Source organism: Mesocricetus auratus, unplaced genomic scaffold (assembly GCF_017639785.1).
Source record: "Mesocricetus auratus isolate SY011 unplaced genomic scaffold, BCM_Maur_2.0 Super-Scaffold_6730, whole genome shotgun sequence".
Lineage (NCBI taxonomy): Eukaryota > Metazoa > Chordata > Mammalia > Rodentia > Cricetidae > Mesocricetus > Mesocricetus auratus.
The window spans coordinates 158,208-392,547 of record NW_024429184.1 but is presented as its reverse complement, the minus strand read 5'-3'; the positions used below and the strand labels follow the sequence as shown (position 1 = coordinate 392,547).

General features: G+C 43.1%; 5 protein-coding genes and 3 long non-coding RNA genes across 14 annotated transcripts; 3 read left to right on the top strand and 5 right to left on the bottom strand.

The window, feature by feature from the left end:
* Positions 1–3,835: 3,835 nt before the first annotated feature.
* Positions 3,836–118,758, top strand: Snx30 (sorting nexin family member 30). 2 transcript variants are annotated; one of them, XM_040737713.1, is made up of 9 exons: positions 3,836–3,859; positions 58,833–59,024; positions 68,637–68,747; positions 86,804–86,962; positions 92,604–92,799; positions 94,052–94,251; positions 100,999–101,085; positions 109,139–109,291; positions 112,950–118,758. In XM_040737713.1, the coding sequence occupies exons 1-9, from the start codon at positions 3,851–3,853 to the stop codon at positions 113,007–113,009; spliced, it is 1,167 nt and encodes a 388-aa protein (XP_040593647.1). In that variant the 5' UTR covers positions 3,836–3,850; the 3' UTR covers positions 113,010–118,758. The 2 variants fall into 2 exon arrangements, with proteins under 2 accessions (XP_040593647.1, XP_005085121.1); XM_005085064.4 differs by lacking the exon at positions 3,836–3,859 and adding an exon at positions 11,331–11,735.
* A 2,136-nt stretch (positions 118,759–120,894) lies between these two features.
* Slc46a2 (solute carrier family 46 member 2) lies at positions 120,895–133,840 on the bottom strand. Its single transcript, XM_005085065.4, has 5 exons — positions 133,548–133,840; positions 128,304–129,443; positions 126,947–127,030; positions 126,225–126,381; positions 120,895–121,867 (listed from the first exon to the last, which is right to left on the bottom strand). The coding sequence occupies exons 2-5, from the start codon at positions 129,436–129,438 to the stop codon at positions 121,810–121,812; spliced, it is 1,434 nt and encodes a 477-aa protein (XP_005085122.2). The 5' UTR covers positions 129,439–129,443; positions 133,548–133,840; the 3' UTR covers positions 120,895–121,809.
* A 25,793-nt stretch (positions 133,841–159,633) lies between these two features.
* On the bottom strand, positions 159,634–164,888 carry LOC101826747 (major urinary protein 4-like). Of its 2 annotated transcripts, XM_040737502.1 has the most exons (7): positions 164,710–164,888; positions 164,224–164,360; positions 163,416–163,489; positions 161,719–161,829; positions 161,251–161,352; positions 161,048–161,093; positions 159,634–159,876 (listed from the first exon to the last, which is right to left on the bottom strand). In XM_040737502.1, the coding sequence occupies exons 1-6, from the start codon at positions 164,815–164,817 to the stop codon at positions 161,056–161,058; spliced, it is 570 nt and encodes a 189-aa protein (XP_040593436.1). In that variant the 5' UTR covers positions 164,818–164,888; the 3' UTR covers positions 159,634–159,876; positions 161,048–161,055.
* Positions 164,889–167,368: 2,480 nt separating this feature from the next.
* Positions 167,369–179,388, top strand: LOC121136730. Its single transcript, XR_005873823.1, has 2 exons — positions 167,369–167,663; positions 178,919–179,388. It is a non-coding gene; the product is annotated as an uncharacterized LOC121136730 (long non-coding RNA).
* LOC121136731 lies at positions 178,721–182,544 on the bottom strand. Its single transcript, XR_005873826.1, has 2 exons — positions 182,509–182,544; positions 178,721–178,972 (listed from the first exon to the last, which is right to left on the bottom strand). It is a non-coding gene; the product is annotated as an uncharacterized LOC121136731 (long non-coding RNA).
* Positions 182,545–186,225: 3,681 nt separating this feature from the next.
* Positions 186,226–191,274, bottom strand: LOC101827005 (major urinary protein 20). Of its 3 annotated transcripts, none has more exons than XM_040737680.1 (7): positions 191,090–191,274; positions 190,604–190,740; positions 189,754–189,827; positions 188,928–189,038; positions 188,455–188,556; positions 188,217–188,293; positions 186,226–186,464 (listed from the first exon to the last, which is right to left on the bottom strand). In XM_040737680.1, exons 1-6 carry the CDS (start codon positions 191,195–191,197, stop codon positions 188,256–188,258), a joined length of 570 nt encoding a protein of 189 aa, XP_040593614.1. In that variant the 5' UTR covers positions 191,198–191,274; the 3' UTR covers positions 186,226–186,464; positions 188,217–188,255. The 3 variants fall into 3 exon arrangements, with proteins under 3 accessions (XP_040593614.1, XP_012979909.1, XP_040593618.1); XM_013124455.3 differs by lacking the exon at positions 186,226–186,464 and adding an exon at positions 186,721–186,982; XM_040737684.1 differs by lacking the exons at positions 186,226–186,464; positions 188,928–189,038 and adding an exon at positions 186,721–186,982.
* Positions 191,275–191,381: 107 nt separating this feature from the next.
* LOC121136729 lies at positions 191,382–202,193 on the top strand. Of its 2 annotated transcripts, XR_005873821.1 has the most exons (4): positions 191,382–191,436; positions 198,404–198,491; positions 199,654–199,738; positions 201,957–202,193. It is a non-coding gene; the product is annotated as an uncharacterized LOC121136729 (long non-coding RNA). The 2 variants fall into 2 exon arrangements; XR_005873820.1 differs by lacking the exon at positions 191,382–191,436 and having other exon boundaries at positions 198,248–198,491.
* A 6,040-nt stretch (positions 202,194–208,233) lies between these two features.
* Zfp37 (ZFP37 zinc finger protein) lies at positions 208,234–218,310 on the bottom strand. 2 transcript variants are annotated; one of them, XM_005085066.4, is made up of 4 exons: positions 218,069–218,310; positions 215,143–215,224; positions 214,719–214,850; positions 208,234–211,472 (listed from the first exon to the last, which is right to left on the bottom strand). In XM_005085066.4, exons 1-4 carry the CDS (start codon positions 218,195–218,197, stop codon positions 209,929–209,931), a joined length of 1,887 nt encoding a protein of 628 aa, XP_005085123.2. In that variant the 5' UTR covers positions 218,198–218,310; the 3' UTR covers positions 208,234–209,928. The 2 variants fall into 2 exon arrangements, with proteins under 2 accessions (XP_005085123.2, XP_040593606.1); XM_040737672.1 differs by lacking the exon at positions 218,069–218,310 and adding an exon at positions 217,573–217,741 and having other exon boundaries at positions 214,719–214,853.
* Positions 218,311–234,340: the final 16,030 nt, after the last annotated feature.

The following is a 234,340-nucleotide window of genomic DNA, read 5'->3' as shown; positions in this document are numbered from 1 at the left end:
AACTGGGTTTGGTTTTGAAGATATGAGCATTCCATCAGATTAAACTTCTAGACGTTTCCATTTATTAGCCTAAGTCCAAAGCTACTATTTCGGCAAGCAGAGGAAATCGAATGAATGAGTGCATGGTAAGTAAGGGCAGCTTCCTGATCCTCCCATGCTCTGAATGAGTGCTGGTGATAGTGGTCTTCTTGCCACGAAACAGGAAGTCCTGGGCGGAGGGCACAGAGCAAAGCAAGCTTCCCTCTACGTGAAGGAATCGTAAAACTCCTGCAGAATTAATTACCTCATACGAGTTCCTATGATCTGGCAACTGACTATTTTTGAGCCAGGGGTCTCTATCCCTGGCTGGCTTCAAACTCTTTAAGTAGTTAAGGATGACCTTGAATTTAGGATCTGCACACCTCCACTTTCTGAGTGGTGCAATTATGGGTGTACGCCACGACGTCTGGTTTATGGTGTAAGGAATTGTACCTGAGGCCTCTTGAGCATTCTAGGCAAGCACTCTACCAACTGAGCTTCGTGAGCCCAGCCCCTGACTACAGTTTTCTTACTGTGGCCCTAGACCCCTTCACTCCACTGTTCAGAGGTCACACAGAGCAAGGACTTGTGTCAGATACAGTCTCCTGGGCTGTGCAGTGAGGGCTCATCTGTGGACCAGCACAATCTTTTTGTCACCTGGGTTACAAAACTCAAAAGGGTTGAGCAGATCAGTCTGGCAGTAGCTGACACAGTGACTCAGAATGAGGAATTCAGAGGCTTTGGGAAGAAGTCAGAACGCTGCCCTCAGAAGCCAGAGACACCATTTCTCCTCTGTCTTAGAACTTAACCCTGCATGCTTACAGTTTTTCCTTATAACTGCCTGTGGCGATTTGAATAAGTACCGCCACCATAGCCAGGCAGTGGTGGCACACACCTTTAATCCCAGTTATTTGGGAGGCAGAAGCAGGTGGATTTCTCTGTGTTTGAGGCCAGACTAGAGTGAGTTTCAGAACAGGCAGGACTACACAGAGAAACCCCTCTCAAACGGAGGGGAAGGAGGAGGAGGAGAGGGAAGGAAGGAAGAAAGAAAGAAAGAAAGTAAGTAAGAAAGGAAAAAGGGAAAAGAAAAGAAATGAAGTTTGTTACTGGGGGTGGGCTTTCAGTTTCAAAAGTCCACCCCAATTCCAGCATCTCTCTCTCTCTCTCTGCTACAGATCAGGATGTAGCTTTCAGCTACTGCCCCTGTGTCGTGCTACTTTACATGATGATGATGATAATGGACTAAGCCTTTGAAACTGTAAGCAGTTATAAGAAGTCTGGTGTGGGCTGGAGAGATGGTTCACTGGATAAAAGCACCTCCTGCTAAGTCAGACAGCCTGAGTTTGAACCTTTAGACCCACATAGTGGGAGGAGAGAGTAAATCCCCACAAGCTGTTCTCTGGCTGCTGCCACGTTTGTGCCTTGGCACAATATCACACACACACACACACACACACACACACACACACACACACACACATACACACACACACACACACACGACTAATAAACCTTCTGGCATTAGGTGTGATGGAACAATGGACCATCTGTTGGTTAGTTTTTATTGTCAACATGACACAACCCTTTGATCACATGGGAAGGGGAATTTCAGTAGAAAATTTCCCCAATCATATTGATCTGTGGCCATGTCTGTGAGAGAGTGTGTTGATGGATGAGTGAAGTGGGAGGGTCTAGCCCACTGTGGGAGACATTATCCCTAAGCAGGTCTGGACTGTATAAGAAAACTAGCAGATGGTGTTCTTTGCCTTACATACGTTTTTTCAGTTTCATGAGGTCCTATTTATTAAATATTGATCTTAGGCCCTGAATGATTGGTGTTCTGTTCAGGAAGTTGTCTCCTATGCCAATGCATTCAAGGCTATTTCCCACTTTCTCTTTATCTGGTTTTAGATTGAGGTATTTGATCTATTTGGACTTGAGTTTTGTGCAGGCTGATAGATATGGATTTATTTGCGTTCTTCTACATGCCAACATCCAATTAGACCAATACCATTTGTTTAAGATGCTTTCTTTTTTCCATTGTATCTTTCTGGCTTCTTCATAAAAAAATCATGTATCATATGTATGTGGATTAACATCTGGGCCTTCAGTTTGGTTCCATTGATCAACCAATCTGTTTTTATGCCAATACCATGTGGTTCTATTACTATTGCTCTGTAGTAGAGTTTGAAATCAAGATGATGATGCCTTTAGAAGTTCTTTCATTGTATTGTTTTAGCTATCTTGGGCTTTTTGTTTTTTCCATATGAAGCTGAGTATTGTTCTTTTAGGTCTGTAAGAATTGTGTTGGAATTTTGATGGGAACTGCTTTGAATCTGTAGATTGTTTTTGGTGAGATGGCCTTTTTTTTACTATGTTAATGTTACCAATTCATGAGTATGAGAGATCTTTCCACTTTTTGATGTCTTTTTCAGTTTCTTTCTTCAGAGACTTAAAGTGCTTGTCATTCACATCTTCACTTACTTGGTTAGAGCTATACCAAGACATTTTATATTATTTGTAGCTACTGTGAAGAGTGTTGTTTCCCTGATTTCTTTCTCAGAGTATTTATCATTTGTATATAGGATGGCTGCTGATTTTTAGAATTATATTTTGTATCCAGTCACTTTGCTGAAGATGTTTATCAGCTGTAGGTGCTCCCTGGTAGAATTCTTTGGGGTTGCTTATGTATACTAACATATCATCTGCATATAGCAATACCTTTCCAATTTGTATCTCCTGGATCTCCTTTAGTTGTCTTATTGCTCTAGCTACGCCCAGTTGCCATCAGAGAGGCTTCAGCCAGCAACAGATGGAAATAGATGCAGAGAGCCACAACCGAACTATAGGTGGACAGCAGAGAAGCCCATGGAAGAGGTGGGAGAAGGAATGTGAGAGCCAGAGGGGCCAGGGGCACCACAAGAGAAACCATAAAATCAACAATTCTGGGCTCATGGGGGCTCACAGAGATTGAGCCACCAACCAGAGAGCTTGACTTAGGCCTTCTGCACATATGTTACAGTTGGGTAGCTTGGTTTTCTTGTGGGGCTCCTAACAGTGGGAGCGGGGACTGGGACTGTTTTTGACTGTGCTGCCAGCTTTTGTAACCCATTTGAGACCCCAATAGGAAAGGAGGTGCCTAGTCTTACTGCAACTTGATATAAATTGGCTGGCTGATATACAGGGGGCTGTTCTTTTCTGAAGAGAAAGGAGGAGGAGTAGATAAGGGGGGGAGAGGAGATTGGGGGAGAGGTGGAAGGGAAAACTGATCAGGCTGGAAATCAATTAATTAAAACAAATAAAACAGACTGCAAAACACTTGATGTTGAACGTTCCTAAATATTTATGGTTTCTTTTAAGATGTTGTGTATGGTAGGTAGCACAGCAAACTCCATAGGAATTCGTAGTACTAATAAATTTTAGGTTTCTTTAAAAAAAATAAAAGAAAGAAAGCTAGCAGAGAGAAAGCCACAAGGCTAGACAATATGCCCCATTCTTCCCTGGTTTCTGTTCGAGTTTCTGCCCTGACTTCAAGGATGGATTGTGACCTAGAAGCATAAGATGAAATAAAACCTTTCTTCCCTGATTTGCTTTTGGCCAGGGTATTTTCGTCACAGCAATAGAAAGCAAACTAGGACACCATTGAAGACTCCAGCTTTCCCCTGCTCATTCATACAGCTATCCTCAGGATCCTGGGAATGGCTCTGCTTGTGACCACGGGATGGCTGCAGCAGCACAGGCGTCAGTCCACACATGACTGCATTTGAAAGAAGAGACAGCGGCAGGACACAAGCAAGAAGGCCATGCATCAAGGAGGAAGGGCAGCTGACTGATGGCAGCAGTAGGTGACACATTTCTTTCTCCCTTTGCTTATTTCCTTCTCATTTCCTTTGGCTTCAGCTTTTTAGGTGTTGGGAATAGAACCCAGGCTCCACACGTGCAAAGAACATGTTTTTTTTTTTTCTTTACTGTTTGAGAATTTCATATATGCTAATGTCTTGATCAAGTCCACTCCCCATTCACTCCCCTCCAGTTCCTTCTCTGTCACCCCGCACATGATTCCCTCCCAATTTCATGCCATTTGTTTGTTTTTAAACCCCCAACTCTATTCATTGCTGCCAGTTGTGCATGGGTGGCCTCTTGAGGGCTGCACCCCTGAAGAATAAGCACACACGTTTCCACTGAGCTGTACCCTCAGCTTCCTAGCTTTATCTAAACTAGCCTGCTCCCCAACTTGGGTGTTCATCAACATGAAAACCAAGCGGGAAAGAGTACTGGCTGATTGACTTCAGATAAGGGACTTGCTAGCTCTGGGCCTCATCTCTTCAGTTATAAAGTGAGGGTCATAGAGTAGATGCTTTTTAAAAACATAAACTTTCTCATTGAATTTATCTGTTATGCATGAGTGCATGTGCTACAGCATGTATAATGGAGGTCACAAGACAACTTGTAGGAGTCAGTTCTTTCCGTTTTCAATGTGGGTCCCAGGGATTGAACTCAGGTCATCAGTCTTGGCAGCAAGTATCTTTACCCCCTGAGACATCTTGATGCAATAGACCATCAAGACTCATAAATCATAAATGTGCTACTAGGAGTCTTAGAACAACTGGTTCAAGAAACTGGATGTTACTGGCACCCCAAAACTCCTTATAAATGTAAAAGTATTCACTTAGCACTATATGTTAATTGCGTCTGGTTTTGATTTTTATGTGAGTGGAATCATATAGCAGATATTTTTTTGTGTGCGGCTTCTTTCATTCATCATTACGTTTGTGAGGCTCATTCATCATGTGTCCCTTCATTCTTATGACTGTGTAACATTCTGTCACTCAAATATGCCACATTTATTTATGCATTACAATGTTGGTGAGTCACGCGAGTTCTTTCTAGTTTTAACTCCCCCTCTTTGTGTGTGTGTTTATGTATATGTGTGCGGTAAACGAGTCCAGTGTGTGTGTGTGTGTGTGTGTGTGTGTGTGTGTGTGTGTGTGTGTGTGTGTGTGTGCGCGCGCGCTCCCATGTGTGTATGGCAGCCACAGGGAGACATCAGGTGTCCTGTTGTATCACTATCGTCTTATTCTCTTGACAAAGTCTCTCATTGAACCTGGAACTAAGCTGGCATCCAGCAAACCTCAGTCATCTTAGTTGTTCACTCTTACCCCTGTAGTGTAGGGTCATAGGCAGCATGCCACTATGGCCAGATTTTTATGTGGGTTCTAGCTCAGGTCCTCATGCTTGTACAGTAAACACTCACCAGCTGAGCTACATGTTTCTAGCCCAGCCTCATGCTGTGGTTCACCTTCTGGAAAACATGTGTATGTCTCTCTCTGCACACCCCCATCATCTGTCCCTCTTTCTCCTACTCTTCTTTTTCTCCACTCACCAAACTTTTTGATATAGGGTCTCTCTATGTAGCCCTGGCTGTCCTGGAACTTGCTATGTAGACCAGGCAGTCTTCCTGCCTCTGCCTCTTGAGGTCATGGCAACAAATTGCATTTCTATGGTCAGCCGAGGCCCCCAGCTACCAAGAGTCTACATTGGAGTTCTAGAAAATACCATTCCCCCTTGTGATTCGTTTCACATCCTGAGATATGAAATGAACCGACTCACAGTCTAGTTCATCTGTGTTCCTTCTAGAAGTGTTAAGTACCTAGATAAATATTCAAGCAAAACAAAACAGCACCAAAACTGTAACAGCTTAAGGGTGGGCTGGAGAGGTAGCTCAGTAGGTAGGGAGTTTTTCCAGCATGCAGGAAGCCTTCTGTTCAATATCCAGCTCTACGTGGACCAGGTATGCTGGCACACATCTGTAATCCCAGCACCAGTGAGGGGGAAGCAGGAGGATCAGAAGTTCTTGGTTAAATAGAAAGTTTGAGTACACCCTGGAACACATAAGATCCTGTCTCAAAAAAAAAGGAAGAAAGAATGAAAGAAGAAAGGAGAAGGAAGGAAAGAAAGAAACGAAGAAAGAAAGAAAAAGAAAGAAAGAAAGGGGAGATGGGGGAATGATTGAGGAGATGGCTCAGTGGGTAAGAGCACTTGCTGTGCAAGCTTGAGGACCTGAGTTCAAATCCCCAGCACCCATATAAAAGCTGGTCCATGAGTGCTTGTAGCAGGGTTGGAGTGGGGAGGATGGGTGGATTCCAGGGGCATGCTAAACAGCCAGCCTAGCTGAAATGCTGAGCTTCAGGGTCAGTGAGAGAATATCTCAAGAGAATAAGGTGAGAGAGTTACAGGAAGACATCAGATGCCCTCTTCTGGCTTCCACATGCATGCACATAGGTACATGCAAACCTGTGCACACATGCTAAAAAAGAGGGGTGGTTCTGGACTCCCGACCCCACCCTGTGCTCATGTGTATGTGTGGAAGCAGGAGATGGATGTTGGGTGTTTTTCTACAAGCACATGCCACATCATCATCATCATCATGAGACAGGATCTCCACTGTAACCTGGAACTCACTGATTTGGTTATTAGCCTGGCTGGCTAGAGCCTCTAGGATCCTTTTGTTTCCACCTCTCTGCTTCTGCACCTGACCTTTTTTAAATTTTAATTTATTTTTATTTTATGTGAATAAGTGTTCTTCCTACATGTGTGTCTGTATATCATGTGCATGTTGGATTCCCTCGGAGTGAAGCTGTGAACAGTTGTGAGCTGTTATGTAGGTGCTGGGAACTGAACCCAGATCCTCTGGAAGAGCAACTAGTGCTCTTAATCCCTGAGCCACCTCTCAAACCCAACTTTTTTTTTTAGATTTATTTATTTGTATGTGTGTGAGTGCCTGGTACTAATGGAGACTAGAAGAGAGCATTAGAACCCTTGGAACTGGAATTATAGGTAGCTGTGAGTCACCATGTGGACTCTCGGAATTAAATCAGAGTCCTCTGTAAGAGCAGCAAGTGCTCCTAACTGCTGAGCCATCTTCTACACCCGGCTTTTTAATGGGCTAGTTGGATCTGAACTCAGGCTTTCATACTTGCACAGCAAGCACTTTCACCCACCCTGCCTCAGAGGGTTTTGATGAGGAGAGTTAAATGAATCCCAGAACTCTTTTTTGGTTCTCCTAATTTCTTGTTTGCAAAACTCTTCAGATTCTGGCTTCAAGAGGATTTGCTTCTTCCCTGGGACATCATCAGTTGAATTAAACTGTCCACACAAATTTCCCTCTGTTGGGGTTGCACGTACTCAGTTGGGTACCCACCCCTCCTTGTTTGAGACAGCCCTCTGTGGCTTGTTTCATGTCACCCTGAATGGTCTCTGAAAACCTCCTTTGTCCCCACCAGCCATCCACTTCAGAAGTGATGGTGTTATTTTGAGGCAGGGTTTGGGATGCCATATAGAATAAAGCTGTGATTGTATTAAAAGCCAGAGGAGGATAAGCAGCTAATACAAACACCAAGAGTGCCTAAGCACACGCTGTACCAAGGGAGAAAACAGGACAATGCCTTGCTGGCTCTGCTTTGTTTCTGAGGACTGAGCACTCACATGCAGTCCTGACACAATTGCTAGCGAGGCTGACTGGGTTCCTGTTAGGCAAAGTTACTAAATCGTGGGGCCCAGGGCTCTATCTCTTGATAGGTCCCAGGCTAAGTGTCTACCATCCCTTGTAGATGGGGGAGGGCCCAGGTAATTGGGTCTTGCTCCAAAAGTAGATAGTTTATTCTGGGCCAAGTATGTTTAGCCATGTCCAAGGAACATGGATTGAGAGTACTCAGAATGACATGTCCTACTGTGGAAATCCATACACAATTCTTCTCTTCTCTTCTCTTCTCTTCTCTTCTCTTCTCTTCTCTTCTCTTCTCTTCTCTTCTCTCTCTCTCTCTCTCTCTCTCTCTCTCTCTCTCTCTCTCTCTCTCTCTCTCTCTCTCTCTCTCTCTCTCTCTCTCTCTCTTTCTTTTTTTGAGACAGGATTTCACTATGTAGCCCTGGCTGGTCCTGACCTCACTATGTGGAGCAAGCTGGCCTCCTCTAGATCTACTTGCCTTCCCAGTGACGGGATTAAAGGCAGGAGTCACTACATCCTGACTTAGATAAATTTTTATAAGTCACAGAACAAAAGAAAGTCATAAATCAATGTGTTTACCAAATGCCTTTGTGGGGACATCAGTTAGGTAAGTTATAGAAGAGTGGGGACATCTCTGTTATAGCCTCAGATGCTCTCTGATTGTGGTTTTCAGCTTTTAGGTTGGTGGAAGCTAGTGGTTTGGTGAGTTAACACATCCTAAAGATTTTATTTGATAGTCAAAAGGAAGTTAGGTTAGATACACTGGTTAGTAATAAATTACCATTTTTTCAAAAGACAGGGTCTCTCTGTAAATCAGGCTTGCCTTGATTTCAGAGATCTGCCTGCCTCTGTTGAGATTAAAGGTGTGCACCATCACACCCAGCAATAAATGACTGTTGTTTTTTTTTTTTTTGAGGCAGGGTATCTCTGTATTGTTTTGGAGGCTGTCCTGGAACTCACTCTGTAGTCCAGGCTGGCCTAGAACTCACAGAGATCCGCCTGCCTCTGCCTCCCAAGTGCTGGGATTAAAGGCATGTGCCACCACCGCTGGCTGCAATAAATGACTATTAAGGGGATTATAGATATCCAAAGATGACTTGCAACATTCCAACATCATGAAGTTATAGTCATTTAGTGTGTGGAATTTTAACAGAGACAGGCTTTTCCAGGGAATTGCAGTTCCCAGTACTTAGAGACCCTGGGGACATCCCACAAACTGGTGCCTTTCTCAGTTCCTGAACCCTAGAAATCCAAGTTTCTCTCCTTAACTTCCAACCCACACCACATCCTTTTGCTCTGATAAATTTCCCATGCTTCCTCTTAACCACCATGTAGCTCTCAGTGGACAGAGTCACGTGCTCTGGGACTTAGGTTATTTCAAGAACTATTCCTCACCACAAGGAGCACTGAAATGAATCAGGAAACGGTGGACAGGAACAGGCAGGCCTCAGCTGAAAATGAATGCTGGAACTTTCCACCAAAAATATTTCCCACATTTCACTTTCTTTAGTTTTGATGACTACTACAACTTGGATCATTTTAGCCAGATGCCTCTGACTGACCAGGAAAGTAAATAAACTTTCGCATGATCCTTTAGGAACGCTCTTCCTTCCTTCCTTCCTTCCTTCCTTCCTTCCTTCCTTCCTTCCTTCCTTCCTTCCTTTTTTCTTCCCCCTCTCTCCCTCCCCCTCCCTCCTTTCTTCCTCTCTCCCACTCCCCCATCTCCACTCTCCTCCTCTCCTGTCTCCTTCCTCCTTTTCCTCTGTGGGGAGGCATAGAAAAGCATCATTCTGACTCAAACTGAGGAAAACCCGAGGGAAAAGGGAGCTCTTAACATTCAGCAAGGACTTTGGTTGAGTCTTCCAGTCCCCTCTAACTCCCAGCTGTCTTGTGTATTGCTCTCTGCTGTCTGTGTTCCTACTTGGTAAGCCACGGAACAGTTTTATTGTGCATGCATGTGTCCACACGCTTGAGGTCTGAGGGACAACTTTGGGAGAGTTGGTTCCTTCATTTCATCCCACGGAGGTAGAGTTTCTTATGTTTCTGTTGATGCAGCAGCACTGGGTACTCTAGGCTAGCAGACCAGAGGGCTTCTGGATAATTCTCCGGTTGCTGCCACTGCCTTCCATCTCACTGTAGGAGTGCTGGGACCAAAGAATGGCAAAACATCTGACTTTTCATGTGGGTTCTGGGGACTGAACTCAGGCCCTCAGGCATGGGTGGCAGGTTCTTTTACCTACTGAGTCATGCAATTGGATCTTCTATGGAATTTTCTTTTGATATTTATTCTTATTTTATGGATGTTGTTGAACCTTGGTCTTCTATAAGAGTGGTCAGTGCTAACTACTGAGTCATCGCTCCAGCCCCACTTCTATGAAATCTTAAGAGCTCTGTTATGTTAATATAAACAACAATATTCAAGAAGAAAATCTGTTAGATATCTATAGGTCAGTCGTGTCTAGTTATATTCATGATATCCACTTTAATGAAGGTAATCGGGTATGTAATACTTTTAGGCAGCTTCTAAATGTAAATGGATCCACAATCTTGTCCAGCTCAGAGGATCAGACCTCAGGGCTCCCATGAGACAACGCATTTGAAATGGTTGTTGGGGACCTTTCAGTCTTATTTTAGACAGTCTGCTATGAAGGCGATAAAAGACAATAGCTACAGTGCATTGGGTCCAGCTCTTCGGACTGTGCCAGAAGAAAAGGGGCCACGGAAGTTAAATGAAACTCTGGTAGTTATTTTGGTTTCAATTCTGCATCCTCCACTTTTTGTTTCTAGAGAAAGTGTGACAGAGCCCTTTGTGAATTCCAATGTCAAGACTTGTCACTATTTTTTTTTTTTAAGCAGGCAAAACTGGACAAACCTAAGAAGTTTGGGGACTGGAAAAAATGCGGTTCTCACAGTGAGCCACACACAGTAGTCTTTGCAGAGGGGCAGATGACCCTCTTTAGAGACAGAAGCTCCAGACAGGATAAAAAGGGACGAAGGAAAAAAAAAAAGCCGGGCGTTGGTGGCGCACGCCTTTAATCCCAGCACTCGGGAGGCAGAGGCAGGCGGATCTCTGTGAGTTCGAGGCCAGCCTGGACTACCAAGCGAGCTCCAGGACAGCCTCCAAAGCCACAGAGAAACCCTGTCTCGAAAAACCAAAAAAAAAAAACAAAACAAAACAAAAAAGGGACGAAGGTATACTTTAGTTGAAGTAATGCCTTGACTATCTTTACCATGCCAGCAAATAAAAGACGAGAATCCAGCTCTGCCAGAGGCCAGGATAGGAGCCTTCAATGTATGGAAAAAGAATTCGAACCTCACGGTTCTTGCAAAAGACTGGTTGACTACGTGTGCGCGTGAGGGCCATAACTCATTTGTAGCACACGCTATTTACGTACGTTCATGCTTCTGAGGTTTCGCCTTACATAAACCTTGCTTAGCTGCAGAAGCCAGACCGTTTGAGGACGTTAGGGTGGAACTGAAGATATCCCACACGACCGGCCTTCTAGTTTCTCTACTCGATGTTCTCTAGCTCCTCTGAGCCACGTAACGCTCTGCATTACTAAGATATGCTCCATGTTTCTATTTTGGGGTTCTTTTTACTTGTGAGGTGAGACTGGAAGACCCTTACTTACGGGTACCTTCCGAATCCCTTAGCTTTTCGCCTGCAGCACAGCGGCCAGTGGGCGCACTTCCTGCCGGGAGGTGGGCGGTACTGGACGCCTCCTCTCTCAAGCTCCGCCCCCCAGGCGTCCCGCCCTCCCCACCCCTCCCTGCGGGCGAGGCTCCGCGGGGGCGGGGCTGTGAGCCGTGGGCGGCGTGGCGCTGCTAGCTGGGCGCGGGGCCGGAGGTGCCGGGGCTCGCCGCGGTTTAGCGTGTGGAGCTGCGGTGTGCCTCTCGGGAAAGCCCAGCCTTGAGGGCAGGAAAGCATCGGGTGGCGGCGGCGGCGGTAGCGGCGGCGGCGGCCGCCACCGGCTAGTGCGGGGCCTCGGGCCGAGTGGGGCCGAGCGCTGCGGGGGGAAGCGGCGGCGGCGGCGGCGGGTCCCGAGCGCTGCGCGCCATGGCGGGCGGGCCCCCCAAGGCCCTGCCGTCCACGGGGCCCCACTCCCTGCGCGACATGCCGCACCCGCTGGCCGGCTCCAGCAGCGAGGAGGCCATGGGAGGCGACAGCACGCCCAGCCCGGACCTACTGATGGCCCGCAGCTTCGGTGACAAGGTGGGGTGCTCGGATCTGGGGACTCCTGGGGCGGAGAGAGGAAGGATGATGGATCTAGGGCCACTCCTGACACCGGGCCGCGCTCACCCTACCTCTCCTTTTCCGGGGATTAGGCGTGCTCGGGTCCCTAGAGTCCTTAGCCAAAGCACGGCCTCTCGCTGCCCCCGCGGGGTCGCAGAAGCAGGCTGAGTGGCCAGAGGGCATGTGTTTCTCTGGCTGAGACTGGCCCAGAGCGCGGGTGACAGCTGGCGGGGAGGGGTTCAGGTTGCAGCACGCATGTGGGGGCCCGGAGCTGGTGCTGCGGTGTTTGGTTGGCCCTTGTGTCCTGGGAAGGGGGACCCTCGCCCCTCTAGGTGCATTCCTTGAAGAGGACTGCGAAATAGGAATAACTTGTTGGCGCCTCCAGTTTCGCCTGACTGCAAAGAAGCAATAGTTAATGGCTAATGGCTTTCCGGGGTGGGACTGAGCAGCCTTGCTCTTCTTCTCCCCAGTCGGTCATGTGGGGAGTGATCTTTGTTTAGGTTTGCTGTTTGCCCCAGGAGTCACCTGACTCCGACCTCAGCGGCGGCGGGAGGAGAGTCTGGCTGTGGTTTTCTGTCTAGGGCTTCATTCACCTCCTTTAGCCGACCACATTGATTAGGCTTGGCAGTGACAGGTTTTGTGGTTGACGGAAAGCAAGCTTGCCCTTTGACCTTCTTTGTGCGCAGGGAGGTTCTTGGTTGTGGAGCTACACTATCCTGCCGCTGCCTTGAGAGACAGCAAAGTCCAGTGAGGAGGAAGAGGCAGCATCTCCCCCGCCCCCACCGCCATTTTCAGCTGTGGCCAGGATTTGAGCCATGATCTGCACTCCTGCCGCCACTTAGTCATGAGTTGTAGACATTCCAGTTGTTCTTAGCATTTGAGATCAGGGTTTCTTCCTCCTACTAAAATACTAAATGAATTCCTTCTTTCCTCAGCATTAATGGAATTGAGAGACTTAACTTTTCTTCTTCCCTTAGATGGGAGGGCATATTGCAAGGGTAACAGTGCCCATGGGAGAGTGTGACTTCAGCCTTCAGAATGACCAGGGAGTGATATATATTTATAAAGCATAAGCTAATGAAATTGATGGATTGAACAGCTCAAAATGTGTTCTTGCATGCGTGCCTGTACCTCTGTGGTTATTGTTTTTTTAATAGATTTTTTTTTTTTTTGGTTGTTCGAGACAGGGTTTCTCTGTATTGTTTTGGAGGCTGTCCTGGAACTCGCTTGGTAGACCAGGCTGGTCTCGAACTCACAGAGATCCGCCTGCCTCCGCCTCCCGAGTGCTGGGATTAAATGCGTGTGCCACCAACGCCCGGCTAGACTTTTGATTATGTGAAAACATAAGAAGCTTGCAGACCCTTTGCTCACGTTTGATATTCAAAAAGTGATTGTTGAATGCCTGAATGATAATTTGTTCTTTTCTTATTAGCAAAAAAATTGATTGTTTTTGATGGATGTTGAATGAGAACTAAAGTTAAACCTTTAATTGATGTCTTGGTTCTAGGTAGGAAATGGATTTCTTTCTTACTGCTGTGTAACAAATTACCCCAGAACTTAGCACCTGAAAATATTGTCTTTGGGTCAGGAACCTGGGTGGTTCTGCGTCAAACCTTTAGGAGGCTGCCATCATGTGAAGGCTGGATTAGGAGGGTCTAACCTCGATTCTAGGCAGTTTCTGCCGGAGAAAGTGATTCAAGCTAGCCCAGGACTCCAACCAGCCTATATAAACCGATCACCAAAGTGACATACCTCTGCTGTACTCTATTGGTCATAGAGGAACACTGGTACATGGGAGAGAGTGTGAATCCTCGAGAATACAGTGTGTGTGTGTGTGTGTGTGTGTGTGTGTTGTGTCTTGCCAAGTGCTAGTCTACCACTGAGCTATATCCCTTGCCTCCCATACAGCTATTTTAAATACTTGCTTATGCTCCACTCTTGGAATAGTTAATTCAGAAATGCAGCCGTTTTACTAATAGGTACTCTGGGCAGGTGAGTTCTCTGTCCCACTAAGATCTGAGTGGTTGGCAGGAAATGAGACCCATGTCTAATTACGGACTGTTTCCTCCACAGGATCTTTTCTTTGAGAGAGTCTTGAAGGAACTGTTATTAATTATTCAACATTTAATAAGTATCCTAACAACTGTGGGGAGCATCTAAATGGCACAAGTCTCAAGGGCCTGATTTACAATCAGCCACTTTTCCTTAGAGGCTAAGCATTGGAGTTTCCTTCTGATTGGGAGTAATAGTCTCTTATCTTGGCATACATGTGTTCTCATAGATTTTTTAAAAAAAGATATTTATTTATTTATGTGTATGTGTGTGTGTGTGTGTGTTTCTGTGTGAATGGATGTGGTGTGTGTGCAGTTCCCCTCAGAGGCCAGAAGAGGGTGTTGGTTTGTCTGGAGCTGGTTCTGTGACTTCCTGACAGGGAGTACCCTTAACTGCTGAGCCATCTGTCCACCCCTCCCCAATATTTGTAAAGAGAAGCTAGCAAACCCCAGAAGTGAGGGCAGTGGAAGGGAAGCTCCCCTTGCCTGTGTTTGCCTTGTTTGGGTAGCATGTATGTTGTTGGAGGTAAAGTCACGTGCCGTGATCAGTCTTAGGAGAAGAAGCCTTTCCCTGTCTCTTTAGATAACTGGGATTTTCATCCTAGCTGGCAAGGATTTAGGCTTGGTTCTGGGTAAGGGGAATGAAGGTTTTGACAGGCTGAACATAGTGCCAGGTTGTTGTACAGAGGGCCAGGTTACTGTAGAGTGGGGAAATTCTTTCTCTGGCTTCAGGTGGTGTAATCAACAGTGTACTGACACTTCTGCATGGCCTCTTTGGTTCTGGGGTAGGGAAGAATGTGGTGGATGTGCCATCTGTCCAAATTGTGGTACAATGAAAAGAATTCTTCTCGTCTACCGAGGGCCGAATGGATGAATTCTTCTGATGTTAGCTACCCCAGGCCTTATATCATTTCATTTTTCCCCCTCTCCCTAAAATGTTAATAAATAAAACCACTTCACATATCTCTCTTCTTTTTTTTTTTTTTTACCTTTGTCCACATATTCTGAGCAGTTTCTTCTGTGACTCAGCCTCCACTGGAGTGTGCATTCTGAAGCTGAATACTTGACCCCTTCTAACCCCCAGTCTTTGGTTAACACTTCTCTCCACATCCTATCCTCTTCACCACCTACTTCCTGACCCTTCCTGCCACCAAGGTGTCTCTCCCTTTTACATTTCATTCATTGGGTGTGGGAATCCAGATCCTCCCCTTTCTTTCTTTCTTTTTTTTTTTTTTCTCTTGAGACAGGGTTTCTCTGTATTATTTTGGAGGCTGTGCTGGAACTCGTTCTGTAGACCAGGCTGGCCTCGAACTCACAGAGATCCTCCTGCCTCTCTCTGCCTCCCGAGTGCTGGGATTAAAGGCGTGCACCACCAATGCCTGGCTCAGATCCTCCCTTTTCATCTTTGATTCCTTCCCCCCCCTTTTTAAAATCTTTAATCTTTAAACCTAATGCTACATACTGAATTCTAGGACAGAACAGCCAGGAGACCCTGTCTTAAAACAAAACAAAGAAAACACAATAAAACCCAGCAAATAACAATAATAAAAAAATAATAATAAATACATATTTTTTTGTTTTTTGTTTTTGTTTTTTACGAGACAGGGTTTCTCTGTATTGTTTTGGAGGCTATCGGTCCAGCCCGGCGTCGAACTCACAGAGATCCGCCTGCCTCTGCCTCCCGAGTGCTGGGATTAAAGGCGTGCGCCACCACCGCCCGGCTAATAAATACATATTTTAAAGGAAGCTAACATCCAGGCAATGGTAGTGCATACCTTTAATCCCAGCACTCGGGAGGCAGAGGCAGGCAGATCTCTGTGAGTTCGAGACCATCCTGGTCTATAAGAGCTAGTTCCAGGACAGCCTCCAAAGCCACACAGAGAAACCCTGTCTCAAAAAACCAAAAAAAGAAAACTAACTAGCACAGTGTATCAAGTAAGCAGTTCTCAACTCAGTAGCCTAGGAGTTCAGCTTTACCTTCTTCCTGCTCAAGACCCTGGAATGTCCCCCTGGCACTCAAAGTAAAGTCAGGTGTTCTCAGGAATCCTTCCAGGCCAGCATGGTTTGACCCTTCCCCTGACCCCTCCAGGCTGTTCCCTGACTAACCCTAACCTTCTTAGGCCTCTGCCCCACTGTGCCCTCCATCTGACGTTTACTGCAGCCATTCGCCACCTGCCTCACTTCCTTAAGTCTATTTAAGTCTCAGATTCTCAGAAAGCTCTACCCAAGTCTAGTGCCCAACAGCCAGCGGTCCTGAAGTCCCCTTCCCACCCTGCTTTCTCCCTTCTGTAGCATCTACGACATAACGCTGTGCATACTCGGACAGCAGAGGTCTTGCTGGTTTAGTGAATAATCTTGTGTTCCCAGAACAGTGTCTGACTCCCTCAGGTATTTTCTGAATGAACAAAAAGAATGAAGTGTGCTCCAAGGAGCAGGGTGGGGATGTTGCTTAATCGGTTAAGTGCTTGCCTAGCATGTCCTAAGGCCTGGAGTTCAATCCCCACCAGAGCAGGGCATGATGGTGGTACACACCTGAAATACTCTGGGAGGGGAGGCAGATGAATCAGGAGTTTAAGGTCACCCACAGCTATATAGAGAGCTCAAGGCCAGCCTGTCTTTAAAAAAGCAAGGGAATAAGAGTTTGGGGAGATGGCTCTGCTCATAAAGTGCCTGCTGTGCAAGCATGTGGACTCGAGTTCCAGTCCCCTGCAGCCATGTGAAGCACGGTTGCACACATCAGTAACTCTGGGAGCAGGAAAGGAGTATCTTTGGGACACATAATCAGTCAGTCTAGCCGAACTGGTGAGCTGAGGGTTCAGCAGAGAGACTGTCACAAAAAATAAGTTGGAGCGTTCTGGATTTGATAGCGCACACCTTTAATTCCAGCACTATGGAGGCACAGACTGGTGTATCTGTGAACTGGAGGACAAGGGTGGGATGTTGACGTCATTGAGGACACTTGCTGTTGACCTCTGGCCTTCACACATAGTTGCATACGCAAACATGTACATACGTCATGATGTCATGTTTGCCCCCTTTTTTTTGAGACAGGGTTTTGCTATATAGATCTGGCTGGCTGGCCTTGAACTCACAGAGATATGCCTGCCTCTGGTTCTTAGTGTTGGGATTAAAGGTGTGGCTTACCATACCTGGCTGTTATTTTTAGTCTTTTCCCTCATCCCCATGTGTATGCGTGTGTGTGTGTGTGTGTGTGTATGTGTGTGTGTGTGTGTGTGTGTGTGTGTGTAGGTAGATCAAAGAACAACTTTTTTTTGAGTCCAGTCTCCCTTGACTTGTGGAGAAAGGGTTTCTCGTTTCTGTGGTGCTACTTAATCCAGACTGGCCAGCCTGTGAGCTTCTGGGCTGTTCTCCTGTCTCCACCTCCCATGTGGAGGTAGGAGTGCTTCGGTTATAGCTGGACAACATCAGGCTTTCTTATGTAGGCTCCTGGGGATTTTAGTTGAGGTCAGCTTGCATAGCAAGCACTTTTACCTGCAGTTGGCCCCGAGTTAAGTTCTTTTGAAAGGACATAAAACTTAAAAAGCAAGCAGGCCATAGGAAAATGTACAAGCTTCATTATTGAAATGACCCAGATATTTTGGCTCCAGGTATGGCTAGCATAGGTGATGATGATGTTGGGAATTTGTCACTTGCAACAAGCAGAAAAGGTACCTCTTCCTGATGGTTTGGGCAAAGCTTTGGCTAGGGTCTTGGCTAGAATTAGGTCAGACATTCACACGTGCCTGCTTGTGACTGGTCAGGCAGAGTTAGAAGTCAGTTACCATTGGATTTGGGGACTTTTGAAAGTGGAATATGCAAATTAAGTTTATCTAAACAATATACCTGTATACTGTAGAGTAAGATATTTTTGTCTCAAACAGGGAGGAATGATGCTTACTGTCTATCCTTGTAGCTTGTTCTCTGCTAGCTTTCTTCTTCTTCTTCCCTGAGACAAGGGTCCTCTGTGTAGCCCTGGCTGTCCTGGAACTTACTCTGTACACCAGGCTGGCCTCAAACTTACAGAGACCCGCCTGCCTCTGTCTCCTGATTGCTGGGATTTAAGGCATTTGGTTACCACATCTGATTCATTCTTAGATATGTTGGAATCAAAGGTATTTGCCATCATGGCTGGTTTTGTTCCAAAGTTTTACCAAGTGTGCTGGCTAATCCTCTCAGATTTTGGATCATTTTGCATCAGAGTTTCAGTTTATGAATGTTCAGGGTACTGTGCCCTAGAAGATGCAGAACACCCCATTTCAAATGAGAACACTGGGTGAGACAGCTCATCCAGTAATTGTTGTTGCTGAACAAGCCTGAAGACCTGAGTTCAATCCCTTCGAAACACAAAAAAATCAGATGTAATTCCCAGCAACTGTACAGCAAGATAGGAGGCAGAAATGACAGGAGAATCGCCTGGAAGCTGGAAGGTCAGCTAGCCTTCAGTGCAAAGAGTGGCAGAGTCCCTGCCTCAGCATGGGGGAAGGAGAGAGACAACCCCTGAAAGTTATCCTCTGACCTCCACACCATAGAATACACACACTTACATGTTAGAACATTCCTGTAATATAGCCAAAATTTAGACTGTGAAATGGAGGCATTTTAGCATTAAGAAGTTTGTCACAGAGCATAGCTGTTAAGTACTTAACCTGTCACTTTGGATCCATCTGTTGATGTGTCTCACTGGACAGTGAACACTCGAGGCAGACCTCTGCTTATTTTTGTCTACTCCTGAAATACCTAGCACAAAGCCAGGTACATATGTGGCTCCTGCGGTAAGGGTTTGAAAGTACCTGCACTTGGCTATGCAAATAGGTCACATGCTTTCTGGACTCTTGTCGGTTCTAAAACAGGACCCCTGAAACCTTTCCTGAATAGCCCTGGCTCCCCTACTCTGTTCGTCTGCATACACAGGAGAACCCACACAAATGATATTAATTCTTATTTGCTGCTCTGGTGGTCAAAATGAAGGGCTCTATAGTTAGCAAGCATCAGTGCTCATAAATCACCAGTGTCCCTGACATCTTATGTACTTATTTTGCTTTGAGAAGCTCTTGTCTGTCGTGGAACATCTGTCTTCTCTACAGCCTCCACTAGCCCTCAATTCCCAGGCCACTATGGCGTCCTGCCATCCCTTTATTATCAATGCTGTCTGTGTCTACATTCTGTTTTCATTTTCTATGCAGCCCTGGCTAGTTTGGTACTTGCTGTGTAGCCCAAGCTAACCTAGAACTCTCTGCAGAACTTTTTGTCTTAAGTTCTGACCTCAACTTCTTCATCCTGCACTCTCAGATCTACCATGATTGCTCATGTGAATAGAGTGTCCCAGGACAGCATTAATTTGAGTAGGTTTTCAACAGTGAGCTTTGGATAGCCTCTGTCTTGAAACAACTCATGAGCACCAGATTCTAGTCATCTGAACACATCACTAGCATCTTGACTTCCTATCTGAATCCTCCTCCTCAGGGAAGGTACAGATCATCTCCAGTCCCTCTCCCCATGAGGTCAGTCTCTCTGCTCCACCAGCTGGAATTAGCTGAATACTTCCTGATCCTTCCCTTACCAAGCGACAACTCCAGTCGGCCAGATTCCTTCCTATCTGACCTTTCATGGCCAGACTCCCCATCCCAACCACAGAATACAAATTCCCTGCCTCAAAAATCCTGTAGCACTGGATAATACTTACCCAAACAAAGTAAAACAAAACAAACAAACAAAAACAAGACCAAAAAAATTAAGCGGACAAAAATCAAAACTCATCCCTCCATATCATGGCACTGAGAGGGTCTCAGCCCCTCCTACCCATGTCCTCTCTGGCTATTCCCCACTTAAAAGCTCAAAAGCCATTTGCTTCCTTTTGCCTCTGCCTCAGACATCCATTGCCAGCCCAGTTCTTCCCCACTTGGGAGCTTTGCTTAAGCTGCTTTCCTCACAGCCCACTTCATTCCTGAAAGCTCCCTGGAACTCAAGGACCGGATGAACACAGGCCCTGTACCTAAGCCCACTTGCAGACAAACATAAGAGTTACCTCAATAATGGGACTGACCAATAAGAAGCACAGACTACCTTGTTGACACTCCCCAAGTGAAACTCAACTTTCACTTCATGTTTTAAGGTGATTTTTTTCTTCAGTTTTATGCAAAGCAGTATCAACAGAAGGAAACTGGTTGCTATAGCCAGGAAGTCATGATAGCTGCTGGAGCAAGCTGGCTCCACAATTCAAATGATCTTGCCCTCTCTTCTAGTTTACTTACCTCTTGACTTTGCTTTATTTTGAGGAAGGGTCTCACTATGTAGCTCTGTCTATCCTGGGACTCACTTTGTAGACCAGGCTAGTCTTGAATTCACAGAGATTTGCCTGCCTCTGCCTCCGAAACGTTGGGATTAAAGTCGTGCACCACTATACCTGTCTCTGACTCCACTCTTAGGCAGGTACTCTGTGCATTATGAGAAACAATTGCTCCCAACCTAATAGATACTTTCCTTTGTGTCTCACAAATCCCAGGAAAGACTGATGGGCTCCCCCATATCACCTGCCCCATAAGGACCATATTTTGGCAGTAGAAGACATTGATGAGAGACCAGAATGCAGGATTAAAACAGAGGTCAGGTCTCTCTCCTCCTGCCCCTCTCCTTTTCTTCAGAGTGAAGCTGGCGGGGCTGCTTCCTATCCAGGGTTTCTTCTTTTGTGGCCCTAGGTGTAGAGGAACAACCATGTTACCCAGCTAGAGTCCACAGAAGTAACCAGAGCTGTATAGTAAGAAAAGAAAGAAAAAAAGAACTTAGATATAACTTCTGAGGATGATGGGAGCTTCCTGCCTCTGCTGCTCTTGATGACATCACCATGCCCTGCTTGGCTCCCCATCACCTAGGCAACTAATTCCCTGTACTGCAGTCCCTCAGACTGAAGTATCTTAGTGGTTTTTGTTTTCCACTTGGACCACAACCAATGCAGAAATCACAATGAATATACAAAAATGTAGAAAGAAAACAGAGGAACATACCAAGGATTAAGAGACACTACCTGAGCATACTATGCACTCCCAGGGATGGAGGTCTCTCTGTGACCCTTTTTACTGGTGAGGAAATATCAAGACCATATTAGTGGAGCTGAGAGTCAAAGCAAGCACCTGGTTCCAGCTCACACTAACACAGGAAGCCAAGGGCAACAGCTTGGAGTTCAGGGGTTCTTAGTAGGGTCAGGTGGTACCTCCAAAGGGCCAGGTGAGATAAGGAGCTGGAAGCCTTTACCAGATTTAGCAATAAGGAAGTCATGGAGAACTCTGAATAGCAAAGTCAGATAACAGAGGCTGAGGAGTAAGCCAGAGGTTACAAGTAGAGAAGATGGCAGCATGCCTTCCTTCTAAATTTGTTTGCAAAGAACAGTGTACACACACACACACACACACACACACACACACACACACACACACACACTCACACTCACACTCGGAAACATTAAGTATGAGATGGTGGGAAAGACCACTACAGAAGGGTTTTCTTGACTCTTACTCTGAGCGTGTTCAGATGTAGATGGAAATGAGCCAGTTGGGCATGTGTCCCCTCCCAGCTTTGTATTATTACAATGAAGTTCCTGGAGACAACTCAATTTATTAGAAAAGATTGAAGCTGAGAGTGTAGCTCAGCGAGCCCTTTTCTACACACACATTCCATCAAAGTAAATGAAACCACCCCCCTCTATGATACCTGTACTCAGGGCTACAGAAATAGCTCAACAGAAGACCCAGGTTTTGTTCTGAGCATTCACATGGTGGTTCCCAGCTGTCTATAACTCCAGGGATCTGATGCCCTCTTTTGGTCTTCAAGTGTACATACAATATGCACATACATACATACATATGTATGTACATACATACATACAAGCAATGGGAGACTGTGAGTTTTACCATCTTGTCTATACAGTGAGTTCTAGGCCAGCCAGGGCTACACAGTAAGACTCTTGTCTTTTAAAAAAATGAACATTTCAGACATCTAATGCTTGGTTTAGGGATGCTAACTTGGTAAAGTGTTTGCAAATATTCCAAAATCTGAAGCACTTTTGGACGCAGGCATTTCAGTTAAAGGATGCCAATGTTGTGGTTGTTGCCTTACAAGCCATTCCTGTGAGGTGACATCTGTAATTTATTTGAGAGTTAGAGAAGCAGGGAAGTGAGACAGGGACTGCATGGCAATCAGGGCAATATGCTACCGAGCCAGTCTCCCTGAGCATAGCTGGAGATTTATCTCACACTGGGAGCCTCTACAGGGCAAGGGATGAGGCTGTCATTAGCCACTGGCAGAAGGCTGAAGGTGGCGAGTTTGGGCATTAATTAGCAGTACTTTTCAAAGGGCCCAGTGGGGAGACAGAACAGGTTCAACTGGGGGAAACAGTCAGCCTGAGAATTGCAGGTGCTGGGGTTGGTAGTTAGACCAGAGGATGCTGAGGTGGTCAGAATGTGGCGGTGTACTGCCGGGAACTGACAGCACCTGTTATAGTTACTATGAAGTTTATGTACAGGGAATAACACTAAGAGGATGTGCTGCTGCCAGGGGAACTAATTTTTTGAGTCAGAGAATTAAGTAGGTGATTTCCTAATGGACAGAAATAGGAAACTCAGAGTCTGCCCCAAAGTCCCAAATGTAAACGTGCAGGCACAGAGTGTCAACTGGTGAAATGTTGTGGAGGGGTGGGCTGTTGGATGATGGGTTTGCAGGGCAGGTAGTGCATGCAGATGAGACCTGTAGTGGAAAGTTAATGAAAGCAGTTGGGAGATCAGGCAAATGATAAGGAACTGGGAGGAACAGGGCTGTTGTGTGGTTTTAATAAGCAAGGTCCTGGTGATCAAGCCCCTAGCATGGCTCTTGTGTATAGAACCTAGAGCTGGGGACGGACAGACTGTCGTTGGTAGGGCGCAGTTCCACACGGCTCCACTCACTGGACTCAGGGCATGTGCTGGACAGTTCTATTTGCTGATAATAGGAATCCCATTAACTCAAGCAAAAAGGAGGGATCCTCTTGACAGTCTCAGCTGGGACCTCTTAATGCCCCTGAGGGTGGGCCAGACTCTCAGACCAGTTTCTTTCCCATGGAACGTGGCATCTGTTGCATCCCATACATTCCACGGTGCTAAAACCAGAGTGAACGTGAAAATGTCAAGGCTGCCTGGCTTGGGTCACATGCCAGATCAAGTGGACCTTGAGATTGAGACACCGATTGGCTTAACTTGGGCCAGTCATCTGTGGCTGGGGAGGAAGCTGAGAACCTGGTTGATCTTATTTTAATAGCTGGGTCCTAAAAGCCGGACAGTAGTAAAGGCTCACTATAAGGAAGTCTGGCTACCAGCATGGTGCCACGCATAGTAATGGCGGAAGACTAAAAGAAGAAGACACGGGTCAGACATTAAAGCAGAGGCTTTCTAAGGCTTATATGCTTATAAAAAGTGACATATTCACATGCTGCAGAATCCATCCATGTATTCACATATGCATGTACGTATATAAACGGCATCTCCCTATGTAGACCAGGCTATCCTCAAATTTAGAGATTCACGAGCCTCAACCTCCTGAGTCCTGGGATTAAAGGCATGTGCCATCATGCCTGGCTTTTGTTTTTAAAGATTTACTTATATTCGTGTGTATACAGTGTGTTTGTGTTGGGGTGTGAGCACATGTGTGCAGGTGCCCATGGAGGGCGCTGAGTCTCTGGAGCTGGAGTTACGTAAGCAGGTTGTGAGTCGTCAACAGTGCTGGGAACCGAACCTGAGTCTTCTGTAAGAGCAATATGTGCTTTTAACCACTGAGCTGTCTCTCCAGCCTGTCTGTCTGTCTGTCTGTCTATGTCTCTGTCTATGTACGTATGTACGTATGTACGTATGTATCTATCTATCTATCTATCTATCTATCTATCTATCTATCTATCTATCTATCTATCTATCTATCATCTATTTTTAGGTAGAGTTTTACACGATGCCCAGGCTTTCCTTGAATTTTTGGGCACAAGTGATCTTGCTTCAGACCATCTGGTACTTAGCACTACGGACACATGGCACTATGCCTGGTCACAAGATAAAATTTTCAAAAGTATACACTAAAGTAGTTTTCAGTATAACTATTAGATTTCATAACTATCATTACTACCTGATTTCAAAACATTTTCCTGATCCCAGAAGACCCCTGAGCCCATGCTTGGGCATTCTTTATTTTCCCTGTTCCCAGCCCCAGCAACTACAAATTCTTGGTCCTGTAGATTTGCTACACTGGTGTTTCATGTTGGTAGGGTATGTGGGCCTTTTCGTTGAGCTTCTGTCCCTTACTGACATTTTGAAAGGTCACCTGTGTCAAATGTGTCAGTACTTCAGTCCTCTTGTCTGTCTCCCAAGCTTTACAGTCTGACTGCCAAATGATTGGATATATTTGAGACATGCAGCATGATGTGATGTTTATGTATCGTAAAATAACCACCATGTCAAGCTATTTAAGATACCCATCACTTTATGTGTAGTTACCATTCTTTATGTAATGGGCGAGAACGTTTGAGATTTCAGCACATTTCAAACATAAAGTATTTACTATTAACTGAGTCATCATGTTGCATGTTAGTTCTCTAAAATCTACTCATTTTATAATAGGAAGTTTTTTCTTTTGAGTAATCCTCCCCCTGTCCCTCAACCCCTCTTGCTTTGCTCTGGTCCTTTTGTGAGTAACTTATTTTATAAATATACTCCATTTCCTATCTCTTCATCAGCTGATGGACACTAGGTTGTTTTCTAGTCCCATGCCTCTTTTTTTTCCCTTCCCAAATCAAAGCAAATGTAGCCTATGTAGTTTTCTGTAATAGTTTTGACATTTGACGTCAATGGTCATTTTAATCATTAAACATTAAATTAACTAATTCATTTTAAAAACTATACTAGGAACTGAACATATGACCTCACCATGCTAGGTATTACTCCAGCCTTTGAGCTGTATTTCCAGTCTTCTTTTTACTTCTGTTTTTCCTTTTTGAATTTCAAAACTAACTCTGACTAAGTTCCTTAGAACTCACCGTGTAGCCTGAGCTGGCCCGGAACTTGGCACTCCTTCTGCCTCTGCAGTAGCTGGAATTACAGGGTTTCACCAGCATGCTTATCTAATGTCTTCATTTCCAGTGTACAATAGAATGGTTTCTAGTGTCTTGGCTTTCTTCTCACCATCTTCAACCACTTTTTACACACACAGTTTAGTTGTGGTAAATACATGCATGTTTGTGTTCAGAACATTGATGAAGATAAACTGCACTTATTAAATGACAGCTCTTATACCCTCCCTTTGCTCATCCCCTGATAACCCCCTTTCTTCTTGTTTTTGTGAGGTTCCCTTAAGACACCTCTTTGTGGCTTATTTTACTTAGCATCTGTCTTCAAGGATCATCCATGTTGTAAAAAATGACAAGTGTAGGATGAATAATAAAAAAAACCCAGAGACAGATATTGGGGCTGAAGATCAAAGGAGCAAAGTGGCCAGACCACCAGAGAGCTCTTCCCAAGGTTGGGGCAATCCTGACCTCAATGTGGCTGGAGACTAATTAATTGTCCAAGACTGAATACTGAGTGCCCTGCTCCTCTCTTATATGCCTCTAGTGCTGAGATTAAAGGTGTGAGCTCTGTTTCCCTTTTAGACTGATGCACTCCTATGTAGCCCTGGGTGGCCTTGAACTCACAGAGATCCACCTGCCTCTGCCTCCTGAGGCCTGGGATTAAAGATGTGTGCCACCAATGCCCAGCTTCTATGGCTGACTAGTGTGGCTAGCTTTGCATTCTGATCGTCAGTGGTTTTATTAGATCATAAGCAATATATCATCACAGACAAGATTTTTTTGTTAAGGTTGAATAATATTCTGAAGGACATATCTACTGTATAAAGATTATCCATTTATCTAAGGGACATTGGTGGCTTTTTGCCTCTTGGCTTTTTTGAAAAAATGCTATATTGAGAGGGGCTGGGCTGGAGAGATGACTCCAGAGTCACCAGCACCCACTTGAAGATACACAACTGTCTGTAACTCCAGTCTCAGAGGATCTGAACCCATTTCTGGCCTCTGCAGGAACTGCATGCCTCTAGAAGATCCTTGCACTCTGGAAATGCCATGAGTTTAGCACAGGTCATGCTCAGACATTCCAGCAAACTCTTCCAGCAAACCCTGTCTTCCTGCAATTGTGATAAGGGCTGTAGAGTAACTGGTTTACTACAGAAGTAGAGGCCTAGACTGTCCCAGGACAGCTGAGTGAGGGCAGTGGTGTGTGCTAAGGAGCAGGCTTTCCCGCTGTCATCAGCATTTCTGCTGGAGAAACTCCACAGCAGCATTTTTCTGTACCATCTGCCCAGTCAGACCTGCGTACTCCGTGACTTTTGTCAGCAGTTGTAAAGGGCAGGCCAGCTTCTTGTTTGTTCCCCAGATATTAGTACAGGCCTTCCATGTGCACACAGTACTTGGGAGGTGGGGGAGGGACACAGTGATTTGTTTGTTTGTTTGTTTTAATTAAAGAACTTTGAAAGTGAAGCACAGTTGGCTGAGGTCTTGCGTGGTCTATTTCAGATAGCCACTGTATTTTGTATTTAAATTAGTGGACAGTTTTGGAGGTTTTTTTTTTTTTTTTTTTTTTTTTTGGTTTTACGAGACAGGGTTTCTCTGTTTTGGAGGCTGTCGGTCCAGCCTGGCCTCGAACTCACAGAGATCCGCCTACCTCTGCCTCCCGAGTGCTGGGATTAAAGGCGTTGCGCCACCAATGCCCGGCCAGTTTTGGAGTTTTAATGAGAATTTGGATGGTTGTTTTCTGGTTGACAATAATGAAGTGTTTCCCCCCACCTCTTTTTTAGCTCTTAGATCTGCCCACCCCCCCATTCTATGCATGTATGAAGGTTAGAGGAGAGCCTCCAATGTTGTACTTAGGAGCTCTCCACTTGTGGTTTTTAAGATGATCTCTCACTGACCACTAGACTGACTGGCTGACTAGTAGACCCCAGGGATCTTCCTGCCTTCGCTTCTCCATCACTGGGATTACAAGCTTTCGTCACTGCATCCAGCTTTTTAACATGGGTACTGAGGATCAGACTGGTCCATATGCTTCTATGGCAAGCACGTTACTGACTGAGCTAATATGCCCCAGCCCCTGGCCCTGAGATTTTTCTAATCTAATCAATGTTCATTTCCAGTATACCCACATTTGGCTATGTAGTGTGTGAGGCCCAGTGCACAATTCAAATGCATGCTTTCTTTTTAAAAAATATGGGGGCTGGAGGCACTGGCTGCTCTTCTAGAGGACCTGGGTTCAATTCCCAGCACCCTCATGGTGGTTCACAGGGAATCTGGTGCCCTTTTATGGCTTATGCCAGTACTGGGCATTCACATGATATACATATATTCTTGCAGGAGGCAAAGCACTCACATACATAAAACATTTTAAAATATTAAATGTGTTGTGGTGGTAACAATAGGGCACCAATCTCAGCACTGGGACACTTCTGAACACGGGGTGCTGTGCAGGTGCACATAATGCACGGCCATGAGGCAGGCCCCACGTGCCCTTGGGGCGCTGGCTTCCAGGTTCAGTTAAGACCATCACTAACCGTACTGTGCTTTAGGTCTGTCCTGTCTCCTTCCAGTGTGTATGTGAGAGAGAGAGACAGCTGGGCTTGCCAGGATTTACCTCCCCATTCTAGGTTGGCTTGGAGATCACCAGATTCCTTCTGTAGTATCCCCTGTTTGTAGAAGAACTTAATGGAGACTCCCCGAGGCCCAGCCTTCCTTGTTTAAAGTGTGCCTGGTGGTCCTTCATTTCCCTAGCCTTGCTTCAGCACTTTCCCTTGGTTCTTGTGCATCGAGAAACAAGAACAATGCATGCTCTCTCATTCCCCTTACCGTCTCACAGAGGTCACAATAATGTGTGCATCTGTAACCATTGCTGACAATCACGAGCCTTAGTTTGGGAGAGGGGGTGCTCTCTGATGTCTTTTCGGTGAACGGTACATGGCTGTCCCATTCCTTCTGACAACCAGAAAAGTAAGCACTGAGAGGTGGAGTAACTTGTTCAAGTTACAGAGCTGAAAGAAGATGGGGCTGGGATTTGGTCTTGTGTCTGTTCATCTCAGTGTCCTTCACCATTGCCATACAGCACGGCCCTGGATCGGTCATCTTGCACTTCTTATGTAGAGCATAGGATTCAGTAACCCACCTGTGTTTTATTGTATCGGTTCCCTCCTTTCAGTTACTGGCTGTTTTGTCTGTAAACTCTGCCTTCTTTCTAAGACTGATGTCTTATGGTCCCCGTCACCATGGGCTCCTTGGATGAGTGGTCACTGTGTGCTGCGTCCATCTGCCTCACCTTCTGCTTCAGCGTCACCCCTCACCATCCAGGTCCTGCCCTGTCAGTCTGGCTCAAGAGTCCAGTAGTTGTTTCTCCACTGTAGAATCCCAGGCTACCAGAGTTGAGGGAATGTGGACACAATCTCTCATTTCCCCAAGATCTTCTTTCTCAGTTGAGGAAACTGATCTGTCAGACCTCCCCAGGCAGCTCATGGCCAAGCTAGCATTAGGATCTTCACAGCCATATTCTCCATCTAGTGTGTAATAAACATTACTGAGTGAATTGGCTTGTCATGTTTGGCCTTTTTAAGCTCTGTGGCCCCACCCAGCCCTGGTTCCTCCCTTCATTCATTTTTCCTAGACATCTCTGGTAGGCCTCCATACTGCAGAATTGCTTAGGATTCTTCACAGTTGCTTCTCTGGCTCAGTTTTCCAAATTTTTGAGTGATTTCCAGATTTCTCACTTTTTGTGTCCTGTAGTCACCCATGCAAGAGTGTTTCAGACCATACCTCTCTCCCACAGTCTCCTTCCTGCATGGGCTTCACTGTTCCTGAATGTCTGTCTTCATTTCTGTTGTTAATGTCAACATCCACATCAAGACCTATGACTGTTTTATTCAGCCAGGTCCTCCTATCCTGAACACTAGCCAAATTCCATATTCCTCAAGGATTGCCTTGCATGCCCATTCCCACCTGTGTAGACATTGTTTATTCAGTAACGATCTGTTAGCCAGCCTGGCTTTCTCTGTTCAGGGACCTGTTTATTTCTCTTGTCCCCTCCTGGCAAACTCTGCTGCTGCCTACTGATTTTCCTCATGAGCTGCCTGGCATGGTATGTCAATTCTTGTTTCCAAGAATATGACTGTGTATTAGAATAACAGGAGAATATGGCCCTAGCCCATTTCATGGTGTTTTAGAATCTTCAGATTGCTGTTGAAATGAATGGACACTGCACGAGGGGTTTTGCCTTAAGAGCTCAGTACTTCAGCTGTAGACTGTAAACTGGGAGCACCGACACCACCTGAGGGATTGTTGGAAATCTCAAATCTCCCAATCTCAGGCTGATTCCAGAGCTGTGGAATCAGTATCTGCACTTGGATCAAACCCCTAAATGAGTTGTATGCATATCAAAATATGGATGGGCTGGGCAGTGGTGACACACTCCTTTAATCTCAGCACTTGGGAGGCAGAGGCAGGTGGATCTCTGTGAGTTTGAGACGACCCCCCCCTCTACAAATCAAGCTCCAGGACAGCCAGGGATACACAGAGGGACCCTGTCTTGAACCACCCCCCCAAAATCAAAATATGGATGAGATGCTGGGTATGGTGGTTCACATCTATAATACAAGTATTTGGAAGGCAGAGGTCTGAGAATCATAAGCTGAGGCCAACTTAGGCTATACAGACCTAGACTGCTGCTGCTGCTTCTCCTTTTTTTCCCTCCCTCCCTCCTTCCTTCCTTCCTTCCTTCCTTCCTTCCTTCCTTCCTTCCTTCCTTCCTTCCTTCTTTCCTTCCTCCCTCCCTCCCTCCCTCCCTCCCTCCCTCCCTCCATTCCTCCCTTCCTTCCTTCCCTTCCTCCCTCCGGGAACATTGTCTTAGAACAGGTTATGAAGTTCAGCTGAGCACTCAGAGCCTCTGAGGTACTCTTAGGCAGTTGTGCTGCCTGGACCCTACTTGAGAAATTTGGATCTCGGGGCATGGTGGTGCAAGCCTGTAATCACTGGGGAGGCTGAGGCAGGAGGATGTGAGTTTGAGGTCTTACTTGAAGAAAAGACAGGACTCAATTGGGATGCAGCTGCATTTCTCAGAGAGCCTGGTGTCAGGGTTCCTGCCACTGCACCCTCCAGCTCAGCCAAGCATTCCTGTTGCTCAGCATGCGCCCTGTACCTCTATGGCCCTGACAGGAATTGGTGATTCTTCACTGGGCTTCGGGGATGCTGCTCCTCTGGTCGGCTGCCAGTTCTCAGCTTTCTTTGCTGGTTCCTTGTTTCCCTCTAAATACCAAGATGCTCTGGGACTCAATCCTGACACCTCTTATATGCATAGTGTTCCCTAAGTGTTCTACATCTAGCTTCATGGCTATAAATGCTGCCTGTGCCCTGGGGAGTACAGTCCCAAACCCTCTCCTCATTCTGGATCCCTGTCTCTTAGCGACTCCTGACACCCAGACCTGCGTCTCCAAGCAGGCCTAACTCCCCACTGACCTTGGAAGTGGAGAAACTTCTTCCAGTCTTTCCTGTATCAGGATTGGCCCTCACATTTTTCCGGTTTCTTAGGCTGACAAAAAAAACTAAAAATCTTTGGAATGTTTTGGGACTATCCTTAGCTCTTCTCTCTTTCTCATCCTGGCTCTAACCCACCATACACAGCAGCTACCCTGGCCCAGGTAGCCTCACCTTTTGCCTAAATTACCATTATTATTACCTCAGGAGCCTCTTGACCAGCCTTCTTGCTTTCACCTTCTGCACTTTTACTCAGTTAACAACAGCAGTCAGAGTGGTCCTTTCAAACAGTGTAAGTCCCATCAGGGAGGCTTTTCAGCACTCCCTTCCCTCCTCCCTCCTCCTTGGCCTCCAGGGTTCCCTGGCTGCTTCCCCACTGTCTACCTGTCACTCACTGCCTCACCTCAGGCCTTTTGTGCTTTGTGGTCCCTCTGCGGAGCATCCTATCCCAGATAGCATTGTGGCTTATTCACTTATTTCATTTGGATTTTTCCTTGCTGCCTCCCCAAAGCACAGTTTACAACCTGCAGTTTCTCTCTCTGAGGCTTCCATTACCCCTAGTCAGTGATAACCCTGCAGTCTTGTATGGGAAGCTCCAGAAATACACAGTTTCTAAGTTTTTAAATTGCACTCCAGCTAGAGAAGCAAGTTAAAATCCAACACCTTTCTGCATTGTCCCACCCGTGCCAGGGATGATCTCTGGCCCTGGATGTTGGTGCTAGGCACACAGGCTACTTTTCATTGGCTACTTAGTTATCAGTTCAACCCTTGTTTTACTTAAGATGGCCCCAGATTAGTTATTTTCCTAATGGAAGGAGGAGTTTATTTCTGCTTACAGTTCCGGAGAGGTGGTAAGACTCTCTGAGGACAGAGTGACGGTAACAAGTGGCAGCCATGGCGGCTGGAGCTGGAAGCTGTGTGCTCACACCCTCAGTTGCTAAGCTAAGCATGAAGAAGAGAGAACTGGACACGGAGCAGAGTCTTTAGCCTCCCAAAGCTGTCTCCAGTGACGCACTTCCTCCAACAAAGCTGTGCTCTCTAACCCTCCCCAAACAGCACTGCTAACTGGGGGCCACATGTTCAAACATGGGAGTCATTCTTTTCCCAACCAAAGTGGAAGAGTAGGGATGCTAGCAATTTTATTAGAGCACATTATTGTAATTGTTTCATTTTTAATAGTGATTGTTAATCTCTTACTGTGCTCCATTTATAGATTAAACGGTCGTAGTTGTGTATGCATAGGGAACAACATTCAAAGGTCTTAGCTCAGACTCCCTTTTAGCTCTTGCTGGGGGTTATCTTAGAATGTATACCCCATAGGTAAGAGAGACTACTGTGGTATACTAGTGCATTCTTTGCCCCATTTTATCTCTTTCTGCTCTATTTTGCTTAACAGCTTTTATGCCAGTAGATATTTTGTTTAGCACCTGTCTCTCCATTGCTATAAACTACTTGAGGGCAAGGGTTTTATTGAGTTGGTTTATTTATGTAGTTTCAATGCATGAGTAAAATGTAGGGTGTTAGAGGTACACAGACATTTGTTGACTCAGGAAATGAACATGTCCTAAATGATGTCCCTATAAAGATATTTGTTTCAATGTTATGTTTAATAGCAAAACAAAGGACCTAATAGCTGCTACTTGGGAGCTGATTTTGTAGCCCAGGCTGGTCTGCAACTTGGTCCAGGATGGCCTTGAATTCACAGCTGTCCCCTTGCCTCACCCTATTAAGTGATAGGATTACAGGCATAAACTACCAGGCAGTAGGACCTGGGAGAATGAAGCCAGTGAATGAGGTGGACTAAAATGTCTCTAGCAATAACCACCTGTATTCAGAGCCTCAGACAGTTTATACCCTGAGGGTTAAGAAAGGTCACATGAGAAAAAGTTTTCATGAGTTCAAGCAGCATGCATTCACGAAGATAAGCTGCATGGGGCAAAATCATGTTTCTCCACAGAGGCATATAGAGGATAGTTTTAACCATTTAATTGAGTAACAATAGTAAGCAATCACGAGTGATCTGAAGTGAGCTCACTCCTGTCTGATACACCTGGGAGGAGCACGAACACATTCCAAGAACAATCGTATGCTTTGAAGAAACGGAGCTCACAAGACTATTCTCAGGTTTCTCCTGTGTGACTCCATTCCTGGACTATGTTCCAACACTCGGTGGGTAAATTGCTTACGCTCAAGCATGAGGACATGAGTTCCCCAGCACCCTTGTAACAAATCTGGGCATAGTGGCACATGCCTGTAACCACAGCACTATGAGGATGGAGACAGGAGGATCCCAGAACTCACTGGTCAGCCAGGATAGCCCAGATGGCTAGCTGCAGGTTCAGTGAGAAGTCCTGTCTTAACAATAAACTGCAGAGTTGAGTTTTCTCGACTCTCCTGCTCTCCAGATGTGCTGGGGGACCTGATGTGTGATTTTAGGTGTTGTTGAAGGGTTTTGTACAGCTGTGAGCTTATCTTTGGTAGCATTTATTCTAGACTAGATAGCACTGTATTTGTGGGTCAGATGGGGTCCAGGTGTGGCGCTAACATGCATCTGCAGTTTTCTAAGCACATCTCAGTTGCTGATTTGAACCAAATGGTTGCACCTCCACCGTCAGCCACAGTTGTGTTGCCGCTTTTCTCTAACCATTCTGATTCTCTCAGGCCCTCTCCACACAGTGTGTGAATGCAGAGTATGAGAATACTTACAGTGCACTGCAGTGTTCCAAGACAGTATATATAGATGACTGTGTTTTCGGGTGTTGACCTTGTCTCCTGTTTGCCCCTTAATGTACAACAAATAGAGACACAGCATGTTGTTTCCAAGTTTGTGTTTACCTTATGAAGCTGGCTTATTAGTCTTACTATGGGCTTATTAGTGAATCAGACTACTTCCTTTGTCTGGAGGGTTATGATGTTGTAGTAGCTGAGAGAAGAAAATATGTTCACAGTGATTGACAGTGGGATCAAGAGCCAAATGAGTGATATTCATGGGTTGTCCAGTGTTCCTCTCAAAGCAGGAAGTGCCTCTATGATGTTGGGAGCTTTGCCTTGGAGAGATTAAAGACTGTAAATGCAGGCCAGGCAAACTGCTGCAGGATGGAGCCTCAGAGGTTGCCAAGAGAACCTTGATAAAATTGCTTACTGGCTGTTCCATCAATAAAAAGGGATAATAATAATAATACTTCCCTCATTAGGTTGTTTAGATAACCTAATGAGATTTGTGAGGTTCAAAAGCTGCTTTTGAAAGTGATTTCTGGTACCTTCAGTGAACATACTTAAATTTTTTTCTTTACTTTTTGTTTTTTTGTGTGTGCTGTGTGTGCTGTGTGCTGTGTGCTGTGTGTGTGTGTGTGTGTGTGTGTGTGTGTGTGTGTGTGTGTGTGTAGGTGAAGGTCCTTGTGGGAATGTGTTCTCTTCTACTATGTGTGATCCCAGGGATTGAACTCAGGTTGCCAGACTTGGCAGGATGTGCCATTTACCCACCGAGCCATCTTGCAGGTCCTAGGTGAATGTATCTTAGGTGACTAAAAAGATTTTTTGCCCTTTTTTGTTGTTTTGTTTTTGCTATAGTATCTTACTCTGTGGCTCACACTGGCATTGCATTTAAGGTGATCCTTCTGCTTCAGCCTTTCTAGTTCTAGAGTAGAATTGTGAACCGCCGTGTCAGTTCGTTGCCTGTTTTTGATAATATATATGTGCATCTTACAGTAGATGGGGCACCTTAACCACCCAGACATGACTGATGAAAGACAACAGAGAATTGGGGCTGGAAAGACAGCTCAGCAGTTAAGAGCTGTTCTTCAGAGGACCCGGGTTTGAGTCCTATACCCCACGACGTGGTAGCTCACAGTTGTCTGTAACTCTAGTTCCCAGGGGGTCCGGTGCTCTCTTCTGGCCTCCTCAGGTACCAGGCACACATGTGGTACATAGACACGCATATAGGCAAAACACATGTACACATAAAAATTATTAAGTATAATTTTTAAAAAATGAAAGGAAGAATGCTTGATGGCCCAGCAGAGCTGTATAACAAGTGCATGAGGGAGGAGGACGGGGAGATAGCTCTGTGGGAAGGTCCTCCAGGACCATAGTTAGACAGAAAGCTAGCAATGTGGTGTGTGCTTGTAGTCTCAACACTGGGCTGTCTGGCTTAAATGAATGGGGCGGTGGGAAACCCTTTATTAAAAAAGCAAGGTGGACAGCATCCCAAAGAAAAGGAACAACACCCCATTTTGTTCTCTAGCCTCCATGTGCATGTAATCATATGCATAAGTACATCCCTTAACATGTGCCCCAGTCTACACCCGCCTTCTGCACCCCTATAACACACACATGAAGAGCAAGAGAAAATAAATCCAGTTTTGCAGTGTGCATCAGTGGGAAGAAGATCCAGAGTCAGCTCCAGGAGTCACTCACTATGTAACTTTGAGGACAAATTGCAGATAGTCCTGAAACTAATCACCTGTAGTGCATATTCACTATTATATTTGTTTACCCTACCATCGATCCAGCCATGACTCTCAGTTCTTCATGGCACGCATTTTCATTTCCTCTCCTTTATTTGATTTTTCATCTTGTTCCAGCAAGATTGAATTACCCTTGGCTCGCTGACCGTGAAGATGGTGCAAAGCAGGGGAGGGGGAGGGTTTGTGTGCGCTGCACACCTTGAAGAAGGGCTGTGTCAGCTGGCAAGAAAACAGGCTTTCCTCCCAAAGGAAATAGAAGAAAGACACCAGGCTTAGTCAGATTCCATTCATTTCTTCATTAAGTATTTATTGAGTGTTGGATATTGGCTGTGTGCTTACAGCCAAATCCCCATTGGCGAGCCTCTGCACAGGACTTTCCCGGTTCCCTTTTGTTTCTTCTGCCCTGATATTAAAGGTGAAGGTCTCACACTAAACATATCATTGATCCTGACTGGTATTTTTATTGTCTGTATGTAGGAGAGCTATTTTGAATTTTTTACCTGTATCCAGTGACTTTACCAAATTCTCACCAATTGTGAATACCTTGGCTTGGTTTCTTTTCTCTTGCTGTGACAAACACCATGGCCAGGGCAATTTACGGAAGAGAATTGCCATCATGGCAGGGTTGGGAAGCATGGCGGTAGGCAACTGTGGCAGCTAGAACAGCAAGTTGGAAGTTCCCATCTTAAATTGTAAATAGGAAACAGAGAGAGCCACTGAGAATGGCTCCAGGTTTTGGAACCTCAAAACCTGCTCCCAGTGACATGCTTCCTCCTGCAAGGCCACACCTCCTAAGTCCTAAACAACACCACTAACTCAGGACCAAGTGTTCAAATGCTAAAGACTATGGGGACATTTGTCAATCAAACCACTATACTTGTCTACTTTGAAAATTCAAGGTTATCATATTTTGAAACCCCATTGATATCTTTAAAATAAAAAAAAACTGTCTGGATATTGTGGTGCATGTCTTTAATTCCAGCACCTGGGAGGCTGAGGCAGGTGGATCTCTGTGAGTTCCAGGCCAGCCTGGTATACATAGCAATTCCAGTCCATTCAGGCCATGTGTGCGGGCACACACGTGCGCTCTCTCTCTCTCTCTCTCTCTCTCTCTCTCTCTCTCTCTCTCTCTCTCTCTCTCTCTCTCTCTCTCTGTCTCTGTCTCTCTCTCTCACACACACACACAATTAAAAACAAAGCATTTCATTTGCATTGGCCTGGACCTATGAAATTCTTAGATGAGGTCATTCTTGTGATGTCCTTGTCAGAGGGGAGAGTACATTAGGTGCTAATGCTTTGTTTGCTGCTGGTTTCTTATTAAGTTGAGATTTTTCTACCCATTTTTAAATAAAAAATTACTTTATTGGTGGGGAAGTCCTGTGTATATGTCAATAAAGCACTGTTGGCCAATAGGGAAGCAAGATAGGTGGGACTAGGAGTCCACGAGGACTCTGGGTAGGAGAAACACAGGGAGTCATCATGTAGCCCGCCAGAGAAGTAAGATGTCCGTCCGGTAAGAGAAATACTTAGATGGGTTAAATACTTAAGTCAGAGCTAGCCAGTAAGAAACAAGCAAGACCAACAGCTTCATAATTAATACAGCGTCTTGTGTGTTATTTGGGGACTACAACTTGGCAGAGCCCAGGTGACTGGTGGGGAAAAACCAAAGCAGCTAGAAAGGAAAAGGCTTCACTCTACACTTTATGTGTGTGGGTGTTTGCTTGTACATTAAAAATATCAGGAAACTTAATGGAATGGTTATGATAAAATGCACCATTTAGCATCTATGGATATTGTTATATTCATTTTTCCTTAATTAATTAATTGACTATTTTTTTCTTTTGTTTTTCGAGACAGGGTCTCACTATGAAATTCTGTCTGGCCTAGAATTCTCTATCTAGATCAGGGTGGTTTCAAACTCATAGAGATCCACCTGTCTTTGCCTTCTGAGTGCTAGGATTAAAAACATGTGTTACCATGCCCAGCTGTCAGTTGACTGATACTGAACTCTGCTTTCATTTATACTTAGAATGCATCCGACTTTGCTATGGATTTAGTTTGCTAATGGTTTAACATTCCTTGTTTGTAGTGTGTGTATGTATGAATGTGTTAGGGCACTTGTGTGGAGGTCAGAGAACAACTCCTGGGGGCAGTTCTTGCCTTCTATCTTGCTGAGGGAATGTTTGTCTTGTCTCTGCTGTGCAGTGTACTCCTGGCTAACTGGTCTTTGGATAGCCTGTCTTCACTTCCCATCTCTTCACGGGAATACTGGGATTACAGATGGGCTGCTGCATCTAGCTTTGGCTTTGTGTGTGGATCCTGGGTTCAAATTCAGGCTTGCATGGCAAGCATGTTTACCCATTGAACCATCTCTCTGGCCTTGCTAATGCTTTATGTGTAAATTTGAATTTATTTTCTATTTTCTGCTTATTCATCACCCTCTGTTTCCTGACTGGCTTGATTGATCATGTTTGTTGCGTTCAGTTTTCTTTTTCTCTGCATTCTATTTCACGTTTCCATTTGACTAATGTTTATAGCTGTGCTTTTTCCATAGGCAGGTTAGTTTTCATCTGATGTTCTCCAGAACAAGGAGAAATGTTATGGCTTGCTTTTATTTCATTCCTAGATTTTATTGATATCTTGACTTTGACCTCATGATTGTGGTTTAAGGAAAATCATTGTTCCTTTTTATTTTATGAATCTTTTTTCTTAACAGCTTTAAACTTGGCAGTAATATCAGCTCTCTGTTAAACTAATGCCTTCCTTTTATCTCTTTTCATCGAGAGAGAGAGAGAGAGAATGTTGTGTGTGTCTGTTTGTCTGTATGTATGCATGTATGCCTTTCTGTCTGAGAATTGTGCCCAGGGCCTTGTGCTTGCAAAGTGCATACTCTACCACCGAGGTATAACCAGTGTATCCTCCTTTTCTCCTCTCCCCACCCCACTGTATTCTAGGCTGTCCTGGAATTTGCCAGGGATACCTTTGAATTTATAATCCTCCTGCCTCTGTATCTCTACTGCTGGAATTATAGGCATGCACTACCACACCTAGTTTTATGCAGTCCTGGGAATCTAGGGCCTCCCGCATGCTAGGAAAAATCTCTATCACCTGACCTGTACCCATAACCCTCTTTTCTGAGTAAGGGTTATTCTGACTTATTTTCTCTAATGTGATGCATTGTGTCTGTAAGTTAGGAACTCCCTTCCCCCATGGTATTGTGCAACACTTGGCTATGGCATGTGATTTTTCTGGGCACTATGGCTATAGATGGCCTTTGCTCAGGCTGCAGGGACTGGGAAAGGTATAGGGTAAGGTTGGGGAAGGAGAGCAATAGAGAGACTGGCCTCTTGGACTTGGTCTTGAAGTTTTCTGTTGTGCTCTGTGATTGGGACTGAGACAGAAGGCTGGCCTTCTTAGCCAAGGAAGTGGGAAATGAGTTGCCTTGTAGTGGAGACTTTCACAGCTGTTCTAGAAATATGCTTCCTCTTTGCTTTCTCCAGGAAACCAGCCACCCCATACTCTCCAGTTCACCCCCCCCATCCCTTCCTGGCTTCTGCTCTCAAGCACTGTGGCCCTGAATTTGGAATTTCCTCCAGGTTCTTTAAATAAGAAGAAAACCCTATCTTGTCTCATATCCAACATTTCCCATTGTAGCCCGTTGAGGTTCTTTCTTTCTTTTTCAGACAGAGTCTTACCATGGTCTGGAATTTGCTTTGTAGACCAGGCTGTCCTTGAACTTACAGAGCTCTGCCTACTTCTGAGTCTCTCCAGTACTGGGATTAAAGGTGTTTGCTATCATGCCCTGCCCCACTTAGGTTTTGGTATTGGTATTTTTTTTCTGTATTTAATTTGTGTGTGTGTGTGTGTGTGTGTGTGTGTGTGTGTGTGTGTGTGTGTGTGTGTGTGTGACTATGAGTGTGGTTTTGAGCTCAGAGGACAACTTTTAGGAGCTCTCACCTTTACCTTGTTTTGAGGCAGGGGTTCTTCTTGTTCCTGGTGTTGCCCTGTGCACCTGTACTCTTGGCCAGTCAGCCCAAGAACTTCTGACTGGTTCTCCTAGATACCTGCCACTGCATCCAGTTTTGGAGGTAGGTTCAGGCATCAAACACCTTGTGCACACAATCAAAGATGTCCTTACATCTGGCTTTAGCATATCATCAGGCTGCAAGGGCTTGTGATGCCTCAGGTGATTCTGAGGGCTATCTGAGTAAGATGAACTTTATTAGGCCGGAATATTACTGTCTGTGGCCGACAGGAAAAACACTTAGGTCACTGAAGACAAATGGATGCTGTGAAATGCATTCTAAATCTTTGTCATTGGCATCACTGAGGACGGAAGAGAGGAGGCACTGGCTCTGAAATTCATTTTCCCTTTAGCTCTGCTAGCCTGACAGAGCCGTAGACCTGTGTATTTTTCTTCCTATTTACAAAGTCCTTTGTTCTTTGGCTCTAAAAGGATTTTGAGAAAAATAAAGCAAACACACAAGTAAACAGAAAAACCAACACTCTCCTTTGGTGGTGATGTTTCTGTATTTGTTTTCAGTGAGGCTTTGTGGTCAGAGTTAGTCTTTTAAGTCTGCCCAGTTGATAGGCGAAATGATAATGTTTTCACTTTGATATTGTGAGCTGTCGTGGTAGCTCTCAGGAGGCTGAAAACTTCAAGGCCATCCTGGGCTACGTGGTATATTCCTGGCCATTCTGAGCTGTAGAATGAGACCTTGGTACAGACATACATGTAGGCAAAACACCTGTATTAGTCACAGTTTTCTACAGAAATAGAATTAGTAGAAGGGATCTATATATATATTCAAAAGAATAGCTTTATGGGCTGTGGTTCAGCTACTGCAGCAATGTCTCTGTCTTAGTTACGGTTTCCATTGCTGTGAAGAGACACTATGACCACAGCTCCTATTATGAAGGAAAACATTTAATTGGGGTTGGCTGTCACTGAGCTATCCAACTGCAAATGATCCAGATTTGGGATGGATATTCCCACCTCAGATGAGCTGATACAGAAAAATCCCTCACAGGTGTATCCAGCTGCTTGGGTTTTAGTTGATTCTGGATGTAGTCGAGTTGACAACTATGATGAACCATCACACCACCACACAAAATAAAACTGAAACAAAACAAAATAAGCTCATTTTCATGTTATTTACTAACGAGGGTGAACAGTTGTTTATTAGCTTTACACAGCCCTTCTTTTTCTTTTGTGTTGGGCTCCGTCTCTTTGTGTTTCTGTGCACTTCTGTCACATCTATAAACTTCTTCAATCGGCACACCATGTCAGGACTCATTTCCATTTATTGTCACCACTACACCGGTCCCCCATTCTTATCCTCTCACCATGAAGTCGATATTTATTTATTTATTTATTTTTTTGTGTATTTATTTAGAAAGGGCTTGTCTGTGTAGCTCAGTCTGGTATTGAACTCATGATCCTCCTGCCTCAGCCTCTCAGGTGTTGGATTATTTTTCACATCTTAAATACATGAAGGATAGTCTGAAGTCTTTCCCATGCTTTGTAATATGTAAAAACAAGTGAGATTAAAGTCTCACTTAACGGCCTACTTGAGCTGTTAGGACAGATACCATGTGTACAGACATGAGCATATTCACTCTGATTCGGAAAGGTTTGTAGCCCCTGTTGTAAACTTTGATCAGAGCCCTTACATAACCTGACATTTGTTTTTGCATTTGGAATTTGAGGAGAACATTATTTGAGAAGGTCCTGATTATTTTAACCTTTTAAAAAGAGTTAACCAAATTCTCCATCCGTAGTCATTGAATAATATATTATCTCAGGACTTGGATTCCCATAGTTATCAATTGATAGTAAAGCTCAGATTCATTCTGTCCATTTTGGGTTGACAAGGGGAGTCAGTTGTCAAGCTCTTTGGACAGGATGTGTGTCATGCAAGGTTCTCTGGGGGTGAGAATCCCTACCCTCATGTGTTACTACTGAAGGCTCACATCAGATGGACCATCCACAGTGGCGCCTGACCACATGGTTTACATCTAAGTGCAGACACTGGTAGGGTTCTTGGTTCATTTTTCCAGAGTCCAGGAGATTGATGGAGACCAGATGGAGCTGCTTGCTAATGGCTTATGGACCTTCTCTGGAGCTGGCTGGCTGTGAAAGTCCCTAGATCAGCGGCATGGCTTGGTTTATTTATCTGACCCCGGGGGAGCAGTGATTCTGTTGTTCTAAGAAACATGTGGCTGGATGATGGTGGCCAGGGGCTTCCGTACATGCCGTACATTCCACACATGAAGGTGGTAGCCAGAATGTTTTGTCCAGTTGGCACCATTTAATGAAATCTCTGGCATGTGAGAGGCAGATGGTGCATGCTCTGGGGTGCCAGGCCCAGTTCTATGTTCCTCTGCCTGTCACTGGTGTGTGACTCCAGGCCGGTGTTGTAGCCTTCTTGGTTCATACTCTGCTCTCTCAGTAGTCACATAGGGATAATCTCCTTTCTGCTTGTGAGTTAGTTACTCTTAAGGGATAAGTGAGATCTGCATGTGAGTGACTTACTGCACACTACCCTGCCCAGAGTGTGTTCTTAGAATACTTTACTGTCCTTCCCTTGATTTGTAGCCATATGTAATCACTGTGAAATATATACAATTTTATCTGCACACAAGTTGTTTAGCCTTAAACTTGTTTTTATTCGTCTTTTAAAACATTATTATTTCATATTTTGAAATAGGGTCTTGCTATATCTATGTATATAGCAAGACTGACAGGGAACTTTCTGTGTAGCCCAGGCTAGCCTCAGACTTGACATCTTCCTGCTTCTGACTCTGGAGGGCTGTTTACAGGGGTGTACCACCATGCCCAGTTCAGTTTTGGTTTTATGAGTCGACTGATAGCCCAGGCTCCTGAGGGCTTAGCTGGCATTTTTTTCTCTCTTGTTGAGAGTAGGTTCAGGTGTCCCAAGGACACTGTATGATGACAGTCTGTAGACTGTGACCCTGACCTCCTCAAATGCATGGTGAGGTCCCAAGGTGAGGTCTGTTGTTGTATGGCAGTGGAAAAATGGCCCAGCTAGGGTGTCAGTGAAACAGACCGTTGAGGAGAAGTGGTCTCTGGGAAACAGTTCTCAGTGGGTCAGAAGAGGACGGTGAACACCGCCTGTCTTGCTGAACAGATATTTTGTCAGTGCTTGCCCTCTAGTCCTAAGGATGGAATCTGTGGAGATTACTTAGGGTTGTAGTTGATTGGGGCTTCGTTTGATTTTTGCCTGAAGGACAGCATTGTTGAGTCCTCTGTAATTTACCTCTGTAAAATACAGTTTCCCTCTGGTTTGGTCTGTTGTTTCCCCCCACCTGGGAATTATTCAAGAGACTATCCTAGTCTTTGTTCTCATCCTGTTTCTATTGCAAGAATATATGCTAAATTCTGATGAGAAGAAATTGGGCAGGGGGATCCTAGCAACCTAACCTAAGCATTGAAGACCCCTCATTTACCCTTCCTCTCCTGGCATATTTAGGGGAAATGGGTGGTGTCTGCCTGCTCTAGCTCCTCCATCCACTGCTGCCTGTACTGGCCCTCCCTCTCTGTTCTGTGTGCTTTTCCCGAAGGGTTTCTGAAAAGCTTGGGCATGACCACCACTTTCGTGCTTCAAAGTTTAGCCATCCTCTGTGGAACATTTGTCTAATTCCTTCTTAAGATCTCGGTGGCTGGAGCTCATATACTTTCCAGGCTGTATTTCCTGCCACTCCCCTCCCAAGAAGCTCACACCCATCCAGGGTTTGGTCTCCAGTGATGCAGCTTTCTTTGGAGGGCTGTCTTTCTCTTCCACCGAAGGACAATTTCCTGTTTCTGGAGAGTTTACACTCACACTCTCAGTATCCCTGTGCAACCTGCCTCCTCTTCCAACTAGTGTGAATGAGTCTGAGGGGCTTGCTTGGGGCTTGGCTGCCAGCTGGAATCTCAGCCCAGCCCTTCTGCCATCCTATTGAAGAAACAAGTCAAAATCATCCTGAAGTATCCTCCAGGAGTAAGATTCCTTTCCTCATTCACTCTGGACTACAAGTTTTCTCTTTGTGCATTTATTGCAGTATATCATGTTGCCATGCCGCATGCAGCAGCCTATACAAGATTCCCACACTAGGTTCCTCTCAACTTGCTTGATTCCCAGAATAGCACCTGGCAGTCATCAAGAATGCTGTGTTTGGATTAAATACACGCACAAATAAGTTTTGTTTCTTCATATCCTCTCATTTGTGGTTTGGGAGCCTACAGCACATGTCAGTTATGCTGCTTAAAATCCTATGTGTTGGAAAACACCTGTATTTTGGTCTACAACATAAATAGGGAGTGATAATTATTTTGTCTCTTTGCCATCTCATAGAGACATAATCAGGTATTTTATTACTAGAAGAAAGGTGCTTAACACATGTTTAATTATATGTATTTTAGAAGTGTAACCTTTTAGCTAAATTTTGTCCAACAACAGCTGTGCCTAGGAGAGGTTTTGAGGAAAGTGCGCTCCCACAATCTGTTAGTGCCTTTGTCAAAGCAGCTTAATTGATAATAATCATAGTCTTCAATTTGGACAGCGGGTGTTTTCCTGTATCATGTGAAATGTAAATAGAAGCATCTTCAGCAGGTGTGGTGGTGGACACCTGTAATCCCAGCACTGGGGAGGCTGGGTCTGGGTTGCCTAGGGAACCAAAACAACAAAAGGACACTGTTACTGATCTCCCATATATTGGCTTCAAGACAAGCAAGTCTCTCGGTATGGGTGAGACCCCATAGCCACTGCTATGCCAACATGAAGGGGCTATCTCCTTCCCAACTTGGCTATAACACAGTTTGGAGACAAAGTTGTAAGATTTTGTCCTCATTATTTCCTTGGGTTTCTTCCTTCATCTGTCTGCCTCTGTGTCATATACTGTCAAGTGAGGATTCAGATCACTGGTCCCTCTTTGCAGAGTTCATTTCTGCCGCTGAACTCAGAATGGCCCTGCCAAGAGGACAGGGCTGTGATCACTATAGCCTCGTGTCTCTTTACAACAGGGTTATGTCTGAGGAATATGTTTCTAGATGGTTTCCTCATTGTCTGGACTTCATGGGGTGCACTTACACAAACCTAAGTGGTGGTGGAGCGTGCTGTGTGGAACACAGCCCGGGCATAGGCCATCCAGCTATATAGTGTGTTACTGTGCTGAGTACTGTAGGCAATTTTAACAGTGGGGTTTGTGCAACTTGTCTGCACACAAGAAAAAGGATGTGAAACATGATATGAAAGATACAGGACAGCTGCAGGCTGGGCAGTGCGTACAGCACAGTGAATGTGGAGCTGACGGCATCTGCTCTACCTAGTATAGTGCAGCCTTTGAGCTCCGAGCACTCAGGCTGTAATAAATGGATGCAGCTTTAAACTTGCTGACAACTTATTTTACTGTAATAAACTTCCAAAACATTTTGACATACTGGTTAAAAACATTTAGCTTAAAACACAAGCTTCTTTCTCTTTCCTGTTGTTTCCCACTTTAATGAGTCCTGGGGACCAGCCCAGAGCCTCGTGCAATCAAGGTTAAGAATTTGTTTTTTCTCTTATCCCTTAATGTTTGAAGACTTTGTTTATGCATTATTTATTTGTGTGTGTGTGTGTGTGTGTGTGTGTGTGTGAGTGAGAGTGCATGTGTATCAAAGTGTGTGTGTGGTGGTCAGAGGACAACTGGTGGGAGTCCTGGGGATTGAACTCAGGTTGTCAGACTTGGCAGCAAGTGCCTTTACCTGATCTTCCTGGTCAATCCTAAAATTTTTTTCCCATGACCAGACTCTTGGTGCTATGTTCTTTTGTTTTCTAGTGACTCAATTAGCCATGGACATTAAGGAAATCACATTTATCTGGTCTGAGTCACATTGGTAGGTATGTGGGGATTAGATCTGGAGCAACCATGGACCAAGCAGGTGGCTCCGCAGGCTGGACATTCATCTGGACTTTGGGGTTGGACATGTGTCTTACATGGGTGTACGCCAGGCTTCTAAAGCAGGTGCCCAGGGCAGCGTGCCTTCTGCCTGTAGAGTTCCTAGGAAAGTATCTTCTGAGGCTCAGAATCCACCTCAGATGTGATGCTGAGAGACCCCTGTCCCTTACATGTGAGGGGAAGGAAATGCAATGAAAACTGACCTTAGGAAGTGTGACCTTCTGGGATACGGTCACACACTTCCTTCCAGTTCAGCATGTTCTGGCTGTGTGTTAATTTTCAGTTTGGCTTGTGGATTTGAAGACATGCCGCTGCTGCAGCTGTTGGGTGTGTATGTCACAAATTTTGAGTGTGAGAGTACTCCACCAGAGGGTGGTTTTAGTTGTGTGTCCAAAAGTAGGGGTGTGTTTCCTTTCTCCTTCTAGATCAGAAAGGCAGTTTAAACTCTGACCCTCCTTTCCCCATAGGCAGTCTTATAGCCCCATGAGTTATGTTCTGTCTTCCAAGGAAGGACTTCTATGTCAAATGCACAATTTGACACATAATTTTTGCCTCTGAGATGTCCACAAATTCTAGAGACAATGTATTTTGTAAGAGAGTGGAGGATTTTTGGTAGTGTCTGATAAAACGGCACTTTCAGTCTTCCTGGAAACGTGGGGGATTTTAAAGCACATCTGATAGATAAGAGCTGTTAAGACCAACTTCACAGTAGCATTTGATGCTTGCCATTGGTCTGCAAGTGTGTCCTGTTCTGTTCCTTGCCTGAGTGGTTTTTACCCTCAAGGGAATTTAGTTCGGGGTGATGATTAACCCATAAGTATTTGATCGCACAGAACTATTGATAGTTTGTTTCTTCTAGACCCTTGCTCTGACGACCAAGAATGTTCTTTGCTAATTTTTTGGATATATCTGTGTGGTGCTGTGTCAGGTGATAATTCAAAAACACGTGACCGAATTTTGTAAGATGAATCAATGGTGATTGCAAGGTTGGATTGGGGACTGAACAGTGATTAAGAGCACTTGCTGCTCTTGCAGAGGTCCAGGTCAGCTTGCCAGCATCCCCAATGATGCTCACTGTAACTCCCATTCCAGGGGATTCAAAGCCTTTTTCTGGCCTCCAGGCACTGCATGCATATGTTGCACATTCATACATGCAGCCTAAACTCATGCACATAAAGTAAATAGAGGCTGTGCTAGGACCTTCTCCTATATAAGTAGACTTGAGTTGTAGTTGCTGCCTTAACTTTCTCTGGGGACATGTAAAAAATGTCTATGCCCCTTCCCAGGGTAGGGTACGAATGACAAACCAAAATAATGATTCCATTTAATTAGCTTAGTGAGCCAGTGAGTTTATTTGGGTTTACGTAACAGGGCTGTAGGTGACCCCTGTCGTGCGTGGGAATCAAGATTCGCTAGACTCAGTACAGGTTAAAAGGTTTATTCGGAGAGATAACACTTACATAAGAGGCAGGTGGCTGGTTGCCCCAGGTTCCAGCTCCGAGGATCCTCCCAGACTGTCCTCAGTGTCCAGCCAGCCACCAGAAAGAGCAAGCGCCCCTCCCAGAGCCAACCCAAGTCCTTCTCTCCTGTACACACCTGTAGGGTGTGGTCAGCACCACAGGTGCATAGTTAGATTTCTCGATACAGACCCCCTTCCTCATAGCCATATCACCAAAAAGTCTTGTCTCTCCTTCACCATAACAGCATAGATGGAGCACCACTTTAGTTTATCCTCTGTATGTTCTAGCTGACGTCATGTACCCCCAGGATAGCTGTGAATGGGGCCCAACACAAAATTGTAAACTAACTAAACCCTTGAGATTTTTTGTGTGTGTATGATTTTTTTTTTGTAACTTCATTGATGCTTTTTGAGCCTGAACTGTGTGGATGACAAATTTGTGTTGTAATGTCAGAAGGTGGGACACCTCACTGAGTGAGTAGCTCCTAGGTCTTGTGCAGGTTGGTGCAGAATTGAATCCAGCTGGGAGGGAGGGGTTCTCGAGGGAGTGGCTCAAATCTCAGATGAGGGTCTAACAATCCTCCCTTCCCTGGGACACATCAGCAGCCCCTGTCTTGAAGGTCTCATTTGGGTGGTCACCACGCCTCTGGTAAGATGCCAGTGACTGTTGTGCTTGGAGGGCAGCGCTCCATGGACATACACGGGACCTGTGCTCCTTGTGTCACTTGATGACCTCGTGCCTGGCTCTTCAGAGCCTTTTCCTTTTACTATAGAACCAACAGCTGTGATGACTTCTGGAGGGTTCTGTGCCCCAAGGCCTTGTGTGATGTGGGTGCAGAAATGCCAGTTTAAGAGTGAACCTTTTGCTTAGGTTTGGAGGTTTGGGTTGGCAGGATCCTGAGGTCAGGTTGGAGGTGGGCAGAAACAGCTGGTTTTTAGGTAGAGTTGTGTTTTTAGGCAGAGTTGGGAAAGCTTACTCTGTCTTGTTAGAAAGCTGTGCACTTGGACTTTGAAGTCTGCCTGGTGGCATGTGCATACAACGACCAGACAAAATACCCGAGAAAAACAAGTTGAGGGAAGAAGGGTTACGTTTGGCTCAGAGTGTGAGGCTCCAGTTCACCAGGATGGGGAAGTCATGGAGGCAAGAGTATGAGGTGGCTGTGTTCAGGAAAGACAGAGATGAACCATGCTGCTCAGCCCCCATTCTTTTATTCAACCCAGGGCCTCAGCCCACAGGACGATGCTGCCCACATTGAGGGTGACTCTTCCCACCTCAGCTGACCTAACCTAGAAACAAATTCCCTTACATGCCCTCAGGTGTGTTTCCCTGGTGATTCAGCGTTCTTTTCCCCCCTCCATAGTGATCACCCTTCATGGTGATCCTAAATCCTGTCAGGTTGTCAGCCAGGATCGTCCATTGTGCCTGTAGTAGCTGTCTTCTTGCTGTGGCTCTTAGTTATTATTCAGTTTTGAATGAGCTCTCTTCCTTTAGTGGTGGTGACTCCTTAGCCTGGAATGTCCAGACTGTATATCACCCTAGACTTGTTTTTCCATTTGGCAAGCACTCTCATTCTTCTCAAGCTGTCAAAGCAGCCTTTGCTCTCACCCTTTGATGCACAGAGCACTGACTGTTTCAACCGGTTTTGCTTTGTATCATCATTACAGGTTTTGGCATTCATTCCCTAGCTGGACTGAGTTATTTAAACACAGATGGTCTTGGTCCTCTGTTTCAGTAGCCCTGCATCATCTCTTTGGCTGACAACTCCTAGATGCTCACTATGTTCTTGAAATAATGGCTCCTCCTTAGGAGACATGTAGGAATCATGTTTAAATTAATCTGAGAGTTAGACAGAATCTTCGCTTTTAAGAATGTTCAGAATCAGGACTAAAGTCTTGAGATTCCTTCAAGAATCCAATAACAGATATGGAAAACTTGCCAAAGAATGTGAACTGGGGTTCTTTGATTTTGAAGTTCATTTGAAGGTGTTGTGTAGTGCTGATGGATGCAATTTAAAGGGCAGGCTTTCTGGCAGGAAAACCAGGGAAACACAGTTCAGTCTCTAAAAAGCCTTGTCAGCCTGTGAGTGTGGAGACAGGGAGCCTGGGAACCCACATATAAGGAAGATTTGTCATATAGGAAGTGTTCAGCATCCAGAGCAGAAAGGTGTAAACTATTCCTGGGTAGAACCAGCTTGGAAAACAGACTGTGGTTGCCCCAGAACTTGATGGATGTGTGCAAACATTGTGGAGGATTTGGAGAATATTTGACATAGTGTCTTTAGGACAGTGGTAGATAGGGAAACTGAACTTTTTGCTACTACTAATAAGGAGGGAGGGTCAAAAACTTGGACACTAGTTTAATTTGAATAACTCTAGGTTTAAACAGGTAATGCCTTTAAAATTCTCTACTGTTTGTATCATCATTTCCTCTTTACATTTTAGAAAATTATACAGATATTTTTATAATGACATGTGCTAGTCAGCTTTACTGAAGTAACAAACAACCCCCAAAGCTCAAAAGTTAATTTCTAGGTCTTGTTGTGTTTTCTGGCAGTGAGTCAGCTGCACTCACTTTTCCCAAGTCCTGGGTTTTGAAGGAGCAGTTCTTTCTGGGAACATGCTAGGCAGAGGAAAGAGAGCAAGAAACGGTGAGAGATGAGTTTCTAAAGCTCAGCTTAGGACTGGTCAATGCTGCTTTCATTTGTTTGCCTTTGGCTGGAGCACGTCACATGACCTAACCCAAAGCCAGTGGTATGGGTTGTTATTCTGTAAGAAACTATTGTTTATGATCTAATAAAGCTTGTCTGGAGACCAGAATACAAAGCTATAGAAGCCAGGTAGTGGTGGCACACACCTTTAATCCCAGGACTCAGAAGACAGAGACTGATGGATCTCTGTGAGTTCAAGGCCACCCAGGGCTACATGAGAGTGACTCAGTCTAAAAGAGAAACAAAGCTCATGCCTTTAATCCCAGCACTAGAGAGGTATATAAAATAGGAGTAGGGTTTCAGGGGGTGCCATTTGGCATTCAGTCTTAGGCAATTAGACTTCAGCCACGTTGAGGACAGGATCGCCCTAGCCTTGGTAGAGGTAAGAACTCTCTAGTAGTTTGGCTGCTTTGCTTCTCTGATTTTCAGTTTGAACCCAAATATCTGTCTCTGGGTTTTTATTATTTGTGCTACAAGAAACCATTTGGTAATAGAATGTGTGATCCTCTTGCAGGAGGGGTTAGTCACTTGGGTGTCTGCTGACTGTCACCTCTGTGTCGTCTACTGTTTTTCACTTAATAATATTTAGTAAATTCATTGATAAATGGGAACAATGAAATTTCCAAGTGCGTTAAAGACATTGTCTCACTGTTACTTGTATTTCATTTTCTGTTGATTTGGGGAAACTTGACCTGCCATGAAGCAGTGTGGCTGATCACTGCATGTTTTCAGGTATTTTCAGTACATCACTGCATTGTTCCCAGGTTCTGAACAATGGCAACACGGGTGTCAGAATCTTAGTTCTGGAATTGGGTGATACACCTGAATTCCAGCACTGGGAGACTGAAGTAGGAGGGTCAGGAACTCATCCTCATCTTCATAGTGAGTTCTGAGTTAGCCTAGGCTACGTGAGACCCTGCCTCAACACTCCTCATCCTTGAAAAAGGCTCTTCTTTCTAAATTTAGTAGATGTGCCTCCAATGTTTCACAGTTTGCTGTATAGTACCATAATCATTGAGATATAATTCATACAGGATGAAGTTTCAGTATTGCCAACTGTACAGTTGACTTGTAGTGTGTTCATACAACTGTGAAACCACCATCACTGTCTAAATCCAAAATACTTTTGTCACCATCCCCATTGAGCCACCAGTCCCTGCTCAGTCCCTGGCAACCAGAAGTCTGCTTTCTGTGACTGAGGATATGCCTGTGCTTACAGTTAAGATATGTGAATCATAATATGTGTGGCTTTTTGTGTTTGGCTTCCTCCACTTAGAGTGAGGTTTTCAAGGTTCATTGCTGATGTTTCTGATAGTATTTAATATACTATGAACTTTCCTTTTCCAAATCCTTAATTTTACTTAGAGATTTTAATAGAGTGGCTCCCATTTACCAGTGAATGATGCCAGTAAATACTTTGGATCTTGTGGACATGGTTGCCATCAGCAATCTATCTGTATACAAATCTTAGTGTAGTAATTGCATCAGTGCATTTCTTAATGTTGAATTCTTCTTGCTTTCTTGGAACTCTTTTGTTTTGATCTTAATACATTCTTCTTAAAAACATATTACATATTTATTGTGTATGCAGGGCCAAGAGGGGAGTGGAGATTCATGCAGTGTCACAAGTGTGAAGGTCAGAGGGCAGCCCATGGGAGTTGGCATTCTAGAATATGTGGGTTCTAGAGATCAAATTCAGGTTGTCAATTGCCCAGACCTTTACCCACCGAGCCACCCCAAGGCCCCTTTCTTTCAAAAAATTATTTTTATTTTATGTGTATGGGGTTCTGTCTGCATTTATGTCTATGTGCAGTGTCCTTGGAGATCAGAAGAGGTGTTGGATCCCTTGGAATGGCAGTTACAGATGGTTATGAGACATGATGTAGCTTCTGGCAATTGAACCCAGGTCCTTAGGAAGAGCAGCCAGTGCTCTTAACCACTGACTCTTCTTACCAGCTCTCTGATAGAGTCTTTTAAAAATATTAAAAAATAATTATTTATTTACTTTTAGTGTATGAATATTTTACCTGCATGCATGTATGCATACCACATGCATGCCTGATGGATACCTTGGAACTGGAGTTACAGATGGTTTGGGGCCACCATGTGGGTGCTGGGAATCAAACCAGGATCTTCTACAGGGACCTTTAACCACTCAGCCATCTCTCTAGCCCCCTTGATATATTATTTTTAAAGATTCATTATAAATTATTAATTATGTTATGCATGTGTGTCTGTATGTGGGTTTGTGCATGTGAATGCAGTTCCTGAAGAGGCTGGAAGAGGATATTAGATTCCTGGAGTGGTGAGTTATAGGCAATTGTAAGCCACCTGGTGTGGGTGCTGGGAACTGATTTTGGGTCCTTTGGAAGATCAGGGAGCAGTCAAATGCTCCTAAAGGCTGAGCCATCTTTCCAGCCCCCATCTTTTTAAAAATCTCTTTTAAGAGCTGGGGATGTAGCTCAGTGATAGAGTTGGGGTTGGGTTCAATCCCTTGCCCTGTAAATTAATTAATTAGTCAAATTTATGGAGCTGGGTGTGTTGGCCCATTTTATAGCACTTCATTACATTTGATAAAACTAACACACAAGCCATGGCTTTAACTTACTTTATTGTTGCTGTATATAATAGTTTCCTTCTTTGTCATGGTATATTGATAGCAAATTATTTGTTAATGGTGACTTGAAAGGTTTCTTGTGTGTCTCAGAATTTTTGAATGAGGTAGCACTTTCTGAGCTTGCCAGGCTCAACTGTAAAACCGCTGAGGCTTTGTGGTTATTGTTTCCAGGTTTTCTGTTTCTGTTTAATTTCACTTTGCTGTATGTCTGTCCTTCCTTCCCCAACACTGCCAAGCTCGTGCGGCTTTCTGGATTTACTGGTGTAGTTATTGTAATACATTTATAACTCATAATTGTATATAGAGTTAAGATCTAAATAGTTATTATTTTTCTTTTTATATTGTCAGGCTTTGTAAGTTTTACTTTATCTAATCTCTCTTTTAAAAGAATTAAATTTTTGTTGCTTTTTCTTGTTTTCAGTATATGTTTTAAGTTTTCTGACTTTTTTTTTTAAAAATGGGAGTACAAAGTAGATGTGGCCTAATGTGTTCATTTCGTGGATAAAGCTTTTCATACATATATTTATCTGCTATGTGAACTCTGCCTGTCCTCATGCTTGTTTTCTTGGGTCAGAATGATGAGATAATGCAGGCTTAAGGTTTTTATTTTTTGTTGTTGACTCATGTCTGTGGTAATAACACAGGTCTGCTTTTGACCTCCCATCAGAACAGGTGGATTATTGGCTTGTCTCTGTTTCTGCTCAATGCTGCTAGACTGTCTTTTTGTATTCTTCACCTGTAACCACTTGAACAAAACAGGAAAAGGATGGGAGAAAGGAAGGCAAGCCCTGGACATTCCAGTTGGTGAAAGTCAGTTTGGCTCATCTCAGTGTCCAGGTTCCCAGTGGGCCTGTCCTCTGTGGCAGAGCCCCATACACTTCAGTGTTTTCAGCTATGTTTGATCCGACTCATTAGCCCCTAGAGATGGAACCAAAAGCCTTGTGGGGAGGGCGCCCCCTGCTGGAGATCCTCACAGAGTAACTGTAGTACCTTGTGGTCCTTGTATAGCCAGAAGCCTTCCTTTGTCTCACTATCCTGCCTTGCGCATTCCGCCCCACCCCCAGGCTCCTACAACTGCATTTTTAAATTAGGGTGCATATGAGGGTATAAAGATATTTTCTACTTTTTTGCAAGCCTTAGTGACAATTAAGTAGCTTTAAAAACTCTATTAAAAGGTGTCCCAGTCATATCTAGCAGAACATTTTAGAAAACCTGGCATTTGGGTGGTACTCTCTCTGGTTCCCAGAGTCACATGGCTTTTCCTGTTATTTGTTTCCCCATTTCTTTTTGTCTTCCAGTCTTTAGATGCTCGGCTCGCCTCTAGGGATAGGGTGGGGAGGAAGTAAGCTGTGGTACTTGACTCACTGAGATTGTCTGGAAGTCTAGATTTATAATTTTTATTTATCGGTCAGTTTGTCTAGATTCTATATATCTAGTTTTTAAAACAGAGCCTTGCTATGTAATGCAGACTGAACTCAAACTTGTAATCCTCCTGCCTCTGCCACCCTAGTCCTAGGATTACACGCAAGCTCCTCTATGCCCAGCTTGGATTTATAATTTTATAATGAGTGTATAGCATTTTGTCTGTCTCACTGTTGTAAACACAATCGGTCCTGGTCATTTTCCAGGGTTTATTGCGTTCCCTGTTCTGTTCTGTTGAGTATCTTTGACAAGTCTATTCTTGAGATTATTTTTCCCTTTGACTTGATTCTCCATAGTGGGTTTAAATTGAATTTCACAGCAAAATCATCAGTCATGAGTATCCTGTTTGGTTTGTGTAGGACACATTCATTCTTCAGGTGTCTGTAGTTCATGTGACTTAGGACAAACTGGGCAGGTACAGGCTATGGACAAGTGCTGTCCTTTTCTCTTGTGAGTTGCATTGAGCTGCTCTGTTGGGCTCTTCTGAAATGGCATCTTCACGTTACATTTCCCCAGTGGTGTCAAAAGAGAAGCTGGACTGTGTTAGCATGACTTGTGTTTTTACTGCATCTGTATTGGCTCCCAGTAGATGCCACTCTGCTTTTATTAACTTCATGTTTAACATAGCAAAGAATCTCACCAGAGTTGTGTGTTAATTACCTTGCCAACCACTGGCCAAAACAGATCTTGAAATGGAAATTCCTTGAACCAGAGGTGTTTGTGAAGCAATGCAGTTCTCTCTTTGTGTGTTTCTTGGGTATAGGGTGAGGGACAGGGGACAGAGGAATGGATGTTCTTAAAACTACAGGTGAGTTGACATTTTACAGCAGTGAGTGCTTTTTGTTTGTTTGGCTGTCCTGGAACTTGTTCTATAGACCAGGCTGGCTTTGAACTCACAGAGATCCACCTGTCTTTGCCTCCTGGGTGCTGGGATTCAAGGTGAACACCACCGTGACTGGCTGAAATGAATGTTTTTATGTGTTAATCAGCAATCAGTTACCATAGTTCACAGGGGCTATTGTAGGTAGGTTTGGGCATGATAAAACTAGTAAGAAAATGAATTTGAGGTACCAGCCATGTCTGTATTGTGATTTTTCTTTTTAGTAACAGTCATTTGCCTATGGTGAACCCAGCCCCACAGTTTATAAGATGTAAGGGTACTTAACAGACAAAATGAATGTGGTTTTTATTTTTATTTTTAAACAGAACAGAACATGACATCTCACCATGTTCTCATTGCTCACACACTTTCGGTATACTGACTCCCTCTGCTGTTCTACCCTTATTGCAAATGAGAGAACTAGAGTGTTATCTCACTGCTGGTAGAGTCAGCTGTTTAAAATGGGCAGTGTGGCTCAGGTTTCCCTTGGAGGTGTTCTCACTCCACAGGTGCCTGTTGGGTATCTTCTGTTGGCAAAGGATCTAGTTGGGTCATTTCTGAGACTCACCCATCACATTCTTTCGAGTACCCACTATATGGCTGGTCTTTGCTTTCATGGAATTGACATATGAGTAAAGAGTCAGGCAGTCAAATCAGTGAGTATGTAATACAAGTTCATATATGTTAATCCTGCCAAGAAAACAAAGCTGGAGAAGGAGTTGAAGAGTGATGAAAGTATATGGGGTTATTTTTAGAGTTTAATGGACGAAGACCTCTCAAGTAGGTATCATTTGAGCAACCATATGTATGAAGAGAGGGAATAGCCACAAGGGCCAGGCAGAAGGCCAGTGATCCAGAGCAGGAGGAGCTGGGGGAGAGAAGGGGTGAGGAGGAGGGAGGGGTGAGAGCTAGTAGTGTCCATTCTCTGGGAGTCAGTTTAGACTTTGTGTCATGGGATGGTTTTGGGAACTTTTTAAAAGGATTTACTTATTTATTTTATATGTATCTGCATGTATGCCTCCTTCATGGCAGAAGAGGGCATCAGATCCCATTAGAGATGGTTGTGAACTACCATGTGGTTGCTAGGAACTGAACTCAGAACCTCTAAAAGAGCAGCTAGTGCTCTTAACCACTGAGCCATCTCTCCACGTCCCAGTTTTGAGAATTTTAAGCAAGGAAGCAGGATGTTTGATTTATATTTCTAAAGTAATTTTTTTAAGTCAGGATCTCACTGTATAGTCCTGGCTGTCTTGGAACTTGCCTTATTTATTTATTTATATACATACACATGTCTTTGTGTAGTTTGTTCTCATGAGTGCAGGTACTTGAGGATACCAGGAGAGGGTGTCAGGTCCCTTAGTGCTGGAGTCCCAGGCAGTTGTGAGCCACCCTATGTGGTGTTCTCTGCTAACATCAAGCATTCAGAACTTCTGAATCTCTCTAGCCTCGGATTTAGATTTATTTTAGAAGCACCCTAGCTGTGCAATGGAGAACTGATTGATGATAACTTAGCCTAAGAGTACCTGCTCCAGTGTCTCCAGCTCATGTTGGTCATAGATGGTGCTGCTACCATGAGATTTGGTTGTGACTGGATTTGAGGGTTTGGTTGACTGACTCTTCCTATACTGGTCAGGGCATTTCAGATTCTATTCCACAAGGTTACTGACTGAGGTCCCTAGGGACAAACCTAGAAGAGTTGGTATAGAGTCTCTGTAGATTAGGCAAGAGAAGCCATATAGATAATTACACTAGCACATGCACACACAGGGAGAAACATTGTTTGTGGATAAGTCAGTTGTGTAAATCAATGATTTAAAAATACATTTTTTTTGTTTTGTGTGTATGAATGTTTGTTTGCCTGCATGTATGTATATGCACCACATGTGTGCACCATTTGTGCATGGTGCCTACAGATGGGATAAAAGAACTTTGGATCCTTTGGAACTGGAATTACAGACAGTTGTGAGCTACCAGATGGGAACTAAACCTTGGTCCTCTGCAAAAGTTGCTTCAGTGCAGGTGACTTCCAAGTGTGGAGAAGAGAGGGGCAGGGAAGGAGAGAGAGAGAGAGAGAGAGGGAGAGGGAGAGGGAGAGGGAGAGGGAGAGGGAGAGAGGAGAGAGGAGAGAGGAGAGAGAGAGGAGAGAGAGAGCACATTTGGCATATTTGGCGATATTGCCATGCTTTTATTTCAAACAAAGTATATGAAAACATGGTGTCTTCCAGAGTTAGCCAGGCTAGATCACAAAAGACCAGTATTTGAGTTGACTGGCTTGTTTGGCCAAGGGTTTGATTTCTTTATTTCTTTTGTGCAGTGTTAGCCACTGACTGAACTGTTCTGAGGCCAGTGCTCTAGTGCTGATAAATGTAAAGGTGGGCCCTTGGGGGAGTCTAACAAGGTGACTTGCCTGCAGTCCATGTTAAAAATTTTATCGAAGGGGCAGTGCCACCATGGCTATCTCAGACCTCCAGACACTGAGTGTGACACTCCATGCATGCCCTGTAGTATAGGTGCTCTGAGAAGGCCAGCAGGTCAGCGGCAGCTGCTGTAGCAAGACTCCGCCTTTTTTTTTTTTTTTTTTTTTTGGTTTTTACGAGACAGGGTTTCTCTGTATTGTTTTGGAGGCTATCTGTCCAGCCTGGCCTCGAACTCACAGAGATCCGCCTGCCTCTGCCTCCCGAGTGCTGGGATTAAAGGTGTGCGCCACCACCGCCCGGCTGGCTCTGCCTTTATATCCACACCACACCCAGCTGGCCGCCCCTCATGCTGCTTGCAGTTGGAAGCACAGTTATAAAGCTTGCTGTGGAATATTAGTTTAACTATGTAAAGATGTGCCACATTTGTTTTACCTTGCCTGCCTGGCTGGTCTAATAAAAGGCCAAATGGCCAATAGCTAGGCAGTAGAGGGAAAGGCAGGGCTGGCGGGTAGAGAGAATAAATAGTAGGAAGAATCTAGGCTAGAGAGAAGAGAACAAAGGAGAAAGAGGGCGACATCTGGGACCAGCCAGCCAGGCAGCTGCCAGTCAGACAGACACAGAGGAAGCAGGAAAGTAGGACATACTGAATGAAAGAAAGGGAAAAAGCTCTGAAGAGAAACAGGTTAAATTAAGTTACAAGAGATAGTGGGACAAGCATAAGATAGGGCCAAGCTTTCATAACTAATAAGAAGTCTCCATGTCTTTATTTGTGAGCTGATTGGTGGCCCAAAGAGAAAGCCTACTACAAAAGATGGCACCCTTTTAATAGTTACAAAAACTAATTTTTTTTTGTTCTGTGTTTTTGAGACAGGTCTCTCTATTACATAGCCCCAGCTGTTCTGGAACTCACTATATAGACCAAGCTAGCCTTGAACTCACAGAGGAGCCACCTGCTTCAATCTTCCTTCCCAGTATTAGAATTAAAGGCATGTACCACTGCACCTGGCGAATCTTTTATTTTTGACACTGCCTTAAGTATATGATTAATCTGTAGCTGGTGCAGATGGGAGGCAAAGGGGAGAACCTTCTGTGTACTTCTGTCACCCAGTGAGCCGATGACATTTCTCTTTACCCCAGGCCATGCTTTCCTCTGCTCTGTCTTATCTTTCTTCTTTGGGGTCTCCTCTGTTCAGCTCCCAGGAAACAGATCAGAGCTCCCAGAGCACTTCCTTGACCCTACCCTATGATCTGGGGTCAGGAATGCCTTTCCACTGGTATCTTGTCACTTTTTTTTTTTTTTTGCCACATTCTTAATCAGACGTCTTTCCATCTTCTGCTAGACAGGGTCCTAACACAACAGAGGAACTGTGAAACTAGGCCTTAAATGTCTACGGCCTTTATCTTAGTTAGGGTTTCTATTGCTGTGAAGAGAGCCATGGCCACGGCAACTCTTATAAAGGAACATTTAACTGGGGCTGGCTTACAGTTTCAGAGATTTAGTTCATTATTTCATGGTGGGAACCGTGGTGGCATACAGGCAGACATGGTGCTGGAGAAGTAGCTTAGAGTTCTACGTCTGGATCAGCAGGCAGCAGGAAGAGACAGACACTGGGCCTGGCTGGAGCATTAGAAACCAGAAAGCCCACCCCATGACACAATTCCTTTAACAAGGCCACAGCTACTCCAACAAGACCATAGCTCTTAATAGTGCCATTCCTTATGGAGCCTGTAGGAACCATTTCCTTTCAAACCACCACAGCCTTTTAAAAGTACTATATTTGCAAACATAAACAGAACAAAATAAACAACAACAACAAACTGGGCAGGTGAATCTCTTGAGTTCAAGGCCAAGTCTGGTCCACAGAATGAGTTCCAGGATAGTCAAGGCTACACAGGGAGGCACTGTCTCGAAAGACCAAAAATATAAATAAAAATATTTGTAACAAATTCTTAACATGTAATTTATCCAGGTAGCCTTAGACCTTCATCCCAAGGTAGAAAGAGAATGAGAGCTATTGTTTTGCAGTCTGCCCTCCCTCCCTCCCTCCCTCCCTCCCTCCCTCCCTCCCTCCCTCCGATAATCTCTTTAATCATTTTTTTACTGTGGAATTTTAAATTAAGTACAACAGAGGACAGATGGTATGATGGGCTAAGATCTGGTTAGCTTTTTGTCATCTTGGCATAAGCTAGAGCCATCTGGGAAAATGAACCTCAATCTCGAAGACACCTCCGTCATGCCTGCCTGTAGAAGTCTATGGGGCATTGTGTTGATTAATGATTGATGTGGGAGGACTGAGCCCACTTTGGAAGGTACCAGCCCTAGACAGGTCATTCTGGGGTCTATGAGAAAGCAGATTGAGCAAGCCAGTAAGCAGCATTTCTCTATGGCCTCTGCATCAGGTCCTGCTTGAGTTCTTCCTCTGACCTGTTCATCTAAGATGCAGGCGCTTTTGGAAGTTGTTTTTGAGGTGTGTTTCAGCTTGGCCGCAGCAGCTGTGGTTGGTGAGGCTCTCCATTCATGTGATTTGTAAGGCTGTTCTTTTCTTCTTTCAGGATCTCATTTTGCCCAATGGGGGTACTCCAGCAGGCACTTCGAGCCCAGCCTCTTCCTCTTCCCTTCTGAACAGACTCCAGCTTGATGATGACATTGACGGTGAAACCAGAGATCTCTTTGTCACTGTTGATGATCCCAAGAAGCATGTCTGTACCATGGAGACCTACATCACATACAGGATCACCACCAAAGTAGGTCCCTTTGTTTCAGAGTGTTGGAATTCATACTTGTGCTTGTGTTTTTTGCTTTTGTTTTTGGGCAATAGACACAGGCTATGGTTATCTGGAGGAGGAATCCTCTATAAGCCTGGCCCATAGGAAAGCCTGAGGAGCATTTTCTTAATTCATGATTGATGTAAAAAAGCTCAGCCCAGTATAGGTGGTGCCAATCCTGGGCAGGTGGTCCTGTGAGGAAGGTAGTTAACCATGGCCGCAGAACAAAGCCAGTAAGCAGCCCTCCTCCATGGTCCCTGCATCAGTCCCTGCCTCCAGGTTCCTGCCTTGATTCCCCTGAGTGATGAACTGTGATTGGGATGTGTAAGCCAAATAGAGCCTTCCTTCCCAAGTTGCTTTTGGTCATGGTGTTTATTACGGCAATAGGAAGGAGGCAACCCAGGACAATGCTCTGGGCCTCTTGAGATCCTCCCTCTGCCTCTGCTGCCTCTCCTCTAGCGACCTTATTACAGTTGTGGGAGAAAGTGGTTATATCAAAGGTTAAAAGAATGATATAATATGTTTTTATCCTTAAAGTGAGGAGAAATTGTGGTTGAAGTAGTTTAAATAAAACATTCAATCCCTGTAACACCTCTGTGTCATATGGTTTTGCTTAATGTGTTCATTTCGCAATATGCACGACTGTGTACCAGTCTAAGCCTCTGTGATGGGGCCAGGATTTGGCCTAAATGGAGTTAAAGACAGAAATAAGGGGCCTGAAACTGATGCCTGGTGACTCTCTGCCATGCCATCTACCAGACTGATAGAAGGCAGAGCACTGGGACTAAATTAACTAGTTTTTACAGAAATCCTAAAAGCTTTGTGTGTAGTTAGAATTTTATAGGTGAGGAAACTGAATAATTTGTATAGGGCAACAAAATTGGTAACTAGGTTTCTCTCTCTCTTTTTATTTTTGGTTTTGGTTTTTCAAGACAGCGTTTCTCTGTAGCTTTGGAGCCTGTCCTGGAATTCACTCTGTAGTGAATTCATCTTTTATTGGGTGGAAATACTATATTTTAAAAATCACACGAACAGTAAACTACATGTTTGTAAAACAGAAACAGTTCCAAAGACCAAATATAGAGTGGAAATTTCACCCTCCCTTCCCCTCGTCAGCTGGACGGTCTTCTCACCAGAAGCAGCTTGGCGTGTGCCTGCCTGTCCCTTCTCTACGGCACACACCGAATGCACGTTGTTTGGGTTTCGGTGTGTGCTGCTCTCTCACCTTCTTTCTGCTCGGCAGCTGTTTTTTTTTGGAAGCCCTTCCCATGCCCACATAACTACGTGTAGCTTACTCTCTGGGTCTGCCTAATTATGCAATGATTATATAATTCCCCCCCTCGTGTGTGTGTGTGTGTGTGTGTGTGTGTGTGTGTGTGTGTGTGTACATTTAAACCATTCTCAGTTTTTTAAAAGTCACTGTATCCCATCTTTCTGTATCTGGCTCACACTTGAAGGTTTGCCTGTCCATGTGTATCTGCCCCATTATTGCCCTGAGGGGGTATTCACACATGTATGATTTCCTTAGAGGTCCAGGTGATGTTCATATCTCCAGGAATGCTTTCTGTTTGTTTACTCTTTCTTGGGGGTGAGCTTACTTTTCACCCTGTAGTAGTAAAATGCAAAACCTGTTTTTCTTGACTCGGTGCTGTAAGCAGCCTGGTGACAGGTGGCTGCCTTGCTGGCACAGCCGTGCACTACTTGATTCCTGCACCCGGCAGCCCCCCCCAAAAAAAAACCCCACACACATACACATTAAAGCAAACCCTGCAGGGCTTACCTGGTTCATTGGCTATTGCACCTGCTCTAACTCACCATCTCGCCTAGGCCTCTTCTCTCTCCTTCCTTGCCTACCTTTCCCCCTCTGTGTTCCTGTTTCTGTCCTTCCTCCTGGGATTATTTGATTCCCCGTAACTGAGAAGCTGCTGTTTTCAGATTCTAGTCCTGGGTTTTACTTGGGTGTGACTAGTTGCTGCCGTATTCTTACTCTTTATTATCTCTCTCCTTGTACTTCTGACCCCCAGAGTTGCCTGCTCTAAAAGTGGACCAGGTTCAATGTTGCGTCTGCTGCGCGGCCTGTGTCTGAGAACGTGCGGAGGGTGTCGGGGACTGACAACATAGAGACTCGTTCAACGACATAAAGAAAACTTTAAGCAGGCCCCAAAAAGGTTCAAGAAAACTTCCTAAGAAAGGCTCCCACCAGAGAAGCTTCTGCTCTCTCCTCTACCCTGGCTGGTTCTGCTCTGACACCAAAAACTGATCTGGGCATGTCAGAAGAGGTGGTTAGTCTTTGGACAAGGTGGAGGTCAGGGCGATTTCCGTGGGCAGGCCTTTTCCAGGAACTTATTGCCCCGGGCATTGTATTGTTTTTAGTAAACATGTTTTTAGTAAACATTGTCTTACAGCTGCCTACTCCCAGGCTGAAGGGGAAGTGGGTCTCTGCTCAAGGTCTGGTGTTCCCACAGTTCAGTATCTCAGCTGTTCACAGGATAGATAGTGATATCTTGGAATGAGAGAAAGCACAGACGGGCCACAAGATCCTATACCCGGGACTTGCATTCTGCTGAGGTCCTCAGGGAGAGTTAGTGGTCATAGCATGAGGTGCTACAATTTTAAGCCCCTTAACCCTCCAAATGATGAATGCAATGATGATGATGATTGAGACAGGGATCACTATATGGCCCCGGCTGGCCTAGAACTCAAAGAGGTATCCCTTCTACCCCCTAAGTCTGTGTTTCTATGACTACCTCTAAGTCAGATTTCTTTTTTTTTTTTAACTTTTAAAAAATTTGTGTTTATGAATATTTGGTTACATGTATGTCTATACATAGTGTGCATGCCTGGTGCCCTTTGGAGTCAAGAAGAGGGCCTTACATCCCCTGGTACTGGGGATTCAAATGATTGTGAGCTGCCATGTGGATGCTGGGGCTCGAACCTTCATCTTCTGGAAGAGAAGTCAGTGCTTTTTAACCACTGAGCTACCTCTCTGGCCCCTGTAATACAGATTTATTCTTTTCTTTCTTTTTAAACTTTATTTATGTTTATTTTTATGTGCATTGGTGCTTTGCATGTTTGTCTGTGTGAGGGTATCGGTTCTTGGAGTTACAGACAGTTGTTAGCTGCCATGTGTGTGCTGGGAATTGAGCCCAGGTCTGGAAGAGCAGTCAGTGCTCTTAACCACTAAGCCATCTCCTCGGCCCCCTAATTTGGTTCTTGATGACACAGTACTGAGCTGAAGTTAGCTGAGACATCCAATCTCCACCACCCATTCCTTGCTCTTTGATAACTAGGTCCATACAGCACAGCCCGTGTAGTCCAGTAGCTCCTGGCCCTCTTCTCTGCAGGCTCTTAGAAAGTCATAACACCGTTACAGCCAATTATTGGACATGTAACCACATATCAATTCATTTTGTGATGGAAATTTCATTTTTTTATTTTATGTAGTTAATCTTTTGTAGAAAACTTAGAAAATGAAAGTAAGCTAAAATAATAAGATGAAAACATACTTATATAAACTCACAGTCAGAAATAACCATTGGTGATCTAGTGTGCTGTTGTCTCTCTTCTTTCATGAAAATGAACATTTGTATGTAGCCAGCTCACTGACTGCATTGCATATGTCATATAGCAAGTCCCAGGCAGCACGCTTTGCCTCACCTCTGAGACTACAGTCCTGTTCTCTTGTCCGCTGTCTTATTGTTTACTTTGCACAAAGTGCTCTAAGTATCTTGCTAATCTTTACACAGTGAAGTGAATATTGCAACTATACTTAGTTTTAAAATGGAGCTTAGACACAACGACACAAATTTAATTGCTCAGTGACATGCAGCTGATGTCTGTGGGGCTGGAGCTTGAGTCCAGAGTACATCTTTATTGTCAGTTCCAGTGGATTTGGAGTCACCCTGGAGACACACCCAGGGTTATGTCTGCTTGTTATTACCAGCTCCTTTGCTTTAGCCAGTTTCTCATCAGAGTGTAGTATAAACACTGCAAAGAGGTTTGGATATGGAGTTCAGGATCATATGTGGACATTTGATTTAGTGGCAAGGGTTTGGACTGTGGTTTGAGCAGTTTCACTGGTGTGGTTTGAAGTTGATTTTTTTTTTTTTTTTTTGGTTTTTACGAGACAGGGTTTCTCTGTATTGTTTTGGAGGCTGTCGGTCTAGCCTGGCCTCGAACTCGAGATCCGCCTGCCTCTGCCTTCCGAGTGCTGGGATTAAAGGCGTGCGCCACCACCACCCAGCTGTGGTTCGAAGTTGATACCGTGAATGGGAGGTAAGGGGAAAAGATGTGCATGTTGGTAGGTTGGCAGTTCACTTGGCAAGAACATAACATCAAGTAAGAGCAGTAACTACAAAAGAGCACTTGAATGAGAGAGAAGCTGTGTGTGTGTGTGTGTGTGTGTGTGTGTGTGTGTGTGTGTGTGTATGTTAGACAGAGTCTTGCTGACTAAACCTGCTGTGTAGTCTAGACTTGCATAGAACTCATTCTTTATCCTCTTGCCTTAGCCTCCCAAGTGCTGGAATTACAGATATGTATCACTATGTCTAGCTTACATGCTTTTATTTTTGAGGATGAAGAAGAATTAATAACGAGATGGACAAACAGGGTTGGCATAGGGAAAAGTAGACATGGGGTGAAGATTGGAGAGTAGGACTGGAGTTGCTGGGTTTGAGAGGGGATGTATGTTGAGAACAAGCGTATGTCTTGGACTCTGGTAGGAGAAGCACACTCTGCCCATTGTTCTGGGAAAAGGAAGGGGAGCTTGTCTCGTGGCAGGAAGTTAAGGGATTTTTTGCGTATATCTGCAGTTTTCTCTAGGACAGAGTGACAAGATCAGCTGGCAGGAATGAAGGGAGGTTAAGAAGTTTTCAAGGTGTCTACAGCTTTTTAATAACTGGTGATACAGGGAGTATTGAGGTTGCTTGGTGATACAGGGAATGCTGAGATTGCATGGTGATGCAGGGAAGGTTGAGGTTGTTTGGCAGTGTTAGGGACCCTGTTGTAGAGTGTGTGTTGCACTTTGATATTGCTAAGTGCTCAGGTGTTACCAGAGGACAGTCTTAACTTTTGAGTTTGTGGAAGCCAGCAGTTGCTATTTTTTTTTTTTTTTTTGGTTTTTTGAGACAGGGTTTCTCTGTATAGTTTTGGAAGCTATCCTGGAACTCACTTTGTAGACCAGGCTGGCCTCGAACTCACAGAGATCCGCCTGCCTCTGCCTCCCAAGTGCTGGGATTAAAGGCGTGTACCACCAATGCCCGGCAGTTGCTAAATTAATATAGTGTTTTGACCAGTGTCAATAAACCCACCATGGATTCTGTTGCCATTGGAGACTGCTTTTGTACCCAAATCTTTGGGTGCCCACACAATAGTCTGGAGGATAGAAACTACTCCTATGTAGGGCATTTGGTTTCCAGAGCCCTGTGCCTTTTAGGTCTGGTGGGAAGGGAGATCATTTATAGTCTGTGGGGGCAGGTGCAGACTGTCCTTCTGGGTGTTGATAGGGTGTGACTTTGGTGCTGATGTTCCAGAGATGACTAGAGAGGGATTCATATGGAACAACAGTGCTGGACTTCTAGCACTTATAGTCTCTCTGTGCTTAGTTACTGTCTCAGATCTGACTGGAGTGATGGGCGACCTCTGATGGACACTGTGGGTTACAGACATAGAGTGGAAGGATGATGAAGAGGTCTTTTCTGAGGATGGAATTGTATTAGTGTCTGTCTAGCTTTCTGTTTGCTGACATTAGAGAATAGAAACCCTGGATCTCACAGAGGAAAACTGACTATACTGGTCCCTGGAGTTTTGTTGATCGAACTGTTTTGTGAATTCCTGAGTCCTCTCTCTCTCTCAGCTCCTCTTCAGAAAGTCACAGCGATGCGTGTGGCTCACTTTCAGCGGCTTTGCAGTGTTGTGTGGTAAACTGTTGTGCTGGCCTCCCACCTGCCTCCACTGTGCTAGGCCCCCGTCCTGGTTTTTCCTGTATCTTTCTCACCTATTTCTAAGTTTTGTCATTTGATTGGTTTTTTGTTTTTTGGTTTTTACGAGACAGGGTTTCTCTGTATTGTTTCGGAGGCTATCGGTCCAGCCTGGCCTCGAACGCACAGAGATCCGCCTGCCTCTGCCTCCCGAGTGCTGGGATTAAAGGCGTGCGCCACTAGCGCCCGGCCCATTTGATTGTATTTTATGTATCAGTATACCTTTCATAGAACAAGCTGTGGTAAAAATAAAATAAATTCTGAGCCGAAAAAGAATGGTCCTTTTTGCTTCTTGGTGATATTTATCTTGCGGTATCAGACAAATATCTCCTGCTGTAGTACATACCCTATGGTGCCCAATGGAGCCTTTAAAACACACGTATTTTGGGCTGGAGAGATGGCTCAGTGGTTAAGAGCACTGACTGCTCTTCAGGAGGGCTTGCGTTCAATTTTCTGCACTCAACGTTTCAAACTCCAGTTCCAGGGGATCTGATGCTATCTCTTGGCCTCCTCAGGTACTAGACATGTAAATGGCAAGCAGACATACATGCAGGCAAAATACTCACACACTATATATGACTTGGTGGATAGAGTGTTGCCACACATGGTAAAGACCAGAATCTGAGTCCTGGAACTCAATGTAAAACTGGACATGGCAGTACATCTACAGTCCCAATGTTCCTATTGTGGGATGGAGGCTGAGGCAGGAGGATTCCCCAGAAGCTGGCATAGACAGTGCTGAACACCAAGAGATACCATCTTGGTGGGCATGGAGGGGAACACACCTTTAATCACAGCATTTGGGAGGCAGAGGCAGGTGGATCTCTGAATTCAAGGCCAGCCTGATCTACAAAGTAATTTCCAGGCCAGCCAACCAGGATTACATAGTGAAAGCCTATCTCTAAAACAAACAAACAAACAAACAAACAAACAACAAAACCCAAAACCAGGGTATCTCCAGCAGTTCTACCCTTAGGAATTTATTTTAGTGGGATTAATGTATAGAAGCCCAGTGATGTTTACTGTAACATTGTTTGTTGATTAAAAAACAGAAACAAGCCGAGCGTTGATGGCACACGCCTTTAATCCCAGCACTTGGGAGGCAGAGGCAGGAGGATCTCTGTGAGTTTGAGGCCAGCCTGGTCTACAGAGCGAGTTTCAGGACAGCCTCCAAAACAATACAGAGAAGCCCTGTCTTGAAAAACAAAACAAACCAAATCAAATCAAAACAAAAAAAATCAGAAACAACTTAAATAGGTAGTAATTATGTTATAGTCACTCAGTTGAATGTTGCATATGTGTTAAGTGATTTTAAAGGTCTGGACACAAAGGCGTCCAGGATGTATTAGAATGATACAGAAACTGAATGAATATGCATAGAAAAAATAAGTTTGTAAATTTAAATATTATCTATTTAGGACTATATCCATTTTCACTTATTATTTTTCTTGAAGTTTTTTTTTTTTTCTTCCGAGACAGGGTTTCTCTGTAGGTTTGGAGACTGTGCTGGAACTCTCTTTGAAGACCAGGCTGGCCTCAAACTCACAGAGATCCGCCTGCCTCTGCCTCCCAAGTGCTGGCATTAAAAGCATGTGCCACTACTGCCTGACTTGAAGTTTTAAAATAAACAGATATAATCTGAAGCTAGATCTCCAGATACAGAAAAATTTGAAGCAAAACACAGCTTCTACTTGTGCCTTTTGTTGTTATCAAGTATTTGGTTTCACTGAGTAGGAATGTTACATAAATGGTGGTTTGTGGAATTAATTTAATGAACATAATAAGAAATGTGGTGGATTTGATCATAGAACATTTAGGAAGGTGGCGGGAGATAAATGGTTGCCTATTCATGATGGGAACGGTTTGCTTTCCCTCATCACTGCTGACAGGTTTTCTGCTGGAGTAAGGGTCTTGAAAGTGTCTCTCTCTTGGTGTTGAGGAAACTAAGACTCAGGAGGCTCCACAGAACACAGCACAGTGTCAGTGGTGATCCTGCCATGCTGTGCCTGAGTTCATCCACAGCCCCACTTCCTCTGGGAAGCCTCCTGATAACTCAGCAGTACCTTTGTGGTATGTCCTCCCGAGTCTTCCCGCTCTGCCTGCTTTGACATGGTGAAGACTGTGTTTCCTGGATACTCAACCATGCCAGGTTCTGGATGGGGAGCTGGTGAGGTCGTTTAGGGTCAGCACCCCCCTTCCAGTTCTGCTCAGGCCAAGAGTACAGCTTTGGGGAGAATGACATCATAATCTCAGAGCCAAAAGCTGTTCACAGCCGTGTTTGGTAGATGACTCTTCCTTAGGTATTTTAAATATTTTTTTTCTGGAAGTCTTGGATTAAAACAGAATAAATTTGTAAAATGTGGCTTAGATCATTTTATCTCATATTTGAGATCGGCAACTGCTGGTACCCACACAGAGAGGAGTGATGCAACCAAGAAGAAATAACAATAAGTAAAAATCATATTTTGGTGTAACTTAATTTTATTTACTATTGATTTATTATTAAAGCGATATAGTTACATGTTAGAAAACTTTAAAAATTCATAGATCGTTGACATTTTCTGCAACACAACGGCATTTTTTCCCTAGATGTCTCCTTGTCTAGATCTAAAATGCAGTATGCTTTCAAAGTGATTGTTCTGGCAGAATATGATGGATGAAGCAAAAATCTTTTTTTTTGGTTTCACTGTGTAGCCTTCTTGAGCTGAAATTCACTATGTTGGCCAAGGCTGACTTTGAACTCACAGAGTTCTCTTGCCTCTGCCTTGAGAGCTGGGGCTGAAGGTATATACCACCATACCTGGCAGATGTCTTAGACTCTGCCTTCCACAGGAACAGTTTTCTATCATCTTTACTTAGTTGTTTCAGCAAGGCTTGTCAGCATATGTAACAGAAGGTGGAGATATCATCATTCCTTTTCATGGGTTTCAGCAGCAATATCTGAAAGTGTATTATTCTGGGGAGAAAAAACAACAGTCCTCTGAGAGTTAAGCTGGAGGAAATGAACCAAATGTTCTAGACAATTCTGAGGAATTGCTGAGTTCCATTTCCTGAGGGCAAGAAAAAAAAAAACCAAAACCAAACCAAAGATCTGATGTCCTATCTTCTCTCTCTCTCTCTCTCTCTCTCTCTCTCTCTCTCTCTCTCTCTCTCTCTCTCTCTCTCTCTCTCTCTCTCTCTCTCTCTCTCTCTCTCTCTCTCCATCCATCCATCCATCCATCCATCCATCCATCCATCCATCCATCCATCCATCCATCTATCCATCCATCTCTCCATCCATCCACCCACCCTATATTGGTTTTTGGAGACAGGGTTTCTCTTTGTAGCCTTGGCTGTCCTGGAAATCATTCTGTAGACCAGACCGGCCTTGATCTCAGAGATCTGCCTGCCTCTGCCTCCTGAGTGCTGGAATTAAAGGCATGCGCCACTATGCTGGGCTCCATCCTAGCTCCTTGACTTTGTAGCCTGCTGGTAAACTCCACCTTTTGTCTGGTGCAGGGGTGGAAGGAAGTGTGTCCTTGCCTTATTTGGTTATTCTAAAAGTGTTTTTCCCCAGCCAGAATGTATTCCTACTCACTCGTGCACATGTCCCCTCCTCTCTTCTTATTTGCAGAGCACTCGGGTGGAGTTTGACTTGCCGGAATATTCTGTTCGCAGAAGATACCAGGATTTTGACTGGTTGAGGAACAAACTGGAAGAATCGCAGCCCACTCATCTCATTCCCGTAGGTAGTAAGTCACTGCAGCTAGTTTCTTGCTTTTCCTGAATTATGTTCACACGGGTGTTGCTCAGTTTTCTGCCTCTGAAGTGATGGGCTCAGTCTGATATTATACTGAACCCTCCCACCTAGAGTGTGTGTAAGATAGAGGTGATGTGTCTGCGTCTCGGTTTCCCATCTCTATGCTCGTTTTGTAGCTAAGATGGATAGGCTTTTACTTTTTTCTCTCACCCACCCTTTTTGTTAAATAATACTAATCAGTGTCTGAGTGAGTAAGTGTGTGTGAGTGTGTGTGTGTGTGTATGTGTATGTGTGTGTGTGTGTGTGTGTGTGTGTGTGTGTGTGTGTGTGTACTGGAAGTCAGAGTACAACTTCAGGAGTTGGCTCTTGCTTCCCACCTTGTTGATGTGCGGTTGCTCTTGTTTCTGTTGCTCCGTGTACTTCTGGCAGTTGGTTTATAGGCTTCTGGGCAAGTCCCCTGTCTCTGCCTTCCATCTCAACTGAAGGAATGCTGGGATTGCAGGTGTGTACCACTTATGCTGCTTTTCACGATTCCAGGCACTGAACTTGGCCTATGAGCTTCTGCAGATATCATTTACTTACTGAGCCATCCTCCCAGGTCTCTGTCTCTGTCTCTACTATCTCTGTCTTTCTCTTATTCAGAACTGAGGATTAAGTCCAGTGACTCACACTTGCTAGGCATCTGCTCTCTACTGAGCTGGACTCCAGCCCTTTTTTTAAATTTTTATTCTGAGACAGGGTTTTACTAAGTTACCCAGGCTGGCCTTGAACTAGCAGCCAGCACCAGCCTATTGAGTATCTGGGACTACAGGCATAGGCATGTTTCATTTTTTTTTCTGGTACATGATCTTATCTTATTTCCTTTAGCTGGCCCAGAACTCATAATCTAGCCCAGGTTAGTCTCAAGCCTGTGGCAATCCTCCTGCCTCAGTCCTGTGTAAAGTTATTGTGCCTGGTTCAGAGTTTCATTTGCATTATGACATTTTTTTTATTACAAGGGGGACACCCTAACTCTTTAAAAGATTAAAGTTTGGTAGCTGGATATTCTGGTTCATACCTATAATCCTAGTACTTAGGAAGTAGATGCAGGAGGATTACTTCGAGTTGAAGGCCATCTTGGATTACATAATGAGTTCCATCTGGTCTCGGCTACGGTATGAGACAATGTCTGGAAAAAACGAACAACAACAAAAACAAAAGGATTGAAGCTTTGAGTGAGTCTCCCCAAAACTGCTTTTTCCGCTTGGCAGACACTATTCTTGAGGTTTGGCTGCCTACCAACAAGGCGAAGCTTATGCTTCAGATTGTGGCTGACAGGGGCAGGAATCTAGCACACCATTCCTTCACAACCACAGCTTTTCATTTAAAGCACAAACAAGAAAACCACTTACCCCTGTGTATTGATGCAGCATAATACGGACTCCCCGCTTACAACTCCCTGCTTTCTTTTAACAGCTGATGACTAAAAATTCAAACTGAACAGCTAACATACATATTAAGTAGTTTTCCAATGCCTCTAAGTTGAGACAATTACTATTTGGCACCCCATTTTCTTTAGTGGCTTTAGGAAAGTTTGGAGCTTAGGAATCTCCAGAGACTAGTTTATCATTCAGCAAGACCTTGTGTGAGTCATGGCCAGGGCTGCCCAGTTTTCCCGTTGCTGCTGCACCTGCCAGCCTCCTTTGCCCACCAGGGTCGGAGGAGGATGTACGTGCTGTGAACACTGAACGTTAAGAGGGTTTTGAGGTGATCTGTGTGGCCTCAGGGATCTGCGCTTCCCCCAGCTTCTCTTTTGCTACCACAAGTCCTGTCTGCTCTTTCAAGCCTGTGGCTTTCCTTTCTGCCATCCAGTCACTTAAGAACATGCCTGAAAAAGAAGCAGCCATTTTAAAGCAGTGGAACAGTCCTTAAAATAGAATCCTACGTGGCCAAATGGGCAGCTAGTGATGCTTTTTTTTTCTGAAATAAAAAAGAAATCAAAAACATATGCTTTTTATTTCAGAACAGCTTTAGGGTTATTGTGAAAACCCGAGAGCAGGTTGTCACGTACTCGACACCCAGTTGCAACATTTTACACAAATGTGAGATGCTTGTCTCACTTAGTAAACCAGTCATTATTGTTTAATAAACATTATGTACTCAAAGTACTTTATTTGGAGTTTGGGTAGTTTTGCCTAATGTCGTTTCAATTCCAGGTCACCAACCAGGACCTCCTGTTACATCTCACGGTCCTGCTCCTTTAGCTGTTTTTGCTTGCTACAGTTTCTCAGGTTTTCCTAGTTTTTGATAGCCCCAGCAGTTTTGGTGTTTGCTAGTGAGCAGGTGCTTCAGTGGATATTTGTCTGAGGGCTTTCTTGGTTAGACCATAAACGTGGAGTAAGGTGTTTTGGAGAAGAAAGAACGGTAAATTGTTAATCTGGGTCATGTGACTTGAGAGAACTGTTTTGGGGCGTTTCTGTTCCCTCTTCTCTCTGTAAGACACTTTCCCTGTAGCCCAAGCCTTGCTCCCCTCTTGGCAGCTAGTGTTTCTTGTTTTTGTTTCTTTACTTCCTTGTGATTTGGCACTTGAGAATCTAAAGCTCGAGAGTGACACCTGCTGGTGAAATGTTGTACCACTGGTCCACAGATCCTATGCAGCACTGAAGGTGTCTTCCACATCCAGGGAGGGTCCAGGCATCCTTCAGTATAATCTCTACTCCCTGGGAAGCAATGGTGGGCAGGAAAAGTGCTGTAGAAGCAGGCAGGCAGAGACTTACATTTCTTCACAAGCTCTTGATACTTACCCAACGTGGAGAGATTTCATTTTGGAAAGTATCTCCAGTTGAAATGCTCCACCTCCCACCTCAAAACCGTCTTACAGAAACTGTTGGGAGGTGTCTCTCTGCATCTAAGCCCCACTGTGTGTTCTTCACTAGAACGGGTTTGTGTAGGAGCATAGGTGGAGTGAGGGATTTTAAGGTAGACAAAGGACCTCTGCCCTGGGGAACTTAGTGTCAAATAGGGACGGAGGTGGCTAGAGCATTGGCTCAGTGATTAGGAGCATTTGCTGCTCTTGCAGGTTCTCAGCACCCCACGGTGAGTGGCTCACAACTATCCTGCTCCAGTTTGGGGTGGGATCCAGCACCCTCTTCTGGTCTCCAAAGGCAGCAGGCACACATATGAAATGTAGACATACATGTAGACAGAACACCCATACACTTAAAAGTAAAAATATTTTTTAAAAGAAATTGCCACTAAAATCTTAACAAAATGGAAACCCAGGAAAATGTACAGCAGCATACTTACTGCTTAGATTTTTGCTGTCTACTTTAAGAAAGATTTTACTTTTCATTTTAAAATTTTTATTAGACTTATTCATTTTATTTTATGTGTGTTTGTCTGCATATATGCATGTGTCATATGTGTGTGCTTGGTGTCCTAGCTGCTCAGAAGAGGTCGTTGGGTCTCTAGGGACTGGAGTTACAGATGGTTGTCAACTACTACATGGATGCTGGAACTCGAACACATATTCTCTTCAAGAGCAATGAGTGTTATTAACCATTGAGCCATCTCTCTAGCTTCCTTATTTTAATTATGTACATGTGTGTGTGTGTGCCCATGTATGTCAGGAAGGGGAGCCAGATCCCTTGGAGCTAGAGTTGCGTAGAGGTAGTTGTGAGCTGCCTGGTGTGGGTGCTGGAAACTGAACCTGGGCCTTCTGTAAGCCGTATGTACTCTTAGCCACTAAGTCTTTATATATATATATATATATATATATATATATATATATATATATATTATATTTAAATTAGAAACAAGCTTGCTACCCATGTCAGTCCCAGCTCCCTCTTCCTCCCCTCCATGCCCACTCCCCCCCAGCCCCCCACCCAGTCCCCACTCCATTCCCCAGGGAGGGTAACGTCCTCTATGGGGGATCTCTAGAGTCTGTCATTTCCTTCCAGGGAGGGCCCAGGCCCTTCCCAAAGTGTCCAAATTGAGAAAGCACCCCTCATTGTGGGATGGGTCCCCAAAGTCCATTTGTGTGCCAGGGATAAATATTGATCTACTACCCCAAAACCCCATAGATTGCCTGAGGCTCCTCACTGACACCCACATTCAGGGGGTCTGGATCAGTTCCATGCTGGTCCTCTCAGCTATCAGTCTGGGGTCCAAGATCTCCCCCTTGTTCAGGTCGGCTTTTTCTCTGGAATTCACCAGTCCAGTTGTGACCCCTTTGCTCATCACTCCTCCCTCTCTGTCACTGGGTTCCAGGAGTTCAGTTCAGTGTTTACCTGTGGGTGTCTGCCTTTGCTTCCATCAGTCACTGGATGGAGGTTCTAAGATGGTATGTAAGATAGTCGTCAAAATCATTATTAGGGAGGGACATTTAAAGTTAGTCTCTCCACTACTGCTTAGTTTGCCAGTTGGTGTCATCCTTGTAGATCTCTGGAGTTCTCATTAGTGCCTGATCTCCCCTCAAACCTAGAATGGCTCCCTCTATTATGGTATCTCTCATCCTGCTCTCCTCTATTCTTCCCAACTCAACCTTCCTGCTCTCCCATGTCCTCCTCTCCCTTCCTCTTGTCTCCCTCTCTTTTTCCTGGCTCCCTTGCCCCTCCCCCACCCTGTGCTCTCGATCTGCTCAGGAGATCTTGCCTCGTTCCACCTTCTCTGGGGTACCATGTATATCTCTCTTAGGGTCCTTCCTGTTTCCATGCCTCTCTGGCAGTGGGACTGTAGACAGGTGCTCCCATAATTCATGTCTAAAATCCATATATGAGTGAGTACATACCATGTTTGTCTTTTTGTGACTGGGTTACCTCACTCAGGATGGTTTCTTCTAGTGCTATCCATTTGCCTGCAAATTTCAGGATTCCATTTTTTTTCCTGCTGAATAGTATTCCATTGTGTAAATGTACCAAATTTTCTCTATCCACTCTAAAGTTGAGGGGTGTCTAGGTTGCTTCCAGGTTCTGGCTATTACAAATAGTGCTGCTATAAACATAGTGGAACAGATGTTCTTGTATGAATGTGCATCTTTTGGGTATATGCCTAAGAGTGGAATTGCTGGGTCTTGTGGTAGACTGATTCCCATTTTCCTGAGGAATCTCCATACCGATCTCCAAAGTAGCTGTACAAGTTGGCACTCCCACCAGCAGTGGAGGATGTTCTCCTTTCTCCACATCCTCTCCAGCATAAAGTGTCATTAGTGTTTTTGATTTTGGCCATTCTGGCCGAAGTGATATGGTATCTCAGAGTTGTTTTGATTTGCATTTCACTGATTGCTAGGGATGTTGAGCACTTTCTTAAGTGTCTCTCAGCCATTTTCATCTCCTCTATTGAGAATTCTCTATTTAGTTCTGTAGCCCACTTTTTAATTGGATCCTTTAGTGCTTTGGAGACTTGCTTCTTGAGCTCTTTGTAGATTTTGGAGATCAGCCCTCTGTCAGATGTGGGGTTAGTGAATATCTTTTCCCATTCTATGGGCTGCCTTTTTGTCTTTTTGACTGTGTCCTTTGCCTTGCAGAAGCTTCTCAGCTTTAGCAGGTCTCATTTATTAATTGTTGATCTCAGTGTCTGTGCTACTGGTGTTATGCTCAGGAAGTGGTCTCTTGTACAAATTTGTTCAAGGGTACTTCCCACTTTCTCTTCTAACAGGTTCAGTGTCACTGGATTTGTTGAGGTCTTTAATCCATTTGGACTTAATAAATTATGTGCATGGCGATAGACATGGATCTGTCTGCAGTCTTTTACATGCCAGCATCCAGTTATGCCAGCACCTTTGTTGAAGGTACCTTCTTTTTTCCATTGTATAATTTTAGCTTCTTTGTCAAAAACAAAGTGTCCATATGTGCGTAGGTTAATATCAGGGTTTTCTATTCGATTCCATTGGTCTGTCTATTTTTGTGCCAATACAAAGCCGTTTTCAGGACTATAGCTCTATAATAGAGCTTGAAGTCAGGGATTGTGATGCCTCTGGACTTTGCCTTGTTGAACAGGGTGGTTTTGGCTATTCTTTCAAGTTCTGTGAAGAATTGTGCTGGGATTTCAACGGAGATAGCATTGAATCTGTAGATTGCTTTTGGCAAGATTGTCATTTTTACTGTGTTGATCCTACTTATCCAAGAGCGTGGGAGATCTCTCCATTTTCTGGTGTCTTCTTTAATTTCTTTCTTTAAAGACTCAAAGTTCTTGCAATACAGGTCTTTCACTTGTTTGGTTAGGGTTACCCCTAGGCAATTGTAAAGGGTGCTGTTTCTCTGATTTCTTGCTCCTCCCTTTTATTGTCTGTATATAGTAGGGCTACTGATTTTCTTGAGTTGATCTTGTATCTTGCCACTTTGCTGAAGGTATTTATCAGCTGCAGGAGTTCCCTGGTAGAGTTTTTAGGGTCACTTGTGTAAACTATTATATCATCTGCAAATAGTGAAAGTTTGACTTATTCCTTTCCAATTTGTTTTCCCTTGATCTCCTTTTGTTGTCTTATTGCTCTGGCTAGACCTTAAAGCACAATATTGAAGAGGTATGAAGAGAGTGGACAGCCGTGTCTTGTTCCTGATTTTAGAGGAATTGCTTTGAGTTTCTCTCCATTTAGTTTGAAGTTGGCTGTTGGTTTGCTGTATATAGCTTTTTTTATGTTTATGTATGTTCCTGTTATCCCCGATCTCTCCAAGACCTTTATCATGAAGGGGTGTTGGATTTTGTCAAGGGCTTTTTCAGCATCTAGTGAGATGATCATATAATTTTTGTTTCTCAACTTGTTTATATGGTGGATTACATTGATGGATTTTCATATGTTGAACCTTCCCTGCATCTCTGGGATGAAATCTACTTGATCATGGTGGGTGAGTTTTCTGATGTGTTCTTGGATTCGATTTGCCAGTATTTTATTGAGTATTTTTGCATCAATGTTCATGAGGGATATTGGTCTGAAGTTCTCTTTCTTAGTTGTGTCTTTGTGTGGCTTGGGTATCAAGGTTATTGAAGCCTCGTAAAAGGAGTTTGGCAAAGACCCTTCTGCTTCTATTGCATGGAATACTTTGAGGAGAATTGGTATAAGCTGATCTTTGAATTTCTGGTAGAATTCTGCACTGAGGCCATCTGGCCCTGGGCTTTTTTGGTTGGGAGACTTTTGATGATTGTTTCTATTTCCATAGGGGTTATAGGTCTATTTAAATTGCTTATCTGTTCTTGATTTAATTGTGGCAGGTGATATCTATCTAGAAAGTTGTCCATTTCCTTTAAATTTTTGAATTTTGTAGAGTGCAGCTTTTCAAAGTATGCCCTGATGATTCTCTGTCTGTTGTTATGTCCCCCTTTTCATTTCTGATTTTGTTAATTTGCATGTTTACATTCTGCCGTTTCCTGAGTTTGGATAAAGGCTTGTCTATCTTGTTGATTTTCTCAAAGAACCAACTCTTCATTACACATTGATTCTTTGTATCGTTTTCCTAGTTTCTACTTTATTGAATTCAGCCCTCAATTTGATTATTTCCTGGCGTCTACTCCTCCTGGGTGAGTTTGCTTCTTTTTGTTCTAGAGCTTTCAGTTGTGCTGTTAATTCTCTAGTGTGACTATTCTCCAGTTTCTTCATGTGGGCACTTAGTGTTATGAACTTGCCTCGCAGCACTGCTTTCAAAGTGGCCCATAAATTTGAGTATGTTGTGTTTTCATTCTCATTGAATTCTAGGAGGTCTTTAATTTCTTTTTTATTTCTTCTGTGACCCAGGAGTGGCACAATTGGGCATTATTCAATTTCCATGAGTTTGTAGGGTTTTTGCAACTTGTGTTGTTGGTGAACTCTAACTTTAAAGCATGGTGGTCTGTTAAGATACATGGAGTTATTCCAGTTTTTTGTACCTGTTGAGGTTTTCTATGTTACCAAATATGAGGTCGTTTTTTGAGAAGGTTCCATGTGGTTCTGAGAAGAAGGTATATTCTTTTGTGTTTAGATGGAATGTTCTGTAGATGTCAGTCAAACCCAATTGGGTCATAACTTCTATTAGTTCCTTTGTTTCTTTGTTAAGTTTCTGTCTGGTAATCCTGTCTAGTGGTGAGAGTGGTAGTGTTACAGTCTCCCACTATAAGTGTGTGAGGTTTTATATGTGGTTTGAGTTTTAGTAATATCTCTTTTACGAATGTGGGTGCCTTTGTATTTGGGGCATAGATGTTCAGAATTGAGACTTCATCTTGGTGGATTTCTGTGATGAATATGAAATGACCTTCTTCATCTCTTTTGATTGATTTCAGTTTAAAGTCTAGTTTGTTAGATATTAGGATTGCTACCCCTGCTTGTTTCTTGGGTCCATTTGATTGGAAAATCTTTTCCCAACCCTTAACTATGAGGTAACATCTGTCTTTGAAGCTTAGGTATGTTTTTTATATGCAGCAGAAGGATGGATTCTGTCTTTGAATCTATTCTGTTAGCCTGTGCCTTTTTATGGGTAAGTTAAGACCATTAATATTGAGGGATATTAATGACCTTTGATTGCTCATTCTTATTTGTTTTGGGATGGCTGATGGTGGTGGAATTGTGTATAGATTTCCACCCCTTTTCTCTTTTGGCTGTTGGTAAAGTGGGATTATCTATTACCTATGTTTGTCTGGTTGTAGCTAACTTCTTTGGATTGGAGTTTTCCTTCTACAACTTTCTGTAGGGCTGGGTTAGTGGATATGTATTGTTGAAATCTAGTTTTGTCATGGAATATCTTGTTTTCTCCATCTATATTAATTGAAAGCTTTGCTGGGTATAGTAGTCTGGGCTGGCATCTGTGGTCTCTTAGTGTTGATAGAATATCTATCCAGGACCTTCTGGTTTTCATAGTTTCCATGGAGAAGTCAGGTGTAATTCTGATAGGTTTGTCTTTATATGTTATTTGACCTTTTTCTTTAGCTGCTCTAAGTATTCTTTCTTTATTCTGTATGCTTGATTATTATGTGGCGAGGGAACTTTTTTGTGGTCAACTCTATTTGGTGTTCTGTAAGCTTCTTGTACCTTCATTAGCATGTCTTTTTTTTAGGTTGGGAAAGTTTTCTTCTATGATCTTGTTGAATATGTTTTCTGTCCCTTTGAGTTGGGTTTCTTCACCTTCTTCTATACCTATTATTCTTAGGTTTGGTCTTTTAACAGTGTCCCATATTTCCTGGATGTTTTGTGCTAGGGATTTGTTGGACTTAAGATTTTCTTTGGTCAGTGAATCTATTTCTCCTAGTGTGTCTTCAACACCTGAGATTCTCTCTTCGATCTCTTGTATTCTCTTGGTTATGCTTGGATCTGTAGTACTTGACCATTTCTCCAGTTTTTCTATTTCCAGCATTCCTTCAGACCGTGTGTGTATTTTTTTTTTTTATTGTCTCCATGTCAGCTCTCAACCCTTGCACTGTTTGGATTTTTTTTTTTTTGTAATTTTTGCTTCGTGTTTTCCTCCCTTTCTTGCATTTGTTGGAATTTTTGGTTTGCTTTTTTCTTCCGTATCTTTAAGGGATTTTCTCATATCCTCTTTGAGGGTGTTTTTAAGGTCATTCCCTTCTGCTTCATCTGTACTGGGGTGTTCAGGTCTTGCTGGTGTAGAATCTCTAGAATCTGGTGGTGTCATATTTGTTTTTCGGTTGCTGAGTGTGTTCTTATATTTTCCCATCGCTTCTTCCAGTGGGTGTAGAAAGAGCTTCTTCCTCTCCTGGTGGGCAGGCAATCAGGGTTCCCTTTCGGTAGGCGCAAGCAAATCCAATACTCTTCTGGCCTCTGCTCTCTGCTTTCTGCTCTCTGTTCTCTGTCCTCTGTCCTGAGTGCGGGCAGGAGTGGACCATCTCTCTCTGCAGGCTCCTGGTTGCTTGGTCAGCAGTCTAGGGCTAGTCAACCTGGCTACAGTTCCCAGGTCAGGGGATCTGAGAGAGGGCAAGTGGGAGGGATTCGGGTCTAAGATGGGGACCCAGAGCTCACCTCTGGCCTCTGCCCTGAGTGTGGGCAGAGGTGAACCAGCTCTCTCTGCAGGCTCCTGGTTGCTTGGTGGGCAGTCTGGGGGCAAGTCGACCTGGCTGCTGCCACTAAGCCTTTTTGGCCCCATGTTTCTGTCTTTTCAAAAGTCTTACTGAAGCTACATATGTACAGTCTCCTCATTTGAATTTACAGTCCATCACTTTTAGTACATTCATATTTGTGGAACACCTCTCCTCACCTGTCACCATCCTCTCCCTCCATCCTGGTGACCTCTTCTCTGCCTCCTTTCTGACACTCAGCATGTTCCCCCACAGTGAAGCACCAGTTAGCACTTCCTTCTTACTGCAAGGTAATGGTCTATGTGTAAACATACTGCATTCTGTCTGCCTGTTCACCCATGAATGGAATGTCATTTGTTTTCTTCTTTGATTGTTACGCACAAACTGCTACGGACATTGTGTAGCATAAGACTTCCTGTAGCCAAGTGTTTTTATATTGGATATATACCTAGGAGTATAATTGCTAAATTATATGTTATTTGGTATTTAACCATTTGAGGTACTGCCGGGTATTTGACATTCCCTCACATTGTGCATGAGTTCTGGTTTCTCCATGTCTTCACAAACAATGGTTATTGTCTGTCTTTAATTATAGCTATTCTAGTGGGTGTGAGGTGGCAGCAGATTGTGATTTTAATTTGCATTTGCCTGAGAGCTTTGATGTTCTTGGCAGATATTTGCATGTCTCCTTGGAGAAATGCCTGTTCAGATTCTTTGCCCATTTAATTTTTAAAGATTTATTTTATTTTTAATTATGTGTATGTGTGTGTATGTGTATGTGTGAGTGCCAGCGCCCTTGGAGGCCAGAGGTATGGATGTCCCTGGAGCTGGAGTTTTAGGGCAGTTTTGTGTCACCAGACATGGGTGCTAGGAATCAACTCTTCAAGAGTAGAATGTGTTCTAAACCTTCAGCCATCTATCTCTCTAGCCCCTTTTTATCCCCTTAAAAATTAAGTTTTTTTTCTTTCATTTTTTATCGAAAAGAACTTTAGAATCTATTTGAATCTGTTGGGAAACTTAGGGACGAGTAGTCTTGGGGCATCTGTCAATCTACCTCTCTCTGCATCTTAAATCAGCTGTGGTTAAACGTGTCTGAGAGTCTGCACTCTCTAACTTGACTGATTAGGTTAGGAGTGTGGAGGTAAAACCATCTCTCACAGGACCCCAAGTTCATCTCCAGTTCCTCCTGGGGTGGGGTAGGGATTACCATGTCCCTTAGACATCGCTGAAGGCAGGGAAGTTGTAGGCAGTTAACAATGGCTCTGGAAAAGCACCTGGATGCTGGACTTGGTTCTCCTCATGAACTGTAATGTACCTGCTTTGTTTCTAGTCTCCATGACTTCAGACTTGTCATCTTTGGTGGACTCTGGTGGAAAAAACCAATTTCCTGCTTCTTAGACCCACCCTTTTCTTTTTTCCTGAGGAGAACCACAGGATGACTTTTCATAAATCGATTGACTTTTTCCTTTTAGTCTTTTCTACTTTGTTTTCACAAATCCTCACCTGCTTAAAGCATCCTGTCATTGTAACCCCCCCCACCTTCCATAGCCCCATGGTTCTGAGGGTTGAACACAGTACCTCACACATACTGAGCATGTGCTCTCACCACTGAGCGGCATCCTAAACCGTTAATTGTACATGTATTGCTAGACTTCTTCATCACTGACAAATACCAGACAGAAACAATTTAAAAGGAGAAAGGTGCATTTTGACTTATAGTTTCAAACCATGGTTGTCTGGATCCATTACTCTGAGCCTGAGGCATGGCAGAGCATCACAGCATTGGGAGTGTGTGGCTGAAGCTGCTCATCTCATAGCAGTCAGGGAGCAGAGCAGAGATAGGAAAGGACCAGCAGCCAGGTATAACCCCCATAGACATGCCCCTCCAGTGACCTGCTTCCTTCAGCCAGTTGCCACCTCTAAAGTTTCTGTCACCTTCCCAAATAGCACTGACGCCTGTGGACAAGCCTTTCACATGTGAGTCTATAGGAGGCATTTCAGATTCAAAAACAACCCCTTGAGGTCTTGTGGTAGGTTCTCTCTCTCTCTCTCTCTCTCTCTCTCTCTCTCTCTCTCTCTCTCTCTCTCTCTCTCTCTCTCTCTCTCTCTCTCTCTCTCTCTCTCTCTCTATTGTTTTGGAGGCTGGCCTGGAACTCTGTAGACAAGGCTGGCCTTGGACTCACCTGCCTCTGCCTCCCGAGTGCTGGGATTAAAGGTGTGCGCCACCAACCCCGGCCTCTTTTTTTTTTTTTATTGCTTTCTTCCTCTGGAATTTTAAAAGCAGAAGGAAGTAACCACGTGGGCTGGGAGCTGGGTGTGTATGGAGTGTGCTTGCCATCTGTAAAGACAAGTTATTCTTTTTACTATGTAATGGAGACATCAGAAAATCTCAAATTGAGACAATTTTCCCCACACTGTTTCTTTGTAAGTCATATAATTGATGTACATTAAAGTCTTGTACATTTTACAGGTGGACAATTTCAGGAGTGTGTCACCACAGCCATGACAGTAAACATACCTACCTCCTTCAGAAGTGTCCCTGTGTTTGTGAACACTTAATATAATATATCCCATAACAAATTTTAAAAGTATAATATTTGTATTTAGTTGAGAACTAAAATTGCATCTCCTTTTGGTCTATTTTCTTTTTTATTTCTTTCTTGGCAGTACTGGTGATCAAACCTAGGGCCTCATACTTTCCATCAAGCTACCGCCTGAGCTCTTTCATAGAACATACTTAAGTGCACACCATATTGTCCACGAGAGGCGACATTCGTTGCGCATATGATTTAGCAGCTCCCTATGTGCTCCTTTCCCACCCCAGGCAACCACCATGCTTTGCTTTGCTTCTGTGTGTGCCAGAGGCCTTACCCATGCTTTGTTTACTTGCTACATGGCCGGCAGATGGCATGATTAGATGGGCATGTGTAGGCTTGGGAGATGATGTGCATACATCTATTAAACACTTTGGTTTGAATTCTATTTGAAAATTGAATGTTTGCTTTTCCTCAAGGAGGAAGGATGCATTTGATATGCAGCTTTATTCTTACTGGAGTTAATGAGAATTTGTATTGCAACAACTGTTTTCCCCAGTTTGAAATGGTAAAATGACTCCATTTTCTAGCCCAGTCCCTGATGTTTTTCTGTTGGCTTAGTAGCTGCACATGAATTTACTGATTTTTTAACTATCATCTGCCACTCCACAGCCCCTCAGTAAGCACCCTGCTGGCCACTCAGGCCATGGCCTGGTGGGGCTTCCAGTTTCGGAGCCCTGGCACTGCCGTGGCTGCAATGTGTGGATTTAATTGAGTCTCCATCATTGATAAATAAGACTCAGGAGTCAAAGACTGGGGGTGAAAACCTGCTAGCTCAGAGAGGCTGAGTAGCAACTATCTAACTGGCCTTGATTTTTGGCTGGAGACACCACAGAGTCATGTCTCTTCCCTTATCCCAGAACCAAGAGGAAGATCAAACTCAAGTCCCTGTCCTCTCCTTCCTTTGTGTCTCCTCTATCCAAATAGCTGGTTTCTCTATGGCTAATTCCGGTCAGCTAGCCCCTGGCTCTGATCCCTGATTCAAGCTATAACTTTATTGGCCAGTCTTAGGAGTGTCAGAGTGCCATCAAAATATTCCACAACAAATCTCTCTTTGAAATAAAACATTTACACATGTGTGTGGTATCTGCCACATGTATACAGGTGCCCATGGAGACTGGAAGAGGGCTTTGGGTCCCCTGGAGGTGCAGTTACAGACAATTGTGAGATACACGATGTGAATGCTGGGAACCAAATTCTTGTCCTCTGCAAGAGCAGCAAGTGTTCTTGCCTGACAAGCCGTTTCTTTAGCACCCTCCCCCTTCTGAGGTACTTTAGCTTACTCAGTAAGGAAGTTAATAGTAAAATATTGATTGAACTTGCAAGTACTTTGAATTAAACTAAGGTTGGCAATTATCCTTCTTAATGGCATGGCTTTTAATCTTGGTGCTTTTTTATTTGGCAGTGATTCTTGTGTTGGAGCGGGGTTTTCTGTTAAGTTGGTAAGGGTAGGAAGGGGCAGGTTTGAGTGATGAATTGGGTGAGCAGTAAGCCTTTATGAATTCAGGAAGAGCTCTGATTCTGACAAGAAGTTGGCCAATCCACGAATGAGCAGTGTGTGTAGATTTCCTACTTAGAAATAAGCTTATTTGTGGCAATGTACTGGAAATACACTTTTATTTCAGATGACAGGCCAGATTTAAGCTAAAACCACATAAAACATATACCTCCAAGTCTCAGGAGCTATATATAATGTCAGTGTTTCAAAATTAAACCAATGGATTATTGTAATAACTTGCAAGTAGGATTTTTGGGTAAATTCCTACATATATCTATCTTCACAAATATTTAGGATTGTTTGTTTTTGAGATAGGGAACTGTTATGTAGCCCATGCTGGCCAATGTAACCCAGCATGGCCTCAGGTTTGTCTTGCCTTAGTCTTCTGAATGCTGAGGTTACACATGTGTGCCACCACATCTAAGTTCATTACCATTTTGATCATTTCCCTAGTAATTATGATGGGCATCTTTCCAGGTGCTCCTTGGCTGTTTGTAGGTTTTGGGAAAAATCACCAACATTATCGCTCCATCACTGAGCCTTATCATCACCCCTATTCCCTCATTTTAAAAAAAATGTGTTTTGAAACATTTTAAAAGTCAAGCACTGTTGGTTTTTATTGTATATAATCATTGTATATAGTACTGTGGTACATACAGGTACATGTTCCCCACTGGGCATATCAACCTCCCTGCCTTCATTAGTCCCCTTTACTCCCTTGTACAATTTCATGTCATCTATACATATGTGATTTTACTCGTGTGTGTTTAAAATCTAGGAGCCACATACAGGAGAAAACATGTGATACTTGTTTTTCTGGGACTGACTTGATTGACTTACTGTGGTTAGTAATCTCCAGTTGCTTGTAAAGACAAAACTCCTTTATGGCCGAAGAAGACTCACTGTATACAGCACAATCTTCATCCATTTTTCCACGCGTTCCCTAGTTTAGCTGTTGTGAGTAGTCCATGTGGTACCTGGCTTAGAGTATTTCTGGCAAATACTCAGTTGTGTAACAGGGTTACTTAGCCGATCCTGTTTGGTTTGTATTGTACAGATTTTATGCATGGATTAAACACATTAGTAATTAACTCTGAGTCACCAATAATGCATCGGTTTCACATTAAGGAAAGAAAGAAAACTGCTTCTCCTTGGTGTCATTTATCCAAGAGCGAGCCCATATTTGAATTCTCTACTTCATGCTCCTTGTGCCTTCTGTCCTTTGTTGTGTGATCTGAATCTGTGTCTGCCTGAAGGCTCTCTTTGTGAATCTGTCCCTGGGTCTGGGTCTTCTGTCTGTCTGTGTGTGTCTGTCAGTTGTAAGAGATGTGTGTCTGTGCTTAAACAAAGGGTTTCACTCTGTCTTTCTTGAACAACACAGAAAGCATCACATGGGAAGGAATGGGGAACTCTACAGACATCTTTAACAGAGTTGTATAAGGGATTAAGTCACTGGCTCCAACTGTCCCACACAACAAGCAGTACTATAAATACTGTTTATTAACCAGTGTCCATAAATGTTGTTTTCATCCTTTATGGTAGGTTTTAGAAAGTTGCTTTAAGGCTCTATATTTGCTACTTTCTGCAAATGATACACATGCAAATGATACACATGCACTGTACATAATTTAAGATGCAGCTATGAGGCGGGCAGTGGTGGTGCACACCTTTAATTCCAGCACTCAGTAGGCAAAGGCAGACGGATCTCTGAGTTCAAGTCCAGCATGGTCAACATAGTGAGTTCCAGGACTGAGAAATTCTGTCTCATAAAAACAACAACAAACCCAAAATAATGAAAACAAAAGATTACAGCTATGCATTAATTTAGGTTGCAAACATTGATTACATGAGAAATCCAAGCAAGTAAGGACAACTGTTACATTGTTCTGTTCTCTTAAAGGGGGCTAAACAGTTTGAGTGCACAGTAGGCTAGCTGTCACCACTTCAAGGTGTATTACTAACTCTGGCTGTGTGGTCCAGCAAAAATTCCAGTCTCTTAAAATACAAGAGAAATAATATTTCTAGAATATTTCATTGCCACAGATTTCTTCTTTGTTTTTGTTTTTGAGACAGCCTTTTTTTTGTTGTTGTTGTTTTTTTTTGAGACAGGGTTTCTCTGTGGCTTTGGAGGCTGTCCTGGAACTCGCTTGGTAGTCCAGGCTGGTCTCGAACTCACAGAGATCCGCCTGCCTCTGCCTCCTGAGTGCTGGGATTAAAGGCGTGCGCCACCAACGCCCAGCAAAATACAAGAGAAATAATATTTCTAGAATATTTCATTACCACAGATTTCTTCTTTGTTTTTGTTTTTGAGACAGCCTTATTATTCAGCCTTGGCTGATGTAGAACTCAGAGATCTACTTGCCTCTGCCTCCTGGAGTGCTGGGAGTAAAGGCATGTACTATCAAGGGAAGCCACCTTTTAGTTTACTGAGGGCCCCCTCCCTGCTGCCACTGGTTTCCATAGTGAGGGAACTGGTTTATGTTTCTACCAGTGATAGGCAGTAAGATTTCCCTCTGTCTGTATCCTCAGCGACATTTTTTTTTTTTTGTCAGAACCGAGATGTTTTAAAATTGTGTGTAACAGTCACTTTTCCCCCTGGAGGCAGTGAGAAAGACACTTTTGAGCAGGCTACCAAGAAAATAAATCGAAGTTCAGAGGTCCCTGGGAGAGCAGCTAGTTTAAATTGTTCAGTTGGTTCAAAGATTTATGATAGGGAAATTTGAATGAGAGAAGTAAAGAAAGTTACATTTTGGTCACAAACCTAAAAGGAAAGTTAAGATCATCGTATGCTGTAAGTTTTCCTACTTCCTTATTTCTTCATTTACTGTGTTCTGCTTGCTTTGAACTAGGAGCAGAATCTTAAGCTATTTTAATAAATTTTTGTGTGCTTGATGTTGTCTGCCCCCTTCTTTAGTGTGTCTGTGTGTATATGTGTATGCCTGTGTAGGTAGTGTATGTACATGTGTGTGTTTCTGGGGAGGGGGTGCATGTGTGTATGGAGGACATCCTTGGGTGTTGTTCCTCCGGCATTGTCTGCTCTTTCTTTGCTTGTTCTTTCTCTATTTTATTTTATTATTGACATGGAGTCTTTCACAGGTCAGGAACTCACTGAGTAGGCTAGGCTGGCTACCCAGCCCACCCCCGGTATCATCTCCCTGTCTCTGTAGCCTCATCACAGGTGTACGAGTATACACCACTGCACATGGCTCTTATTTTAAACATGGGTTCTGGGACTTGAACTCAGATCCTTGTGCTTGCACAGCAGGCACTTTCCCGCCTAAACTGTCTCCCCAGTCTTTGCTTTCTTGTCTTAGACTTTGTCTTCCATGTTTCTCTTTATAACATCTATGCATATTTAAAGACAGTCCAGCTGCATACTGGACAGATTTTGACTTCTCACTAGTTCAAGGACTGTAGTGTTCTACATATATGTAACTGACAGGGCAGTTATGATTTGCTGCAGCTTCATTTACCAGAAATCTTTGCGTTGATGCTAGCATAAATATCTAACACTTGGGGTGCTGGTGGTGCATGTCTTTAATCCCAGCACTCAGGAGGCAGGGGCAGGCAGATCTCTTGAGTACAAGGTCAGCCTGGTCTACAGAGTGAGTTCCAGGACAGCCAGGGCTACACAGAAAAACCCTTTCTTGTGTGCAGGGAAGGGGGGGTCCCTAACAGATTAAGAATTAACATTCTTGCATTAGAAATATAGCTCAATTGGTAAAGTGCTTGACATAAAATGATATGAAGTTGGAGGTAGGAGTTCAAGGTCATCTTCAGGTACATAGTGAGTTTGAAATTAGTCTGAACTACATGAGATCCTGCCTCAAAAAGAAAGAAAGAAGAAAGAGGAAGAAAGAAAAACAAACAATAGCACCCAGCACTGTTCTTGGACAGATGGACATAGAAGTCTGCTAGCCTGGTGAGTTTTTCTTGCCCCATTTTGATTGCTCTATTTTTCTCCTGTATTATAGCCGCTTCCTGAGAAGTTTGTGGTGAAAGGTGTTGTGGATCGTTTTTCAGAAGAGTTTGTGGAGACCAGAAGAAAAGCTCTGGATAAATTCCTAAAAAGGATTACAGATCACCCCGTGCTCTCTTTCAACGAACACTTCAACGTGTTCCTCACTGCTAAGGTACAGGTAGAATTTTGTATATTTCTCTGCAAATGATCATTCTTGAGCTCCTTCTCAAACAGCTGCTCAGCTCTGTCAGGTGCCACTTCCGTGATTGGCGCTAAGGTGGACGTCACAAAGGCTCTCTGCTTTGTTGGTGCCCACCGAGTTGGTATGATTTCTGTTTTAGAATCCGGAAGGAAAACAGGCTGCCCCTCTTGCTATAGCAGTGGAAGTTGGTATTCTCACTTGCCAGAAACACAAGTATCCTGTAAACACTTCTTGACAGTGTTCGTAGGTGAAGCTTATCAACAATACACACGAAAAGAGAAAGAATACTTTCCACCCAGAAGGCTGGGAGTACACTGTTAACAACCTGGCGCTTTTCACTCTCTTATGGAGGCATATCTCACCCACTATCTTAGGCTTTCTGTTGCTGTGAAGAGACACCATGACCACAGCAACTCTTATAAAGGAAAACATTTAACTGGGGCTGGCTTACAGTTCAGAGGGTCAGTCCATTATCATCATGATGGGTGGCATGGCAGCATGCTGGCTGATGTGGTGCTGGCAACAGGAAGTTGACTGAAACATGGGTGGTATCCTGAGCATAGGAAACCTCAAAGTCCACCCCCATAGTGACATACTTCCTCCAGCAAGGTCATATCCACTCCAATAAAGGCAAACCTTATAATAGTGCTACTCCCTATGAGATTATGGGAACCATTACATTCAAACTGCCACATCCACCCAGAATGTTTATCTCAGACTCTTCTGTCCTTAGAACGTTATCTTTAGCTCCCAGTTAATAGAACCTGTTCTTAGGGAAGATGGCACATGTGCTTTATGGCTTCTGTGCTCTCTCAGCCAGAGACCACACTTGATTCTAGGCCTTTTAGCTGTAGAACCCACCCTTATGGTCACGTGTACTTCACAAAGGAATTCCTATGTAGTCATACCTTAAACTTTATTGTGCACCTGAAATTGGAACGATTGTTACCTCGGAACTTTTTCCCAAATTGTACATTGTTTTAAATATGCTGACAACCACCTGGCATCAGACTCTCCAAGTTTGGTCCAGGTTGATGAAGTTAATCTGAGCTGAGTTTCATTCTCACCTCTTTCCTGGCTTGACACCTTCAGGCCCCCTCAAGAGCCCTGTAAATAACTGTGGCTTCATTTTTCAGACAAGGATACTGAAGTTCAGAGAGATTAAACTTGTCCAGTTGACATCACTAGGGCTTGAAACTGGGTCTTGTGGCATTTGAGGCCCTGCTTCCCATCTGTATCACAAGGTCTGGCCACTGCTTGCTCACAGCTCTGTTCCTCTTAGGTGTGTTTTCCAATCAGTTGCCAGGAAAGTGTTGGTTTCCAGCTTGTTGCTAGAGACTGTTCAAGCTCAAGTTGCGTGTTCAGGGACCTTATGCTTCACTTACTGTTGGCAGAACTGGCCTGAAATCTGAACCCTCCACTCTCACTGTGTCGAAATGGGGTCACATGCTTAGACTCTCTCTCACCAGCCCATTCAGTTTTAGGTTCCTGCATTCAAGCCATTTATAGTACGCTCTAATGACAGAGGTGTTGAGGTCTAAGTACTGTCCATTTCACTTTGATAAAATTACAAGGAAACAGATACATCTGTGTAGATAGTAGCTGTTGACATTTAAGGCATCTGGAAGACTCTGTTCTCCACTCATGGAAACTATCTGGCAAAGTCCTCTTAAGTTTTTGTTTTTGACACCAGAGGATGGCAGCCCATGCACTAGCTCCCCCTACAGGTTGAATATGTTTAATGTAAGCATTTCTCAGGGTACTGATGCTTCATTGTGGGTCTTCAAGTTTCTTGTTCTCCCAGAGTGCAAGTTGGATCCCAGGTTACACTTCCTTTGTCCAGAAGCCCCAGGTTGTCCTCATTCCTGAATGACGTGGGAGAGGCTTGTGGCTTGAATTCCTGGTCCTTAGGAATCTGTATGAAGAATGAGTAGGAAATAGTGTGGCTTGGAGAGAGATGAATTGAGATCTCTGGCCTAAACAGTGAGACAAAGATTTTTAAAGATGTATATATAATAGGGTCCTTCAATGTCTCCATCAAAGTCCTGTTCCATGTAAGTGAATGCAGGAGAGCAGCCCCTAATCACAGAGTTCTCTCTGGGCTTGGTGTGGTACACACCATTAATCATAGCACTTGGGAGGTGGAAGCAGAAGGATTAGGACAGGGTGATCCTCAGCTACATAGTGAATTGAAGGCCAGCCTGGGCTACATGAGGCCCTGTCTGAAGAAACAGAGAACAAGTCAAAACCAAAATAAACTGTAACCCTATTTTAGTATCACTTGCCAAACTAAACACACCAAATAGCCCATCTTTTCTTTTAAAAAAATTGACTATGATAAAATATATGTGATGTGAAACTTACTATCTTCAACATTTCTAAGTGTACAGGCACACTGCTGTGCAACCATTCTCCAGGACTCTTCTAGAACTTTACAGTTTTACAATCTGAAACTCTGCTAATGAGACAAGAGCTCTTGTTTCTCCTCACCTAACTCTTCTGTATTTTCCTTTAACATACTGCTGTGCGAACTTCCCTGGGAAGATGTCAACAAACATATATTCCTCCTGAGATAGGGCATCAATAACAGACCAATATAATGATTCCTCTAAAGCTGAGCTCTGCAAACCAGTGGGTTCATTGGGTTTTGTTTACAGAGCACAGGGAAGGAGTTACACACAGGAGAAAGTATGACTAAAACAGCCACACCCCAGTGAATGTTCCTGTAGTTGCATAGATGAGCACTCCCTTCTATTAACTTCTATTAACTAAGGTCACTCTAACCATAAAGGTCTAGGAAGAACAGGCTGGAGTCCCAGGTGCGGGTCTGATAATCTTCATCTTATGAGTAGCAACAGGCCTGACCTATAGGCCCTGGGGTAGTTACTGTTCATTAGTGTGCTAAGCTGGGAAGACTGTGCCTGACAGCATGTAGTATGTCTAAGTCTTAGATGAACCACCTATATGCAGCATTTATCCCAAACTAGATGTGTCCCCAGGACGAAGCCGGTGATGTTGGGAGAGTGTGAGGAAACTCGGTGGACTGTGTTTGGATCACTGCCTTTATCTGTAGTGGAATGGGTGCCTCAGTTGCATCCCATCCACTTGCTAGTTGACTTACCTGCGGCACATGACAACATTTTGTTTGAAGGAGAGAGTATGGCATTGAATGAGTCACTTGAGTCTAGTCTCCAAACTGTGTCACCTGTGGAAGGAACTCTAAGAACCCAGCAACACTGAGGTTCTGAGAAGGCCTGGTGCCTGTGGGGAGGTTTCCTGTCAGGAGGTCAGGATGGGAGATGTTCTCCCAACTGCCTGACTTGGAAGGGAAATGAGTAGGGCCTAGAGGGGATTGCTGTCCTTCTCAGGTGTGCAAGGTGGCCTTGTCACTCACCGGTTATTCATTCTTTACCAGGTCAGGTCATGAGAAAGCCACAGCCTTGCTCTGTATCCTCCCCCACCATGTTCTGGGGGTGAATGTTCTGTTTGTGTCATGCTGTGGATATGAGCAACAGACCGCAGCACTGTCTGCAAACCCATTTTTGAAATTGATATAGGACAGCCTAAAGACATAGTTCAGTAATGGGAACAGGCTTGTTTCCCTGATGGAATATATATTTTTTCTGTTTCATGCATTTGAATGCTTAGTCATCAGAGTGAAAAGGATTGGGAGGTGTGGCCTTGTTGAGGAAAGCCTGTCACTGGGGGTGGGCTTTGAGATTTCAAAAGCCCACACCAGGCCCAGTGTTTTGTCAGTTTGTCCCACCCTGCCCAAAAGATCAGGGTTCCTCTGTTCCCCTTCCCTCCCTTCCCCTCCCCTCCCCTCCCCTCCCCTCTTCTCCTCTCCCCTCCCCTCCCCTCCCCTCCTCTCCTCTCCTCTCCTCTCCCCTACCTTCTCTTCCTATCCCACCCTCCCCTCGTTCCCTCCCTCTCTCTGGATCAGGATGGAGATCTCAGCTACTTCCCTAGCACCTTGCGTGTCACCATGTTCCCTGCTGTGATAACAATGGACTAAACCTCAGAAATTGTAAGCAAGCTCCAATTAAATGCTTCCTTTTATGAGAGTTGCCTTAGTTGTGGTGTCTCTTCACAGCAATGGAACAGTGACCATGATAGGACCTCACTTTGTAGCCCATGCTAGCTTCAATTCCCCAGTGCTAGAATCATGGGCATGCACCACCAGCCCAGCTCTAAGAGCTTTTTGTTTGTTTGTTTGGTTTGGGGGACAGGCTCTTACTATTTAGACTGAGCTGGCCTTGAACTCAAAGGGATCCACCTGCCTCTGCTGCCTGAGTAATAGAACCAAAGGTATCCACCACTACGCTGCACACTGTAACTTTTTAAATTTGGATACAAAAGGTTTAAAGGCTCTACCCATTTTCCACTTTTGCCTTGACCCACAGGAAATTCAGTGTTTAAAATTTGTTTGCAGTGACAGTAGTTCACCTTAGTTTTCTAGCAGCAATTCTGTCATTTCTTCTCAACACCCTACCCTCCACCCTCTACCTTCCTCATATGGCTCTAGTTGAGGTTGAGTGAATGGAATGACTCTGGGTATTTAATTTTGTGCTAAGACTGCACAGGACATTTTTGCCCAAGGTTTTAAAAATTGTGTTAGAGTGTTGCAGGGAGTAGAACTGACTGGAGGGTGTAGGGCCCAGTCACGTTGATAGGGAGTCTGGAAAGGGGCAGATGGATGTGTGTCTGGGGGTCTGTTGAGGATGCTGTTCTTCAAGCGTAGCAGCCATCAACTTGTCACAGCAGCCTCAAGAGTGGGGGGCCTGGCGACTATTGAGGTTCCATCAAAGAAGGGTAGGCATGTGTGGTGGGGGTTTAAATGGAGTTCTTAACTGGTTTAAATAATAAAAACTCTGAGTCAGATACAGAGGAAAATGCTGAGAGATCAGAGAGAAGGAGGAGCAAGTCAAAGTCTCCATTACTTCATTAGCTTCCTGGTGGAACAGAGAGTGAGTTCCTGTTTCTTCCCACTTATAGCCTCTCTCCACCTAGCCATCTCACTTCCTGTCCAGTCCTTCAGACCTCTATGGTTAGCTAGGGGCAAGCTCCATCCTCTGATCTTCAGACAAGCTTTATTTGTACAAGTAAGATATCACCACGGGGGAGGGGGCTCATTGGACCCTCACTCAATCCCAGTCACTCCCTCTGTCACTTCACAACCAGCGTATGATTCTTCCTGATTGCACGTGGCCCGTGGCCTTGGGAGATGCTAGTTTGTATAGACTCTAGAAGTTTAGCCAAAGGAGGGTATCCATATTTGCAGTCATCTGTGCTGGGGTGAGATTTTCTTGTGGTGTGGCCCCTTACAGAGTATAGGTAAGTAACCCTCTAACCTGTACTCTGTAAGTAAACTCAGTGAAGTCACTGACTGCTCAGTTGGACTTTAGACTTATACTTTGGTTTGCCCTATAAGAGTAGATAGGTGTTTGTTTGGCCTCCCTACAGAAAGAGTTCCCACAATGGGACTATGATGTGTATGTGGCCCTAACAGCCCCTGCTTTCTAGTTTGTTCATTTCCAATGAGATGCTGACTTCAGGAGCTGGTTTCTTTAGCCCTGGCTGTGTGACCAGGATGGTGCTTTGTCATCTACAGGACCTGAATGCCTACAAGAAGCAGGGGATAGCACTGCTGACCAGAGTGGGTGAGTCTGTCAAGCATGTTACAGGAGGTTATAAGCTGAGGAGTCGGCCTCTGGAGTTTGCAGCCATTGGTGACTACTTAGACACGTTTGCACTCAAGCTGGGAACCATCGATCGGATAGCCCAGCGGATCATCAAAGAAGAAATAGGTGAGCTCTTTGTTGAGACTGACGGTGCCCAGTGTGGCAGGAATGTTGGTCACATGTGCCAGGCTCAAGCAATCTGCAGAAATGCCGCAGTGACACCACCAGGCCTAGTTCTGCTTAAAAACCGGGCACAAAGTGGGAGGAGCTGGTTGTGACTGGAATATAATTTTGCACTCAGTCCTTTGTCTGCACTGAGCATAGTGCTTTCCCCAGGCCCTCCATTCACAGGGCTGCTGATCACAGAAATAAACTTAGCAGAGAGATGGTTCAAAAGAGGAGTGTGGAGCTGCGTTTGCCAAGGTTATGACCCAGTGAGCTTTTGCCCCTCACCCTGCCCTACTTCACTTTACTCTGTCTTCTGAGCAGGAGACTTGCTCAGGCCCAGCTCTGTCCGTCCTTATCACAGCCACTGCCTGTCTACCCTTCTCCTGACATGGTCACCTGATTAGCCGCATTTGTAACAGCGGACACTTTGTCCCCTTTCACTGGTATAGGCCAAGCATACACGAACAATGTGATTATCATGCCAAGACGTCTGTCACATAGGCCTTTTAAAACACGTCAGTTACTGCCATTTCCTAATAGTTAAACAACGGCAACCATATTCTGTCAAAAATGGCGAGAATCCTGGTAACAAATGAAGGCCCAGATTTACCTTGTAGGAGTGAAGAAATAATTTATTTTCTTATTCCCTGCAACCACTGATAGGACCATTGGGTGTGGGACTGAGTCTGTCTATATAAGACCATATCTCTTTCAGTGAAATGTTCCCTATAATTCTTTTTTTCCATTGTGAATGATTTTTTTTTAAAGATCCTCCTGCTGAGTACTAGAGACATGACTCAGGTTAAGACTGCCTGTTGCTCTTGCAGAGGGCCTGGATTCAGTGCCTAGCACCTACCTGGTGGCTCACGACTCCAGTTCCAGGTGTCCAAGGCCCTCTGAACCTATATGAAAATCTCCCCCCAATTGAGTTGTAAAAGGTTGCACTTGGAGCATGGGTAGGGGTGATTATTTCCAAAGAAGTTCTCTGGGCTTGGCTCTTAGCCATTTTCCCCTATAAGGCATTTTGGTTCCTATTACCACTAATCTTAGATATTTGGATATTAGTGACTTACCTTGAGAAACTAAAAAAAAAAAACAACAAAAAAGGAGGATATGCCCAGGAAAGAGAACAGCCAGGGCTATAGATTCCTAAATCAATCATAGAGTGAGAGCTCCCCAGCCAGACCCCAAGTGTCTTCTCTTCTTGTAGAGTACCTCGTAGAGCTGAGGGAATATGGGCCCGTGTATTCCACATGGAGCGCCTTGGAAGGCGAGCTAGCAGAGCCCCTGGAAGGTGTGTCGGCCTGCATTGGGAACTGCTCCACAGCCTTGGAAGAACTGACAGATGATGTAACAGAGGAGTTTCTCCCAGTGCTCAGGGAATACATTCTGTACTCTGACTCCATGAAGGTAAGCTGACTTGCTTTTTGCACACTCATCAAAAAGCTCTGAATTGGCGCATGTGGTACTTGTCCCTTCTCTGTAGTTGGTAAAACTGATAACCACAGACATATAGTGTATGAAATGAGTGGAAAAAAAGATCTAGAGAAATTTATGATTGGTGTTCTCATACTAAGGATTGAGATACTGTTGGGGAAGGATGAATAGACAACTTTGTAAATTAAAAACATGATTTATTGGGGATGGACAGATGGCTCAGTGATTAAGAGCACTGGCTGCTCTTCCAGAGGACTCAGGTTCAATTCCCAGCACCTACATGGCTGCTTGCAATTGTTTGTAGATCCAGGAATCCACTTCTACCCTCCTCAGGCAATGGGCATTTATGTGGTGCACAGACATACAAGCAGGCAAAGCACCCATACACATAAAAATTAATTTAAAAAGCACATGATTTGTTAAATAAAATTGGTAAAGTTGGAAAATATAGTTGGGGAAATCTTAGAAAGCAAGACCAAAAAAAGTAGTTGGGAAGTCAAACACAACTGCAAATATGCCGAAACTTTGACAAAAGGTGAGGGGCAGTGCAGCATTAATCTCAAGGCTCAGCGTCTTTTGGAGAATTCCTGACTGAGGGAACAGGAATAGCCAAGGGAAGGAAATTAAGAAAGAAGTAATACAAGAAAAATCTCCCAAACCTGAAGATACAAGCTTTTTGATTATAAAGAATGTGCTAGTTGTCCCGGAACAATGGATGAGAGGAGAACCAATCAACGGATACCATTGTAAACTTACGGGAGAAAGAGGTGATATGTAAAAGGTGTAAGAGTGAGAATGGCTTTGGTCTAGTGCTGTTGAGTGCGAAAATCCAGCTGTGAGGACACACAGATCCATATATCTCTATATAGCGCAAGAATGGAGACGTTCTGGTGTCCCACATGGTGGCTCACAGAGCCTAACTGAGAACACAGCTTCAGGGGACTCCTGTGAGGGTAGCACCAGGTAGAGAAAGGATCTATCTTCCTCACATGGTTCTGTGTTGAAAGTACACCTCCAAACAGTCCCCTCGGGTAGCCAAGGATGGCCCTGAACTCCTGACCCTCCCACTGAGTACTAACTAACTTCCAGGCATATATCACCATGCCCAGTGCCCCACTGAGTACAAACTAACTTCCAGGCATATATCACCATGCTCAGCGCAGAGGTGAGCTGGCTGGTGATCATTGGAATAGAAGCTGAAAACCCAAAACTTCACCTGTTACATTGCTTTTAAATATAGATAGATGTGCATAGGAAGAATTTTTAATTGTGTGGTTGAAACAAGCATAGGAAGGCTTGTTTTAAATGAACCAAAACATTTTTCACTTTGTTTGCAAGGTTAACAGTGCTTGCTTTTGTAAACAGAGAATAGTTTTTTGTTTTTCTTTTTTTAAACTCCTTGGCATTTGTCTGGATTTGACTCTTATACACACACCCTTCATCAGGATGCTCCCCAACCTTGCTTGGACAGAATCCAATGCATGCACAGTTTTAGGGTATTATACAAACTTTTCTATTCTAGCAGGTGGCAAATGTGTTAATGTTCAATATACATTTGTTCTCAGAGTAGGATTTTAAATTATTGTTAAGCAAAGATTTATCTGCAATCTTAATTAAAACAGGGGCCTGTGAGGCATAGGGTTTCTGGAGCAACTGAGGTCATATGGCATAGAGGTGGTGGCTTGTCTCTTTCGTCACCACATGTGTGAGGCATTGTTGTACTGAGTTTCTTGATCATTGATCAGGTTAATGGGGCAGGGAGGATTGTCTTCAGTGTGGGGGAAGGGCATGGTGAAGAGGAAGTGTTTTGGGGAAGATGGTTGGTGCAAGGGGCTTGAATGATACTTCCAGATAGTGATGTCTGTCTTCATTGGTCCCCTTGTCATTGAATACTCATGCTGTCTAAAAATCCTTGTCCATATTTTACACTCCAAGAGAATCCTATAGTTGCCTATTCCAAAAAAACTTTGATATTTTATCTTATTTGGAGACGAGGTTTCTTTGTGTCCTGAAACTTGCTATATAGATCAGTCTGGCCTTGAGCTCACAGAGATCAGCCTGCCTCTGCCTCCTGAGTGCTGGGATTAAATGTATATGTAACCATGCCCAGCAAACTTTCTGATGTTTTAGATTTTTGAGAGGGACTTTGGTATTTGTTAGGAAAACTGAACTTGACTGGGAGCTGACTGGAGATCTGGATGTCACCTTTCCTCCACCTGCCGATGGCTTCAGCACTAGAAGGTCCTGCTGGCTTGGCTTTGATGGCAGTTATCGGTACTAGCTTTGACTGTACCGGAGTGAGTCTTTGAGGCAGCCTCTTGGCAGCTGCTGGAGCCTCTTTCCCTTCCCATAGTTTATGAGCTCACAGACTTCCCTGGGGAGACATAGACTTGAGCTCAGGTGAAGACATGTTGTGCTGTCTGGGATATACTCACAATTGTGGTTTTTTCTTGGAAAAAATCTAGTGTTGATGTTGAAAGTCAAACCACAGAATATGTCCCTGATTCCTCCAGGTGGTTTTCTCATTGTACAAACAGCTAGGCAGAGGCTGTTTGCCACAAACATGTCATAAGTCTAATCATTGGTACTGTTAGTTCATTATATTCATTCTGGATGACAGGTATTATGTTTGCATTGTTTGATAGTTCTGTTGTAGAAAAGTTCAAACATGTCCAGAAATTGAAAGTCTAACAAGCCCACATCACATATTCAAGAGTTCAAGAGTTACCCACTCATGACCCAGCCACTCCCACCTCACCCCTTGTGTTTTAAAGCAAATTCCAAGCATCATTATAGTTTTGTATACATGCTCCTATAGTCAAGTAAAAAACCGTATCATCATCACAAATGTTATAATGGGCTGTTATAAGGGCTGGGTAGCTCAGTGGTAGAATATTTGGCTAGCATGCTTGAGAACCAAGGTTCAATACTCAGCACTGTGGAAAGAATCATGAACAGTTACTGGACTAGAGAGATGGCTGGGTGAGGGGAGTTGGTTAAGAGCACTCGCTATGAGAAAGCGTGGGGAACTGAATGTGGATTCCTAGAACCCATATAAAGCCAAGTGTGGCTACGTGCACCTGTAGTCCTAGTGCTGGATGGCGGTAGTGGATGGCAGAAACAGGAGTGTTACTGAGGCTTGCAGGATGGTTGTACAGAAGAACTGTAAACTCCAGGTTCTTGTCTCAGGAGAATAAGGTGGAGATTAGTAGAGGGAGACATCCAATGTCCTCCTCTAGTCTCTGTATGCATGAACATGGGTATGCAATGTAACACACACACACACACACACACACACACACACACACACACAAACACAAAAAACCAGTTTCTTATTGTGGTCACCTATCCAATAGTGCTCAAGTTGTCTCACATAATTTTTATAGTCCTCCCTCCAAAACCCATCAGAATCCATATATTCATTGAGAGGTTTCTTAAATATTTTAAAATATTTTTCCATTTTTTCCTCACAATTTTCTTGTTAAAAGTGAGTGCTGAGCCTTTCCTTCATCTGAACAGAAAACCAGTGAAGATCCAGATTCACAGGACCACTTAAGATCCCGCTGAAGTGCTCTCCATCTGAAAACCGCATCCAAGAGAAGCCCATTCTGTCTAACTAAATTCACCGTCCCCTAAACCCTCAGTCCTTCCCATATTTGTCCCTGTTTTACTTTTCCATGGTGACACGTCGTGCTGCCTCTAGTCCTGCTGACTTGTTTGTTGTCCACCTCCTCTCTGGCATGGACGCTCCATGAAGGCAAAACTGTTAGGTTTTGTTCTCTTCCCCTAAGTGGGGGAGGAAAGCTAGTGACACCAGGAGGCTCAGGTGGCTTCTGTGTGTTATTGGAGGTAGGGGTCCCTCTGTAGATGGAGCTTCTTGGCCCTTTCACTCCTATATTAACCCTCTCTACCAGTCATAAGCTGGTTTGGCCAGTTGTATCCCCAGAGACTGTGTGTTTGGAGTGGGGAGCCATCCTCAACATGGCCAACAGTGTGTAGAGGGTCCCCTTAGAGGATGCCCAACCTTCAGCATGACTGGGTTGTGGTCAGGCTGTGAAACCCTAAGTCAGAAGATGGTGGGCACTGAGTTGCTGCTGTCCTGTCATCAGCAGTGTGACTTCATACAGTAGGTACACTCTATGTCCTTTGTCACCACTAGGTTGTTGGGAGTCTTTTATGCCATCCAGTGATTCTGGAGCCCAGATTCTCCCACCAGCCGGCTCATGAAGACAACATCCCATTTACTCCAGGGGAGGTTGGATGGCAGAGGTGTGGACAGAAGAGCAGCCCAGACTAACTGGATCTGAGCTTCTCTTGCCTTCTTTGTGGAATGGGATAAATAGTTGCCCTTTAGACTATGGTAACCATAGTCTAGGGTAAATGCATCTTCTCTCATTTCTCTCTCTGCAAGGGTCTTGGCATCCTTAACAAAGTGACATAATAAAAAAGAGGGAAAGTCATACACTGGGCTGACCGTCCCAGGCATTTTCTCAAGAATATTGATTTTGAGATTCTGGTCACACCAACAGAGAACAAGTCTGTGCAACTTCATTCCTTGAAGTGCTAGACTGCAAATGCCTACTTTTTCCAGTAGGATGTGCAGCATTCTGTGAAGGGAATACACACACTGAATAAGATGCCACCGCTCCCACAGACAGCATCATGTGTTCATTTCTCTTGGGTGGTAACAGCCAGGTAGATTTAGATTATAACCTAGGCTTTGTGAAGTCAGAAATCCTAGGTTCTTGTTATTTTCCTTTGTTTTGTATTATAGACTTAGCCTGTCTAATGTGATAGCCACTGGCCATATATAATGATTTAAGTAACCCCAAATTCAAAGATAAATACAAATTCAGGACTGGAGAGATGGCTTAATGGTTAAGAACACCTGCTACTTTTGCAGAGGACATAAATTATGGTTCTATCACCCACATAGGGTGGCTCACAATTGTCTATAACTCAAGCTTCAGGGGGATATAACATTTCTGGTCTTGGTGGGAACCTGCACTTACACACACACACAAATCTGTTTCTTCAGTCACCTGAGCCACATGTCAGGTACTTGACAGGCAGATGGGGCTAGTAACTGCTGTGTTGTGGAACATTTCCATCACAACAGAAAGCTCCATTGGAGACATTCACGAGGGTGGGGAGTGAGCATCAGAGCACTTAGGAGAAAGACGACTGGCCCACCTGGAGGACGAATGATTACCGGTGATGTATTCTTCAAAGTAAATTCCTCAGAAGACTTGGGCTACCAAGGTGGATGATTCCTTTTAGAAGATAGGCTGTAGAATGCCCTCAGACATTAGTCACTCAGCACCTTTGAACACATCCCCAGGGACACCGAGTGCCTATCACTTAGTTCAGGAATGGATCCTTCCTGCCCTGACTCCATTCTGTGTTGGAAGGTCCCTGTGTGGAATATGATTAGAACATGTCTTGGAGCCGGGTGTTGGTGGCGCATGCCTTTAATCCCAGCACACGGGAGGCAGAGGCAGGTGGATCTCTGTGAGTTTGGCCAGCCTGGTCTATAGAGCGAGTTCCAGGACAGCCTCCAAAACAATCAGAGAAACCCTGTCTCCAAAAACAACAACAACAACAACAACAAAAAAACCCCACCATCAACAAAAAACCAGAAAATGTCTTGGTAATTTGTTGCTTCTGAGTCAGTGGGTAAGAAGGCTCTCACCATTCCTGGTTTGCCATTTTGTAATGTACCAGAAGAAGGTTGAGGGGAAGGAAGAACTGAGGTGTGCTTTTTGTATTGCAAGCTCTTGTATCTGGCACTGTAGGGTCTGGGCAGCAGGAATAAGATTGGGGGAAAGGAGGGGAGCCTAGGGCATGGCTCAAGGTACTGTTCACGCTCAGGTGAACATGCGCTTACGCTTTTCATGTGAAGCTTGCTTCACCTCTGTCCCTCCCAGGCTGACTGTCATTGAGCCCATTTGCCACTCATCCTGGCAAGTTGCTGCATGGTTCTAGGGACTCAGACCTGTCACACAGAGCTTCTGTACCTGCAGCCTTCTATACCTTTCTCAGACTGAACCCTCAGCTGAGGACTGAGTCTCTGCACCCCATACCTGACCCAGAGTAGAGAACAAACAAGTGGCTAATGGAAGAGGACAGATGAGTCCACCAGGGATCAGCCCAACACTAAGGAGTCAAGAACTCTCCTATAAGCACTCTATTACAGAGTGACGTTAGCTGATAGTGCATTCATGAAAACTGCTGAGAACAGATTTATATGCTCTCACCACAGAGTGGTGAGCATGAGGTAGTGTCTGTTAATTTGCTCAATGTAGCCACACCATAATATGCGTGTATTTTGGCACATTTGTACACAATAAATATGTGGAATTTTGTCAATTATATAAATTAATAATTACAATTAAGAACTATTTTGATTGTTTTTTTTTTTTTTGCACTGAATCCAGAGACACAGAGCTCTGTTTAAGCACAGAGCTTGGCATCTGCCTGAGTTCTCTGTACACGGTAAGACTGAGAGGCCTCTGGGCAGTCTGGCACATCGTCCCCACTCGCTCTTCCCAAAATCGGGCGGGGTTCCAGGATTGGTTCTCCTTCCTTCTCCATCCTTTTCTCAGTGTTGGTGTTACGTGTAGCTTGTGAACCATAATCCCGGTCCTGGGAGCACATGGCTGGATTGGGAGTTGGAGGCCCCTTTGCAGGCTGTTAACATGTTCTCTCTAACTCCCACAGAGTGTCCTGAAGAAGAGAGACCAAGTTCAAGCAGAGTATGAAGCCAAACTGGAAGCTGTGGCTCTGAGAAAGGAAGATCGTCCCAAGGTCAGAATAGCACCCAGCAAAGGCTGGGCTGAACACTGCAGGCTCCCTGCTGATGCTGACTGGCAGTCTTAGACTTAAGCATAGGACCTTCCACTACCAATATTCTCCTTCTGTGTGCTTGTGATTTGTAGTTGTGTTCACAGAAGGGGTGGGCATAGGGAATGTTATTAGAAAGCTAATAGTAAGGACCAATGTTCAGTTTGACATCAGAACTAGTCATCTGTCCACCCTTCCTTGGAACAGACTTGGGGAATTTGAAACCCAGACACAATTCCTTGACATGGTGTTCACCTTTTCTCTTTTAAAGAATTAATTGTTTCACATGATACTGTGCTAGTCATCTGACCCAGAGGGGAGACAGTATTCTTACCCCATTCCATGGGCAGGGAAGTGAGTCACAGAGAAGTTCTGTGTATTGCTTAGTGTTTTGGATGCAGATGTTCCTGTACCCAGTATGCCATCATAGCAGGTGGAGATGCATGTCTGTTGTGTTGATTCATGTGTCACCATAGGGAGTCACTGTAACTACTCTTTTTTTTTTTGTCCCGCCAGCCAGCTCCCAAATAATGACACAGAGACTTCTTATTAATTATGAAAGCTCAGCATATAGCTTAGGCTTGTTCCTGTCTCTTATAACTTAAGTTAACCAATTATATTAATCTGCATTCTACCATGTGGTGTTACCTCTCTTCCATCTTGCATTTCCTGTTCCCGCCTCAGTGTCTCCCGGTGTCTCCTGTGTGCCTAGATTCCCCCTCCTCTTCCTTTCTCTCCCTGGAAGTCCCTCCTTACTTCCTGCCTAGCTATTGGCTGTTCAGCTTTTTATTACAACAATCACAGCAATACGCTTTCACACAGTGTACAATTATCCCACAACAATCCACATCAGAACTTGAGTGCTGCCTGTGTCTTAGAAAGTGGAATAGGAACACATCTTGGTTACTTTCCTCCTTGTTCTGGCAGAAGTAACTAAAGGAAGGGAGGCTTTACTTTAACTTACAGTTTGAGGCTTCAGTCCAGCATAGTAGGGAAGACGTGGCAGCAAGAGCATGAAACAGCCGGTCACGTGGTATCACAACCAGGATGCAAAGAGCCATGGGCGCTAGTATACCCAACTCATTTTCTCCGGTGGACAACCTCAGCTCATTGAATGGTGCCTACTTCAATTAGCCCAATCTAGAAACCCTTCACAAACATGACTGGAGTTTCGCTTCCATGGTGACTCTTAAGTTTCATCAACTTAACAACCAAGATTAGCCAGCTTGTCACTGGCCTAGAGCATGTAGCAATGGATACCCCCACCCCTGCCACCCCTTGCTTGTCTTGCCATGGACTCATGGGTTCCCTTCCTGTGCTCTGTAAGGAACCCATGGTGGAATTGAAGGCAGCTGCCCAGTCTCCGCCATCCTCATGCTGCCTCTTTCACTGGAAACCTCTAGCTGTTCTTGTGATCTGGAACACAGTTCCACGTGCTGAGTCCATGTCCAGCCCCATTGAAAAGGAATGACATGGAAGGCTAGATATTTAAATACTTTCTCTTTTGTGACTTAGCCTTAACTGTGAGGATAGAGGTCACTTCAGAAAAAGACAAATGGCTATGATCTCATGTGTAAACCCTAAAGAAGTGAACTTATAAAAAACAGAGCAGAATGGTGGTTTCTGGGAAGTGGGGAAATAGGAAGATGCTCAAGAATCAAGAGGCCCAATCCTCTAGTTATAAAATGAATACATTCTGAAGACCTAATGTGCCTCAGGGGTGCCATGTGTGCTTATGTGATTATGGTAATCATTACATGGTTTATATGCATAACAAATCATACATCTTCAATAGGCATAATCTCTGTTAATTATTTTTTTAAAACCCAGAAGTCATTTTTTTTGTCTTAGTTTGCTTTCTATTGCTGTGATAAAAAACATGACCAAAAGCAGCTGGGGAGGAAAGAGTTTATTTGGTACACACACACACACACACACACACACACCCTCTCCTTGGTCACAGTCCATTAGAGGAAGCTGAGGCAGGCACCTGGAGGCAGGGACTAAAGCAGAAGCCATAGAGGAATGCTGCTAACTGATTTGCTTTCTATGACTTGTTCAATTGACTTTCTTATACAACCCAGGGCTACCCTGCCCAGGAATGGCTTTTGCGTGTGTGTCTGGGATTCAAACTTAGGTCCTCATGCTGGCAGCACTTATTCACTGATCCCTTCACTCTGCCCCTCTCCAGTCTCTTGCCATTTTTGAGCCATTATGTTTTAGGCACATTCATTGTGTCCTAAGCTCCCACCTTTCCCAAACACCCCTGCTCCATGACTGCCTGCCCATCAGCATGTAGACAGACCTCTAGGAAAAGAGCAACTTTAGGCTTTGCTCTGCTTGTCTTCAGATGGCTTGAGCTCATGGAATTAAAACTGCTGTTAGTGAAGTAAAGCCAGGGCATCAGGTTTAGCTCTACTCCAAGGACTCAGCCAGCTCTTTTAGTTACTGGTAGTCTGGTGTGTGAGAGAGAGTGAGGGCTGGATTTAGACATAGCAACAGAAAGTTAAATCTTTAAAAAAAGTTGAGAGAGAGAGAGAAGTTTGAGATTTTGTGAAGCTATGGCACACTGAAATCTAATCACTTAAAAACTCTGTGTGTGTGTGTGTGTGTGTGTGTGTGTGTGTGTGTGTGTGTGTGTGTGTGTGTGTGTGTCGTGTCCGTGTCCATATATGCCCCTGGAAGCCTCAGAGTCTCTGTTCGTTGCTGTGTATGCCAGGCTACCTGGCCTGAGAGCTTCCAAGCATTCCATCTCTGTCTCTCATTTCAGACACTCAGAAGAGTTGTGTGGGTTCTAGGAATCCAAACGTATCCTCATGCTTATACAGTGAGAGCCTTTTCCACTGAGCTGTGTCCCCAGCCTAAAACCTAATTATTTTTATGTAAATCAGAGGAAGGAAAAAGCTTCCTGGGTCTCTTTGATCCTCACTTCAAATGCAGTAGTCATCTTAGGATGGAACACTCAGTATGAAGGAGCAGCCCACATGTCTGAGGTGCTGGCTAGGACCTCAGTGGTCTTTTCGTGAGACCTGAGGCAGGGCTGGTGAGACTTCTAGTGCTGAGGGAGACATAATTGTATAGGATTTCTAGTTTTTCTCTGTTTTGAGTCTTGAGAACTGGCTTGCTGAACTGTATTTTGTGTAGACCTAGTGTAGTGGTTTGAAAGAAAATGGCCCCAAAGGGAATGACACTATTATGAGTGTGGCCTTGTTGAAGTAGGTGTAGCCTTGTTGGAGGAAGTGTGTCACTGTGGTCTTTGAGGTCTCTTTTGCTCAAGCTTCATTCAGTGTGACACTCAGTCTACTTCCTATTGCTTTCATATCAACTTGTAGCAGCTTCTTCTCCAGCACCATGTCATCCTGCTTAGCACCATGCTCCCTGTCATGATGACAATGGACTGAACCTCTGAAACTGTAAGCTGCCACCTCAAATGAATGTTTTCTATTATAAGAGTTACCATGGTCATGGTGTCTCTTTACAGCTATAGAAACCCTGACTAAGGCACTTAGCTTTCCTCCCAGTTTTAATGTTGAGAAGCCATAGGTGTAGGAGGAGACCAGCTGCCTTCTGCTGGTTCTATGATGACCAGACTTTACAAGCTTTAGCATTTGGTCCTCTTCAGAGACTCAAAGAACTGTTACTACAGAAGGGTCAAAGGACTTAGCATGTAAAACCAGGATAAATATTGGCATACTAAGTAAACAGTGATGGTGAACCATGGAGAAGACATTTACATTTTACTCAATTTCACATTAAAGATTTATTTACTTTATCTGCATGAAGTGTTTTACTTATATGTATGTATATGTACCATGTGTGTGTCTGTGCCTGTGGAGGCCAGGAGAGGGTGTTGGATTCCCTGGAATGGAGTTATAGGTAGTGCTGAGTTGCCACATTGGTCCTGGGAACCACACCCATGTCCTGCAAGAGTAGCAAGTGCTCTTAACCACTGAGCCATCTCTTCAGTACCTGTAGTTTTTGCACCTTTTCTCTTTTCCATGCTAATACATTCACATATCCTTGACCTGGTGGAACATTCCTGTAATCCCAGTATTCAGGAAGCCGAGAGACAGGGGAATCCCCAGTTAGAAGCCTGCCTGAGATACACAGTAAGACGCTGTCTCAAGAAGCAAACAGTGAAACAAAAAAGAATGAGGGATGCCAGGAAAGATGCTCCACAAAAATACAGTTTTTGTTTTGTTTTGTTTTGTTTTTGTTTTTGCTTTGCTTTGTTGTTGTTGTTTGGTTTTTTTGAGATAGGGTTTCTTTGTGTGGCTCTGGTTGTCCTGGAACTAGCTCTGTACCCCAGGCTGGCCTTAAATTCACAAAGAAATCTGCATGCCTCTCCTTCCCGAGTGCTGGGATTAAAGGTGTGCACCACTAACAGATAACATAATGTAGTTGGTTTTTTTGTTATTGTTGTTTTGTTTTGGCTTGGTTTTTTTGAGACAGGGTTTCTCTGTGGCTTTGGAGGCTGTCCTGGAACTAGCTCTTTTAGACCAGGCTGGTCTTGAACTCAGAGATCTGCCTACCTTTGCCTCCCAAGTGCTGGCATTAAAGGTGTGCGCCACCACCGCTCGGCTATAATATAGTTATTTTTAAAAGGAAATTTTTGAAAAAAATGACAGAAAGCTGCTATTTTAGGCACCTTGCACCCACAGTTGAAAGCAGAGAAAGATGAACATGGGTGCCAACTTGACATGGGTGTCAAGCTTCCCTGTCCCTATCCGTCTTTAATTTAGCCTGGTACCCCATCCATGTTTGGAGTGGGCCTTCTCTTAGTCAAGCCTCTCTGGAAACCCTTTTTCAGATTCCCAGACACTCTTAGGTGATTCTACAATCCAGACAAGTTGACAGTGACCACAGGTGTGTCAAAGGGCAACAACTCTTCCTCCCCCATGTTGGGATTCGAATTCAGGGAATTCGCATAGTATGCAAGCACAGTACTGCTGAACTATACCCCAGCACCCTGTTGTTGCCTTACTCAGTAGTTTGGGCTGGCCCTGATTGGCTGTCTTCACGTCTGCCTTCCTAATGCTGCAATTCCAAGCATGTATCATTCCATCCTGTGAATGTGCCCTTGATTTTGATTTTTCTTAGGCACTTGATTCTCTCTTCTCCTCATGTTCTCTGGAAGTTCGTGTCTTTACTCTGTCCTTCTGTTTTCCTACCTCAGGCTCACATAGAAACCTCTGTGTACTACACACAGGTAAACAGATGAGACTGCTTGATGCTGGAGATACCATGTCTAGGGTTCTGGCTTCCTGGGCTGTGAAGATCAATGTGCTGCCATTCATGGTTGCCAGGAAGGAAACTGCTCTACTCGGTGTATTTGACTGAGGAACTACTGTTTCATATGTGACAGAGAAATTAGTTCTGTCATTGGTCTTAGGACTTGAAGCCATGAACATCTCTTTCCCTAAAGTCTTGGGATTTTTGTCAGTCTTACATTCCTGGGAGATTTTATTAATCTGTCGTGGAGGAATAAATAATGTGACTCTCTGGCCTTGCTTTGAGAAAGAAGCAGGCAGAGATTTACATATATTAGGGCCTGGAAATGCCCTGCCCACAAACAGAGCTCAAGAATATGTACTAGGAGTGGATTTAATCTACCACCCCGCACTGTAACACACACAAATGTCCAGTGTTAGAGCCCAGAACAGGTGAACAAACAACCATTAGCACCATACAGATCATCACACCTCAGCCTTCTCTGATGGGATTTCTCAACCAGACATGGAGGAACCTGTGTGGGAACACAGCTGCTTATTCTCTGTTCAGACATTGTGCCATCTGAGGCCTTAGCAGGTCCTAAGACCAATGACAGAACAAGGAGAGGAGAACACTAGGGGCCAGTCACTCAGCCACACAGCTAGGCACAGAACCCTGAACTTTTGTATCTTATGGTAGAGAACACCCAACTGTTATCCTTGGATATTGCCTTCCCAATGTCTGTCGGATACAAGGAGCATGAGTAACAATAAGGAATGCTAGGTGTTACTCGTCAGTTAATTGTCACAGAAACACACAAACAAGAAACAGGGTTGCGATGTCACCTACCTGCAAGCCTGAGTGTCAGCTGTCAGCAGTCCTCATAGTCATATCGCTTGGCAGCTTTATAAGAGAAGGTGCCTAGTTCCCTCAGCCCCGTCCTTGCCATATTGACAGAAACTGACTCTCAATAGTTAGGCCTGTAGCTTGGAGACATTTGGGTTCATTGGTCTGGGACCTTAAAACCGTCAAGGTATCATTTGCTTCTGGCAAGTGTTGGCCTAGCTTTGGGCATGCTGAGCCCTGACCACTGTATGGGTCCAATGGAGCACTCGTGTTGTTAGTTGTTTTTTATTCTTTGCTCTTACTTTTTGTTCTTTTGGGGAGCCCACCCCCCAGCTCCCAAATAAATCACACACACGGAGTTTTGTCTTTTCCTATGAATGCCCAGCCTTAGCTTGGCTTGCTTCTAATCAGCTTTTCTTGTATTAAATTATCTCATCTTCCTTTTGCCTCTGGCTTTTATCTTTCTCTATTTCTGTATACCTTACTTTCCTTACTCTGTGTAGCTGAGTGACTGGCCCCTAGTATTCTCCTCTTCTTGTTCTCTCCTTCCTCCTCCTCCTCCTCCTTTTCTCATTTCTTCTTCTACTTATATCTCTGCTTGGCAGCCCCACCTATCAGCCATTCAGCTCTTTATTAGACCATCAGGTGTTTTAGACAGGCAGAGAATCACAGCTTCACAGAGTTAAACAAATGCAACATAAAATAATGCAACACGGGCTGGAGAGATAGCTCAGAGGTTAAGAGCACTGGCTTGCTCTTCCAGAGTTCAATTCCCAGCACCGACAAGGTGACTCACAACCATCTGTAGTGAGATCTGGTGCCCTCTTCTAGCAGGCAGTCATACATGCAGGCAGAATACTGTATGCATAATAAATAAAAAAGAATGCAACACATCTTTGCATCATTAAAACAAATGTTGCACAGCATAAACAGGCATAACACATCTTAAAATAGTATTCTACAACACACGAGATAAGACAGAAAATCTAGTTTTAGAAAACCACTGTGACCAGGAGGCTCTCGTTAGCCACATGGGGTAAATGCATCTCACCACAGCAAAGTGAAGGTTACGAAACCCAGGGGACACACTTTCCTATGGAGAAAGTCTTCCTAAACCTTAAGAAAAACTTAAAACCACCTGTTATATTATGCTTCAAATTCTTTTCATACCTTCAACAATTTTCCTTCTATTCTTGGACTTTCTGGTTATCTGCCACATAGAGTACAGAAGGGTACCCAGTTCATTTATGATGTGCAGCTCAAAGGCAGGAGCTGGCTGGTAGTCTTGTTACTACAGTTCACTCAGATAAGTGAGGAAGAGCTTCATCAGACGTCACAAGTATTAGACTAGTTCCCACAACCCAGGAAACCCTTTCTTTATGCAGTGCTGTATATGGGGCCTGCTGCTGTGTGTGCAGTCTGTCCCTGCTTGTCAGCATGGATGAGTAAATCCTAAAAGGATCCCAAACTGATGGGGGAAGTCCTTCTATGTATATGTTTGTCTTATTGGTTGTTGAATAAAGCACTGTTGGCCAATAGGGAAGCAAGATAGGTGGGACTAGGAGTTGAGGAGGATTCTGGGAAATGTAGTCAATAGTCGAGGATCGCCATGTGATCCCTGGAAAAGAGGACACATCAGGATGATCAGGATGGCATCCTCTAAAAGATAAGTCCATATATATATATATATATATGTATATATATATGTGTATACACACACACATTAGTAGTCATGGATTAATACTTAAGACAGAACTAGCCAATGAGAAGCCTTGGATATTGGCCGAGATCCACCTGCCTCTGCCTCCTGAGTGCTGGGATTAAAGGCGTGCACCACAACTGCCCAGCTGCATTTGGACATCTTAATTTAGCACTTTGGCTCCCTACAAATGTTTGAGGACAAGCTCACAGTAGGAGAAACCAATCACACTTCAAAGCCACAAATATATTTCGCTTCCAGGTGCCAGCAGATGTGGAGAAGTGCCAGGATAGGATGGAGTGCTTCAACGCTGACCTGAAGGCTGATATGGAGAGGTGGCAGAGCAACAAGCGCCATGATTTCCGGCAGCTGCTCGTGGGCTTGGCTGACAAGAATATCCAGTATTATGAGAAGGTGAGAAGCAGGCCCCATGCCACTGTGGTTTCTAGTGGCCAGAGCCTTTCATGACGGGTCTTCCAGAAATCCCAAAGCACGATCCCCTTGTCCCATCCTTAACTTGCATCTGAGCTACTCCGAGTGCCCTGGCAGAGCAGTGCTGAATTTCAAATCAGAGCCCCAGTTCTCATACATGTCTGTCTCTTACACACTGCTGGAGGAGGTGGCCTTTGGTTTGGACAGCTGGCTGCTTCCCAGACCCAGTGAGATAGTACTTGGGTACCCCCAGTTAATGAAGGCTTTGGGGTTTCTTATGTTACCTTGTGGTTCCACATAAAGGGTTCATTTTCACTATGCCATGAACCTCCTTTAGTCATCTGTTGAAGCTGGTAGACATCTTACCAAAATCACATTTATTTTTAATGTTATATTTTAAAATATTCTTTTTAAATACCTAAAATAAAGTTATACAGCATTACACAGGAAAGCAACGTATCCTCTTGATCTTTGGACCTCAGGTTAAACTTTCCCATTCTCTCTCTCTCTCTCTCTCTCTCTCTCTCTCTCTCTCTCTCTCTCTCTCTCTCTCTCTCTCTCTCTCTCTCTCTCTCTCTCATCACACACACACACACACACACACACACACACACACACACACACACAGGAGGGCAGAGTTAGAGGGAGAGTCATCTCCTCAAATCAAGGTTCACTCCTAATGTGTCTAATTTGATTTCTGATAATGAATCTTGATGTCTTTTGTAGCCTACACATATAGTGAAACAATGGCCTAGTTTCAGTTGAAATAACTTGTGGCCTTGAAGTTCAGTGCAGCCTCTCATTGTATGGGAAAGTGTTAGGGACAGGAATATCTCCTAGATTGTAGCCCTAGGACACGTTCTTGGCCTAGGCTGTCTTTGAGACTTAGATGGTTGTGGCTGCTGCTCTGAGATGGTGTGCATGTTTTTTCCCAGCTTACTAAAGGGAAGTCAAGGAAACAAAGTTGAGTGGGAGGAGATGGAGATGCCCTCTATCCTTCCCTGCCTTTTCTCTGGAGTCCCTGCTGCTTCTGAACTGGATCTCGCCGGGATGCTTAGCATGTGTCAACTCATTATATTTAACTTTCCATCAAGGCTAAGTGGTGTGGGCATCGGAGTTAGGCCCTAGTGAGCGAAGTCCTGAGTAAATGTGTATTGTTGACCCATTTCGAGGCCTCTGAGGTCTCTGACCCATGGGAAACTGGCACACCCATTTCATCCTGGGCCAGGCTCAGGAGGAATAGGAAAGCTTCCTTGGGGTCTGAGTGTGAGTGTTTCTGAGCAAATGATCAGGGTGTTGCAAAGACTAGAACTGCAGCTTCCTCCTCCAGATGTTTACAGCTTGAGGCTGCCTACGGAGATCTACATACTAGCTAGCCCCTCCCCCCTGTGCTGTACCTTATGAACTCACTGGAGTTCCATGATGCTGGCATTAGGAGCCCTCTATCAGAGCGAGCACACCCTTCACCTGATCCCAGCTTTGCTGCATGTGTGTCTGTATGTTTGGCCTTTTTTCTTCTGCATGCCTAGTCAGGGTTCCAGGACCCAAGCCTCGTGGTCAGGTCAAGTGACAAACAAGATTTTATGATTTTTCAATTTGAAGCTAAAGTAACCAATACTCACAGATGTTTAAAAATTCCTCCCAATTTGGCCCACCCTTTGAATGCCAAATAATGAGTATCCAACTGATAGAACCGTAAGTCTGGATTGTCCCCACACACGGTCAGCTTAGGAGACAGTGGCCACACACTTTCAGAAACAGCCTTGCTTCCTCAAAGGTAGGAAGTTCCCCACATGAAGTCAAGGCCTTGCTGTGTTAGGCAAGGCTCCTGCCCATCCCTCTAGTTTCTGATTTATAAGTGCTAGTCATTTTTCACAGGTTGGTTGTGAAGATAAAGCAAAAGGCACATTCACGTTACAAGAACATACTCAGCATGTGGCAAACACTCAATAAAAGTTACCTTGATGTTCTTACTTCCCAGTCTAAAACCAACCATCTCTAAAGTCCCAGAAGGCAAACTCAGACCCAGTCTTCTTCCCATTTTACCATAAACAGGGTGGCTATCTTGAGACCTGGTCTTGGCTTCTACTGCTTGACATTTTTTTCCTGTACTTTTTTTTTATGCAAAGACTTGTTTACAAAGTTGATAAACAGCGGATTTGCACAACCCTCTAGGCATCCTCAGTCCATGAGAGATGTGTTAATGATGGATTCCTAGAGGTAAGGGTAAAGGAACTGTGTTAAATGTAAGGAAGAGGAAGAACATACCGGGGTTCTAGTAGAGTGGACACAAAATAACGTTTTATTATTCTATTATTGTCTATGGAAGTAACATTTGCTCTGACCCGTAGAGCCAAAGATCTGACAAACCATACTGTAGGCAAAGGGAATGACATCTGCAAGGTCCCTGAGCAAGAAAAGAGTTGACACATTTAAGGATCAAAAAGAAAGTTTGATCAGTCATGGTTCTTCTTGAGACATGCAGAAGAACACTTGTAGTAGATAGGAGGGGATAGCTTAGAGTTTGGAGTTCTATGGACTTCCCTTCAGCTCCTTGCTGGAAGCAAGCCTTACTGTATTTAGGGCAGGCTTCTGAGTTGCCTAGTAAGGTATCAGGGAGAAGTTTCACCACTCCTCTTTCTGCCTGACCTGATGATGCCTCTCTCTTCCTACCTCTGCAGAATGCCTCCCCCAGTGACTCAGCATGGAGTCCTCCCTCACCCCAAGGCTGTCAATTACAGTGGGTTTGTCCTTCCCTTTTGCAAGAGGCTCTTCAGAGGGAGGAATATGTCTACTGAGCCAGCCACACTCAGAGGCAGTACCCAAGTCTTCTAAGTTCATGGCCTGTCATAAGGACCTGGAATGAAAACTTGCAGTGAAAGGAATATTAGTTTGCATTCATGTTCTGACTATGAACCATGTGACACTGAATATAAAATACATAACAGTATATGGGTCTAATAAAGCCTGATAGTTTGGCCATTGAGATGGCTCACTGGAGTGAGTAAAGGTGCTTTCTGCCAAGCCTGACAGCTTGAATTTGATCCCCAAAACACACATGGTGGATGGAGAGAACTGACCCCTTAAGGTTGTCCTGACATCCACACACATCATAGTTCATGTACCCCTACCCTTCACATACACAGGAATAACTGTAAAAGTTGTTGGACTCCCTTCTTTGGGGATATCTAAGAGTGGCCCAAACAAACAGACCAAGCTTCAGGTTGGTGAATAAGAGCAGGTTTTCCGCCTGTCCTGACTCAGGTGACTGGCCTTTCATGTTTACATCCTTGTACAAGCCCCTCCCATACCTCCAACGATGTCTTCATGGGTACTCAGAACTGTGTCCTCAGAGTTTCCTGCCTGATCTAATTTTTGCTTAGTCAAAGGAATGATCTTCTTAGAGTGAATCCATCTCTATTCCCTGGATGTAGGCTTGGCACTATCATGAATGCATACAAGCTTTGTAAGGACATTGCTGTTTCATATTCCAGACAAACACCTGTCTGCCACCTCCTCTATTGGATATAGTTTTAATAACACAGGTAGGTGCTACTAGACAGAGGTGACCCAGCAGGATAAGGATTGACAGAGCAAGCAGCACTAAGCAGCTGAACTTGTCTGCATGTTGTCGTTTCAGTGCCTCATGGCGTGGGAGTCGATTATTCCACTACTGCAAGAGAAACAAGAGACCAAGTAGATTTGTTCTTGGGACAGAGACTCTTCTGCCTCCACAGGGCGTGGCACCCTGAACCAGAATGTCCCTGCAGTGCCGGAGAGGTGGTCGTGGGAAAACAGCACAACAGCACCTCTCGTTTGTGTACTTTCTCCCTCTCCCTCCCCCCATGGTTGTTTTCAGTTTAGTATTTATTCCCTGGAGGAGTCTATGAGGCTGTAATCATCTCTCCACAGAAGCATACCTCCATATTGTGAAGGAACCTCCTAAATGGAACACTATGAAGACTTGAAACTAAGGGACAGGACAACCCCCAGATGACACATGACATCACTTTGGGGGGCAGCCCAATTACCGTTGTGGGACAGAACAACAGTCCTGCTTTTCAGGGACACGGGAGACATGAAGAAGGCAGCTGTGGCTCGCTGTGGCAACCCTGTGGCTCTGTACTTTGCCCCTGGGGGCATTGGCCTGTCCCAGCATAGGAGGTTTAGGTACCTTCTTGGAATGTCCTTAATTTACAGTGGCCTGTGGCTGTGACTGTGGCCTACTGCCTGCTCATCATGAGTGGCATCTCTTGACTTATTTCTGGTTCACTTGGGTCCTTTTAAATCAGTGTCTGTGTGCATCAATGCTCGAGTGAGCAAGCCAGCGTCCTTGTCCTTACGTGACGCCTCAGGAAGCTGAAGAGAATGCCCCTGGATCTTGTTTCTGACACCAGAATGCTATAGATGAGAAGCTTTTTGGTGTGAATTGGGGAAAGGTGCATTTTTCTCCGTGAAGGTGTTAGTGTTTTTGTTTTGTTTGTTCACCGTCATCGTGGTTGGGATTAGACCTGTTAGGAAACAGCTGCTGTTTTATGGTCAGTGACTCTCCTGTGTGCCAAGCCCCAGCCTCAATGTCTGCTTTGTGCAAATTTGCCTTAACCTCACCAAAAATGTCTGGCTTAATACTTCCTATCATGCCCACTGAATATCTGGGCAATCTTGCAGTGAGGGCTGGTGTGTCGCATTGTTATGACTGTCACAACTTGTAAGTTCAGTGTGAATGTTCTCTATGAGTGTTTTAACCCTCAATTCTGTGGTCTGGAGGAACACTATCTGCAGGGCTCTTGGAGATGAGAAGAGAGACAGCAGGCTCTATGCTTCTGACTATATGGAAATCTCCATTTGCAGTCAAAATCTGAAGACTGCTGCCTGGGCTTAAAGTCTTCATTTGAAGCTTTTCAAATTGCCATAAAGTCAACAATTAGAAAGGATCTCTTTCAGGTCATTATTCTTGCTGAAAAGAAGCTGCATAGTGTTTTTTGTTTTGTTTTAATCTGTGGCTTTGCTAAAAACCATAAATCTGAGCCTCAGGTAAATGGAAGGGGTTTTGTTTGTTTTAAAATGAAACAGTTGAGTTACTGATTCCTTCACATACAAATTAATTTGCAAATTCCAATCAACACACAGCATGCTGAAGTTCTGTCATTCCTTTTCTCAGAGTTGGACCTCCAGTCAGCTGCATCTGGGACATTGTGGGCAGCAGCTAGACAGCATGAAACTTTGTCTTTCCTCACATGACTGAAATAATAATTCCTGAAACTATTGGTACTTGCCTAAGCCCCATCTGTGCCATCCTAAAATCCTTTGATGTGAACTTTGTTTGGTACAAATAGAAAGGGCCCACTGAAGCAGAGGGTAAGAACAGTCTGTACACCCCAAACTTCAGTGGCTCAGCATCTCATTCTACCTCTAAACCGTCGGGTTGGTGTGGGTGAGAACGCCTACAGCCAACCCCAGCACACTGATAGAGTCAGGGCATGCATCTAGTCATCAACAGGGCTCCACTGATGTATATCATGAGACACCAGACTGGCCTAGCAGTGATGGTCATTTTTGGGAAACATGAAACTTGGCTCTGTAGACTGTATGCCTGATAAGTGTCCAGTGTACTGATGCTTGGAAGGAACTACAGAAAGAATTAAGGAGAGCTACAATTTGATGGCCATCTGATTGCTGAACCCCAAGTCAGTCCTGAATGCTGATTAGCTACATAAGAAGGAAGCCCTGTTTAAACAGCCCTGGGCTGCACTGGGAAATGTAGGAATGGAAGTAGAGTCCTCAGGCATTCCCTTGTGAGAGACTGGCTTTCAGGGAGGGCATCTTGAAATTTTTGTCTTGTTCTATTTTTTTTTTTTTGACAGCAAGCAATGTTCCTAGGCTTTAAGATTCCAGAAAGAGCTGGAATAATGGAGACTATTGGTCCCCTAGGAACGATGTCAGTGGCCAAGTCAAGAACAACCATGCGTGAGAAGGCACTCTTGTCCTGGTCTTCAGGCTAGCATCTGATGAGCTGAGGCCGCTGGCCCAGAAGGAAAGGGGCAGTAGACAGTGAAGGAGGTCTCCTACCCTGTGGCCCCCTCAGTCCCAGGAAACTCAGCAGTCACAAGCATTTGTTTCCTCTTGGCCAAGCACAAAAGAGATTTCCCACACAAAACATAGCTCAGAGACTACAGTGCCAAAATGCCTCAGAGAGGCTCCATTAGCTCCTTCTGGAGCCTACAAAGCATCTGCTTTGAAGTCACGGATCCCTCTTGTTTATTTTCCATGAGACTTTGCCTTGAGGTTAGAATGCACTGAACCTCAAGCAGAGGGATATACACAAGTTTTGAGGATTTTAACATGTGATAGTAAAATGAAAGTTGGCTTTAGTAATTGCCCAGGTCCTGAGAAATGGAGGGTTTGTTCACTGGGTTAGAAATCTGTCAAGGTAAAAAGAGAATTCTTAAAACCAAGGAGAGTAGAGAGATGAGAGTGTTTACACGACACTGTTGTGGTTTGTAGCAGTAAAGGATAATACTAATGCTGGCAATTTGTAAGAAGAATCTGGGCTGCTCTGCTCAAAGCAAGGAGGCATTGCTCTGGAGTAAGGAGGGACTCACATCTTGGACTATGTGGGCTTGGGCTTTTTCCTCTCCAAAGGCTCAGTCATGATTGTTGGTGAGTTGCAAGTAGGTTTAGGGAGGCCAAGCTACTCCTGAACTCACCAGGCATTTCCCCATAGTCAGCATAAGAAAAGCCCAGCATGCCTGGTGGTAGAAGTGGAATGTAAGTCTCTTTATGCCAACTGTGAGGCCCAAGGAGTGTACTCTAGATGCTGAGTAGAGTGTACTCTTTTTCCACTCAACAGGAGGAAACTGTCCATGCATACTGTTGTAGCCTTTGGTGAGGGCCCAATGGAAGCTCTGATTTTAGAAGTGAGCATGATGGCAATGTTTCTCTTTTAAGACAACACCCAAAGAATATTCAGACTCTGTGACTCGGTCCTGTCCTATGGCACTGAAACCCTAGGTAGCTGGCTCTGTTTCAGTGAGGTCATTTGTATCATAGTAACATCACTTCACTACACTGTCCTGAGCTGGTTGCGATGGGTAAAGCAAAGCCAAGGACTGCCTTAGAGGCTGGGTTGACCTTACTGGTTTGGGTCTTGGAGTGCGCTGGAACTGGGCTCTTCTCTGGCTAGGTGGGGCTGGCAACCCTGAAGGGTGATTCTTACAGAGAATCAGCTCCTGTGGCTGGGGCAGGGCACTCCCTTCTGGACCCTGCCCTCTCACAAAGGGTATTTGGAAATCAAGTAAACTAAGCATAGAGTTAGGAGACTTTGGTCATCTTCATTTACAAGATTATGTTGGGAATTTGGGGTTTCCTTTTCACTCTTAGAAAATCTTCAGGATGACAACAGATTGAATGTGCCTTCTCATCGCCTGTGGTTTTCTCTCCTCAGATAGCAGGGGCACTTAGCAGTACAGTTGAGGAAAATTACCTCTTGGCCAAATAGAGATGCGGTAGGTGTTGGGGCTGCTTCCTTCTCCCTATTTATAATTTAGTAAATAATGAGGGATTCACTTTTTAACCAACCCACTCTGTAGGTTGTCAGTGTTCTGTTTTGAAGGTGTCCCCATGGTTGCACACATCAGAGGGCTGGGACTCTGTCCAAGCTGGGGTGATGGTTCTCTTACAGGGGCAAACCGTTGTCTCTTAATCATATCTTTTTGAAATATTCCTGGGTGTGACTGACTGCCCAAATCTTTATGTGTGGAAAAACAAAACAAAACACATTACTATTTTTTAACTACTGTAGTTTGTAAATAAGTGCTGTGGGGTGGGGGAAACTTCTAAAGAGACCAATAAGATGTCTCTCTCATATCTGTGTTCTTAGCACTTGAAAACCAACACATCAAGAAAAAGCAACAGACTGTTAAAAGCCTAATTGTAGTTCTTAAAACTTTGTCAGTACCCACTAATTGCCTTACTCTTCAGCTAGTGTTTAAAAAAATTTGCATAGAAAGTTTTACATGTGAAAGCAGATGGTCTAGAAACTTAATATAGATCATCTTCAGTCCCATTAAAGCCAGAGGTGAGGGTCACAGAAGGAAGGTGGCCTTTTGGGAGGTGAGACTAAATATTGCTGTTGCCAAATGGTATTTGAAATAATGTCAAGAAACAGGGACGATGACACTGGCACTGTTTGATGTTTTTGAGTGAGAAAGGCAAACTTGGTTTGTTGCACTGGCATAGTTTGGGTTGTTGAGTATACAGACATTATCCGCAGTGACAAATCGCATAGCTTCAGAGGATTCTCTAGATTGTGACAGCATGAAAGTTTTACCCTGTTTCTGCAGAATGGGCCCCAGAGCACGTTGGGATAGAAATTCTCCAAAGGTTGAAATGCCAAATAACATAAACCCTTTCTGTCAACTCATTAATATTAAAGCCAATGGTAAAGAGTTGACTATGTGCCACTCCTAGAAGTACCGCCTAAACATCAGGTGATTTGAGCTCTCTGCAGTCTGGGTCAGAGTAGCTAACACCTGTGCACAGTGCGGTTTGACAGGCTGGTCCACAGCCTTAGAGGGATGCTTTGCCAGGAACAATGCTGGAGGGGAGGGAGGAAGGGGAATTTTTTCCCCTAGACTGCAAAGCAACGTGTGGATTGGTGTAACAAAGCGATGGCTGTGTCAGCTGGGCCTTCATCCAGGAATAAACCAGCACAAACCAGCATCTTTCCCAGTCAGCACTGTCCACCTCGCCAGTGCCGAGGGTTGGGCCTCTCCCTCAAGAGTCCCTGCTCCTTGTATTTCTGTATGCCTGTCCCCTTCATGCCTGAGTCAGGAATGCATGGAGAGGCAGCCTGCATCTGACAGACTCCCATGAAACAAACTGCCAGCAAACTTTCTAGCTCGCATTTTAACTGTTCAAGGGGGGGATTATGACAAATTTTTGGACTGTGTTTTTTATTTTTAGAAGTTGTTTTTGTGTTTAAAACTTCCAGAGAAAGAAGCAGGCTTCTGAGGTGTGGTGTCCTGCTGGGCTCGCTCTCTCTCCATGCTGCCATTAAGCCAAAACAAAAGCTGTGAGCATAAGTGCTTGAGAGAATGCGAGTTGATAAGAAAGTGATTTCTTTACAGATCCAAGACTTTGTCTCATGAAACTACCAAAAAACGAATGTCACCTTTTTCTTTGTTATGAAACCAGAGATTATAAAAAGAAAAAAAAAGCTGTTTTATTGTATTTTTGATGCTGGCACGAGGTTCTTGTCCACTTTTGTTTTTCGTATATCTGTGTGTAAGAAATTCTGTTTGTTGTTTACTATGGAATTAGTATTACATTTTGAGGTAAACGAAGAATTTGTATTGCTTGATAAACTATTAGCTTGTAAATTAAAAAATTCTTTACCTCAGTTAACTTAAAGTAATGGACCAATAAATCTATAAAAGATGCTTTATTTATCCTGGGTCATGTGCTAATTTGTGCTAGTTAGGACAGAGAAATGGGGCGCCTGTCTTTCTGGTTCTTTAAAAATTTCCCTGAACAGTTGATAATATGCTTATGAGAATCAGAACATGCAGGGTGATAGGAAAAGACATACATAGGTACACACATGAACTTCGTGTTTACTTCACAATAGACCTTGCCACAATTTGCCCTCCCCTGCGTCTTAATTGGCACCAGTTTAGGGAGATAAACTGCTATAGTATCATTGAGATTGCAGGTGGATGCTTCACAGAGATTTCTTCCTGCGCGGAACAATTGAAAAACACATTATATTCTAGGTTGGGGGCAGCCATTTTCTATTGTGTTGTTTTCTGCCATGTTTTTGAGGCATTTCAAGGAAAAGGAATGCCTGTGGTTTATGGGAGTGCTTTTGCAGAGGACAGAACTTGAGTTCAGTTCCCAGTACCTGCATCAGGGAGCTCACAGCGCCAGCTCTAGGGCATCCAAGGGCCTTCTCTGCCTTCTCATCCTCACCTACATGCATGTTCCCACTCAACACGCACGCACACACATACATGTAGTTTCATATGAAGCTGGGCAGTGGTGGCACACACCTTTAATCCCAGCACATGGTAGGCAGAAGCAGCAAATCTGTGTGAGTTTGAGGCCAGTCTGGCTGCATATTGAGTTCCAGGTCAGCCAAGGCTCCATAGTGAGCTGCTGTTCATGTGTGTGTGTGTGTGTGTGTGTGTGTGTGTGTGTGTGTGTGTGTGTGTGTGTGTGTGTGTGTATGCGTGCGTGTACGCTCACTCAAGTGCTGGAAATGGATGTCATAATGATGTGAACTTAGCTTAGTGATGATTAATTAATGCAATTCATTAATCCAACATCATTAATCCAATACTACTTGTTTAAATTTGTCCAAGTTAAATGTTAATGATTAAGCCTTTCCTATATGCTTAGTCAGTTGATTTTTTAAAGGAGTGTTTATATACCTTCCCCCTCCCTTTTAGAAAGGTACACAGGTGAGATGCTGGAGGATTGGGATCAGACTGGAGACCTGGGAAATGGATAGAAACAAACCACACACACAGACACACACACAAAACTGGCAAGGGCCCATGAGAGGCATAGCAGGTGAAGAGTTGGAGTCCCCAGGATCCACGTGGCAAAACACACACACACACACACACACACACACACACACACACACACACACACAACCTTTTCTAAAAACCATGGCCAGAAGTGATAAAGGAGGTTGTAATGGGGCAGCTGGATTTAAGAGATTTATCCCTGGTGTACAAATAGACTTTGAGTGCCCATGCCACAATATGGGAGGCTTTCTCAGCCAGGACTCTTTGGGGAGGGCCTAGGCGCTGCCCTGGATGAAATGACCCTCACTGGAGATCCACCATGGGGGGCCTCACCCTCCCTGGGGATCGGAATGGAGATTGGGTGGGGGACTGGGGAACCTGGTGGGGAGGGCAGGGGAGGAGGGGAGGGAGAGGGAGCTGGGATTGACATGTGAAACAAACTTGTTTCCAACTTAAATAAAAAAATAATAAAATTTGAAAAAAAAAGAGTAAGATCTGGTGCGTTCGGTACAGTGAAGTGACTACAGAAAATAAAATGTTTATTTCAAACAACTAAAAAAAAGAGAGAGAAAACTTGGAAAAGGGACTAGGTCAGAGGTGATCTGGAGCCTTATAGCCTGGGAAATGGAGGTGATGCTATTATATCATTCAGGGAATAGAGAAAGGATACAATAATCTTAAGTGGCGAGTGAGGAGAAAATAAGGAGGACTGTTATATTGGGGAACTGGAGGTGTTAACTTGTGTTGAGAACATTCTAGGGTCTGTGAGGAAGAAACAGATTTGGAGAATCAAAGATAGGGCCTTTGGCATCTCAAGAGTTAAAGATGCAAGGAGGGCAGAAGGAAGAGGATGGGCATGGGAGGGGGATGCAGGGAGGTTGGGAGAGAGGAGGAGGGAAGCCAAGTTTTGATCATTTCCTGCAAGGGAATCAGATACAAACTGTCCAAATGCCCTGACATTTAAATACACTCTCTGTATTTCACTCCAGTTTGAGAATGTCGCATCTGTAATTACATGGAGATCCCACCAGGGAAAGAACTATTTGTACTCAACACTGTGAATGTTGATTTTATTAGGAGATGATTCAGCCTGGTAAGCAAAAGGGACAGTCAGCATAAGTAACTCAGAATAAGCTGGTGCATGACATCCCCATCTCTACACCATCCACTCGGGAAACTATTGATTGAAAGTGTTCCTTTGCATATTTCACTGGTACATGTTGACTTTTGCTGTTGTTGCTGGTTTTGTTTTGATTTTTGATGCAGGATGTCATGTGTTCCCAGCTGACCTCAAACTGACAATACAGCCGAGGATGGCCTTGAATTTCTGATCCTTCTGACTCTACCTCCCAAGTGCAGGGATTACAGGTGTGCACAGCCATGCCTGGCTTCTGAGATGGAATCCAGGGTTTCATGCATGCTAGGCAAACACTCCACCAACTGCTTTGCAGCCCCAGTCCAGCTATCTTCTTCCCAAAAGCAACAGTGCTAACACTACCCTGAACTTTGTTCCTCTCTTGTTTCCAACTCAACCAAGAAAACTCAGTTTTTCAAGATGTTACATTAACTTGAAAACTAGTGTCATGCATACAGAAATGTCAGTTTTTACAAAATGTCCATTTCATGTTCATTCCCCCTGGGCTGGTGAAATGCAGGCTAAGTCTTCCATAGAACTTCTAGCACAGTGCCCAGGTGACCTATTAACCCTCCATTGGAGCCTTTAAGACAGTGATGAGAGAAAAGGCTGGAAGGAGCCGGAACCCCTCCATGACCTAGGATGCCTGTGCAAGCAGCCTGTACCCACAGACCCTAACCCTGCAGAGGCATCCAAGAACTAGGAGATTTCCTCCAATATTCAGAAAGTGATTTTCCCTCCCACAGGGATGCAAGGGCCACAGAGGGTCATTGGAAGGCTGGAACGTGGCTTTCATGGGCAGAACCTGGTTATTGCTGGTGTTTTCAGCTCCTTCATTTCTCTGCTCTCTCTCCTTGTTGTGTCCTCGGGACTTGTTTGTAGGCCACAATGCTGTAAGAATTTGCAAAAGAGAATTATAAAATGAGAGCTGGAATGAGGCAAAGGAGGAGTAGGTAGCTTTTCATCTTCACCTATGCCTGGATCATTTCCCACCACTCTCAGCAGTGAAAGAAAACATATCTTCATAGTGCATCAGATGTTACTGAGTGAGAAGATTGGCTCTAGAGAACTCTCCAGATTCCTTACAGTCCTGGGATAATGAACTTCTCCCCGTCTCCAGTAACGTTGTAAACTAGACAGCTGCCCTGTCTTCCTAGCGTCTCTTTGCTAGGAAGAACTGATCCCAAGCAGAGTTAGCTGTCTCAACTTGTTCAGTTACCTGTGACTTCTGAGGACCTTCTTGTCCGTACCCCCCACCCCCATTGCCGGGGTTGCAGTGATCTGAACTCTCTTACAGGACAATCATTTTACCAAGCTGTCTTCCTAGTCTCAGTTACTCTTGTTATTTTGAGACACAAGGCTGGGGCTGGCCTGGAACTTCTGATCCTCCTGCTTTCACTCTCTGAGAGCTGGGATGCCAGCTCTCACCATGTGCTGGGGGGTTGAACCCAGGGCTTCATGTGTGTTAGGTAAGCACTGCACCAACTGAGCTGCAGTGTCACAGCTTTTTGACAGAGCATATATTCATTAAGCAAACCCCTTCGAGAGCGGTGGCTCTCAACCTTCCTAATGATGCAGCCCAACCATAAAAATTCTTTTTGTTGCTACTCCATAACTATAATTTTTCTGCTGCTATGAATTGTAACATAAACATCTGATGTGGGACAAGAAATCTGGGCAACAAAGAGCACCTGTGAATACCTGTGTGTGAGGGAGAGGGGAGATTTTGGAGCCGCAGAGCCTCGTGAAGGCTTCCTTAACATCCCCCTGTTCGTGTAAAAAAGAAAAGGCAAGGAAGACGGGTTCCCACAGTAACTGTGACAATGCCTCCCCCTTTGTTATAAGGACCAGGCGGGGTGGCCCACACCCCCTCATGAATAGAAAGGCTGTTGGCAACTCTAGCCTAAAGACTTCTCCTAGCATCAGGAAGGAGAATGCAGACAGTAACTGGTCCAGCCTTCTGACTTCCGTGTCCTCTGCTTTAGCACACCTTCCTGAGACTGTCTGGGACTGGAATGTAGCCTTTCCTTCTGTGGCTAGAGACCCCACAGGTCTTTTCTCTTGTCTTTACTTAATGACTGTTGGCCCAACAGCCTGGCTACCTGTAGCTGGAAGAGACTTTTCAGATTCTCATTGAGTGGTATCAGAACAAGGGAAGGTCATGAAAACACTGCTGTTACACCATGCATGTTCAGTCTTAGCTGTACGTTCAAAATGACCTATCAAGCTTTAAGACAGTGTCTCTCCCAGGCAGTGGCTTTGTCTGCGAATGTATTTCTACTGCTAAAGGACAATGGAGGAAGCACTTAGCAGGTAGGTGCCTGATCCACATAAGCATCCAATCAGCTGCTCAGGCAGATGTTTCCAGAGCTTTTGTCTGCTTCTGGGACACAAGATCATGAAGATCCTGTGTGGGTAATTCAGATTTGGTGTAGGGTTGGCAAGATGGTTCTGCAGGTAAGGATGCTTCCAGAGAACCTGAGTTTGTTTCCCAGCACCCAAGTCAATGGTCTTATATCTGACTGTAACTCCAGCTCCAACAATACCTTCGTCTGGCCTCCAAGGGCATCTGAACACATATGAAATGTTTAAAAAGAGATTTGGTGCAGGTCTGGTAAGATGGCTTAACAGGTAAGGGCACATGCCACCAAACCTGACAACCTGAGTTCAATTCCAGATACTACAGGGTGTGTGGGGTGGGAAGAAAAGAATAAAAATATTAAGGAACTGGTGCAGAAACAAATGGCTGGATCCAAGTGCATTGGGTGAGGTGTCAAGGGCACCTGTTCTATATGCCCTCAAATCTCTACCTGAAGAAGGCAACCCATCCTACCTAGCACAACCCAGACAAAACTAAAGAAGGAACCAGTCATTGCTTTTGTTGGTCTGTTTATAAATTTATGACCTACACTGGCTAGTTAGACTTATTTCCTACTATTGTTTTGGGGTTTTTATTTAGGTTAGAGAGACTGCCTCAACCTTCAGTGAAACAGGATTGGTTACCTGAGTGAAACTATTAATCTATTACTCAGTTGACCAGCGAGTTGGACACCTCAAAAGTCTACCACATGGTAGCTCTCACCAAGTCGTTCCAACCCATGCAGCCAGGATCCAATGGAAGGGTCAAATGGTTGGAAAGTCTTGGCTCAGTCCCCACATCTTAAGACATGAGACTTCGTTGTGGTCTTCTACTTGGCTAGATTCCCATGTGTTTGATCTGTGTCTCATTTTCCTCAACTGCCAAGTAAAGCCAACAGCTCTAATGACTGGTGGCTCCTATCCCAGGAGACCTGGCAGAGAACCTATATTATGCCACCACTGCCCAAAACTTATATTATGATATGATGTGAGGATTCTAAAAATGACTTCTATACAGCCCCCCTTCTAGACTGCTTTCGATTATTGTCTACTCAGCTGCTGTCATTGCAGCTGCTGTTAAGACTATTTGGTAACCAGGCCAGTGTGTCTAAGTGTGAGACTATCAAGTCCCTTGTACCTTATGGAATAGCCTGAGGCTGTCCTGAAAGAGACATTTCTCTTAAGGCTAGACTCACTGGTATATGAGAGAACTTCACTTCAGGGGAAGGTTTAAGGGACATGTAGCTACTGAACACTTAAAATGTGTCTACAAAATAGGAATTTACTATAAGGATAATAATATATATAACTGGGTTTCAAAGATTTGTTCATTTTAAGAAGTAAAGCATTCCTATTGCCAGGTTGCATATGCTGATTACATGTTGAGATATTTGGGTGCCAGCTATATTATGCTATATTATTATAATTAATTTCACCATCTTTTTTTTCTTTTTGGAGTCAGGGTCTCGTGTACTGTAGGGAAAACTCAAACTCATTGTGTAGCTGTGGATGACAGTGAACTTCTGATCCTCCTGTCTCTGTCTCCTGAGTGCTGGGATCACAGATGTGTACTATCACACTGGTTTATACAATTGGAGGGGTAGAAACTGAAGTTTTTGCATGCTAGGCAAGCACTGTTCCAATTAAACTACACTCCCACCTTTTGTGTTTTAAAATGTGGCTCCTGCCAGATATAGGGGCACATGCTTGCAATCCAAGTACATAGGAAGCTGAGGTGAGGTAGGAAGATGTGAGTTTGAAGCCAGGCTGAGCTTTATAGAAAGGCCATCTCTCAGAGATCTGCCTCTGCTTCCAGAGTGCTGGGATAAAAGATGGACACCACCATCTGTAGACCATCTTTCAAATAAACAACAGACTCCTTAGGCCTGGGGAGATGGCTTAGTGGTTAAGAGCACTTGCTGCCCCTGTTCAGTTGATATCACTGGGAGGACGGGCTCTTTTCTGAAAGGAAATGGAGTAGCAGTGGATCTGTGGGAGAAGGGGGATTGGAAGAGGCCTAGGAGGAGTGGAGGGAGGAAGAGACTATGGCAAGGATATATTGTATGTGACAAAATTAAACAAAAAAGGAAAGAGGGAGTGGAGAAAGAACACTTGTTGCTCTTTCAAAAGACCTGGGTTGGGTTCCCAGCACCAACCAGATGGTGGCTCAAAACCATCTATAACTTCAGTTCTGGAGGATCTCATCTCCCTCTTCTGGTCTCTGTGTATACTGCACACATGGTACACAGATATACATGCAGGCAAAACACTCAAATACATAAAATAAAAATAAGTAAAATTCTTTAAAATTAAAGTGACTTCTTACCAAATTTTAAACACTGACACACACACACACACACACACACACACACCTCTGCGATTCACACTCATTTTTAGTGAAGCCAAAACTAACCTACCCTTCCTTTCCTTCATTTCTGCTGATTCATTCGCTAGTGCCTGGCTGTGCAGCAGCTTGCCTGCTCATCACTGTTTCACATAGGAGATGGTCCCCCAGAGGAAGAGGTCCGAGGATTGTTGCCTAAGGCCTTGTTGGGGAGCTCACATGTGCTATGGCCACTGAGTCCCTTCAGGGCACAGAGAAGAAACAGTCCTTGGAAGGGACAAGGGATCCTAAAGGGATCCAAACCAAAGATTTGGCCAGAATGGCTCCAGTGAGTTTCTAACAGGCTCTCCAACTGTAAGGAAGTCTACGAAGCTCCTGTAAATAAATCATCTTATGAAACTGCCAGAAAGGAGTCTAGTTTTCGGAGCTGTCTGTTCTTTGAGAGAGAGCTGATAAAAACCAAACCAAAACAAAACAAAACAAGAGGTCTGTGATTGATGTCAACACCAGGGCCCCAACCCACACAGCAGACAGTTTCTGTCTTACCCAATTGGGACAATTGCCAAGAAGGAGAGAAAGGAAGATAGGGCAAAGCAGGTGCCAGCGAACTTGTCCATGGTGAGCTGATAGATCTTGTTATATATGGTGGATGTCACCACACCAGTCAGAGCTAGACACAGCTGCAGTATGACGAACACCTTCCCTGTGGAAGACACAAAGATTATCAAGAGATGTGCTATTGTCCCTTTCTTGTTCCCTCTACCTGGTCCTTGGGGGGCTCCAGAGATCTGCTCACTCTCCTAAGGACTCCTTTTTAGCCCCCCGTGACTCAATTTGATGGGAATCTTGTCTCCATCTAGCTGGATCTTCCTGAAATATCTTTCTTCTTTGACTTTGACTTGTAGTGACTATCGTTATGAGTTTTTTTCCACCCTCCTTTTTATAAGTTTGAGGATGCTTCTAGAACTTGTTTATGTGTGTGCGTGTGTGTACCTGCACACACTCACAAGTGCACACAGATGTGCATGTATGAAGACCAGAGGTAGAAATAAAGCCCCGGGACTTCTCCCCTCGGCTCCCCAGCACGGGGGTTACAGGCATGTATTTCCATGTCAGCATTTTATATGAGTGCCAGAGAGTCAGTCTGCATGCAAACACTCATGCAAACACTTTATCAGTCAAGTCATCCCCCCCAGTCCTGCTTCTGGATCTTCTGAGCATCTGTGACAGCTCGGCCTGGACATCCTGGAGAGAGTCCTCTCACTCACCGTAGGAAGAGTCCTTTATGAGCTTGGACATGGCTGATCGGATGGTCGTGATGGGGATAAGCGCGAACAGCATGACGGCTCGAGCTGTAACGGATAGTAAGAACACTTCTCATCTGAGTTCAGCTTTAACCCAGGGGACCAGAACAAAGCAAAGGCTTCCCTCCCTTCCAGCCCCTCCCCACCCCCAGTCCCTTGGCCTTGACCTGGAAGCATTAAACTTCTCTGCTGGGAGAAGCCAAGTAGCCCAGACTCTGAATCTCTGGCCCTTTCGAACATAGTTCCCCTGATGCCCCTAAAGGCCTTACTAACTAGCCAAATGCAGGTGGGGGAGGGGAGAGAAAGAGAAAGGTAGAGGAGGGGGGGAGGAGGATGGAGAGATGAGGTGGGAAGGGCTGGGGAGAGGGGCACTTGTTCCTCTGTACAAGGCCTTCTTAACTGGGGCCTCGCCTCTCTGCTAGCTGTCTTTCTGAGGTGTACAGCCTGGGGCAGTTCTCTGATAACCTAGAATCTCTTTCTTTCCAAATTCTTAGCTATTAGGCACAGGCAGCCCGCGTAAGTTAACATGAAATAACCCTTAAACACTGTTCTTTCTTTACACTAGCCACATATCAAATGCTCAGTCACACAAGGCTAGTGGACATTGTATTGACAGGCGAAGGCCACTTCACAGCCGTAGGAAGTCCTGTTGCAGCATGAGTTCTAGAACTCTCTGCTTGAGGTTGTATGACCTCTGTCCTCCAGAGGAAACTTCTGTCCGTGGTCTTGTGGGAATGTACTCCATCGTTTGCAGAGCCAATGGAGCTCTGTTAGCACCGATTCTATGCATTGTTAAAAAAAAAGTCTTTGCTTGGCCTTCAATGATTTAGGGAACTTTTTGTGTGTCTTATCTCTTTAAAGCTAGAGAGAAGAGGGTTGGGGAAGAAGTTTAGCAGGTAAAAGTGCTTGGTGCCAGACAACCCAGATGGTGGAAGGAGAAAATAAACTCTAGCGAGCTGTCCTCTGACCGTCACAGGTGCATTATAATGTGCCCATTTCCCCACTCTGATTAAACAAATACAATTTTAAATGTATTAAAGTCAAATGAACCCATCTCCGCCTAAGGCTGTGTGGCAGCCTTCCATACTGATTCCAAGATCCACTGACCACATCACCTTTAACTAGAGCCATGGGTACCACTGTGGCAAGATTCAGTCAGCCACACAGGTAATAACACAGCACAAAACTGACAAACCCATTCCTGTCTCTCTTGTACCTCCAAGTTCAGTCCCTGGTACTGAACTGGGATTTCCCCAACCACACCCTTAAGCTACGACACAGATTGCTAGCAGTGCCCTGCCTCCCAAAGCCCCATGCTTACCAATGTAGAACATGTATGTCTCCTTCACAAAGGCCAAGAGAAGGGCTCCGGACGCAAAGGAGACCATCCCAATTATGATCATCGTGGTGTCTCGGAAGCAGCGGGAGAAGACTAGAACACCCAAGAAGCTAGTGATGAAGATTATGTATCCAGAAGCCATCCCATAACCCAGCTGCACTTGGTTCCAACTGAGAGGCTCCTTTAGCACAAAAAGGGCCATGACGTCCACTGTGCCCACGACGGCCAGATCATAGACGATGGCACCCACAAATAGCAGGGCAACGATGGTTAGGGAGGGCTTCCTTTTCCCAGGAGTCAGAGGGTTCCCTGATACATTCTGCTTGTCCAGTTCATCTGGATCTAGGGTTCGATAGGTGCCCACCATGCCAGACACAGTATCTACGGTGGGGTACATATTGTTGGGCTTGGGCACAGACTCGGGGACCTTCAGCACAAAGAGGCTGTAGAAAAGGGCAAATGCTGCACAGCCCACGCTGCAGGCGGTTAACATGAGGCCTTGCGCAGAGTGCCCAACCATTTGTCTGAAGAGATGCCCCGAGGCCATGCTCCCACAGAACCCAGCCAACCCCAGGACCAAATCGATGAGGATAAGGCGCAAGGAGCGGCGTCCTTCGGAGCAGCCCAGGGATCCCAGCGCCATGACCCCAGACCAATAAGCGGAGAAGCCCCCGCATAGCCCACTGAGAGCTACTGCTCCGTACATCACCTCCACTGGCCAGTCCAGCATCACTTTGAGCAGGAGTCCAATGCGGCACAGCAGGAAGCCCAGCATTGATGTGCAGATTGAGATCTTGCGGTGGTAGTGGTCACTGAGCCAGCCTAATCCATAGGCGGATAGTAGGGGTGTCAGGCCCACCACCAGGTTGTAGATGATGTAGAAGTTGGAGATGGCCTTCTGCTGTTGGTCCTCCTGATGCCCCCTAAGTGACTGACTGGCAGTGTGATTGGAGGAGCCTCCAGCCTCGGATGCAAAGGATTCCTTCACTACCAGGAGCAGTCCTGCATCGTAGAGGGACCCGGCCACCTGGGTTGAGGCCACCACAGGCTCGATCCAAGTCCTCATTTGGAAGCCAGAGAGCCAGCTTCTCCATGGACAGGTGACTCCAGGACCCATATTACCTGTGCGACAGGGAACAGGGCTTACTGTAAGCAGACAGATGCTTCCAAATCTGACTGTTTATGGAGCTTAGGGGCTCAGTCCCAGAGCGCTTTTCAGATGCACCTTAGAGAAGCATTGGGGCAGCGCTGTGACAGTAGCTAGTCTAGGACTTACTTACCTAGCTGTGGCCCCTCCTCCCCAGGTCAAAAACGTAGCGCTCCGCCCCCCACCTCCACCCGGGTCCGGCTGAACAGGCTGGAGACTGCCCAGGCTGGAGACAGGCCATACAACCTGCCTTCGCCGAGGACCAAAGCGCTGAAACTCAAATTGAGCCAGCTTTGGGACCCGCCCAGGCAGCGTTTCCAAATTCTTCCTCCTTTGAAGGCAGGTTTGGGCAGGGGTCTGAGGCCTAGGTTTCTGATTGGTGTAACTCTGAGGTGTCAAGTTTTCTTTGTCAAAAGTAAGAGGAACCTTGGTGTGTGCAAAGCTCTAGGTTCTAGCTTCAGCACTATGTAAACCAGGAATGCTGGCACATGACGGTAATTCCAAAGAGTGGAGGCAGGAGGATCCGAAATTCAAGATCACCCTCAGTTACATTAGTGCATTACAAGAGATACTGTCTCAAAAAGAAAAAGAAAGAAAAGACAAAAACAAACATAAAATAAAAGATGGTTCATCAGGAAAAGGTCCTGTTGCCAAGCCTTATGGTCAATTGTTCAATCCCCGGGACACACACCGTAGAAGGAGCAAACCACTCAGAAATCTGCACACACACACACACACACACACACACACACACACACACACACACACACACACTAAACTGATTAATTAAAAATAAAACAAGAATGCATGGTGTAAGAAGCAACTAGCACAGACTTTCAAAGAAGTTAACTCAGTGACAGCTGATTGGGGCCAAAGGCCTCTCAGAGAAGCGCCTACTTCATGCTCCTGTATGGACTGGCCTGCCTTGTTGGGCTCCAGCCTCAGCTTCCAGTTCCAGATGCTCCTCCAGAGCACAAAACTGGACTCTGGTGGGGTGTGGTGGAGCTCGCTGGAGACAGCAGGTTCTGCTGAGTAAAGTCGGGAACAGAGACCCTTACTGCTTCCTGGTGGTTGCTCTTCCTGCCCCATAGCCTCCATCCTCTGCAGCCTAGGCTAAGATTTCTGCTCCCCAGGTCCCTGCTTTATCCTTTAAGTACATGCTTCTGGAATGAGGATCAGGGTGATACAGGAATCAAAATACACCAAAGAGTAAGGTGGCCTTTCTCTTCCACAGTCTCTCCACCTTCAACCCTGACACAGTGACTGGCACCGATTTGTTACAAAAAGGACACACAAATCTGCCTGGGAGAGTCTAAAAAGCCAGATGGATGGACAATGTGCTTCTACAGTGGGTTAGGGATTAGATTCCAGGTAGTGCTTGTGTAATTATGTGCCCCTTTGGTAGTTTTTAAGTGGGTTGTCCTCTCTACCTCTTGTCACCACTCAGACCCTTCTTTGTGTCCAGACTCATACAACTCTGACATCTGCAAAGAGAAAGGTGCACCCAGGACCCAGGTACCTGTGGATCTGGTTCACCAGCTTATTTCTCCCACCCCCTCCTACCTTAGCCTGTTTTCACCAACCCATACCTGACTCTCCTACTCCATTCCTAACATATTTTCCAAGGCTTCAACAACCTGCTCTCATGCGTGGCAGAAACACTAGGGATGGAGAGTTCTGCAATCAGTGATGGTACAACCAGAAGGACCGCTCGGGCCATCTGATCAAAGGAGTCTATTCTTGGTGCTGAAGACAGCAGGAGGCAACCTTGCTCAGTCTCTGCAGGCTTCATGGGTTCTGGGTTCTTTCCATCCTCTTGTGAAATGTAAAGTGCCTCTGAGAGATTCACATCAGACCTAGGAAAAACTGGGTGCTAGCCAGCCTTGGAGTTCTCCAGGCTTATGAACTGAACCTTCTGTTCTAGAAATGATCTAGTCTCAGGTCCAATGATGCCTGTCCCAATTTAGACTACTGTGGGTTGGATTATGTTCTCACTATGTCCCTACCTCCTCTTCATCTCTGAATGCTGGGCCCAACTGAAGTAGTACCTGGCCATCTTATGTGACCCAGACTACCAGCAAGTTGAGCCTCGACTCTTGGCCCCATCAAGATTCAGTATCTTTCACAGGCTATCTTAATTTCCTTGTGTCCAGATTTTCTGGGAAAGGTTTCCCTCCACTCCTAAAGCACTAGCAAAAAAGTGAACACCACTGCCTTGCATATCAGATATGAGGATTGCTCAGGAATCTATTCTGTAGCCCGTAACTGGCTTCATGAAAGAGAAAGCTAAATTTCTTATCTCTATATGAATAAAGGTATACTAACTCAGGATCTCATTTAGCCTAGACTAGCCCCAGACTCACTGTGACACCAAGGATGACCTGAAGTTCTAGTCCTCCTGCTTCTGCCTTGTGATGGAATTATAGGGCACATGCTGGGTTCATGAGGTACTAGGAGTGGAACCCAAAGCTTTGTGCATTCGAGGCAAGCTCTCTACCAATTAAGCTACACCCTCAGTCCTACACTTACCCACAAAAGGTGGGACATAGCATTTACTTAACTCTTACCATGTACTAAGCACATTATATAATTGAACTCAGTTAATTGTCCCAGGGAGTCTATGTGCTGAAATCAGAGATGTTGAGGAATTTGCACAAGCTCACATAGAAATCCAATATTTAGCATCAGGTAGTCTTTGAAAGCCTACAGCTGTGGAGAGAATGCTGCAATCCATTTGAAGATGTTCTCTCAACCAACAAGAGAGTGGAGAGATGCAGAAACAAGGTTGCCAGCATGGGAATTCCTATTGCTCAGTGGTGAATTGCAGAAATGAACAAGAGGTATGGTGGAAAGCTCCCTGACTGAACTTACATTGCAGGTACTTTATAAACAACTGGGATATACTTTTGTTACCTTAATAAATGGTCTCAAATTTATTTTACAAAGGAACAGAGAAGAGAGAACCATCTCTCTTAAGTTGTCCACTGACTTCCACAAACTTGCTGTGGCATGAGCGCGCACGCTCATGGTATCTAGTTTATAGGAAAAATAAAATTTCTTCTCACCCTTTAAGCAACATATATATATATATATAAGAATTAACATGTCCCCCTTTTAAAGGTGTCTCCCAGTTTATGTCCCCTCTTTTTTCTATTATTTGACAATTCCATACATGTATATGCTGTGTTTTAGTGTTTTCAAGTAAACGAGACCCACTCCTGCTCCTGCCAGCAGCCATAATTAAACTCAGGGGGTCAGAATAAACTAATAAAGACAGCTGGTGGAGATTTCAGACAGTCCACTGTTTCATCTGGGATCATGTTGACACCTTCCCCTTCTCATGAATGACCAGTGTAAGAGTCTTTGTTATCTGGTGGAGAATCTGTGATTCCCACACGAACTGGCACAAAGCTAAGCAAGAACCACAGAGAAGGGAGAGGCAGAGGAGTCTGGAAGCACACATAGGTGGGCTGACATATGGGACAGGATCTGACTTCCATAGGTTACAGGACTAAGGAGCTGAAACATTTGACCTGAACCTGGAGTAATAGAAAACCCCTCAACAGGTGTGGTGGTACACACTTTTAGTCCCAGCACCGGGGAGGCAGAGGCAACTGAGGCAGAGGCAGGCAGATCTCTGTGAGTTCAAGGCCAGTCTGGTCTACAGAGTGAGTTTCAGGACAGCTAGGGCTGTTACACAGAGAAACTCTGTCTTGAAAACAAAACAAAGAAAACTTCTCACAGCTGATATGCAAGACATAATAAAGTTCTTATTATTACTAGTGCTTTGGGGGCTGGGGTACACCTTTAAACCTCCCAAAAATTGAAAATAAGGAAATAAGATGTCCTGTAAATCATAAGTATATAATAGAATAGGGTCTGTGAGATAAATCAACTGGTAAGGATGCTTGCCAAGTCTGACAAGCTGAGCTCTACTCCTGGCCTCACGAGCTGGAATTGAGAGAACCAACTCTCAAAACTTGTCTCCTGACCCTCCACATCCACACCGTGGCACACACTCAGCAAATGTATTATAATTTGTATATATAACACAGCAAAAAAAAGATACGAAAACTCACCCAAAAAGACAGGCAGATCTCGGGAGTGAGAATCCAAGTGTAACAGGGATTTAGCTGCTGTTTTGCTGGAGTGCTATCTCTTCACTTGGGCCTTCAGACACCCGATGGACAGCTAAGAACAAGGATGGGAACTTGGCATCTGTGCATTCATATTGCCTCACCCCACTGGCCACTTTCAACTTTAGATCATATTCCTGCCCAACTCTGTATTAAAGAACTGCTCACCTAAAACTGGTAATCTCCCACCCCCGCAGGGCTGAAGATACCAAGAGTACTTGAAATACTGTTAATGCTTGAAGAGTTATAATAATAAACAAATTGTTCACCACCAGCCTTTTATGTATGTGGTTTAGTTCCTTTTTTTTTTTTAGAATTTCACAATACTGCAATGTATTTTGATCATATTCACTCCTGACTCCTCCCATTTTCACTCCAAATCCTCCCAACTTCATGTTCTTTTTTTTTAAATTTAAATTAGAGACAAGCTTGCTTCACATGTCAATCCCAGCTCCCTCTCCCTCCCCTCCTCCTCCGTCCCCCCAGTCCTCCCAACCCCCCATCAAATCTCTAATCCGTTCCCCAGGGAGGGTGAGGCCCTCCATGGGGAATCTTCAGGGTCTGTCATTTCATTCAGGGCAGGGCCTAGGCTCTCCCACAAGAGTCCAGGCTGAGAGAGCATCCCTCAGTGTGGGATGGGCACCCCGTGTTCTCTTTTATTTTTTTAAGATTTATTTTTTACTCTGTATGTGTGTGTGTGCCTGTGTAGGGGCATGTGCACTTGAGTACACACATGAGGAGCCCAGAGGTAATAGAACTGGGGTTACAGGCAGTTGTAAGAAACCTGACTGTTAGTGCAGGAAACAAGGGTAGTTTCCTCTGCAAGAGGAGTACTTGCTCTAAACTTCTGAGCTATCTCTCTAGCCCACTCCCACCTTTTTTTAAAAATGCTATCCATAGGCTCATTCATGTTGAGCCACCTGCTGGAACATGGTCAACCTACCAAGGAAAACTGGTTCTCCCCTAGTTGTCACTATCTCCAGCTTGTGAGCCCCCTTCCCTTGCAAACTCGTGTTAACTATGTCTTGTACAGGCAACCACAGTTTCTCTGACTTCATCACTGCTGTGGTCTTGTCTTGTCTAAAAAAACACTACGGTCCCGTCCCCCCCAAAACATACCTCTACTATTCTGTCAAATAAGCATGCTATGGAACCCTTCTAAATTAATATCTTGGTACCTGCAGATCAGAGCAGCTCGCAGACCTCATCAGAGAAGCTTCTTGGTGAAGAGGATGTAGTTAATGCAGGAACTCACGCCTGGTCAAAGTGCAGCTAACAAGTGTCTATGGAACGCTCAGTCACTCCATCTATATCACAGGCTATCTCCCGACCCCCAGACTCAGAGACCATCGTGGAAGAACTGATAGAAAGAGGGTAGCTTCTAGCTTTAAGACACGCTGCTCCAGGCCACTAGAGAAACATCTAGAAGTTTCTAGTCATCGTCTTAACCCTGAAAGAAGGTGCAGTAGTTAACCTGACTAACTGCTATTCTCTTCTGACTTGCTCTTTTTCTGAGTCATTTCTTCTTGAAGTTACTGTGAGTTCCAAGAAAACAGGTCTGACCAATAAGCACGCTGCAGTAAGAGTCAAAACTACTCTGGAGGCAGCAGCTTGCTTGTCAGCAACCCGGCTCCTCATGGCACCCCTGAGATAATGATCATACAGACCAGTTTTGTTCCTTTCTTAGAAAGCCTGAAGTTCTTCTTGATAGCTCACAGGCAAGCCTAGGAAGTGGGTCCTCATTTTCGTTTCATGTATGCTAAACAAATTCATTTTCTGCTTCTATTACTATTACACCTCTTTGGTCATTTGGGAAAGTGGTTGAGTCTGGTCCATTGGGATCACCAGAATCAGACTTCTGCCTTGTGACTCTAAGAATACACCACTTTTCTTTCAAGTGTTTTCCAGTGGTTGGGCTGTCACCACATTAAGGACACAGCTCAAGTCCCTTTTGTTTGATCACAAACAATCCTCCAGTTATGGTTTTACTGCCAAACTATTGTTGCAGACAGGAAGAAAATATAGTTACCAGAACTCTCCAAGTCATTTTACCTGATAAGTTAATAAGTAAACATTGTGGTCTAGTTGCCTCCCCCACTTCTTTTCTTTTTTGAGACAGAGTCTCATGTAGCCTATTCTGATCTAAATTTCCTATGTAGCCAAGGATAGCCTTGAACTTCTGATCCTCCTCTCAAGTACTTGGATTACAGGTTCATGGTGTAAACCACCCAGTCTGTTTATGTGGTCCTGGAAACTGAACTCAGGGTTCCTTCAAGTTAGGCAGGCCCTCTACTGACTAAGTACTAGCCTCAACTCTCAATCTGCTTTTCTGATGTAGGTGATACAAGTGTCTATCTAGGAAATGCCTTCCCTCTTCTGGTGGTGATAAGATGTGGGATTTTTTTTTTCATTTTTCTGGGTTGAGAGTTAGATTCTAGCTCAAGCAAATTCATCAACTCAGTGACTACACCCATGCAACCTCTTGGAAAATTGATTCATTGGTCTATCCACCCTGAGATGGCATCCTATTAATAATAATGTTACTCAGTTTTATAGATGAGGAAACTGAGATTTACAAGGTCACTTGGAACCAGGACCTATGTTTGTATGGTTTTAGAGCTTATGTCATTTTTACAATGCACATGAAATAATCAAGAAGCAATACATTTAAAAAGGCATTTGATTGTTGAACATATTCTGTCAGTGTGAAATTATTTTTATTTATATTTTCAAACTGAAGTGGTCCATTTGTTCATTCACGAATCATCCATCCACGCATCCATAAATCTGTCCATGAATCTATCCATCCATCCATCCAATCCTTTACAATCATTATTGGATATCACTCCCAATAGAAGGTACCAAGAATGTAAAGTCTTGTCTTTAAGGATCTTTCAGCCTAAAGCATTATTACAAAATACTCATAGGGTTAGCAAGATGGCTCAGCAGGTAAAAGCACCTGCCACCAAGTTGGACAACCTAGTTCAATCCCAGCACTGTAGAACCAATTCCCAGGAGTCCCACATGTGCTGTGGCAATATGCCCGCACACATACACACCCCTCCTTTAGCAAACACACACAAAATAAATGTAATATAAGTAAACAAATAAATGACACTCATGGTACTAATACTACAAGTTCTGTTTTACACATAAAATTATTGACACCATGTCATGCCTCCTATTTTGAGACTGGCTTTATGAGATTCCTCTCCACCCTGGGCTCTGCTACCAGACTGAATGAGCTCATGAACAACCTACTCAGCATTGTAAAGGAAAACATGGTTTGTCTCTGTTGCCCAGCACACATCAGTTCAGTGGTAACTGCACCTCAGATTTCCTCTAATCAACTCATCCACTAACCTTCTTTGCTAATGCTTTCCATACAGTTTGGACTGTAGCCCCTCAGTACAACCAACACAGGTGGATATGAGGTCCAGTCACAGCACCGTGTGCCCATGATTACAGCAATGAAAATATGACCCAAATCTCAACCAGTAAGAAGAGGCTCAAGAGTTTCAAGAGTTGGGTTTGAGTAGTTGGGAAAGAGAGATTCTCATTATTTTTTTCCTGCTGGTCTTGGACCAAAGGGGATGAAAGCCTAGAGTTTTCCTACCATTGGAGAGAAGCTTGTCTTAGATTGGAACCAACACAGACCAGAGCAGAGCTGAAAACTAGAGGGTCCAAATCCCATTGGCCTCCCATGAGTTCATGGACATAGCTGTGCTGGAAGTTAAATTATCCTTTCATATTTTAATAACAAGGGCTGCTACACTCATTTTTTATGATGCTAGTTTGATTTAGATTTAGTAATTGTAAACACAAGAAATTTGATGGTGCCAGACTTCCAGTCATTTATCTCCAGTGACCCTTGACCTTATGTAGCTACAGACTTCCTTGGATCTTCCAGCTGGTTCTCAACTGGAGTCATGCCACCTCCAAAGTCATTCATTCAAACTACCCACTACTACTACCCAAACTACCCTCTTCTTTGTTGCTTCCTCAACTGCTTTCACTTCAGTGGTTCTTTGATCTTATCAGGGCCCACTGACACCTACACAAATATATAATTTTCCAAATCAGCGGCTTTCTCTCTTTTCCCTCTTCCTTTATGGTCTACCTTTATGGTGCATCTCATTACTTTTTCATAAATTCTGTTCTCTGCTGTCTCTCTTTTTAATGTGTCCCAACCATGACAGAGCTTATTCAAGTAGCTGAGGATTGTTGGGAGAAGTCTTAACAATAAGGAAGATAGATGCTGCTATGAATTCACAAACTCCAATGTTAAACAATCCTTCAAAACTACCCAACAACTTCTCTATCTCTCCAAATATCTTCCACTCTTCTGAGCTCCAAAATTACTAGTCCTGAACTTTACCATTCCTTTTCAGCTCCAAAGTTCTACTGTTACCTTGCTTCTCCTCTCCTGGTACTTACTTGTGTGTGTGTGTGTGTGTGTGTGTGTGTGTGTGTGTGTGTGTGTGTGTGTGTGTGTGTAGGGTCCTGAAGCTGACATTGGATATCTTCCTCAATGTAACAGGTTCCTAGACTTTAGTAGGCCACCAGACTTTAGCACAACTGACTCCAAGATAGATGTACCCATTCAGGCCACAAAACTCAGTACAGTATGTAGACAGACAGTACCACCATTCAAAATGAAAACAAGAGCCCAATCCATCAAAGTTCTAGGAAAGTCTCTATATGTGCTAACCTTGTTTTTTTCTTCTTCTGTAGTTCCACTTCTAGACCACTGTTCTTGCTAACTGAAGTATGTCAACCCAGGATGTGGTTTTTGTGCTTTAAAGTTCATCCTGAGAAAGGCTTGAACTTCACTAGGTTCCCAAATACTCAGTTGGCTAATAAAAACTTTCTATTGGCTTAAACATGTGCCTTAGTAGTCTTCTCTGATGGATATTCCACAACACTCATTGATCTCCATTTTATTTATTTAGGGAGGGTCTCTCAGTTGATCCCACAGTTTGCCAGTCACTTAGACTAGCTTGTCAGCTTTCCCAAGTGATTCCCTGTTTCTGCATTCTGGGTACTAGTATTATAGGCAACTAACACACATGACTGGACTTCTAAATATGGATTATGGGGATCGGAACTCTGGTCCTCACATTTATGCTGCAGGAGCTTTATTCACTGAATCATCTCCTTCACTTATTTTTTAATATAAATTTTATTTTGTGTATATGAACATTTTGCCTGAATATATGTCTATGTACCACCTGCATGCTTGGTGCCCATGGAAGCCAGAAGCAAAGAGTTTGACCCTTTGGAACTAGAGTTATATAGATGTGAGCCACTGTGTAGGTGCTGGAAATCAAACCTGGACCTCAGGAAGAGCAGCCTGTGCTCATAACCACTGAACAATCTCTCCAGACTCAGGACCTTCAGTCTTGAGAATTTCTCAGTCTTTTTATCCTGGAAGAAACTTGGGAATAAATTTTAGGTCTCAGGTAACTCGTATATAAAGATTTATTTAACCTTTTGCTTGTGCTTCATTAGTATGGCTATTATATCATATGTATGATAAGCTAGTAAAACTTTCAGTGCTCTTGAGGAAGAAGAGAATGGTATGCCTTTGCATCTGTTTACTTTGCCCTACATAAAAGCCTATTGTATTCTTATGGTTCTTCCATCTGCAAGGAGATAACTTTAATCATGACCATGGTAAGACACCGCAGATTCCCACCCTCCTTTATTTTAAACGAGACAGGGTCTCACTATGTAGACCCAGCTAGCCTTGAACTTGATCTATAGATTAGGCTGGGCTTGAACTCAGGGATTCTCCTACCTATTCTTCCTGAGTGCTGGGATTAAAGGTGTGTGCCACCATGCCCTGCATATTTTGGTTGTTTGTTTCCTTTTATAATCCAGGCCTGGTGTCTTATACCTGTAATTCCAGCACCTGGGAGGCTAAGGCAAGAGAATTGCCACAAGAAGACATTATCTCAAAAATAAAACAAAATGTCCTTTAAAAAACACACACAACATATCTGGAGGCTGGAGATTAGTGCTTAAGAGCACTTGCTGCTCTTGTAGGGGACTGTAATTCTGTTCTCAGCATCCACATGGCAACTCACAATGCCTCTAACTCCATCTCCAGGGAATTTGACTCTCCCTTCTGGTCTCTGTAGAGAAGGAGTGTGAGGGGAAGAGAGAGGGACAGAGCAAGGGGAGGAGGAAGAGGGAGTAGGGGGAGACTTAAAAATAAAGCAAATCTTTAAAAATGCCTCTGTTGAAGTTTCCTCAGAGTTCTGCATCCAAGACAGCTTCAAGGCTGCTGGCTGAGATGGTCCAGCCTCACTGAATACTCCAGCTAGGACTTCAGATAAGCCTTGCCTTTTCTCATTACACAGAAACTGTACAACAAATGAGACAGCTAGCTTTCCCAGGACTTGACCATTATTCAAATTTTCTCAGGGTCACCTAGAGATGCTATCACCCCCAGACAACAGGAAGCAGTCTAGGGAACACAATGCCCACATTCCCAAGAGATGAGATGGGTAGTCTTTTGTTATTCAGTGGGTTATGGATGTTTGTCATCATCTAGGGGGATTGGGTACAAGTTGTCATTGGTCATGGCCAGGAAGAGAGCTAAATGAAAGAGACTAGATTCAAGGATCTCTTTCTAAAGGGGAAAATGGGGAAAAATATGAAAATGATGAGATAAAAGGATGGGTTGTTGAGTCTACTTTTGAATACCACTAGGCACTATTTTATATTGGTATGGGTTTGGTATATTGATACAAATTTAAAACTATTTTTGTTTACTGTATGTATGTTTCTACTCTTGTTTGGGATATTGTGCTTATGCATCTTTCTTAAAAAATGTAACATAAAATTTAAAAAATTCAGGTTAGTAGTCATCTATAATAATGAAATTTGTAGTCATATTAGGTATGTTTTCAAAGTTAAACAGATAATATCTTAGATATGTGGTCTTAAAATACTTCAAAGACCTACAGAATATGGCATTTAAGATATTTTAATAACTTAAGGCTTTCCATGACAGCGAGACACATCTGCTCCTGGCAGCACCAATTTACTTTAAAGAAAGGAAAGCTGTAAGGCATCTGAGGAATGACACCTTTGACCTCTGTCTCTGCTAACATGCATGCAAGTACCTGCACCCTCTAAAGGAACAACAACCCTCTCTCCAACCTTCATCATCCAGTGGGCAGTCATCTTGTCACAGCATCAACTGAATGAAACCTTTTGTCTGAATTGTTTCTCTTTTCTCTCTGCACTCCATCCCAAGAAGGTGTTCATGGGAATAGCAGAGGAGTAGTCTGACACCTCCTCAAGCCTGTGGTGGTCTTCTACCAAGTGAAGGGAGATTTATCTTCACAATGAATGTGGGAAATTGATGAACACATTGTAGTGGACATTCTGATTTCAGAATCAAGACCATGTGTGTGACTTCAAGTAACCCAGGCAAATAGAGATGTGCTTTGCCAATTGACCTATGACTAATGAGGACATTGTGTACAGACTGGGCGGGGGACTCAGTTGTTACTTCTCTTCCTCTTTGCAACATATCCTCCTTGGCCCACAGCCACCCATATCATTGAGGTCTCAGACCAGTGAGCTCTGTAGTAAAATATTCCTTTATAGGGTGTGAAGACATTTTACTGTGATTGGTTTAATAAAAAGCTAAACATTCAGTAGCTAGGCAGGATTTTGGGGGTAGAGAGAATGCTGGGAAGAAGAAGGTATCATTACGAGGTGTCATCAACTAGACATGGAGGAAACAGGAAAGCAACATGGGCCAAGTAAAGGTAATAAGACCAAAAGAGAGAAGGCAAATTAATAGAAATGGGTAAATTTAAGTTATAAGAGCTAGTTAAAAACCAACCTAAGCTATCAGCTGAGCTTTTATAAGTAATAAAGTCTCTGTGTGGTTATTTGGGATCTGGCAGGAGGGACAGAAAAATCTGCCTATGAATGGTGCCCAGTGTAGGGCCACATATATCTACATAGACCTGAGAATCCTTAAAAAAGTTTCTAAACACACAAAAATGGAACCAAATGCAGCTTCATAGTCTCGTGTCTCCCATGCCAGCCACACTACAGAGACACATCTCCCAGCAGCTGCCTGCATGCTTGAGCCACCAGTGGACCATAATGTGGCATATTTAAGGTTTTGCTCATGCAGATGGAAAAAGATTACAGACACACAGCAAATCACGTTCAGATGAAAAAAATTCTAAACATGTTACAGTGTATCTAACAATGTTCATAGGCTTAAAATGTATATAGACAATCATATTGTTACAAATTTAAGGTTATTTTTGTTTATGGTTCTATTCTTGTTTAAGGTATTGTTCCCATGTAGCCCAGTTAAAAAGGTTATATAAAGTTTTAGTCTTTGAAAGCTATTAGGGATAATAAATACAGGTTAATAATCACCTATAACTATCAAACTTATAGTCATTTTAAGTATGTTTTTAAGATCACACAGAGATACATTTTAGACAGAGTGTTGATCTTTAAATACTCCAAAGACCTACAGAATATGGAATTTTAAATATTTTCATAACATAAAGCTATTCATGACAGGGAGACACATCTGCTCCTGGCAGCACCAATCTACTTCAAAAATAGATGATGGACACTGAAGAACCTCCATAAGGAGTTTTCTGTCTTTATAGAAAAAGTTGGCCATTTAGGCGAGAAACTGCCCTTGCCTCAACTGCTGACCGTATGCTGTTCAAACTGGACCAGCAGAACACAAAGAAAATGAACTTCCAATCTTTGCCAAGACAGTGTGGGAAAGTCCTTCAAAAATTCCAGCTTCACAGAACGGTCTGTCAGATATTCTAGGTCTGTAGGCCAAAGATGGATTGCAGAGGAAACTTAGGTGACTGTTTAGATAGACAGCTGTTTCTGTTAGTTCTTTTAGTTTTGGAAGTTGCTTGCTCTGCATTTCCTATTTACTTAGGTAGTAGTATATCCTTTTTGGGTCTTTGATAGAGTTGAAGACTAGATAGCTATAGTTTTCCTTAATTATGCTGGGAGATAAATTAGGTACAGAGTTTTGGATTCATCAAGATAGAATACATAATGGAATATGTTCTCCAAATATGCCAAATACAATGGACTGGACATTGCAAATGTAATTCTCGCCTGATAATTTTTTTTATTGTTTATAGTTCTATTATGTTAGTTTCTTTTTATTTAGACAAAAAGAGGGAAATGTGAAATATTCCTTTATATGGTGGGAAGATATTTCACTGTGATTGGCTTAATAAAAAGCTAACTGGTCAATAGCTAGGCAGGATTTTTGGGACAGATATAATGCTGGGAAGAAGGCAGAGTCTTGAGGAGTGCCAGCCAGATACAGAGGGAGCAGGAAAGGAACAGGGGCAGAGTAAAGGTAATAAAGCCATGAGACAGAATTCAGTTAATAGAAATGGGTTAGTTTAAGTTATAAGTGCTAGTTAAAAACAAGCCTAACTTATAGGCCAATACTTTCTAATAAATAAAAAGTCTCCATGTAGTTATTTGGGAGCTGGCAGGAGGGACAGAAAAATCCACATACAGAGCTCAGTATGGACCATGTAGGGAACATCCCCCCAGATTTGTCCATTTTCAGCTTGGAAATGTTCCATGACAAGCCACTTTTTTGGGGGGGTCATGTATACTTAAATGTGGAGGCTACATTTAGTTAATATTCATTCTCACTTTTTGTAAGGGCATGTGAAATGTCTTTCCTTCTATTGGTCAAGACTTTCTACACAGTTCAAATGGCATACAATGTATCTTCTCAAGTCTATTATTATGCATCATGAGTTTTGTTAGATACACTAAAACAAAAAATGATCTGAGTATTAACAGGACAGGTACTCAAGTTCAGCATTCCTGTGCAAGCGCTCTGTAACTTTCTCACTTGCCTGTGTTTAACCAGAGCTTCTAAAGATTCTCACAACTGATTAATAAAAGCCAGAGAAGTATTGGTTTAGCTCAGTGAGCAGCCTGGGGTGAAGCATGACAGCCAGTGACAGGTGTGGTGACAGGAGCAGGGAGCTAAGCGCTCACATCTTCAAATGCAGGCATGAAGCAGAGAGAGCCAACTGGAGGTAGAGTGGTCCTTTAAGCTCTTAAAGTCCACCCTCAGTATAGCAAGACCATCCCTCCTTAATCATCCCAAATAGTGCCACTAACTGGAGACCAAGTATCTAAGTATCCAAGCCTATGGTGAAGATTTATCATTCAAACCACCACTTGGGCTCTGGGCCTTTGACTTCCCTACCCTGACACCCAGGACTCTTCTTCACAAACTTCAACTCCCCCTTAAAAGATTCAGTTTCTACCTCTAGCTGTAGTCCCCTGGTATTGATATCACCTGTGACCTTTCCAAGTCCATGGATGCCACTCTTCAGACTGCTGCATGGCCAGTTTTATCTCATGCAAAACCCTAAAATCATCGATAGAAATTGTTAGATTATAGATGATGTGGGCTTTGTCCACAGAATTCATCAAGGTCTGGACCCTCAGGTACTCAATGGTCTTGAAGAAATGACTCCAGTTCCTGACCCCCAAGACTCACTATTCTCCACACGCTACTAGAGTTTGTTCTCTACCTCATTTTCTCCATCTCCTGGTTTCTCATCCTGTCAGTGGGTGGTGAGGTGGTTCATATCCTTAGTTGTGTCTTTGGTCTGGATGCCACTCATTCTCATCAGGTTCCCAGATTTGAGCCTTCCCAGTAGACCTGGGAGAGCCTAAAAGGTCACCATTCAGACTTCCAAGGTCAGAGATGCCAAAATGACAATTACAGAGCCAAGTTGCACTTTCCAGGCCTTGGATTCCATGAGAACTCTGAAGGCCAGTTCAGAGAACAGTCTGAGGGATGTGGATGTCTGATATGACATACAGCCCAACCAGGTCCTGCTGCACAGACCTGGACAGAGGGTCAGCACTAGGCCTGGGAGTACCTGTCCTGTGAACATTGAGTTCAAACTGAAGGTTGAGGGTGATGTTGGAAGTCAAGGAGGTTGACAGTCTCCATGGTGCTCTGGACAGCTCCATGGGAACCACCCACAATACAGCCACTTTACAGGACCATGCATGGCAAAGTGGTGTCTGAGACCAGTGATACCAAAGTTTCGAGACTCTGAGACAGAGGAACTAGGTACTAGCCCTGGGGATCAAGGTGCCAAGTCCTGCTTAGGCATGTGTGTCTATATATCATCCATTTGTTCCTTAATCAATTAACCCACTTATTGTGTATGTGAGTACATGCTTTGTGCACATACATGTGGAGTCCTGAAGACAACTTTTTGTGTCCTTCCTCAGATGTCTTTCACCTTTTCTGTGATAGTCTTTCATAGACCTGGAGGTCTTCAAGCTGACCACCAGATGGCGCCATTGTAAAGTACATTCCCTCCCCCCCCCCTCACAGTATCAAAAGACCTGTGGAATTGCTTGAGAAAATATTGGGGAAAACTGATTCCGTGGGTGCACTCGCTCTGCTTGGTGGCTTGACAAGTGAGCAAGCAGCCTCATCGGGCAGTGGCAACGGCCCTGGGTGTGGTGACCTGATTCCACTGACACCTGCCCTGCCAGGTGTCTTCAGAGTCCCAGATTCCTTCATGGCACTGGACTCATACTGCCTGGAGCAGCCTGGGGGATTGTATAAATTAGATACCCCTGGATGTGATGCCTGATACTTCGTCTAACCCCTGTGCCTGGGTTCTTGAACAGCTTCGGGGCACATAAGCACGTGTAGCTGCTTGATAGCTAAAGAGACCCTGCACTCCAGGAGGTGATCACAACTGCGGGTGCCTGTCTTCCGTTCTCCATGCTGGACTTCGGAACAGTTGTGTGACGAACAGGCACCCAGCTGCTGAGGCCCAGGGCTACGCTCATAAAGCAAAGCCCCAGCAACTGCCCTTTGACGGCTGAAAACTACAGCTGAGGCATTGGCTGGACCACTTGATCCCTAAGTAGGTGGTTACTCTGGAAGCCTTAAAGTCACTAACTGGCAGTGACCCACAGATCTGATTCTGTCTGGTGGCATCCTGGTACCTTATGCCAGGTGGTCTGGGACTCCCTGCTGACCCCACTGGGAAGACTGAGTGGCTTGGCTCTGCCTGGTCCTTGCCTGGCTCCCCACTGACAACTGCAGGGGCGGCTGAACATTTGAGGGCAGTCAGGGCAGGAAGTGAAGAGGAAGCAGAGACTTCCGGAGAGTAGAGATCTGGCAAAAGACAGACAAAAGTCAGAGAGGAGGACCTGGGACCCAGGTCTCCAGATATTCCAGAGAACTATTAAGTCTTCAGGGTCCATTGTCTCATCCCAGGATGAAAGCTGCAAAATGACTGTTAAAGGCTGAAATACACTTCAGCATCTGAAGACGGAGTGCTGTAGAGCCTAAAGGTGAGAAGGATGGAGGGATGCGGAGGCCGTGGCTTCCAGAATTACCCTGAAATCTCACTATAGAAGGAAATCATATAACATGCCCCCCACTTCCAGACTGCCCCATGAAGTTTGCTGTCCTCAGCAAGACAGTTCTGGCCCATTCTGTGAAATGGCTAAATGGGAAGGAGCTGTTGCTGTGGGCAATTTGGACTATTCTCAAGTGGGCCCTCCAAGTAGATACAGCTGGGAGTTTCAAGGCTTCCTTGCCATGTGGAAAGCCAACTCAGAGTCATTGTTATCCTCCACTCTCTGTCCAGTGTTGACCTCTCCTGGGGAGGAAGAAAATGGCAAGCACTCTGTTTCCAGGAGTGCTATATTCCTTGTTACACAGAAACGGAAACACTGGTTCACCCTTAGGATAGTCTTAAACGCCTTGGAAATGGGGAGGGAAAGGGAGAGGGACCTGGAACTGACTTGTGAAGCAACCTTGTTTCTTATCTAAATTTAAACTGAAAAATAAATTTCAAAAACATTAAAAGAAACAGGTGAAGAAAAAGAACCTTGGAAATGTTTAGAGAAGCACTACTTGCACCTGAAAGCCACTCGGGCCCACCTTAATTCATCACCAGTCTTGTTAAGAGTGAGTGCCTCCTGGAGACCACTTCCTAAATAGAACACCAGTAGCACAGACACTGAGGACAACAATGAATACATGGGACCTCCTGAAACTGAGAAGCTTCTGTAAAGCAAAGGACATGGTTGACAAGACAACTGGCATCCTACAGAATGGGAAAAGATCTTTACCAACCCCACATTTGACAGAGGACTGATCTCTAAAATATACAAAGAACTCAAGAAACTAGACATCAAAAAGACCAAATAATCCAATAAGAAATGGGGGTACATATATAAATAGAGAACTCTCAGCAGAGGAATCTCAAATGGCTGAAAGACACTTAAGGAAATGCTCAACATCCTTAGTCATCAGGGAAATGCAAACCCAAAACAACTCTGAGATACCATCTTACACCAGTCAGAATGGCCGAGATAAAAAACACTGATGACAGCGTATGCTGGAGAGGATGTGGAGTAAGGGGAACACTTCTCTATTGTTGGTGGGAGTGCAAACTCAATTTACCTCAAGACCCAGCACTACTACCCTTGGGCATATATCCAAAGGATGCACACTCACACCACAAAGACATTTGCTCAACTATGTTTACAGCAGCATTATTTCTAATAGTCAGAACCTGGAAACAACCTAGATACCCCTCAACCTAAGAATGGATAAGGAAAGTGTGGTACATTTACACAATGGAGTGCTACTCAGTGGTTAAAGACAATGACATCTTGAAATTTGCAGGCAAATGGATGGAACTAGAGAATGTCATCCTGAGTGAGGTAATCCAGATCCAGAAAGACAAATATAATATATACTCACTCATAAGTGGATATTAGACACAAAGCAAAGGACAGCCAGCCTACAGACCACAACCCCAGAGAACCTAGGTAACAAAGAGGATCCTGAGAGACACATATATGGATCTTCCTCGGAAGGAGAATAACAAGATCTCCTGAGTAAATTGGGAGCATGATGGGGGCAGGGGCAGGGTGGAAGGAAATAGGGGAGGGGGGAAAGTGGGTGGGAAAAATGTATAGCTCAATTAAAAAAAAAGAATGCGTGCCTCCCTTTAACACCCCTAGTCTGTGCAGTTGCAACACCTAGGTTAGGGTTTAAATTAATTAAAGAGCTGACAATATGCACTCTTAAAATTCTAAGGTAGACACTGATGACTAATTAGATATGTTTTGCTGTAACCCTGGGGTATAGCTGGCATCACTGGACAGGCTGGTTTAATTCTGCTCAGGACACAGTTATACGGAGTTGGTCTTAACTCATGTTTTCCATATTCACCATAGGGGTTGACCAAGCAGCTGCTGTGGTGGTTCAAATGATAAATGTTCCCCACAGGCTCATGTATTTGAGAACAACATCCCAGTAGTGGTGCTGTTTGGGGAGGTTATAAAGGCTTTAAGAGATGAAGTCACTGGGGGGTGGGCTTTGAGGTTTACAGCCCCGCCGCCCTTCCTGTTCATTGGCTCTGCCTTCTGTATGAAGACGAAATGTGATCAGTCAGCTCCCTGCATCTGCTGCCATGCCTTCTCCACCACGATGAACTCCAAGCCTCTAGAAACAGCCTAAATAAAGTCTTTACTCTATAAATTGCTTCAGTCATGGTGTTTTCTCACAGCATCAGAAAAGCAACTAATGCAGTCTTTCCAGGTAGAAATCTGTCACGAGCTAGGCAGTTTGAAATGAGTGATGGAGATTGTTGAAGAGTAACCCTCATTAACATTTCTATGGATTTTCTGATTGCTTGTGTCCTGGACCATCTTTTCAAAATTGCTTATATGACAAATGACCTGGGAGGAAAGTGAAGATAACTCTTTGGGGTAGAGATCAAATGTCTCCTGACCAAGACAACATAGATAATGGCTTAGCATTGTCCCTTACCAGTTCAATAGTCACTCCAAATTTAATGTCTATACTGTAACTGTCAGTCTCCCCAGTTCCTGTAGTTCTCTTTTCAGCTGATATCAACCTTACCTCCATCTTTTCACTTCCTCTTGTTTGGGACAGAGATCTGAGATGTCATTCTTTGTCCTCATTCCTCTTTGCTACACACCTTTCCCATTAAGAAATCCATCTTCTCTTTCCAAATATACCCCAAGTCACACCACTTTGTCTCTCTTCTCGCACAGTGGGACCAGTCTGGACTGTCTCCAGTCTGTTCTTACTGCAGAGGTGGTGCTGATGCACATGTCTGACCCCATGTCCTGATGTCCCCTTGGCCCGCCTCTCTGCTTTTGTCCTGAGTTCTCTGCTCTTCTGGGATCTTCTTCCCCTGTGGGCTCTGGGCTTTCTCTGCTTGCCTAGCTGAGCCCTTGTACCCTGCCACCAGCTTCTGAGATTATGGCCATCCTTTCCTGCTATTACTTCCTCTTAATTCTTTTTACCTTTGAATGCTTCTGTTGCAACCCCTCTCTTTTCCTCACTTGAGGAAGAAGGAGAAACAAGCTCATACCCAATTTACCATGTTCAACTGGAGGCCTGTGATGACTTGTTTTTTAACAGTTTATATCCCCTCTCCCTCTCCCTCTCTCTCTATGTGTATATGTATGCCTGTATAAGTTATGTGCACCACTATGGATGCCAGAAGATAGCAGCAGATACCCTAAAACTGGAGCTACAAGTTATTATGACCAACAGATGAGGTTGCTGAGAACCAAACACAGGTCCTATGCAAGAGCAAATGCTCCTAACCATCCAGTCATCTCTCCAGGCCCTGAGATAATTTCAGTGTTCCTCAAGTAGGTTGCTTTGATTCCCTTAGTTTCAGTTATCCTTGGTTAGCTGCAGCCTGGAAATATTAAACAGAAAATATAATTTGCAAGTTTTGAATAATTTTTATAGTATACTACCATAGTTACTGTATTAACTATTGTTGTTAATCTTTTAAAAATCCAAATTCTAAATTAAACTTTACTGTGCATAAACAGCTGATCTGAACAGGGGAGAGCTCTTGGATCCCAGACTGACAGTGAGGAGGCCAGTATGGGACTGATCTGGACCCCCCAAATGTGAGTGTCAGCGAGAAGGCCTGGGCAACCTATGGGGCCCTGAGCTGTGGATCAGCGTCTATCCCTGATATACAAACAGTCTTCGTGTGCCTATAGCACAAAGAGGGATGCTCTCTCAGCCTGGACTCTTAGGGGAGTGCCTGGACCCTACCCAGAGTAAAATGACAGACTCTGATATCCCCTATGTGGAAGGATTTGGCAATAGGGTGGGAGGGTGGGGGGAAAGGGGAGTGGGGGAGGAGGGGAGGGAGAGGGAACTGGGATTGACATGTAAAACAAGCTATTTAAAATAAAAAAAATTGAAAAAAAAAGAAAAAACAGAGTTAGGTACTCCTTATGGCTTCCGGGATTCACTAGACAGCTTAGGGTACAGCTCCATAAATAAGAGGGGACCTCTGAGATTGTGTTGGGATGTGGGTATCCTGGCAGCTTGAACTCTGATGCCCAGTGGCCTGAGAAGCAGGTCCAGGATTTTCAGATTAGCATGATACCCCAGTTCTCTCTTCAACAAGTGGTTAGCCAGGAGTTGCCTATTATTCTCTCAACCGAAAATAGTTTCATCAAACACATTTGGAAGCTCAGGTAAAATGTTTTTGAAACGCTCATTTTCAACAGTAGTTACTACCACACAGGGCTTTTATCCAGAGACAGTTTCAACTAAATTCTGTCTTGGTGAAACAAGATCAAAGAGAAACAATTTCTAAGCCAGTAACAGGGATTAGGAGTCTTGCCACTGTCCTAAAATAACCTGAGAGTGCCCTGACTTGATATTTACTCTAGAGATCTATTTGCTATTGATGAGACTTTCTTCTATTTGGCCTAATGTGACTCATGGTGTTTAAGACTACTTAAAACAACAGCAACAAATATACACCTAAAATCAATGCCCATTTCATTTGAGGCATATTCAATTGAGTATAGTTGTAACTTTTTTCAGCCCATCTTAAGGGCTATTACACCAACCGTCTCAGAGTAAGAACTTTAAACACTCTGTTTCTAGTCTTTATTCTCATCCCTCATTCTCTTTTTATCACACATTTCCCCTCTACATGTTAGAACAGAACAGTAAGTCATTACTGGGTTGTTTAAACAATTGATGCCTTTGAAAAAATGTAGGTTAAAAAAAGTAAGACACACACCTGTGATTGCCACTTCCTCCTTGCTTTGTACAGACTCCTGTTTCCATTTGGCATTGTTTTCCTTCTTTCCTCCCGATGGACTCACTTCAGGGTCATCAGCTGGCACATGGCAGTTTTCGTAGAGAAGTTGGTCACCATTTTAAGGTCTTGACACTAACAAGTGTCTGTTTCTACTGCTTTGTTCTCCCTTTGTCAGAGACTGTATTCTCCTGTTTTTCTGTGTGCAGGTTATTTTTTTAATTAAATGTCAAACACTGTGGTTGGCTTAGAGTTCTTGAACCTTGCTCTGAGAATTTCATTACTTACAAACAACTTGATTTTATTGGATCTTGATTTTAATATTTACTAGGTGGGATAAGAACATCAATGAATGTAGGGTTAACATTTCTTTATTACTGAGGCAAGGACTTCCTGAGAACCCCACAGTATGATTTATTAGGTCTTTCATTTGCTTTCATCAATATATATTAAAAAGTATGGTCTTGATCTAGATTGGAATACTGCAGTATTACCAGTGTGGTTTAATTGTTCCTCTTCATTATAAGAAGGGACAAAGAAAAGAAAACATTATTTTCTAGAAAGTAGTGGGGAAACTTGAGTCAGAAGAGAGATGAGTGACTGGGGAAATCAGCAGAGAGAACTCTTGCTATTCTTGTGGAGGACCCAGGTTTGGTTCTCAGCACTCACAGGGTGGCTTCTGTGGTCATAACCATCCATAACTTCAGTTCCAGGGAATCCACATGCATGCATGCAGGCAAGCACTTATAAAATAAAAATAAATTTCATTTTTCTAAAAGACAACAACTCAAAGTGCCAGTCCACAGAGATTGCCTGGAGGCTGGAGAAGTCTACCAGGGGCAATAAAGTAGAAGCCTTCTGAGAGAACCTGTGGCATACACAACAGTTCTCTCTAAAAAAGCACACACACAAATTCCTAGAACTAGAGAGTACTTGTGGTGGTTTGAGAGAAAATGGCCCTTAAAGTGAGTGGCATTATTAGGAGGTGTGGCCTGGTTGGAGGAGGTGTATCACTGTGGGGGTGGGCTTTGAGGTCTCTTTTGCTCAAGCTTCCCTCAGTGTGACTGCCAGTTGACTTCCTGTTGCCTGCAAGATCTAACACTCTCAGCTCTAGCACCACATCTGCCTACAGGCAGCCTTCCTCCTGCCATGATAATGATGGACTAAACCTCTGAAAGTCTAAGCGAGCCACCCCAATTAAATGTTTTCTTTGCAAGAGTTGACATGGTTATGGCGTCTCTACAGTAACAGAAACCCTCACTAAGACAGCAGTCAAGGGTAACTTGTTGGTCAGTTGACATTGAGGGGAGGAGGTTGGCCTGCATTTCTGTGGCCCCTTAGAGCTTCAGGAGGAAGCAGACAAATCATCATTCTAGAAAGAGCTGGCCTGACACTTGTGGCTCTGCAGATGGAGAAAGGGACCATAAGCCAGAAAATGTTCCCAGCCTCTGGAAGTTCTGAAAGGATTAGAGCCCACAAAAAGGAATGAAGCTTGAAGCTTTTTATTTCCTTTTTTATTTGTTTGTTTGTTTTTTAGACAAGGTTTATCCATGTAGCCTTGGCTGTCCTGGAACTCACTCTGTAGACCAGGCTATCCTTGAACTCACAGAGATCCTCCTGCCTCTGCCTCCAAGTGCTGGGATTAAGGGCATGTGCCATCACTACCAGCAACTCCTGGCACTGAGTTTATTCTTGTCTTTCTTTTGTTTCCCCCATCTGTCTTTTTAAAAATGAATTTCAAAAACTGCCAAAAAAACTAGGAAGCAGAAAATAAATTGCTGTTACTGCTTGTTTTTGAAATGTTCTCTCAATGGCCTGTGTATTAACAGCTCTGTCCATGCTGCTACCAGGAGTCAGTGGAACTTGTAAGAGGTGAGCCCTAGTAGGAGGTCTTCAGGACACTGGGGTCCATCTGTGAAAGGGGCATGGGGGATCCAGTTCTTTTCTCTTCATTTGTGTATGCCCCCCCTGGTTATGAGGTGGGTGGTTTTGTTCAGTCATGTGCTTCCACACTGATGGCTACATATTACAGGCACAAGTCACTGGGGCCAATAGATCTTGGACTGAATCCTCCAAAACCATGTGTTTTTGTGGTGTGTGTGTATGTGTGTATGTGCATGCTCATGTACAGGTGTAGGTGTACAAGAACATTTGGAGGTCAATGTTAGGTTCCTTCCTCTGTCACTCTCCTCCTTAGATTTTGAAGCAGGGCGTCCCACTGAACCTGGAGCTTACCAGTTAAGGCTAGAATGACTGACCAGTTGGCACCTGGGATCTACCTGTCTCTGTCCTCAAACACCGAGGTTACAGACACACAATACTTCACTCAGCTTTTATGTGGATACTGGCGATTCAAACCTGGATCCTTATGCTTTACATAACACACATTGTACCCACTGAGCACAAAATGTACTCAGGCACATTTTGTTCTTTTCTCTCCCCCATCCTTTGGTAGGATTTCTGTCTCAACCTGTAGTTTGATGATTGACTCTTGATTTGCCAAGCACTAGAGATCCTTCTGTCTCTCCCTCTCCAGTGCTGATATTAGAGGCCTTGATGGCTTCCTCTGGGTGCTGGAGATCCCTGAGAAGCAAGTACTTTACCAAGTGAGTCAATCCCCTAGCCTCACACTCAGCACACTTTTTTGAAAAAAAATTGATTTCTCTCAAATATAGTGTTGAGAAGTTAATCAGCCACCCACACATCTAACATGCACAAGCAATATCTCAGGACACTGTGTCCTGTCTTTCCAGTCCTCTTATCTATTATCTCATCCTAAAAACACCTGGTATGGATTGCAACCCCAGCCTCACTCATTTCCTTCACTTGATTTCTAAATAGTAATTCTGCAGAGAGCTAGTGGTGTCTGTCCAATCATTTCAATCATTTACTTGTCAAATCATTTGTTCAGAGAGCAGATCTTCAAACCCTACTCCTGACCTAACAAGATTCTCGGGCAGGCTGCATCACATTGTATTATACACACAGGTATTCATAAACAACACACTGCATTGCCCTAGGTGGTATGTAAATATTACAGGTTCTATAATTCTACACAGACCACTCAATGAGTTGTTTTAGGGAGAGATGATGCCAACAAAGACCCAGAATATTCCCTTTCAACTCATTAAAGCAAATTCACATTTTGGTGACTGATAATGAAATCTGACATTGAATCGATATGTGAGTGGCATTGATGTATTGCAGTCAGGCCCAAATACTGTCTCCTTAACTAAAATAAGTTGCAATCATTTGTTTCCTTGAAACATCATGGTCGCAGGAGGAGAAATTATTATGCACTGAGGAAAAAGGAATGAATTTACAAGGTCCAGATGTCTCAGAGTCACAGCAATGTTCAAGGCAAATCCAAGTAGCAAGTATACGTTTACATTATTAAGAAAAATTGAGGGACTATGAAGGAGAGTTTACCCAAGCTTTAGCTGAGTGTTGTGTTCTTGGTAACTTTAAGGAAACCAGCTAACAAACATCTCAAGGCTTTTCTGTCCTTAGAACACAAACTGTTGCATATTTCAGAGGCCATCTGCTGAACTAGACTTTTGCTTGTGAATGTGGCATCTCATTTGTTGTGAGTTCTGTTAACTAAAGATGACTTAAAGGTTGTGTGATGTGGTGGAGACCTACGAGCTAAAACAATTGCTGGAACTTAAGATGGCCAGAAGGTCAGTATTGGGGTCAAGCATTCAGATACCATGGACTGGAAAGCTGGTACCTTTTATTACATGGTCGCAAAACATTTGGTCAAATGGTTGTTGATTGTATTTTAGAAGACAAATTATGCATGAATAAAGGCTGTGGGTCTAGAGGATGACAGATAAAAATAATTCCAGTGTTAGGCTGGTGATTATTCTTTCCAGCAAAACCTACCAAAGCAAGCATATGGGCTGGAGCCTGCCTTGTGGGAAGTGTAATGTTGGTTCAAAAACAAAGCTCTTACCTCTAGCAGATAAAAAAGAGTTTATTTAAGTATAGGCTTCCTTTGGACCACCCTCCAGCTCCCAAATCATGACATGGAGACATAATATGCTTAGCTTATGCTTGTTCTACTAGTTCATAGCTTAATTTAACCTGTTCCCCTTCATCTTTGTTTTGCCTCAGGACTTTTTACCTTTCATTCTGTATGTCCTTATTTCATGTCTGTCTGGATAGCCCCAGGTGCCTCCCTCTCTGTCTTCTTCATTCTCCTCTCCTTCTCTTCTTTAGACTTCTTCTATTTATTCTCTCTGCCCCCCAGCCCCACCTATCCCTCTACTGCCTAGCTATTGGCCGTTCAGATTTTTATTGGAGCAATCAGGTGCCTTAGGCAGGCAAGGTGAAACAAATGGAACAAATCTTTACATCATTTAACAAATGCAGTTTAAACAAATGTAACACACTTTTCATAGTTAAAGTAATATTCCACAACATAACCAAATGTAACACATCTTTGCCTAGTTAAAATAGTATCCCATAACATTATCCTGAAGCAAGCCAACTTCACAGCAGGTAAAGGAGCAGATTGGTAGGACTGATTATAGTCTGGCTTTCTTTGCACTGCCAGTTCCCAAATAATGATATGGAAACCTCTTACTAATTATGAAAGCTTGGCCTTAGTTTGGTTTGTTCCCAACTAGCTCTTACAACTTAATTTAACTTGTTTATATTTATCTACATTTTGTCAAGTGGCTCTTTAGGTCTCCTACACACTGTGTCTTAATGGCTTAATCCCTCATGCCCCAAATTCCTTTAACTCAACAGAAGTCCTGTCTATTCTCCTCTTCCTAGCTATTGGCCATCTGTCTCTTTATTATGCCAATCAGAAGGTGCCTTAGGCAGAGGCACATCTTCACAGTTTGCAAAAAGGTTATCTCACAACAACTGATAACCTGAATTCAGGCCCTAGAATCCACACCCTACAAGGAGAGGATGAAGTCCCAAAAGGTGACCATGGATGGACCCTCTCCCTCAATAATAAATAAATATTGTGTGTGAGAGAGAGAGAGAGAGAGAGAGAGAGAGAGAGAGAGAGAGATAGAGAGCACTAGATTATTCTAGAGCCAAATATGAGTGACCATAGACCAGGAACATGATTTTAAGCTACCTCAAATACCATATTCTAATGTGGCAACAGTTTTATGCATCTACATAGTAACATAACAAAGAAAACATAGATTAAGATCCTTTAAAAATGTATTGGTGTGACCATCAGGTTGGTGGGTCCCATCAAACTGGGAATGTCAGCCTCAGATACTGAAAACATTATCAACCTATTTACCTAAAAGACACAAGATATTAGGGTCACACACAGAGGCAGGAAATGAAGGGTTTAGGGGATTTTGATAGCTAAGACAAGTTAGTTCTGGTCCTACAACATTCCAACTCTCTACAATCATTGAAGTTTTAGTCAGTCGATCAGCCTTGTAGAATGTGCAAAACAGTGCAGCCTCTTTTCCTGGGACCTTCAGCTCACAGGCAGTGAGTGTTACTAAGTTAGGCCTTCCTGGCCTACAACCTCACTCCAACTTGATTGAGAGTCCCTGCTTCTGCATCCTGAATTGAAACAGTGTGAATGATGTCAGTGAAGTGAGAGTCTAAGCTTCAGAGCAGATAAGAAAACTGCTGAGAGCCTGGGGGACTGCTGGGGAAGTGGTTAAAGAGCCAGTCCACTTAAAGTCTGTTGTTTTAGATGGCTTCAAAATGTTCACCATCACAATAAGGGACGAGAAGGGGGTAGGCAGGTCCTAGAAGCCAATCCAGAAAATTGCAAGAGTTTCTAGTCTTAAATCTCTGACTACATAAGGTATCTAAACATGGAGAGGTTGAGGGGAAAATACAACAAACATCCTCTATGTTTTTGAAGAGTTCGTGTTGCCAAAAGAAATTCATGCCTGGCCTTTGACGAGTCTTGTGACTCCTTAGTGCTCAAGATAATTGCTCTGAATCTGAGCAAACAGGAAGTGGGAACTGGCCATGAAGGATAACACGTGAGGCAGAACTTCCTGGATTCAGAATATAGTGAACAGAGCACAAGCAGAATAAAAAATTGAAAACATATATAGAAAATATCTCCAATTTGATATTAAAATGTAGGTTAAGGCTTCGTCAACTGACTGGGAAAGACCCAGCTGAAGTTATTGTACCTTTAACTAATGAGGAAATTTCCTCCTTATGGAAGGATAATGAGTATTGGCAAATAGCTTGCAGTAACTTTTTGGGAATTATTAGTAACAACTATCCCAAAACAGAGAGAATCAAATTCATAAAGAAAACAATTTGGATTCTTTCGTGTATCTTGAGACAAACACCTATTTCTGGAGTTCTTACCTTATACATGGATGAAAACAAATCAGGTAAGGCAGGGTATGAATTAGGAAATATAAGTAAAGTAGTTCAAAGCCCTTACAACTCTGTACAAAAGGCAGAGTTATATGCTATTCTCATGGTACTTAAAGACTTTACAGAGCCTCTCAATATAGTCACGGATTCTCAGTATGCAGAGAGAGTTGTCTTGCACATTGAGACTGCAGAATTTGTTCCTGATGGCACATAATTAACCTCTTTTTTTTTTACAATTACAGGAAACCATCAGAAACAGGACTCATCCTATATATATAACACACATCAGATCACATACAGGTCTGCCAGGTCCTCTGGCACAAGGCAATGATGAAATTGATCATTTATTAATAGGTAATGTGTTGGAAGCTTCAGAATTTCATAAGAAACACCATGTTAGCAGCAAAGGTTTAAAGAAGGATTTTTCTATCACCTGGCAACAAGCCAAAGAAATAGTAAGAAATTGCCCCACTTGCTCATTCTACAATCAAACTCCATTATCAGCAGGTTGTAATCCTAAAGGTATTCACAGAAATGAACTTTTGCAAATGGATGTATTTCACTTCCCAGAATTTGACAGTGTGAAATATGTACACCATACCATAGACACATTCTCAGGATTCCAATGGGCTACTGCCCTCAGCTCTGAAAAGGCTGATTCTGTTATTACACACCTCTTAGAGGTGATGGCTGTTATGGGTATACCTAAAACAATAAAAACTGACAATGCTCCAGCATATGTCTCCAGTAAATTGGAACAATTTTTCAAATATTCTAATATAAAGCATGTTACTGGTATACCTTACAATCCCACAGGACAAGCAGTGGTTGAAAGATCTAATCAAACCTTAAAAGAGATGCTTCATAAACAGCAAGGGGGAACAAAGACCCTCAAACACAGGTTATATAATGCTTTACTAACGTTGAATTTTCTTAATGCTAAATAAATATATTGTATTTCCTATAGCATCGGCTAACTTCATTAGGGTAACCTACTGTCTCCTCTTATCTTGTACCATGTGGACAAGAACATGTCCTATGGAGATAAGAGAGAAAGAACCAGGTTCCTGAATGAATACATGGAGAGAGAAATTAATTCCATATTCACTGAGACATATTGGATTATGATTTGAGGTGTGTGTGTGTGTGTGTGTGTGTGTGTGTGTGTGTGTGTGTGTGTGTGGTATTTATGTATGTGTGGGTGCGTACTGGTACAGGTTTGCATATGTGTATGTGCGTGTGGCGGCCAGAGAACAACCTTGAGTGCTGTTGGCCAGAGGCTGTCTACTATATTTGGAAACCAGGACTGTTGTTTCCTTGGAGTCCAGCAGTCTGAGCTAGAGGCTGCACCAGCCATCAAACTGAGCCCTCCGGATCTGTCCGTCTCCATTTCCTTTGTGACAGTTATCCCCAGTCCTCTATGCTAGTTAGTTTCAGTGAGTCCCCAGATCATGGAGAATAGTCTATCCTGACAACAATCACTTCCCTGTATCTTCCCTTAGAAAGGGATTGCCCTATGTCTGAGGTTTTTAATTTCCTCCTTGACTTTGAATGGTTTTATTTCATGACTCTTTCCCACAAAGTGCTGGTGTTGAAGGGGCAGCTTCAGGGTGAACTCAAACTGCCATCTTGTCCTGGGAGCAGCCAAAAGTTTTTCTGTGCCTTTCTCTGCATTGTGGTCTCTTGTCTCATTGTGGCATTGTCAAGCCATTTCCTGTTAACAGAATCCCATATTAGAACTGCTATTTATTTTTCTGAGTAACTCAATGACAGTATATGTGGTGTACAGATTCTTTTTGTCTCTTAAATGCCCAGATTAAAAATGAAAAGTTGGGGTACATGGATATAGTTGCAACCACTTAAGAGACCGGGGCAAGAGAACGACCTGGACCCAGGAATTTTAGGCCAGCCTGGGAATCAGAGTCATCAGGAGGTGGGGTTGGAGGAATGAGGGGGGTTTCAGCATAACTGGTTGTATTTTTGGATAGTCTTTTGCCATATTTTATCAAAGTACACCAATAACTTGATTCTGAAGCCATGAGCTTGAACCCAATTTAATCTCTTGATCTAGGGGTCAGAACATGCTGTGGGGAGGTAGGCAGCCTTTTCTCTTTATCTTTTGTGCCTCTAGTGACCAAACCATTCTTTTTTCTGAGGTGCACATCTGAAACCATATTGAGTAGGTGTAGCCTCAGAATCCTGTGTCTCTCCATGCTCTATTGAAAAAGAGGCTCTGTAGATGCAGAAAGTGTACAGCAAGTCTGTGTTCCCAGGGAATTTATGAGACTATGGTTGGAGGAAGTGTGCAGCAAGTCTGTGTTCCTGTGGTCATTCTAAGGCCACTAAAACAGGAGAACCTATGAGCAGGCAGCACTCATTGGGGATTGAGATTATTGCAGAGGAAGTAAACTCTGAACTAAGGTTTGATTCTAGGACATGAGGAAGGACCTTGCCTACAGGACCCAGCAGGTCCCCTCATCCAATTTCTGTCATTACCACATTTATTGGACACAGAGACATGTATGTAACTGCGAGGGTAATCATTTATTGAGCAGGGAGAGGAAGACATTCATGACAAAGAGACATTTAACAGAAATCCTTTGATTCTGGATGAGTCATCCTAGATAATCAGGGAAGATGCTGGGGATGCAGGGTTTATGCTTTTCTGGGGGGCATCGATGGCAATCGGATCACAGGACTTCTCACAGAACAGGGTGTGGACAGGAAGGCATGATGTTAGAGTCCAGGTTAGGAGTCCCCACTCAACACTGAGGAAGCCAGGAAGAAAGAATGCAGACACTTATTAAGCACTGCTAGAGCTGATTTCAGGACATAGAGCCATTCTGTCATCCAGAGCAAAGTGTGAAGACACAGAACTTCCCCGGCCACCCAACTGATGTTATAGGACAAAAGGCATAGGATAAATGACCTTTTCCTTATTGATGCCATATGAGAAATAACAGTAATGAAAGATTCTAGTCTTGTTCCCACAATCTTTGGCATAAACAGCTCTGTTGTGCAATATTTGTACATTGTGCGAAGATGTGTCACTGTGATTGGTTTTATAAAGACATGAACCACCAATAACAAGGCAGGACATTTAGGTGGGACTTATGGGCAGAGAAAGAGAGAGGACTCAGAGAAGAGGAAGGGGTAGAGCAGTCAGCCAGAGGAACTGGAGAGGAACCAGGAGGTGCAAGATGGAAGAGAGGTAACACCATGTGAATGCACATTAATACAAATGGGTTAATTTAAGTTATAAAAGTTAAGTAGGTACAAGCCTAATCTACAGGATGTTCTGTCATAATAAATAAAAAGTCAGTGTCATTATTTGGGAGATGGTTGGTGGAACAGAGAAAGACTCATTACAATGCTCTGAAGAATTTTCAGTAAATTGAGGAATAATGATAAAAACAACTCTTAAAGGCTTTCATACATTATCAGAGTGAAGTCTTGGAATGAATGGGAAAGAGAACAAAAGAAGGAACTCAGTGTGCACTCCAGACTGGTGGAGAAGTGCAGATCGGGAAGTTCCATTTCTGTATAAGAAGCCAATTCTGTGCAGACTTCAAAGGAAATTGTTATTATCAGGTGTGGGAGGGAGGTGGACCCAGACACTGGTGAGCATTTATACTCACATTCATAATGAAATTTGATGCATTACTGAGTCCTTTAATAATGGTACAGCCCTTCTGTACAACGGTAGAGCAAATATGTCAGTTCCCATCCTTGTTTCCTTACTTAATTGCTTGGGTCACTTACTGAAAAGCTCATTGTAGGACTAAATCACAAAACCAGATCATTTGAAGCCAAATTTCAAGCTCTCCTCAAAGACTCCTTATCAGTTATTTTATTGAAATTTTGGGACACAATACTAATGCTTTTGGAAGGGCCTTATTTTTGCCCACCCCCTCTTCATTCTCACTGGAGATTACCCACCTGGAGGCTCAGGCGTTTCTTCCATCTCGGGCCTGGAGACAGCGATCTGCAGGGTATGAACAAGAACACAGTCAGGTACCAGGTCCAATTTATTTCCACAGATGCTTCTATAGTGGCAAAACATGTCTGTTTGCCAATGTCTGGGATTTGTCCTTTCTGTGATATGAAATCAGGAAAAGAAAAATATGTGAGTCCTGACTTACTAGCTTCAGTTAGGTCCAATATATTTTCCTTAACAATTCCATTCTCCTTGCATAGAACCCCAAACATTTCCTTGATGTTTGAACTCAGCTCTGGTTTCCGGCCTGTGAAAAATAATGGTGACAGTAGTGATTGCATCTTGTGTATTGACTTCATTCATTGAGGTGAATGATGGAACAGGGCCCCTCAAGAAGGATGAGAAAATGATTGACAACATGATCATCAAGCATGGACATGACCTGTCATGAATTTGGCATCCATAGGATATCTTACTGGCATAGTGAGGGATTTCAGAGACCTCCACCCCCACCACTGTGCCTGAGGGATGACAGAGGTGACCATCTGTCTGCAGTAGATAAGGAAAAAAGAGGCAGTTCAGGGCCAGGCTGGAAAAACCATGTTAAACCTAGGGTTTCTTTCTTCTCTTCTTTTTCCACCCCAAGATCAGTGTCTGTGTGAAAATACTCTACCAAAGAGCTCCATCACGTGGGATATTTCTCCAGTCTTGTTGTTTCTGAGTTTAAATATAATATACTCATCATAGTTTGTACCAAGTACAGTAAATCTATTATATCCGTCATCTGTGAAAGAAACAGAACACAGCTCAGAAATTCTTTGGTTCACAGGAAATAAGGGAAATATTTTACCTGTTCTTTATTACATATTAAAAGCTAAAATGCAATGGGGCAAGATCTCCTGAGCAGATTGGGAACATGGGGGGAGGGGAGAGGGAACCAGGAAAAAGAGAGGGGGATAAGAGGAGGGTAGAAGAAGACATGGGGGAGCAGGAAGGTTGAGTTGGGGTAAGAATAGAGGAGACTAGGATGAGAGATACCATAATAGTTGGAGTCATTATAGCTTTGAGGAGAGAGCTGACACTAGTGAGATTTCCAGAGATCTAAAAGGATAACACCAACTGGAAAACTAAGTAATAGTGGAGAGACTACATTAATAGCCCCTACCTGATGATATGGCATCCTAGAACCTTCATCCAGTGACTGATGGAAGCAGAGACAGATACTCACAGCTAAACACTGAACTGGCCCTCTGGAACCCAGTGACAGAGATGGAGGAATGAAGAACAAAGGGGTCAAGACGGTGCTGGCAAAACCCACAAAGACAACTGACTGGACAAGGGGGAGCTCTTGAACCCCAGACTGATGGTTGAGAGGCCAACAGGGGACTGATCCAGACTCTATGAATGTAGTGTCAGTGAGGAGGCCTCAGAAATCTCTGGGGCCTTGGGTAGTAGATCAGTGTTAACCATGGCATACAAATGAACTTTGGGAGCCCATTCCACATGGAGGGATGCTCTCTCAGCCTGGACACATGGGTAAGGGCCTAGGTCCTGCCCTGGATAAAATGACAGACTCTGGAGATGCCCCCAAGGAGAGCCTCACCCTCCTGGGGAACGATGTGGGGATTGGAAGCAGGGCTGGTTGAGGGACAAGGGATTGGGGAGGAGCTGGGATTGACATTTGAAGCATGCATGTTTCTAATTTAAATAAAAACATAAAAAGAAAAAACAAACAAAAAACCAAAAAAGATGAAATGCATATTCTAATAGAGATTGGTGAAAATGCCTAATGCTTTCTATCTGTAGGTTTTGGACTTCCTGAAGTAACTTCTAGGAGAAAGGATGCTGATGGCTTGACCTCTAGTGAACAGTTAGTCAGAGCAGCAACTCTCTTCTGTTATCCTCTCCAAAGCCTGTCTACCTCCATCAGCAACTTCCATTGAACTCTCTCTGTCTTCCATAAGCTCACTGTAACAAACACCTGCTGCTGCACCCTGAGTGATGTGAACTGGTGGCATCCACTGGGGCAGAATCAGACAGATGGAAGGAGATGAGAAACCATCTTACCTTACTTGTTCAACCTGCCCAAGACTGGGATGGTAGTTATTAGATGGCCCCTGATGCATTAGCTAAATAAACAATGATCAAGTAGCAACTGAGAATCTGAAGAAGATTTGGGGGTGTGGTTCAGTAGTAGAGAGTTTGACTTATATGTACAAGGCCTTGAGTTCAATCCCCAGCATTGCATACACAAGTGATCACACACACACACACACACACACACACACACACACACACACACACACGATAAAGACATTAGGGCTTACTAAGTTCCTTATGGATAGATATATACACTTTTTGTATACTTACATATGACCTCATATACACCATCCTCTTCTGTTTTGTCACATACTACATACAGCTCGGTGCACTCTCCGTTGACACTGTGAAATACAGTCAGCTGGTGCTTAAGGGTACTGCTATGGCTGGCCCCCTTAGCCTCTGTTCTACCCAAACCTCCCATTTCTAATTCCACTTAACTTTTGAATGTTTTTGTAAAATGAGCAAAGGCTTTCATTTGTGTTATTTCACTTATACTTGATACTTTACTAATCACATATTTGCTTATCATTTAGAAAAAGAATGACAATCACTTCAAATCACTGTCACAACTGTGACTACTTCCCAGTGTCACTCACTTGTGTAGGTTATCACCAGATGTCCACCACCTGCATCAAATTAGTGCTTTCAAATGTTTCCAATATACCTCTCCAATCCACAGAGGAGAATTAATACCCCCTTTAGTGCAGTTGAAGGAATAGACTTTTTTGGCTAACAACTAGTCAGAAATATTTACTTCGTGATCATCTACTTTTAAGCTGTGCTATTCACCTCATTAATTATGGTTTCAGAAATGCCTCTGGCCTTTGTTTATTCCATCCCCAGTGAATTTGTTCCTGTTACCAATGTTTGTCTCTGGCTTTTGAGAAAGCCCCAGTTATGAAATCTGTGTTTAGTATCAGATGGGGCACTTCAGTTTTGGATTCAGGCTCAGTGTGTGTGTGTGAGTGTGTATGTGTGTGTGTGTGTGTATGTGTGTGTGCTTGTGTGTGTGTGAAGGCCTGAGACCATGACAGACTTCCATTTCTTCTTTCTCAGATAAAAACACCTCACTTACATTGTATGGAATTTAAAAGCTAAAGAAGAGTTCTTGAAGAGATGAATGCTCTTCACAAAAACTCTCATGCTTCCATGTTCCTCTATCATTTCTCTTTTGTCAGAGGCCAAAAGAATGGAATGACATTCTCCCACAATCTGTAATAGATAAGTGAATGGTTAAGAGAGGAGGGACAGGCACACTTCATGGACATGTTTCCACTTGAACTCTGACCCGTGGGGCCTGGGCATGAACATACACAGGATTAGATCTCACTCACATCAGTTGGCACAATACTTAAGATCCTATCTGTCTCTCAGTGGGAGTGAGGGACCCCAGGCATTGTTAGATATGGATAGCATACAGGTGGTCTTGTTTCACAGTCTGAAGCCTCTCATTTGTCTCACAGAGTGAGGAGCCACAACCCTCCCCTCAAAGGCCCCACTTGGCTTCAGAGTTCCCAGGAGCATCCTCTGGGTCAGACGTCCCCAAGCCCCACAATTCTACCTTTTCTGGATTAAAGTTCTTTCCAGTGAGACTAGTTTTTTCTTCTGCATGGACACAGACTAGGGTCAGCTCCAAGCCCAGCACAAGCAGAAGCAGCAGCAGCTTCATTTTAGATGGAATAGAATCGTCTTTCTGTCAGGACTGAGTCTTTCCTGATGGTGGCTGCACTCCACTCCCCAGCTGCTTTGTATTTATACAGTTTCTGAGTTCAGTTTTTTTTAACGGTGGATCTCCTCCTCTTTTTCTCATTCTCTGTGAAATGTTTCCTCACTTATTGATGTGAAGCCAAGAATTGATCTTGCCCTCTTCAAACTTGGCAGTCTCGTCTGCCATGGATTGATTTAGTACCCTTACAATTCTCAAAACGTAATCTCAAGAAAAATAGTGGATGCCTTAGAGAGCTGCCATTTGGTACCTGCCAGATGTAACTTTGGATCTGTCTTGGAATTAGAAAACCAATGTGTGTGTGTGTGTGTGTGTGTGTGTGTGTGTGTGTGTGTGTGCATGGGGGGTGGAGCTGAAATGGGAGGCCAAGGGGGCAGAGCATCTAGGCTCTAAGTCTCCAGTGGAGTGTAGAAGTAGACACATTAATCATTTTTAAAATACATATTTTTATTTTATGTTTATGAATGCTTGCTTTGGATATGTGTCTGTGCACTGCTGCATGCCTGGTTCTGTGGAGTTCAGAAGAGGGAGTCAGATCCCTTGAAACTTGTTCTTGAGGAGTATGCAGACCTATGTGTGCCAGCCTTTGTTTCCCCTCAGGGTTCAGGCAGGATGCTAAACATCAAGCATGGGGGCTGGCTAAAAGAATCTGAGGGTGAATGAATCAGCTCATAGATACATTCTACTCATGTCTCTTCATTCTTCAGAATGTTCTTTTTGATCCCATAAGGTGTCTAGTTTATATACCCAAACAGACACAATTAGCAGTTCTCTGGAAATAGCAATGATACCAGACATGCATTTCTCAGGGCCTGAAAACAGATAAGATCTGACAAAGTAGGTGCTTTATGTCTCAGAGGGAGCATGGCTTTTACAACAAATATCTGGGCAAAACTTAAGAGGCAGGAAGTGTTAATGGAGTCAGGGGCTATGATTTCTAAAAGGGGAGATGGGTTTTAGTACATAAACTACATTTGTGTGGCTAGGTAAACTAGAAGTTTGTAATTGGTAAATGTAGAAAAAGTGAAGAAAACATGGCAGTCTGTGCACTCTCTGAGCACCTTCTTCTGCTTCCTTACCTGGGCTCTAGGAAAGGCTATGTTAAATAGAAGGGTTCTGCCCAGGCTAAGCAGCAGGGCACCCATACTGCTGATGCCCTGGTGAGAGGAAATTCCTACTTCTGTGGGTGCTTAAGCATTCCAATGCATTTTCCTGTATCTCTAGGGGTAAAGGCACAAGCAGTTAATTTCCTAGACTAAGATCTTTTGTCAGTGAAACTGAGGTGAAGGTGAATACAGAATATTAATAGCTTGTTAATGTAGAGCAGGGACCAGTAGGTTGCACTTTCCTGAGTTGACTATTAGAGAAATCAAGACTTCCCAGCCCTGCTTGTCAGTGGGGGCAGACAGGCCATGTCTCCCACTCAGTGCCTGTCTTTTGAAGTTCTGAATGTGGTCTATTGGCAAGTCTCCTCTCCTTGCAGGATGTCCTTCTGTAAGACATAATTGTAGGGAGCTAGCGTCTAAGTTATGTGGATTTGACTATGAGAACAAAGGTTTCTTTGAGTGAGTGAATACTTTCACACCAGAGCCCATGGTGTGGGGGAAGGTAATCCAGTTTACCAGTACAACAGGGAGTTGAACCCAATAATTGATTAATACAGTGCTGGGGTTTTTTTGGGACAAATCCCACTACTGTAGTTTCACGAGGGTTTTTTTAAAAATCGAAGTGACAGTGACTATACAAAAAGCAGGTATCCTCAAAGCTCTGCAAATTGGATTTCCTCCAGTGGAATTCATGATGATCCTGGTGGGTCAGCCTCATGATTTTTTCAGCTGATATCTCCCTGTATAATCCTGTGGCCTGTAGCAGAGGAGACCCCAGGTTCAGTTCCTAACACCCACATGGCAGCTCACAACTGACTGTAAATTTAGTTACAGGGGATCACACACCCTCTTTTGGTCCCTGTGGCTTCCTGCCCACTTATGGTACATATAAACTCATGTAGGCACACACACATAAAAATAATAAATCTTTTTAAAACGTTTAAAGATTATCAAGAGAGGACTTCCTGAGCTTACAGGAACTTACAGACTCTAAAGCTTCTCAACCTTCATTCAGAGAGTATTGACACCTGAATCCAAACTGCTAAGTTAATAGTCAAGTTGCATCAGCTGTTTTTACCTTAGAGACCTTTGGACTTCAATAGACCGGACATAATCTCATCATTAAAGAAAAACAGTATTTTTCAAAGTCATGTTTGCTGATAGAGTTCCAAGCAGAAATTATGCCAAGAGTCTACTTACAAAGACATAGTTGTAATCAGAACATATTTTGTATCAGCACAAATTTCATTTACCCTGGAACTAGAAATATGACATAGTGTTTGTTTTGGAAGAAATAAAGAACTCGAGAAAGAGGCAGGTACTTATGTTTCATTGTATTTCAACCTTGCATTGGGTCTATATGGTATGCACTATTTTATTCAGTTTACCATGGTATGAATTAAAACTCAGAAAGTTTAAGTTATGGGGATATATTGCTTATGGCCTGATAAAGCTTGCCTGGAGAGAAGAATACAAAGCTACTCACAGCCATAGAGGTCAGGAAATGGTGGTACACACCTTTAACCCTGGCAACCATGCTAGTTAGCCATAGATGCTGGGCGGTGGTGGTGCATGCCTTTCATCCCAGCACTAGAGAGGTATATGAGACAGGAGCAGGGTTCAGAGCGTGTAGTAGTCTCCAGCAACATTGAGGACAGTATCACTCTTCCAGCCTTGGTAGAGGTAAGAGGTCTCTGGTGGCTTGGCTGCTTTGCTTCTCTGATCTTCAGCTTGAACCCCAATATCTGTCTCTGGGTTTATAGTATTCCTATTACATTAAGTAACTGTACAGGGTCATCCAGTCAGTCAATGGTAGAACTTAGATTTAAGCCCAAGACTAACCCAGGAGGCTCCTACTCTTATTAACTCCACTACACAGTTCAGAGTATTTTTTTTACATGAAGGGAGGATGGTTAAATAGAGAAAGAGGAATAAACATTGCTGTAGACCTCCTGAAGAAAACATCCATGGATTTCTTTCAAATATGGAACTATGGGTATAGCTCCTGATGGAGTGAGTGAGGGGTGACTACAGCTCTCTCCTGGTCTACAAGTATTTGATCTATGAAGAGGTGAATGGTTGACTTGGGGTTTGTGCTTTTATTTTCTCCTTCTCCTCTTCCTTTTTTGTTGTTTGTGGTGTGTGTGCACATATGTGCATGTGTACATGCCTGTGCCTAGGCTCATATATTCAGAAGTCATAAAGGACAGCAGTCATTTCCTCTATCACTCTTTCTCTCTGTTCCCTTGAGACAGGATCTCTCACTGAATCTGAGCTCACGGTTACATTTCAGCTATGCTGGCTGGCCAGCAAATCCCAGTAATCCTCCAGTGTCCATTGTCCACCCACTGCTGGGGTTAAGTCTGCATTCAGCCATGACCATCTTTTTAATGTGAGTCCTGAGAGCCTGATAAGACCTTCTTGGAACCATGTACAAAAGGCTGGCCTTGAACTTACTATGGTAGCCCTGAATGACCTTAGACTTGCAGCAATCCTCCTGTTCCAGGCTCCAGAATACTGGAATTATAGGTTGTAGTACCATACCTGGCTATGGATTATTGCTTTTTCAGCAATGAATTAGAAAATTCTTCCATACCAGAAAGCAATGGCTGTTTCTTTTCACTCATGACTTCAATTCAGGCACCTTCCTTGTCACTAACCATGCTAACACTCCTCCGCCTCCATCTGACACCACATGTAGACTGTTTATGTGACAGAAAATTAAGGCAGTTGAGAAATGACTAACAAAGTGTGTGTAAGGGGTATAAGGAATTTAGGTATAACCAGTTAACAGTCCGTTTTTAACTAGCTACCATTTCTGAAACTAACTGGCAATAGTCAATAGACTTAATGTCCTTGACCCCAGTCTCACACTCAACTAACTGAACAAGTAACTCATTCAGAAAGCCTGTGGAAACATTCAAGTCATTTATATGATGCCAAGGTATATTCAGTACCAAGAGGAAGAGTAAGGAACACAAGCTTATTTGGTTCATGTCCCAGGCGGAAATATTCCTTAGTCCCCTAGAAGCCAGAGTAATAGTGCATAGTGCTAACACTGGCTCACCATCTGTCCCGTGTGAGGTAGGACTGCTATGACATGGTTTTGTTCAGTCATTGGGGGTATACCACAAAGAGACTAGCTCCTTAGTGAGTATGAAGCAGTTAACATTAGAGACTGCGAGCTAGTCATACTCCTCACAACCAAGCTACAAGCATGGTGTGGGCGAGGTGGCTGGTGCCAAGGGCAGAGTGTTCTACAGCAGCTTGGAGCTCACATAGGACCTGACCCAGGACATGCTGCCTCTGAGAAACAAGATATTCAGGATGAAGGAAGGTTTGCTTTCTGGATTACTTCTCCTTGAAAGACTTCTGTGGTTCATGCTGCTGCCGGAGGCCATGTTGGTATCCATGATCTATAATGCTGCAGCAGGCTTTGTTGATGTCTGTGGTCTGTGCTTCCCCAGGGACCAGTTTGATGTTGGTGATCTGTAGTCCATACTGCCAGCTGCTATGGTTCCCTGAAATGATATTGATGACTGCAGCCTCATAACTGAGAATGGGAGACATTGAAGGCTTTTGTGATAACAGTCCCCAGACTCCCACCCCCCCATCCACCCAAAAGGACAGTTCAGACAGGAAGATATTGAAGAGAGCTCTTAAAACTGTAATAAAGAAGCTGAAGTGTAGCTCTTCACAAATGATGGGTGGTGGCATGGATGCGGTGGGAAACTCACTTTTATTTAAGGTGCTGGCCACTTTGAGTTTGAGCATTCTCCAGTGAGTATGTTGGCAACACATATTGGAGGGGTTTTTGGTTTTGTTTTAGGGAAGCATAGGGGTAGAGTGGTGGACCTGGGAGGAATGGATAGCAAGTGTGATAGAGTACCTTATATGAAATTTCCAAAGCATTAATAAAAATATTATGGCGGGGGAATAATTCAACTTTCTCATTTCTGGAAGCTAGAACTCTGAGACCAAGGTGTTCAACTCGGTTTGTTTTTCTTCTTGTGGTTGTTCTCATTGTTTGGACTGTAGGTTTCTGCCTTCTTATGTCTTCAGGAAGTATTCTCTCTGAACCAGCCTGTATCATTGTCTATTCTTGTAAGGACACTGGTAATATTCTGTTAGGGTTCACCCTAAAGACCCCATTTTACTGTAATTGCATCAAATCACACTCACAGACATGGTGGGTAAAGGTTACAATGTATGTATTTTTGGTGAGCATAGTTCATCCCATATCAGCTCATGTGGGTCCATGAGGAACTTGAGAGAATTGATTTTCATATAAAGGAGAAGCAATGGTCAGAGGTGTGCTTTTAAAAGTCCATTTGGCTGTATTTGGATAAGAAATAACAAAGGAAGGTCCATGCTTTAGGATCTAAAGAAGGTGCTAAGAGAAGTTCTCCACCTGTGGGTAATGACCCCACCCAGGGTTGTATATGAGTTACTCTGCATATCAGATATATACACTGCAATTGAGAACCGTAGCAAAATTATAGTTGTGAAGTAACAACAACAACATTTTATGGTTGGTGGTCACCATAACATGAGGAATTGTAGTAAGGGTTGCAGGATTAGGAAGGCTGAGAGTCATTGTGCTAGGAGATCATGAAGGAAATTACTAGAACATACTAGAGAGAGATCATGCTAGCTTACTCCCAAGATGGATGGAATAAGAGACTTTTAGAGAGAAACTACATGGTGTTTAGCAAGTGTGAAAGGTCAGGATCAATTTGTAATTTTCTCTCTCTTTATATAGAAAAGTGTAGAGTTATTGTGATAAACACTATGACCAAAGCAGCTTGTGGAGGAAATGATTGTCGTCCATCATGAAGGGAAGTCAGGGGCAGGAAGTCAATCCGAGAGCCTGGAGCCAGAAACTAAAACAGAGGCCATAGAGGAGCATTGCTTCCTGGTTTGTTCCCTGTAGATTGTGAGCCTGACTTCTATGACTCAGGACCACCTGCTCAGGTGGCACTTCCATAGTGAGTTGGCCCTTCCTGAATCATTTTCAAGAAAGAGACCCAGAGGGTTGTCTACAGGACAATTTTTTAGAGGCATTTTCTGACTTGAGGATTCCTTTTTTCCAAATAACTCTGACTTGTATCAAGTTGAAACTAAAAAAAAAAAACTAACCAGGACTGTTATTAATGAAGGTAAAACAAACAAAAAACAAATAAATTCTGCAGGAGAAACAGAATAAAAATAAGCCGCTCTGCCAGTGCTCTGAGAGCTGATGTCGGTATCCCTGTGTACAGGAGGGTGTAGGGTGATGTGTACACTGTAGACTTACATGAACGGATGCTGGATGAATGAGAGTTGGTGCTAGAATGCACATACAGAACAAAGGTTTGATCCTTTGTGATCTAGGCCAGACTTTCTTGTGTCTTTCTTGTCCTCTTCTTTCCTCAGTATTCATACTTTTCTATGTATTATCATGAATGGTTTTAAGAATTATGTTCAGGACCTTCCCACTTGGAATATCTGTATCATAATTCATAAAACTATTCATGATAAGATTATATACATATATATATTTACATACACATGTTTACATCTGTCATGTTGGGTTATTATGTGTGCCTCTGTGGATGATATGACAATTCCTGGCTTTGTCTTTCGTAATTTATTTGATAAACATCATTTTATGTTTGAGAATTGGTTTTCTGAAGAGAAAGGTCAGTTTTGATGTTGCCACTTTGATTTTATTTAGAGGCAAAGGAAATTTAAATAGTTTTTTATAACTACAGAGAATGGACCTCCTTGAGATACATATGTAGAAAAGAATCATATCCTTAAACATACTATTTCAAAATCTAGTGTCAGACATATATTTATTATAAAACAGTGAAGTAAGTTTATTGAGCAGAGATGTAACAATTGCTGTGACATTCATTGTTAAAAAACTGTGTTGCTAAGCTTAATTGCATGCAGTTTAATCTATCAAATAAGCATTGTAGCTAGATATATAAAAACATGAACATGGCTGGTCAAATGCTACTGACAAACCAAACAAGGATTGAAGAAGGGGCCCATTTGACTTAACACTCTGGAGATAAAGGGAAGACCCAGCAAGCCTGCCATGATCTCTGTAATTACGAATCCTCTGTTAGGCTCATCCACAGATGAAAGACTAAGGATCTTAACAAATTTCCTAGGGCCATCTGGACTTCGATGATGCTCAAGAAATTAGCAAAGTTTGTTCTCTGACTGGTTTAAGAGACTAGGAATCCAAGTACAGCAAGTTGCAGGGTTTTCTGCCTACTGGCCAAGCCAAGTCTGCATGTTTTTGTGTTTGGTAATACGTGTTATGTACTTATGTTGATAATGTACAATTTGCAGCTAGTAGCTGGAGAGATAGAGCACCTCATTATTGTCATTTTTAAAAATAGAAAAATTTATACTGGAGAGACAGCATAATGCTTAAGACCACTTGATATTCTTGAAGAGGACCAGAGTTTAGTTTCCAGCTCACAACATCTATAATTCCAGTTCAGAAGATCTAACACCTTCTTCTGATCTCCTCAGGCATCAGTCATGCAAGAGGGAAACAGACATCCATGCAACCAAAACACCTATACACATAAAATAAATTAAAAAATCATAAATAGACAAATTAGGGGTTGGAGAGATATGTCAGCAGTTAAGAGTACAGACTCTTCTTCCAGAGGACCTGGATTTAATTCCCAGCACCCACAATGGTGGCTCACAACCACCTGAAGATCCTGTACCAGAAGATCCAACTAAAATCCACATTTAAATATTAATCTCATCTCTCTTTAGAAAAGTTCCAAACTTATAACTAAAAGACTTGGCTATCATGCTTTTAGTATTTGAGTTACATTCTTTCCTTTTGTTCATTGAGCACTGAGGATTGAACCCAGGGTGTCAGGGTTGCTAGCTCAGTATTTACCACCAGAGAGCTAAACCACTATCTCTGAAGTTATATTCTTCTACTGAAGTTATTTTACATACTCAGAATTCATCCATAGAGACCTGTTATTGGTCCTTTTATGTTAGGCAACTTATCTTTGATTTTACAATATTTTTTATGTTCCAGTTTCTTTCACTTCTTCCTCAATACAAATGAAATGCAAATGTTTTTATAGTATTATATTAGTTGAGGCTCTCTAGAGGAAGAAAACTTACAGAATATATATGTATATTCAGTATGTATTTGGTATATAGTGTGTATATTCTGTATATATATTTTATATTCTCTCTATTTATAACTCCCATATAATTAATAAATCCCAGGATCATTAGAATGGTTTACAGGCTGTGGTCCAGTTAGTACAGAAAAGGTTATCTACGATCAGGAAGTCCAAGAATCCACCAATGGTGTTCACAAGGCTGAATGTCTCAGCCGGCCTTCAGTTTACACTGGAATTCTGAAGAAGTAGGCTGTAATGCCAGTGACTTGCCAATGGGAGCGAAAGCAAGCAGGCAGAGAGGAATTTCCTTCCTCCATATGCATTATACAAGCTGCCAGCAGAAGGGGTGGCCCAGGTGAAAGCTGGATCCTCCCACCTCGAAAGGGCAGCATTACAAAGTGGTCTTTCAGTGTCAAATGATTCAGTTAAGAACAAATCCCTCACAGTTGTGTGGTGCTGGGGTTTTAATTTCAGATGTAGTCAGTTGACAACCAAGACTAGTCATCACAAGTCATCCCTTGTCAACTTGAGAAACAATCTATCTTCTTGTGTCGCGCTTAATTTCCAAATGCAAATAATAGCCAGGTAATAATTACACCTATATAACTATCCCATTTGCAACTGCAAAAGCATATATTAGACAGGGTCATAATTGTACATATCATGATGGAAATATCCCCTTGTACAACCACAAATCCATTATAAGATATAGGATAGGTGGTAATATCGTTTGAGGGGCATTCTTTTGGTGTCTCAAAACTTGAAATGATTACCACTGATATTCAACTAGTTTTTGTTATATTACATGACAAATCGATGAAAGAAAACACAAATGTCTGTACAAACACATTGTTAACGAAATAACTGACAGAAATACTCATGTCTACTACAATCCTTGTTAATGCAACTGGCAATGTGACCTTAGATGGGATTTATAAATTCCTTCCTATACTACCTTTTGGTATTTCCTCCAGTCTCAGCAAGCACCTCAGCAGGTCTTGACTCTTATTGGAGGAGTGACACATGCCCTAATTTCTCAATGATGTGTGCCCTTTGTCATCCTGCCTGGATTAGGATGTTGCAGTTTCCCATCAACTTCAATCACAGTACGTAGTAGGACCAAGAGACACCCAACAGGATCCCCAGCACTCCAGACATAATCCTTTTTACATCCATTGTGGAGAGGTAATCCCATTCCCCTTGGTAATCTATTTCAATAACCCCTTTTAACACTGTTATTCGTTTCTTAGCCTGTTGGCCAAGGGCATTAGAAGCCCATAGTGTCCCGGGTGATGTCAGATTTTGTAGTTCAATGGAAGGTTTCTTGTGCATCCTGGCAGGAGTGCTCCCCCCACTGGAGCAAAAACTAAGACAGCAGAACTTAAGGTCATGGGAACAGGAAACAATCTTTCCTAGTGGGTCACTAGAGATGACATTGAGTAGAACTATTCCCTTCCACCCCTTGAATCATGGACCTGTGGATTCTGGCAATTGAGAAATGGTACCATATATTGGCTACTGATTCAAAGCATATACTGCTTTCTGGAAAGCCCTGCACTAGATCTGCAGGCTGCTGCCACCTAAATGGTGTGGTGACTGTGTCTTCAAAGGTCATTTAAACTTTCTATCAAGCAAGCTGCTTCAGGATGGTGGGGAATATGAAAAGACCAGTAGATGCCATGGTTGTGGGTCAACTGTTGCAGTTTCGTGGCTATGAATAGAGTTCCTTGTTCAGAAGCAGTACTGGGTGGAGTACCATGACAAGTAGATCTATAAGTCTATAGATGGTGGTTTTGGCAGAAGCATTATATGCAGAAAATGAAAATCCATTACCAGAATGACTATCAACTCCAGTAAGGACAAGGTATTGTCCTGTCATCAGGGATGGTGGCCCAATGTAGTCAACCTGCCACTAGGTGATTGGCTGGTTACCCAAGGAAATATTGCCATATGTGTGGCTCAGAATTAGTCTTGACTGTTGGCAGATCTGACACTCAGCAGCAGCTGTAACCAGGTCAGCCTTGGTGAGTGGAAGTTCACATTTTTGATCCCCATGCATAATCTCCATCTCTGCCACCATGGCTACTTTGCTCATGGATCAATCAGGCAATGACAGGAATGGCTGGGGATTTCCACAGAATGCATAATTCTATCTCCTTGATTATTGAACTCCTCAACTGAAATCACCTTTTGATGAGCATTTAGATGAGACACAAGTATGTTTACATCCTTTGCTCATTTGGAGAAATTTATCCACATATTTCTTCTCAAGATTTCTCTCTCACCAATTTTCCCATCATGTTCTTTCTTACTTCCTGACCATCCAGCCACTCCACTGGCTACAGACATGAGTCAGTGAACAATTGCACATCTTGTCATTTCTCCTTCATAACAAACAGTAATAGATTGCAGTTTGTCTGAAGTTCTGCCCATTATGAAGATTTTCTTTCACAAGAATCTCTCAGGGTTATCCCAGAAAGGTGTTGTAATAATGCAAGTGCCCACTTCAGTCTGATGCCTTTATAATGTGCAGAATCATCAGTAAACCAGGCCCTAGTCTTCAATAGGGAACACCTGAAGAGGGTATAGGCACATATTTGGCACCAGACACCATTGTAACAGAAGAATAAACCATTGGCATTTGGGAAACTTCTTCATGTAATTTTCTTGTGCCATCAGGACCAGCTTGTGACCGATCTCATATATACCACTTCCACTTGATAACAGATTGCTACAGTGCATGTCATACTTTATGAGTTAGTGGGTGTGATAACAACCCGTTCATGATGGGCAGGGCAGGTCTCATGATCACTTGGTGTTTTTTGTCAAATGTTCAGTTTCCACTAAGACCAGTAGCAAGCCAAGAACTATCTCACAAAGGGAGTATACTTATCTGGAGATTATGATAGACTTCGCTCCAAATCCCAAAGTTATCTTTGTAATTCTTCTATAGGGGTCTGACTAAGTCTCCAAACAGCATCCCTATCTGCCACTGACACCTCAAGTACCATATGGTCTGCTGGTTCATATGTTCCAAGTGGTAGAACAGCCTGAACAGCTGCCTGGACCTGTGGAAGAGCCTTCTCCTGTTTTAGGCCCTACAGAAAGCTACAAGCATTTGAGTCAATTGGTGCATGGGTTAGAGAAACACACCCAAGTGTGGAATGTGCTGTCTCCAGAATCCAAATAGGCCCACTGAATATGGTGCTACTTTCTTGGTGCCAAGGGGTTGGGTACAGTAATTTATCCATCATCTTAGAAGGAATATCTCTGCATACCCCACACATGGGACTCCTAAGAACTTCACTGAGGTAGAAGTTCCTTGAATTTTTGTTGGATTTATTTTCCATCTTCTGATATGCATATATGTTAACAATGAGTTCAAAATTGTTGCTGCCTTCTGCTCACTTGGTCCAGTCAGCATAATTCCATCAATACAGTGCAGCAGTGTGATACTCTGTGCAAGACAGAGATGATCAAGAACCCTTCTAACTAAGTTATGACACAGGACAGGAGAGTTCATATATCCCTGGAGCAAAACTATTGGCCTTACCTAGTAAAAAACAAATTATTTCTTGAAATCTTTAGGGACAGGAACTGAGAAAACTCATTTTATAAGTCAATACTTGCATACTATGTATCAGGAGATGTGTTGATTTGCTCAGGTGAGGACACTACATGTGGTACAACTGCTGTAATTGTAGTTACTAAATGATTGGGTTTTTGATGGCCAACCATTGTTATCCATTATCCATCTGCTTCTGCACTGACCACATAGGAGACTAAAAGGCATATATGGTAGGAACTACCATCCCTGTAAATTTCAAGTCCTTGATATTAGCACTAATTTCTGCAGTTCTTTCAGGGATGTGATACTGTTTTTGTCTCACTATTTTCTTTGGCAGAGGCAACTCTAAAAACTTCCATTTAGCATTTTCAACCATAATAACCCAAATCCCCCAGACACCGAGCCGGCCATAGAGTAAGAAGGAAAGAAAGACATATAGAATAAGGTAAATTGAAAGTCAGAAGCAAAATACTGAAAAAGAGAAACAGGATGATTTAAGTTAGAAAATATGGCTAAAAATAAGCTACATTAAGGCTGGACATTTGAAACTAAGAATAAGCCTCTGTGTCTTTATTTTGGAGCAGATGAGAAAGCCAATTACATGCTCCACAGGTCAGGGAACCAATATGAGAATCCTGCCAATTTCTAAGCATATTTATCTCAGTTACACATTCTAAAACAGGGGAAATAATCACAGGATAAGTTTGGGTATCTATGGGCCCTACTGTAATTCTTATATCAGATAACACTACATAAACTCCTACTTAAAACTGGAGGACCACAATGTTTCTTGGGACCCCCCAAGAATCAGCATCAATTCAGAACCAGTGTCTAACAGACCCCAGAAAATCTGATTGTTTTTTGTCCCCAGTAAACAGGTACCCTTTGTAAAAGGCCATAAGTTCCTCTGGGGAAGAACTGTAGGAAGGCTAACTGTAAACTTTTAGGTGTCTTCTCAGAATCCTTTCTTAGGGGAATCTATCCACCCTTTCATTCAAGGGGTGCTGGATCTGCAATCTGGCTCAAGTTTGGAAATTGATTCACTGGTCCAGATTGCCTTTGTCATGATCCAGTACAGCCTTTCTTTCATTTGCCTGAGAATTTTATGTTTATACAGAGCAAACAGAAATGTAGTCAGCTACTTATCTATGTCATGGCTGGAATGATTGACTAGCAAGTACCAAAGATCATATGAGTCATGTCACCATAAAATTCGCCTTGCCTGTGCTGACCATTACAGACTGGGCTATTATGAACATTGCTTTGTTTATTGTGGTGTTTGATGGAAAATGGCCCCCAAAGGGAGTGACACTATTAGGAGATGTGGCCTTATTGAAACAGGTGTGGTCTTGTTGGAGGAAATGTGTCAGTGTTGGGGTGGGCTTTGAATTCTTTTTCTCAAGCAACAATCAGTGTGATATCCAGTCAACTTCCTGTTACCTGCAAGTTGTAGAATTCTCACCTTCAGCACCACATCTGCCTGCATGTTGCCATGCTCCCCCTTCATGATGATAATGAACTGAAACTCTAAAATTGTACGTGAACCAGCCTCCTTTTAATGTTTTCTTTATAAGAGTTGGTGTGGTCATGGTGTGTTTTACAACACTAGAAACCAAAGTAAGACATCTATCTACCCATTATGATAACAATGTCTTTGATGATTCAGTGCTGTCATGAGGTCCTTCTACCTGTGAGGTCAATTAAATGCATTGCATTTAATTTATCCCTGACAACCTCCACCTCCAACCTTAAGTCCTGGCACAAGGAAAACTGCAACAAAGAGCTTAAGGATAGACAGGATGGAGGATGTGACCTGAATTTGTGGAAGATATGCAAAGGCTTGGCTGTTCTGGTGTGGGGGTGGCTGCTCAGTGAAATCAGATGTCCTAAGTGAGTAACTGACACAGTCTCTGCCACAGATTCCAAGCACAAGGAGAGAAGGCCCCACCCAAGATCTCCTGTGAGGCCAATCAAGTGCAGACACGTGTGCAGCTCCAAGCAACTCTCCCAAGAGGCACAGTCAGCTTTAATTTTTACTTGAAATGGGACTACAAAAAGACCATTTGTATTATATGTCTGTAGAGAAAAGCAGAACAAGCATTTGGAAAGATTTATGAAATTTTATCCTGTTGGAGATTTGATATAATAATACTCCAATTTAAGTCCGTTTCCTGGAAAATTTTATCTGCATGATTTTTTCTTTTTTTTTCTAGATGTCTCATTTGTCCAGTGGTCTTCAGATTCCTTAGCTGGATGCCTTCATTCTCCTGAAAAGACAAAAACAAAACCATACCCCAACCCTAATTTTGGGACGGTTCCCTTATGGCAAGTAATGTCTGAAAAAACGAAAAACATTTATTAGATTTAAAGTTAGTTTAGATTAAATGACCATGCTATTTGATTAATTATTACGTCTTCTCATCAAGGGATGCCTTTTGTTCAAACATAATCTTTATGTATTTTAATGGTATCTGTCATCTTCCAAACCCCCTTTTTCTCAAACCCCCTTTCCCAACAAAGCACACATCCTGGTTCCCATCCTGAGGACAGCACATCTTTAAAATATACCAGCTGATTTAATTCCATAGGTTTTTTCCTGTTATCTAATTTCTCTCCACTGCTGTCAATTCTTTCTCATTTACATTCAGAAAATTCAAAGTTAATAAAGCATTTTGCAATCTAATTCTGCAGGTCTTTATTACCCCTTGTTGTTCATTTAGCATATCCTTTAGAGTTTGATTTGATCATTCTATAACTGCTTGCCTTGTAGGATTGTGTGGCATAGTGTAACATGCTTTATATTTTAATAAGCAAAAACTGTTTTATTTTACTAGAGTCTTATGCTAGAGCATCGTCAGTCTTCATTTTTTCAGGTACTACTAAGATTTCTAGCATTGCTTGATTATAGAATCAGTCTTTTCAGAACTCAAAGCAATTACCCACCCAAATCCTGAATAGTATCCATGATGTATATTTTAGTTTTCCAAATTCTAGAAAATAAAACACATCCACTTGCAAGATTTCATTCCTTTGAGTACCCTTCGAGTTACTTCCTGCTGGTGTTGGAGTTTAGTTATATAAAGAACAAGGAGAACATTTCCTTATAAGTTTTATAAAGAACAAGGAGAACATTTCCTTATAATTTCCTTGACTTTTTGCCAAGGACAGAAAAAGTCTTTTTTCAAACCTTTGCTATAGACATTTTTTATGAAATTCCGATGCCTTCAGCATATTTCCTATCAATTGTTGATCAATTTCATCAATATCTTGAGCTAAAGGGCCTGCCAGACCTGTATAGGATCAGATGTATGTTTCTATTTCTTTGTTCTCCATATTTTCCTGTTTCCTTGTGTGCAGGATATTTTCTAATTAACTGTCAAACACTGTGGTTATCTCATTTATATGTCTATCAGAATTCTTGAACCTTACAAACAACTTGATTTTATTGGATCTTGATTTTAACATTTACTATGTGGGTTAAGAACGTCAATGAATGTAGGATTAACATTTCCTTATTACTGACACGAGGACTTCCTGAGAATCACACAGACTGAATTATTAGATATTTCACTTGCTTGCATCAATGTATGTTAAAAAGTATGGTCTTTATCTAGACTGGAATGGGCCTGCAGTATTACCAGTGTGGTTTAATTGTTCCTCTTCATTATAAGAAGGGACAAAGAAAAACATTACTTTCTAGAAAGTAGTGGGGAAACTTAAGTCAAGAGAGATGAGTGACTGAGGAAATCATCAAAAGGCTTTCATTTGAAGGTGTGACCTGGTTGAAGGAGGTGTGTCACTGTGGGGGTGAGCTTTGAGGTCTCTTTTTCTCAAGCCCCCTCAGTGTGACTATTAGTTGACTTCCTGTTGTCTGCAAGATCTAACACTCTCTGCTCTAGCACCACATCTGCCTGCAGGAAGGCTTCCTCATATCAAGATAATGAGGGTCTAAGTCTCTGAAAGTGTAATAATCCACCACAATTCAGTGTTGCTTTGTAACAGTTGCCAAGATTGGTTTCCAGGAGTTTAATTCAGTGTTTAGCTATGAGTGACTGCCTCTAGTTCCATCAGCCACTGGATAAAGACTCTAGGAGGGCATACAAGTTAGTCATCAATCTCATTATCGGGGAAGGGCATATAAGGTAGCCTCTCCACTATTGCTTAGATTGCCAGTTGGTGTCATCCTTGTAGATCTCTGGGAATCACATTAGTGCCAGATCTCTCCTCAAATCTATAAAGACTCCCTCTACTATGGAGCAAGACATTTGACACCAACTCTTGTTTTTATACACACACACAAATATACACACACACATGCATGAAACGCACAAGACAGTGATTTCAAAAGGAATTAGAGAGCTCAGTGAATCCCATTTATAAAAAGTGGAGGAAACCATCAAGCTAATTCTGTAATTGATAGAGAAGCAGCTGTCACTCATTTTAGCTCAAGAACAGGCATGTTTATAGATGGCTAATGATCTTGTTTTTACCATCTCAGAATTGTCTTTGTAGAGAGAAGTCTTTTCCTTGTCTGCTGCTTGGTTTTTCCCTCACCAGTCGCCTGGGCTCTGCTGCATTGTAGTGCCCAAATAACACACAAGACATGGTATTAATTATGAAGCTGTTGGCCTTGCTTGTTTCTTACTGGCTAGCTCTGACTTAAGTATTTATCCCATAATTGTTAATCTAAGTATTTCTTACTGGAGAAGTTTCTGGGCTTCTTATCCCTATGGCGGTTACATCTCAACTCTCTGTGTTTCTCCTTCCCAGAGTACTCCTCGACTCCTAGTCCCACCTATCTTGCATCCCTATTGGCCAACAGTGCTTTATTGACATATACACAAGACTTCCCCAACAGGTCTTGCCTAAGGTTACTCTTTTGTGAGATTATGAATATCCAGTAAGGCATTGTGGGCCAACCATGAGCATCAGGCCAGCTTGTTGAAATGAGGACTCTTAAATCTAAATGCCAGGCCAGCTCCAAGGTGCCAACTGATGTTTTGATATTTCACATGCAGTCACAGAAAGCTGTCTTTTTGTACTATTTAGGTTATGTTGGGAATTCTTCTGAAAATCCCTCTGCTTCAGCCTTGGTTCCTCTGAGGGGCACCTCATTATGTGACATTTCTTTGTGACAGTTATCTCCAGTCCTCTATGCTGGTTAGTTTCAGTGAGCTCCCAGATCATGTAGAATAATTTACCCTGGCAACAATTTCCTTGTATCGTCCCTTAGAAAAAATTGCCCCGTGTTGAGGTTTGTTATTTCCTCCTTGACTTTGAATGTTTTTACTATTTCGTGACTCATTCCCACAAAGTGTTTGATGTTAAAGGGGCAGCTGCAGGATGAGTCTAAGCTTAAGAGCAAATAAGAAAACTGCTGAGAGCCTGGGGACTGCTGAAGAAGTGGTTAAAGAACCAGTCCACTTAAGTTTGATGTTTTAGATGGCTTCAAAATGGTCACCATCACAATAAGGGACAGGAAGGGTATAGGCAGGTCCTAGAAGTCAATCTAGAAAATTCCAAGAGTTTCCAGTCTTAAGTCTCTGACTATATAAGATATTTAGACATGGAGAGGTTGAGGGGCAAACACAATAAACACTCTCTATGTTTTTGAGGAATTTGTGTTGCCAAAAGAAATTCATGCCTGGCCTTTGATGAGCCATGTGTCTTTTTAATGCTCAAGATAATTGCTCTGTATCTGAGCAAACAGGAAGTGGGAATTGGCTATGAAGGATAATACATGAGGCAGAATTTCCTGGATTCAGAGCAGAGTGAACAGGATTCAGGGAAAACCCACTGTTACCTCTTATCTTGACGATGTGGACAATGACATGTCCTATGGAGACAAGAGAGAAAGAATCAGGTTCCTGAATGAATATATGGAGACAGAAATTAATTCCATCTTCACTGAGCCATATTGGATTATGACATGGTGTGTGTGTGTGTGTACACGTGTGTGTGTACGTGTGTGTTTACTGGTGTTGGTGTTCAAGTATGTGTGTGTGTACTGGTACTTTTTTGCATGTGTGCATGCGTGTGTGGAGGTCAGTGGTCAACCTTGAGTGTTGTTTGCCAAAGGCTGTCCATGGTATTTGGAAACCAGGACTGTAGTTTCCCTAGGGTCCATCAGGCTGAGCTAGAGGCTGGGCCAGCCATCAAGCTGAGCACAAGGGATCTGTCTGTGTCCATCTATGCAGGTTTGGAATTATAAGCATGTGCCACTGTGCTCCACCATTGAACACTTTTGTTTGGACCGAGGGATCAATCTCAGGACCTCATACTTGCACAGGACAAGCTCTTTATCAACTGAGTTACCTTCCTGGGCCTAGACACTTTTATAGTGGCCTACTTAAATAATGAAAGATTTCAAACTGGGACTTTCCCTTCTCCACTAAATCTATTCTCCCAAGAGATTTGGAGAAATGACAATACTCTCATTGTGATATCTTGAACTAAACTTTGAAGACTTCCTTGGTTCTGTCCCCTATTAAGAGCACAACATCAAACCAAGCATTGCATTTATGATATGGGTTGGTGTTTCCACATCATGTAATAACCTATGTTTTCTCTCATAATTTTAATATCGCATGACTAAAGAACATTAGGAACATACTTGTAAGCAACACAAGGTCTGGTTTACTCGTCTACTATTGAAGTTGGGAAGGATGCTCCAAGAGGAGGCAGGGGCATCTCAAAATGATATCAGGTTGGAGGAGCTGCCTTAGTCAGTAGAGTACTTTCCCTGAAAGCCTAAGGACCTAAATTCGGATCCATAGCATCCACAGAAGAAGCAAAGCATGGTAGTGTGCACAGGGGAAGCAGAGGCAGGGCATCCTCAGGTTTGAAGGCCAGTAGGTCTAGTAAGTCTAGTAACATTCACTGGAATGGGCCTGCAATATTAACCTGTGGTTAAATTGTTTCTCTTTATTATAAGAAGAGACAAAGAAAAATACTACTTTCTAGAAAGTAGTAGGAAAACTTAAGTCAAAAGAGAGATGAGTGATTGAGGAAATCAGCAAAAGGCTTTCATTTGAAGGCGTGACCTGGTTGAAGGAGGTGTGTCACTGTGGGGGTGAGCTTTGAGGTCCCTTTTGCTCAAGCTCCCTCAGTGTGACTGTTAGTTGACTTCCTGTTGTCTGCAAGATCTAACACTCTCAGCTCTAACACCACAACTGCCTATAGGCAGCCTTCTTCCTGTCACAATAATGATGGACTAAAGCTCTGAAAGTGTAAATGATCCACCCCAATTAAATGTTTCTTTGTTAGAGTTGCCTAGATCATGGTGTCTCTTCACAGCAACAGAAACCCTCACTAAAACATCAGTCAAGGGTAACATGTTGGTTAGTTGACCTTGAGGGGTCAGCTGTTTCTGTGGGTTTTACCTGCCCGGTCATGGCCCCTTTGCTCATCACTCCTCCCACTCTGCAATTGGTTTCCAGGATTTTATTTCAGTGTTTAGCTGTGGGTGTCTGCCTCTGCTTCCATCAGCCACTGGATGAAGACTATAGGATGGCATATAACATTGTCATCAATCTCATTATCAAGGAAGGGCATGTAAGATACCCTCTCCACTATTGCTTAGATTGATAGTTGGTGTCATCCTTGTAGGTCTCTGGGAATTTGTTTAGTGCCAGACCTCTCCTCAAACCTATAATGACTCCCTCTATTATGGTATAGTAAGTGACAGACCAAAACACTTGAGACTAACTCTAGTTTTTATACACACACACACAGCATACATATGCAGGAAAACACACAAATAAGACAATCTTTTCAAAAGGAATGAAACAAGGAACCTGGTATCAGATTTGGGATTGTCTTAGGAAGCTATAGTATAGTTACAACTGGGGAACAATGACAGCTCAGTGATTAGAGAGCCCAGTGAATCCCATTTTTCATAAGTGGAGGGAAACATCAAGCAAACTCTGTAATTAGTAGAGAAGCAGTCGTCAGTCACTTTATCTCTAGGACAGACATGTTTATAGATGGCAAATGATCTTGTTTTTACCATCTCCAAATGATCTTGCCTAATGTTGCTTTTTTATGAGGTTATGAATATCCAGTAAGGCATTGTGGGCCAGCCATGTGCGTCAGGCCAGCTTGTTGAAATGAGGACTTTTAGATCTAAACGCCAGACCAACTCCAAGATGCCAACTGCTGCTTTGATCTTTCACATGGGTGGTGCCTGCTTCTGCAGTCACAAGTAGTTGTCCTATTGTTGTGTTTAGGTAAGGTTGGAGAGTACTCCTGAAAATCACTCTGCCTCAGCCTTGGTTTCTCAATATCTGAGATCACTTTGTGGCAATTACCTCCAGTCCTCTATGCTGGTTGGTTTCAGTAAGCCCCCATGCCAACAATTTCCCTGTATCTTCGCTTAGAAAGAATTGCCCTGTGTTTAGATTTGTAATTTCCTCCTTGTCTTTGAATTTTTTACTATATTGTGACTCATATCCACAAAGTGTTTGGTGTTGAAGGGGCAGCTTCAGGGTGAACTCAAGCTGTCCTCTTGACCTGGGAGTAGCCAAACTTTCTTTGACTTTCTCTGGATGGTAGTCTCATCTCTCATGGTGGCATTGTCAAGCCATTTCTTTAACAGAGTGGTGGATTGTAACTGCTATTTATTTTTCTGAGTATTTTTAAACATAGCTCATGTTGTGTACAGATTATTTTTGTCTCTTAAATGCCAAGATTAAAAATGAAAACCTGAGCATGGAAGTACATGGATGTAGTTGCAGACACTTACAGGACTGTGACCAGAGAATGACTTGGACCTAGGAATTTCAAGCCGGCCAAGGAACCTTAGCCATCAGGATGTGGGGTGGGAGGAGTTAGGGGGTTGCAGCATAATTGGTTGTCTTTCTAAATAGTGTTTTGCTTCATTTTAGCAAAGCACACCTATAGGAGGAAACAGTGTTCTGCCTTTAACCATGTGACTTATTAGAGTCACATACAGATGAGGTAATAAAAGGGTGGTTTACCGCACCACTAACCACACCCACTTTAGGCATGACTAAAGACATATACAGAGGAAGGTATAAAAGACTGAACAGTGGAAGTCTAGCTCTTTTTTCCTGGCTTTCCGGCTTCTAGTTCGGCGGCAGAAAACTACTCAGCTCATCTGGGTTACTTGTTTGTCTCTCATGAGTAATTTCTACAATAAATACTTATTTTTACTTTCAGTAAGTGTGCCGTTTATACTTGCAGCATCATTTTTAATATCCTAAGTATTTTCTACCAAACCTTCCATACTATCCTGCAAGGAATTTCCCATTTCCTGAATTCTTTGTACTAGGATTTCATAACCATCCTGCGATGACTGTATAAGTTTGTCATATTTCACCCTAATTTTGAACCATTTCTTTAGCAAAACTATATGGATTATGAAACTAATAATCACCATCGTGGGTAGGAAGTACCTTCCAGGTAGGTCCTCAACCCTTTCTAAAATCCCATCCATACAAAAACCAAGAAAATTCTTAACATCCTGCATCTTAATGTTAGTTGACATTGTATAAAGCAGTTAAGATTGTTACCAGTGGAGTTTTATTCAGGCCAAAATCAGCAGACCACCAGTGAAAGAACACGTGACTGCCAGAGAAATCTCGGAATACCACTTAACCTTACTGGCAGGTAGAAGGTGCTGGTTCCTGGCGGCAGGAATCATGCCTTGCCGAGTGAAGTGGTGGGGAACTTAGTGAAAAGAGAGTCCATGTGTGCCTGGGGCCGGCATAGCCTCAGAGGCCTGTGTCTCTCCATGCCCTGTTGAAAAAGAGGCTCTATGGATGGAGGAAGTGTGCAGCATGTCTATTTTCCTATGGTCATTATAAGGTCACTGAAACAGGAGAACCTATGAACAGGCAGCACTCATTGGGTTTGAGATTATTGCAGAGGGGGTAAAACCTGAAACTCAGGTCCAGTTCTGGTACATGAGGAAGGATCTTGGCTACAGGACCCAGCAAGTCGGCTCATCCACTCGCTGTCATTCCCACATTTATTGGACAGAGAGGCATGCATGTAACTGCAAGGTTAATCATTTATTGAACAGGGAGAGGAAGACATTCATGCAGAGTTGCCATGGGTATGACAAAGAGACATTTAAAAGAAATCCTTTGATTCTGGATGAGTCATCCTAGATAATCAGGGAAGATTCTGGGGATGCAGGGTTTAAGCTTTCCTGGGGGACAGCGATGGGAATCAGATCACAGGACTTGTCACCGAACAGTGTGTGGACAGGAAGGGATGATGCTGGAGTCCAGGTTAGGAGTTCACACTCAACACTGAGGAAGCCAGGAAAAAAGAATTCAGACACTCATTAAGCACTTGCTAGAGCTGATTTCAGGACATAGAGCCATTCTGTCATACAGAGTAAAGTGTGAAGACAGACCTTCCCTGACCACCCAACTAATGTTACTGACCAGAATATAGAACAAAAGGCATAGAATAAATAACATTTTCCTTATTGATACCATATGGAAAATAACAGTAATGAAAGATCCTAGGCTTGTTCCCCCTATCTTTTGCATAAGAAACTCTGTTGTGGGATATTTGTACATTGTGGGAAGATGTGTCACTGTGATTGTTTTTTAGAAAGAGATGAATGGACAATAAATAGGCAGGACAATTAGGTGGGACTTAAAGGCAATGAGAGAGAGAGGGAGAAAGAGAGAGAGAGAGAGAGAGAGAGAGAGAGAGAGAGAGAGAGAGAGAGAGAGAGAGAGAGAGAGAGAGAGAGAGAGAGAGAGAGAGAGAACGAACTCAGGGAAGAGGAAGGGGCAGGGTTGTCAGCCAGAGGAACTGGAGAGGAAACAGGAGGTGCAAGATGGACGAGAGGTAACCCCATGTGAATGTAGATTAATGTAAATGGGTTAATTTATGTTATAAGAGCTAAGTAGCATCAAGCCTAATCTACAGGCCAAACTGTCATAATTAATATCAAGTCTGTGTCATTATTTGGGAGCTGGCTGGTGAAACAGAGAAGTTACAAAGTTATGAAGAAATTGCAGTAAATTGAGGCTTAATGATAAAAGCATCTTTAAAGGTTTTCACATATCATCAGAATGAAGTCTTCGAATGAATGGGAAAGAGGATAGATGAAGGAACTCATGGTACTCTCCAGGCTGGAGGAGAAATGCAGATTGTGATGCTGATGCTCCATTCCCATGTAAGGAGTAAGGATGTACAGACCTCACAGGAAGATGTTATTATCAGGAGTGGGAGTGAGGTGGATCCAGTCACTGGTGAACATCTATACTCACATTCTTAATGACTTTTGATGCTTTGCTGATCACTTTTCACACGAAAGTACAACATCTATGTCTTTCCAAATCCTTGTTTCCTTACTTAAACACTTGGGTCACTTACTGAAAAGCTCATCATAAGACTAAATCACAAACCCATAAATTTGGAAACCAAATTTCAATCTCTCCTCAAAGGTTCCTTATCAATTATTTATTTTTATTGTAATTTTAGGGCACAATACAATGCTTTTGAGAGGGTCTCATTTGTGCTCACCTACTCTTCATTCTCACTGGAGATTACCCATCTGGAGGCTCAGGCCACTATTTCAACTTGGGTCTTGAGACAGTGATCTGCAAGGTATGAATAAGAACACATTCAGGTGCCAGGTCCAATTTATTTCCACAAGAGATACCACATGCTTCTCTAGGGGCAACATGTGTCTGGTTGATACTTGGTATGTTCTTTCCATGATATAAAATCAGGCAATAAAAATGTGTGAGTCCTGACTTACCAGCCTCTGTTAGGTCTATTATATTTTCCTTAACAATTCCATGCTTCTGGCATAGATCCCCAAACTTTTTCTTGATGTTTGAACTCAACTTTGGTTTCCGGCCTGTGAAAAATAATGGTGACTGTAGTGATTGCATCTTGTGTATTGACCACATTCACAGAGCTGAATAATGAATGGGACAGGGCCCCTCCAGAAGGATGAGAAAATGATTGACAACATGATTATCAGGCATGGACATGACCTGTCATGAACTTGGCCTCCATAGGATATCTTACTGGCATAGTGAGGGATTTAAGAGCCCTCCCACCCTCACCACTGTGCCTGAGGGATGACAGAGGTGACCATTTGTCTGAAGTAGATAAGAAAAAAAGAGGCAGTTCAGGGCCAGGCTTGGTAGCCCATGTTAGAGCTAGGGTTTCTTTCTTCTCTTTTTCTCCCATCCCATGACCAGTGTCTGTGTGAAAATACTCTACCGCAGAGCTTCATCAACTGGAATGTTTCCCCATTCTTGATATTTCTGAGATGAGTTATAATATAATCATTATAGTCTGTATCAAGTATAGTAAATCTATTATATCCATCATCTGTGGAAGAAATGGAACACAACTCAGAACTTCTTTGGTCCACAGGAAATAATTGAAACCCTTTACCTATTCTATATCACAGGCAAAAATTAAAATGCATATTCTAATAGAGATTGGTGAAAAAAGTCTGGTGCTTTCTATCTTTGGATATCATGAAGTAACTTCTAGGAGAAGGGATGCTGATGGTTTGACCTCTAGTGAACAATTAGTCACAGCAGCACCTCTCCTCTTATCCTCTCTACTTCAATCAGCAGCTTCCATTGATCTTTATCTGTCTTTCATAAGCTCACTGTATCAAACACCTGCTGCTGCATCCTGAGTGATGTGCACTGGTGGCATCCACTGGGACTGAATCAGACAGATGGCAAGAGATGAGTACCCATCTTACCTTACTTGTCCCACCTGCCCAAGACCGGGATGGTAGTTATTAGATGGTTCCTGTTGCATTAGCTAAATAAACAATGATCAGGAAGCAACTGAGAGTCTGAAGAGGGTTGGGGTTTGGTTCAAAAGGAGAGAGTTTGACTAGTATTACAAGGCCTTGAGTTCAATCCCCAGCATTGCATGCACATGTGATCACACACACCCACACACACCCACCCACCCACACACACACACACACACACACACACACACACACACACACACACACGATAAAGATATTAGGGTTTACAAGTTCTTTATGGATAGATATGTAGACTTTTTATATACTTACATTTGGCATCATATACACCACCCTTTTCTGTTTTGTCACATACTAAATACAGCTCTGTGCACTCTTCATTGGCACTGTGAAATAGAATCAGCTGGTGCTTAAGGTTACTGCTCTATGGCTGGCCCCCTTAGCCTCTGTTCTACCTAAATCTCTCATTATTAATTCCACTTAACTTTTGAATGTTTTTGTAAAATGTGCAATGTCTTTCATTTGTGTTATTTCCCTTATACTTGATACTTTACTAATCACATATTTGCTTATCATTTAGAAAAAGAATGACAATCACTTCAAATCACTGTTAAAACTGTCACTACTTCCCAGTCTCACTCACTTGTGCAGATTATCACCCAGATGTCCACCATCTATATTAAACTAGTGCTTTCAAACATTGCCCATTGTGTCCCTCCAATCCACAGAGGAGAATTAATCCCCTCTTTAATGTAGTTGAATGGGTGGAATTGCCTGGCTAACAACTAGTCAGAAATATTTCACTCATGATAATCTACATTTAAGCAGTGCTATACATCTCATTCATTATGGTTTCAGAAATGCCTCTGACCTTCGCTTATTAAATCACCAGTAAATTTGTTCCTGTCACCAGGAATTTTGAAAATGACCCAGTTTTGACATCTTGTTTTGTATCTGTGTTTGTGTGTGTGTGTCTGTATCTGTGTTTGTGTGTGTACATGTACATGCAATGAGGGGCATATGTTTCTTCGTGTATATATGTGTTTGTGTGTGTGTGTGTGTGTATGCGCGCACGTGTACACTCGCGCTTGTGTGTGTGTGAAGACCTGAGATCATGACAGGCTTCCATTTCTTCTTTCTCAGATAAGAACACTTCACTTACATGGTATGGAATTTAACAGCTAAGGACGAGTTCTTGAAGAGACGAATGTACTCCATAAACATTCTCATGCTTCCATATTCCTCTATCATTTCTCTTTTGTCAGAGGCCAAAAGAATGGAATGCCATTTTCCCACAATCTGTAATAGATAAGTGAATGGTTAAGAGAGGAGGGGCAGGCACACTTCATGGACATGTTTCCACTTGAACTCTGACCCGTGGGGCCTGGGCATTAGCATACACAGGATTAGATCTCACTCACTTCAGTTGGCAAAATACATAAGATCCTATCTGTCTCTCAGTGCGATTGAGGGACCCCAGGCATTATTAGATAAAGATAGCATACGGGTGGTCTTGTTTTACAGTCTGAAGCCTCTCATTTGTCTCACAGAGTGAGGAGCCACAACCCTCCCCTCAAAGGCCCCACTTGGCTTCAGAGTTCCCAGGAGCATCCTCTGGGTCAGACGTCCCCAAGCCCCACAATTCTACCTTTTCTGGATTAAAGTTCTTTCCAGTGAGACTAGTTTTTTCTTCTGCATGGACACAGACTAGGGTCAGCTCCAAGCCCAGCACAAGCAGAAGCAGCAGCAGCTTCATTTTAGATGGAATAGAATCGTCTTTCTGTCAGGACTGAGTCTTTCCTGATGGTGGCTGCACTCCACTCTCCAGCTGCTTTGTACTTATACAGTTTCTGAGTTCAGTTTTTTTTTTAATCTGTGGATCTCCTCCTCCTTCCCTCACTCTCTGTGAGATGTTTCCTCAGTTATTGATGTGAGGCCAAGAACTGCTCCTGCGCTCTTCAAATGTGGCAGTCTCGTCTCCCATGGATTGATTTGGTAACCTTACATTTCTCAAAACATAATCTCAAAAAATTGTGTATGTCTTAGAGAGCTGCCGTTTGTTACCTGCCAGATTTAACTTTGGATCTGACTTGGAATCAGTATTCCTATACTGACACAATAAGCAGTTCTCTGGAAATAGCAAAGATGCCAGGCATGCATTTCTCAGGGCTTGAAAACAGATAAGATGTGACAAAGTGGGTGCTTTATGTCTCAGAGAGGACATGACTTTTACAACAAATATCTGGGCAAACCTTAAGAGTCAGGAAGTGTTAATGGAGTCAGGGGCTATGATTTCTAAAAGGGGAGATGGGTTTTAGTACATAAACTACATTTATGTGGCTAGGTAAACTAGAAGTTTGTAATTGGTAAATGTAGACCAAGTGAAGAAAATGTGGCAGTGCTGTGCACTGTATGGGGATGTTTTTCTGCTTCCTTCTGTGGGGGCTGGGAACACAGTTTCATGATAACCATGGCGAATAGCATAATATATGGGAGGAAAATGAACACTGGATCCACATTAGCATTTTTGACAAATGTTACCACAATCTCCCAGCAATAGATAAAATGGAAAGGCTACTTGAAATCTCAATGAAGCTGCTCTGGGCTAAGCAGCAGAGCACTCATACCGCTGATGCCCTGGTGAAGGGGAATTCCTGTTTCTGTGGGAGACCCCAGGTTCAGTTCCCAACACTCACATGGCAACTGACTGTAACTTCAATTAAAGGGGATCACACACCTCCTTTTGACCCCTGAGGCATTCTGCCCACATGTAGTACATATAAACTCATGTAGGCACACACACACACACACACAAATAATAAATCTTTTTAAAATTTTAAAGACGATCAAGGGAGGATTTCCTGAGGCTAAGCTGACAGACCCCCAAAGCTTCTCAACCTTTGTTCAGAGAACACTGACACCAGAACTCAAAGTGCTAAGTTAATAGTCAAGTTGCATCAGCAGTTTTTAAACTTAGAGACAACTGGACTTCAACAAACAAGGCATAATCTCATCATTAAAGAAAAACAATATTTTCCAAAGTCCTACTTGCTGACAGAGTTCCAAGCATAAATTATGCCAAGAGTCTGCTTACAAAGACATAGTTTAATGGGAACATATTTTTATCAGTACAAATTTCATTTACCCTGTTACTTGAAACATAAAATTGTGTTTGTTTTCAGGATATAAAGAACTTAACAAAGAAGCAGGTACTTAGGTTTTATCTTATTTCAACATTGTATAATATGGTATGTATTATTTTGTTCATTTTACCATAGTGTGAATTAAAACTGAGAAAGATTAAGATATGGTGATATATTTTTATGATCTAATAAAGCTTTCCTGGATCATAATGTAATGCTAGTCACAGTCAAAGAGGCCAGGCAGTGGTGTTACACATCTTTAGTCCCAGCAACATACCAATTAGCCATAGAAGCTGTGCAGTGGTGGTGTATTCCTTTAATCTCAGCACTAGAGAGGCAAATAAGACAGGAGAAGGGTCTCAGAGCATGCATTTAGTTTCCAGCAACATTGAGGACTGCAACCCCTCCAGCCATGGTAGAGAGAAGGGCTTTCTGTCGGCTTGCCATCTCTGCTTCACCGATGTTCAGCTTGAACCCCAATATCTGTCTCTAGGCTTATACTCATCCTGTTACATTAAGTAACTATATGGGGTCACCCAGCCAGTCAATGGGAGAATTCAGTTTTAAATCCAATAATAACCCAGGAGGCTCTGCTGTTATTAACTCCCCTACACCAGTTAAAATGTTTTTAACATGAGGGGAGGATGTTTAAATACAGAAAGAGGAATAAACAGTGCTATATACCTCTAGAGGTGTCTGCCTGGCAGGCACACTGAAGAAATTGGCATGGATTTCTTTCAACTATGTAAACTATAGGTGTAGCTCAGGATGGAGTGAGTAAGGGGTGACTACAGCTCTCTCCTTGTCTACAAGTATTTAATGGATGAGCTGGTAAATGATTGATTTGGGGATTAGTGCTTTTTTTCTGTCGTTTCCATTTTTGTTGTTTTTGGTGTGGCATATGAGTTACTCTGTATATCAGATATGTATATTGCAATTCACAACAACAGCAAATGACAGTTATGAAGTAGCAACAACATAATTTTTTTGGTTGGAGGTCACTATAACTTGAGGAATTTTATTAAGGGTTGCAGGATAAGGAAGTCTGAGAGTCATTGTGCTACGAGATCATGAAGGAAATTACTAGAACATACTAGAGAGAGAGATCATGTTAGCTTACTCCCAAGATGGATGGAATGAGAGACATTTAGAGAGAAACTACATGGTGTTTACCAAGTGTGAAAGATTAGGATCAATTTGTAATTTTCTCTCTCTTTACATAGAAAAATGTAGAGTTATTGTGATAAACACTATGACCAAAGCAGTTAGTGGAGGAATGATTGTCGTCCATCATAAAGGGAAGTCAGGGCAGGAAGTCAATTAGAGAATCTGGAGTCAGGATCTAAAGCAGAGGCCATAGAGGAGCATTGCTTCCTGGTTTGTTCCCTGTAGACTGTGAGCCTGACTTCTATGACTCAGGACCACCTGCTCAGGTGGCACTTCCATAGTGAGTTGGCCCTTCCTGAATAATTTTCAAGAAAGAGACCCAGAGGGTTGTCTACAGGCCAATTTTTTTTGTTTTTATGAGACAGGGTTTCTCTGTATTGTTTTCGAGGCTGTCGGTCCAGCCCAGCCTTGAACTCACAGAGATCCGCCTGCCTCTGCCTCCCGAGTGCTTCTACAGGCCAATTTTATAGAGGCATTTTCTGACTTGAGGATTCTTTTTTCCAAAGTATCAAGTTGAAACTAAAAAAAATTAGCCAGGACTGTTATTAATGAAGGTAAATCAAACAACAAACAAATAAATTCTGCAGGAGAAACAGAACAAAAATAAGCTGTTCTGCCAGTACTCTGAGAGCTGATGTTGGTATCCCTGTGTACAGGAGGGTGTAGGGTGATGTGTACACTGTAGACTTACATGAACGGATGCTGGATTAATGAGAGTTGGGGCTAGAAAGCACATACAGACCAAAGGTTTGATCCTTTGTGATCTAGGCCAGACTTGCTTGTATCTTTCTTGTCCTCTTCTTTCCTCAGTATTCATACTTTTCTATATGTCTTTTCATGAATAGCTTTATGAATTATGTTCAGGACCTTCCCACTTGGAATATCTGTATCATAATTCATAAAACTATTCATGATAAGATTATATATGTATATATAGTTACATATATATGTTTACATCTGTCATTTTATAGATTAAAAATGAATTGTGTTGGCCATTCATCTGGTTCAACATGATTGGTTGTGATGTTACTATTGACAAAAATTCTTTTTTTACACGAAGCATAATCAATGGTTTTAAGTTATAGAATTTAAAAAATATTTTAGCCATGAATGTGAAAAATGTAAAGTTGGCAATATGCTTAAGAGCCTGTCAAGACCTTAGTGCCTAATAGTGTAAGAAAAGACTCTCCCAGAGGACAGAGCAAAGTGAAGTTTCTAGCACCCACATCAGGCAGCTCACAACCACCTGTGACCCCAGCTACAGGAAATCTGACCCCTTGTCAGTCCTCTGCATGCAGCTGCACACACTCGGTGTGCCCCCCCCCCTCTCTCTCCCTTCCTCCCTCCCCCCTCTCTCTCTCTCACACACACACACACATCTTAAAATACTAAAAACACTAACAAAAGAAATATTAAAAATTGGGTTATTATGTGTGCCTATGTGGATGATATGGCAAGCCCAGGCTTTGTCCTTCATAATTCATTTTATAAACATAGCTTTATGTTTCAGAATTTTTTTAAACCAAAGGTCAGTTTTGACGTTGCCACTTTGATTTTATTTAGATGCAAAAGAAATTTAAATAGTTTTTGAATGACTACAGAGAATCGACCTACTTTAAATGGATTTTTAAAAAATTCTATCTTTGAATACACTGTTTACAAACCTAGTGTCAGGCATTTATTTATTATAAAACAACTAAGTAAGTTTTATTGCGCAGAGATGCACCAATTGCTGTTACATTCAGTGTCAAATAACTGTGGTGCTCAGCTTAATTGTGTGCAGTTAATTCATCTGATAAGCAATAAAATTGAAACTAGATATATAAAAACATGAACCGGGCTGCTCAAATGCTACTGGAAAGCCAGACAAGTACTGAAGAAGAGGCCCATTTGACTTAACATTCCGGGGATAACAGGGCAGACCCGGCAAACCCGCCACATTCTCTGTAATTACGAAATCTCTATTAGGCTCATCCCAGAAGAAAGACTAAGAATCTTAACGACTTTTCCCAGCAGCCATCATGACTCTGATGCTTTAGAAATTGGCAAAGGTTGTGTTTAAGAGACTGGGAGGCCAAGTGCATCAAGGCGCAAGGTTTCCCCCTACTGGCCAAGCCATGTCTCTGCATGCGTTTGTGCTTGGCGTATACATATTATGTACTTACGTTGATAATGTATAACTTGCAGCTGGAGAGATAGAGCTCAAAACTTGTATTCATTTCTGACATTTTTAGAAATAGAAAAATTGAGACTGGAGAGAAGGCTCAGTGGTTAAGACCACTTGATGCCCTCGAAGGGGGCCCGAGTTCAGTTTCCAGCATACATGTGGTAGCTCATATCTCTAATTCCAGTTCAGAAGATCAGACACCCTCATCTGATCTCCTCAGGCATCAGCCATGCATGAGGTGGAAGGCATCCATGCAACTAAAACACCTATACACATAAGGTAAATCTAAAAAAATTTATAAATAGACAAATTGGGAGTTGGAGACATGGGTCAGCAGTTAAGAGCACAGGCCGTTTTTCCAGAGGACCTGGATTTAATTCCCAGCACCCACATGGTGGCTCACAACCACCAGCAACTCCAGTTCCAGAGGATCAAACTGTAATCCACTTTTAAATATTAATCTCATCTCTCTTTAGAAAAGTTCCAAGCTTATAACTGAAAAACTTGGTTGCTATTCTTTTAATCTTTGAGTTACATTCTTTCCTTTTATTCATTGAATTCTGAGGATTGAACCCAGGGTGTCAAGGTTGCTAACTCAGTATTTACCACATAAAGCTATAACCCTATCTGTGAAATTATTTTAGATAGTCTGAATTCTTTATCCATAGGGCCCATTCTTGGTCCTTTTGTGTTAGACAATGTATTTTTGCATATATGACTTTACAAGATTTTTTTCTGTCCCAGTTTTTTTCCAAATGTTTTTCTGACTTCTTCCTCAGTACAAATCAAATGTAAATGCTTTAATGGTGTTATATTAGTTGGGGGTTCTCTACAGGAGGAAAACTTACAGAATATATATGTATATTCTGTATATAGTTTGTATATTCTGTATATATATTCTGTATTCTCTCTATATAACTTCCATATAATTAATAAATCCCACATATGTGGGATTTGTTAGAATGACTTACAGACCATGGTCCAGTTAGTTCAGCAAAAGGTTATCTACCAACAGAAAGTCCAAGAACCCAGTAATGGATTTCATGAGACTGATTGTCTCAGCCCACCTTTAGTATACACTGGAATCCTCAAGGAGTAGGCTGTAATGCCAGTGAAGGGATGAATTTGCCAGTGGGAGTGAGAACAAGAAGGCAGAGAGGAACTTCCTTCTTCCATGTGCATTATACAGGCTGCCAGCAGAAGGGGTGGCCCAGGTGAAAGCTGGATCCTCCCACCTTGAAAGGTCAGGATTACAAGGGCCTCTTTCAAGTGTTAAATGATTCAATTAAGAAAACATCCCTCACAGTTGTGTTGAGCTGGGGTTTTAGTTAATTTCAGATGTAGTCAGTTGACAACCAAGACTAGTCATCACAAATCCATCCCTTGTCAACTTGAGAAACCATCTATCTCCTTATGACATGTTTAATTTCCAAATGAAAGTAATAGCCAGGTCATAACTGGCTATTGTACAACTGCAAAAGGATTATGCATTTAACAGGGTCATAATTGTAGATAACATGATAGAACTATCCCTTGTATAACCACAAATCTGTTACAAATTTTAGAATACATGGTAATATCCCTTGAGGGGCATTCTTTTGGTATCTCAAAACGTATACATGATAACCACTAATATTCAATTAATTTTTGTTATATAACAAAGAAATCAAGGAAAGAAAACACAATTATCTGTACAAATTTTTTAACAAAATATGACAGAAGCACTCATGTCTATCATAATTCTTGTTATTGCAACTAGTCATGTGACCTTAGTTGGTATTTATAACTACCTTCCTATAATGCCCATTCTGTATTTCCTCCACTCTCAGCAAGCACCTCAGCAGGTCTTGGCTCTTTTCCTGGAGGAGTGGCCCATACCTTCATTTCTCAATAGTCTGTGCCCTTTGCCATCCTGCCTGGATTAGGATGTTGTAGTTTCCCATCAACTTCAATCACAGTACATGGTAGAACCAAGAGACTCCCTAAAGTATCTCCTGCACTCCAGACATAATCCTTCTTACCTCCATTGTGGAGAGGTAATCCCATTCCCCTTGGTAATCTGTTTCAATCACCCCTCCTAACACTGTTATTTGTTTTTTAGCCTGTTGGCCAAGGGCATGAGAAGCCCAAAGTGGTCAGGGGGATGTTAGAGCTTCTAGTTCAATGGAATGTTTCTTGTGGCTACTGGCAGGAGTGTTCCCCCCATTGAACAAAAACTAGGCCAGTAGAAATTAAGGTAATGGGACCAGGAAGCAAAACTTGCCTAGTGGGCCACTAGGGATGATAGTGAGTGGAACTCTTCCCTTTCCACCACTTGATTCCAGGATCTGGGTCTGTGGATCCTGGCTATGGAAGAAACAGTACCGTTGGATGCTGATTCAAAGCATAGATGCTTTCTGAAGAATCCTGTCTCAGCCCTCCAGGCAGCTGGCAACTAATTGGTGCTGTAACTGTGTCTTCAAAGATCATTACATCTTTCTGTCAGGTCAGCTGCTTCAGGATGGTTGGAAGCATCGGAAAGACCAGTGAATTCCATGGTTGTGGGTCAACTGTTGCACTTCTCTAGCTGTGAAGTAAGTTCCTTGCTTGGAAGCAGAACTGAGTGAAATACCATGACAGTGGACAAGGCATTCTGTAAGTCCACAGATGGTGGTTTTGGCAGAAGCATTATGTACAGGAAAGGCAAATCCATACCCAGAATGACTATCAACTCCAATAAGGACAAAGTGTTGTCCTGTCTACAGGTGAAGTAGTCCAATGTCGTCAACCTGCCACTAGGTCTTTGGCTGATCACCCAGGTTAATAGTGCCATGTGTGAGGTTCAGCATTGGTCTTGACTGCTGGCAGATCTGGCACTCGGCATTAGCTGTAACCAGGCCAGCCTTGGTTAGTGGAAGTCCATGGTTTTTTGTTGTTGTTGTTTGTTTGTTTTTGTTTTTTGTTTTTTATGAGACAGGGTTTCTCTGTATTGTTTTGGAGGCTGTCAGTCCAGCCCGGCCTTGAACTCACAGAGACCCGCCTGCCTCTGCCTCCCGAGTGCTGGAATTAAAGGCATGCACCACCACCAGGTGCGCCAGGGAACACCTGATGAGGCTATAGGTACATGTTTGGCAGCAGATAGCATTGTAACAGGAGAAGAAACCATGGGCATTTGGGCAACTTCTTGTAATTTGCTTGTGCTTTAAGGACACTCGTGAGCCTGATCTCATATATACCACTTCCACTTGATAATAGATTGCTTCTGTGCATGCCCTACTTTATGACTTGGTGAGTTTGATGACACCCAGTTCATGATGGGCAGTTCAGTTCTCATGTAATTTTGTGGCTTATTGTTAAATGTTCAGTTTCCACTAAGGCCCAATAGCAGGCCGAGAGCTGACTCTCAAAGGGAGAATACTTGTCTGGAGATGATGGTAGACTTTGCTCCCAAATCCCAAAGGTCTCTTCTGTAGTTTTCCTATAGGGGTCTGACGAGGTTCATAGCAGCATCCCTATCTGCCACTGACACCTCAAGTACCATATGGTCTGCTGGTTCATATGTTCCAAGTGGTAGAACAGCCTGAACAGCTGCCTGCACCTGTGGAAGAGCCTTCTCCTGTTTTAGGCCCTACAGAAAGATACAAGCATTTGAGTCAATTGGTATATGAGTTAGAGAAACACACCCAAGTGAGGAATGTGTTGGCTCCAGAATCCAAATAATTCCACTGAATGTTGTGCTTCTTTCTTGGTGTCTAGGGTCCGAGTACAGTAATTTTTCCTTCATCTTAGAAGAAATATCTCTGCATGGCCCACACACTGGACTCCTAAGAACTTCACTGAGGTAGAAGGTCCTTGAATTTCCATCTCCTGATATGCATATGTGTTACCAATGAGTTCAAAGTGGTTGCTACTTCCTGCTCACTTGGTCCAGTCAGCATAATTCCATCAATATAGTGCCGCAGTGTGATACTCTGTAAGGGACAGATGACCAAGAACCCTTCTAACTAAGTCATTGCACAGGACAGGAGAGTTAACATATCCCTGAAGCAAAACTGTAAAAGTATACTGCTGGCCTTGCCAAGTCAAAGTTAATTATTTCTGGTGGTCCTTATGGACAGACACTGAGAAAAGGGCATTTTCTAAATCAATACCCGCATACTATGTACCAGGAATTCTGTTGATTTACTCAGGTAAGGACACTACATGTGGTACAGCAGCTACGATTTGAGCTACTACCTGACTGAGTTTTTGATAGTCAATGTTGTTCTCCATTATCCATCTGCTTTTGCACTGACCACAAAAAAGAGTTAAAGGGAGATGTGGTTGGAACTAGCATCTCTGTATCTTTCAAGTCCTTGATGTTAGTACTAATTTCTTCAGTTATTCCAGGGATGTGATATTATTTTTGATTCACTATTTTCTCTGGCAGAGGCAACTCTAAGGGCTTCTATTTAGCCTTTTCAACCATAATAACCCTCACCTGTGGAATATTTGTTTAATTAGGCAAAGACATGATACATTTATTTGTGTTGCATTTGTTTAGTGATGTTAGAATGTATGTTTAAGTATATTCAGATGGGTTATAACTATCTCACCTTGCCTTCCTAAGGCACCTGATTGCGCTAATAAAGAGCTGAACAGCCAATAGCTAGGCAGAGACAGGATAGGCAGGGCTGGTAGGCAGACAGAATAATAGGAGGAGAAATCTAGGCTCAAAAAGAAAAGAAAAAGGAGATAGAGGGAGGGGCCAGAGGCCTGCTATTCATTCACCCAGCTACCCAGACACCCAGCCACCCAACCACAGCCACTCCTGCTGTGGAGAAAGAAGGAAAGGAAGACATATAGAATAAAGAAAGGTAAAAAGCCCAGAGGCCAAACTCTAAAGAAGAGAAACAGGTTAATTTAAGTTAGAAAATCTGGCTAGAAATAAGCTACACTAAGGCTGGGCATTTATAACTAACAAGTCTCTGTGTCTTTATTTGGGATCAGGGTGGAGTCCCTTACCCCCTAAAAAGAGAAAGTCGTCTACATGGTCCTCAGGTCAGGGAACCAATGTGAGAATTCTGTTGATTTTTAATTATATCTATCCTGGTTATACATTCAACTGGGGAAATAACCACAGGATGAGTTTGGGGACCTACTGTGAGTCAGATATCAGCTAAAACTCCACAAACTCCTACTTTAACTGGAGGGCCACATGTTTCTGGGGACCCCCAACAATCAGCATCAATTCAGAACCAGTATCCAACAGACTCCAGAAAGTCTGATAGTTCTTGACCTGCAGTGTACAGGAACCCTTGTAAAAGCCATAGGTCCCACTGGGAAAGAGCTGGAGAAAGGCTAACTAAAACTTTTAGGTGTCTTCTCAGGATCCTTCCTCAGGGGAGCCCAGCCACCCCTTCATTCAAGGGATGCTGGGTCTGCAAACTGGCTCAAGTCTTGAAATTGATTCACTGGCCCAGGTTGCCTTTTACCTTGATCCAACACAGCCTTTCTTTCAATTGTTTGAGAATTTTTTCTGTTTATACAGACCAAACAGAAATGTAGTCATCTTTTTTGAGCAAAAGGGTCAAGACCATGATGGTAAAACCCACAAAGACAGATCACCGGATAAGGGGGAACTCTTGAATCCCAGACTGATGCCTGAGAGGCCAACAGGGGACTGATCAAGAGTCCATGAATGTAGTCTCAGTGAGGCGGCCACAAAATCACTGGGGCCTTGGGTAGTAGATCAGTGTTTACCATGTCTTATGAATGATCTTTGGGAGTCCATTCCAAATAGAGGGATGCTCTCTCAGCCTGGACACATGGGGAAAGGCCTAGGTCCTGCCCTGGATGAAATGACAGACTTTAGAGATTCCCCCCAAGGAGGGCCTCACCCTCCCTGGGGAATGATGTGGGAATTGGGTGGGGGGTTGGGGGGCTGGTGAAGGGACAAGGGAGGAGGTGTGGGAGAGGGAGCTGGGATTGACATTTGAAACATTCATGTTTCTAATTTAAATAAAAACATTACAAAATAAAAAAGAAATATAGTTATCTTTTTATCTCTTTCATTCCAGGAAATATAATAATGATTGACTAGCAAGTCCATAAGAGTCAAGCCACCATAAAATTCACCTTGCTTGTGCTGATCATTACAGATTGGACCATTATGAACATTGCTTTGTCTATTGTGGTATTTGAAGGAAAATGACCCCCAAAAGGGAGTGGGACTATTAGGAGGTGTAGTCTTTTTTTTATTAATATTTTTTTTATTTTCCATTTTAAATTTAGATAAGAAACAAGGTTGCTTCACAAGTCAGTACGAGGTCCCTCTCCCTTTCCCTCCCCTCCTCCTGTGCTCTCCCTCCCATCCCCCCCCCATTATCCCCTCATTCCCCCAGGGAGGGTGAGGCCCTCCATGGGGGTGTCCATAGTCTGTCATTTCATATAGGGCAGGGCCTAGACCCTTCCCCAAGAGTTCAGGGTGAGAGTGCAAGGAGGTGTAGTCTTATTGAAACAGGTGTTGTCTTGTTGGAGGAAGTGTGTCAGTGTGGGGGTGGGCTTTGAGTTCCTTTTCTTAAGCTTCACTCAGTGTGACAGTCAGTTGACTTCCTGTTGCCTGCAAGTTGTAGAACTCTCAGCTTCAGCACCACATTTCCCTGCATGCTGCCATGCTCCCCTTCATGATGATAATGACCTGAACCTCTAAAATTGTAGGTGGTACAGCATCAATTAAATATTTTCTTCAAAAGAGTTGCTGTGGTCATTGTGTCACCTTACAGAAATAGTAATCCCCAAGTAAGGCATCTATGCTGCCTGTTGGGGCCCCATATACTTGGAAATCTATTCCACCCTGCCACAAGTTCAGGAGAGCCTCGATTTCTATTGTCTTTAAGATGTCAGATAATAGCTGCAAGATGTCTTGTTCTCGGTGGAGAATGGCTCCTATCTAAATACCAATCGACTTGGGCCAAGGCGAATTCTACACCCTGAAGATTAGTATACTGCTGAAGGCCTTAGTATGTGCAACAAAGGAATGTCTTTAGGGTTAAGGGAAATAATTGCTATCAACCCTTTATAGTTGATAAAAGATGTCTTCTGCTATTGCCCCCACCTTTGGATGGTTACTTAAGATGATGCACCAATAAACTGGGTGCTTTCAGTATCAACTGACTGCCCTCCTGTTATGATCAGATGTCTCTGTATTTTCTTTAAGCCACCGGATAGCTAGCCTTCCCTCATCCACACTCCCCCACTCAGGAATGCACCAAGGGCCATTCTGCTGGTTCCCTTACTTTATCCACCAACACTCTCTGCCCTCCGATGCTGGAACTTGAATTATCCTTGTAATGCATCCATTCTCATGAGGGCTTCAGTTTGGCTTTCTGCAACTTGTGGTCTCTGGCTGATGGAGAGAAGATTATATTCCTGGGTAAGCTTAGAAACCTTTTAACTTTTTATGTACATCTGGATCTGTCAATTTTACCACCCATTCGTTGTTATTCTTCATTGAAATTCTAGAAATTGGTTAATTTTTATCATGGAACACATTCTTGTCCATTGTCAATTTATCCAGAGATTTTATGAGCAATCAATCAGGCTTAAGGAGACACACACACACACACACACACACACACACACACACACACACACACACACAAAATTTATTAGAGTGACTTACAGGCTGTGGTTCAGCTAGTCCAACAATGGCTGTTTACCAATGCAAAGTCCCAGAATCCAATAGTAGTTCAGTCTACAATCCTGGATGTCTCAGCTGGTCTTCAGTATATGCTGGAATCTGGAAGAAGTAGACTCTAGTTCCAGTGAAGGAATGGACTTGCCTGAAAGAGCAAACTGGCAAAGAGAGAACAAGCTTCCTTCTCCCATGTCCTTTGTATAGACTGGCATCAGAATCCCTCATAGGCACACCCAACTGCTTGGGATTTAGTTATTTCCAGATATAGTCAATTAACAAGCAAGAATAGCCATCACAGTTGCATTTTCTACCTGTTTGCATGCTCTCTCAAACAGTCTATGCACTGTGATATCTTTATATATTTTCCCACATCTTTAACCCCCTATTTTCCAGCCACAGATCTCATTTGCATTCTATCACAATATAGCCCTCTAGTTAAATTCTTTCTCCACTAGACTCTTCCATTTCACCTTCAATTACTTCAAACTCATTGTAGAGAAAAGTAAAATCTCAAACCTCTAATAGGTTGCCTACCTTTCTGCCAACCTTCTTAGTTCATTACCCATATTCTTCCCATCTCCTATAGCTAAACCATTGTGCATTTATTGTGAATTCTCTACCATTTGTGTAGTATCTTTTTGTCTTGGACTTATTTCCACACTAAGTTCTTACTAGCTTCATCTAAATATAGCCCCATATAATGTAATGTGCGGTGGGACATGTGCTAAGACATGCCTATGGTGGTCAGAGGATGACTTAAGGAAGTTGATTCCCTCCTTCCACCATGTGGGAGCCCTTTACCTACCGAGCCACTTTGCCAGCCCCTGAAGCTTTTGTTTGTTTTTATGGCATGGAGCCCTCGTCTCCACTTGGTATCAGTGATGTTTGCTTATGCAGTGAACTTGGAGGTATTTGCTATTCTAATTTGTTGATGAGTTTAAGACTGATTTTTTAAAGTTCTTCTTTGTTTGGTAGAATTCATCAGCGAAACTGTTAGGCCCTGGGTTTGTTTTTTGTTCAAGGTTTTGGCTATTTAGTCTCCTTATTCAGCATTGGTCAGTTTCAGATTTTCTCTTTATTTTTGCTTCAATGCTGATGGGTTTTTGGTCTCTAGAATTTCTCTATTTCTTACATGTTGTCTAATTTGTGCCTCTTTTGTTCCTGTGGGACTAGTTGTAAGTAGTCCCTTTCTAATTTGGTTGGCTCTCATTTCTTAGCCTACTTATTGCTTTACAAGTTTCATGTTCCAGAATGTAAACTATTCATTTTGTTAACTTAAAATTTTCTGTTTTCTGGGCTTCGCTCTCCCTGGGGAGTGAAGTGGAGATTGGGTGGGGGGGGTTGGCAGGGTTGAAGGGGGCAGGGAACTTTATACTCATCTGCAGCCTTCTCTGACTGTGTGAGCCAAACCTTAAGCTGCTAGACCATCTGCTGCATGGCTCGCTCAGCCTAGCAAATGTCACTGGTCACTGGCTTCCCAGCACTGGGAATTTGTTGTGTCCCCCAATGGCAGCTGTTTGTATGCTGACTGCTCAAGTGCACAACCTCTGAAAGGAGCCACACTTCTGTACACCATAAACACTGGACCTACTTGAGAGATGATGGTTACTATGAAGCTTGTCTGGCTCCATGTTAGGAACTTTTCAGCTTTCTTAGGGCCTATGTGAATATACCTGGCCTTCTGGGCAACATATGAGGCATTTCATTCTTGTCAGAATTTTGTTGGGCTGTCAGCCTCCTCGTCCCCTGCCACCAAATGACAGAGACTTATTATGAAAGCTTAGCATTAGCTTAGGCTCATTCCCAACTAGCTCTTGTAACTTAAATTAACTAATTTATATGAATCTATATTCTGTCACATGGCTCTTTATCTTTCTTCCACTCTGTATACCGATTCTTCTGTGTGTAACTGGAAAATCCCTTATGCCTCAGATTCTTTCCAAATTCCTGTCTCTCCCCAGAAGGCCTGCCTGTGTCATCTGCCCAGCTATTGACCAGTCAGCTCCTTATTAACAATCGGAAGGTGCCTTAATAAGAGACACATCTTCTCAATGCACTAAAATATTATCCCACAACACTGAATGGAAAATGGGCTTGGCAGGTAGCTCCATATTTCAAGCAGGCCTTCTTATTATCTGCAGTTACTTTGTCAAGTAGGTGCTAACTCAGCCTCCTGACCCAGGGTTAATTTTATTTATTGCATATGCCAGCTCAGGGATCACAGTGTGGTTGAATATCCCCAACAATGGGTGTTTTGTCTCCATATGTCTGTGCACCATGGGTCTGCCAGGTTCTCATGGAAGCCAGAGAATGCCATTGGATCCCCTGGAACATGAGTTGTAGTTATAACCTGCTATGTGAGTTCTTGGAATCAATCCCAGGTCCTCAGGAAGAGAATCCTGTGCTCCTTAGCACTGAGCCACCTTTCCAGGCCCTACATCCTAAGCCTTAAAGAGCTCTTCTTTAGGACTCCCCAAGTCTCTTCTTTAGAACATTAAATGAAAGTTTTGGAGAAAACTATTCACAACAAAGATATAACCAAGCAGAGTGTACAGTTGTCACATGCATCAGACTCCCTTTTCAGCTCATATCTGCAGTTACTAAGAATTCTGACAATGAACTGTAGGGGAGAGAAATCTGGAGTTCTCTAGTGGATAATATGGACTTGGTTTGAGTATACACTGAAAATGAATGGGAGCTACAGTTTGGCCTCCCATCAGGGACACTGCTGAATGAGTGTCTAGGGAAAATCAGTGCCCAGAGCTTCAGGACACACCTGACCATTCTCTGTGTCACAAGAGAAGTGGTTCCAGGCTGGAATGTACATGCATTAGGCTCATAACAGGATGTAAATGACCTGCCACTCTTGGTCTAGGATGTGGAAGGAAAATGAAAAACAAGTTCTGGAATTCTGAATTAATCTGTGGTGGGATACAAGAATTTGTACTTAAAATTTAGTGTCCTACCAAATCCTTCAGGCAATTTTGATGACTGAAGTTTGTATATTTTTGGTTTATACTATTTTTTCACTGCTCACATGGTGTGTGTGTGTGTGTGTGTGTGTGTGTGTGTGTGTGTGTAGATGCACTTACCCATACATAGGTTAGTGCAGGCCAGAGGGTGATTTCAGGTGTCTTCCTCTTGTTCTCAACTTCATGTTTTTGACACAGGGTCTCTAATTGAGCCTGGAGATGGCTGGACAATATGCTCCTAAATTCACCTGCACCCCTAAAACTTGTTTACAGACACATGCCTGTCTTTCTGGCTTGTATGTAGTTGCTGGGGATCCAGACTCAGATCTCCATTGAACCCCATTGCCCTCTGAACCACACCTCAGCCTTGACATCTAGTTCTTTTAGACATTTTTTCATTCACCAATGGCAATTTTTAATACATAAAATTTTAAGTACTAATGTCTACTGTTCAGGTATCCTCAAATTTCTGATTCTTTTGTATGGTATTATTGAAGGTTCTTCAAAAGACATGAAAACTCATAATCTACCACTGCTTTATCCTTCTAAAAGATGAAGGCTTTTCTAATTCTGTACATAGTGACAGACTTCCATTTGGTGAGAAAAGAAATTAACCAATGCAAATAAATTTCACAGAGCACTTTCTTCACCCAAGAGTGAATCAGTTATTTGAAAATAGGGGCACAATATCCATAAGGTAATCTTCCAACACAAACAGGTGTATGTATACACACACACACACACACACACACACACACTTGTTTTGTCCATATTTATTGTTCTCTGAAATGAGTTAGGAAGGTAATAACAAGAATGACATATGTACAGAAAACATTTAATCACTTATTTGTTTTAGGGCCTATTATTTCAGACTACTGTGCAGATAAAATTTTTATTGAGAATGGAATAAGACTAGACAAGTTCTAATGACTGGGTCATGACTTTTTTGAGGTAGGATTTAGTGAATATGCTGTCAGACTATAAAAGATAACACACAACCAAATATTTCTTTGTGGAGAAAGGAGTGAGATCATGCCTGAATTTTTTTCATCAAAGTCATTATCTTTTTTTATTCAGCTTAAGTGCTAGATTATGAGTGTGTGAGGAAAACACCAGTTGAGAAAATGCCCCAACTAGAATGGCCCATGGGAAAGCCTGTGCTCCATGTTCTACATTGATGTTGGATGTGAAAGTGCCCAATTCACTGTGGAATGTGCAATCCCTGGCCTGGTGGTCCTATGTACAATAAAGCAGGCTGAGAAAGCTATGAAGCAATTCAGTAAGTAGTACTACCCCCATGGCCTCTGCTTCAGTTATTACCTGTGGGTCCCTGACTTCAGTTCCTGCCCTGACTTCCCTGGATGATGGACTATAAGCTGTAAGACGAAATGAACCTCTTTATCCCCAAGTTGCTTTTAGTCACAGTGTTTGATCACAGCAACAGACCCCAGCTATTAGAGCATGCAAGGGCAGACAGGTCTCTTGAAAAAGTCAAACTGATGCACAGCACCTTCTGGAATGCATGCTTGACAAGCATTATGAAGCAGAGTCTAGGAGAAGCAGAATAAGTGATCCAACAACATTAGCTACTCACGGGGCAAGAACAGTGTATGGAGACCTGTTGCAATACAATTGAAATTCCTGACTAAGGTGTCTGTGAATTAGCATTCTGAATGTAAAATAAAATGATGGTTCAAAATACCACTTTTATTCATCTGCAAGCAGAATTCATCTTCAGTTTAACAGCAAATGAGAAATAAAGTATTGTTACAGTTGTGAATCACATGTTAGCAAATCCTGTGTTCAATAGGAAAATCTTTGCAAATTCAATAAGGTTTAGTGCCATGTACCTTAAATTCATTGTACATAAATGAGCATAGAAACCTTATGTTATGCAGGGCAGTGGTGGTCCATGCCTTTAATCCCAGCACTCAGAGGCAGAGGCAGGCGGATCTCTGTGAGTTTGAGAACAGCTTGGTCAACAAGAGCTAGTTCCAGGACAGCCTCCAAAGCCACAGAGAAACCCTGTCTTGAAAAACAAACAAACAAAATCCCCCCACAAAATAAAGACACCTTATGTTACTTTATCAAACAACACTGTGTAACAGACTCAGCTGTATTTTTAAACTTGTTCATTTGTGCATATAAAAGTATTTTAATATATATTTGAATAAAACACATGTACATGATAAAAATGTCAGACCTCAATCCTGTACTTCTATGTTCAGTGCTAACCACTAAAGTTTCCTCTAGATTAAAGAAAGCACAAGTCTATTCATATACAAATATATGAGTATAAATACATACATATGTACACAGAGAGGCAGAAAAAGACAGAGGCAAACACACACACTCTTTGTCCACAATGAGAACATACTATATACACTGTCCAATAATCCACTTTTCTACACTTAGCAATATAGCTTGAGTACCATTCTCTACCAGCACATTTTTCAGCATTTTGAGTTACTCTTAACAACATCTGGACAAAACCCCTCGAAGTTTTCTATTTAATCCATTAATCCCAGCACTCTGTTAGTTCAAGGTCATTCTGGTCTACATAGCAAGTTCCTGGGAGCCAGACCTGCACAGTAAGATGCTGTCTCAGAAGCCCAGAAAGTTTTCTACTGATTTAGAACTAACACAGACATTAACAAAGAAAGCTAGATGATACCAGTGGGGATGACTACACTTATACACCAGGCAGTAAGTGTGCAATAAGCATAAATGCAGATTAAACACTAACTGTGCTGCTTAAGTACACAACATCCAAACACTTAGTGAATTTGTTGTTATACTATTGTCACACTGTGTTAGTGTTGTCATGTGTGTGGGTGCACATGTGCAGGCCAAATGTGAACCTTGAGTATTGTTCTCAGGAGCCTTGTACCTTGTTTTAAAATAGAGTTGCTGCTCCCTGTGACATAGGGCTTGCAGATTAGGCTTTTTTGACTGGTCAGCTAGGCTCAGGGACTCTCCTATCTCAACTTCCCAAATTCTGAGATTGCAGCACACATCACCACATCTAGTTTTTTACACGCATCCTGCGGATGGAATTCAGGTCCATATACTTACTTAGGAAGAATTTTATTGATTTAGCTATCTTCCCAGATCCTTCCTTATTCACAATTTTTAGTTTCATATTTTGTTCTAAATATGGAGTTAATTCATAACAAGTGTAAAAATACAGTATTTTTGTAAAGGTTTAGGATCAAGCTTACATTTTATTATCATTCATTGCTTGTATGTAAAGATCCATATTCAAATTCTCTCTTATACGATGAATGATGTGCTTAAAAAGATTTTTTTGACATTCATCATGTTGAGAACATCCTTTAAAGTTAAACAGGATCAAAACAGTCAGTTGTGAGACTTCCTACATTAATTTTCCTCATGAGATTGCTCTTCTGAGTGAACTTTCATATGTTTGGTAAGAGAGGCATTCTGTTTGAAGGCTTTACCACACTCATTACATTCATAGGGTTTCTCTCCAGTGTGGGATCTCTGATGTATAACAAGTTGTGACTTTGCAGTGAATGCTTTTCCACACTCATAGCATTCAAAGGGCTTCTCCCCCGTGTGAGTTCGCTGATGGACAATGAGGTGTGACTTTTGACTAAAGGCTTTCCCACATTCAGCACATTCATAGGGTTTCTCCCCAGTATGAACTCTCTGATGTTGAGTAAGGCCTTCAATTTGCTTGAAGGCTTTCCCACATTGATTGCATTCAAAGGGACAATCACCTGTGTGAGTCCTCATATGGTAAGTAAGAGATGAACTATGTCCAAAGGCTTTTCCACACTCATCACATTTATAAGGTTTCTCCTTTGTATGAGTCCTTTGATGTATACCCAGGTGTGACTTTTTGCTAAAAGTCTTCCCACATTCATTACATTTAAATGGTTTCTCACCAGTGTGAACTCGCATGTGTTTAGTCAGGGATGAACTATACTTGAAAGCTTTGCCACATTCATTGCATTCATATGGTATTTCACCTGTGTGCGTTCTCACATGTTCAGTAAGAGATGAATTATATCTAAAGGATTTGCCACACTCCTTACATTCATAAGGCTTCTCACCTGTGTGAGATCTTACATGTTGCATAAGGTTTGAGCTGTGTCTAAAGGTTTTCCCACATTCATTGCATTCATAGGGCTTTTCTCCAGTATGAATTCTTAGATGGTCAGTGAGGGCGTGTTTGTGACCATGAGCTTTGCCACACTGAACACACTCATACGGTTTTTCTCCAGTGTGAGTTCTCTGATGGACAACGAGGTGGGACTTTTGGCTAAAAGCTATCCCACACTCATTACATTCATATGGTTTCTCCCCGGTATGAGTTCTTTGATGGTCAATGAGTCCTTGCTTATGGCTGAGGACCTTCCCACATTGATTGCATTCGTAGGGTTTTCCAGAAGTTGGAGATTTGACAGGGTTATTAGATGAACTACGGCTAGACGATTCTTGTTTCTCTTCAGTCTGGATTTTGCCTTCTTTAGCATGGGATGAGCGTTGATGGCATACTTTCTCATATCTCTTGCCAGTTTTGTCACCTTTACCATGTGACTTTTTGTTGGATATTTTCTCGCATTTCTTTCTAGCTAGAATTTTATCTTTACTTGCATCAGATATGGTATGGCTGAATGACTTCCTGTGTTCTTTAGCTGTATCAGGTTTCTTTTTTGTAGAGTTTTTAATTTCACCAGTAAAGTTTAAATTCTTCTTCGAGTTCTTTGCATGTGAATCAGATTTCAGAAGCTTTTTTTTTGAAGGAAGATGTTTTGTACTGACAGTTTTTTTCTCCAACAAAGCACACTCGCTGCTGTTCTTGCTGCTTGAACTTTTCTTCTTGAATGTAGTTTCCTTAATAAGTTTGCCTTGAGATTTCTGCTTTTCCTGTATCTGCTCATCATCTTGTTGGACTTCTAAAATAGAATTTAATGAGACATTCTTGTAAATTTTTGCACTCCACTGAAGTTCTTTATAAGTTTCATAAAGAGATGCCCTGTTTGGGGTTGAATACTTATTCAACCCTAAGATGCCAATGTGAAATAAGCATCAAGAATGAATGTCCCTATCCACCTGAAGAGGAGAAAAGCAGTAGTAAAACCAGGGGAAAGAAAGCTGATAGTAGTCATTAGGAAAAGATTTGGCTGCTTGAAAGCAGAATTTTAGCCTGGTGGTGGTAGCACATGCCTTTAATCCCAGCACTTGGAAGGCAGAGGCAGATGGATCTCTGTGAGTTCAGGGCCAACCTGGTGTATAGAGTGAGTTCCAGGACAGCTAGGGCTGTTACACAGAGAGAACCTGTCCCACAACAAAACAAACAAACAAATGAAATAGGATCATGTAACCTGGATAGAAGGTGAAATAGACGTAGGAGCACTAAACAAGGAATGCATTACATTAAAAGATGTTATATTATGCCAGGTATGGTGACACATGCCTACTAATCCCAGTACTCAGGAGGCTGAAACAGGAGGATTTACAGAACCCTGGGATAAAGAGATAAACAGAACCCTCCAGGTAGCATGCCAAGGCCAAGTCTTATAATACCCAGTGATGATGAAGAACAAATATCCTTCTCGAAAGAAAGTGATCAAGACTTACACCTATCCACTTGACATGTAGCATTAAAACAAACTGTCTCTGTGTGTACATGTTCATTTGTGTATGTATACAAAGATATGTGTGACCATGCATGCAGAAGCCAGTTTGACATCAAGCTATTCCCAGATTGTTTTCTTTATCTTATTTTTTTGTAGCTAGGTTTCTCAGTGAACCCAGAGCTCACCAATTGGCTAGACATGCTGGCCAGAGAATCTTAGGCTTCTGTGTTCATCTCCTTGGTGCTAGGATTACAGCTGTGCACTGCCAGGCACAGCTTTTTACATGAGGGTTGAAGATCTGAACTCAAGTGTTTCTGCTTGTGTGGCCAGCACTTTATAAACTGAGCCATTTCCCTAGCCCCATAACACACTTCTTATAGTGATGGATGGAGCTGCCACACTGATCTGACTCCCCAAAAGACACAAATCAGGAAAAGAAAAATTCACCACAAAAAGAATGCAAATTACAGTCCTGGTATGTAATAAGATCATACTGGGGCAGATTTGGGTGTGACAGAATAATTCATTAAGGCTGAGATAATTTTCTTTTCCCCTTCCTTCCTTCCTTCCTTCCTTCCTTCCTTCCTTCCTTCCTTCCTTCCTTTTTAAAATTTTTTATGTCAGGGTATCTTTGTGTAGCCCTGGATGACCTGGAACTCACCAGTCTGGCGTCTTTCTCATATAGATCTGCCTGCCTCTACCTCCCAAGTACTGAGATTAAAGGTGTGGACCACCACCATCCAGGAAAATAATTTTCTTAATTTGAGACAGCAACAGAACTTGAGTTTTAAGAGAAATCAAAGGTAACTTCACAAACTTAAGCATGAAGCTCACTAGCCCCAGCAAATATGTAATATTTATCAGTAACATATATGATGAATTTTAAAAAGTGGACACATTAAATCCTCCTGAGAACTGCACTCAGGGATAAGATAAACCTGATTTGTGTGATAGCAGTGACAACTAAGAAAAAAACAAATGGGATTTGAAAAGAGGATCATGGAATACATGGCTAAAATAAGAGGACAAACATAGGGAGGGGTGAAGTGTGCCTCTAATTAACGAAGATGAAACTCCATATCTGGCTCCTAAAGAAAGACTTCCCTACAAGCAGCTCCAATAAGAAGGTATGACACAGGCATTGGAGATGTCCAATTAGAAGATGTTAATGTTAAAGATGAGCTTGTGTTTACGTAATGGGTTTCTGTTTGAAAGCTATGCAATGGAGGAACAGAACATAAGGACATATGATCTTAAGGGACCATCAGCAAAGTAAGGAAAGCTGGTGAGTAAACACGATCAATTAAAGACAAGGCAAGAATTTAAGGTTAATTAAAGCTATTATAACATATGCACTAGAGGGTGTGCATGTTGACTATATCAATCATATTAGTCACTTCACTATTGCTATGACAAAACACCATGACCAAGGCAATAGGTCAGCTTTAGAGAGATAAGAGTCTGTTAATGATAGGGAGCCATGGCAGCAAAGGACAGACATGGAGCAGGAAGCTGAGAGCTTACATCTTGAACTGCAAGCAGGAAACGGGCCACACCCCCTAAGCCTCCCGAAACAGCACCATAAACTGGGGACCAAGCATTCAAATGGGGGCAGCTCATCCAAACCCTCACAGGGGCAAATGGACATGGTGACATCGTGTACAACCCAGGCACAGGGAGTTTTGCAGTTAAAGGATGGAAAGAAAACCATTAGGAGCAGGGGCATCGTTCCCAGAGATACAGAATGAAAACTGATCTAAGAATGTCTGAATTCATCAGGAGAGATTGTGATACATTAAGGAATTATTGTGAAGGTAGAGGGCAGGAGGAAAATTGAGGATACAAAGAGAGGGTCCTTCTTAAAATATGGTAAACAGGAATGAGATTGGCAGGAGAGTTACAGCGCCTTCTGAAAGATAAGCAGTGGGCACATGGGCAGGGAGAGGGGCTAAGTGAAGGAATCAGCTACTTCAGGCTCAGAGCCCTGGTTTTCAACTTTTCCTGTATCACAGTCAGAATGGTGACAGATCGTACCATTGCTCTTTATGGAAGATCATGCCCTGGGACCCTCAGTAGCATGGTCATTTGAAATGCTGCATCTCTCCTGTGGGGAGGTTATGCATGCCTCTCTAATCCCTCTGAACCAATTGGCTTGTTGAACTGAAATGAATTGCTACCACATCCAGGCAGTGATTTTTAGGGATTATTTACTGGTTTCCCTCACTCATTCTTTTTCCTCCCCATAAAACAAGAGCTTGTCATGAGCCTCTCACGTGGACAAGTTCACAGAAAGAGGAGATATTAGAGTCTCCAAGTAAAGAAATATCTGTAGTTTCAATTCTTTTTCTCCTGAGAGATTCTGATATTTTTCTACTATTTCCTTGTTAAGAAAAGAAAATCTTGAACTTAAAAATTTGTTTTTTTCATATTGGGGTTTAAATCTAGGTCCTTCCACATGTGAGTAGCACTCTCTACATTGAGCTGTATCCCCAGCCCTAACACAAATTTACAAATTATTATTTGGAGAATTCCAAACTTAGTACCAAGAAACTAAAAACTTACTTGTCTTGGTTCCTGCTTTCTTGGGCCGTGCTATTTTGTTCACATTACTTGGGTTGGGTGTTTTCGCTTCTCTCAAAGATGACTCTTCTTTTTTTAACTTAGAGATCATACCTTCTTTGGGATCTTGATTTCCTGCTTGTAAGAAATGGTAGAAACTGAGTGTTGGACCAGCCATCTCAGAAATTGAGGCCTGCTGTTGGCACTTCAGGGCCTTTCAAGGCTAATGAACATATATGGCTTCTAATGTTTCACAATAGGGATACACATGTACCTAGACCTTCCCTTTTGAAGTCAGTGGCTCACCACCACCACCACCACCACCACCAACAACAACAACAACAAACACAAAATAGAAAGCCATAAAAGACCCAAGGAAGAAGGGATTGCAGTGAACACACTCTGAGTGACGGGGAATTGTCCTTACCCATTGAGGCTGGGTTGCTGCAGTTCTCTAGCATTGCATCATTGCTTAAGTTCCTCTTCACAGGTTCCAGCTGTTCCCATTCCTTCCGAGTAAAAGCCACAGATACATGTTTGAATGTTATTGATTCTTGCCATACTCACATCCAGTCTAGTATTTCCTAATTCTCCATATTCAGGAGTGATTTGAACAACAGAATGTGTTTTTACCTCAACTATCCACTATTGACCACAATAAACATTTAAACATGCTTGCTTAACATTTAAAGATAATCCCTCACCCTTACAGACAAGCAATATGTGATTCTAATATGTCACTAATCTCTACCTTATAGGTTTTCAGTCTGTATTCTTAGTAACTCCTAACACTAACTGCTACTGCCCTTCCTCCCAATCTCTATGTCAGTACAGCCCTCTCTAATCACTTGTGCAATTCTAAAATGACTAATGCCAACAACTGCATCACCAAACATGGGCAGATCTTCCCAGGCACTTGCCTCATGAGTTTCCCAGTCATGGGCCAGAAAACACATTGATCTTCATCAGCCAGAAGTCCCCAAATCTCTAATCTGATTAATCTCCGATCACTAACACCAATAGAACTCTTTAACAGTGGCCATCACAGAAACCCTAATCTCCATAATCCAGCACTAGCTCTTACCACTCCTCGTCTGTTCACCTAAATAAAATCCACTCATCTCCAGAGGATCCTGCTCCCTACAGGGATATCAAGCAAAGGCTACCTTTAATTTTTCTCTGTGACTTATGTACCTTAGGCTCTATGATGGATGGAAATTATTGCTTCAGCCATTTTTTAACCACTTTCAGAATTTGTACACAGATTCACCAACTTTTAATACAGTAACTTTGTATGGCTCAGTGATTCAATAGGAAGAGTGACAAGATTCAGCACGTAGCTGTAGTCACAGCCATGGTTCATTATAGCTAAAGGACACAAAGCAAATTAATGAATAATTAAGCGATGAATTCAGGATGAAAACAAACACAGCATCAAAGAGTCCTTTCCAGGTACAGTCACATAGAGCATGCTGTTTCCTCCAGAAACAAGTTCTGGCAACATATGTAAAATGAGTTGGAAAGTCCCAGCTAGGGTCCAAAGAGACTCAGTGCTCAAGGATTTTGCTAGGAACTGGGTTATACCGGGACCATTTGCTGACATATACAAAAATCCTACAATGCAGGTCCTAAAGCCAAAAATCTGTATCTCAATCCCTTTGTCCATATTGATTCACCTATTAGCTCACATTTAGATGTACTCTGAATGTGATTTCATTTTTCCAGTGTAACTCCAAATTGTCACCATAATCTCTTGCCTTTGATTACTGAAATAAACTTCTGACTGTCTGATACCTACTGTAGCCTTGTAGTTCGTGTTCCATAGAGTAACCATGATGATCTTTTTCATGTATTGATCAGATCAAATCACTTCCTTGCTCAAACCCAGTGATTTCTCATTGAAATTAGAATAAAATTCAAATCTAGCACTAGCCAGTATGATCTTACATGATCTAATATCTTCTACTATTGATTTCATGTTTCTCTACTTTTCCTGTATACATGTGTTTGTACGTGTGTTCTTCTTTTTATCTCTTTTATTTTAGTATAACAAGAACTTAATTCCTATATTAAGGCTTTAGCAATTGGCATTCTTTCTTTTTCCAAACACCTATTGGATCTGGGCATTAGCCACAGCCTGTCATAATTTGTGTTCAAATCAACTGTCATTTCTTTCAAAAATTAACTTGAAAACTTCATTCTACTGATCCACCACATTGTCCTTTCTTACTTTCTTCACAGCAGTTACTATTGCCTGGAAACTATCTTACTTCCACTTATATTTATATTCTTGCTGTCTCTTTCCCATTTTTAGAATTTAAGACATTAAAGACAGGCTGGTTCTTCGTGATGCTACTTAGAACATTTTCTGGCATAAAATAGGTGCTCATCTTACAGTCTGTTCCACAGTTTTCCAATCATTGAGATCCATATATTTCCCAGTCACTAGCCTTCACACACACCCCCTACATAAAGTTCCCAATTACCATTCTTCACAGAACAACCTATAACCTCCACTGAACCTAAGCCTGAAGCCCACCAACCTCACTGTGGACTCTTGACCTCAGGATCCTAGTCACAGAATCATGAAAGACTTTTAATAGTTATTAATAATTCCTACCAAGAACCCCATCACTAGTGGGACAGTTAGGACTATTGGTACCTTTTCTCCCCAGATGACAATCTACCATCTCCATCAGCACTTCATTTTAAGACTCCTCATATTTCACCAACTATCATCCTCCCATAAGCTTCCAGGCTCCCAACTACCCATCATAACACACAAAACACCAACTCTGAAAGACACTGCTGAACAGACTTCTAGAAATAGCACCATCCCCAACCCCAAGGTCCTAACCTCTGATCCCCACATGTTCCAAAAGGTGCAGCTGTCCAAATCTCAACATTTCCCCTCTGACAGTCCACAGTCTGCAATCCCCAGTTACCTATAATGGTTGTTTCCATATAGGGCTTCCCCATCTCAGATACATCACAAAGCCCTCCTTTCTGATCTTGCTAGTTTTCCAGACGCTGTCAGAGGCAGTTACCGACATCTCCCCGCCCCCGCCCTCCCCAAGCATCATCACTATCTAGTCTGATCCGTCAAAACACTACTTTCTTAAAATTATAGCAATCCCCGTCTAATGCCTCTAACACCACGGGTATTATCGGGTATTATACCCGTATACCTAATACTCCATATGCCCATAATACCCAGATCTCTCAGAGCACCAGCCTCCCAAAAGACTATTCAACAACGACGCCACAAATTCTCAAATCTTGTCTTCAGACTCCAGTCACCCTCTAATCACTGACCGCCAAACTGCTCCCAAACCCTTACGCTGGGCCCTCACCGCATCGCTATCCGCGGGCTCGGATGCAGCCATGGTTCTCGGACGCCGGGTCCTGTCGGCTGTTCCCGCACTCCTCCGGCCCAGCGCCTCTGGCTTTGTCAGGACCTGGTTGGAGTCAGAGGCGGACATGGCGGCCACCCCGAGCGCCGCTTCAGAGGGTCCCGGGGCTTCGATGGCGGCGCCCTGCGGAGATTGCTTGTGGGCGCGGCCATCTTGGCATGGACTCTGCCGTACAGCGGAGGCGCAGGCGCCTCTGGGATCACTGTCCAGGCAGGGCCTGCTGCTGGTTACTCCAGGGTCCCAGAGGTGCAAGATGCCCAGGCAGGAAGTGCGGAGGGAAGCTGCTCCGAGGCACGCGCCCCGGAATTGAAACCCCGGAGGCACAGGGGGGTTTCATCTCGGGAGTTCTGTTATACAGAACGTTGATTGATTTGCGTTTCCAAACGGTTTTCCAATGGCAGTTGCCAGGGAAACCTGGGAAGCTGAATGAGGAATCCTGCAGCGAAAGAAACAAGAAAAGCCGGCCTAGACCTGTAATACTGATTTATTGCTGAGACAATGGATAAGTTCTGTTTATGATTTATTGAAAGCTCGCCTGAGGATTCAGAAAGCAAAGTCAGCCACAAGCTGTAGGATCCAGGCACATATCTTTAATCCCAGCAGCCAGAAACTAGGAGGTGTTGGTATACGCCTTTAATCCTAGGACTCAGGATTAAGAGATAGACTGAAGGTCTCTGTGAGTTCAAGGCCACCCACAAGAGTGAATCAGTCTAAAAGAGAATTATAGCTCACACCTTTAATCCCAACATTAGGGAAGTATATAAGACAGAAGCAAGGTCTCAGAGGCATCCGCTCTCCCTCCACACTGAAGCTAGGAGCCATCGCTCTCCAGCCACACTGAGGAGCGGTTATAGTTTGAGGCTTGGTGAAGAGTGCATGGATCACTCCTTTCAGGCTCAGCTTGAGGTGAGAGCTAGTGGCTGGCTGCTTTTATTTTCTGATATTCAGCTTGAAGTTTGAACCCTAATACCAATCTCTGGGCCATTTATTTATTCGTGTTACAGAGACATAGGATACGTTTTTTGGGTTACTGCTTAAAAAGAAAGTGTCACTCAGTGAACTCATCACTCCTGATGGTAGCCCAGCTTTCACTAGAATCACTCAACTTTTAAAATGATTTCTCAGTGCACCACTTAACATGTTCATTGCATTCACTCAATAGTTATTTTTTTTGTAGAGTTTTCAAACTGTAAATATGTTCAATCAAGGTGCTTGGCCCTGTTGGTACTGGGCAAGAACAAGACTCCATATAGTCTTTATTCCCCAATTTAAATTTGTGGTGGGACAGACAAGATGAGATTGTTGTAAATACATTGTTGTGCTTTATTGACTCAAATATCTATGTTTTGAGTTGAAGGTGGAATGAGGGTGGTGACTCTGCCCGCAATCCAAGTACATAGGAGGCAGAGGTAGACAGTCTTTTCTGGACTAGCCTGGTCTGTAGAGTGAACTTGAGGCTACCCTGAGCTACACTAAGCACTTGTCTCCAAAGGCTAAATCACAATACAGTTTGTTATTGATTTATTAAATATGTATGTGCAGGGAGAGAGCACTGATTTGTGAAGGTCAGAGGATAAATCTCTAGAGGTAATGTCAGTGAGATCCAGGATCCCACTTAGTTCTTCAAACTTACCCACCACAATGGTTTCTCCATGCATAGCCTTCTCACAGACACCAAAATTTTAATATGTTGCCATCTTCCCTGACATTCTCTTCTGAAGACAGAACCTAGAGCCTTGCTTACTATGGAACTGCTCTATACTGAGTTAAATCCTAAAGCACAAATTCAAACAAACAAGCAAAATAATCCCTGTTTTGCACCTTCACCTTGACGTAGTAAGGGATTGTCTGCCTATCGGTAGTAGTTTCATTCTCTTGTTCTTAGACCTCTTGTTGTGGAGCATTCACCAGAGAAGATTGCTTGGACATGGGTTTAAGCCATCAGAAAGTCTCTATTACCCTGGAAAACTGCCACTGCTCAGGTGCAGGGCATACCAGTCAGAAGAACAGGTAAGTGACCTGTAGATGAACTTTCTCATCAGGACCATTCACAAATAATGACATGGAGACTAATTACTGATTATGAAGCTTTACTTGTAGCTTAGCTTTGTCTCACTAGTTCTTATAACTTAAATTAACCCAATTGTAGTAGTGAGTCTTTTCTGTCCTGCCTGCTAGCTACCAAATAACCATATGGAGATTTCTTATTAATTATGAAAGCTTGACCAATGGATTAGGCTTGTTTTTAACTCTTAAAACTCAAATCAACCCATGTCTTTAAATCTACATTATTTTACGTGACTTGGTTTACTTTACTTTGTAATGCTCATGCTACTTGTTCTGCTTCCGGCTTATGACTCCTCCCTTCTTCTTCCCAGCAGCCTCTGTGCCTAGAAATCCTGCCTTACTATTGATCATCCAGCTTTATATTAAACCATTCAGAGTGACATCTTCACAGTGTACAAAAAGATTTTCCACAACACCCATATCTTTTAATGTAAGTTTTTAAAAAATGTGGTGTGCCAGAAGGTCCTGGATAGATATTCTATCAACATTAAGAGAAAATGGATGCCAGCCCAGACTACTATACCCAGCAAAGCATTCAATGAATATAGATGGAGAAAAAAAGATACCCCATGACAAAACCAGATTTAAACAATACATATCCACTAACCCAGCCCTTCAGAAAGTTCTGGAAGGAAAACTCCAATCCAAGGAAGTTAACTACAATCAGAAAAATGCAAACAATAGATAATCACACTTTACCAACAGCCAAAAGAGAAAAGGGGTGGAAATCCACATACAATTCCACCACCACCAACCATTCCAAAACAAACAAGAATGAGTGATCAATAATCACTAATATCCTTCAGTATTAATGGTCTTAACTCACCCATAAAAAGGCACAGGCTAACAGAATGGATTCGAAGATAGAACCCATCCTTCTGCTGCATACAAGAAACACACCTCAGCTTCAAAGACAGATGTTACCTCATAGTTAAGGGTTGGAAAAAGATTTTCTAATCAAATGGACCCAAGAAACAAGCAGGGGTAGCAATCCTATTATCTAACAAACTAGACTTTAAACTGAAATCAATAAAAAGAGATGAAGGAGGTCATTTCATACTCATCACAGGAAGAATCCACCAAGATGAAGTCTCGATTCTGAACATCTATGCCCCAAACACAAAGGCATCCACATTCGTTAAAAAAATTACTAAAACTCAGACCACACATAAAACCTCACACACACATAGTGGGAGACTTCAACACCCCACTCTCACTACTAGACAGAACCACCAGACAGAAACTTAACAAAGAAACAAAGGAACTAGCAGAAGTTATGACCCAATTGAGATTAACAGACATCTATAGAACATTACATCCAAACACAAAAGAATATACCTTCTTCTCAGCTACACATGGAACCTTCTCTAAAATCAACCACATACTTGGCAACATAGCAAACATCAAAAGGTACAAAAAATTGGAATAACTCCATGTATCCTATCAGACCACCATGCTTTAAAGTTAGAATTCAACAACAACAGAAACTGCAGAAACCCTACAAACTCATGGAAATTGAATAATGCACAATTGTACCACTCCTGGATCAAAGAAGAAATAAAAAAGAAATTAAAGACTTCCTAGAATTCAATGAGAATGAAAACATAACATACCCAAACTTGTGGAACACTTTGAAAGTAGTGCCAAGAGGAAAGATTATAGCACTAAGTGCCCACATGAAGAAACTGGAGACTAGTCACACTGGAGAATTAACAGCATAACTGAAAGTTTTAGAACAAAAAGAAGCAAGCTCACCCCAGAGAAGTAGATGCCAGGAAATAATCAAGTTGAGGGCTGAACTCAATAAAGTAGAAACTAGGAAAACAATACAAAGAATCAATGTAACGAAGAGTTGGTTCTTTGATAAAATCAACAAGATAGACAAACCTTTATTCACAAATTAACAAAATCAGAAATGAAAAGGGGGATATAACAATGGACACCGAGGAAATCCAGAGAATCATCAGGTCATACTTTGAAAACCTGTACTCCACAAAATTTGAAAATTTAAAGGAAATGGAAAATTTTATGGATAGATATCACCTGCCAAAATTAAATCAAGAACAGACAAGCAATTTAAATGGACCTTCATATAACCTCTAAGGAAATAGAAACAGTTATTAAAAGTCTCCCAACCCCCCCCAAATAAAAGCCCAGGGCCAGATGGCCTCAGTGCAGAATTCTATAAAGATCATCTTACACCAGTTCTCCTCAAAGTATTACATGCAATAGAAGCAGAAGAGTGTTTTCCAAACTCTTTTACAAGACTTCAATAATATTGATATTCAAGCCACACAAAGACATAACTAAGAAAGAGAACTTCAGACCAATATCTTTCATGAACTTGATGCAAAAATACTCATAAAATACTGGCAAATTGGATCCAAGAACACATCAGAAAACTCATCCACCATGATCAAGTAGGTTTCATCCCAGAGGTGCAGGGATGGTTCACAATACGAAAATCCATCAATATAATCCACCATATAAACAAGCTGAAAAACAAAAATCACATGAGCATCTCACTAGATGCTGAAAAAGCCTTTGACAAAATTCAATACCCCTTCATGATAAATGCCTTGGAGAGATCCACGATAACAGGAACATACCTAAACATAATAAAAGCTATATACAGCAAACCAACAGCCAACATCAAACTAAATGGAGAGAAACTCAAAGCAATTCCTCTAAAATCAGGAACAAGTCAAGGCTGTCCACTCTCTTCATACCTCTTTAATATTGTACTTGAAATTCTAGTCAGAGCAATAAGACAACAAAAGGAGATCAAGGGATACAAATTGGAAAGGAAGAGGGCAAACTTTCACTATTTGCAGATGATATGATAATTTACATAAGTGACCCAAAAAACTCTACCAGGGAACTCCTACAGCTGATAAATACCTTCAGCAAAGTGGCAGGATACAAGATCAACTCAAGAAAATCATTAGCCCTACTATATATAGGTGATAAAAGGGCTGAGAAAGAAATCAGAGAAACATCACCCTTTACAATTGCCACAAACAACATAAAATACCTTGGGGGTAACCCTAACCAAACAAGTGAAATACCTGTATTGCAAGAACTTTGAGTCTTTAAAGAAAGAAATCAAAGAAGACACCAGAAAATGGAAAGATCTCCCATGCTCTTGGATAGGAGGATCAACAAAGTAAAAATGGAAATCTTGCCAAAAGCAATCTACAGATTCAATGCAATTCCCATTAAAATCCCAGCCTAATACTTCACAGATCTTGAAAGAACAATTCTCAACTTTATATGGAGAGACAAAAGACCCAGCATTGCCAAAACCACCCTGTGCAACAAGGCAATGTCCAGAGTCATCACCATCTCTGACTTCAAGTTCTGTAATAGAGCTACAGTCCTGAAAACAGATTGGTACTGGCACAAAAATAGACAGGTAGACCAATGCAATTAAATTGAAAATGCTGATATTAACCCACATACGTATGAACACTTGGTTTTTGACAAAGAAACTAAAATTATACAATGGAATAAAGAAGGCATCTTCAACAAATAGTGCTGGGATAACTGGATATTGGCATGTAGAATACTGCAGATAGATCCATGTCTATCGCCATGCACAAAACTTAAGTCCTAATGGATTAAAGACCTCAACATAAATCCAGTCACACTGAGCCTCTTAGAAGAGAAAGTGGGGTGCACCCCTGAACAAATTGGTACAGGAGACTGCTTCCTGAATGTAACACCAGTAGCACAGATGATGAGATTGAAAATTAATAAATGGGATTTCCTGAAACTGAGAAGCATCTGCAAGGCAAAGGACACAGTCAACAAGACAAAAAGGCAGCTCACAAAATGGGAAAAGATATTCATTATTCCCACATCTGACAGAGGGGTGATTTCCAAAATCTACAAAGAACTCAACTCTCAAAAGCACCAAAGGAACCAATTAAAAAGTGGTCTACAGGAACCAGGCATTGGTGGTGAATGCCTTTAATCCCAGCACTTGAGAGGCAGAGGAAGGGGGATCTCTGTGAGTTCGAGGCCAGCCTGGTCTACAGAGCGAGTTCCAGGACAGTCTCCAAAACAATACGGAGAGACCCTGTCTCGAAAAACCAAAAAAAGGGGGGTCTATAGAACTAAATAGAGATTTCTCAATAGAGAACTCTAAAATGGCCGAGAAACACTTAAGAAAGTGCTCAACATCCCTAACAATCAGGGAAATGCAAATCAAAACAACTCTGAGATACCATCTTACTCCTGTCAGAGTGACTAAAATAAAAAACACCAATGACAGTTTATGCTGGAGAGGATATGGAGAAAGGGGAACACTCCTCCACGGCTGGTGGGAGTGCCAACTCTACCACAAGAGCCAGTAAAGTAATTCCACTCTTAGGCATATACCCCAAAATGCACATTCATACATCTGGTCCACTATGTTTATAGCAGCACTATTTATAATAGCCAGAATCTGAAAGCAACCTAGATGCCCCTCAACTGACGAGTGGATAGAGAAAATGTGGTACATTTACACAATGGAGTAATACTCAGCGGAAAAAATAATGGATTCTTGAACTTTGCAGGCAAATAGATGGCACTAGAAGAAACCATCCTGAGCAGGGTAACCAGTCACAAAAAGACAAACATGGTATGTACTCACTCATATATGGATTTTATACATGAATCAGGGGAGTGCCAACCTACAATCCGACTTCCAGAGAGTCTGGGAAACAGGAAGAACCCTAAGAGAGATATGCATGGTACCCCAGAGAAGGTGGAATGAGGCAAGGTCTCCTGAGCAGATTGGGAGCATAACAGGGGAGGGAGCCAGGAAAAAGAGAGGGGGAGAAGATGAGGGGAGAGGTGGGTATGGGGAGCAGGAAGGTTGAGTTGGGAGAAGAATAGAGAGCAGGATGGTAGATACCATAATGGAGGGAGTCATTCTATGTTTGAGGGAAGATCTGGCACTAGTGAGATTTCCAGAGATCTACAAGGATGACACCAACTGGCAAACTAAGCAACAGTGGAGAGACTACCTTAAATGCCCTTCCCTGATAATGATTTTGATGACTATCCTAGAACCTCCATCCATTGACAGACTGAAGCAGAAGCAGACACCCACAGCTAAACACTGAACTGAACTCCTGGAACCCAGTGACAGAGAGGAAGGAGTGATGAGATGAGCAAAGGGGTCAAGACTGGGCTGATGAAACACAGATAAACAGCTGACCTGAACAAGGGGGAGATCTTGGAACCCAGACTGACGGCTGAGAGGCCAGCATGTGATGGGAGATGTTATTCTGAAGTCTGTCTCTTATTGGTTGTTGAATGAAGCACTGTTGGCCAATAGGGAAGCAAGATAGGTGGGACTAGGAGTCAATGAGGACTCTGGGAAGGAGAAGCACAGGGAGTCACGATGTAGCTTCCATAGGGGTAAGAAGTCCGGACCCTTTTCTCCAGTAAGAGAAATACTTAGATTAACAATTATTGATTAAATGCTCAAGTCAGAGATAGCCAGTAATAAACCAAACAAATGGCCAACAGCTTCATAATTAATACAGCATCTTGTGTGTTATTTGGGGACTACAATGTGGCAGAGCCCAGGCAACTGGTGGGGAAAAACCAAAGTGGTTGGCAAGGAAAAGGCTTCTCAACATAATGGTGACAGCATGTGGAATTGAATTTCCACGTAAAATGACAAAGCTTAAAAGAAACTTTAGAATCAAAAGAATGCAGAGAAGCACAGCTTCTTGGTAGCAGCATTTTTCTCAGGTGGGCTCTGTTTACAAGCAGAGACTCACGTGGCTCACTTAAGGGAGTCTTCCTGACTCAGCATAAGCAAAAAAACAAAAACAAAAACAAAAAACCCCACTAAGGTTCTTTTAAGAGGCTCTGCTAACAATTGAAAGGTGTATACATACAGCAGGAAGTGGCAGTGACCACATCTCCAAGCCAGCAGCTTTTGCTGGATGTCAGCATAGACCGAGGCAGTGGGCTGGAGTCACGCTTACGCCTGCCATCTTGGGAAAACTGCAGTTTAAACAGCCTCGGTTTTAACAGATAAGACACATGGCCAGAAAAACATAAAGATTTACAGTAAGGTCAGACTTGGATGAAGAAAAACATCTAAAGGTTTACAGTGGGTTTAAAAATATACATAGGAGTGAGAGAGAAAAAGAAACGGCATAGTGATAATTAAATAGAGAAGCCAGCTGCGGTGGCTCAAACTGGTAGGATTTGCTGCAGAGGCAGAGGCAGGCAGATTTCCAGAGAAACCCTGTCTCAGAGAAATAAATAGATAAATGAAAGTAAAAGAAATAGAGTAATAATAATAGATAAATAAATAAGCCACATAAAGATGGAAAATACACAGAGAACCTGGATACTGTATGCTAATATGTTTTTCAGTTTTTTGATTGCTAAAGATGGAAAAACTGCTAAAATATACTTGACTATAAATGCTGCTGAATTAATCCAACTTATATATTTCAAAAATGCTTTGACTTCTAACTTTAAGTACAAGGACTTGTTCCTTGGGAAAAGAGTTTTTGTTTATGTTTCTACAAAAAATGGAAAGCTGTGGATTCCTTCCAGGCTTCCGTGGTTTGATGAACCAAGAGCCCTGGAAGCAGTGGGCCAGGTGTTCCAATAATTAAGACAGCTAAGATGATGCAGCCTTACAGACCACCAAAATAAGTACTTATACAGGTTTCTGAGTTTTGTCATGATTCCCATGGTATGAACAGCGCCCCCCCATCCAGCAGGAAGCAGTTTGGAATGAGCGATGTCCAAATCCCCATATTGTTTATAAATCTTTGGTTTCATTTGAATGGGGTTGTTTATAATTGGATAATGATTACAACCAATTTCTTTTTAAAGGAAAAGGGGGGTTATGGTATGGAAATGAGTACTTTGTATTGGTATGGTTTTTCATTTATTGATACAAATTCAAGGTTAAATTTGTGATGTGTATATTTCTCCTCTTGATTAAGTATTGTGCTTATACTGATCTTTTTTTTTTGGGTTTTACGAGACAGAGTTTCTCTGTATTGTTTTGGAGGCTGTCGGTCCAGCCTAGCCTCGAACTCACAGAGATCAGCCTGCCTCTGCCTCCTGAGTGCTGGGATTAAAGGTATGCGCCACCACCGCCCGGCTATACTGATCTTTTAAAACATAATGCATAATTGAATAAGACTATAGATATTTACTTATAATAGTCAGAACTTATAGTTAGGTTAGTTAGGTTTTCTAGATATACAGAAATATATTTGAGATAGATAGTCTTCAAACCTTTCAATGACCTTCAGAAAATGGCATTCAAAATGGTTTAGGGTTTTTCTTGACAATGAGAAATGTCTGCTCCTGGCAGCATCAATTATGTCTGAGAGGAAGATGGGCATCGAAGAAACTTGTTATGGAGTTTGCTTTCAACATGGCAAGATTAGCCATTTGGGCAAGAAACTGCTCTTGCCTGGACTGCTTGATTGTTGCTGTATAAACTGGACATGCAGGATCCACAGGAAAGTGACTGCTGAACTCAAACAGTCCTTCAGGGTTCCAATTCATGGAAGAGTCTATGAGACTTTCTGCAGGAAACAGAAAAATGACTGACAGATTGCCAATGCAGATGGACAGTTTGAAATTTCCTGCTTTGTTGAGAAGTCTTCCAGACACACTGTGGCCTATGGGCTGAAGATGGATGCCCCAACATTACAGAGGAACTTTGTGTGACTGTCCAGGTAGCAAGACATCTCTGTCAATTATAGTGTTTATATATTTTCCTTCTGTGATCTTTGATGGAGTTGAAGACAGATAGTTATAGTTATAGTTTTCCTTAGTTATGATAAAAGATAAGCTACATATAGGACTTTGGACTCACAAGGATGGGATAGATGATATTTTCTTTAAATCTTACTAAATGTTAATGGACAAATATTGTAACTGTGTTCTTATTTGATAACTGTTCTTTTATATATAATTTGACTATAAAGTTAAAACCTTTCTTTTATTTAGACAGAAAAGAGGAGATGATGGGAGATGTCATTCTGAAATCTGTCTCTTATTGGTTGTTGAATAAAGCACTGTTGGCCAATAGGGAAGCACGATAGGTGGGACTAGGAGTCAATGAGGACTCTGGGAAGGAGAAGCACAGGGAGTCACGATGTAGCTTCCATAAAGGTAAGAAGTCTGGACCCTTTTCTCTGGTAAGAGAAATACTTAGATTAACAATTTTGGATTAAATACTTAAGTCAGAGATAGCCAGTAAGAAACCAAACAAATGGCCAACAGCTTCAGAATTAATATAGCCTCCTGTGTGTTCATTTGGGACTGATGCAGCTCTGGAACCAGGCTGGCAGGAAGGCTTCTCTCTATAGGATGGGAATCTTAGGATGGGGTAAGGTGATATGAAGAGTAAGGGCCAATAATATTTCACCAAGCTGGCAGGTAGCTATGTAGGGAGCAGTATTACATCAGGCCTTGCTGAGCCACCTCCACGTGGAGGTTACAGGACAGAGACAGGCCACCAAACTCTAGCTAGGCTCAGAAGGTTATACTGGGTCTCACATCTGAGCCTTTTAAGGCCCAATATCTCCCCCTTTTGTTTTTGTAAGAACGGCAGAAATCATGGCCCCTATCTTGGGTTGTCCCACATTGGTGATTTCACCTGTCACTGGCCAGCATGCATCCAGCTCGTTGAAAAAACATTTCATGACCTGTCTTAGGTTCTCTTGGCCTTCCTGAGATCTTACCTGTCACTCGTCAGGTGGAGGGCTGTGGAGGGCGGCTAGTCATATGAGGAGTCTGGCTCCTGAGTAGCTAGCCTATGATAATGAACTTCGACCTGATGAAATTTTACTGCCTCTAGCTCTTTGTGAATAAATTGCATGACCTTATTAATCATGTAGGGCATGATAGTGAGGATAAGGAGAAGGAAGAGGAGAGATCCAAGCAGAGGGAGAAGGTAGGGTAGGAAGCCATGTAAGCCAGACCACAGTAGATTGTTCTGGAGGCCCTGCTATCTCCACTCCAAGTCTTCCTGAAGCCTTTTGTCTTGTTCTGAACTATTCCTGATCTGTTGGCATAAAAACAGCACTTTTCCTGTAAAAACAAACATATGCCTCCCAATTTGACTGTAAGATAGCCTTCCTTAAGGCTACATTAGCCAGGGAATCAAGCTGCTTTTGGAGATCAAGGATAGTACTACACACGGCCTTTATATCATTAACCAATTGGACAGGGAGCTGTCTGTGGAGTTCAAATGCTATGCCCAGCCCTGCAGCCCCAGTGGCCACACCTGCAGATATTCCCAACCCAGCAAGTAATCATCTATATGACTCCCTTGGGTCTCCCTCCAATACAATCAAAAGAAGGCATAGGAAGAGCCTCATCCCCAGGAATAATATCCACATTGGGAATCAAGGTGACTGGGGAACAAAGGCCCATCCACTTGGTAGGCAGGAAACCATATGCCATCCCACCTCCACACAGACCATTCCAGAAGGAAGGCAGCATTGAGCACTAGATTTGGTCATATTTGAATTACAGAAAGAAGGATCAATGTGGTCCACACCTATACTGGAATTATCAGGAGCAAGCAGGGCCCAAATGCAAGCCCCAGAAAGAGACATTGGGAGGAGCTGGGCATGGATGGGAAATGTGGCCGAGCAATCTTTTATAGTGGCAGGGACATCTGTGATTGTATCACTGGAGACCATTGCAAGCTGTTGAAACGGTCCAGATTGGAGGCAAAGCCAGAAATCCTCTGCAAGGGAGGGAGTCGTTTGATTCGGTAGGGCAAAGATCATTAGTAGAAGGGACTCAGTATGGGGGTCGAGGGCTAGCTTGCCCCGATTTTCAGGGAGAGCAAGAGAGTGATAATTGAGCTCTGGGTACTGGGCCAAAACAAGTTGCTCTATCCTTTTATGAACTTGTTGTTCTCTAACCTCATCTTGAATTCCCCATCATCTGAATAACTGATAGGGGCAGCAAATTCCCAACAGATGGTTTCACCCGCTGCTCCAAAGCAAGGGTGCAGAGGCACACCCTCCATCTCTTACAATCCATCCTCTCTCACCTCTGGACATCACTCTATTTCAGAACCTGGTCCAGTAAGTCTTATGACTGGAATGACGGGAGTACATTTGGGCAGTGCCATAGCAGGCTGAATGCAAGCAACCCTTTATAGAAAGCAGTGCAAGGACAGGGCCCTGGCTTCCCATCAACCTGGGGGATAAACTTGGGCTTCTATATGCATATCCACTTATTGGAATTTGAAAAATAGAATCCTAATGTGTCTTGGTACCACTATGTACCTGATATATGAACTGTCCACTAAAGTGAGATACCGAGCATGTTTCACCCTTGCAGGCACAAGGTTTCCCCATCAGGTGAGTCAGAATATCTCTGGCATCCTGTGGGTTTTCAAATCCTCCATCATTGGGCGAGATGAGCATCATCGATACCAGAAAGGGCAACATCACTCACATCTTCATTTGTCCTTTGGGGGGAAACAGAGGCACAGTTCTCAGGGGTGGAGCACTCCCTGGAGAAGTGATGGTCATCATCTCCTTGTTGGGGCAAATATTTTAGGTCTCTTACAGGTACCCAAATGAGTCTTTTTTTCAGCTTGAGATAAGACACATCCAAATACTCTCCCTGCTGAGAGGACCAATGTTTTTGAAAAGGAGACAAGTATTTATCTTCTTTAGAAAAATTTAAAATATTTAGGGTGAATAATGACCTTTTAATTGGCTATATGGAGGTAATATTCCCCCTTTTGTTTTTGTAATTGAGATTTGAGAACTTGATTATGTCTTAACACAACTACTTGGCCCCGAGGATTGTATGGATTATCTGTGGAGTGTGAGATGGTCCAAATCTTAAGAAAGTCCATGAAGGCCCTGCTTACAAAGCACGGGCTGTTATCTGTCTTTATCTGATCAGGCAATCCAAGTGTGGCAAAGCATTGAAGCATATAGCTAATTGTATATTTAGTCTCTTCCCATCATGTGCCAATGCCCAGCAGGCATGGGAAAAGGTATCAGCTGAGAGAAAAATATACAATAATTTTCCAAATGGAGAATAATGTGTAACATCACATCAGTTTGTCAAAGGTTATTAGGACAAAGCCCTCACGGGTTGCTTCCAGTAGTTTGGAGGGGAGGTTTCAAAGGAAAGGCTGGCAGGACTTACAAGTTCAGACAGTCTTTTTAAGGTCCTTGACTGGCACATGTGGATACTTGTGTTTACGACCCCTCTAATTAACATGGGCTAGTAGGTGGAAATGTGTAGCTTCTGTAACAGTATTACATTGTGGCATAGAAGCCATTTTATCAGCCAAATTATTACCTTCAGAGAGATATCCTGGTAAATTTTGATGACTCCTGAGATGTTGAAGAAAATGGGGTTAATCCTTTGAGTAGAGAGAGGGCTTGACTCATCAGAAGCATTATAGGGTTGGAGTCCAGCTTAATATCCACCTCAATTAGGTTGGGTAACAAATTGACAGCATAAAGGCTGCCAGAGAATAAGTTAAATGACTCTAATGCAAGAACGACAGCAAACAGCTTCTTCTTCTTCTTTTTTTTGTTTTTTGGTTTTTCGAGACAGGGTTTCTCTGTAGCTTTGGAGGCTGTCCTGGAACTCACTTTGTAGACCAGGCTGGCCTCGAACTCACAGAGATCCGCCTGCCTCTGCCTCCCGAGTGCTGGGATTAAAGGTGTGCGCCACCAACGCCGGGCTGCAAACAGCTTCTTAAATTGTGCTGACCCTTCAATCTCATAGGAGACTTACTTTATGGACACTGGCTTCTTTACCATGTTCTAAAGGAGGGTAAACGGCTAGAGAAGCCCCCAGGCACCCCCATCAGTAAACCCACTAAGAAAGCCAGGGTTGAGTTGAGGTTAAAAAATAAATGTCTGGAGAGCCTCCATTCTAACCTAGAGAAGGGGCTCATCCATTTGTAAGGACCATAGTGACAATCAGCTTTACCCAGAAACCCCTCAAGAGCCATAGCAATCCTGCTATTGTTTCTCTGAAGACAAGTGAAATGCGTTGCCTTAAAGGGAGTTACAATAAGATGAGGTTCTGTGCCAAAGAGTCTGACAGAGGTGTCCCTGCCCTTAATGCAATCAGCAATCTGATTGGTTATTGTATAAACTCTGGGGACACCAGTGATTGAGAGGTGAATCCAATGTATGGGCTCACCCTCTTGTGCTAATGAGGTGGTACATAAAATTTCTCCAGGAAAAACATAAAAGGTGAAGAGCAAAAGACGATCATACCTCCTTAAGGTTGATGTATCTATAGCCTATTGAACTTTACTTAAAATCTGTAAATGACTGGGAGGTAGGAAAGATCACAACCTTTTAGGAGGTCAAAAAAAGGAGTCAATTCTTCAGTAGCAATGGAAATCCAGGGCCTCATCCAATTAATTTCCCCCAATATCTTTTGGAGCTGGGGCAAAGTATAAGAACCTGAATGTGAAGTTGGGGCTTAACAGGAGAGACAGCATCAAGAAATAAGGTGGAACCCCAAATCTTAAAAGGAAGACTGGTCTGAATCTTTTCAGGAGCCACCTTAAAATCACTGGCATGTAATATGGGAAGAAATTTGGCAGTAAGATCTTGGAGGTCAGATGGGTTGGGACAATTCAAAATAATATCATCCATATAAATATAGGATTGTAAAGAGAAGCCTTCCCGCCAGCCAGGTTCCAGAGCCACATCAGTCCCAAATAACACACAGGAGGCTATATTAATTATGAAGCTGTTGGCCTTGCTTGTTTCTTACTGGCTAGTTCTGACTTAAATAATTACCCCATAATTGTTAATATAAGTATTTCTCTTACCAGAGAAGGTTTCAGGCTTCCTACCCCATGGCGTTACATCTTGACTTCCTGTGTTTCTCCTACCCAGAGTCCTCCTTGAACCCTAGTCCCACCTATCTTACTTCCCTATTGGCCAACAGTGCTTTATTGACATATACACAGGACTTCCCCCATCATAGAATAACATATTAGGATGACCAATGAAGGAAGAAAAATATGAAGCATATAATACTGATGAATAAGAGGGCTATTGGCCGTGCCCTGGGGTAGGACGGTCCATTCAAATCTTAGATCTGGCCTGCAAAAATTTGTTGACTGCATGGAAAATTCAGGATGTAATGGGATAGACAAAGAAAACAGTCCTTAATATCAATAATAGTTAAATAATGGGTGTTGGGAATGACAGAAATCCAGGGGAGTCCCCTCTGGGGGATCCCAAAAGGTATCATCCTTTCATTTATTTTGTTCAAATTATGTAAAAGCCTCCAAGAGCCATTGTGCTTTTTTATATAATAAAAACAGGGGAATTCCAGTGGCTTGTTGAAGGCTGCACATGCCCCAAGGCTAATTGTTGCTCAACTAATATATGAAATTGTTGTAATTTAGGGTAGATGTAGGCCACTGCTAAACACAGAATGGGTACCCAAGCATTCATTGAATTTTTGGTACTTGGGGTCAGCAGTAGCCCTGATTGGGGGTGAATCCGGGAATGTTTTTGTCTGATTTTTCAAAATAAGAATCATCTCTATAGTTGGGGTGACTTACTCGTCCTTGTTTAAATTGTTCTTCATACTCTTGTTGGTCTAGTATTCACTCATAGAAGCCCTTGTGATCAGTGGTAATTTAGGCCTCAGCTTCTTCAAATATATTCTGACCCAGGAGATTGGCCCTTAAGCCTGACACCACTAGAGGGTGCACCTCCCCACAATTACAGTCAGTATAGGTCCAGGGCTGCCAGTTTGCTGTTTCCCACACAAGTATGGGCGGGTCTGGGACTAACTGCCAGGAGTGGTGGTGGGACTTCCTCCATCCTTATCACCATACTGGTGGTGGGACTTCCTCCTTTCTTATCACCATACGATCAGCCTCAGTGTCTATGAGAAAACTAAAAGTCTTTTCACTGACTGTTAGGGTCATTTTTATCCTTAAACCAGGAATCAAAGGTCTCTTCTGGGCTCAGGTGGGCTTTGAATCAATGGCCCATCCATGCTTATAGAGTTCACTGCTTAATCAGCATAGAATAGCGACTACAGGAGAAGGCTTTTGGGTGTGGTCTTACAGTAGCTCAGTCCATATTTCAGTGGTCAAGGTGTGTGAAATCAGTTGGTTGGCTTTGT

Coding starts and splice junctions, on each gene's coding strand:
- Snx30 (XM_005085064.4), top strand. CDS start 11,580: ATGGCGGGCGGGCCCCCCAAGGCCCTGCCGTCCACGGGGCCCCACTCC. Junction 92,800..94,051: donor GATCATCAAAGAAGAAATAG/GTGAGCTCTTTG, acceptor CTCTTCTTGTAG/AGTACCTCGTAGAGCTGAGG. Junction 109,292..112,949: donor ATATCCAGTATTATGAGAAG/GTGAGAAGCAGG, acceptor TTGTCGTTTCAG/TGCCTCATGGCGTGGGAGTC.
- Slc46a2 (XM_005085065.4), bottom strand. CDS start 129,438: ATGGGTCCTGGAGTCACCTGTCCATGGAGAAGCTGGCTCTCTGGCTTC. Junction 127,031..128,303: donor GACATACATGTTCTACATTG/GTAAGCATGGGG, acceptor TATCCGTTACAG/CTCGAGCCGTCATGCTGTTC. Junction 121,868..126,224: donor TTGGCAATTGTCCCAATTGG/GTAAGACAGAAA, acceptor AAATTCTTACAG/CATTGTGGCCTACAAACAAG.
- LOC101826747 (XM_040737502.1), bottom strand. CDS start 164,817: ATGAAGCTGCTGCTGCTTCTGCTTGTGCTGGGCTTGGAGCTGACCCTA. Junction 164,361..164,709: donor AGAACTTTAATCCAGAAAAG/GTAGAATTGTGG, acceptor TATCTATTACAG/ATTGTGGGAGAATGTCATTC. Junction 161,094..161,250: donor ATTGGACCTAACTGAAGCTA/GTAAGTCAGGAC, acceptor CATACCCTGCAG/ATCGCTGTCTCCAGGCCCGA.
- LOC101827005 (XM_040737680.1), bottom strand. CDS start 191,197: ATGAAGCTGCTGCTGCTTCTGCTTGTGCTGGGCTTGGAGCTGACCCTA. Junction 190,741..191,089: donor AGAACTTTAATCCAGAAAAG/GTAGAATTGTGG, acceptor TATCTATTACAG/ATTGTGGGAAAATGGCATTC. Junction 188,294..188,454: donor AATAGACCTAACAGAGGCTG/GTAAGTCAGGAC, acceptor CATACCTTGCAG/ATCACTGTCTCAAGACCCAA.
- Zfp37 (XM_005085066.4), bottom strand. CDS start 218,197: ATGTCCGCCTCTGACTCCAACCAGGTCCTGACAAAGCCAGAGGCGCTG. Junction 215,225..218,068: donor AGCCCGCGGATAGCGATGCG/GTGAGGGCCCAG, acceptor TTTACTCGGAAG/GAATGGGAACAGCTGGAACC. Junction 214,851..215,142: donor CAGCAACCCAGCCTCAATGG/GTAAGGACAATT, acceptor TCTTACAAGCAG/GAAATCAAGATCCCAAAGAA.